This window comes from Spea bombifrons, chromosome 10 (assembly GCF_027358695.1).
Source record: "Spea bombifrons isolate aSpeBom1 chromosome 10, aSpeBom1.2.pri, whole genome shotgun sequence".
NCBI lineage: Eukaryota > Metazoa > Chordata > Amphibia > Anura > Pelobatidae > Spea > Spea bombifrons.
The window spans coordinates 35,513,574-35,765,039 of record NC_071096.1 but is presented as its reverse complement, the minus strand read 5'-3'; the positions used below and the strand labels follow the sequence as shown (position 1 = coordinate 35,765,039).

The window sequence follows — 251,466 nt, the reverse complement described above, 5'->3', positions numbered from 1 at the left end:
AAGCATCGTTTTTCTGTTTTGGTTTTTTTTTTAACTTTATTTAACATGGATGATGTTAAATAAAGTTAAAACAAACTAAAAAAAACCGATGTTTCAATTTAAGTCCCGGGCAGGGGCGCCGAGCATTCGCTCGTGACGTTTTCAGCGCCCCTCAATCTTATTATTCCGGCGCTCAGCTGTGAAGCGCCCACCAAGGCAGATCGGGAAGACGGACGCCTCCCGCTTCCACCACAGGACTCCGGCAACGAGGCAAGTAAGGATAGGGAGAAGGGGCAGAGGAGGGGGCAGTGAGAAGGGAAGAGGGGGGGTCAGTGAGAAGGGGCAGAGTGGGGGGAGGGGCAGTGAGAAGGGGATGGGGGTGGCGCCAGAAGAGTAGTCCGCACAGGGCGCCAGAATTCTTAAGGCTGGCTCTGCATACACCAGACACTTCAGCTCTCTCCCTCATATATCAGACATGTATTCTCCCTCTCTTATACAACAGACATGTCTGCTCACTCCCTCATACACCAGACACGTCTTCTCTCTCCGTCATACACCAGACACGTCTTCTCTCTCCGTCATACACATCTTCTCTCTCCCTCATACACCAGACACATCTTCCCTCTCCCTCATACACCAGACACGGCTTCTCAGTAATTCATACACCAGACACGTCTCCTGTCCCCCTCAAACACCAGACACTTCTTCTCTCCCCCTCATACACCAGACACATCTTCTCTCTCCCTCATACAGTAGACATGTCTTCTCCCTCCCTTATACAATAGACTCGTAATCTCGCACACTCATACATCAATCACGTAATCTCGCTCCCTCATACACCAGACATCCCTTCTCCCTCTCTTATACAACACGTCATCCCACTCCCTCATACACCAGACACGTCTGCTGACTCTCTCATACACCAGACACGTCTTCTCTCTCCCTCATAGACCATACACGTCTTCTCTCTCCCTCATACACCCAGGGCCGGCCTTAGGGGTGCGCGACCTGTGCGGCCGCACAGGGCACCATGGCAACAGGGGAGCCTGCCTGGGACTTAAATTAAAGCATCGTTTTTCTGTTTTGGTTTTTTTTTTAACTTTATTTAACATGGATGATGTTAAATAAAGTTAAAACAAACAAAAAAAAACCGATGTTTCAATTTAAGTCCCGGGCAGGGGCGCCGAGCATTCGCTCGTGACGTTTTCAGCGCCCCTCAATCTTATTATTCCGGCGCTCAGCTGTGAAGCGCCCACCAAGGCAGATCGGGAAGACGGACGCCTCCCGCTTCCACCACAGGACTCCGGCAACGAGGCAAGTAAGGATAGGGAGAAGGGGCAGAGGAGGGGGCAGTGAGAAGGGAAGAGGGGGGGTCAGTGAGAAGGGGCAGAGTGGGGGGAGGGGCAGTGAGAAGGGGATGGGGGTGGCGCCAGAAGAGTAGTCCGCACAGGGCGCCAGAATTCTTAAGGCTGGCTCTGCATACACCAGACACTTCAGCTCTCTCCCTCATATATAAGACATGTATTCTCCCTCTCTTATACAACAGACATGTCTGCTCACTCCCTCATACACCAGACACGTCTTCTCTCTCCCTCATAAAAAAGACACGTCTGCTCGCTCACTCATACACCAGAGTTGTCCCATCCCTTTCATATACAACAGACATGTCATACCGCTACCCAGGGCCGGCCTTAGGGGTGTGCGACCTGTGCGACCGCACAGGGCGCCATGGTTGCAGGGGCGCCTGACGGGGACTTAGATTAAAGCATCGGTTGTTTTTTTTTTTTTTTTTTTTTTTTTAACTTTATTTAACATAATTTATGTTAAATAAAGTTTAAAAAAAAAAAACGATGCTTTAATCTAAGTCCCGGTCAGGGGCGCCGAGCGGTTGCTCGTGAAGTTCTCGGCAACCGCTCGGCGCCCCTCACTCTCCGTGACTCCGTCGCGGTGCCAGCATCTCATGTTGAGCGCCGGACTATTCCGGCGCTCAACATGAAATGCCGGCAGAGCGAGAAGACGGATGCCTCCCGCTCTCAGCGCAGGACTCCGGCAACAAGGTAAGTGGGGGGGGGGTAGTTTGAAGGGGCAGAGGGGGGGGTAGTTTGAAGGGGCAGAGGGGGGGTAGTTTGAAGGGGCAGAGGGGGGGGTGGTTTGAAGGGGCAGAGGGGGGGGTGGTTTGAAGGGGCAGAGGGGAGGGGTAGCTTGAAGGGGTAGAGGGGAGGGGTAGTTTGAGGGGGGGTAGTTTGAAGGGGCAGAGAGGGGGGGTAGTGAGGGGGGGCGCCAGAGGAGTAGTCCGCACAGGGTGCCACAACGCCTAAGGCCGGCTCTGCCGCTACCTCATATACCAGACATCTCTTCTCTCCTTCATACACCAGACATGTCTCCTCCCTCTTTTATACACCAGACACCTCAGTTATCTCCCTCATACACCAGACATGTCTTTTGGCTCCCTCATACACCAGACACGACTGCTCACTCCCTCATACACCAGACACGACTGCTCACTCCCTCATACACCAGACACATCTCTTCTCTCCCTCATACACCATACACATCTCTTCTCTCCCTCATACACCAGTCATGTCTTCTCCCTCTCTTATACATCACACGTCAACTACCTCTCTTATACAACTGACATGTCCTCTCACTCCGTCATTCATCAGACACATCTATCTCCCTCATACACTAGATACGTCTGCTCAATCCCTCATACACCAGACGTGTCATCCCGTTCCCTCATACACCAGACGTGTCTTCTCACTTCCTTATACACCAGACACATCATCTCTCTCCCTCATACACCAGACACGTCTTCTCTCTCTTTTATACACCAGACACCTCAGTTATCTCCCTCATACACCAGACATGTCTTTTGGCTCCCTCATACACCAGACACATCTGTTCTCTCCCTCATACACCAGACACGACTGCTCACTCCCTCATACACCAGACACGACTGCTCACTCCCTCATACACCAGACATGTCTTTTGGCTCCCTCATACACCAGACACATCTCTTCTCTCCCTCATACACCAGAAACATCTCTTCTCTCCCTCATACACCAGAAACATCTCTTCTCTCCCTCATACACCAGAAACATCTCTTCTCTCCCTCATACACCAGACACATCTCTTCTCTCCCTCATACACCAGTCATGTCTTCTCCCTCTCTTATACACCACACGTCAACTACCTCTCTTATACAACTGACATGTCCTCTCACTCCGTCATTCATCAGACACATCTATCTCCCTCATACACTAGACACGTCTGCTCAATCCCTCAGACGTGTCATCCTGTTCCCTCATACACCAGACGTGTCTTCTCTCCCTCATACACTAGACATGTCTTCTTGCTCCGTCATACACCAGACATGTCATCCCATTCCCTCATACACCAGAGATGTCTTCTCGCTTCCTCATACACCAGACACATCATCTCTCTCCCTCATACAGCAGACACGTCTTCTTGCTCCATCATACACCAGACACGTCTTCTCTCTCCCTCATACACCAGACACATCTTTTCTCTCCCTCATACATCAGACACATCTTCTCCCTCTCTTATACACCAGACACGTCTACTTCCTCTCTTATACAACATGTCCTCTCACTCCGTCATTTATCAGACACATCTATCTCCCTCATACACCAGACACTTCTGCTCAATCCTTCATACACCAGATTTGTCATCCAGTTCCTTCATACACCTTATATAACGGCACTAAAGATCGTCCTACCTTAGCAGTGATCCACCTGAATGATCAAAGTGTGACATCTCAAACACTTGTCATGACATAGAGTATTCCAATTTACCTCTGGATTGATGAATAAATATCCATCAACTTCTCTGAGACCTTTTTAAGCAACTTGTCAGCCACCGGCCGACATGGTCAACCTATAACCCATTGCGTGTCAATAGTGAAGTGCATTAATGACCATGAAATGCGTGTGTTATTCGAGCCATGGAACTCACCTGGGTATTTGAGAGACAGCCGAATAGTGTTTTGTATCCCATCTTCATCCAGCACAGCGACCTTCCCAATCTCTGCTGATGACCACCCGGCTGTTTTAAACAAGAAAAAATGGTGAGACATTCATAAGTATGTCTGCATTCGTGCCCATCTGTATTTTTAATCATTTGTCCTACATTCTGCTGTCAGGAACTGTACAATATACAATCAGCATGCCCTGCCGGAGAATTAACTAGGACTAATTTCCAATACATCCCTCCTGTTTAGCTCAGTTAAGCGCAGAATGAAAATAACAGCCATTAACGTTGGCTAAAGATTATTCATTCGCTGTTGCTGCTCACTTTCACTTGGTGGCGTTTGCCAGGAGGGATTTTTGGATGTAAACTCATTGTCCAAATTTAAAGCGATCTAATAAATATCAACTCTTATATTTTACATGTCATTAGCCTACTTAAAAAATGTAAAAAAAATAAATAAAAAATAAGAGTGGGCATGCGCGTCTGTCCTTGGCAAGGAGATTAATTATTTTTTCCTTTGTTTCGATCTCTTGTATGCTTAAATCATTCATCATTTTATGTACATATATAAAATTCATATTTATAAATCTTCTAGCAAAAAATGACGTGTCTAGAACGACCTTTATATTACAGCCACCATTCGCCGTGGGTCTCTATAATCAATTTAAAAACAAACATTATTCCTGTCTCTTTATCAAGAGAACGTACGCGTGAAGAACCATGTCTTCACTGCTATTATTATTATATTTATTTGTACCTTGTTTGAATGTAGCTGCAGCTCCAGCCTTCAAAGAGACGATCCTATAATCTGACTGGGGCTCTTAATCAGCCAGCACCAGTCTGCCCAGACTGTACACATCCGCCCGTCAGCTCTTTCCCTCTCCCAGTAAGCGGACACGCTGTGGCTGTCCGAAGAAAGCAGTCACAGACCAGCACTTCCCTCAATCATGAGACAGGACTTCATGCTTTGAGGTTAAAACAGAACTTTCTTTATTACAAACACACAGAATTTATATACAATCTCCATTCACTGTGCACCGAACCCAACCCCCAATCCCATCAGCCGCATCCCATCACAAATCCCATCAGCCACATCCCCTCACAAATCCCATCAGTATACAGGGGATGTATCAGGGGAGGGGATTAAGGGATACAATGGGTTCCCCCCACCTGTGTTATCCCCCCTGTAGTGCGGGTGCCTTCTGGGCAGACAGGGCTGTGCTGGCTGATTAAGAGCCCCAGCCAGATTATAGGATTGTCTCTTTGAACGCTGGAGCTGCAGCCACTTTCAAACAAGGTACAAATAAATATAATAATAATAACAGTGAAGATCAGTCAGAAGAAAATTAGATTTCTGAGCCAAAACATGTAAAATAAAGCATCTGGGACAGAGAACGTAAAGATATAATTACCGTATTGGCTCGAATATAGGCCGCACTTTTTTCCCCCACTTTAAGTCTTTAAAGTGGGGTTGCGGCCTATATTCGGGGTCTAGCGCCCGACGGGCAGGCAGCGGGGTTAGGATACAGATCCCCCGCAGCGGTGCAGGGGACCTGCATCCTACTGTCTAATACGCTCAGACAGCCTCCCCTGCCAGCACTTCCCACGGGGGGGTGGTGCCGGCACGGGAGGTTGTCTAAGCGCATCGTGCGGACCGTCCGCACGATGCGTTTTACCTCTGCCCACCCCCGACTTACCAGAGCAGACTCCCGGGTGTCTTGCGGGGCCGGCGGGGGACATCTACGCAATACGCGTATGCAACTTCCGGTACCGGCACCGGAAGTTGCATACGCGTATTGCGTAGATGTCCTCCGCCGGCCCCGCAAGACACCCGGGAGTCTGCTCCGGTAAGTCGAGGAGGGGGGGGGCAGAGGAGGACAGTGACAGCATATCTCGGGGGGGGGGGGAGGAGGACAGTGGTAGCATATCTCGGGGAGGGAGGACAATGGTAGCGTATCTCGGGGGGGGGGCAGGAGGAGGACAGTGGCAGCATATCTCGCGGGGGGGAGGAGGAGGACAGTGGTAGCATATCTCGGGGAGGGAGGACAGTGGTAGCGTATCTCGGGGGGGAGGAGGAGGACAGTGGTAGCATATCTCGGGGGGGGGACAGCGGTAGCATATCTCGGGGAGGGAGGACAGTGGCAGCATATCTTGGGGGGGACAGAGTGGCAGCATGTTTTTTTTGGTGCTTTTTTAAAGAAAAAAACGTTTTCTTTAAAAAAGCACCAAACTTTTAGGGTGCGGCCTATATACGGGGGCGGCCTATATCCGAGCCAATACGGTAATAGCTACAACACTGGTCACAACAGCAGAGAAGAGACTATTGAGGCTGCTCACTTTCCAGGATGTAAACGCTGATGTCTTTGTGAGCTCCTCGGTGCGGGTTATCATTTTGATCACCAATAGTTATGGTTAACGTGCTTGTGGTGGCCCGAGGCGGGTTTCCGCTATCCATAATTATAACTGGAAGATAAAAAGCCCTTTCTATCTCTCGATCAAAGGGCCTCAGAGTCTCAATAGAGGCCGTGCTGTTTCCGTGGTAATTAGCATGAATGTTGAAGAATTCTGATGGTCATTTGGCAAAGTAAAAGTAAACGGGACTCTGTTCTCTGCAGTATCAAGATCCACAGCATACAAAAAATCCGATGTCTCGTTGACATGGACCCTCTGAGGCCAGACTGCGTTTTCCCAAACAATAGCTTTGTACGGAGCAGCCAATGCTGGCCCGTTGTCGTCATCTTCATCTACTGCCACCACCTGAAGGACGTTAGAGTTGATTTCACTTGTCTCCCAGACGGTAGCATGCCATGTATCCTGGGTGAACACCGGAGCGTGATCGTTGATATCTAGAACATGAATAGTTGCCGTACCGGTGGAACTCATTCCTCTGCCATCTTCACCTTCAATAAGAAGAAAGTAAGTATCTGTCTCTTCACGGAAAACTAATATGCAGACAATCCGCGGACAGACCCTGCGGCTCGGAAACAATTTATACAGCCGCATTATTCCAAAGCTCTTGAAGATGACATGAATGTGGACGGAAATTTGTTTCAATGGATAACATGAGTATAACTGATGCCCCATGTCAATGGCTCATTTTTTAAAATTTTTATTTCTGGCCCAATCGCCCCAATAACGCATTTTATTGGGGTTAATTTGTTCTCATTTGCAAACCGCGCTGCTCTTCAGAGGAGCGTTAGGACGTAGATCCTTCCGAACACCATTATAAATTCCGGATATTAAGCCGTTTGTGAAGCTTGAAGCTGCTTCTAGAATAGTTTTCATTAGCATTGCATAAAAGAATACATTTCATTTTTTGTGCATAACTTAATTTAAATACACAAAAAGTGACATGATTTGCATAAACTTCTGGCAGCTTAAAGTCATTTTATACGAACAGAACTGCATGAGTTAATCTCTGGGTTTCTTTACATGTTGACAGGTGTGCCCAACCCTAAATATTGGGTGAGGAGGTAACAGGGCTGAGAGTTACCAACGTAACAATTGACCCTCCCTCTGGCACTGCAGCAGGATCAGACTTTGGGGTATTTTAGCAGGATCAGATGTTGGGGTGTGGAGGGGTATGGGTATCTCAGCAGGATCAGATGTTGGGGTAAAGAGGGGTATGGGTATCTCAGCAGGATCAGACCTTGGGGTATGGAAGGGTATGGGTATCTCAGCAGGATCAGACCTTGGGGTATGGAAGGGTATGGGTATCTCAGCAGGATCAGACCTTGGGGTATGAAGGGCTATGGGCACCTCATTAGGATGAGGCATTGGGGTTTTATGGGCTGTGGGCACTGCTTTGTGAACATACATTGGGGTGGTTTGTGGGCAACTTAGCAGGAACAGACCTTGGGGTATGGAGTGGCATGGGTATCTCAGCAGGATCAGACCTTAGGGTAGGGAGGGCTATGGGTATCTCGGCAGGACCTTAGGATGGGGAGGGTTGTGGGCAACTATTTAGGAATAGATCTTGGGATGTATGCTGTATTTCTGTTGAGCAGTAAGGCCACTGTGCCAAAATAAACCCCATATTATCCTCACCAGAATTGGGTTGCCCATGTTTTCCAGGTCGAGCAGACTCTGATCCATCTGACGACATAACTTCTAGGAGATACGAGCCCTTGGTCTCCCGGTCAAACACGGCAGCTGTGTAAATGACTCCTGTCTGGGGATCGATGTGGAACAGAGCATGGTCTCCGCTGCGATCTTCTAAAATAGAATAGGTGATCTGGAGCAAGACAATCAGACCACAGTTAGCGCAGGCTGGCCTGAAAACACTTTGCTGATATAAGGTGGAACTGATGGGAAATCACTAATGCTCTTTGTTGCAAAGGCCTGGAAGCTTTTACTGAACATGTTCTGCCAGGACTACATATATTATTAACGTAACAGTAATGCCGGTGCGCAGGAAATGCTGCGATCCGATGAGCAAAAGGTCTGTCTGCTCTGCCACAAACCAATTTAATTTCTCTTTATCATTTATTTGTGACTTTAACTGACACGTGACCCTCAACAATCAACAATCTGGCCCTAATACCAGACAGTGTTATCAGGCGAGAAAACCCCCCTATGTGGCATCAGTAACTCTAATTAACGTGCTGACCCCCTGGTCTAGTGTAGATATTGGTATAGCCGTGTCACACAGATCAGTATGGCCCTGTACCATGAACTGGTATACACCCCTCTCCTATGGATCGGTATGGCCCTGTGCTATGAATTTGTATTCCTTTGAACCAGTATGGCCCTATCCTATGAATCAGTATTGCCCTGTCCCATGAATCGTTATGGCCCTGTGCATAAACTGGTATGCACCCCTGTCCTCTTGATAGGTATGGCCCTATGCTATGAAATGTTATGGTCCTGTCCTATGAACTGGTATGGCCCTGTCCTGCTGATTGGTATGGCCCTGTCCTGCTGATTGGTATGGCCCTGTCTTACAGATTGGTATGGCCCTGTTTTACAGATTGGTATGGCCCTGTTTTACAGATTGGTATGCCCCTGTCCTACAGATTGGTATGGCCCTGTTTTACAGACTGGTATGGCCCTGTCTTACAGACTGGTTTGGCCCTGTTTTACAGATTGGTATGGCCCTGTTTTACAGATTGATGTGCCCCTGTCCTACAGATTTGTATGGCCCTGTTTTATGGATTGGTATGGCACTGTTTTACGGATTAATATGCCCCTGTTTTCCAGATTGGTATGCCCCTGTTTTCCAGATTGGTATGCCCCTGTCCTACGGATTGGTATGCCCCTGTCCTACGGATTGGTATGGCCCTGTCCTACGGATTGGTATGGCCCTGTCCTACGGATTGGTATGACCCTGTCCTACGGATTGGTATAGCCATAAAGCACTTTGTTTTAAATGTGCAAATTACAGGAATATATGCTATGGCTAGAAGGACCAGGGATATCTGAAGAACATGCGTAAATGGGTGCAGATTTTATAAATTGGTACCTTATTTAGTATACCTAGGAACACAGAGCTTTATGAGTCAGAGTGTGCATGTGATGAGGTTTCACGTATGAACTCACCTCTCCATTCAGTCCGAGATCTTGGTCAGATGCAGACACCTGGAGCACAAATGTTCCCAATTCAAGGCCTTCTGTAACGGTGGCCTCATATATGGACGAGGTAAAAAAGGGCACATTGTCATTCACATCTGCAATATAAACAAGTCCGGCTTCAAATTTGCTGTTCTAGCAGCGCAGGCACAGAATCGATATCCAGAGATTCTACCTGTAATGTTAATGTACACCGTAGTGAAGGCAGCCAATGGCACAGCAGCAACGGTCTGAGCTCGGATCTTCAGGATAAAAGTCCTGGTTGTTTCATAATCTAAAGGTTCAGCTACAAGAACAGAGGCAGGGCCTTCTTCTCGATTTACCGTCGGGTACAAACGAACAGGCATGTTAGTCTCCGGGACCAATCCTTCCTCTAAATTGTACGTCACACGAGGGTCTCCCAGCAGTGAGGAAGCTTTAACGGTCTGTAGGAGTGAGTGAGTGCCTGGGAAATGGCACAGCTGACATATCTCCCCAGCAGCAGGATCACCAGGGAGGGGATGCAGGCAGCATCACTTGCCAGCGGCTGCGTGAGGGCCAGCAGAATTGCACGGCTGACTAATCTCCACAACGGTAGCAGATGCACCAGGGAGGGGTTGCAGGTGGCATCACTCCCCACCAGGTTAGTGAGTACCTGGTATTTGGCGCACCCGGCCCATCTCCCCAGAGACAGAAGGAGCACTAGGAAGGGGATGCAGGCTGCATCGCTCCCAAGCGGCTGAGTAGGCATGGGAGATGGCAGAGCCCGCAAATCCTCACCAGCTGAGTAAGTGCTTGTGAGATTGCGTAGCTGGCCCATCTCCCCAGCGGCACCATGAAGAGGATGCAGGCCGCATCACTCTCCACTGGCTGAATGAGTGCCTGGTGGAAGGTGCAGCTGGCCCATCTCCAAGGTGGAAGAAGGAGGGATGCAGGTGCCTTGGCACAGCTGGGCCCATCTCCCTATGGCAGCATGCAGCATCACTCACCAAAAGCTGAGTGCCTGGTAGATGGCGCAGGCGGCTCATCTCCCCAGCAGAAGCATCAGGGAGGGGATGCAAGCAGCATCACTCCCCAGCGGTTGAGTGGGTGTCTGGGAGATGGTGGAGCTGGCACATCACCCCAGCACCAACAGGGGCACCAGGGCTGTGATGCTGGCTGCATCGGTCCCCAGTGGAGCAGGAGCACTAGGTAGTGGCTTCAGGTGGCATCACTCCCCACCAGATGAGAGAGTGCCTGGGAGATGGCACAGCTGGCCCATCTCCCAACAGCAGCAGGAGAACCAGGGAAGGGATGCAGGCAGCATCACTCGCCAGAAGCTGAGTGCCTGGTAGATGGCGCAGCCGGCTCATCTCCCCAGCAGAAGCATCAGGGAGGGGATGCAGGCAGCATCAATCCCCAGCGGATGAGTGGGTGTCTGGGAGATGGCGCAGGCGCCCCAGCTCCCCAGCAGCTGCAGGAGCACCAGGTAGAGGAAGCAGGTGGCATCATTCCCTACCAGTTAAGTGTTTGTCTGGTGGCACAGCTGGCCCATCTCCCAACAGCAGCAGGAGCACCATGGAAGGCATACAGGCTGCAGAAGGCATCACTCCCCAAGCAACTGAGTTAGTGCCTAGGAAATGGTGCAGCTGGCACATCACCCCAACACAAACAGGGGCACCAGGGCTGCGATGCTGGCTGCATGACTCCACAGCGGCTGAGTGAGTGCATGGGGGATGGCTCAATCGGCCAATCTCCCCGGTGAAACAGGAGCATCCGGGAGGTGATTAAGGCCACATCATTCCCCTCCAGCTGAGTGAGTGCCTGGGAGATGGTGTAGCTTGCCCATCTCCTCAGCGGCAGAAGGAGCATCAGGTAAGGGATGAAGGCGGCATCATTTTCCAGGGGCTGAGTGTCTGGGTGATGGCACATCCGGCACATATCCCCAGCAGCAGGGAGAGGATGCAGGCACATTACTCCCCACCAGCTGAGTGAGTGCCTGGGAGAAGACACAGCTGGCCCATCTCCCTAGCAGCAGCAGAAGCACCAGGGAGGGGATGCAGGCAGCATCACTACCCAGCAGCTGAGTGGGTGCCTCGGAGATGGCACAGCTGAATCATCTCCCCAGCGGCTGCAGGAGCATCACGGAGTGAATTCAGGTGCCATCACTCCCCACCAAGTGAGTGAGTGCCTGGTAGATGGTGTAGCTGGCCCATATTCCCAGTGGAAGCAGGAGCAACTGGGAGGGGATGCAGGTGGCATCACTCCCCACCAGCTGAGTATGTGCCTGGGAGATGGCACAGGCGGCCCATCTCCGCAGCGGAAGCAGCAGGGAGGCGATGCATCACTACCCAGGATTTCTGCCGTTCTCTCGGAATCACCTAGAAATAGTAAGTCTTTTCGGGTGGGCATTGCTTGCCTTAGAACTATATAGAGGTGCCAGACTGTCTGGTTGTCTGGTAGAGATGGGATTATACTCTAATTATATTTGTGTGTGTGTGTAAATATCTCAGCTCGTGTTTTCCACCTCAACATTAGTTCAATCTGCTGATTGGGGTGGGCTGCTATGAAAACTTATTGAGAAGGACAATACTAGCACTGTGTAGATAAGCCACACCATCTGTGTGGATACTACAAGAGAGGGCATTGGGAATCTGCTTTGATACTATAAAGATGGCACCGGGAAGCAGTGTGTGACAAACATCGCACTGGGAAGCTGCACAGGGGCAAACATCACACTGGGAAGCTATTTAGTTACTACAAATATGGCACTGGAAAGCTGCATGGGGACAAAGATGGCACTGGGGAGCTGCTTGGATACTACAAAGATGGCACTGAGAATCTGCATGGATACTAGAAAGATGGCACTAAGATGATGCATGGATTCTACAAAGATGGCACTGAGAAGCTGCATGGATACTACAAAGATGGCACTGAGAAGAGCATCATGGAGGAGATGCAGGCAGCACAACTAACCAACGGCTGAGTGAGTACCCTGGAGATGGCAGAACCCGCCCATGTCCCCAGGGGAATGCAGGAGCACCAGGGAGGGGATGCAGGCAGCATCACTCCCCACTGGGAGATAGCACAGCTGACCCATTTCCCTAGCAACAGAAGGGGCACCATGGAGGGAATAAAGGCATCACTCCCCACTGGCTGACTGAGTGCATGGGAGATAGTGCAGCCGGAACACCTCCGAAGCGGCAGCAGAAGCATCCAGGAGGGGATGCAGGCGGCATCATGCCCCAGCAGATGAGTGAGTGCCTGGGAGATGGCGCACCCAGCCCATCTCCCCAGTGGCAGCAGGAGCACCAGGAAAAGGACGCAGGTGGCATCACACCTCAACAGCTGAGTGACTGCCCAGTAGATGCGCAACTGGCCCACCTCCCCAGCGGCAGCAGAGGCAAAAGGGAGGGGATTCAGGTGGCAACACTCCCCACCAGCTGAGAGAGTGCCTGGGTGATGGCGCAGCCAGCCCATCTCCCCAGTGGCAGGAGCACCAGGAAAAGGATGCAGGTGGCATCACTCCTCAACGGCTGTGTGACTGCCCAGTAGATGGAGCAACCGGCCCACCTCCCCAGCGGCAGAAGGAGCACCAGGGATGTGATGTAGGCGGTATCACTCCCCAGTAGCTGAGTAAATGCCTGGGAGATGGAGCAGCTAGCCATCTCCCCAGTGGCAACAGTAGGAACCAGGGAGGGGATGCAGGTGGCATTACTCCACAGCGGCTGAGAGATTGCCTGTGACATGATGCAGTTAGCACATCTCCCCAACAGCAGCAGAAGCAACAAGGAGGGGATGCAGGTGACATCCCTCCCCATCAGCTGAGTGAGTGCCTGGGAGAGGGAACAGTTGGCCCATGTCCTCAACGGCAGCCTGAGCACCAGGGAGAGGATGTAGACCGCATCACCCCCCACCGGCTAAGTGCCTGGGCAATGGTGGAGCCAGCATATCAACCCAGCAGCTAAGTGAGCAGCCGTCCCATCTCTCCAGCAGAAGCAGGAGCATCCAGGAGGAGATGCCAGCAGCATCACCCTCCAGCGGCTGAGTGAGTACCTGGGAGATAGCACAACCAGCCCGTGTCCTTATAGGCAGTAGGAGCACCAGAGAGGGGAGGCAGGCGGCATCACTCCCCAGCGGCTGAGTGAGTGCCTGAGAAATGGCGCAACTGGCACATTTCCCCAAAGGCAGCAGATGAACCAGGGAGGGGTTGCAGGCGGCATCACTCCCCACCAGGTGAGTGCCTGGGAGATGGTGCAGCCAGCACATCTCCCCAGCGGCAGAAGGAACACCGGGGCATGTAGGCAGCATCACTCCCAAGCGGCTGAGTGCCCCCAGGGCCAGAAGGAGCACTAGGAAGGGGTTGCAGGCTGCATCACTCCCCAGTGGCTGAGTAGGCATGGGAGATGGCAGAGCCCACAAATCTCCCCAGCGGCAGCAGAAGCATCCGGGAGGGGATTCAGGCAGCATCACTCCCCAGCTGCTGAGTAGGCATGGGAGATGGCAGAGCCCACAAATCTCCCCAGCAGCAGCAGAAGCATCCGGAAGGGGATTCAGGCAGCATCACTCCCCAGCAGCTGAGTGAGTGCCTTGGACATGGTGCAGCAGTACTAGGGAGGAGATGCAAGCAGCATTACTCCCCAGTGTGCAGCCCCATCTTCTCAGCTGTAGCAGGAGCACCAGAAAGAGGATGCAGGGACATCAATCCCCAGCGGCTGAGTGAGTGCCTGGGCGATAGCGCAGGTCTGCACATCTCCCCAGCAGCAGCAGGAGCACCAGGGGGAGAATGCAGTCGAATTACCCCTCACCAGCTGAGTAAGTGCATGGGAGATTGCGCAGCCGGCTCATCTCTCCAGCGGCAGCAGGAGCACCACGAAGGGGATGCAGGCCGCATCACTCCCCACTGGCTGAAAGAGTGCCTGGTAGATGGTGCAGCTGGCCCATCTCCTCAGTGGAAGGAGGAGGGATGCAGGAGGGAAACAAAGATGGCACTGGGTAGCTGCTTGGATACAACAAAGATGGCACTGGGCAGCTGCGTGGATACTACAAAGATGAAACTGGGAAGCTGCATGGATTCTACAAAGATGGCACTGAAAAGCTGCATGGATACTACAAAAATGGCACTGGGAAGCTGCGTAGATACAACAAAGATGGCACTGGAAAGCAGCATGGATACTACAAAGATGAAACTGGGAAGCTGTGTGGATACAGCAAAGATGACACTGAGAAGCTGCATGGATACTACAAAGATGGCACTGAGAAGCTGCATGGATACTACAAAGATGGCACTGAGAAGCTGCATGGATACTACAAAGATGGCACTGAGAAGCTGCATGGATTCTACAAAGATGGCACTGAGAAGCTGCATGGATTCTACAAAGATGGCACTGAGAAGCTGCATGGATACTACAAAGATGGCACTGAGAAGCTGCATGGATACTACAAAGATGGCATTGAAAAGCTGCATGGATACTACAAATATGGCACTGGAAAGCTGCTTGGAGACTGCAAAGATGGCACTGGAAAGCTGCTTGGAGACTGCAAAGATGGCACTGGAAAGCTGCTTGGATACTGCAAAGATGGCACTGGAAAGCTGCTTGGAGACTGCAAAGATGGCACTGGAAAGCTGCTTGGATACTGCAAAGACAGCACTGAGAAGCTGCTTGGATACTACAAAGATGGCCCAGGGAAGCTATGTGGGGACAAAGATGGCCCAGGGAAGCTATGTGGGGACAAAGATGGACCAGGGAAGCTATGTGGGGACAAAGATGGACCAGGGAAGCTGTGTGGGGACAAAGATGGACCAGGGAAGCTGTGTGGGGACAAAGATGGACCAGGGAAGCTGTGTGGGGACCAAGATGGACCAGGGAAGCTGTGTGGGGACAAAGATGGACCAGGGAAGCTGTGTGGGGACAAAGATGGACCAGGAAAGCTGCGTGGGGACAAAGATGGACCAGGAAAGCTGCGTGGGGACAAAGATGGACCAGGAAAGCTGTGTGGTGTCAAAGATGGACCAGGAAAGCTGCGTGGGGACAAAGATGGACCAGGAAACCTGTGTGGGGACAAAGATGGACCAGGAAAGCTGCGTGGGGACAAAGATGGACCAGGAAAGCTGCGTGGGGACAAAGATGGACCAGGAAAGCTGCGTGGGGACAAAGATGGACCAGGAAAGCTGCGTGGGGACAAAGATGGACCAGGAAAGCTGCGTGGGGACAAAGATGGACCAGGAAAGCTGCGTGAATACTACAAAGATGGTACTAGGAAGCTGAGTGGGGTGAGATGAAACTAGGAAAATAAATGGGGACAAAGATGGCACTGAGAAGTTGCATGGATTCTACAAAGATGGCACTGAGAAGCTGCATGGATACTACAAATATGGCACTGGAAAGCTGCTTGGATACTGCAAAGATGGCACTGAAAAGCTGCTTGGATACTACAAAGATGGCCCTGGGAAGCTATGTGGGGACAAAGATGGCCCAGGGAAGCTGTGTGGGGACAAAGATGGCCCAGGGAAGCTGTGTGGGGACAAAGATGGACCAGGGAAGCTGTGTGGGGACAAAGATGGACCAGGGAAGCTGCATGGATACTACAAAGATGGTACTAGGAAGCTGAGTGGGGACAAAGATGAAACTAGGAAACTAAATGGGGACAAAGATGGCATTGGAAAGCTGTTTGGATGCTACAAAGATGCACTGGGAAGGTGCATAGGGACAAAGATGGTACTGGGAAGCTGTGTGGATACTGCAAAGATGGTACTGGGAAGCTGAGTGGATACTGCAAAGATTTCACTGGGAAGCTGCGCGGGGACAAAGATGGCACTCTGAAGCAGCGTGGGGACAAAGATGGTATTCTGAAGCAGCGTGGGGACAAAGATGGCACTCTGAAGCAGCTTGGGGACAAAGATGGCATTCTGAAGCAGCGTGGGGACAAAGATGGTATTCTGAAGCAGCGTGGGGACAAAAATGGTATTCCGAAGCAGCGTGGGGACAAAGATGGCATTCTGAAGCAGCGTGGGGACAAAGATGTCATTCTGAAGCAGTGTGGGGACAAAGATGACACTCTGAAGCAGCGTGGGGACAAAGATGGCACTCTGAAGTAGCGTGGGGACAAAGATGGCACTCTGAAGTAGCGTGGGGACAAAGATGGCACTCTGAAGCAGCGTGGGGACAAAGATGGCACTAGGACGCAGGATGGGGACAAAGATGGCACTAGGAAGCAGGATGGGGACAACGATGACACTGAAGCTTTGTGGTGACAGAGATGGCACTGGGAATCTGAGGACAAAGATGTAACTGGGAAGCTGTTTGGATGCAAAGATTGCTACAAAACAGCACTATTACGTTTTGTGGGGGTACAGATTACACAGTGAGACTGTTTGGTCACAAAGATGCAATGTTAAGTTGTTTGAGCACAAATATTATTATTTGTTGTTTTATATAGCGAAATCAAATTCTGTAGCGCTGTACAATGGGTGGACAGGACAAATCAGGTAATAAGTTGTTTGGGCACAAAGATGGCACTGTTAAGATGTTTGTGCACAAGGATGGCACTGTATGTATTGTGCATATTTTGTACTATTTTGTACATACAAAGTTACGCAATAGATCTTGGTGAAGATATGTCTAAGGGTGTAGCTGAAAGATTGTCTACTCTTAACTTATACAACCCCCAATTCCGTCTTTATCTGCCAAAAACTCAAAGAACTTACAAGGTAGACCCATTGTTTCAGGTAAAGACTCTATTACATCTCAGTATGTATACCAATTTATCCAACCCTCTGTAAGCAAATTGAGCTCATACTTAAAAGATATCACTTAAATCATAAAGATATTATCAGGCTTACATTTGGAAAGCTGGCTTGTATCTGGTAACAGCTGATCTTTCATCCATCTAAATCTAAATCGTAATAGATCACATTGAAGGAGTTGAGGCAATTCAATAATCTTCAGTTGTTTATTCTGAATTGGAGAAAGAAAAAAAAAAGATATATTTTATTGCACAATGCGTTGCGTTTATATTGGGTAACAATACTTTCTGGTATGGGGCGATTATTATCTGGAGCGATGAGCACTAGGTTTGTGCCAATCTACTGTAACTTATTTACTGGAAAGTAGGATGATGAATATATTTGCAATAACCGTCCATTCGACACGAACTTGGTGCTCTGGAAGCAATACATATGGGATGGTACTCTTTCTGATCTTGATAAATTCACACAATATGTAAATTTTAATCCACACAATCTGCAGTTTACACACAAAAGTTCTAATGAAAAATTAGAATTTTTGGATTTAGACATATATATCCATGAAAATTAGATCAAAACCAAAATGTATGTCAAGACTGTAGATTGTATTTATACCTTACACTTTACTCAAGTCAGCATTATCGACCTTGGCTTCATAACATCTCGCCTGGCCAGTTCAGATGCATCCACAGAAACTGTACAGTCTCCCAATTAAGGTATTGGAGAGGGAGCAGGTTCTTCAAGAAAAGAGCCAACCCTATAAGAACAAGAATGGTGATTTTTTGCACATAACTTTTAGGACACAGTGTAATCAACATGGGGACATTACACGTGTGATAAACAGACATTGGGCCCCTTATCTTCAGGAGAATATAATAAGACAATCTGAAGGAAAGATGTTTCACAAATGTGGAGTATTTGCACAGTGAGAGCAAAAACATTAGATGAATTTCAGAGCCAAGTTACACAAGAAACATTTAAAATTGACAAATTTATAACATGCAGTTCCAAAGAGTGATTTATCAAATCATGTGTCCGTGTGGACTCCAGTGTTAGGTCAAGACTCACGATTGGTAGTGGGAAGTGCCCAAATGAGTTGAGATCGACACTCTCATCTTACCTGTACACACTGGAAAGAGCCAGAAGTTGACCGAACCCTCCATGAGTAATAGTGGGCAATGGTGATCAAAACAGGACTGGCACGCACGTTGCAGATCAGGGTATAGATAGAAACATCTGGAGAAGCTGAAGGTTGGGAAGCCAGAAAGTTGGATTAACCAGGAACAAGCCGTAGGTCTGGAAGCTGGAAAACAGGATCAATTATAAATTCAAGCCAAGGGTCAGAAAGTCAAAAATCATTATCAACAGAGGGGGTGTTAGGAAGGACGGGGAGAGAGACACAACTACTCACTGCATAGCCTAGTATAAGCAGGGACAGCTGTTGCCACGTCCTCCTTAGCCATAGGGACGCAGCCGTATTGAGTACATGACCCACGTCATGAGGTCCAGCTTCTTCTGTCTCTGTACGGGAACCGCGTGTCCGCAGGCAACAGTAGAGATCCTCTGCGCACAGGCTGCAGACGGACATCGAGGCAGGCAGCCGGCAGGTACGTGACATCCAGTATATAGAGAGGACCAAAAGGGCGCTCAAAGGGATGGTATGGGAACATATCAATAATATCAAACAAAGTTTAACCATCAATGGGCTATCAGAACGCTTCATGATGATGCACAATAGAAACCCTTGGAGTCTTGTTTTCATAGCCATTGCGTTAGTACAGAATAACTGGTGGGGTGGTGACTATCTAGCACAACTGGACAGAAGAGAGGCATTTTGGAATTTTAAACTATCCAACCCGGGGTTTAAATATGGTATTTGAGTTAAAAGCTTTTTCAGAACTCCTCTCACATATTTACCAATTTACACTAATTTGTGCAAATTAATCTATACATATTAGAATAAATTATGTATACTAATTCATGCATCTATATTCATTTATGTATTCAAGTTGATTTTGAGAGTCATTCCATCATTGATCATTTTCTATTTGTTAGTTTATGGCAATGTATATTGTTTTTGACATTTGTTGAGTGGTTTAACCATTTTATATTGATTTATGTATTTGTTTATACAAATTGTTAGATTGTGGTTAATATTATATAATATGGAGTGTGTTTATTGTCAGATGATGTAGACCATTTTGTATACCTGAAATCATTTATTTGCACTGCCACTTTAACAGGCTTAACTATAAATAGCCTTTAAAGTAAGCAACCGCTTGATGCCCCTGAGGAAGTGGCTGTTTGGCCACGAAACGCGTAGGGTAGAGTCTGTGGTGTTTCGCGAGTGGTGAGGGTGCAACCCGGTATACTCTCCGCTGTGCATTGCTTCTAACGCCAAATGTATGCTCGATACGTTTCCATCTTCTTGGTTTGTAAGTGCATTTATGTTTGTGGTCAATAGAGTTTATATGATGTTAATTCGCTAGAAGCATTGCTCCTTCCTGTTTTAAAGACTTTTTGCTTATGTTTGGTTTTTGATTTCTGTATTGTGCAGAGCCGCCATCAGAAATCTTGGGGCCCAGTACATGATTAATGCCTGGGGTCCATGCCCCTCCCATCAGCCCACCCATGTCCATCCCACTGCCCCCCCCCATTGCTCCACTCAACAATCTGCCTTAAGATCCTTCCATAAGCATACCTTATGAGAACACAGGCAAGTCATGGTTAGAGGCGTCTGGGTGCAGTAGTTATTCAAGAACCCTATAACATACATACCAACACGCAAGCGCTTTAACACTCACTTACTCTACCACTGTACACTTACACACACACACACACACACACACACACACATTTTTTCTCATGCTCCTCCTCTCCTCCTTCCAGGCACAACTAACCCTAGGCTCACCCATGACACTCCAACACCATACGCACAACACACAAACTCATGATAACACACACTCATGCTAACACCGTACACTTACACACTATATATCACCTTACCGTAACAGACACACACACACGCTAACGTCATATGCTCATAAACATACAGATGCTAACACCATACACTCATGCACATGCATGCTAACTCCATACACCAATACACACACTCATGCGCCGGAAAAACATCATATTCCAGTGCTCAGAATCAGCGTGTGGGGCCTAAGGAAGCATGGCCCACAGCACCAGCCTAGCGGTATGTCCATGGAAGGGGTTGATGGAGAAGGTGTTAGGAGCCCACATGGGCCTCCTTTACACCAGTGTCTCTACTACCGCCAGGTCATGTAACATTACATGACAGGTGCATTACATGACATGTGGTAGTGAAGACACTGCTTCTAAGCAAACAGCTGGTCTCCCTGCTCTCCCAGGTAAGATACTACAAGTTCTGATGGCAGTCCTGGTGTTATGTTGAATAACTTGTGGGATTCCTTTACCTTATTTGAGATCTTACTTTCATTTTTATTCTTCAGTTATATGTTACTCAACCTATTAAACACTTCACTTAAAAGAGGGTTGATACATTTGTTGTTGTGCTATCCTTCCTCCAATATTTGGTACTTTGCAACAAACAAAAAGATTATTAATACTTACATCATTGCATACAATACAAGTAAGGAGTTTATGTTGCTTCTGGTTGAAAATGTTAACTACAACACCCATGATTCTCACACTTCTATTCAAATGACGGCTGAGCACTGTGGGAGCTGTACTTCCAACTTTTTGGCATATACAGATTTGATTGGTCAAACATTACACATTAACTTTGCAATCAATATTGAAGATATATTTGGTGTATTCTCATAAACCTTTATAAGTGGGTTTTTTCGCTATAACAGAAAACAGATTTTTGTACCGTCTGTATTTATTTGAATAATGCTTAGATCTTAGACCTGGGACCTGGGTCCCCATCCTGGAGAAAACCAAAGTGCTGGAATTTTACTCTCACCACAGACATAATTATATAAACACTGCACAGGGCTGCCATTCCTAACCTTTCAGCAAATGCAGAGGATGATTTAAGCTGCATAAATACACACAGTCTTCATGTTTAAACTTTGCACGTCCCAAATAAAACAAACACTTGTACAATCTTTCCAAAGCGATCGGATGCTGGCGGGGAGTTCAAAGCGATTATAGAAAACTCACGGAAATCTCTTTGAGAACAAGGATGATAACTAAGATGTTAAAAAAACAAAATAAATAAAACAGGACCATTTTGTGCAAACCAAGTATTCTCCAATGACAAATTGCTCAGCTTTTGTAATATATTAACCCCTTGCATTACTTATTTATTTGGTACGCCAAAGGTTAATAATTGCATTGATACAGAACAGTGTGCAAGGTCTAGACCAGTCTTATAATGTAGCAATCACATGCTGGTTTCTTGTTAAAGCACAGTAGCAACACTCAATTTCTACAATGGGTTAATAAACTTGACTCCAAGTTTTATTAAATATGTTTGAAGTAATAATAAGTATCATGTCCATTTGGTTACACAGTAAAACTGGTACAGTGTCTGGATATGTCATTCAAACCATATTAAGGGCCCCTTTTTCCTTCTTTACAGTATGCATTTTGGGCATTGCTTGTCGGGGACTAAGGCTTCTGGAGGCCTAGATTATGCAGTATACGTTCATATGTCACATACAGTGAAAATGCACTTATTTGGAGCAAGTAGTGGTATAAACACTTTATCCAGACTGCGTTCATAGCCATTCGCCCATATAAAATAACTTAGTTGGGTTACCGTACACATTTTACCCCAAAGATTTTGTTGTCAAGAATCAAAATTCTCCAGTAGACTGATTCCACATTATCATGGACCATTTACCCACAATCTAAGTAAAATATAACAAAAACATATTGATAAATATCAAACAGAATCAATTCAATAAAAATAGCAGTAATGAAATCTATGGACGGATTGGAGCAGGATTTGCTATACCATATTTCTTTTTTTTATTTTCGGACTCTGGAATACTGTGCTTTTCTGGAATCCTGGTAATCATCTTCTTCATCCTCATCATCATCATCCTCATCCTCAGAAATATCATCACTATCTTCCTGAAAATGTGGCTTCCTCTGTAGCGTGCTCTGAGTGCTCTAAAAACGCAAACACATCTGTCAATGGCACAAGGAAATAAACATACAAAAGAAAACAATGGCAGCAGACGAACCATTGGTCAAGAAATAAATGTGTCTAAATTAAAGAAGGAAGAAATACATACTGCTCACCTTTATCCTTATTAACAGTGTCCAGCGCAGGGGATGTGTGATACACAGATTCACAAAGGACATAATAAATGAGGGTGTAAACAGTTTGTATTTTAATGGAAGATCATCAACATACCTTTATGTGCATCCTGCGTTTGTAAGGTTTCATATTCAAACACAAACATTTTTGTTATGCGTTACACAATCACACTTTTATGTCATGTACTAATTATACAGCGAGAGTTAAAGTTTGTGTGTGTGCGGGGGGCTATTAATTGCAACCCCTTTATAACGATATATGTGTACTATGAAAGTTCCGTGCACTGTTCTATTCCCACTGATCTCAGTTTGCGAACAGTAATTAGGAACAGCAGGCAGTTCAGTTCCAGATGACTGAATTGAACGCAAAACCTTGGGTCTCTTTTTTTTAAGCATCAACCATTAAGTAGCATGACAAGGAATCAATTCTTGGTAGCACATTTTTTAATTTCCTGAAAGCCTTCCTCATTTACCGGCATGGTGATTCATGCGAGGCTCTGCTCGCAGAGATTATTATTGAGATGCTTGGAGGGAACATTTTGGAGTACGTGGAAATAGCAGTGGTTTTTATTAACTATTTTACATCTGCAAAGCATGGAAAGCGCTCAGGGTTTCTAGATCGTTCTCAGAAAGTGCCCCATGTCGATTGCACAATTTAGTAGTCACCTTGTTTTCACTCCTGTCCCATTGCCAATGGAGGTTTAAAGAGAATCATATGATGTTAGACACTGCTTTGAAGTTTCACTTTTTTACCAGTGGATTCTCCACCATTGTTTATATTTGTCTACAGGCAAATGTTTGCTGTCCAATAATAACCGGCCTGATATAATTAATATGTTGTCTTCACAGTGTCTGTACCACTACGGCTTCCTTGTCTTTCAAACGCGTTTTAAGATGCTCAACTTGCCCCATAGGCTAGAAGTTACCTGCCCTCCACTGTAAGCACACAAACATTGTTCTGTGTCTCTCTAATATTACTTCTCTGGGTCACGGGAAGAGGTTTGAAGAACATGACCTTACCATACTTCCAGTTTGCCAAGTGGTATTAGAGGAAAGGTTTGTGGCGTTTAAGGGCCGAGCATCTTGAGCGCCAGTGACAATATGAATCTTTGACCTGAAATCCTGTATTAAAAAAAAAGATGTAAATTAACACCATTCACACTAATGTCTTTCTGTAGATTTAATCTCTCCAATGTAAGCTCAGATGAAAACAGTTCAGTAAAACCATTTCTAGCCTTCTCTCTGTACAACACTGTGTGTATCGACTGGGTAATGTCTCTATAAACTCCTACCCAAGCAATACAAAATAAGTGTTAGAAATAGATATGTTACCTCCATATCCTTCTCCAGATCACAGTCTTGCAGCCTGTGAAAGGCACTGGTGTACACCTCGAGAGCTCTCGCATGGAACACCATCTCAACCATTAGGAAATCTGAGAATATTTTCTGAAACAAGTCACATCACAATCGGATTTAGAATTGAGCGTTCAGTAAGAGGGGGTGACATTCAAATAATACAACTTTTGAATTCTCAAAGAGTTAATAACCTATAATGTCCCAGAACTATAAAAAGTTCTATAACAATCATTGCATACATCACATGTATTTTGCAATCCCAATCATATATGCACCTTACAATGTTCAGGTTAATAATTGTTGACTATTTTAATTATAAATAAATGGCCTATAGGAATTTTATATACTCAGTCACAGAAAGAATATTTCCTACTGAGGTTAACTGCCATGAATAGGGCAACTTGAATGGCAAACTACTAATTTGTATTGCTTGACATGCACCAGAGCCTTACTTAGTAATTCCAAAACATGCATGCTGCCTTGTCAGTTTTTATGAATTTTGCCAGCTTTTTTGCCCTCCTAGATTTTCCTATTCCTACATTTCTCCTTTTTTGTTACCATGGCTTGACATTTCATTCCATTTAATGTAAAATAATACTTTTTACATCTACTTTGAGATTACTGCTTGGCTACATGCACATACAAAGCAGTATTATGGCATGACTAATAGAGTTTGAGTTGAAACTTGATAATTAACAGGACCCTCTTTATATAAAGTGGATAACAGACATTTTTATTTGACCATTGACTAGAGCAATCAAGTGGTAGGACCTCATTGCAATTTACACCAATGGGAAAAAAACTTCTTAGGCGATTATTTAAAGCTGAAAGATATACGTTAGCCAGAAGAAGGGTAAAATAATATCTCCAACACTCACCTGAACATCCTTGATTTTTTGTTGCTGGAACGAGTCTATGACCTCCTCCAGTTGCTGAGTGGTACGTGCTGCATCCACAGATGCCTTCTGAACACTGGACTCTGCCTGGGATGATATAAAAAGAAAAATGATTGTGGTCATTGCGGGAGACACAAATACCAAGGATAAATCCTCCACTAGAACTATACTACACTAAATGCTTCCAGCCACTAGGCATTAGATCAAGGCATGGAAAGTAACCACTTTGGCACCAAAAATAGATAGGCATAATTGTATGAAGAAGGTAAATACTGGTAATGTTTCCGAATGTCAGACGACCCTCCACGCATTTAGAAAGTAAGCTGCACAACATAATAAAATGGAGACAATATGAGTTCAGACAAAAGGTGAGGAGAGCTCTAGAATGAAGGATTTGCAACACAATGAAATGTATTTAGTGTTATCAAAGCCGATGTCTGATACATTCATCCTGCAGAAGTATTCACTGAGAAGGGCTCAGGTTATTAAGATAGCAAACTATGTTTATTTTACGTTGATAATATAAAACAATTATACAAGCTACAATTTGCATTAAACAATGTCAAACTGAACTACGTTACGTAAGCCAGAAGATAACGGGCATAATGAGGATCTCTATGGCGCTGCCAGCAAGCAAACTGTATAATGAGGTTGGAAAGAAGAGGATGTGTCCACATTTCTCCCAAAGCTTCATGTGAGTAGATAAAGGTTTAATTTAACAAAAAAAGAAGCAAAATATTTATTTTTCCTTAACTGATCGCATTACTGTATAGGCTTCAAAGTTTAAGCCACGGAGCTTCAATTTTAAGGCAATTAATCACTGCAATGACATAGATACGAGGATGAAATAGAATAAAAGTCCCTACTTCAAGGGCTTTTTGTTGTTTACAGGCAGCAGGAGCAATTAGCTGACATCCCAATTAGCCGAGATGGATTAATACTTGTTAAAATAAATGAGGAATACATCGCCCTGCTAATGAAGCCTTGTACAAGCTATAAGATGATACAAAGCTCGTTTGCACCTTCAAGCCTGTGTGATCGGCAGTCTATAAGACACAAGAACTGGAACCTTTCACATCTTTCCTGCGAAAACAATTCACATTGTATTCCTGCCCTATAATGTTTGCTACAAGTGCTACACAATATACTACATGTGGGTTGTAGGAAAGAGAGTGCTAGCTCGATGCACAACCACATTTCATCATGTATTGTACAAACAGACTACAGACCCCCAACAACTGTCCATTTATAAAACAATTGTACACTATGAGTTGAACATCAGAATTGGTAAAATGCTGGCAAGACTGTGAATTCTAACTACAGAATTGTTTTCACATCTGCCCCTTTGCCATTGCCCTTTAAAACTCAAACACAAAACACTGCCATTTACAATGTGAAAAAACAACGTTCTTTTTAGACTTTTTAAAGTAAAGCATTGGGCCAATTCTGTGAAAGCAGAAGACACATTGTAGCAGCTAATAAAGCCATCCTCCCTACATTATAAGTGCAGCCATTGACCCTGTGCCAGGTAAACTGATACTATTGTACATTGTAGGTTCCATTACAGATTGTACCATTGGGTTTACTGTATCGGTTGACAATAAATTGAAGGGATTTCCAATTTAAGAGAATACACAAAGAAAATAGTGGTTAGGAGCAACCAAACAATACCAGCAACAGAGTCAAAAACTGCACTACTAATGCAAGGCACTATCCCAGACCCCATGTGGACAGATCCATGAGTTACCTTATTGTCGGTGTCCCTGGAAGACTGAAAGACAATCATATATCAGAAAAGACACCCATAGTCTGACAGCAGAACATATTGGGCAATTAAGATTAGTAGACAATGCACTTGAAAGTCTTATATATGTAATCTCAGCTATAAATAGTGAGATGAAAGAATGTCAGGAGTATGGATCTGTATGATATAAAATAGAATAAAGTATGCTGGGATATTAGGAGATGCATACGACCATTAGGAATAACAGGGGGTACAGTCTAGGCCTCGCTGATACTTAGCGTCACATGAACAGAGTACAATTAAGTTATAGAGTAGGGGTGTTTTTTTTTACCACTGAAATGTTTTTAATGCTATTTCCCGTGTAGATGCCGTGTGTTTAGGTTCTACATATAAGAACCACACATTTCTCCTTAAATCTCTCTTCGTAATGCATTATGTGCAGAGGAAACCCCCGGGAGAACCGTCTTTCATTTAATCTGAAAACTCCAGCCGAGTATTTCCCTCGTAGCCAAGAGCAAAGCGTGATTATATTGGGTGATAATGAAAATTTAAACACGTAAAAGATCTTCACAGGTAGAAGACGTCTTGATGTTCCTGTTTTTGTATTCAATTCTCAAGCTTTTGACCTCGCTGCCCAGACAGCAGCAAGACAAGACGAGGAAGATACCTGTAAATTGGGTGGATTTTCAAGACTTAATTTAAGACAATGGGAAAACTGGTGGGGTAATTGTTCGTCTGACACATCTGCAGTGTTAAACGTTTACTTTCTTCGAGTGTTAATGTACAACCCAGTCATTGAGGGCTCTGATTCTATTAGTGTTTTTAAATTCTGTTTTGTATCTTTTTTTAAACTAAAACACAGTGGTTTAGCTGAAATGTTAACTACTCTGCCTATGCTCAGACGGAGCCTTTGTACATATTAAAGGAAGGCATATAACATTCCCTGATCAGTCAGTCTTCATAAAAGTGGCACTGAAAGGCTTCCGTCTAAAGTGGTTCTACAGAAACAAAGACTGGCTTCTTTAGGCAATTTCCTACGGAGATAATATAAACTAGGACTGGAATTTTGATCATCGCTGGTAAACAGGTGTCTGATTTGGCAGATATGCCCCAGTCAGAGTTTTTCTGTGAACATCCAACAAAAATGAACACAGAGAGCTTACCACGTCCGAAGCAAAGCATCACAATGTTGGGCAAGAAAGAAAACAAGTCACTCACCTGGGACTGGAAAACATCAAGTCAAGGAAGATATATTTGATGATTACACAATAATAATACAATGTTGCTCCCTTGAGGTACTAGGGTTGTTTGTTACCATGAAACCTTCCTAACACTCATAAATCATTAGTGCATGGACAACTGTGCAAGTCTCTCTAGTGATTAGACCTTTACTCCCATCACATCCAAGCAAAGATCACCCAAATGCAAATGCTGTAGAACAGTAGAAGCTTCAGACCATCTGGTTGGCCCTCATATTTTAATAAAGGTCATGCCTACTATAAATACCCATTTATCCAGTAGGAGAGAGGGCATTTGGGATAGAGATGAAAAATAATTAAAATAAATAAAAGAATCCCACGGCATATAGATCAGACAGTCACAGCTCTTTTACTGGTTAGCCGGTACAAATAAAATACTTATTTACGTGAGAGGATGTGTTTTTCCTTCTGGTAGCGATACTGTAGCAATAAACTGTTGTGTTACTGGTGAAAAGGATACAATCATTTGTCGGTCTGATGGAGCTCTGTGTCGTAACCTCTCTAGTTTTTCTAACTCCTTAATCTCTTTGTTCCTGACCGAGTTGAACTTCTTGATTTCTGCCTGTCAAAGCAGAAGGACATAGAAGTTAAAAGGGAACGTAAGGGCAGATTGCAGGCCACAGTCAGAATCTTCTGGGTGTTGAACATTGTGATATATCAGAGAGCCCCGAAAGGCTGCGCTGAGAAGAACAGACAGGGGATCGCAAAGGCATTAACCACCCTCTTCTGTGAATCCTCACAGGGTTAGGTCAGGTTGCACTGTGCAGAAAAATCTTTCAAGCTTCTATCTTGCTGACAAAGACCTCAATCAGGTTGATCTGTACTTAGTATAATGAGAAACCATACAATTCAGTAACATGTCACAGTGTACTCACCCGCGTTTCTTTAATGAGGGGTCCATATCGCTTCATTGGGCTCACCACTTTGGTTTCAAGGCGTTCCACCTGCAGGAAAATAAGACACAATGCCAATCGCTGATGGAGGTGACCTCTATTTATGGTGGAGAGTAATAACAGTTTTATATTCTTATAGTATGCTTCCCTATTCCAATCATAATGCAAACTGCAAGAGAGCTTAGCTGGTGACAGGTCATTTTTTTATCGTTGAATAAACTTGTTTCAGCAAGCTATTGGCATTTATGTTTGATGATGGGAATGATAGTCGAACATAAATTAAGCAGATTGTTTTACCCAGTGGATACATGGCATATGAAATGTTGACCCTTGGCTTTAGTAGTTCCCAAGTGACACACAACCACCAATTAATGTATAAATAATTATCTCAGCAGCAGGTTTTTTCACCAGGAACACAGACTAATTAGGAGGGCTCTGTGGCAGCCCTCACCTCTACTTTGATTTTTCCCTCCTACAGAGCAATCATTTAACTGCCAGCGCCGCCTGATTCATTAACACTGTTCTAAGTTTCAAATTACCCAGCAAAAGGTCAGTTTTCCACGGGCAGGAGATGAAAATCGTTACATGCACATTATTGCTTTGAGGATTAAGTAGCTATGAATATGGAAATGAGACGGCCGGGAAGCAAGCAAAAGAGATCAGAATCCTGGAGTAATTGACTTTCACATACAACGCTGTTTGTTCGACCTTTCTGTGATATTGCAACTACCTTTGAAGACTCCTTTTATCCATAAGTCACGCTTTTTGTGTGAGTGACTATATGCGTGATAAATACAACCTTTCTGCAAAAAAAGTTATTGCTCTCAGCTGTAAATAATTTTATGGCTTCATTTTACATATAAGTAAGATCTTTAAAGGTCCTTTTTCAACATTCTCTACTGAACACTTCTGTAAATAAATGAATCATTGGAAACCCAATTCCTAGTACTGCTGAATACCCAACCCTTCCAAGAAATAATCGCAAATTCATTCATATGAAGAAGTTCAGAGCCCAGACGTTCCATGAGGCCCACAGCACATCATCGCTGTGTCTGAAGTTCTGTCTGGAGGACCAACATGTCAAAGGATAGGTGAATGAAGCCAAGATGGGGGGACTGGCGGGACTCACACATTTTTGTAGTAGGAATGTCCTACCTGCGCATGTCTGTAGTCTTGCACTTTGGCCAACTCCTCAGCCATGTTTTTCATAGCCGTCCTGAGCTCTGGATTCTCTGTGTTTGCAAAGTCGATGAGCTGCTTGACCAGGGTGTCAGCCTTGTCCCTCAGCTTGGCCGTCTTCCGGGTGTAAGAAGCCAGCACGGTGCAGAACTGCCCAAAGTATTTCTCTGCGTTGGACACTGTATTTTCCATAATCTTGACTTGAGCATCTCTGGAGTAATAAAGACAGCGACAAATTGTGGATCCCAACAAAACCACACGCTAAAAGAATACCCAAATTTGGGATATACAACATATGCCTCAATATTATAAACTTGCGAGACGGGCTCTCTCCACCTAATGTATCGGTTTGTCTTAGTTTGTCAATTCTAGTCTTGTCAGACCCCTCGAACATACAGTATGTATTGTAAGAAGCGCTGAGTAAACTGTTGGCACTATATAAATAAAAGATAATAAATAATAATATGTCTTTGCTTTTTAATGCCACTTAGATCCCTGCATTAAAACTCCCTAGTTAACCTAATATTAATCTAACCAAAAGGTAAATACCACTGCTCTGTGGGTTAAGAGTTGTTAATAAATAAAGTGAACAATGTATCTCTTACAACACAAAATAATGTTAGATACTTTCTTGGGACTTGTTTACATAACAAGTCCAGACATTGTTACATTAATGTTCTATGCACTAGAGCAGTGCGACACAAAACATCCCCCCCCTCCGAAGGCCCATACTTCCAAGCAAGATACCCCTGCTTGAATACTGGTAAGTTAGTAAGTAAGTGGGTGAGCCCAGCTGCTATGATGTCAAAACCAAGGTTTTGCTATAATAAATAAGTACACTGAGCACTCTGAGCTCCGGAGCATGTCTCTCCTTATTAAACAGGAAGGAGGTGTCCCCTAAAATTGCTTCCCCACTAAATGTCCCGTTAAGGTACAGGGCTGCTTACCTGGAGAGGACTAGGTTCATGTTGGGGTATTTGCTGGGTGGTCGCACGGTACTGGGGGTGCTGACTGGGGCGCAGGTGGCCTGAGGGTCTCTCCTTGCAGGTAAATCTCAGCACTCGCAGGCAGTAGCAGAGCCAAACTCCAGTCTCGGGCACCGGCGTCTCTCACAGGGTTGCCTGGAAACATCTCTAACAAAGCAGCCAGCTCAAGGAGGGGCAGACGGTCTCCTAGGGGATGAATGGAGGCTCTCCCTGCCCTCACATTATCCCGAAGGCCTTCTCTGCAGAGGGCAGGGGGCAGTATTGTGCAGCTGCCGCTCCCTCAGGCCTCCAGAACTCACTGTGTTTAGCTAGAGGTTAGCAAATTAATGTACCCCCCTTACTAACATACCCCCCTCATTAACTTTAAAATGTACCCTCCTTACTAGCATACCCCTCATTAACCTTTAAATATACCCCTTTACTAACATACCCCCATAAACCTTAAAATGAACCCCCCCTTACTAACATACCCCTCATTAACCTTAAAATGTACCCCCCCCTTACTAACATACCCCTCATTAACCTTTAAATATACCCCTTTACTAACATACCCCCCATAAACCTTAAAATGTACCCCCCTTACTAACATACCCCTCATTAACCTTAAAATGTACCCCTTAATACCATACCCCTAATAAACCTTACAAATGACCAACTATGGGGCATTTTGATTTTAACTATCTCAGCGCCAGAGGGGAGTAGAGTACATACCAACATAGGGGTGCGAAACATACACAGTGGACACTATTTTAAGTATACATATGCCCCAAGATATCGCCCCACCGAAACCTCATTAAATAATTACACACACATATAATACACACACATATATCTATAAAATAAACACACACATATATAATACACACAAATATATATATTTAAAAATAAAATAAACATACACATATAATACGCACACAAATATATATATATATAAAATACAAACACACACACATATCTATAAAAAAACACACACATATATATATATATAAAATACAAACACACATATCTATAAAATAAACACACACATATAATCGCACACAAATATATATATCTAAAATACACACACACACACACACATATATATAAATATATATACACAAAACATATATTATATATAATATCTATACGTAATACACACATATATTATATATATATATATATATATATATATATATATATATATGTAAACTCACTATAATTTCTTACATTTGCTACTCCAAAGTCTTTTTCATCTAAGTCCTGTCAGGACAGCTATCTGTCACTCACAGGAAGCTCCACCTACTCTATTGCTCGGCAACCTGCACTAGGATATGACAGGAGCCATAAAGAGCAGGAATTCACAAAGAGAGGGAAAACACGCCACACTGTCCATCCACACACACATAAACACTGCCCATACACACACACATAAACACTGCCCATACATACACATATACACACTGCCCATACACACACATATACACACTGCCCATACACACACATATACACACTGCCAAAACACACACACATACACTGCCCATACACACACACATACACAGTCCTTATACCCCTTTCTCCCCATCTCTTAATTTTTTCATCTTCCATCATCTTCTATCTTCCATCCTGTGATGGGAGCGCTAGGTCTGTCACTCCAGGCCTCTGCTTTAATGCTCCCTCTTCATTATGCGCCAGCTATTAATGCAGAGCACCGGGGTGATGTCATATACCGGCGCTCTGCATCATTTTCCGGCACGTAGTGATTAGAGAGAACGGAAGTCGAGGTCTGAATTGACAGACCTCTCGCTCGCTAATGTTGGACTGGTTAGAGGGGGATTGTGATCACCTGAAGACTGGCCTTACCACTCACTCCCTCCCCTATAAATCGCTACTGTTTTTTTAGGGGCTTTTTGGTGAATCACATTGCTGGCTGTAATGTGATTCACCACGGGCCCTATTGAGTTGGTTGGGGAGATCCATGATCTCCCTATGATCGCAGGCGCGCCCAAGGCGAGTGCTTCTCTCGCCTCATCCTTCCTACGACCCTGCTTTAGTAGTCCTTGAGCACAGGTGAGTCAGTTAATATGGCAAAAAATTCTGACCGACCTACCAGTGCTCATGGAAAGCTTGTAATATAAGTCTCCGCATGGGAGCTGTTCTCGCCATAAGAGCAGGTGTTGGGACCCGCCATTTTGTAATACATTTCAAAAAATACCCAAAACATGTTCCCACCTTATTCCAGCTTTCCCATTCTGCATCTTGGCGAATGGATCAGCTTGTTATGCCCTTAAAGGCAAATGATTTCATGTTAAGAGCTAAACATGTTATCTGAAATGAAATTTATATATGTCAACAGATTTCCAAAGACAACCTATCCTTTTTCCCTTCTTCCCACCAAAAGACACTTTTTATTACTGCATCTTTTTAAATACCAGTATAAACCAGTATAAAAGAGAAATTATCCTTTTTCCTCCCCCAGGAAAGCCTTTGAGCGAAGTGATAAAACGGTGATTTGCTAACTGGCTTCACTATGTGGAAATGAAGACTTAAAAACAGATGGATGTTGAAGTAAGAAGAAAAGGACATAAAAAAATAAACAAACAACAAAAACAAAACAAAAAATTGTTTATTTTCAAGAAGCCTGTTTACCAAAAACAGGAAAAAGCCTGCACAATCATATTTAGGGAACTTAGTGGTTCAACGCTAATTATACCCGGAGTAAAAAAATGGCTAATTACTCTATAATGCTACACGACTCAAGCGAAATATGAAAAAAAAATGATTCTTGATAATACGCTTAGTTATAAACTGGCACAGAGAACGTAGGAAATTTGGAATGGATCCCAGTTAACGTTTCACAGGATGTAAAATGAACTGTGACGGTAATTACGATGTGATATAAATCCCTCTCAGACTATCTGTTCTGTTCCTCTTGATAATTAAAGCTTGCATCCACAGGTCCCGAAGTACTAATCCTCTGAGAGGCATAAGCCCAAGAGACAAAAACAAAGAGGTGATGGAGGGAAAAGAGTTTGCAAATTGCTTTTGTTAGGACTTTGTTCCACTTTAACCATTTAGTGGCCTGAAATATTGTAAAGGAGGGGGAAAGTTAGAACAAGTGTTCATAACCGGAAACTAGAGGTTCAGAGGCTCAGATGGAATGTAACAAAGTTTTACTTTCACTGATAGGGTGGTAGATAAGTAGAACATCCTGCCAGCAGAAGTGGTAGACGTAAACACAGTGAGCCAATTTAAAATGCATGGGACAGGCATATGGCTCCTAAAATCTATGACGAGACCAATGACTGATTAAGGTTTACGTCTTTACAGCGGGAAAAACAGGCGACTTGATGGGTTTGATCTTCCGGGAGCAGCGATATATATCTCATATAATCCCTGCTATAAATCTCCATATTTTTGTTATAATTTCATATAGCACCAACACACTACACAGAGCCGGATAAACTCATATAAACAAAAACAAATCGAATCAAAGGGTAAAAGGGGCCCAGCTCGCTATGGAATTTTTATGGAGGTTTTGTTCTCAGTTACAAATTAATGTATTAACATCCTTTGAAAATAGTGATACTAGTAGCAAACAATGTTTCTTATATTTTACACAAATATGTTGACGCATTATGAATAAATAATAATAATAAATATATAAATTAGTAAAAAAAAGGTTTAACCAGTGTCATGTGTATAATTAAACACTAGAGGGCAACAGAATTCTAACAAAAGACACATAGGATTAACTCTACCACTGCCATGTAAGTCCTCTATAGACTTCCCATATGTCAAAATACCCTTTAGATTCATAAAAATATTATTTATACACCAGCAGTATTTCAGGGATTAGAATGGCACCGGTTGTGCTGCCTGCGTGATAACGTAATAGTTTTAAGGACTGTGGCCAAGAGATGCCATTTAAGGGGCTTAGGCAATTGTATCAGAGCTCTTATTGTGAAAGGTCTCCCTAAATGTTATAAGGTCACTGAAATGTACTGTAGAGTTGGTCACTGTCCTTTTCCTTGGCCACTGGAATTCCAGGAATGTGTTATCCTTTCATTTCACCATCTCTTAGCAGACAGCACCCTACACAAAGGGATGATTTCTCCATCTGCTTCTAACATCTGTTTTGCCCATTGGCCCTGAGTAGAAGTGATAATCTCATGCTGAGAATAGCAATCCTGGGAGGGAGCCAGTGTTTGGAAGACTTCCTGCCAGCCCTACTTTCTTTGAAAATGTAGGGCTCTTGAACATATTTTGGGCATTAAGGCTTTTGGCCAATACATTGAGAAAATCAAGGCATTCCTTAGGAGGAGAGGAAGAGAAAAAACAACACAACACTGCAGAACCCTGCCCCAGCTTTGATATTCCAAAGACTTTATCCCAAGAGCAAGCAAAGATAGATTTCTGCCAAGAAATGAGTGTTCTCACAATGAGAACTGGTAAAAATTTCCCTAATGTAAGGGCCGTAAGTCTTGCTGTAAAACGGAATGCTCAAAACCATGGACCAATGCTACAGACAAGCTCTTAATCAACGTTGGAGTCCAGGTCCTATGAGAAGTGCACAGGCTTTTTTTAAATATGTACTGGCTGTATGTTTATCTCTTAGGAGACAACACCAACAAAAAGGTTGATATCGAGTTGTAGGTTGGATATACGCAGGGTTGAGACAGCCGGGTAGTCCAGATTTCCCAAATCAAGCTCAATAATCCAAAATCCTGCTTTTCTAAAGAGATATCATCAGGAATGCTTTAGACTTTAGACATGTTAGCAAACTTATGTCTAAATCCTTGATAAGAATACCCGCGCAAAATACCCACCCTAAAAGGGTAAATATGCCTAAACCAACTGTTTTCATTTCTCTTTGAGATACTTCTGATTACACATGAATCTTTTGGCGCTCTCAGAATTGCAAAATCCAAGCGCTGTCATTGCAACGTAATATGGTCTGGGCAGCGGATTATAGCACAGGGCTGATGAAGTGTCCAAAGATATGTTATGTACGGAGCGGACGCTGAATAACCAAGGTTAATTACCATTCTCCCCACACGGTCACTGCAGAATTATGAGAGTGAATCAAAGGTTTCTGTGCATTAGCCAAAAGAAACACCTTTTTATAGCTCCTGAATGAAGCAGTTCATGAATACACAGGAGAAGGGACTGTGTCATCAGGTCCTGTCATTCTGTTATAACACATTATACTCTAGAGACATAGAAACAGTAACTGATTTATTATCACACTAAACATACATTAACTGTTTTCTGTAACTGTAAACAAAACAATCATTAACTTTATGAGATGTTTATTGTATGCACAGTTATTTTCTTATTTTATACATAAGCAAAAAACACCACCAGCAGCAGACTTTTTTTGCCACCAAAAATGTGTCTTTTTTATAATTTCAAACGTTGGAAATGATGTTGTAATTACAGAGAATACATTTGTAGGGTGGGTGTAACATGATCAACAAAGGTTAAAGAATATAACAGAAGTACAACATCCATGACTTTCCCTGTGGCTCTGATGCCAACCAAGAAAGCTACCAAGACTGTGCTTCATTATCTACCCTTTTGAAGGGAAAAGTTAATTACCAAGCGTGCCAAGACAAGCAATGCATGGCAAGCAGAATTAACGATAGACGTGTGGTCATTGATGCCGTACAAGCATAAAAATAATGCAACAGAAGATAACCAGCACAAAAAGGGAAGGGTAGAGAAATCAGTTGTATTTTAGAATAAAATTGAATTACAAATAAATACCGCCTTACAGACTTGATAAAAGGAAACTGAATGTCCGGTCCGTTGGGGTAGTCATACTGTGGAGATGAATGGCCTGCTCGTAACGGTGGTAGATAACTGAAGAACAATATTACAAAATGCTCAAGCTAGAACACAGTGTACATTAAATCATTATCTTCAAGGATCTCCGGGATCAGGTCGTGTTAATGAGATGTTACAGCAAATAGTGAACGTGTAAGAGGAAATCAATTCACCAACATTGGTTCTGTCTGGCAAAGGGATGTCGAAATATGAAATTTCCTCACTTTCCCCACTGCCCCAATAAACACTTTCAGCAAAAAAAAAAAATATAGAATTTTTAATACCTGTCCAAAGAGACTGATGACTGAAGTTATGTTCACATTCATCAGTTTACGTCAATAAACCCTTTTTCCCTCAACACCATAAATTTAAACGTTCTTAGCGTAAAAAAAAAAAATCTGAAAGCAAAGAATCCAAGGAGAGGTAAACTTTCTCAGTAAATGTTTATTTTTATTCTCCTGCAGAGATTTGGGATTTGAAAGGATGGAGGGGGATTTTCTGGGAGCTGAAAGGCAGCGGTACAAGATAGATCAAGGAGCTGGGTTTATTCTCTGTTGGTGCCACATATTCTAGCAGGGGGGGAAGATTGGCCCCCTCAGACACGACGTCAACATAAACATCCTTTAATTGATGCCGGAGCCTCATAATTCTCTCGTTTTGTTTCCTTGTGAGTTTGAAGGGAATTCACGGCAGCTTAGGCGAGGTGTGTTTCCATTCACAAGCTGGGCCATGCTCCCAAGTGCCTGGAGGCAGACTCTGCGGCAGTGAGATCTATCAGTTACTACATGGGAAAGGGGATAACTCTGGCATGACGTTCACATTTAACATGGTGGAAACACGTTGGAAATCACATGAAGTGATGGACCGAAAATATGTATGAAAAACGAATATGCTATTCTCAAAAATAGTATTTCTTATTTCTGCTGTACTTTAAAGAGGGTATTTACAGTAACAAGCAACATTAAGCAAAACTTTCATAATAAATGGATAATTTATGCAATTGATGTAGAAGAAATGCATCATTGGAAACAGCAAGTGTTAGGTACTTATTGTAGCGCAATATAACACAAAGGTCCATATTGCAAAGTAGTTAAGTAACGTGAGACACAAAATCTGGCCCACAAAGAAGAGACAGAATGTTGAGTCTGAACAGAATACAGCTCTGGTGTTTTAAAGGCCAGAGAGGGTTAGAACGTGAGCCCAGCGGGTGCTTGTCTTCCCACACACTCATTTCATGGGCACTAAGCCGACTCCATTAACATATGGTTTTTATTTGGGAATATTGTTCTGTGCCTGGTTTACCTAATTTCTGTCCGTATGAAAGCAGGAGCCCTAACTCTAGTGCCTAGATAGTTCATTACAGGGAAAGACAAATGGGCAAACTGGTAAAAGTACAATTACAGCACCCCACAGCTGTATCACGTACTATATGTATATTAAGGCAATATGACAATAAAGGGCCTTATGCTCATGATCAGTTGTAATTGATGCTAGAGATCTCAAGGTAACTTTATAGAAGATCACAGATGTCATGTTCATGAACGGTTAGGTTCTGTTCTCTTTTTTTTGTATAAAACATGAAAACTGATTGAAGTGCATTGTTCCATACGCTAGTGGACGTGCGTTTCAAGATCATCTTTAAATAAACAGACCACAAAGAAGAAAACAAATGTTTCAAATGCCGACAGTTCAAAGAACAACCCATCGCAGTTACCGAAGGAGGCAGGTAAGATCCAAGTCACTTACATTCTATTATGTGCTGCAGCCAGCAAGACAACATGCCACTAAGCATAGTATACAAAATAGTATAGACAATGTGCCCAGAAAGAAGTGTTACAATATTCCTAGGAAGTGGCTTTACAGTATCCAAGTGACCTCGTGGAAAAAGAGAGCTCCATCTTTGCACGCATTTCTCTTTCGATGCTCACCAAATGCATTACGTTAGAGATCTGCTCAGAATTCCTTGCACAGGTAATTTGTAATTATTATTATTTAGCATCAGATCCTCAATCTGCCCTGTATCACGGTTTGGCAGATGGTCGTTCCTGGGCTGCGCACCAAACAACTCTCTGGCGCTGACAATTCAACTTACAAATCATGTGTAATATTTTTCATGCACTCCACTAGATTATAGCCAGATATAGAAACGGAACATGCGAAACAGAACCACTAAAGCAAAGGATGACAGAATATTCACACCGGTAATATTATACAACTGAAGCGGAAAACAAATAACAGTTTCCATTCACAACAACTCTTCGTATTTTTCCTTAATATCAGAATACTCTGAAACATTATACTACTTATTTAGATAATCCACTTCATTAGCTGGACATTTTTGACATTATTATATGGAGCTAATTAGCCCCATTAAACTTCATAAAATTAATTATTCCATATACCTTTTTCCCTGCACCTATTTGCTAATCACCCCCCAAAAAATAGATATCTATGTACGTCCCATGAGTTGGCGATCGCTGGCAGTGCGTATTCCTCTCACAATATTTTTAGAAGCATTAGACAGTCTAGGATAGCTGCCGGTGTCTTTAATATCCCTCTGAGCTTCGCAGGCCTTCTAAAAATGGCAATACGGCTAAAATGTGAAGTGTAAAAATATCCCCAGCCTGCTTTCCATCCTTTTGGATACAGAGTGGTCACCCAATATCCGTGCTGGCGGCACAGCAAGCTGACATCAAACAGCAGTTAATTCCAATACAACAGACCGGCCAGCGGGGTTAATACAGTACTGATCCCACAGAGCGTGTTTTGGTGACGAGCGTCTCCTGAGGACAATAGTCGAGTGGACAATACCCGATGAGCCGTGACAATAAGACAGACAGGACTCGTCAGGTCTGGTCCACCCAGAAATATAGCATCGCTATTTATAGAACAAGCTCTTTGATAGACAATTATTTCTTCGTTGTTCCTTTTTTATTTTGCTTTTTCAACAGAAATGGACAAGGCGCATCAGACATTTTTGTATGTGAAGATGGAAAGATAAAATGCTTCAGCTCACAAATCAAAAGACTTAACGAACTAACTTGATCATGTGATAAAGTGCAGAATTTTTCGAACGTTCTAAAGATTTAGTTAGCGTTGTGTTCGACCCACATTCAGAAATGTAGGCTAAAGTTAATTAAACATGCAGATGTTATTAAACTGCAGTAGAATATACCGGGCCTGATAGGCATTACTAATACAAGTTGACCTCCCCTTGGCCTAACTGTCTTTCTCTCAAGAATGTCAGGAAGAGTCCTGCCATCAGGAGAGAAAAGCTGGCGAGAAAGGAGAGTATTTGTCAGAGGGTGTTAGTGTGTGTGGGGGGGTTCAAAGCATGGGGGAGGTGGGAGAGGATTCTTTTTTTTTTCTTCCTGATGAAGGCTCTTTGCCAACAATAACAGCAGACTCCAGTAGGTCGGCACAGGAAGAGGGGCCGAGAAGTGATTTGTAGGCCAGAGCTTTGAGCCAAAATCCTTGTTACTGAAAAAAGGTCCCTAGAGGTGCAGTGGAAAAAATACTCTTTTAGGGCAGTGAGGAGATGTTCTTGTTTCTTGTAGGGCCAGGTCGATAGTCACACTCCAGTCTCTAAATCCTTCCCATGGAATCCCGCTGGCTAGCTTCCAATTTTCCTGGTGTCCATAACGCAGCCGCTGGATAGAGCTGTTCTCAGCTTTTAACCCATTGGCAGCCAAAGGAAATGTTAAAGCAAAACACGATATCTTTCAGGACTTGCAAGTTTAAATGACCAACATCTTGTTTAAATCTGTATGGAAGGTTAACAGTTTATAAAACTAGCTAGCATTTTTCAGATATATATATAAAAAAAAAAGCAGGCTCGTAGGCATTTAAAGCAAACCCAACCAAATGACCCAGCATTAAAACGATCCAAGTGCTAAATGATATAATTTTGTATATAAAATACATGAATTCTCTTTTGTCTACCTTAAGCATTTACATTTCTGTAACTATATTAGGTCATATAAAAAGGTCTTAATAAAGCCTCTCATTCTAGCCTCCACACCTCTAGCCAAACACCCGAAAAACAAAAGCCTCGTTGTCCGTTTTAATAAGTTGGTAGTGATAGGAGTGCCCAAAGTCCCCGAGGAATTTCCACTACAGATAGCTTGAAAAGTATTCATAAATAAGTTAAATTGCTAACTAGTGTTGATTTTCTTGCAGCGGAATCATTATACAATTTGTATAAATATACGTTTAACACTACATGGCAAAAAGGCAGTTGACTTGTTACACGGGACAAATTTATACATAGCGATATAATCACGAGATTGCAATCGAGAAGGTTGTAATCTAGAGCAGGGTTCTCAACATCCGCCTGCCACGGCCCCCAAATAGGTCAGATTTGAACGATAGGCCTGCGTGTGCACAAATAGGTCAAGCTCTGCTTTGGTCTTTCTAAGCGAGCCGCCGTGGCCAATGAAAAGGATACCCTTAAAATCTTATCACTACGGACCCCAGTAAAAATCCACTGACATCTAATTAAAAGGTGGAAATGAGAGATTTAGTTACAGAACGCGAACACCCTTCTCCCTTTGGATGTTTATTTTATGTAGGGCTCTAGCCTTCCCCACTTTGTATTATTTTGGCAGGACATGTGTAACCCTCCTCCTCCTGTGTCGCTGCCAGCCCGTGACAGTCCCTTCCACGTTCATTTCACACCTTGTCCCAAACAAGTTTAGCTTTCACTTTCTATTAATATTAACGGCTGAACTCCAGGTAACTGCTGGCGCTAATGAAAGATGCCTTTGATGGGCACTTCCAAGATTCAAGCTGGCAGACTACACTAATCCACCTGATGAAAGCAGCCAAAATCTATGCATCACTGGAACTGCTACAAAATTACCGCACACATTTCATCTGTTGTGGATTTTTTTTTTTTTTGCCATACCTACTTTAGGGACAATGAGTTTTACTCCGTACGCCTGGATAAAGATACTGTTACCATTTTCTTAAATGGACAATTAGAGTTTTGGAGACCTGCCAATAAACAATTATTTAGAAGCAAGAAACACTTAATATGTTTAAAAACATTAAAGTCTTAATTGTTAGTTATGTTATTAGCCGTTTTCTGCATGGACAGTTTGAGTAGTTCTATGTGGAGCTAGGAGAGGTTATGGAAAAGGGTTATACTGCAAAACACATCTGAAGCCTACGCCTATATACTTCTAGTTAGTCAATGGGAAGAAATGTGAACATAATCGAGCTTTAGAAGTGTGAATCAAGATTCTGTTTCAGGACTTTAGCTAACCAAGGTGAGCTAGGCATCCACGATTTGGCTCAACGCTGCCTCTACCATAAGTTCTTTAATGTCTTCTTAAGCAAATATAAACAAGTAAATTGCTATTATGGAAGTACATTTCAAAGGCAGCAGTGGTCAAGAATACCCCCAACCCATCGTTTAATGCCATCCTAATCCTGATGCTTTGAACACAAGTTTGTAGCGCTGGCCAAACATGAGCATCAATGCTAGTCAATCATATTCTATGCGTAAAAAAATAAATGAGCAATGAAGGAATACAACCACAACACCATAATATAAGAGGCGCTGAATTCCCCCGCTCCAGCATTTTATCATTGATAGTTACACTTTTTTGAGATGTTTTGTGTAAATGTAACACAAAACTGAGCCCAAATTTGAATCGTATCTTTCCATCTTTCATTGTTCTAAAATCAATTTCCCGTAATCTCCCCTCTAGTTCAACCCATATAAGATTCTACTGATCCTTTAGCTGAAACTGATAGTAAACTATACACTTTCAACCAGAAGATAAAACCAGCCTCTAGTCCTTATCTTCCATCTCCTAGGATGTTACCTTAGACCTGCTAGGGTGATCATCTCCCAATACATATGAAGGTAGCACTTAATTTTACCACAGACCATAGACACTGCACAGATTGTGTGAGAGCGGGTATCACGGATCTTTCCGCGGAAATTTATATGATGTCTGCGGTAAAAACTTGGAAGAGCTTTTATTGGCTAGAGTTAGATAAAGGAGGGTTGCAGGCTCCAAATGTCACCTACAGCTCTCTATTCCGAATTCTGTGTCTTAGAAGCTGGCAGGACAAGACGGGGATTTCTGTTTGTTGTGAGTAACCAAAAACTATATTACTCTGTTGTTGGCAGGTATACTGGGGGGCTTACAGGAAACTCCCATGGGCATATGGGACCTGCCATCCTTATCATAGTCATAGGGCTGGCTACAAAATCCTAGTATTTTTAAATAACCAATGTTGTACATGAATGTACAGTAACATATACCAGGAGCGGTAAATTCATTCATTCAAGTACAATGTGTGAAAAAAACACACAAAAAACACCACTGCAAAGGTTGGTTGTAAATATGTGCATAGAAAGAGTTAAAATACTAGTATTTGAAATACCCTGGGGTGTCCCGTTTTCAAACATATATGGTTTGATTGGGGAAGTTGAATTGGCTGGTTTCAAAGATGTCCCAAACAGGGCAGAATGACCAAATGTCCATATTCCAAGTTGAAAAACCGAATTGCACATGTCCCAAATGTGGCATTTTACCCCCAAAAAAACCAGACAAACCCATACATGGCATTACTGTACTCAGGAGATGTTGCTGAACACGTATTGGGGTATTTGGAAGCGACATGTACGAGGAGCAAAAAAATCATACCTGAAACATGTATGATTTGATGGCGTAAAATGAATTGGCCAGGTTCAAAGAGCTTTTTAGCCCCCCAAAGACCCGACAAACCTATGTATAGGTGGTATCGCTGTACTCAGGAGATGTCGCTGGATACATATTGAGGTGTTGGTTTGCTGAGGCTTATACCAGGGGTTGAAAATTAATACCTGAATTACAATGTATGTGAAAAAACAAACTACAACCACAAACTTTGACAAAGGCTTGTGTAAAACGTGTGCATGGAAAGGTATAAAATACCAGCTTTTTCAATACCTTGGGGTGTCTAGTTTTCAAAAATATATGCTTTGATGTCATTTGAATAGGACATGGAGTTGAAAAACTGAATAGTTCATCTCACAAATGTGAAATTGCAGGGAGTGTTTGGCAATGACACCTACCAGGAGCTGTAAATTCATAACTAAAAGTTAAAACGAGTGTAAAAAAAAATAAAAAAAAAAAAATACTACTGCAAACTTTGACAGGCTGGCAGTAAAGTGTGTGCATATAAAGAGTTAAAATACCAGCATTTGAAATATCCCTGAGGTGTCTAGTTTTCAAATATCTATGGTGTGATAAATTACATTGGCCGGTTTCCAAGATGTCACAAACAGAATGACCACATGTCAAAATTTCAAATAGAAAAATTGTGCACCTCCCAAATATGGTCATTTAGCCCCCCAGACAACCCAACAAACCCAAGCATGGGTGGTATCACTGTACTCGGGAGATGTTGCTGAACAACTGTTATTAATAACAAGTGAAATAAATATACACAAAAAAATACTACTGCAAACTTTGACAAAGGCTGGTGAAATATTTTGGTTTTTTGTTACAGTCTTACTTTCATTGTTTGTGTTCTTTGTCCACGATAAAGCAGCCAAAGCTGAAAACCCCTTTATGACACAATAATAACCCACCCTTAGGTACAAACGCCTCTAAGCCTAAACAGCATTGGACTCTCTAACGCGAGTCCTTATACTAAAACAGCATTTATTTTCTACATATAGATCCCACCGACCATAGATTTAGTACATTTGGAAATATCAACCATGTAAATAAATGATGTTACTTTGGAAGACTATCACGGCATAACATTTTAATGAAGCCTTTGGGTTATACCCCAAATTTATTTAACATTGTTATGGAGCAACACTGTCTATGTCATTATTTCATAAATGGTTACTCTCACAACCCAGAACTTAATTAAATGGGCACAGATAGAATACATTGATCGCTTTACCCAGGTGCATCGCACAACATAACAACAATAAAGAAACAACTTCTAATGAGCGTATAAAGCCAAACGCATCATTTTGCAGCTCTAAATTTAAGTAATAAAAATAAAAACAACCCACCACAGCAACCTGAAAATATTAGTATGGCGTTCTGCCTGTAATGAGTGTGAGAATGCTTAACTCACAGCCTGGAAGTTACGTTGTACCCTGACGGTTAGCCGATGGGATTGGACAGGCCTCCAACACATGATGTGAATCATTATAACACAATAAATCCATAAATATGCACGTCCATCCTCAGTAACCAGCTCTATGTGACAAATAAAAAAATAAGGTGCACCGATCCCTGCAAACAGACTATGTTGACACTGTGCAAATAGATGACACTAATAATGCCTGTTGCCATAGTAACAGCCTGGAAACTCTGCCAAGATGGACATTATTAACTTTTTGTTACACCACTGTTACATAAATCTTCAAATATTCTGAGAACACATCAGCCTAATAAGAGCTTCTTTCTAGCGCAGGAGGTAATAACAGGTCGTTTTGTACATATTGTAAGGTTGCAAATATTAGCTTTCATGAGGCTTTTAAACCAAGATTGGTAACGCCAGGCCCCAAGTGCCAAAACAAGGCCAGATATTCTGGATATCCCAATATAAACCCATCATAAACAGCTTGAAATGATTAAATAACGTGCCTAAAGCTACGATTTACCTAAATCCCGGTCTGTCTGTAGCCCTTGAAGGTTGACGCTTCTGTTTTAAAGCAGGTTTCTCCAAAACAATGACACCAAGGTAGTCTTCCTGAGTCTAATAATGTTGAAAAGTGTGATTGTGACCGTTGCACTTTAATTCTCTAATTAGATTAGTTTATCAGTGTACCCAAAATACAGTTTCATGATATAAAATGTGTCCAGTGATATAGAACATAATATACATATACTATGTGACAACGCTGTGGCCATAAATGTCACTTTTAGAGATTTTAAGTGTGGTCATCTAGGTCAATAAGACCCAGGAACACCTTTTGGTAGGGAACTGTGATTTATTTGCTGGTGCACAAAACACAAATCATTCCCACAACAAAACCGTAAAAATGAAGCCAGCTCCCAATCGGACTCCCCCAGTCCACTGGAGTTGGAACATTGGCCTACCCTGCTCTCCAAATGTTCCAACCCAGGGACCCACACATATATTGCACAAGATCTGATCTTAAAAACAGCACACATAGGACTCTACAACCCTTCAGATATTAACCCTTTAATAGCCCACGACCGAGATTCCATTGTAATGTCTGGCAATTAGTAGAAACCAACCAGCCTCTCGAAACAAGAATTATGAAAAGCATTACTTAACAGGAAATAAAACTAATTCACCTCTATTCAAGCAGTGGTTTCATCTATTCACAAATGGTTTCCAAGCACACTCCATACAAAAGCAATAAACATTTTTAAAGGTCAAATGTCCCATAAATAGTAAAAAATATATTATTCAAGCATGCCAAATAAGAGGCCCAGTACACTTCTAACCCCATCAGGTCCGGCCTATCACACAACCTAACCCAAAACACTACACATAAATGCAAGGAAAACATAATATCCCTAACATTCAAATCATGAGACCACTAAAGAAAACATTTACACTGGAACCTCATAGTTACTTTAACCCGCTTTGCAATAATTTGCAACTTTTAGGGTAAAACACCCCAGTAACTCACACAACCTTAAAACATAACATATACAGCGCTACGGAATTTGATGGCGCTACATAAAACAATAATAATAATACGTAAGGAAATACAATCAACTCTATCTTCAATTCAGATAACATATGCGATGTCACAATAAATATAAACATAAATATAAACATTCGTTTGGACAGAAAAAAGCCAAAAAAAAACCAAAGCCATACCTGCAAGCTGTCATGGATTTCCAGGCGCATTTATTACATTATCCAGTCACCCCATCTCACGGGTTTAACCTTTCCTTTACGGTTGATGCTTCATGTTTCATGAATGATCAATAAGGAATATCGTGTAGAGATTAATTTAGCTGCAGATCGAAGTCTGTGACGCGATATGTCACGATATGACTGCACAGTGGCGGAAGGTCCCTGGATGTGTTTTTAACGTGGCCAGACTAGCATACAAAGGGTGTAATGTACAGCAGCTATTGTCAAGATGCTTGTTTGTGTAAAATGATATTTTTTATTAAGGAATTACATTGCGGGTCAGAATATTTGCCCCAGGCGTTCCTGAGCAGACCCTTCTGCTGACTTGGTCTGATGATCCTCTCTCAATCCCTAGGCCTCACCAGTAGCTCTGGGTGGACACCGGTGGAGCTCCTGACTCACTGATTGCTCCACCTGACTCGCTGGTTTTCACAGAAGATCCCAGCTCTAAGGGAAAGTCAGTTTGCTTTGGAGCAGCGGGGCTAATAGATAAATAATACAGTGAATGCAATAAGTAATTGTTATTCTGAAGCATCTATGCAGAAAGAGTCATCTAAGGGCAAAAGAGAATGCAAAGATAATAATAAATAATAATAACATAAATCTATTTATAAAAACTACTTATAGCATATACTTATTGAGGGGCTGTGTAATTGTATACTTATTATTTATAATTATTGTTGGGCTGTGTAACCATTTAATGTGCCACGGAACTGTACCCTTTAACCATTTAATGTACCACGGAACTGTACCCTTTAACCATTTAATGGGTCATAGAACTGTACCCTTTAACCATTTAATGTACCACGGAACTGTACCCTTTAACCATTTAATGTGTCACGGAACTGTACCCTTTAACCATTTAATGGGTCATAGAACTGTACCCTTTAACCATTTAATGTGCCACCGAACTGTACCCTTTAACCATTTAATGTGTCACGGAACTGTACCCTTTTTACCAATGTGTCACGGAACTGTACCTTTTAACCTTTTATTGTGCCACGGAACTGTGCCCTTTAACCATTTAACGTGCCACGGAACTGTACCTTTGAACCATTTAATGTGTCACGGAACTATACCCTTTAACCATTTAATGTGTCGCGGAACTGTACCTTTTAACCATTTAAAGTGTTGCGGCACTGTTCTTTTTAACCATTTAATGTAGCACTGAACTGTACCCTTTAACCATTTAATGTGACACCGGACATTACCATTTAACCATTTAGTGTGCCAGATGGTTGACTGTAACGTGTACAGTGTAAGCGCACTGCGGGAGGAGTACCTGCAGGAGTAGCACAAGGTTATGTTGATATGGAATAAGTATGAATTAACAAGCTGCAATGTCCATGCTCACCAATAGCGGGTCAAATAGAAATAGTACTTACGGTGCAAAGTTTGTAAAGTAGTCTTATGCTATGGTATTAAGACCTCTTTTCAAACTTGGCACCAAAATCACTTTTATATTTAACCACCGCAGGTCACATTTTAACATGTAGAGAGTATTTAAAAGTGGCATTGTCACTATAGCAACCACAGAGCTGGCACAATAACCAATGTTCCAGTGATTGCTATGGTGATAACACCAATTTTTTTGCTCTGCACCACAATCTAATTTTATACAGAATATTGTTTTTAATGTGCTGCTTAGTCAGTCCCTCCTGCTGCGTGTGTTTGTGAAATCCTGTCATTGTGCTATTGTGTTATTGTATATAACTTCAGTCTTAATGTTTGTCTTTTTTGTGTTTTGTATCTTTTCTGTAACATAACAAATATAATATCAGCGCTGAGTCCGGACCTAGTGATCTCACAGCTGAGGGGCTCTTTGGTTACCCTGCTGGGGGATCCAGCCATGTGGGGTCCCAGCGGCTCTGCCCCAAAGCCATTAAGGGCAGCGCACAGCTGGGAATCCGATCAGGTCCCCAAAAATCGACCTGGCCATGGCAGGGGTATACTGATCGCATTCTACCGGACAGCGACACGGAGTGGGACTACTCGGTGACACTGTACACGACACACCGAGCTGTCACCGTCCTGTGGTAGGGGAGGGGTTATCCACGTGGGGTGTGCTGCGCCCGGCCATGTGCTCTGCCAGGGGGCGGTTCTGGGGGGCTGATCCCGAGCCGGCCCCTGTGTACAGCACAGCCCGCAGAGGGCTCGCAGCTCCGGGACCACCGAGTCACAGGAGCCCAGAGGGGGGCGGGTCACCCACCTGGCCCCCCACTCCACCCCCAGCAGCTGCTGCAGAAACTTTGCGCAAACTCTGCGCCCCCGGGTGGCAGGAGACTGGCAGCGGGGGGCTTGGCAGGAGCACAGGGGGCATGAGTGAGTCCGGAGCCGCCCCGATGTCCCGCAAACAGCGGCTGATGGCAGCTCTAGGTGAAGGCGAAGAGACGACGCCCGGAGCGGGTGAGCAAGGGGACTGCGGCCAAGGACTGCTCTATTGCTTTATCTGCGGCGGAGGAGTGCCCAGGGGCCGAGAGGTGAGATTGCCCGTCCGCTGTCCGGCTCGGGAGGGATGCGCATTCTTCCCTTTTCTCCAGCAGCAAGAGCCGGCGCCCGGGGCGGAGCCGCTGAGTCCGGGGGGCTGCGCTCGGGTTTGCGCCGTGTGCCAGCGCTTCTTGGGGGCTCAGTGGGACGCGTTCGAGCGCAGCCGGACCCCGCTGGAGAAGCGCATGTACTGGCTGAAGAGGCCCTACCAGTGCGGGGACGGGGCTCGTTCTCACCCCCGAGACTGGAATCCCAACTACGACTCGGAGCTGTCTGAACTGTCCGACAACGCGCTCAGCGAGGCAGAGGACAGCACCGACCCCACGCATGACAGGGAAGGGAAGACACAGTGGGCGACCCCACCGCGGGCACCCCTGCCTAGGGCAAGTCTGGCAACTTCTCAAGGCACCATCTGTGACAGAGCCAGGCGTCCAAGGGACAGCAAGGGGGCAGAGAGTGAGCCCCAGAGACACCCGGACAGAGAGAATGGACACTCTACCGGTGGCTGTTACATCTGTGGGGGGAATAGTGCCAGGCACATCATTCACGTGCAGAAACAGGAGCACTCACCTGAAACACCTTTCTTTCCCTTCTTGTGGTTACACAGCCCACCCCCAGGTGCTCACCCCATTACACCCGGGGGCAGCGCAAGAGCCTGCACTAACTGCTTCTCATCTCTAATGCAGCAATGGCAAAGCTTTGACATGGCAAATGTACCTGTCCTACAACGTCTGTATATGGTGCCCCTCCATGCCAATAGCTCACCTGAGAAACCAGCACCACAGCGCACAGGTGATATTTGTCCTAAAGGGCAAGGTGTATGCTACTTGTGTGGCGAAGACTGTGCCAACCAGGCCAGACTGGTGCGCTCCAAGAATACCAATGGCAATGCCAAATCTATCATGCACTTTCCCTTCATTGCCCAGCTGCCCTGCCCACCCAATGCCCAAGGGTTGACACAGCAAGGTGATGTGCACAGTTGTAGAAAGTGTTATGGAGTGCTGGAAGATATCTGGGCTATTTATAGGGCATCTCAGAATGAGGACCTCATCCACTCAGTGCAGAGCTTTCTTGGGAGGTATCACCAGGTGTTTATCTCAGCAGATCCAAGCTACTCTGGAGGGTGCCACAGCAAGAGGCCAGGGGTCATCAGCACTCACTCTGGTCCTACCTCCGTCTGCTATGTTTGTGGAACAGAAATGGGTCCAGGCTGTGAGTATCAACTCAGCATCAACCCACCCAGCAGATATGGGGACAAGGAGCCCTTCTTCCCTTTTCTCACTGTTTACCCTCCTGCCCCTGGAGCTAGGCCTGCTGATTCTACTGGTTTGGTGTCCACCTGTGGGCTCTGTTATCATGACCTCCTTGAACAGTGGTTTCAGCAGGAGCTGAGAACTCAGCACCCCAGCAGCCCTTGGTCAAGACAGTACCAAGTGGAGACTTTTGTTTGCTTTTTTTGTAGAGTAGAGAAGAAGAGGATGCTGGGATTAAAGACAGTGAAATTAGCCAGGCTGCCAATCTTCTTACTGGCACCAAGAATGCCCAAGCGCTTATTAGTGGATGATGGAAAGCAGCTTCTTGTTGGTACCTGTACTGAGTGCAGACCTTTGGCAGGCATCGATATAGCACCTGCAGGGTCTACCTTATCATCACCTGCAGTCAGCCAAAAGGTAAGGTGCCCCAATGCTTCATTCACCAATTACTGTGTCATAACTGGTCGCTAGCAAAATTATGTCTCAAAGAAAGTCAGGGACTGTACCAAAAACAACTTGGAAAGTAGACTGCAGCTCCGCTGTAGTAGCAAAAATCATATTATTTATTGATATATATATACAGTCATATCATATGCCGCGGAGCTTTTACAATGCTAATCTATGCTTAAATGGGAATATGGGGATTGTTTTATGACCAAACTATTAGAAGACGTTCTCCAAGAAAGTGTCCGTTGATCATCTGAATAAGTAGGTCATGGATGCTAATGGCTCTTAGTACAAACATTCTGTTGTTGAACGTGTGATACATTCCAGAACAGTTTTTTGCATCTCTTGAAAATGTACGCATGCCAAAAATTCCTAGGGCACCATGACATTTTTTATACCTGCGAGAGTCTGTGTGATGCTATGTTTGAAGTTGTATCCTTAACGGATTTGTTAATGAATTAATCATCCATCCAAAAGAGGGATAGCTCACTCTCTCAAGAGACAGTATTCTATGCAGAGTAAGCCTGTTGGGGATACTTTTTTCTAAGGAGTCCTAGTTTATGATGTCTAAGTAGCTGGTCACTTTAAATATCACCACATGACTTTTAACTCCAAATGGAGCTGCTGATCCTGGATCTCGTAAAGGATGTAGGAAAGGCACTCTAGTTCCTAACAGAGTAAGAGCATCTATTAACCATTATTATCACAAGAAGATCGAAAATGATCTCTGTATTGTGAGTTTCCATTGGTTTCTATTGGACAAGCAATGCAAAACAAGAGTTTAAATACAAATGAGTCCTTTGAGTGTCTGGCTCTACGATGAAACTCTGTAAAAGAACATCTCACCGATGCACTCGGGATCTGTGCCTAACAGTCCTGTCAATTATTTAACGTGTGCCTTTCCTGCATGTTCTGATAACTGGGAGCTATTTGCATGGAGAAAAGTTTGATTTGGGAATAGCCCTTATCGTGCAAAACAAGTAGTTAATAGAAATGAATACCTTCCATACAGAGGTAATAAATAGCTGGAATCAACCGAATCCTGCATGTAAACGACTTTCACGTGATGCATGAGTTGGATGCTTTACAAAAGCAGAGTGGGTGGTCCGAAAGGTTATGAGCTGGTCTTTTAACCTTAATGTAGAGACCTTATTTCTTCTCTGGGCTATGCCTTCCCTGATTTATGTCACTTTGATGTCCCCTCCATTTTGGCATTGCATCTGGTTATTTTTTTACGCAGATCTGAAGTGCGCCTTATAATAAGGGCCTCTCATTACACCTAGGTTTGTTATTGTAAACTCCCTGTACACCTCAAATTAAACATTTGTAGCTGCAGAGATGCCATATTTTTCCAGAATGTACATCATTTCAGCTTCAGAGAAATGCGGCTTGGCATGAAGCGACAGGTTTTGACATGAGCCCTTAGACACGTGCAGGTTTTGAAAGCGTATTGAGTAAATGACAGCTATGGGACTGTATGATGTATAATGACATCATAGGTGCTGTTTAGGATAACTGACATTGCTTTGTAGGCGTTGCATGTTCTCTCCTAGGCTTTCCTGTTCAAAATTCCCTTATTATGCGGAAGAGCCGGTGTTTCTAGTTTAGAATGCTTTGTCCTCTTAGAATGTGTCTTAATCTACGAAGCCTTTTTTGTCCAAGCAAGGGTATGACAATAGAATAGAATTCATTACGATAAATCAAATGAGTGAAGCATCCTGTCTCTGTGACAGTGTGATATAATGCAGCCGTGGAGAGACTGCGATTCCGAATTACAGGGTTTGCACTGAAACATCCGGGCCAGCCAGATGTGCAAAGACTTCCCAGCTGCTGTGAAGCTATACTGTGAATATACAAGCCTTGTGTGGGATTTCCCCGCAGAAGCAGAGCTTTGGAGAGAGAAAAAAAAACTGGCGACGGAAAGATTTGGATACAGTGCAATTTTTTTTCTCTATTTCTTATAATAGAAATTAAAAAAAAATAAAACTTTCAGACTGTGTGCAGCTGTTAGGAAACTGAGCTATAGAGTTTTTGGATAATATCCTGCAATTTAATCTTCAGGGGCTCGCTATCTGCTCTCGGAGTAACTGTGTGGAGCCTTACGTTGCATACAGTTTACGTTCGCACACCAACTGCCTCGTTGGGGGTTCTGGTCATTGTAATCACTAGTATCATCAACACTAGAAGCATTTTAAGCCTCTATACCTATGTAACAGTACATGCACACCCCTCTTTAGCCATAGCTGGATTTAACCCCCAGATGGGGATCACGGCACAGTTGGGAAGCATGTTGCAAAGTACGCCACTGCTTGGGGGAGTTGTTGTTTTTGTTCATTCTCAGAACCGGGAAGAGATCCAGTTCAGCTGTTACTCTGACCTTAGCCTTAGAATAGAGCCTGGTATGTGCCAAACAGCCAGACTATCACATGGTGACCAGAGCCCCAGGGCAAGAGGAATGAATCAGGGTCACCCAGCTGAATATAGATGACTATAGTGAGTATAGAACAGAGTGCAAAATGTTCATCCCCCATCGGGCAGTTAATTCTGTTAAACGGAAAATGATTTAACCCGTGAACAAGATCCGCGTGGAAGTAATTGTAGTCGTCAGCAGAGGCTACGCAAGACTTCATTACTTTTGTTTGCTAGTTTCCAGATAACACACAAAACAAGTAGATTTTTTTTGTAGTAGTTCATGGGCTGGACAGTTATAGGGCCTGATTTCAGAATTCACCAGTAACATACCATTTTCCCACCTTTAACCCTAGGATACTGGACTTTCCCCTGCAGTATCTGCCCTTTCCAGTTGTTACCTTACAACTTAGTGCTTTGCAAATCACTCTCATACTTTAGCTGTTGGTTCTCGTCTGTGTTTGTTTTTGTTCTTCCTTCTTTTGTAGCACCTTTGTGTTTATATGTTTTTCAAATACAATATATCAGGATACCATATTTAACATAACCTGTATACTTGTACTTATATAATCTGACTGATGGTGACAGGTAATACAGACATGTGAATGAATGTTAAACCATACAGAATCAGCACATGCGCTAGACAACCCCTTGCTGCAACTTTTCATAACTTCTCCGCATCTTACACTTTTACTGCACTAATACAAGCGCATAACAATTGGCTTCTTCCATGGTAGGCAAAACCATAGCAGGGAGACGTGAGAGCTGTTTGACAGAGGCCATTAGTGCGTTGTTATTCGCAGGGGAGTGGAACACACAAAGATACCTCTGTAGACGTGTAGCGTGTGTAAGAGGTTGAGGGAGGATTGGGTTCCTAGCTGGCGGCTGGCACGTTTTGGAGCTGCTTCTCTGCCACGGATGCTAGCTTTTCATTCACAGTCATCCAAGATTTTGTCTTTTGTCTGTACACATCTGGGCAGAGCATTAGCAGCAGGAGCTTTGCTTTGCTAGACTGTTGGTTTTGGCCCTTCCCCATCATGCTGTATATACCAAGCGTTGGGAGCGTTCACTGTTGAGTTTCCCTTTTATATTTTGGTAAATATTTCCAGCTTTGGCAGCTTTAACAATATCTATTCAAGAGAAAAGTCTCAGGCTGGGACATCTCCATCCTTGTGGCGCATTTTTGAATTCATTTTGTTTGCTAGCTGTAAAATAGAACATTTTATAAAGGATCTGTTGGGTTTGTCTCATTTACTAATGTATATGGCGTCAGCACATTCTACAGCAATGTAAAATGACTGAAGATGCCATAACAAGCAGTCAAATAAGAACTTGGACAACAATAAAAGGTGAGAAAGGTCCTGCTGAAATAAACTTATCAGCTAGAATCCTCATTGAATTTGATTCAGTTAATACTTGGCCTTTAAGTTTATAAGACTTCTGCGCAGTCTTCTCACTATTCTTCTATAAGGGGGCCAGTTCAACATTAAACCTCCCCTTATGGTGGATGCAGTAGTTTTGTTATAGGTAACACAACATTCACAGAAATGTGACATTTTTATGTAGAGCACATTGTAAACAAACAGGGACTTCAGATTTGAAGGGAACAGATGCAGCCATTCATTGGGTTGGGAGCCACTGGGTCCTGCTGTGGGTGATGTCATTGTCCTGTGTTTTTCGTCCATTTGTCCCAGAACAGAGGTTCTTTGTGGCCACTCCTGGAAAAAATAATTGGTGAGCACTGGACGTACAATGGCTGCAAAAGGCAGGACGTGCTGTGTCAGAACTAGACTATTACAATTTTAATATTTTCCTACATTTCTTCATATTTCATGGATGTATTGAGAAAGCCCCAAAATACTTACACAATCTACGTATTCATTAATTAGGTGGCAAGAGTGACTAAACCTGGGGTGCGTAGTATGTTTGTGGGATTCTTAAGATGCATTCTCAGTGACTCTGTGTGACTAGTATGAGTAACTGATGGTGTATATCCATACATTAGCATTTAAGTGAGGAAGAGTCACTCCATTCTTTTAATGTCCAGACAGTGCAAACGTTAAGGCACTAAGGAGCATTATTGCAGGAGTGCCCAACAGGTTTTTGCTGCTCTATATCCCACGGTGTCCTGCTAGCCATAGGCTTACACTGGAAGGGTTAATGGCTCAGCAGCGTCTACCCAAGAAAGTCTACCCTCCTCTTTATTACAGTATAAAAAGCACTGATTCAAGCATTAAAAACCAAACAGAAGCCATCTTTTTCTCAGGCACAAGTGACGATTCTGTTGAGTGTCAGAGGACATTAAAATCTCTCCATGGTTGAGTGGAGTCCTGTCTTTATTTTGGCTGGATTTATTTGGCATGTCACCGCTCAGATGGGATGTATTTCCCCCCTCCCGTCTAGTGCTGTCTCACCTTGTATGTTCTAGCTGCAGACATTTGTCCGGATTTCTGTGAATAAGACCTTGTTCCTGCAGACGGCTTGGCTCTTGGACTCAGAATTGAGATTATTCTTTTACTGTGCTGTGCAAGCATTTAAGAAAGTAGGGAAACCTTAGTGACCTCACCAGTGACACAGCTTACAAATGCAGAATTATATTTCAGCTCCGTTGCTGTAAGATGAGGCTATTCTTGGCTTGGTTTGCATGTTGGTGCATTTATCTCATGGACAGTGAACCACTAAGTGAAACCTGTATTTCCAGTCAAAGTAATTGGTAAAGTAATCACTCTTGTTATACAGGAGACCCCAATGGAACCTTCTGAAGCATGAGTTTAGCGTGTCTTCCTCTGGGCTGAGAAATTCACTGAAGTTTAGAATAACTCCGTGCTCACCAGGGACAGAGCTGTATCCGTGGGGACAAATGGCCCTTTGCTCCTTCTATTTTGGGTTATAGAGTTGCTATTTTGTTCTAATTTTTGTTGTCTCCTTCTGTGGACAATATGTGTAATGGTTGTATATTTCTTTTGACGGAGAACTGAGAGTGGAACTTGTCAAATGATGAAAGAAACCTGAGAGAATCATCCATGTGTTGGGAAATATGTAGATTAAATTGTCTGTGTGTTTATTGTTGGCATGAGAAATGCTGTAACTGGTGAGAGAGTCCACTTACACCTGGCATGAGTTTAGATTTTGTTGACACCAGGGATTCCCAGGGGTTTCAGAGTCCCGGTGTATGAGCAGAGTGATCACCTCATCTGTCAGCAGCCATATCCAATTAGTAGATTAAAGACTGGGTACTTCATTCTTCCTACCGGTCCTGACTTTGGAGTTGGAGTCTGCACAGTTTGGGGCCGACACCTTATACCGTACACCTTTCATGTACTAAGACTTTGCATTCCCATTTCAAACCTGTGATGGACACAAATGATCACTGGGTAAGGCTGGTAAACTTACATGTACACCTTTCCTTTGGAAGGCCTTATATATTTTATATATACCGTGCACTACAAATCATTAAATACTTTTTAGTTCTGTCATCTTCAGTGCGAAACCCTTTTCTTTTGCTGAACCCTGATACTGCAGGGGATCACTAAGCAATGTTAGAGACATCTGGAAGAAGACACATTTTTTATTAGCTGGAAAGTTTAAGTACATGTATTATCGATCTGGTGTGGAATTCTGTTCAATTTTTCAGAGGAAGTCCCCAAAGCCGTTGTGTGCCTTAAGGAGATGTTTGATGAGTTGAGGTCACCTAATGTCTCATTGGAGTTGTTCAGTTAGTGGTAGATGGACCTTAGTGATCCCGTTTTCTACAAAACTCCAGCGGGACCTAATTACGAGTGACTGTGCCTGTCTGGTTTCTTCTGTGCCTCCTCATTCCCGCGTTCCTCCAAATACCCAACTGGTTACGCTGCCTGGGGCTTTCCTGAAAAGTGCCTGCAGGCTGAGTCAGTGGATTTAAACTGAGTAACAGCAGGTGGGAAGAAAATAGACTGCCTTCCCCCTGAGATCGAAATAAACATTTGTAAAACAGCTGCTCAAATACTCAACTTGGAATCCAGAAGGCCAGATAATGTTGTCCACCAAAGCCACAGGGGAAATCCCTAGAGTATAGGTGGAAGCCCAGTTCTTCCCTATCAATCTAAAGGAGAACAGTGTGCTTTAATTAATTGCACATTCATTCCTGAACAATGGACACAGAGGATTTAATTTAAATGTCAGCTATTTTGGCCTTGGATGCCCCTTCATACATTGCATGAGAACATTCCAGTGTCTTAACGTGGCTGAAAAGAACATTTGGCAGGTGATAAATGTAGCACCTGTCTGCTTTTAGACCAGAGCCATCTGAACCACATGCATGTCTTCTAAAGGTGCATCTTGTTCCTACTTTTGCTCTCCTTTTCATCTCGAGCAAGGTTTCTTGTCTGAATACACACCCTTGGCCCTTTATTTGTGTGGATTCATGAGTATGGCACACAAAATTTGGGATTTACCCAGATATCCTAACTTCTAAAAATGAAATATCACTTGATTGAGGATGATTATTTGTAAAATTCTTGGCTGTTAATTAAATCTTTTTTTTCTTGAGGTTAAAATCTTTAGATTGAGAAACTGTCACAACGAGAAGAATACTGTCTGTTTCCCTAAATTATTAATGCAGTCAGATGGGCCCAGTTTGTGGACACATGCTAACGTTGACACCTTGTCAGCTCCCTATCTGGACATAAGGAACCAATTACAGCAAAGCGTTCCCAACTTTCCTCCTCCCGCCTCCGAGTCTCCATCCCAAACCCTTCCACTTCATCTCTGTGCATGTGGTAGCAGCTCAGCTGTGGGCTCCCAGCCGGGAAACTCACTGGATGTATTTGCAAATCCTGTCCATCTGTGGGGATTAGGTCGGCATCTGGCTTGTTTCACTGCATCAAAACTAAAAAACTTACAGGCGCCAGTTACTGAGGAAGGGGGGAGGACAGGGGGGACTGTGGAACTGGAGGGGTCTCTTTGACTTCATAGCAGGAAAGTTAGTATAGTCATCCGTGTAACTACCTTTTTTTTCTTCTCAATCAATAGAAAAATAATTTAAAAACAATATCCTAAGAGAAAGAGACGCAGCAGATACATCTATACACTTCATATTTCATAGAAATCTAGGACTGACACAGCCTGCATTATATAATCACCAGTGAGGAATGGAGTGTCGGATTCCATGGGTTAAGTGCTGTTAAACTAGAAACTCCTGGCTCTGAGGATATGAGGTGTGCGTCTCTTGGCCTTGGGGGGTAAATCTGAATTTTAGTTATGCTGACTGGCATTCCATGTTCTTTGGCTCATAATACCGTTCGTAGCTAAACTTGATTCCTCCCAGCAAGGCAAAAATTCCCATGTGAAGCATGCATGTATGTATATGTGTTGCATGTCGAATAAGTCTTGTGGTTACTATAGTAACAGTCAGGTTCACATTGATGTTGCATTGTGCAGCTGTAGTGGTGTGCGTGCGTGTGTGCGCATGGATCTAAGCCATCATTTTGATTGAGGGAGTCTATTTTCTGTGTTCTACTGTACTGAGCAGATCTGTCTGTTTTTGCTGCTTCGTGAAGGAGCGACTCATTATTGTTCTCACTGTGTTCCCATTTAAAGCAGTTTCATCATTCATTGTGTGCTGCCAGGTGAAGGAAGTTTGGGAAACATTATGATAGAAAGTCTAGGGTTCCAGAAAGATAATGGCATGGGGGCCAAACTTTACAACAGAAAATTTCTATACAAATGAAGGCAAGGGACATGTTAATGGTAACAGAGATTCATTTGAGCATATGAATCAAATGTTAGGCACTAACTAGACACTAAAATAATCCCAATATTAGGTCAAACAAACACATTGTCTGGAATTAATAAAAAATGGGGGAGGGGGACAAGATTAACATGATTTATAATGTCATTATGACCCCCAGCAGTACATATTTTAGGCCTGACAAATCCCAAGTGCTGATGATGTGTTGTTCCTGACATATTCTACTTAGGTATGTCGAACCATATCTTTATGATATACCACCTTGGTCTGAGATGCCCCTTAGATCTGTACTAGTAATCGGAGGAGTAATCGGACTGAGAGCAGACTGGTTACCTTTCTATTATGTTGGTGGACAAGAGGTAGATTATTTTTAGTGTTGTTGCCATTCTATGGAAGAGACTTTAAAATATATTGTATATATAAATATATAATTGTGTCGGCGTAAGTGTTTTGTAATTTGTTTTGTTTTCTGCTTAAAATGCCATAAAAGTATGTATGTCGTAATGAGAGGCGCATAAAGTGTGAAGGAAGAGAGTATCACAGAAAGTGTGCAGACGGTGCGGCGCCGGCATATATGTCTCAGAGACACATCAGTGAGACCAGTGGGATGCAGCACAAACAAGAGAATTACTGAGACTGAGTTTATATGGAAGTGAGTCTGTATAGCTGTTACAAGCTGTGTTACACTTTTTATATATGCTCAGTGCCTTGTTGGTTAAGCACAATTTTTCCCCTCGTAATATTATTATGTTGGGCCAGGCCATAAAGTTGGATTGCATGACCTTTCTCAGTACTCTCACAGGTTTCGTGATGCGCCGCATGCCAGCACAGGTGAGGCAGCCACTGATTGACTCACCTGTGCTCACCTGAGGAGATCCTGAAACATTCAGTGTTGCTGGGGACATGGGGGCCAACGCAGAAAGGGCTCCATCATAGCCTGGTTTATTTATTCAGGGCTTACACAGTAAGGTAAATGAGGTCTTGTAAGTTACTAGTCCACACAGTATTAAGCTTATAGTTGACCAAAAAATTCACTGGTACATCATATGCCATACACACCTGAAAGATGAACTGTGTATGCACACGTATATACATAAATACATAGATATGTATACAAACATCTGTTCATTTCGGGGGTTCTCTGCTTGTTTTCCCTCTCTGACACATTTGGACACCCCAAGTTAGAACTTCAGAGGTTGGTGGCAGTTTTTGGGGCACCCATTACACTTTACTGTCTGATGATTCTTCAACACACATACCATTTAGCCAAGAACACTGCAGAAAATACACACGCTTCGGATCAATTAATTTAAAATACAATTGTTAACTTCCAGGAAGCTTTTTCGCGATAAATGGGGAGTTGAACAGCCTCTCATCCAACATAAATTATCTAGGTGTTTAACCAGACCATAAGATAATTTATCTATTTGCCATGTGACATACTCTCAGAACTGTGTTGTAATAAAACAAAAATGTTACAGTGTTCCTTTTATCCCTCTTATGCATAATTTGTGTGTAGTTTTTCAGAGGTGTGTATGTACCTACCGTGTTTCCCCGAAAGTAAGACAGTGTCTTACTTTCTTTTTATCCCTAAAAGCCCCACTATGTCTTACTTTCGGGGTATGTCTTATATTGGGAAAAAATTGAGAGTGATGGGAGTTATGATGTACTTTTAGAGCATAATTAGATCATGAAAAAGACATTGGAAATGGTACAGCATAACACCCATCACTCTCACACACTTACCAATCAACACACCTACCAATCCACACGTATACCAATCCACACACATATACACAAATCCACACACGTATACACAAATCCACACACATATACACTAATCCACACACATATACCAATCCACACACATATACACCAATCCACACACATATACACCAATCCACACACATATACACCAATCCACACACACATACACCAATCCACACACATATACACCAATCCACTCTCACTTAATGCTTTCCTACCTTTCCTTTCTTCTTTCAGCTTCTTTTCCTCCTCTTCGCTCCTCTTCTTCAGTTCTGTCTTCTTCCTGGTTCAGAGGGCACGGACAGCGGTGCGCGCGGCTTCAGTGTTGTGCGCCGGGATCTGACAAGAAACCCCGGCGCACAACAGCTGTTGCCGCGCAGATCACAAGGGAGCGGTATCGGAGGTCATTAACAGACCTCTGTTAAAGACCTCCGATACCGCTCCCTTGCGAGCCTGCTCCTCCAGCGGCGGACATTACTGTCCGTCTCTGGAGGGGTGCCGGGTGCCGCAGGTTGGCACCCCCTGGAGTGTGGCGCCCTGTGCGGTCGCACACCCCAAAGGTCGGCCCTGCTCTAAGGGGCCGGCCTTAGGGGTCTGCGGCCGCACAGGGTTTAAATAAAAACATCGGGGGTTTTTTTCAACTTTATTTAACATCCTCCATGTTAAATAAAGTTAAAAAAACTTTATTTAACATGGAGGATGTTAAATAAAGTTAAAAAAAAACCCCGATGTTTTAATTTAAATCCTGTGCGGCCGCAGACACGTAAGGCCGGCCTTGGTGGGGACTTCCCAGCCCCTTAGAGTGGCGGACCCGGCAAATCCCCCGTGTTTCCCCGAAAGTAAGACATATGTCTTACTTTCGGGGTACGGCTTATATTAGCCGACCCCTCTGAAACCCCCGATACGTCTTACTATCGGGGGTGTCTTACTATCGGGGAAACACGGTAGCAAAATATTGTGACAAGAAAAGTGTCAACATACTAGGAATGTCTGAAGCTAAAACCATGGTTCAGATTACTTATATAGCATTAAAAGTGCAGGAGGGTCATATATCGCTTAGTGGTGCAGGCTCTAAAAATAATATAGGATCCTCGGGTGAGCTCCAGCAATATCTTTACTTACAGTAGAACAGTGTATTTAGAGGCAGCACTGGAGGGGGGGGGGTTGGCTGATGTTTACATGTCTTATTCAAATTATATTCTGCCATTTGGCTGAAGTTTTTGTTCTTCTTTCCCCTTGAGTGTTAAACTAACACAAGTTTTGTTGTCCTTCCCAGGGGAGGGTGTGCGAAGATAACTTTACAATGCAGAGAGGCAGAGGAGCCTGTAGTCTGCCTGTCCGGAACCCCCCCCCCTGTCTGTTGTTGTTACCACAATTTGCTCTGGAAAGATCTAGGAAGCTGGAAACGCAGCGAGTGCCAAGTCAGAGCTGCTCTCCAGCCAAGACCCGTCTTGTTTGCTCGTCTTGCTGGAGCCAGTGTCTGACCTTATTAGCTGGGAGGGCAGGCTTCTTGTTAGCACACATCTGGCGGAGGGGAGCCCAGAATGTCCCTGCATTGTCTTCCTGCTTGTCCTGACCTTGTGTTACCTTGCAGGAATGCTGACAGGATTTAGCGCATCTGGTGAGAATTCCGGCAGGCTGTCCTCTGTCGCCTCCTTTAGATTTTAGCCACTGGGATATAACACTTAGGACCTTGCCTTTGTGAAACATACTTGCTGTGATGCTAGCCGTGACTTAGGCGTGTGATGACATCATACCATAGCCACCCAGCGACTGTAAATTATGATGGAAAATCAAACACAGTTGTGATAATTATCATATTGCCTTGTGGGGCATAGGTTGAAATAGTAAGTAATTATATTACAGTCATTAATAAAGCACCAGCAGATTCCATAGCGCTATTATAATTTATAATAGTGGGAAAATCAACTGTAGAAAATGGTAGTATACAGAATCGATAAATTGGAAACTACTGGTACAGAAGGAGAATAGGGCCCTGATATGTTAGGAAGTGAGACAGGTCAAGACCAGGGTCGGTTACTGATCTGGGTGGGGAGCAACATGTTAGAAAACTGGACGCCGTTTCAGCCTTATTGAAACATGTTTATAATATATGTGCATATTTAATATATGGGGTTTTCTTTGGAGTGAATCATAATAAATACTGTATGTTATGCTTGTATATCTTCCACAGGAATCCCAGAGGTTGTAGGACAAGGAAACGTAACGCATACATTAACCATTCCACAACTTGGAACATTCCTTCCCTCGCTATCCCTTTTGCAACAGATGATCCATATTTTAGAATGGAGTGTTTGACATTTCAAATTTGTTTTATTTGGTAGAAAAATAGGTGGAAACGGATTCTGCAGGGTAAGCACAATGTTATTAATTGTGCCATGTGTATAATAACTGTGACCGCGTGGAGCACTCTGTCTCCAGTATAGTTTGGCAACACCAGTGGAAAGAAAAGATAATCTGGAAGGAGCTGGATGGGTATGTGGAAGGTTTTCAAATAGTCCCCCTTCACTGGTTTCTCCTTTCCCTCTTGTATGTTCTCCTGTAACACATGCAGTTTTGTCCCTTCCTTCCCTTGGGCATGCAGCCAAGCCTTTGTTGTGGCTGGGCCAGTGCAGCCCCTGGTAGGAGGCAGCCCAGAAGTGGTGGAATGCCGGTAATCTGCCGGGGAGATGATTGATTTCCCCTGACACTCAGATTCTCTCTGGCTCTGATTTCAGCAGGATTCCTTCCCCCACACATAGGCATCTTCCCCCCTGCATGCTTACTTTATGAAATATGTTTAAGTCAGCAAGGGAGAAGGTGCTGCCAAAACCCATGGATAGTCTTAGCAAAAATGTAGATACCGCGGGAGGGTGAGTGGTCTGTATGTACACGTGTTAAATAATTTTGTGTGTTAGGTCCTTGTTGACTACCACTCTCAATTTATGAATGTTGAACGGTTATTACCAAACCGAAACCTTTGTTACCAGAGGTTAGGAAAGCCCTGTTCCAAATGTGTTCGTTAACGATATGACAGGAGCTTTTTTCATATAGTATATTCTGTTCACATATTTAAATGTGTTGTAGGAGGGAGTCGGTGCGCATTTAGATGGGATGACTCTCCAAAGTCAAGGAGCAAATTGAGACATGTAGCTGGAGAGGATGCGGGAGCTCTTATAAGATGAGCTTTGATAAGTGGAATTCATTCATATCCGGACATCCCTCATCTGAGAGAAGCAGCTGCTCAGCCTCTTGGTGTGAGGTTCCCGTCACAGTCTCTGCCAGCTGCTGACAAAGGATTTCATGGTGCGGATCATTCTGTGCAATTATTAACTCTGCCAGATCTACCGGGTTATGGGTGTAGAATGGTTCCAACATATACAAGCTGTCCATTTCCATCCTCTTTGCACAGGCCCCACCATGACCCATACAGAATGCTATGGAAGACAATCTACCATCAAAATAAGAGGAGGCAACCTTGATATAGTAACGTATCTCTATATTGTGAGCATGAAGAATCAGTTTAAAAACGAGAGCACTGCTTGTACTCCTTGTAGTCCATATTTTATGGCTAGATTCTTGAACCTCTGAGACATGTTTTCAATTAAAGCTTTCCTTACCTATTAACCCATTTAACTAATAAGACATGTTTAGCGGATTGTAAAAATACCGCTATTCTGCAGGGCAGTGTTATGCACCGTAGGCTGTCGACGTGAGGGTTATTCCGAAGGCTTTCCTAGGTATGGAACCAGGCATCACTCATGCCTACAGACAATCACAGTGTTTGGCAGAGAGAGCTGCTTCCATGCTGCAGTACCTGCCTCCCCGTGGTCTCTTGTATAATTGCACAGCAGCTATCCCTGTGCTAATAGGTTTATAGGCTGATGCGTGCAGAGCTCCAGGGAGCAGCTACCTCTGTGTAATTGGTTTCTGGAGCACTGAATGTGGAAGAAGTTTGACCTTCTCTCTGTGGGAGGAGAGATTACAATGCATCAAAACTATGCTCTGCAGGATCTGACAGCTATTGAGCTGTTCTCTAGATAGCGAGCTGTCACAGATAGAGCACTAAGCACCCCTTGTTTTGGTCTATGTCTGTTGTGTATCTTCTCTCTATATGTAAATACATCTCAATGGAGTAGCGTAGTGCTTTGCGTATACTGTAATGAAAATTGCCTTTGTTTGGCTGTAATGGTGGTGTGTCTCTAGGAGGGGTAAAAACCTTTCGAAATCATACGCAAGGGAAATGAACACTGATGTGCTAGATGGAGTTTTAACACTTGTGCCTTTAGAATTTAGAATGTTGACTTACAGATGAAATGATTGTGAGTATTAAGTGGGTTCTCACCAGGAGGTATTCAGGAGATATGCCTTTGAACTTGTACATACATACAACTAACAGAAAAAAACCTGAGGATAATGAGACAGGCAGAGCTGAATGCACTTGGTGTGAGCTTATCACTCAGCCTTTATATTAATCAGTGGAATGTATCTTTTCCTCTGGGGTCTTCGACCCTCATTATGTGAACAAGAAATCTGTGTCATTTTGGTGACCAATTATGTTCTCAATTGTTAGGGCTTCACTGTCAGTCTTCATTTAAGCGGTGAGTGTTTTAACCACATGGTACTGTGCTATTGAATTGGTTGGTGTTTTCTTAGTAATAATAGCAATACCCACTATGCGATTATGTCTTATAATTAGACTCTAATTATGAAATGGTATATAGTTTTAAGACTACTTTTGCTGGTAATTTATTTGGGTATGTGCTGCTCCGGTTGAACACTAGGTGCCAGTAGGAGACCTGTACAAAAACTAAAATTACGAGGCAGAGTTTATTACTCTGCTGAATGGCAAATAGTCATCTGATGTTGATGGCCCTGTGTCAGAAGAGAGCACTACCTAAATTTTATATTCTCTCGTTATTAGAGTACTGCTTTCTGACATGGGTATCTGCTTTTAATGGCTGAAACATTCCATCTTACTATGATTTGGTCTGTTGATACATCAGTCATTAGTGATTAGTATAATAAATTTACAAAGCAATGCAGATTAAAAGATATTCTGCCCTTCTCCGTGAAGCTCAGCATATGGCATGTTTTTACGGTAGTCTGAGACGCCGTCAACTTCACCAACGGTTACGATTAATTAGTTGAATTACCACCCACTTGCTTTTCTACCTGTGGTTCCAGTAAAGGAAAACAAAGACCTATGAATCTATGCAAAATTATGTTTAATTTGGATGAAACAATCTTGTGTTTAATCGTAGGTAGTTCTAACATTGCGCATTTACCCATCTAATTATATTATTGTGACTGTGTATAACCTTTTTAAATTTGATATATACAATATACTGTTGATATGTCACGTGCGTTCCTGTTATTAAGGGATAACTGGTGGCATAAATGTAGTTGTGCCACGGTTCTCTGTGGCCTTTAACACCAGCAGACGTGTTACACTGACTATAACTCTTTGACACTGTGTAATCCTGTGTCCCACTGAGCGGTTGTTAAGTTTTCTGAATCTTTTCTGCAGGCAGACTGCACAGACATTTGGCGTACAAGCACCTGCTAGCTATATGCACAGCAGCCAGCTCAACGGGACAAAATAAATAATGGATCTGCCAGCGACTGAGACACGGAGCTAAACAGCTTGTAAATCTCGCAGCCCCTGAACCAGTAGTTCCATTCCTACCCGGTGAGCTCTCTCCAGCTGTGCTTGGCCCTGTCAGCAGCAGGAACGTAAGGGTTCTTTGTTAGGGCAAGGCACGTAGATGCCACACCTATCATGGCTGATAAGCCTGGCATCACTTCAAGTACTGGATGAGATTATAGGAGGAGGGAAGAGCTGGGAAGAGCATTCTACTCCAGTAGGGTGGACGCTTCCCAGAGAAGGTGAAGGGTCCGTTGAGATTCCATGTCACAATGGTGGGTCATGTCATTACATTGTAGTACAAAGCAGTTTATGAAGGTGGGTTTTGCAGTATAGATGCATACATTACATCCCCATGTTCAATGACTGTCATTAGCATTTGTTGTGCTCTCTGTTTTCTTACTGTGTGGCTTAGGCAGGATTTGTTTCTGTATAGGGCATCTCGTTTGAGATAAAGTTTTGTTGAGAGTTTAATGTGGGTTTTTTTTCGTGTTCGGGCAACAAGTTATGTTCCCTTCCCATCTGTTTCCGCATCTTCTATTATCATCTTCGTTCTCTTCTATCTGAAATCTTTTATCTTCGTCTGGTATCTCCATGGACATAATCTGATGGGAGCTTTGCCAAAATGACGGATTTTTCAGTGACGTCCTCTCCCCTGATTAGAGGATCGTAGAGAGGACACCGCCGGAATCACTGCCATTTTGGTGAAAGTTCCTGGCAGGTTATGTCCACAAAAATAGGAAAAAGATTGAAGGCAGACAATAGAAGAAAAAGATGCACAAGTAGTCGGTAGACAAACATTTAGAGAGTGTGAGAGTAAACGAGAGACAAACATTTAGAGCGTGTGAGAGTTTGAGTAATTGTCTTCGTTTATTGCTTCATTTTTGTCTGAAATGTGAGTGGTCTGGTCTCATTTTGTGGCTTTGTACGAATAGCCAAATTTACAAAATTTTTCTAAATTTGCAATTCATGCGAATCCAAATGCACAAGTCTAGTATGTAGGTACAAATATTCTTCATGGAAACAATCATTTAGAGCTTTTCCAGAAAATATTTTAATTAGCCATTTGTCTCAGTATGATAAAAAGACTCCTAGGGTTTTGGTAGTCGGGAACAGCCAATGCTTCTTTATACTTATGGTGGGTGAGTAATGACAAAAGCCAACCGTGTGGAATAAGATAAGCGCAGAAATATTATAATAATAATATTTAAGGTTTTTTGTTATACACAGGCTCAGAAACACTACCTGTACAGACTTTAACCCTTTTAACACCAATTTTCTGTTTACAGAGTGGTAAATAATGTTGTATAATATTGCAGTTTGCATCCAAATTAAACCTGTTAGGGTTATGTGAGGATTGTCATGGCTGGCACCACACCTTGCTTGGGATTTTACAGCTGCCTGCTGGTATCTTGATGCAAGGGCAGACCCCATTGTTTGCCCAAATAACACTCCCAACAGTTGCCCCTGACAATCCACAGTTGCTGTGGAAACCTTTCAGCCAGTCAACAGCGAGCGGGAACTGTTAACACGTCCCTTAGTTTCTCTTTAACCCTTGTTCTGCTGTCACATATTTAACAGAATGAACCACCAAAGCCCTGTGGATAAGGTCTTTATGTCCTTAAAATTCTAGATTAAGCCACTGGTGGGTCCATCTGTTCAAATGCCCCAAAAAGAGACCTTAACAGTGTTGTGTGTTCTAAACCTTTGTGTCCCTGGTTGAACTGTTTCTTTGCTTGGTATCAAATGGAAGTAGTTGTAGATACAAAGTTATTTTGTTAAATGGTTAAATGTTTGTGCTTTGGGATTGGTAGGGAAAGGTCTCTCAAGAATATCTCAAAATATATTCCAAAACCAAGTTGTATGAATACTGCGTTATTCTATTACAGCAGCACTAGAAGTCCCTCTGCATTGCAAGGGGTACGGCCTCTTGGAGGTGAAGAGGGCAGATGCCTTTCATGTGTCTGGCTTGCTGCCCATCTTTACTGAACCGGCTTTTCCGCTCTGGAACTGCTGTCAGCCAACGGAGAGCAGCTGCCCCAATAGCCAGTCCAAGCCAATATGTCTCAGGCCCTGCCATGCGGATTTAAGATGTTTGCACATAGATCTCACCTGTCTGTTCTTATGTATAAAACACTTTTTTGGGTTTTGTAGGACAACGTGGTTCCTTCATTTTAAAATTCCACAACTTTTTATATATATATATATATATATATATATATATATATTTTTTTTTTTTCCTTCTACTGAGAGGTTAATCCATGACTCCCTTCTGTTTACAAATGCAAATGCCCAATTCATTACTGGTTTTGTAATATCTAAAGGGAGAAGGGAGAAGGGAGAAGTGATGAGATTGTGAACCAAGGAAGTTCATAGTTGTGAAAAGGTACGTCTTGAAGCAGGCTACTTACGCAAAATGTAAACATACTAATGTGCGTAGTTTGCGAATTGTCTCTTTTTGGGACATTTAGACATATTTGTGATTGTTACAAGATGCTGTTTTGTGTAGGGTTGTGTTTGGTTCCTTTGCCAGGATGTCAGTCTGTAGTTTGACCTGCAGGTGGAGCTAATGCAGCACAGGTGGGAGCATTATGACCATAGGGGTGTGAAAAGCGTTATTACAGACCCTGGGGCCCCTAATGTGTCAAAATCAGATGAAAAACTGGGTTATGTCATTGATATTTACAGGCAAACAAAAATAAAATGTATATGGCCACCCTTAGAATTAATAACCAAAATGTCATAGCCTTAGAATATAATATTTTTTTTAAAAAAAGAACAGTATAGAGGTGATATTTTGAAAACTCACATACATACATATTTTGAGAAATAGGATTTCTAGCATGTGTAGAATCTTAATGCAATGAGCATACATTCAGAATTAACATTCCTAACACTTGTTGGTTGGTGGAGGTGCATCTATAAATGGCTCACAGTAATTGTTTTGTGTAGTGCTGTGTGTGACATTTAGCGCTTCCTCTTCATATAAGTATGCCCTTTGTAATAAGCAGTAGAACAAATATAGTTCCATTTACCAGATTACATGCCTAGAAGACCCCAGGTCCAGGGAGTAATTTGTCACCCTCACATTTAGCACTATATCTGCCACTTGCAGTCATCGTCCCCTGAGGTTATCTGATTTAGAGTTAGGTTTCATCTGCTTTACCAGATCATGACAATTGCCAATCCCATTAACCCCGTTGTGGGCAATAGGAGCTGAGAGGGTTAAGATCTGGCTCAGCCTGTGCCCTGCAGCAGCTGGCTAGCTGGACTGGAGTGTTGCAAGGCTTTCTTCAGCAGGTGGGCACTCTTATCTCCTGGCACAACACTGCTAATTAATCTAGCCTTCTGCAGGGAGTGCAGTTCTTAGCACGCCAACTAGAAGAGAGGGTTGAGTGTGAAGGGAGGGGGACTTACACAGTGGAACGACCCTGTGCCAGCCTGAGCTTCTCAAATCTGCTGGAAATCCTCCAGGAGCAAGCCAGGAACCCCCCTCCCTCTCCAAGTGGGAAGGTCTGCTTCAGAGCAGCTATGCCCGGAGGAAATGTTCTTTATTATCTAATCGTCCTTTATCTTTAATTTACAGACCTTTGCAGCTCCAGCCATATGCTCCCTTTGTTTTTTTATTTCCTTTGTTTTAGCTCTTTATGGCACTGCAGGGCATTGAGTCTCTAGCTATGGAAATGTATCTTTACAAATGCATCCCTGTTTAGTGCATAACTGGAGACCCGGGCTCATAAGTGCTCACCCTTCTTTGTTACTCGGTACCTTTGCCCTTGATTACTGCCGTCCCCACAAACTCAATTTAGTGCCTGCGTAGTACTTTGAGGGAGGTATTGGTGGGGGGTAAGATACGGCGAGCAACAGGTAAATTGGTTAAATCCTTCATGACTCTCCCTGTGGGCAAAGAAATCCGCAATCAGCACATCCGGAGTCAGTGCTTAGGGATTTATTTCCTGAACTACCGCACTGCCAGAGTGTGCTGTTCTGTACAGAGTGAATCGATAAAGCCAAGAAAAAAAATCTTTGTCTGGCCTGAAGATCACAAAAGGCTTTGGTTACACTTCAAGCAGAACTAACCCATCAGAAGGAGTGAGTAGGCCCCATGCATCCTTGGGAGGCTTAGATCCTTGACTAATGGGCGAGATTTAGTCTCAGTGTTCCACAGGAATGAGTATCAATGGAAAGTAATTTTATTTCCTAGCTTGTTCCTCTTGAATCCTCTTATGATACTACTAAAAACTCTGTCGAGAGGTACATGACATCTGTCGAGAGGTACATGGGCATCCTCTCAATTAGAGAATGGACTACTATTTGTCTCACCTTGCTAAATGGGTACTTTGTGTAGTGGAAAGTTGTTCCTGGAAGGGAGGGTTTATGGCACACGCTAAAGATACCCAAGCTATATTCAGCATTAGGATCTCCAGGGGTACATACTCACGAGAGTCTGTGTGTAAGAAGTCGTACAGAGTAGGATGATGCAATGCATCGATGAAAGACGTTGATAAAACACCTGTGAAAACAGTTATTCACAGGTCGGCACAGACAATAGACATACGTTTGGTCTGTGTTACAAAAAGCTCACAATTCTGTTATGGGGAGCTTCATGCAGGATTGACTGAGGCCATTTGCAGCCTGTTACATAACGGAACGTCTCAGGAATATTTATAATTGGTGGATGTTGGTAAGTGAATTTCTGTAAAGGGGCCGTGACAATTGAAGGACTATTGATGTGAAGTGGGGTGGGGTGTGGGGTCAGTGTTAAGTCCGTGCCCCACCAGCACCCAGAGGAATGTTACTGAACAAACTCTTGTGTTGATTACCAGTAGCATAGGAAAATATCTCCTTTTACCACTGATGTCCAACTGGAAGTCTCTGGGTTTTTGTATCTCACATTGTATCTGGTTGTTACCGCCATATTAAAAAGTTGAAGACCGCTGCTTGATCATTCTGCCTATCCACCTGCCTAACCTCCTCCATCTGGTTACTGGAAGTGGGAGCCTTCCTCTTTGGTGTCAGCATTCAACCGGCTGTGTTTGTGACCGGGCATCTTGTGGTAGGCAATTCACATAATGTTTAGGTAGAGGTTTCCTGGCTATTGTTAGACCTGTTAAAACTTTATCATTGTGACCGCTAAATTGGATAGTTCATAAGGTATCACATTGTATAAAATTGTAATACCATAAACTTGAAATATACTCATATGCCATTTCTCCATAAATACAAACTTATTGGGATTTAAATAGCCGACAGAATCTCCATGACCGGTTAAAAATACGAAGGAATAACAGTGTGCTTATTTTAAATCTGAGGCTTCGTGAGGATTTCTTTTCCCAATATAAGTGCATAAGAGGGGGATAACTGAGCAGTGGCAGGTAAAAGGAGTCAAACATTAAGGAAGATCCCTGCAGAGATGAGGGATGCAGCAGACAGGCAGTCACAGACTCACGGTGGGAGGCAGCATGAAATGATTGCTTGCTTCTCAGAAGTCTGTAGGGTAGGAGAGATCAGACACCGAAAAATCAGAAAAGACATCTTTTCCTACGCACTTGATAGCAATTGATCCGTGAGTAAGGAGAAGTGTAACTAAAGGCAAAGTGCAAGCAGGAATAAGCCCCTAGCAGTGCTGCTTAAAAGCAGGGTGAGGTACAGGGCAGGCGAAGAGTGAGAGCGAAAACATAGGTATGTGGCTATCCATGCCCTAGATACAACAGTTCATTTTTACAAAGGCAGCTATGGCTTCCCAACTAATGCCAGATATGCAGTATTGTGGCATCAGGAGCAGACGTCTGTTCCTCTGAGTTATCCATGGTTTGTGGCCGCTGAATGGAAAGGTTCCTAGGTCCTCCTACCACTGAGTTCATGTTCATGGTGCTGTTTTTCATTCAGGGCTTGGCAGACAGGATTATACTGATACTTTTCCAATTGTTATGTCATTTACTGGCGTTTAACACCAAAAAGCCCCTGCTTTAACTTGGGTTTTTCCTTTCTCAGAATATTGGTGCATTCAGTAGTTTGATAATCTGTATATTAGATCCTTTGGTATATAGCCATATAAATATATTGTAAAATGTTTTAAAGAGATTGAGATTAGTGTTATGGGTAAGAGTACTTGGTGTTATTGGGGTTTGTTATGAAGCAGGTGTTGGCTCCATCGACTTCCTATTCCCTTGCAAATGGCATACATCTTCCCATGACACCTGCTGGATCCCTGCCTATTAGATTATGCTGTTGGACGTGTGCTGATGCAATAAGAGCTCCCACTGACTGTCACAGTGATGTGCCTGTCCCCAGAGACACCCCAGCTACTGCCATCTCTCTCGGGTGCACTTGTCACTGTGCTGCAGGTTTGTTCTATGCTGGGGTAGAAATCAGACACACATTCCACCGAGAAACGCAAATGACAAAGGAACATCTGTCTCATAATCTGCCATCCAGATGTGCTGAGAACTTGTCCCTTTGTACACACACACACAAACACAGCATACTTATTTAAATAATAGCAGGCACAGGGAGTACCCATACACAGCAAAAGTACGATGGGAATTTAACCCTTCAGCAGCTGCCAAAACTGCAAATGGTAGCATTACTGATAAACCTGCATAAAGCAAATATGGATACAACAGTTTTACAGAAGTAACAGTATTTTGCCTTGTTACATCACAAAAGGTTGAAAATGTTTATAAATTGTAGACAGTGTCCTGGATGTTTTTATTGGGAACACTCTATGTTGTTTTGGCTTGTTTGACAAAATCATGTAGCAACAATATTAAATGGTTACTTTACTGGATCTTGTGTGGTAAAGAGAGATAACACAGTCCTACGCTTGACATTCTCACATACAGGGCCAGCGCACTTTAACTGAAAAACACATTTTCATGTTCCAAACAGAGTAGAATTCACTCCAGTTTATTTATTTGGGAGTTAGAAAGGCTGTTTCATTTCATTCTGTTTTTTAATCTATATCATACATTTTCTGAATGCCCCTAGACCCTATATAGGATGCCTAATTTTAAAAGTCAAAACACCTATGCAAACACAACATATATATATATATACATATATATATATATATATATATATATATATCCCACCACCTATCTCTTCCCAGTGCTGACTGTCCTGATTGTCAATGAAGTTCATGAATATTGATTACAAAAATTGTAATCCTAAGTGTTTGACAGGTCAGCAGACCACAGAAAATGGATTTGAATATTTTAAAGTACAAATACTGTCATGACACCCTCCTGAGGTACTTATTGCCATAGAAGACCAGATCAGCAGTCTCTTTGGAATGTGGTTGAGTTTAAGAACGATTTTGAGTGAAAAAAATCAACTTGAGTTCTCAGTAATATCTAACTCAACTGACAGCTAGACCTTTATGCATATGCCTGCTTTTGTTTGACCCCATCATTAACAACCCAAAATACCGCTGCTAATAAAATTAGCTAGGCCTCCCCAACACTACAGCTGGGAAGCAAATAGCTTCAGGCAAGTACCGAAAAAGAAGGGATGGCATTGCATGTTCAGTCTCTGGGGACCTTCATTAGCTCTGCTTAGGGAAGGTTTTTCTATGTAGCATGCTTAATAATGAATGAAAGAGCTTGTTTCATGTACGATGTTTGAATATGTACAGATCTTAGTTAACTCCTGCTATAACAGGGAGGGCTTGACCTTTACAGCACATCAAAAATAATAATTCCCAATTAAGATGGTAGACATTGTGTTTATGACTACTGGTAGCTTGTATTTACAGCAAATCAATCTGCACAGGATTTCAAGCTTCTGGGTTATCTGTGCATGAAGTGTTTTGCAATAGAATATTAGGACATTTAGTCTAACCTCCCTGACGTGGTATTTGCCAATACCCAAGGCATACATGGGGACCACATTTGGCTCATGGCATGGCTCAGATGCAACTTGCAGAATCACTTCTGAACACTTACAACCCATTGTTTCAACCAAATACATATCAAAAAAGTGAGAACCACTTTGCGTGTAACGGACTGCTTAATGTCTGACTCCCGTTTAGTGTGTGGGCTTTTTCTTAATCTAGATCTAGTCCTAAGTGAGAGCAAGGACAGCAATGCAGAGTGAATCAATAGAGCCGGGACCTTATTTACACTAGCTTGTTGTGCTTATTAGTGTGTTGAGGTTGTCTCATTGTTGTTGTTGTTTTTTTTGTTCTTGAAGAAATGTGGCAATCTCCAAACATTCTGACTGTGAAAATGTTAAGGTGCCCAAGAGGTTATACTGATTGTTCTCACCACCCACTCAGAGAACATCTTAAGAATGTCTGTCCTTCACAACCCAGTATCTAATATTTCAAGGTATTAACTCCCAGATCCGCAGGCAGATTGGGATGTCACAGCTTTATTCTCCAACCAAGCACCAGGCTGATGTGTTACATTATGTTAACCCCTTGGTGAATGGAGGCTTCATGCAGCTCCAGTAGGAGCAGTGACATTGTCATGATGTGTCCTATGGCGTTTGATGTTGACTCTGTAATGTAGTTAAGGGAAATTAAATCCGGTGCCACTGCTATGCTTCATGTTCCTCCCATGGAACGACCCAATTAATCATTGTTAATTTAATCCAATGTGACACACAGCCTCACCGACAAAGATCAGGCTGAATTTATCTTTTCTACTAAGGGCCAATCTAATCAGCAACATGAAAAGGGAGAATCCATCATTGCCTTAAGCAGCGGCATTAACCTCTTTCCTTGCTGGCTTAAAAGGTTTGCTATAGGGGAATGGTAAAAGGCCTGCCGGGCTTTACATTAAATAGGGTTGTTTATTGACTGTCCACATATAGCTGCAATGCATCAAATCAGCAGTCAATCACTTAATTATATCCCCTGTCATAACCTAAGCAAGACTAGTTGTGCAATGACATCTGTTTTATATTAAAATTATTAAACAAAGGAAACCAGAAAAACCATATTTCCCTATATTTTGCTTCCCATTACTAAATTCAAAATAATAATGAGAAAACATTCCATTCCCACTTTCTAAAAGCTATTTTGGGGGACATTTTATTGCACACTATTAAGAAAATGTAATATTCAATCAGAGTTGCAATTCACAGGATCCAGTGGGGTGATGAAAATGTTCCAGGAGATTTCACGCTTAGATGAGTTCCAGGAGATTTCATGCTCAAATGTGACCCTGGGGATTTCTGTCGGGGTGTGCTGGGAGTGCAGGTGGAGACCAACTGGATGCACCTTTTTTTGTGTTTATGTTTCAGGTGTATTCATCACAACTCTGTTGTCCCCTCTCCATTGCCATACAGCGCTCCGTGTAAATCCAGCCATCTTGCTCTCATCTTTTCCCAATCTCTCTACCCAAGCATGTTGTACAGCTCCATCCAGCTGATTCTCTTTGCTCTTCTTCAGCAACCTCTACCTTTCTCCCTGTCATTCTTTACCTCATACAGGTCTATGACTCCTGCCTATCTCTCTCCTCCAGCCAGCTCCTTTGCACTGTCATACCCACTAATTAGATCTGCTTTGGCATTCTCTCTTCTATTCTCTGTCTGTCTAGTCAGTGCTTTTCTCTGTCACATTGACTTTTTCTCCTTTGCTTTACCCAGCAATGTCTGTCTGAACAGATATTAAATGAACGATGAGCCATCCAGTACAGCAGTGGCATCTGGGTAGTTAATGGCTAATCCCCTGTGCTACCGATAGGAAGGCTATTGAGCAGGAGAGTCACAGAGTGTAATTAGAACTGAGCTGACTGACATTAGGGATCCCATCATTCCTCCCAAGCATGTCCACTGGTCCCTTGACGCTCTGCTTCCGAGATATTGATTTACTTCGGTCTCTATATTATTATTCATATATCGGCTGGCAGCGATTATGATTTCTCAGGGATGAGACAGAATCTGTTTTAAAGCCCAAGTGGCTCAAATAAAAGGATTCTTTAAGTACATAAACTTGTCATTCCTGGCACAGATCCTGGCTTAACATGATACATAGTTCTTTTGAAATAAACGTAAAAAGACAAGAGGTAGGGAATCAAGTCGCACAGCATACAAATGGGGGGGGGGTCATCAGTTTTATTTATCTGTCATACAAACCTAGTAATATTACCACTTAAAGTACTGTATGTTAAGGAGGAGATACAGTAGTTAAAATATACCTAGAGAATTTTTAGTCATTGTATACTTTCTGGCCCAATGAAATGAAATAACCTTGTGTACTTTGTAGTGTAGTAGTGGCCAGATCCGGGACAGGTAATATTAATAAATAACAGATTTAGGTGTTCATTAACAAGTGTTAATTGCACTCAAATTGTTTATATTAAGCAATCAGTGATGCCAAAGATAATAGCTAAACATGCTAATTTATCCTTTGTTAAAATCATTGGGTCATGTTCTCCCAATTTAATAGATTAAATGTTGTTTTTTTACTACAATGCCAACATATGTCACAACTGGTTTGGGCATAAAAATGTCAAAATAAGCTGCATTTGCCAGAGTGTTAATTTGTCTTCGCAATTGTGAGTGTCCTTATTAAGTGCCATTCTGTCCTTGCAGCAAGCTCTGTGTGTGGGTTCCTTATTATCAGTCATTACCCTACCCCTCTTGTATTTCCTTTCTCCACTCAGTCTCACCTCTCTCAAACCCCTCACTCCCACCTCTCTATCATTGTCTCTTTTTTTGTTCCTGTTTAACTCCATTCTATTTTTAGTTTTTATATCTACCTTTTATTTTAAAGTGTACCATAAAGGGCTATTTAATATAGCTGGGGAGGCTAGAAGACCACGATTTGGCTGGAACGGAATAATAACTTTCTAGCTATAAACCAAGTGCGTGTGTATATTATTCCTTGATTCTTCCTGAAGCAGTGGATGCTTGGTGTTCCCTGGGGTTTGTATTAAGAATTACTGGAACAGGAAATGATTTACTGTGACCACAAAAATCCATAGCTCTGCTCAATACCTCTGTAGCTAGAGCCGTTTTTCATGGGAAATGAAGCCAAATCATGAAGCAGGCTTGTTTCTCTGTTGTTTCAGGTTGAGAACATATATGAGATGGTGGGGGAAATTGTTAAAGCTAAGGTGATGTGCTTAGTGTTGGCCTTACAATTTGCATCTTAATAGTTTTTTTCACAAGGGAACAAACAGGACATTGTATCTCCAGCCAAAGCTATGTAAAACCAAGTGTTTAGTAAATAGAATTACATAATGACACCAGGGAGATGAATGCATTGGAAATTAAAATGCACCTTCAGGAACGGTTTGTTTGCAGTTAATAATTTTTTTTTTTTAAAAATCGACCCCCCCATGTCTGTACATTATCTGTTAATTATCTACAAACAAAAAGTGAAAAACAAAACTCCTTGATCTGAAACATTGCTAAGTTTTGCCTTAGCCTCTCCTCTGATCCTGGAATGTTTTTCTATGTATCCACCTAACTTTCAGTTCAGCTGTGTTCTCCTGAAATAGTTCACCATTTAGCTTGTTTATAAGACCTTGACTAGTTGCAGTGAATAAAAAAATCTATCTGACGTTATGCCTCTGCCTGTGGCTTGGAACCTTGATAGCCTGGGAGATTCAGCTTAGAAAGACCATGCCCCAGCCTCATTGTCTGCCCACAGAACCCACCAGCTTCTCAGTGCCTAGCCACACTTCTCCTGGCATTCACTGGGAAATTAAACCTCTGCCTCCCATGGAGACATTGTTTTGGCATAGCTGACGCATCCTTGTGGATAGTGGTTTTGGTTAAGGCTTAAAGCGGTCTTTACGCTAAGCAATACACATGCACATAAGTGTGCAATCGTTACTGCTGTTAATCTGTCTGGGTTTTCCTTCACATATTTAAGATAAAGATGACATTTGTATTTTAAGCAAGTGGGTCCAGGTCTCCTTATTTTACCTTCTTTTCACCAGACATGATACGTTTGTAAAATACACCTCCCTATTCCATTTTATATGAACACATAAAGGGAGGGCAGATCTCGCTGAAGGTTATTTTTCTGCTTTGACGTCCTGACCTGCTATTGACCCCCTCCGCCTCTGATCATTAACTGGTGACCTCGTAAGAGCCATTTCCAATTGAAGGAGATTTAGAACGGCAAGTCTTATATTGGAAATGTATTATATGCGCTTCTTAATCCTCATCACTGCCTAAGCCTGTTTACTGATGTGCAGTACAGTGTGTCACTCTGATGGCTGCACATCATTCCATCTACCAACTATATATCTTTTGTTCATTCCTTATCCTGCATTTCTTGAACACACTTTTTTCCACGTTCCTCACTGTTCCTTATTGTTAGGCATTGTGGATACTTTGATCTGTTGCTCACTTATTTCCTCAGAATTTTCACGACCCCATTCACCTACCATGCATAGATTATTCTAAAGTTGTTAACCAAGTCGCAGCCCTCCCCTGCTCTCCAAATTATGCATGCAAACTAAGTATTGTTATTTATAGCTGATGGCCTCTAAGGCTAAGAGATCACATTAAATAAATGGAGTCTTTATTTGTTTAACAGCTATACTTTTTCTTTAGCTACATGCCATACCTTACTCTACCTATGGCACCCATTCACCTCTTGGCCTGTTATCCACCTATTTATATTTGCATTCTTTGCACATGCTCCCTCTCTCACCCCTTTCACTTCTCAGTTTTGTTTCTGTACAGAGATCAGCTCAGGCTATAAGGAGAACTGACAGGGTCATCTCTGCTCTTTGCACATAAGCTGCCTTAGGAAGCGCGGCTGTCTCTGCTAATCCTGCATTCTGTCAGTTGTGCTTCTCTCACCAGAGGCACCAGACGCTTATTGCTTCTCTCACCTCTCATTGCTCTGTGGTAGGATATTCCCCCTTGCTGCTTGATTTCCCTCACATAAACTTGCTGGACTATTTTCTTCCTTATTTGACGGTTAGAGTGTTTTTCACTCTTACCTACTGCATCCAAGTTAGACTCCTCACTCCTCGAACATGTTGCTTAGCGTGGCTTCCATATCTGCAGGTGCACAAGCATGCACAAGACAGCTGCCTGTAGCCTGTCTCAATGAGCACAACCCCACCTGTTTACTGAGAAAACCTCATTGTTTCAGATTTTGGGACTTTAAGAAGCAGAGTTCCAGAAAGGAGGAAAAGCTTCTTAATACAGAGGATTATACAGGATCATAATATAGGCTCTGGGAGAAGTGGCTTATGCACATGATTGTTAGCATAAATAGTACAGACTGTGTGGTGTGTGCTAGATAGAGCTCCCAGAACCCAGCTCTTAACACTTGCATTCCAAACACATTCATTGTATTTACTAACATACTATGTTAGAGCAGTATTTTATTTGTGAGCTTCTTTTCAAATATTTACTTATTGCTTATTACAGATGGATGGCTGGTTAATTGTAGCCTAACGTAAAGTCGTCAAAACTCATTTAAGAAGCATGGTAGATTCTACCATGGTTAATACCACTGTGGGCAGACGTTCTAATATTATGAGACCCCACCTTACCCTGCATTATTATATCATAGTATAAACAATTACAAAATAATACCACTGGGTTGATTTCTTGGATAACCGACGATTTGTCTTGAAGCCGTAGACACAGCGGCATCACTGCTAGGCTGAGAATCTTGTGGCGTATTTTCCAGGCTAAGTGAAAGAGATGTTCTGATGGAGTCTGGCAACTAATGACAGGTTTCTGTTGGCTTGGTCATAACCTTCCTACGTGTTCCTGGTCTTGTGGAGCCAACTAGAATTAATACCATGCCAGTTGGACCTTCATGTTTGGGACAACATGAACTGTGGTTGGTAAAAGCCGCCGCTGGCAGCCCAGAAACAACACTTTTGTTGGATACTTTGTTCCCACTCAAAACGCATAAAACTCTCACGTCACCCTTATTTTCTAAGTAAAGAAAAAGTGGCTAATGCTGAGGAAGCCCAAACTCTGCTTCTGGTCCAGCTAGCTTTTGAGGTTACAACAAGAAATAGGTGCTAGCATAGCACGTTTTTGTTGTTTGTATTTTTATTATTTTATCAAATATTTCGAGGTAGACAATTCTTATAACCCTTATAACTGCACGAAAAGATATGTTTCATAAAAGAACATCCAATGGGTAGGTCTTTTATTGTTTGAGACCTGTAGTCCTCCTGCCTTGCCGCTAGAGGGAGTGTTAAGCTAGGAGTTGAAGTTTGAGTGGCGCAGTGTAAAAACAGGTGAGGAGTGGAGTTTGAACTGAGAGTGAAAGGATAAAGGGCACGACCTGGATACCAGATAAGTCACTTGGTTTGTTGGGGCAAAATGCACAGTTTCATGGCTGGTGTATGAACAAGCTCCCTGACAGCTCAATGAGAACAATAGCTGGTTCTTCATTGTGATGTCTTTAGGCACCGAAAGAGTCAATTGTACAATGGAAGTCACATTATATTTGCCAAGGCTGTTGAAAGAACTGATACTAAGGTGGTAATGTTCAATTCAGTAATACAGTAGTCAAAAACAAAATAGTTTTTAGTTTTGAAACTGTAACATACCCTCCTGTGAGGCATATGTTGATTTATCTGTGCCCTGTCCAAAAGGTAACATATTAGCACCAACCTGTCACGTATATTGTCTATCTGTTTTTGGATTAGGACTGCATCTACTCCAAAGGCCAGCGTGCTACTCACCGGGCCCCCACTTCTATACAAACATTAAGCAGCTCTTTCGCAAATCTGACAAGACTCCCTCGGCTTTGGCTTGAACTTGTACGCAAGTGGATTTAATCTCTTTGACGTTAGTGTTCAGGCGAGGAGAGGCCTGCGCGAGTTAGCACAAGGGGGCTGGGGGTGGGTAGAGCTGTTAACGCAGCACGCCAGCTCTTTTCCCCATTGTGAGTCGCACCCTGGAGGTAAACGCTTGCTCAAAGCTCCTTGTCCTAACGAGCAGCTCCTGAACCTTCCTGCTCAGCGTTTAATTGCCAGGGAGTGAAAGACACAAAAATGTATTTCTGCCTCCCCAGTGTGTGACGGGGGGGTGAAGCCCCCTCGAACAATACAGCAAGCAGAGGGGCACCTCTTTTCCATTTCCACCGTAAATACTTAGCAGTGCCTTATTATACCTACGTTTCTGTGTGTGTCATTTTGTTTGTGAACAGCGACCTGCTGGAAGGATAACACTTAAGAGCAAATCACTGAATAGCATTAACCTGTTACCTTCCATAAAACAAGCCATGTATGTAACTTTAAACCCCAGTAGCCTGCCTGGCCACGATGGCCCATACCTTCAAAATATCCCTAGGGATGATTTTTCACCCTGCTTATTTTCCTTTACCTTTACGCTCTCTAATCTGACAAAAATAATGGTTTGGAGTCTCCTACTAAGAGCACAAAGCGACAGTAGCCTCAATGGGTCCCCATGTTGCCAGACTTTTACATTTCTGACCTAGACTACTATGCAATGCCTGCTGGTCAAATAAAGCATGGGTGAACCCTCTGTAGTGGCTTAAATTTGGCACTCAAGTTTAGAAAGGACCCACACTGCATACCTATAATTATCGTGCAGCTAGCAAACCATGCATGCTAGGCTGGCTTGTATTACCTCCCACCCACCTGGTACATAATATATAATGAAAGTAAATGGCCGGGAACTAATCAAACTATTCCTACCGATTATTATGGACTTTACAAGGCGCTACAGTAATCTTCAATGCCAGGTCATCTGGCTTTTCTGTAATTCTTTTTCTGTTGTCTTGAGATGTTCTCTCAGACAATTGTCCAGAGCATTAGGTCAGGTGAATGAGTCTGGTAATCATAAAACCTCTTCCCACTGAGCCAGACACACAATCCTGAATGTATGGGCGCCACAGACACTCTTAAGAATGTCAGATGTTTATGACTAAGGAAAAAAGATCATTGTGCGGAAACCTTGTATCCAGTGATGTGTTAAATTGCCCAAGGCTGGGGTAAAACTGTGACTTATGAAGGTAAACAACCTTTATTGACTTTCAGCTGACTGTTCCAAGAATTGCTTGCTTACTCTGGGTACGTTTCATGGTCTGGGATTAGTAATATTTTTTTAGCCAAGGAATACCCTAAAAGGTTTTATCACTTGAGGGTGAACCTTGAGCCAGTTCAAAATGCTGAGACTAAACCATGGATGGGCATCTCCCCTGGTCTAGAGTCTTTACTGATGCAAATGTTGACATTGATCTTGGGGTTGAGCCCCATTTAGTGCTCCTCAACGAGTTAATGTTTTTTTATGCATTGCCGCCCTGCTTCAGTTGTACTGATTTTCTGATTTATTCCTTTTTGCCAAGTGACATCAACCGTGTGTGGGTAAATCTGCCAAAGCAACACAATGCTGCTTTTACTCCTCGGCTGTTATTACTCTTTCCCCCATTGGCTCTTAAACTCTTGATTTTCTCCGTTAAGTACGTAAATTACCAGTTCTCCGAAACCACAGTTTCCTCCCTCATTGGAAGGCTCCTCGCACTGCGGATTAGCAGCGCTCTAAGAAATGTGGCCAAAACAAAGCATGAACTGCACTCAAACTATCTTACCTGAGCCAGGGCTCCTGTTACTGTCACACACATGTTTGTTGGACTGATGGGCTACTTATAGTGACACCGTGAACTGGAAAATAACCATTTAATAAGTAGATACTTACCAGCCTTATTCAAACATAAGTATGGAATGGGCTATAATCCCTTATTCTTCATGTCAACAGAACTGGACACAATATTAGGGGTCCGTAAGGGATACAGCTCTCAAAATCAGACCTTTCCGTTACCTTTTCTTTAAATCACTTTATGTATTATGATTATTTTTACAAGGATCTGAGAAATGTTCTAAGGCTTTAGGGTCCAATAGTACAATTTTAAGAGCCATGTCAAGCTGGGACCTTGTGTAAACTTCACCTGAAATGTTACACAGAGATAATCCCTCTGGCATTGAGAGGGGTTAACGTTCCCATCATGTGTGTGCATTAGGTAAGACATGCCAAGGCAGAGAGGTTTGTTATGGTCCCCCCTCCCCTCCTTTCACGCAGGAGATGAAATGACAGTCGGTAACATGCGTGTAATTGTGCCTACAGCTATCCTCCTGCAACAGCCCATTATAATCAACCACTTCCCAAGCAAAACACACTGAACAGCTGGGACTGCGCAGCATCAAGAATGGAGAGGTGAGACGGCTCCACAAAACATCCCTAAGGCCAAGGGAGGAGAGGAAAGCTTCTCTCCTCCATCAGTGATCACACAAGGCTCCAGTGTGTTCTAATCCACAGACACCAGTGCCTCATATTGATGAGGTACCATCAGTGTACAGCTGGTGCAAGCACAGATCTTCATTCTTTTGAAGGCACTTCTTATGAGTGGGCGAAAGCCAACTGGAGAGCGGCTCTGTAAGGCTTCTGAAGTGTCCCTGTTTAGGAGGGACAATCACTCATAGGGACACAAATTTCTCTTACCCTGTTGTCCCTCTTTTCTAGGACCTTGGAAGATTTGTGATGCATTAGGGTATCCTAATCTTCAGAAGCCATATTAATCAGAACAGCATGTGTCAAAGTAGAACGTGTTTTGCTCTCACGGTGTCTCCTTCTCACGGTTTAAAGTATGAATGCCCAAATCAAGCCTGTGCTTGGACATTGCAAGTGACTAAACGCATAGATTCGACTTTTTCAAATGCAAAAGTGTAATGAATTTATTTTGCATGTATGCCTACTGCCCTACTGGCCTCTACAGCTCATGAGAGATGACACTTTACCTTTTGTTAATTGCATGTGAAGAGCCCAGGGGCCACTCGTTAACAAGTTATTGCCACCTCACTGAGGTCCGTTATAATGTGTTGTGAATCTTTAAGGATATGTTTTGAGCATGAAAAATCCCTTACAGAGGGACAGAGAGACAAGCTCTTATCAAGAGGGACAGATTCTTCTTAATTGAGCTGATGCTCCCTGTATATAAACAGATGGCTTCTTTAAATCAATTATTCCTCATTTGTGTAACTGGGAATGATTTCCTGACAGATACTGTACCAGGGGAGAAAGGAGGGAGCCGAGCAGTTGTGTGTGTGTGCTCCACTCTCCTTGAATTCTAATAATTGCTCACAGCTCTGGTACACAGACCGTAGCGTGCAGACTTATACAGCCATTTGGGGAGAAGGCAAGGCTTGATGTTACACAACCATTCAATATGATACAAAATATCAAAGCGTGCTCGATGCTTAAAGTGCAATAATTAAACACTGGCCTGGTTAGAATTCAAATGGAAGTCTTCTTATGGTATTATTTGACCAATAACGCGTAAGAAAGAAAATCCTGCAAGTTTCCACAGTAACCAAAAGGTCTGCGTTTGCTCAAAACAACAATCCATGCTTGCGACATGTTTCACCCCCAAAGGCTTCATCAAAAGCTTTGAGCACATATTTTCACACAGTGCATACTATGATATTATGTTTTCTTTGGTCAAACAATGCCATAAGAAGACTTCCTCTTACAGGTTTAATCTATTGCACTTGAAGCACTGAGCGCGCTTTGATATTGTGTCGTATGTCGCTTTTCCACATGGGTGTTTTGGGGGAATTACACATCAATCTTTGGTGCAGCTAGTGCACACCATTTGCCGCTCGAGTTTACAGTATCTCAGCCCTTTAAGCATATTCTTGAAACACATTGTAACTAATATGTTACTAATCTGTAAAATGCTTCCGTAGTCATACTATCGTCAAATGACTTGATATGTACTGATGCCTTAGAGTACGACAGTAATCCAAATGCTTACCTTACAAAGTATTCTATTGATGGGAATTCCCAGAACTCAACAGTTGCGTATGCTTGGCTAGTTTATACGCTTTAAATACACTGTATAAGTGAGTTAACGTACTTTGTAATAACATATGTCTTAACATGCTTGTCCATAGAGGGAGAGCATTATATTTCTTTCTCTGATTTCTATATGAACATATCAGCTACCAGGTAGTTTGTGCATTGAAGGTACTTTAGAATGCCTGGATTCTGGAACTATGTAATGCAATTCCGCGTGGGTAGCATCTTGCTGTGCCCCCTTGCCTGGGGCATATTTTGCCATTCAAATTTTACATACCTCTTTTATGGCCAGTGAATGTTACTAATACAGAGGGGGAAAGCGAAACATTATCTAGCACAACTTGGAGTTCAGTGAATAGACCTCTAGACAAAAACAGTAATGAGATAAAAAGTGGGCTTTGATTTATTAGGATGTTAATCATACAAGAGTTATCCTGTCTGTTAGACCCCTTGACCCTTTATAAAATGCGAAGAGCTTTGGTTTGGGAATTCATGAACTACATTCTTGATACAATGTATTCCATCTAATTGGACATCAATTTTCAATTCATCTCCATTATAAAATATGCTTTGTTATGTTACATAGCAGGGAATAGAAGCCATTCCAGACCCTTTTACTTTTTTTTTTTTTTGCTATCGATAGGTGTGCGTAAACCAAAATATACAAAGCATTGTTGAGAGTATATAATAATTGATATTATGCACAGTCTGGCCTTCGGTACATGATAGTTGAATTACCGAAGCACAAAGTTTACCAGCTGTTCCATTTACTTATTATTTATTAACCCGTGAACAGCTCGGCGGACAGAATTAAATCCCTGGAATCCTCAGTCCTCCGTGGCATAGGTTGCTGGGAATCGTTGAACGAGTTAACGCATTTATCTGCCAGCAGCTTACTGCACTGTGCAATCTGGGTCAGATTTCACAGGGACATTAACAAACACTTTGCCACACACAGGCCAGCTGCCTGTGCCGCGGAGGCAAAGATTGGTGTAGAGTGTGCATGCTGCACCTCAAGTCTGCGCCCCAGGCGTGACCTGTAGTCCTGCGCAATAAGCCAAATTAAAATTCTGTGTCTTCTTATGTTTATCAAGAAAAAAACTGTTCATGTGTTGTATGCTAACCCATGAAATAGATGGCAGGATTGGAAAGCCCATCTTCATAGAAAATAAATCATCAACCTTTCTTTTCAGTACCTTCATATAGTTCAGATCTTGTGCTTCGAGATTAGACAGAAGATAGGAAGACACTAAGGATATTCCAACATTATTTTTGTGTACGGGGTAGACTTTATAAAAGTGCGAGACGTCATAGTATCAACGCAGTTGTTCTGATGTTTCCCGCAAACACGGTTGTTTGAAAGACCAATACTTTATATCATTGTGAAGACCACCTTTGAACCACATTTCAAGGACCAGCGAACGAATGCAGAACTAATGTCCTGTTGTCCCTTTGTAGTACAAATATGACGGTAATGTCACAGGTATAAGATGGGGATGCCTTAATAGTATCCTATTGTTTTCATATTTAAAATAGATATTTTGTGATGGATACGAGGCGCAGTAATGAATGTATCCAAGATACTTTCTAGAGCCTCCTTTTATAAGTTACATATGGTAACCCTTATTAAACAGCACCGCAACCTCCTGTCCTTTTATGTATCAGATGTGATGGGAGCGTGAATGGTTTATATAATAATGCAAACATATTTTTCTTGGCAAATATAAATGTTGTTACAATAAATCCTTCTACAATGAGGCAGTGTGACTTTTTCTTTTTAATGGACATGGAAGCGGGACTCCATATAAAACACATTTTAAAAATAAAATTGGCGCCAGCAGTAACATTTTAAGAGATTTGGCTAGATGTTTTCTCTCTAAGCTGTGCATCTCAACTCAGAAACAGTTAAATCGGGGTTGTTTATAAAAATGGATTTTATAGAGTTGCATTTAGAAACTAACCCTGGAGAATGTGTCTTTTCTGAACTTTTCCTTGAGACAAAGCTGTAATTGTTTAGCTTTTTATATACATGGTGTGAACACAGTGCATTTTAAGCCATTTAAAATGCCTTGATGCTGCTGCCTCTATGCTTCTTGTTAACATATGTATGGTATACATTTGAATGTCCAGTGGTTTGTGGACGCTAATAGTTTTTCATCTACCTTTGTCCAGATTAGCCCTCCTTCCCGGGTGACCAGCATTACAGTAGCATCCAGCGGCAATCCTCTACCGGCAGAACCTACAGGCAAGGAACGTCCACTGGTCCGTGGTCAGGAGAGTTTGGATGTGGAACGGGCAGATCAATCAACTGCAAGTAGGTGGCGCTTTTGCTCATTCTTTATATAGATCAGGGTGTCCAACGCTGTTCTGCTGGGTTGCGCACCTTCCAGAGTCAGGGTTTTCTCTACATATAATTATTCCTTTATTAATATGCATCCCCAAGCATTCTATTCAGAACCACCCCACACACTCATGGTGCTGGCAGCCCTCAAGGATTGAGTCTGGACCCCTGATATATGAAAAGTACACACTGTGATATATATCATAGGGGTGGGCATTGCAATGTATTCTTTTACTATACTTTGTCTGTCGTCCCTCTGACATACACAGGATTCTTATCCCTGACCTCAGATCAGTTCTTGTGCAGGATACCTAATTGGTTAGGTTTACACTTTTGTGTGAAACTCCAATGAATTAAACGGTGTCCAGGTCCGCTTTCATTCATTAACCCCGGTTAGTAGTTCATACAGAAACGTGGAATGGACGGACAATGTGACACGTCTTCATGCTGGTGATGTAAGACGGTAGTTTAAAGACTCCTCAAAAGGTAGGAAAGATTAACGTGGCCACTCCAATTTCCTGCAACCACAAGTTCTTCTGAAAACTTTAGATTTACTGCCTTGTGCCCCATGCCTAACATGACAGCACTGAAAATATTCAGGAACCCAGGGCATCTTGTCCTTGGGGAATACTCATAAACTTGCTAAAACAACCAACTTAATACATTGATGTCACTTCAGAACCTAACAGGTTAAAGGATTTTAGGCAGCATTACAACCTTGCCCGCTGTTGATGTTACACAGCCCCAGGGGCAGGACAGGTGCTACATTCACCCTCTCCTCCCTCCTCCCTTTCGCCCCCTGATCCCAGGGCTGGTGAACTTGTTTTCCAGTTGTAGGGAGGATCCATCCGTTGGCCGACAGCCAGCTGCTCTTCCTGTGCTCTCTGCTGCTTTGGGCAGATAAGAGGTGTGCTTGTCACTCTGTTCACCTGTATGAGGAAGAGGTCAGGCCAAGCCTCAGCAGCTTCCTCCTAATGAACCCTTTTGTATAAGCAGATATGATAATATCACACAAACTTATCACCTTTGCTGCATAAATATTGAAGGGGCTTTTGAAAAGTTGTGCCCTCTTGGTCTTACTAAACGGACGAAAAATGTGGACCAACAATCGTACATGCAGGGCAGCCATAACTCATTTCGCCCTCAGCCTAGATGAGCCAGGTAGCAATTGCTGTTAAATTATTCTGCTGTCAGCCTAGCTCCAAACCATTTTTGGTCTATGATATGCACTATGATGGATGCTTTCATATCTGGCTTCCAATATTGTATCATGTGCCACTTATACACAGGCATCCTACGCACCGGCATTCTTTCAGCCCTGCTTTAGGCTCCTGTCAGATAGAACTAGGAGATTAATGGCTCAGCAGGGCATTTTGGGGTGATCTTTGTTGCTTAGCAACAATGAACATTTCCTGCCCTTTTTAGGAGAAATGAGGTCATAGGCGTGCAATGTATAATGGTGTCAGTATGTACTTGTAATCTATGGACCCTCCATGCTGAGATGAACATGTTTATGATTTATTGTTCAGTAATGATTCTTAAGCCATTGTAAATGTTCCACCTCCACCTAATCAGATCCTCTACTGACATTCAAGCATTATAACGTTTATAAACACATATATGAACATGACAAAATATTTCATGTAAGCAAAGGCTACATTGTAGCCATGCCTTTTGTTTACAGGCAACATACAAGGTTATGGAGAAGTCAAGCGGAAGTCATTGTTGCCAGTGTTAACATTTCCCTATAAATGAAGGGCACATGCAAAGAATGGCTGTAAATGCCACAAATGTGTTAATGAGCTAACATGGTGTCAAATGTGGGTGTACATCTGATTTTCATCAAGGAATACAGCTTCAAACTAACATTTGAAAAGTGTTAGTTACTGATGAGAGGCAAATTGCATCTTCTAGGCCTGGTAGCCACTGATCCTGTATGAAAGCCTTTTTTTTTAGCATATCCCAAAACCTTGCCTGTCATCTAAAAGAGGGCTTAAGCAGTGCTGATTTCATCACGGCATAGGTTTGGGCTCACAGGCTGGACACGGACGGGATGAGTAGGCCGCCAGCCTGCCTGCTTCTTTCTTTTCTACCCCTCCTCTCTTGGCTTAGAGGAGGAAAACGGTCCTAATTTGCAGTCAATAAATTAGCCGTTGCTGTGAGTCAGGAGCAGCGCCAGGCAGACAGGCGGTCAGGAAGTGGCTCAGAGTCGGAATCCGGCCTTGGAAGAAGGGGGGAGACCCAAGAGAGCGGGAGGCAGTGGAGGTGAAGCTACTGCATTGCATTCTGTCTGTGTGGGCTTAGCTAGCAAGAAAAATGTGTAGCTGGACTTAGTATAGAGGTCACCTCTGTCCCCTACAAGACCTCACAAGAGGCGCAGTGACATCCTGATGGAGGGGAACAGCAGGGCATGGATACCAAGCTGCATAGGTGAGTGTGCGTCTGGCAGACAGGAATAGGGAGTGGGTGGAGAAGGTGGGACAGGCAGAAGGGGCAAGTTTGCAGTAAATCCACTCTAGCTGCCTACCACCTCACACAAGTGTGTGCTGTCATCTAAAATACCCCTTTACACCGACTTGCAGAATGAAGCCAAGTTACTCTTTCCTGCAAGTGGAAGTCATTATTAACCTTCTCGGTACCTGAGATCAAGTTTTAATCTGAGCAGAGCATACGCTCTGTCAATGCTGGACGTATGATGGTGCTTTTATGTGTTCTGGAACCCAGGTATACAGGCGCACAGATAATCCAGTTAATTGTAACACCAATGTCTGTATCTAGAGTACCATTGGAGTGTTTGTTATCCACACGCTGACTAACATTCTTGTCAGGCAGTAATAAATTTAACCTCTTCTCTGCTGGTGTCTGTTGCAGTTTTACTGCCAGCTCAATTAGGTAAATCACACGTCTTTAGGAGCTGTTAACATGGTATTCCCTGTGGCGTGGGTGGGTAAGAGTCTGAGAGAGTATTCACTGTACAGTTAACTGGCTGGTTGCTGGCCCTTGTTTCCTGTGCCATGCTGTGCCAGCCTTCCCCCTGTGTGTCTGTGATCTGTCTCTCTCAGTATCACTAGTTCCCTGTCATCAGTAGCTGGCTGTTCCTCTGATCCGTCTTGCCCCGTCTCTGTGCTCCCTTTCATCTTTCTGTCTGTGTATAATTAGCTGCTCTCTTCACACCTCTGCCTTGCTCTCAGTGTATTAATGTGCCACTTTTAATGTCTTATTCTTACTCTCACTGCTCCATTAGCTCTGCTGCCCTTCTTTGAATGTCCTTCCTCCTGTTTCACAGTGCCTTGTCAAGTCATTCTTTACAGATGTCTATCCCCCTTTATATTTCTGGCTTAGTACTTACAGCCCTATTTTTCTTTTAGTTAGTTTTTCTTTCCAGTTTCTTTGTTTACTTAATTGAAAGCATGCCATTACCATTGCACTATTCCCTAGTATTTGCTAGCGCTTTATTTCTAATTGAAAGGCAGATTCAATGACTCTGTAAGACCATAAAGATTCAAAGGCTCTGTACCTCCTAAGACCATAAAGATTCCTTGTCTTTTTGCTTCTAATGACATGTCAAGTGACGCTCCCTAATGCCATTTAACTGTGTTTGCGTTTCCATGTTTATATCCGTCTGTCTCCTGTTACCCCTCTCACCTCTCTGTCTTCCACCATACCAGAGCTTTATGTAGTTTCTATCAGTTATACTTTGTTCAGATATATATGCCTTTCAAAATAATACAGAGTGTTTTGTACAAGGATACTTATGTGGTCTATGTAATAAATATACACCTGGTCACAGACACAGGAACTTCCGTGGCCCCTTCGAAGGCGCCTAGGGATTCCAGATTTAGGAAATGTAAATGTGGCTCTCTAAATAGTGAAAACTAAGTAGCCACATGGTACAATGTATCTAACCAAAGTATCCCATCATGTGGAAGTCCCTCCTGCCTATCGGCCATTAGGTGTATCTTAGTGTGTGATAAATATTTCTTGTTGGTGGAGCCTTCTCATTCATGATGTAACTCATGAGGAGGAATGGTCTCCAACCTGTGGGAGTACAAATCCCTAACAGAACCATCCTAGAAATAAATGTCTCAAAGCATCTCATCCTTCCTGGCAACGGCACATAAGTAGCTGTACCATGTGGATGGCTCTGTGTGCACGTGCAAAGGTTCCGTTAGTGTGCGATTATGTGCTTCTTTGTGCACGCTGCTGCCTCTTTATTGAGAGCAATGGCTGCAGGGCAAAGAGAATTACATTGGAGACAGTGGCTTTGGCAGCGGGCCCGTGTTCTCGCTGAGTCTCTGGTGGGGGTGTATGAGAGGTGAGGATATGACAGCCATCTCAGGAGCGGAGTTTATTGCTTTCTGACATGTTGGAGCACAAAAAGAGCTCAGCGGGTGCTTAGCTTTTCCTGGACACACTGGGGGAGGAAGATATTACTACCGAAACAGCTCACCTCCTACTACCCCGGCTTGCATATCTTTAGAGCTGCATTTTCTGATCAAATACAGACGAGTTACCCCTTATCTAACGCAGTTGTGTACACTGTACCCTTACTCTTTGGGGCCTGTGGGCTTAGTGATACAAAATTTTGATCCCACTGTTGAGAAGTTATCCTGGACAGAAACCAAAGCCACAGATCAAATCACATCTAACGGTTTGAGGCAGAAAGGAAAGCCTACGGGTGGCGGTAATTGCAGCCATCAAGCTGTGTTTCCTGCAGAGGTGTGTTATGAAATCCACGTTTTGCCTCATTTATCTTGCTACAAGGAACCTTGTACTACATGGGTGGCCAGTCTGCCAAACTCCAGCTTATGAAGCACTGCAATGCTATCCGTACTTCGTGGAAGCCTTGCCAGGGATATTGGGAATTATAGTGACCCATTCATTACAGATTCCATTAAGCCTAGAGGACCTTGAGCCCAACACCTTTCCTCCATATGGCGTTAAGACACGTCTTTTATTGGCGAGATAAGGACCTGCATAGGAGTCGCTTTTACTGCTAAAATAAAGGGAGAGTTTATTTTACACATAAAAAGCACATTTAAAATCCGGGCAAGCAGGCCTGGAGTGATGCCAGTGTGTGTGTGTGCGTGCAGATGGCACGATAGAGGGATTATTCTGCAGGAATTTATGCTTTTTCCTGTTGGTTTGTTTATATATAATTTAAAAATACAGAATTTGCAGCCAGATGAGCTGCATTTAGCCAAAGCCCCAGCTCTGTAGTCTTCTGTAACTGTTCGGTGTAGTGTTACAACACGGCTACCATTTTGCCGGTTTAGAAATGCTGCATGTATCGACTGGTATTTTTTTTAAACCCAGTACATGGATGTGTTGAAGGTAGTTGCATCTACTGTTGGCAGCACTGTGAAGCGTAACCTGTCTTGCAAATGAAAGCAGTGTCAATCAGAGAGATACTCATCGTGTCTCCCTCCAGAGCCCCTGATTAATGTCCCTTGTCATAGGCACCCATAGGGTTGATGGATGGGGACAGTTAGTTGTATGATAGACCCTTGAAGCAGCCCTTGGGCTAAGGCTGTGGATATCTGTGTATAAACGGTTAAAAACTCTGCTGGGTGCTCATGCGTGGATTTTGCAAGCAGATGCATTAATGGCCAGTGTGTGAAGGATCCATTGTGTGGCAGGGGAATGTGAAAGAGGAAGAGAGAGCTGTGTGTTAACCATTAAACGGCCAGTATGTGTGTACAGCGCATCCAAGGGTTAAGGCACTTTTTTAATTTGGGATTCTTGGCACCTTGGTTTATTGTATTCCTTTAGGTAATTGGCGAGCAAGTTATAGTTATCCAATGTATGACAATCCGGTGTTAGGTCAGTATAAGCAGCACTGTGCATTTAAGAGCAACACGTGGCTACTACAAGAAAAACACCTGCCATAAAGGGATTAACTGCTAGTACAGGGTCACGCAGCTTAGTCATTTGACCTGACCTGAGGTCAGATGCCACAACCCTAAGAGGTCATCTTAGTCAACATAGAGAATTAAATCATCATTTGAGGATACAAACTGTTCTAAGATGAAGGAAAGCGAACAAACCTTATCTGAAATGGAATCTCTATTATCCCGAATAGCTTTCTCACATTGCGTAAGACTCATTCAAGGTTCAGTCTGTCTGTTTTCTCTGTAGCCTTTGTCATTTAAGATGTAACCTCCGCATTGGATATGTAATCCATGTGTGACCTCCCTATAGCGAGCATGGCCTATCTGTGTAACTCTAAACCTTCCACTTTATCACTGTAATTTGCTGTCTCTTGTTCTGTCCTAGTTACACTTGTGTCGGTGGCTTTTACAGGAAAGTATTTGTTTCTGCAAAGGTTCCAGTCTTTCCTGTCTCGACTGTCAGTGCAGGATCGTCATTTTATGCGACTAATGCATTAAAACAGCAAATAGGAAATAATTTACATATACTAAAGAAGACACGAAAATAAAGGGACTTGTGTGCAAGTAATGAACTCTGTGCACAGATGATAAATTCTGTCACAGTACTAGATGTAGATGATTAATGAAATATGAAGGGACGTTTAAAGGTAACACGTTAGTTTACCTTTTTCACCACCATATCCTGAACCTTCAGCTCATGTGGGTTTCTACTCACTAGCCTACAATGCAGCTCTTCTTTTTGGGGACCTGAAAGAGTTAACCAGAGTTTGGCTCATCGCTGAACCTGACCGCGCTCCCTGTAACAGAGAACGTCCAGAACGCCTGCCTCTCACCTGCTCCATTCTGGATGTCGGCAGACAGGCGCATTCTTGCTGGCAGAGACTATTGTTTGCTCCCCTACCACAGCCCAACGAGTTTGAACAGTCGGCCCTTGGCAGTGTGACCCTAGCAGGTGTTTTGAGAGGGATAAGCTGAACCTGCAACCACTTGCCAAACTGGAGAAAGGAGGGGGAGGCATTTAACTCTTTAGCACAGCAAGGTCCTTGTATTTGAATAGGACCAAACCCCCCCCCCCCCGTTTCTAATCGGATTTGTTATCTCAGCTTTCTGCAGAACATATGTCTATCCCAGGCATGATTTGAATGTTCATTGTATTCATCCATCCCCTTTTTTGTGAGTCTGTCCTACAAATTTAAAACTCATTCTGTAAATTAGTACTTCCCGACTTTCCTCATTAGCTTGTATTTTCTGCCTCTTCAGAGCATGAAATTTCTTAAATCACCTCTGACACTTTAAGCTGAAACAGATAATTCTTTTTTTTTAATAATATATACATCCTGCTGCCTTCTGAGATTTCACTTTCATGCAAAAACTATATATCCTAGCTAGATATTTGTGTCATGTAGAGACAGCCTCATTAACACTTTGTAATGACTTCTTCAAGAGTGATGATGATGATGATGATACAGTATATGGCAGTATAGCTGAGCCACGGGCAATACAGGGCTCTGATCTGAGAGAACCAGAGTATTCCAATAAAAGAAAAATGAAAGGGAGGAGGATTTATCTTTGTGACCCATGACTGGAAGAGGGTTGGGGAGCACACAGTTGGTTTCTCTGGAGAATAGGTTCTTGTTGGGTTCTCTGCTTTTCCCATGGTGATTCAGACAATTCAGAAGAGTTCTTCCAATAGGCATGGCTCATCTCTCAGCTCCTCCAGTCCTTCACAATGCTCATCCCACTTGGCTGCTCTATAATAATGATATGTATTGGTAAAGTTGCTATCCTACACAATCAACTTGATTTGTTATAGGGTTGTCATTCTGGGGCACACAATCTTGTCCTCTTGCTTTTGTTCACATTAGGAATAACACCTGGACACCAGTGCAGTGGACTTTTTGGCTTGTGGGCTATTAAGATTGTTTTACAAATTTACTAGCAATTTTCTGACCGAGCTTATGGAATTAGACAAGCGCAGTGATTTATTACTTAAGTAAGTCGCGTATATATTTGTTCAAAAAGGGATGCATACATTACTAGTTGAAAGCATCAATTTGCTAGTCGACTGGAGAAAAAGTAGAAGTAGCTTAGAACCAGGTGTTTATTTTTACCTGTAATACGTTGCATGAAGACCTTGTCATTTTAAAGCCCTGAGTATTTGTAGCAGTGTAGTCTGTGCATAAAAACATTGACTTGAACTATTCTACAATGTAGACTCCCACATTGCTGCGGATGCATAGATGTTAACTCCTGCAGCACCATTCCCAGGCATGTACTTTCGCATTCCTGGGCCTGTTCACTGTGGGATTCTTAGCTCTGCCCACACCTGAAGGAACCACTCCTTGTTCTTTGTGGGATCCATTTAGCCAAACCGGCCACGCTTCCTCTGTACCACTTCCTTTATCTGTGGGGTGCACCCTCCCCGCACCTCTTTGCCAAAGCGTCCAGCTGGATAAGGCAGCCTGTGCCTTTTGTTTGTAGTAGCAAGTGACAAACAGGAGCTGCGGGCCACATCCTGTCTCTACAGCAGCCTGGGACGTCGCTATACAGAGCGAGATTGCCTAGTGGGTGACTCATGCAGAAACCAGCTTCCTATCTATGTGCCGACCACAGAGGTGAGAAATTTATGTAAACAGCGCTAGCGTGAAATGACAGCGGTACCTCAATGGGCTGTGTGATGTTTGGATCCATGAATAGCTGGAAAAGGTTTATGAAATATATTATCAGAAACAGGCCTGTCTTTTTATTGCTAAAGTATTGTGGACAAACAGAGTTTTTCCTTTGTTTGCATTATATTTCTTGGTTAGCGTTACTATCTAGGCTCAGACCTAAATGATTGCAAAGATTTCTGCCCCACACTTTCCTTCCCCTACTTAAGTATATTAGGTTCTGCTGTCTTTCCCCTACTCCTTCTCCTCCTGCCATGAAGATACATAAAGTAACCCTGTACAGATATTACTGCTCAGTCTGCTAATGATCTTTGATGCCAGTCCACTGTAAAATCTAAGAACTTTGTTGGCAAATGGACATAAGCCATTAAAATCTATAATTCAGAGCGGCATTAAAGCAAGTGAGCTGCAGACTAGAGTAGAGATAATGCTGTTACTCCAGCCTCACAGAACTGTTCTGTACCCAGGCAGAGCCCATCTGATTAATTACAGAGGGTGTTGTGTATGGAGCATCTGGGAGGCATGTGATAAACCAGAGAGAAATTAATAGACCCAAATGGGAGGACAATATATTTGATGGATGGGTGTTCAGAGGTGGCTAATTTATATTACAAACATATATGAGGGGATGTGTATATAATTTGGTATGGATAGAGTTACGCCTGTCTTGTCCCTGCTTGAATTCTCTACTGTATTAACCTCTATCAGTCAATCAGTCAGTATGCACCAACACATAATAGCTTGTATCAGGGTCTTCTTTTCCTACATCTTGGAATCTTCAATGTGTACAGCGTTGTATGTGCATAGAATTCCTCTTATGTTTGGCTTTTAAATTATAATTTTAAGGCAGAGTTTCCTGTGGTTGGGGAAAGTCCAAGAATCCCTGTGTGTTTTGAAGGCATATGTATGATAATGGTATAGGCTCGGGTCAAACTGTGAAGTCATAACTCCCATGGCAGACGTGCCAGAACACTAAAGGTGTTATATAGGCCTATAAATCAGAGCGTACAGCCTTCCAGTGCCTCGGGAACTGCCAGAGCCCATATTTCAGAAACGCCTGATGAAATTCTTCAGTGCCTCTGATGACCAGACTGTCTTGTATAACAAAGGTTATCCTGCCGACAGACCGCTGCACGATTTATATTTGGAGCTGGCAGTGTGCGGAGCCAGCCTGGCCATGATTTCTTATGGCCACTGGCTAGAAGAAAAGAGAGTTGTGACCCTTCTCTGAGCGCTGGCTATGAGTAGAGCTTTTGGGCCCTTATAAAATGTGGTGAGCCTTTCCAAGCCACAAGATTTTATTTATTTTACAGTTCTATTAGAATTTTCTTATAGGACACAATAGAAAGTGTAGGAAAAGTTCCAATGTACAGACATCGGGGTCCGCTTGCATGTTAGCTTTTTTTAAAGGAGCTGTAGAGACTGTTGTGTTTTTAGCAATGAAATGACATCCATAATATGCATATATTTAATTGGTTTCACCCTCCGCCTCACTTTGAATACCTCTTGCCTTATTCACTGTTGAGAATAAGACTTTCTGTCATTAGCCAATTAAAGTTTTCTATCATAACTTGATACTACATTCTTTGCGAGATCTGGGTTGAAAACAGTTACCATTTTGTTGTATGTTTGCACTGAAATAAAAACAGCATATATAAATCGTTTTGATTACATTTGCCGCAAATTTGCAACAATTATAGACCAAGGTGTAACAGCAGTTAATCCATTTATAACTGTGAGCGCCTTAACATAAAATTAATTTGCATGTGGGGTCAGGTTGGGAATAGCTAACTAGTTGCGGCTATTAAAAATACGTCTGTTCTCCATATATCTATCCTTGCACACCTTATTTTTTGCGTATGACATCATAACATACACCGCGGTTAGAATGGTACATCCCTACTGCGTACCTAGTTCTGCACCTCTTGTTAACTGGATTCCAGAATGTATCAGAGCTACATAAAGGTGTCCGGAGAGGTTAGAAAAACCATGAATCACATTGACATCAATTAGAGAGTACAAGGTAATGGCACCTTCCAGGCAAGTCAATGGCCCTTATCTGTCTGCAAGTATATCTGTTCCTTTCCAGCATTGCTGTGTGGATGAGAGCTCAAAATTTCTGAGAAAGTTATCCTACTGGAAATTGACAAGATACAGAAAAGACTCCCTAGATTCAAAAGAAAGACAAGAGCAACTTCTAAACTATTTTAGATTATAATGAGTTAAGAGGTAGCTGATTATACTGGATAATTAAGGAGAAATAAAGAACCTTTTCATATGTACTGCCTTGAATTCGAGTAATGCCTTGGCTTGTAAATTGCAATGCACCTTGTAGAATGTGCAATTAATGTCTCTTTTTAGGTGCTAATAGGTAAAAATCTAATCTGCCGCCAGATCTAATGGTCGCCATGGGATTTAGCCATAGGCACTATAAATGTGTTATTGACAGTATGGACAGGTTAATATTTTAGGCTCCGTACCCTTCTGTCCTAGGACTTGGAGACATACCTGCACAATACAATGTTGTAAACTATGTAGGCAAAGCTTACAGCGCGCAGAGTATGTGTGACCCCCCACACTCGGTAAGTGATTTGTAGAAATGATCGCTGCTTCTGGGTGGTAGATCTAGAGGGCTGTATTTATTTTAAATTCACTGAGCATTCAATTGGAAAAACATCCTCTGGTTAGCAGGGTAGAGGATAACTTCTGCGTAGAGAGGTATTCCACTGCCTGGCACCAGAGGGCAGCAGCTGGCTTATCTTCAGCTCTGCGTCACTGATTGGTATAATGTGAAAGACTCCAACGTGATCTGTAGCGATGTACAGTTACAGTACAGCGTACATAGGAGTTGAGCAGTTCCTAATGTTTTCTGAAAGGCAGCATGCCTCTTTCAAACAAAAAAAAAGCAATAACTATTTTACAGAAATATTAAGTGCTGCTATGCTGAGTAAAATGTGCAGAATTAGCTGGAGGTTTCAAGTGTCTGGTTAAGTCAGGTAGAACTCAGATGTGCAGGGTCCTTATGTACCTCTAAGAACACTGGGTTCATCTACCTTTCAGTTAAAATATATCCAGCCTTATTTTACGTGTGAAGAACTTATCTGTATTGGGTGGAAATGTGTAAAGCAGCAACACCGTATCGTCACCTTCATCATCTCCCAGGCATCTGTCTGGCATGTGCATAATCTAACCTAAAGCCTAATGTAATTTCTGCTAGTCAATTAATTAAATTATCCCATCAATTTAGCTAGTTTGGTCTCATTTAATTGTGGCATCCATTTTTTCATGTGCTTTAATGTTACTGATTAAATCAGCATCCAGTGGCTAAGTGCATACGGTGGGTCTGCTCTGTGTCACCCCAACTGATCCTGGCAGTACTGATCTTGGACAGTTCCTGAGAAACATAACACAAGCCAGCTGTGGGAAGCAAACAGTCCGTGCACTATGTGGGAATGACTAGAAGAGCCCACATAATGAGAGACAGGGATGCATGCTGTTTATTGAAGTAACTGTAGCACGTAGGACATTAAACGCTTCTCCATTATTCCTTGGCCAGACAAGAACATACAACTTAGCCTGACATAAAGAGAACAGCGTGGCCTCTCCAAGGTGCCTTTCGGTTTTCGAGAAGCGATCCTTACTATGCGTCAAGCACAATTTAATTACTTAATAAAATTGCATCGTAGGGATTTATCATCAATGCTTTTTCTGTTGTTTTGGGGGGATTACTTGTGCAGCATTTTAGCCCAAAATGTTCTAGCTATGTGAGTCTTTATTTTTTTCTTCTTCCCAGCACCATAAATTCCCCTTCGAGGCAGCTTTCTATCTCCCGCTAATGAGAGAGACAGGTAGAGCAGAGGAGAGAAAGCTGCCTTCTCATACATAATTTGTGGCCGTGTTGTAGTAATACATCTTCAGATTGGTATTTTTCTGTATGTGTGTGAGGGACGATGGACTGCATTATGCTTTCTCAGCACATTAACTCCTTCTGGAGAAGATGACTTGAAAATGCTTTAATAATTTTCTTTATAATGTGTTTCCCCCTTTATAGTTTGGCGTTCTTTATGAGAACAATTTTACATCTATCGAGACAGAATTTTAGATGTGATTTCTTTGTACTTTTTCAAATAATCTCAAAAACACATTTGGGATTATGCTATAGGAACCGCTTCTGTACCATCTCTAGCGCATGGCTGACATAGTGACCCGGGTGGTTGCGCCATTACCGCATAAAATGTGGTTCTGATTGCACCAGCAAGGAAGCTAGATGAATAACAATGAACAGAGGAAGGCAGTTTGCAGCCCGGTGAATTAAATGTTCATAAACTAACATCGAGGTGCTTAAAAAAGTAGGCCAGAGCCATTAAACCTCATTAATGTCTAACACTTAGCAGCGACACTTCTCTCGGCCTTGGACACCGGTTTAATTTGATGAGTGTTAAGGGAGAATTAGAGATTAATTGTGATAGCCAGGGTCCTGCTTTTATCTTGGCACTCAGAACTGCTGCTCTTTGAAGGCACAAAGGCTGGCATTATTGTTCGAGAGAGAGTGAGGGCTGGCTTCGCACGTGCGCGTCCATCCTGTCTTCCAGGGTTTGTAATAGACGGACTGAATTGCAGGGAGCGGTAAAGAAGAAATAAAAAAAATGTGTGGGCCAAAAAAAAGTATTTTAACAACAAACAAATATTTGGTTTGGATGCAGGATATTTACTGGGCATTTACACTGATTTCATAAAAATTCATAGTCGCCTAAGTCATGCTGCACCTAACACTGTTACTTTGTTACGCAATTGAATGAAATCCAAGATAAAGGTTCATCCTTCCCGGATTCCTTTATCTGTTGATGGCAGATCTGTCTGATCCAAAGAAGTATGACCCTTATCTAATTTTGCCTCGTAATGCATTTGAAAAATGTGTAACCCAAATACTCTTGAACAATACTCCGACTGTTTTTAATGTAGTTGTTATAAATTCACTTCTGCTAAAAAGGCATCCAGTCCTTTTTTGAAAGGATATATTGTTTTTGCCCACGCAACTTCAGACGGCAGTGCATTCTTTATATATAATCGCTCACCCCCTCAAATGCTGTTGTATACCCGGAGTCAAACATGCACATGCTGGCACATGTACTCAAACAAGTACTGTGAAATGTTTACATACAGAGGCCGTCATCGATCCATGCTCAGGCGGTGCCAGCCACACATATTTCAGACACGTCATGGTAACCTGGTACATACACGGCGCAAATGTAAGCGGCTTCTTGCTTTAAAAACACGGCTGATTTACACTTTCTCTGCACCTATAACATCGTTACTACACAGTTATTACTTTGAGACACCTAAACGTAGTTACCACCCAAGAGGTAAAGAAGAAGACAGTCCATGAGATCTTACAATCTAGAGGTTACATATACGTGGCGATAAATTAGCTGAAATGCTAGCAGGCATATGCTATGACTCTAGTATTTCTCAGCCTGGCCTTCTGGGAATACACACATCTGGAGCCATTTTGTTTAAGTAAACTCAACACTTTTGTAAATAAAGTCCATCTGACTCCTGCCAGGAGATTGCCCACTTCCCCCTGTTTAAAGTCTAATCCTTCCCTCCTTCTCCCTTGGTTGTGAGGAAAGAGTTTTGACCTTACACAATGTCCGTGTTTCCTGCATGGGGTAATCCCTCTGCGCGCAGGAGAATGATGCCAAGATTCCAGACTAAGAGTCATTCCCTCTGGAAGACCTCTGTGCTCCGAATCTAGCAGCCCAGCACAAAAAACAGGACTCCATTGTAAGTATTATATAGTACTAGATGGATCCTAGAGTATATTGGGTTTATCAGGGAACCTATATGTATTTACTTCAATATCACACAGGATTTGGGATAAATCCTTTTAAATAATTTAGGAAGACTGTAGAAGAAGGTTTAAAGGCATGCAGAATCAACAAAGCAATCCCAGCCTCTACAAAATGATTTGTTACAATATGTTGTTAACTTTACGGATCGTTTGCACATTTTGCAATAGTTTGTAAATATTTGATACATTGTTCTGCAGCTTCTCCTGCTTTTACAATTCTGTAGTTTTTTAGGAATAGATTATTTGAAAGACTCTAAAGTGCAGGCAGTGCTAGAGAAAAAAATGATGTAATATACTGTAAATGATAAATTCTTAACATAGCCTGACCTTGTGCTCTATTTTACCTTCCTTGGACTCTCTCCCTGGTTATGTATCTGTCCATCTCTCTTTATATCTATACCTCTTCCCATGGCCCTTCCACTGTTTCTGTCCCAGTCGTTTTTCTCGCTTTTATTTTCCCCCTGTTTTCCCTGGCAGTGTTCATCTCATTCTTTATCCTACACCTGTTTCTTGCAAAATTAATGCAACCCAGGGCCCAGGAGCAGCTTGCAAGGAGGAGGAGGAGAGACACCAACACAATACAAAGCTGAAAACTTCAATTAAGTTCATTCCTGTGAGGAGTACAGATCCCCAAACGGCATCAGAAGTAAATGTTTGTAACAGTCTGAAGCGGATCTGCAGTGAGTGCTGGAATTTCACTAATCGAGCATCTTACTGTCGGAGGGTCAGAGCTGAAAATATAATGACCTCCAGTTTTGTGCTGGTTTTCTAGTGATTTATGTGCTTTTTGAAACGGGTCAGAAAATGCATAAAGAAAAAAGCATAGCAGAGGCAGCTGCGTTTCCATAGACCCTGGCGTTGCTACACAGTGGTCTGCTCTCTGAAGGATAACTAATAATGTTCTTCTAACGTGGCGAGACATGGATGGCCAGGGGAGGAGGAGGAAGAGAAGGGCATAGTAAAAAGATACATGGCTAGTTAATCAGTTTGCTGATTAGCTGTAAATGTACTCATAGATCGTCAGAGTGGACTTGAATTTAAGGTGATGAAAAAGAAGAGATACGCACATTTGCGTGTTCTAATCAGGCTAGGAGATTGAGATATTCTCTGCCAAAATGTGTTGTTTTCCTGATTGGCTTCTTTGTAGGTGAGAGGCAACTAACCAGGAGATATCCATCTGTTATTGAATAACAACCACTATAATCCTAACCCAGTCTTCAGCCAATAGTCTTGTGGGTTTTAGGTCATTGAGGCAGACCTATCATTATAGGTTAAGTAGTTTGTCAACAGAGAGCTAACTATGTTCCAGAGCCGTGGATGGACCACAGTAGGTGGCTATACATCTAGCAGATAAAAAAGGGTTATTAATAGATCAAACATCTTGTGAGACAGCTCCCTTGGTTATAGATGTTTAATAGCAGATAAGGAGCTTGTGTATATGCATATAAGGGGATGTTTGGTGTGCAGAGAAGATCGATAGTGAAGTACGAATAGACTTGGGCCCGGTACACTCACATGAATCAGGATCAGGTTTAAGCATATTATATGCATGACATTGTTATACATTTCATGGACAGTCAATTTATTTCTAGCTGTGTTCAGAGGGCATTAGACACCAGTATTTGTTTTAATACACAAAGTGAAAGCCACAGGAGGTGACTATGACCAAAAAATACTTTTCCAACAGCAAGGTGACAAAATTCATCATAAAATATTTTTGGATGATCATTTCTTACTCATTGATATTTCTTAATGGTTCTTAAGAAGTTAAGAAAATTCCCTGCTTATTAACAATTGTTATTGAGCACCACAAAGGTATAGAGTTGTACCATAGGAAGAAAGAAAGCAAAATTGGTAAAGATGATACCTTTTTTGGCTAACTGATGTATAATGGATTGCAATCTATTCTTCAGGCAGGTATAATATCCCTGAGGAAGCTTGCAATCTATTATATCTCAGTTAGCCAATAAAGGTATCATTTTTGCCAAATGAGCACCACAACAGAGCCAAAAAACCGAACTCGCATTCTTGCCTTTCTGGTGCGGCAATAGTTAAAGACATTACGGCACGGTGTTACCGTGTTAAGGCCGAGGTGGGGGGTGCGGGATTGATGAACAGTACGGAGAAAAGGACACACAGCCAGGAAGAAAAGCTGGTCTCAAGCCTCTTTTATAAATTATTCATTAGCCCTGATTTTACATTATTCTACTTGCTACTGCTACAACCTGTCAGTAAATAAGGACTCTGCATTATTTATAGAACTGGAACTGCACGGCTTCAGCACAGACACTCTGCTATTATTGGGGCTGCAGAGCGCTTTCATGTTAAAAATAGACAGGACGGATGAGTGAACAGGGCAGTGAGCCTGTGTGCATCTATACACCGGGGCTTTAACCTCTGCCGTCCGCTGCACCGTTACCGCTGCCCAGGGGCGGCTGCACTTTATCTGGATTGGGAGCAGCCGGTCAGTGATCGTTCTAGTTTAGGGCTCACATTTTATAGGACGGCAGTGCCTTTGGATAGAACGACATGAAAATTCTACATGTAAATTTGTTGAGTCTCAACCCAGGAATCGACTCTTTCCTTACCCGGCAGATTAAAGCAAGCGTTAGTAATTGCTGTAATTTATTTTTAGGCTGCATATTTCCAGGTCTGCCATTACCGCTTTAATCAGTTGTACACTACATCATATGCCTTGGGCTGTACCAAAATCGGATTTATTATTTTTTCTTAACAAGGTTAACCTAAATCTTAAATCTTACAGAGAATGTGTCCCGCACGCAATAATGTAAACGCGTTTTTCCCATATAGTTATAATCAATCACACACGATTAAAGAATTACATTATAATTCCAAATTATTAAAAGACTGAGGCAAGCAAATACGATGGGCCATAGTATCCTCACGTCACAGGTGCTGCTCCTGCTTTTGGTGAGATGAAAGAGTTAAGCTTGTTTCCCTTACACACAAATGTAGATTTAATCCTAGATTTTACCATATTTCCCCACAGACTCAAATGAAACATGGAAAAATTGCTTAGCATTTAACAGCATTCAAAAGGCAGTGTGAATTAGAAAATATTAGGCAGGCTTCAGGAATATTTCACTGAGAATTGTGTGTTTTTGACGGAGGCAAAATAATTATTTTTTTCTCTTCCCATTTTCTGTGTATTCCTTGCAGGCTCAACGTTTGGGATCTCTGTCTTGGTTGGTGCCAATAATTCAGTGATTTGTGGCTGTTCTGTATCATAAACATTTTGCAGATGAGAAATCCATTCAGTTTGTCACAAAGTATCCTAATTATTTGATCGTTCAGTTGTTAATTGCTAGGTTTCTATTATTTATTCTTTGACGCTCCGGGATCTGCCTCCACCCCTTTGACGTAAAGGAAGCGCTGTTCAGCTATTTTGCAATAAATAGTAATAATAATATCCCCCAATCTTCCAGTTCCCCTCCTCCTACTTGATCCGCATCTCATGTGACAGTTTTATTGGCAGATGAGCCAAGCTAGAAGGATTGGAAGCTATTTACTCTGCTGAGGCCATGACTTTGGGAGAAGACAGTTAACATAAATTCACATGATAGATCCGGGGTCAGTCTATTGAACCTGTGGCTGATACACTGAGATCTGTGCAATAACATTCCACTCCCTGGCTTTGCAGTGCACTAGGCTACATTAAATACACCTTATTTATAGCTCGCCAGCGCTGAGCCGCGGGTACGAGAACACATCTCTTGCCTCCATCATCTAATTTTATGAAGACCATTAAAGCCAAGCCTATAATTTGCACCTTTTTATTCATTAGACTCTGGTGCAGCCATAAGTCAGGAATGCAGAGGGATTTAGATGCAGATCCAGTAGATAAAGCTCTGACAGGCCAGATGTATTTTTACATTAGTGTGCCTTTACAATAGTTTATGTTGAGAGAGCGGAATATAAATTGTGTTATTAAATATGAAGCACTCTAGTAGGAATGTCTTGCCTTCCCGTTTGGAGAGGAGACGGTAATCAGGGAGGAGGGAGAAGGCAGGAAGGAATTTTCTGTACTAATTTCTCCAGGGTCAGCGGGTAATTTTCTCTTGTATTTAATACATTTTGTCATTAGAACGGCTTGTTTAGATCTGAGATCAGACCGTCGATGGACTTCATTACGACCATTTTAATGTAATTCTAGGCCTGGGAACCTTTAGCTTAACCGTTGCAGCATGTAGTTGGTACCCCTGAAACGTGGGAGTGATTTGGAGGATGCGCACAATTAAAAAAAAAAATTACTGCAAAGGCAGCGTATTCATAATTGTATTTGAAATCGGTGACTGGCTCTTGGCACCATCATTTCCTTTTGTTTGAAAAGCAGCATATATTCAGTAATTTCTGTGGTAGTTTTTATGTCTGACGTGGCACTAGTACACTGCACTTTCAGGGTACTGAGGCTTTTTGGAAATATGCAAATATTCTTGAATCCACATTGCGTCCATGTCTTCAGAATTCAATTATTGTACAGAGAGCAGATTTGTTATTGGTGCAGTAGTGGTGCAATCATCATTTAGCGTTAGCAGCCAGGTAAGGTTGGCGCGTAACATTAACCTGCGCTCCGTGATGAATGGATGGATAATTTGTGATAATATCTGAGGATGGCTGATGCAGCTTCTGAAATGAGGACTACACAGGACTGCCCACCCATATATTATCATTAACCTCTGACCAGTCATGGTTCATATTAATATACCCCTCTGACCAGCCATGCAGACTCGTCCATCCTTCTCTTTCCATGATTCATTGTGATCTCACTAGAGATCCACTTAAGATGACAGAAGTTTTTATTTGTTGTCCTGTGGGTCATGAAAGTCGTCGTTTAATTGTGTCATTATGCCCCTACCTGAAAGGAAAGACAATTAAGCTGTCTTTATTGGATCAATGCTTTCAATATGACTGCTTATTGGTTTATCCCTTCCTCCTCCTCCATTGCCCCTTTGGTAGCATTTGATTAACAGAGGTGCCAGACGATGCTGTGACGTGCTGTGGCCTCTGTGGGGCAGGAGAATTTGTAAAGTTCAACTGAGATGTAAATATTTTTTGGTTTATTGTATGTATTGTTTGTGTTTTGTTACTTCAATGCTTAACCACCATTAGATACAGTGATCCAAAGTCAGTGACTGAAGTATACCATTCCCATTTGCATACTTAACTTTTACCCATGATGTATAGACTTACTGGGTTTCTTCCACACCTGTGTTTACTTGCCAGGGAGATGTATAGCACCTTTCTATAGAGTGCATCAGAAGAGCCAGCCGTTAAATCTCACTTAGACATATAGACACACTTGTTTCCATCCCATTACATGCTGATCATTTAATGCATGTATGTAGGCATTTCTGGACCCTGGACTGACACTGGACATGTTTATTCTTGGCCTTTTTGTAAATGAAATTTACCAATATAACCCTAATTCCTTAAAAAGGCTATTTCCGTAGCCTTTACTTCCTCATCTGGATGGTTCAGGCATTGATGGATTACGCTTTCTGTCCTGTTTCAGAAGGTGTGATCTGGGTCCTTCAGTTTTGAGAAGTTATTTATTTTCAATAGAAGACAAGTTGATAAGGGCACTGTGTATATTTTATATACAAGTATGAGTTAGGGACCTGATCTGTATCTGGAGGGGATAAGCAAAACAGTTTATCAGCTTGACGTCTTTGGTATTTTGTTTGCTGGAGAACTGGTGCAGGTTTGCAGCAAAATGAATCCCCTGGCCTATGGATTAGGGAAATCACTTTGCTCACCCTTCTGCTATAATTTCTTTTACCTGGTAAAAGAAAGTTCTGACACATCAGTCGCCAGATGCCATGTAGGATTCTAATGTCCTGAACAAGCTTTTTATGAAACACTGGAAGATTTGTATCGCCTCTCCAAGCTAATTAATACCAAAACCCCTGGCTGGCGATGCCACAAAGTGCCTGTGTTAGTCTTTGGACACCTGCTGATATCTCGGCGGGACTGTCTGTGTCATTGTCTCTCTGTGTAGCACCAAACCTCTCCTCTGAGGGCTTTAAACCTAGTTACTAGTAGATATGGCATTTAACATGTGGCACTTTGGCTTCTCAGTGTCTCTCTAATTGCCCGCTGCGGAGAGGTGAAAAGGGCAAAGCTGCAGAGGAAGCGGGAGGGTGGAAATTCACCGCTATGTAACCTCTTCCTTACCAGGCAAGGGGGCTTACTGCAACAGAAGGCAGTATTTCAATATAGATAAAGAAATGTGCTAACAGAACCTGCCATCTGCTTATAAACCCTTTCATGCCAATGGTGTGAGTAGAGTGCCAACTCTGGCACAACTCTATTTTGGTGCCAAACTGATCAATACATTTTAAGCCTCTCATTATGTTCAGTGACACCAAAGATATTAAATGTCTATCGGAGAGGGAACGTGTGCCTTTGAATCCATCAGGTGATATTTTGTCTAATCTCTCATGTCTCACCATTACTACAAAAAAGGACAGCATGACAGAAGGATAGAGTTTCCTGTGTATGTTTGAGACAATGCTCAAAACACAAGCAATTAGAAAACTCTAATGTGTGCAGTCCTCTCACACAGTATCCGTAATCGAACGTGCACATCAGTCAAACACTAAGACCTGTCCGGTTTGGGATCTCCGAGGACACTCCATTAAATCCATTCACCCAACTTGTGAAAATGAACAACACTGCAAGGCTAAATCGGGCCAGCTAGAGCTTGCAGCAATTATACTGTAATTAGACAGAAGAGACCCTAACTAGATCAGAGCACTTCTAATTACTGCTTTGTGCAGCATCCCCACTGGCTCCCCCTAATGTCCTCTAACCCCTTCTGTTTTATTCACAGATATATTGTAACAAGATGCAGGGAGAGTCATGGGGAAACTGTAAATCTCAATTAGAAAGCCATTTCCACGCAACACAACCTTTTATGGTTTGCTTAAAATATTTTCTTCAAAGATATCTATAACTTCCTCAACCTTCCATAAACAATACTTTTTAAATACTGTATTTCCAAGGAATTCTGTGGGTGACTTTATATATTTCTATGTTGTGCTACCTGCATCATATGTGACCTTTATGTGCTGCCCAGTGTCTGATTTTTGTAACCTGCCTGACATTAAATCCGGTTGCTGTGGGCATATACATGAAGACTAAATAAGTTAAATGGAAGCTCTACACTAATGCAGGGGATCCTCATACAATGCAGATTTAATTGACTGCTTTGATTCTACGGTAAACCAGGTAGAAATGTGGGCTCCCTCCTACGTTCACCACTAACCTCTAAACTACAAGTGAACAAGGCATTGTAGAAAACACTGGCAATTAAATGATTAGTACAAATGATCCCAATGCTTAAAGCAGTCTAAATAATCGAAAAGTCTTTTAGTAGTGGATATTTGTACTGCCTGCATCAGCAGCCTAATTTATGCGGTTTGCAGGGCCATTTGATGTTTCTCTTACAGATTTTGTAAGTAAGCTATAATGGCAGGACTAGGCGTTAATTAAAAAACTTGATGTTTTTTTTTACCTTGGTAGATATATGTATAGTCAACTGTGGATGGTGCTCAGCGTTTCATTACTTTACATAAATGGTTAAATGCAATTCGGAGGCAATAACAGGGAGATTATTGGCATGAATAAAAGATGAGCACTGCTCGAGATAGCTGTCACCAAGTCGCGTGCGGACGCAGTAACAGGCTGACTGCAAAGGCTTGCTAGTGAAAGGTTTAAGAGCTTGTGTTCTAGACAAGTTTGGTTTGACAGGGATTCAAATCCATGTTTGCCCAGGCACATTCCGTCTCTCTCGTCTCCTGTTGCCCTACCGTCTGCTTGACACCTCTTCCAAAATTTGTATCTGCGTTAATGGCCTTGAATGCTCTTTTACTAGGTGGTCCCCGGATTACTTTCCGGTTCTGGAAGTTTTGGAATTACTCTGGAACTCTCTTGGTCATGTTTCTATAGACTATAAAGGTAGTATAGACAGATAGTCATGACTGATTTTCAGCAGAGAACTCTGATCCTTTTATTGATCTGGTTTTGTATTTGATGGAAATGTAGAGATGTATGAGTAACATACATGACTACCTCAGACCTTACTGCACATGGGCATCCAAGCCTACATAATTCAGATTGACTGCCCACAATCAAGTGACTTGGCCCCTTTTCTTTCAAAACTCACCTACAAATACGCACACTCCATATATGCTCAAAAAGGGAGCTCATGAAAATTCACAGTATGAAGAGAAAAGACCTCTAAACCAAATCTAGACACACTCGTTACAGGCACTGTCCAACTGTGTGCATACACTCAGAAAACAAAATTTGTGCCACACAAACCTAAAAACACTGGACTCTCATTTTATAGAATAGATTGTAAGCTTTCTGAGAACAGTCTGTCACCTATACAAGGCTGAAATATCCCAAAGCCCTGGGCGCACGTCATTGTGGCATCATGAACTGGTGGTAAGCGGTGGAATGTGACAGGATGTTACAGGAAAACCCAGGGAAGACAGCCGGGGAAACAGATAAGAGAAAGAAGGGACAGAGAGGATGGGAAGATAGGTAATCTCACTGGGTTTCTGTCTCTATGGTTTGTGTGTGTGTGTTTTAGAACCAGTATAACATTCTTTGCACTGACGGGCATTAATGGAAACTAGTCGTATACACAAAGTTTTATACCCCCGGCCCTCGTCTCAGCAGCAGAGAAAGGCTGAAACAGTTGGACCTTGTTTTTTTATTCTCACTGTTAATGTCCGTATCATTGCAGTCATATCATCTTCCACTCTCTGTATCCTTCAGCTGCGTAATAATAGATCAGACGGAACATATCCACACTTTTTTAATCATTTGAACATTGCCTTAGAGTGAGTCGTACGAGCTGGGTTTCTTAGTAATTTTATTCTCCGTTTCGTGACCACAATTGCATAAACATTTCCTCTTAACAGCCCTCCTTCCCCTGTGTTTCCCCTTTTCCACGATTTACTGATAGCAACAATGTATTTAGACGATTTGTTTGCCTTACACAAAGGGCCCTTTCATGCTTTATTAGCATCCAGTCAGTTACATGCTGTTGAGCCCAGAGTACATGCCCTCTGGAGGTGTAAAATGTCTGATCTCTTGTGTGGTTCAGTCCGGCGAAGCTCCGTGTCACGCAGCCAGGCCCCGAGACCTGGGAGAGCTGCCAGCTGCACATTTCAGCCAAGACTCCAAAATGTGATGCAGACACAGAGCGAGGGAGTGCGGTGTTTCTGTCTGCAAGAAGATCACTCTTTGCTATTTGTCTTCGTGGGAAAAAGAAAATCTTGGAGTTATCCAGCGTGGGCTAAATTTATTTGCCATTCCCACGCAGACTCATGCCCTGGGTGTTCATCATTTTGTTTATGGTGGAACACATGCACTCTTTAATTCAACTTACAGGGAAAACCTTCACAAAAATAGCCTTTAAAATCCATGTGATGTAGAATCATATTTTGTATTGACTCCCATCTGGTGATGCTGCGTGTTCATAGCTATGACTCCAGAGTGTTAATCATATAACAATCCCATTAAAATCATTTGTGTAACGTTGACATTTTTTGGTGTTAGTACCATTATATTTGTGGTGGCACTATTCGTGCATGGGGCATGATTCTGCTTTGTTCCGCTTCATATATAGTTTTAGATTCCACGGAGGGCCTGCTTCCGAGTCTTCTGAAGACTTCTAAATTGTCTTGCGTATAAAGAAGGTAATTTGCCAACACATATTAGCATGTCATTTATTTAGTAGTAGGGGTGGAGTAGTTAACGTTACACCAAAAAGAGCAGTATTTAATATGGTCTCAGATATCTCATGATTCCCTGTGTGCTTGAGCAGTAGGCTTACATTTCATCAGGTTGGTTGTTGTGTCTCCTTAGTGCCTTTTAGCTCTGGCATAAGGAGCCCTCTCGAAATACCAGCAAACCGTCACCGCATAATTATTACGAGCAGGCTGTTCCTGCGCACCTGCTTCATTAGCTCTGCAAATGTTTAATGCTGTTCCTGCACATTAATAAGCACTCTGATTCCACATGTGCCCTTTACCCAGCAGATGCTGCAGTCCCGTGTCACGCCATCACTCGACGAGCCGAGCGCAACGCGTGCTGCGCTTTCCCGAGCTCTGTCTCTCTAGTGCTCTGCGCACAGCTGTCACTTCAAGTGCTCAGCAGACAAATCAAACCCCCCACCCCCATGCACGCTCTTCTAGTAATACATATGGCGTATCAGGTCTGCTTGGTGTTTATTTTGCTTGTCTGGGCACTGGGGGAGCTGGGAGAGAGTTTTATATCCCAAGTCGTATGTGGTTTAACACCTTGGAGAAAAGATATGAGGTTTTGTGTCCCTGTGTTTTTAATCAGCGAAAATGTGTTCTGAGCAAGTAATGTCAGAATGATCTAAAAGAAACGGAGACATATCCAGGGAACTTTTATCTGCTGTGTCTGCGCCAGGGAGAGGAAGCGATGATATAGTGGTGTAATGTACACAGGGGGATGACTTGGCCGCTGGGGGAAGAACACTACCCAGAACTACTTTGGATTACACTGTTCTTCATGACCCTATCAAATATAAAACAGCTTTTTGTGGTAGTTATGTATAATTTAAATAATAAAAAAAAGGATAAAACGTAAACCCTTTGTATTTCTGTGCCGTGCCCGATTCATTCTACACCCTTGGAGCTAGACCCTGTTCTGTGTTGCCCTCATTATAATTTAGTCAATAAACGTGTTGGCTTGGTGCAGTGTTATTTCGTGTGCATCGTAGTATGTAAAGCAGAGCATTTCTCTTAATGCTAAAGAAGTGTGAGGTCCCCACGCTTCTGATACACCCAGGTCTAATTTTACTTTAGCAAAGTATCAGATGGATTGTGTAGCCTCTGACACACGGTGTTCTGCATTTAAATCTGTAATGGAGCATTAAGAATGAGAAGAGTGCACTTACTGCACAGAAAATGCTCACTGTGGCTGCACTTTGCAGCAAATTGGCTGGTGTCAGGAGTAGTAATTTCGGTGCAGACACCGACCCATTACGAAGCATGTCTTTGAATTCTGTCTAATAGGTCACGCAGCGGCACCACACGGGTATGCATGTGATGAGCGCCGTCTGGAACCCAGCCATCTTTGGAAAACTCTGTCAAAGCGAACAGACAAGGCAGTATAACATTGTAATAAAATATTTATATAATACACAAGGCAAGCGAGCTCTTTAGAGCCGTCGGGGACATAAGCAAGTGTGTGTCAGGGAACAAAGGCATATAGTCGGAACAGAGTACAGAGTGGGCAAGAGCGTTAATGGAGCGAAAGGTTCCCCTCCCAGCATCCTCTTCACCTCTTTTTACTTGTCTATGGCCAAGCTTTTGGGAGAAGCTCTACCCTCATCTGACAAGTGCCATTCACCTTAAGTGGTATGAGATGCCTGACCGGCAGCAAACTCTAGAGGTCCATTAATGTAATGTGCCCCAGGGTGTAGAGCAGCACCGGGTATTTACAGAATATAGCCGCTGAAAGTTAGCGTATGGGTTTTCATGTCATAAGGAAATGGAGAGGTGAGCAAGGATTAACCTCATAAGTGCCAGAGCAGAGTGTAGACAAAGCTGCCTTTTCGTTTATTTTTATAAATCTAATTTCAGATTTGTAGTAATAGGAAGTATGGCTTCAGCCAATGACTGACTTCACAAAGAAACATATCCTAATCTTATGTGGATTTGTTTCACGGGTTATCTTCCTGGCGGAGGTATCTGTGACTAATATAATATGACATGTTGAAGCTTTGTAGAACAGTTTTATGGAACGAATCTTGCTATAGAGCTTGGGATGTGAATATGTTAGGGTATGGACTACTGGGGCTACTCATGCAGCTGTGGTGAAAGTGTCTAATATGCTTTAACATAAAGCAGGTGAGGGAATATGAGGTTGGACAAAAGCTTAAAAGCTAGTACCGCCAGCTGAATCTCCCAGTCTCCATTAGACAGGGCAGGCTTAGATAATTCTCACAGCCAGAGGCTAAAATTGTTCCCAAATAGAACACCCCTCATCTGGGCACCATGAATATTTCAGGGCTTTGTGAAAAGGAGGATTTTGGATGCAGGTTCAACCACAGCAAATCGGGAGGGTAGAAAATCTTTGTGAGACCAGGACATTTAGCTTCTGTGTAAATTATGTTTCTTATTCTAATAGAAGCAATCCATGTGCGGCTGGGGAGTTTTTACAGTGCTGTGAATTTTGATATTGATAAATAACCATTGTTGGCTAGGATATGGGAAACATCTGCTCCTAGGAGCTGCCAATAAACCTGGCACTGAACTCTGCAAGGGGTACCAGGACCCTAGGGTCAGTACCTAGCATGTCAAGGAAGCCAGGCAGATTGAATGCTTTGTTCATTTGAAAGTATATCCAACCCAGTCATTCTTATAATAATAATAATAATAGCTGAGAATAATTATATCATTCAATTAGCTCTAAGAATTACCACCGTGGGGAGACACTCAACCTTTAGTGCAGAAATTCCATAAAGTCTGTACCATCTTAGAATTACACAATGTTTATATGGAAAAAATATAAGTTACGTGAGTTGGAGATTTGTATAGCAAGAATATAGCCAAACCACCCTTAGGTCCTTTTTCATCACAAGGGGGGAAACAGTGAAACCTGCCTTAGTTCTCACTGAGAAAAGGTTTACAATCTCACTGCTGAAACAAAACTTGCAGTAAGAACTAAAGAGCGCGCAGTTTATTATATGGACAGGTCACCCATCAGAGTTTAAGAAAACTTCCATTACATTAAGTGACCACATGATGCAAATGTGAACATCAAACACATAACAGATGAATAATGTTATGTTTGTGGCAGCTTTGTCTTAAACAATAGAAGTAGTAGAGGCTAATACAGTAAGAGTCTTAAGGTATCCTGAAGAAAAGATCAAGGACTGATTACGACTGAAGTCTTACATCAGGAAAAATAACTGTTTTTAATCTGGTATATGTTTCTATAACAGGAAAACAAAAAGCAGCTTGAGTGTGGGTTGTATACTGTAAAGGGCCCTAGCACGTTATGATGTTAGCCGTGTAATGCAGGCTGGATAAATCCTTGCCCATTGATCAGTAAAAAGGAATGGACCTAGCTCCCCAGAAGGCTCTTAGTCACAGATTTCTCTTTTTAAACGATTGTCTTCCATGTAGTTAATCTGCAAGGCGTGTAGACTCAGCCACTAGAGAGGCAGGCAGGTTTCTAAATCAATACGCAGCATCATGATGTCTGGGAGATAAAAGGATAAAGAGCCTCGACTGATGCTGCCACCGTGGTGGGAAGCAAACACACAACCTTTTAACATGCCCATTAAAGTCCATACGATTGTGTGAGCAGATTTGCTGTACAGCAAACGCACACCATGGGGGTAACTTAGGTGAGTTGTCTCTAGCATAATTCAGTGGACTCATTTACCCCTGTTCACTGACATTGCATGCATTTAGAGCTTTTTCTTTGAGGCCTCCATTTGTCTGTCCTCAATGGGATCTTCTGAATCCACTCCCTACCAGTCCCACCAAAAGCATGCAGTACCAGGTACCTCATGCAGCCCTTATAGTGTAAATGGGCCAACAACTGGGTCATTGAGCAATGGACCACTAGAAAACATTGTCATCCAGAAGGACTGATGCTACTCACCTCCAGGGACCTGCTACCGTGAGTGTGGATCACAAGGTCAAATAACTTCTCCAGCGGTGGCATCCTATGGTTAACGTCTTAGGTTTTGATGGACACCGCTACCTACAATTTGATAGCCAGTCTTTATATAGCAAAGGTTGACTTGAATTAATGTAAGCTGTAGTTCGGCAACAGCTGGAGAGTTACTTACTGGTTTCTTCTGTTCTAACATTCCATGCTCAATAGTACTAACAAGGAAGTTATGTTTGCATGTGTACACGTAGCAATATTAACCTATGTAAATTTATATCCTCCCCACACAACTTATGTATATTGGCCTAGTCATTTAATCCTTGGCTTAGTGATCAATCTCTCCTTAGTATTTAAGGGAATGAGCTTGATTCGGGATGGACCAATTAAAAGACTCTACTGTGACTCCTCGACTGTTGGGCGCCATTGTCCTTAAAATGGAATATGCCATCACAGTAAGCATGTCTGTGCTAGACTGCAAGGATAAGCTGAAGAGCCCAGGTGCTAACCTTGGTTTTCACCTGAGGCCCCTGATGAAAACACTAGACAAAATGCAGCGTTAATGTTTCCATTGTCCTTGACATCTGTTTCATTGAGTGATTAATTGTGATAAGTGAACAGTTTGAAAGCTCGTGGAAGAATATTCAGCAGAAAGCTCATCAAGATTGTGGCCTTGACCGTGTTCTCACACATGGCCCAGTGCCTAACCTGTCTAATACCAGAGCAGAGTTTATCATATACTGACATACAGCACAATAGTCTGATAATCGGAGGTTTTATTAAATGATGAAGTGTTAAAATAGGTTAAAGCATCCTTTAAGGTTGACAGGTGGAAGTGTGATTTCCATGTTTAAAGAGGTTATGGTTGTTCAAACACAGAGCCAAGAGGTGCATGGCACTAACCATGGCAGGTTTAACTAGAACCAGCAATTGGCTTGCTAAGACTGAGTGAGATAGCTTGTTCCCTCCTCTGCATCTCCCAAATGGGTCATGTCTTGCACCTGCTTCTAAGATGAGTGAGACCTCTTTAGGCAATGTCACTAGAACAAATTGTTCCTAAAAGACCACTTTTCCTGTTTGTGCAGGAACAGTGCTTGCTGCTGTCTGCTATCACAATGCCTCTGTGTTCAGGCAAAGCACTAAAACGTGACACTCTTGCAAAGCCTGCGGCTCATCCTCCATGTGAGTCACTGTCATTAAATCATCATTAGCTGCCAATGCTTGTTCACATGACACTCTGGCAGGAGACACTCGGTGCCAGAGGGAGAAAATGAGGTCACAGGCTGTACCCAAACCAAATGCAGAATATTCATCCCAGGCTGTCTGCCTTAAAAACACAAACAGTCACAGCAGTGAAGAAGTACCATTGCCTATAGGCTTGGGGAGAGCTCTCCCCTGTGCAGAACAAACTACAACTCCCATGATCCGTCTAAAAACTGGTGCTTTTCTGTTATGTTTAGTAGACATTGCTATCTGGAGCGCTACCAATATAAATCATGGAGAAAAATAATAGTTAAATATAGGTCTATTTGAGCAGTACAATCAGTATTATCATTCTCAGAGGTACACAAAGAATCAGTCTGGATCTTGGTACTTATTTGTGTACATCCACCCAAACTACTACAGCCTGCTATGGGAGCTGACGGGTCAGCGACCTCTGGCCACTGTGTTTTTTCTTCTTCTGTTGTGACAACAGTCAATACAAATTCAATCAATTATTCTTTCTTTCCCCAATTGCTATTTCATAATCTGTGACGATAGCTCTAGAAAATGGCTTGCAGTTGATTTAATGCTGCCGTCTGCCTGGTAGCAGGTCAGCATATACTCTGCTGTATTGGATGTGTTTAATTTTTGGGGACAGGAATACGTTTTAATTTTATTTGAGTGGGCTGATTTGTTGCCGGGGGATTTACATATCTTAATGAGGTCACTGGACCCAGTTAACTCGTGTGCCAGCAAAGCATAAAGAAATTCTTGCTAACAATGTGGATTTTCATTTGTGCTTAGTTAGTAATTAGTTTGCTGCATCTTGCAACCATATGCCAATTTGGTAAAATGCCCACATACAATTGAAGACCTCGACACTATGTGGGTCTAGTGCAAATCGGTAAAAGAAGAGCAGTCACTATGGCAACTGAATGTTTCTGCTAATTGCCCCACCATTAACATTTTTGCACCCATGAGTGAGGGATTTAATTTTCCGGTTAATTTGCTTTTCTTATTGTGTCATCTAGTATCTGTGTTAAAAAAAAAAACATTTTTCTGTGGCAGAGTATTAAAAGGTAAAAAAATTGTTTATTTTAACCCTGGTCTCTACACTGTTTCTCTATTTCTCTGTGGCCTCGCTTGCTTTTTTCTTTGTACACATTAATAAGTAGCAAGTATTTGCCCTTTGCCAGCACTGCTCTTAACCGCTGATCTTACCAGCAGATGGTTGTATGAAGGCAGCGGGTCTTGTTACAAAGAGCAACAAAATCTTTCATCCAAGGGTCAAGACCAAGAAAATAAATCCTACAGCCGGGGATTTTTCCTGAACTGTTGTCACCTATATCCCATCCCTTCTCCAGCACCTGATTGCTCAGCTGTTCCTCCCCCTTATGGTGCGGGCCGCTGGCCTCTGGTACTTACAAGACCCTAAAACAACAACAGGGTTAATCTCCGGTTAAGGAAAAGAGAAAACAGAAAATGTGTGTGTATATATATAGGTCCCCGTGCCTAGCTAATCTGTCCCATAACTTGAGTTTTCTCTATACCAAAAGAAGGCTTTTTTGGCTTTTTAAGGGTCGCTCTTGTGATTAGTTTTCACCTAAAGTTTTTAAAGAGCTAAATGAACATGACATTTTTTTTCTGTGCTGTGGTTCGGTAGATATTTCTAATCTGCAGGTATTCAGACCATATGCAAATTCTCTGGTGTTTGCACATTTTTTTATTTCCATACAGAATGGCTGTGACAGGATGAAAGGATGGAGGGGCAGCTGCTTGTAGCTCAGGAGCTGCTGGCCAAGGCATTGATGGGGAACCCTTTACCCCCATTTGCTGCCTGGAGGAAAATCAATGCATTCCAGATCACAGGGATAAAACATGATTTAGCCAGCCCAGGGTGTTTTATATTTAAGCTGCCAAGAGACAGGACTGTATTTATATGAGCCACACAACATTGAGTAATATTGTATAAGTGTGTATAAGAGAGCAGGCGGTTCACAGTCACATGGATGCTGTATACTATACCTCGGCAGGGGAAGCATGCTCCTGGGTGCACTATGGTGAATCATCCACATTTTGTTGGCAGGCAATGGTGCCACTTAATGTTATTTGTTGGACGCCCAGGCAATAATAGACTCCATCACCTTTCAGGAAAAAACTTCAACCACTGCAGCTAGCAATTAAACATTATTTCCAGTCTCTGTGATCAGTATCATTGCACAGCGCTGAGTATACCTGATCTGTATCGATACATTGCACAGTCTATGCTGGACATGTATCAATACACAGTTCATAATATGCTCTTGCCATAGGGTGCACCATTTTGCCCCTGTACAGGTGATGCTTATTAAATATGAGAAATGTTTCTGCCTCTAGCTCGTGCAGTGGGGAAGAGGGCACAGTTCTCTCACGCTCCCCTGTATCTGTAGTCTGTCTGCTGCTATCTCACTGTCTGAAATCCCTCCCCTGTGGTTCTCCCTTCCTTCTCTGACAACCCCCTCTCTAAATACTCAATCACTTCAACTCTCACCTCTGCCCCATTCCTACCATCTATCACCCCAATGCCTGTCACTTATACTTTTCCCACTCTCCCACCTAAATCTCCCCACACCTCCTAATTGCACCTTGCTCCGCTGGAGAACCACATGCCTTCCAACAGGCCTCCAGCATGCTGCCCTCCGGGGGTTGGCATTGTAGCTGGTGGAGGTTCCAAACGGCATGCTGGACACATTCTGAATGGGGTTGCTTAGGGTTCTGCATCCCACTGTTCCAGTGCAATGTATTGATTGATTATGTAAAGCATTTATTCACCAGAATATAATATTTAAAATTTTAATTAAAATTTTATATTAACGCATGTAAAGAGATACTACTACAGAAGGAGAAGAAGGCCTTTCTCATGTAGCTTACAATCTATTCAAGGAAGTTAAAAGAGGAATGAGACAGAATGTGACAGTAGCAGGGCTCAACAAGGGCGCAAACTGTAAAGTTGTACACAGCATTAGAAACCTCTGTGTGTAAAAATCACATTGTAAAGATACATTTTACAATAGTTTTGCAACAAATAACATTACTGGACTGCACAGCTCTTCATAGTATAGCCCTTTAAGGGAAAAGGCTATGAATCAGTTGTTTTGTTGGACAGGGGTTGGGGAAAGCTAGAGTCGAGGTGACAGACTGAAAGAGTGTTGGACACCAGCTGACTGGATGCATGCCAGGAATTTAGGCATCAGCTTTCCTGAATGGCCTCCAGGGTGGTACAAGCTTTCTTCTGTTTATCTTAAAGCTTCGGTGGGGTCAGGGGCACCTCTCTGCTTCTTCCTCCTTGATGGCTCATGTCATCAATATGGGAGGGACACAAGCTACAATTAGATAGAATCAAATAAAAAACGTTTTGTGAGGTTGCCACTTACAGATGCAGAAGTGACGTTGTTAAATTTGTATATTTTTGTAGGGGAAATTTCCCTAATCATTCTTTTGTTATCAGATGCATCAGTGTAAGCTTTTTTGAACAGGGCACTCCTTACCTGTTGCTTCTGTTGTTATGTTATATACTACTTGCTATGTCCTGCTTATCCATTGTACAACACTACAGAATTTGATGAGGCTGTATAAAACAATAACTAATAATAGTAATAATCATACAAAATGAGAAGGGGTCCATAAGCCATGTTTTTTCTTAAACCAACATTTAATGATTGATTTCCAGGCTTCCTGCTTCTCTATCATATCATATCTTATCATACGTATGTTTCACCTATACCCTGCATCCCATCACTAGTTATTATTTCCTGTTTGCAGCCCAGCCATAAATCTGCATAGTTATCAACTACTACAAAAGGCTTCTACACGAAAAGTTATTTATGTACTAAGTCAACATTTTGTTGAGGCGCTGGGACCATTCTGACCCTGTGTGTCCAAACATATCACACCGCAGCAGATCCTCTTTCATGTCTCCTTCGGTGATTTTGAAAATGCATTAAGTCATTGGAGGAACAGCAGTGATCTGCATTGAAATTTGGCACTACCAGAAATAGCTTTAAATACAGGTAAATGATGGTGTCTGAGCCAACCACTTCATTATAGCTTCCCAAAGGGGTCTGAATGGTGCGTGCAAATTGCCCACAAACAGAATGGCATCTTTTATGCTCACTGTCCGTTGCAAATATAGCAATAACCATTTTAGAATTTGTCTTTCTTTGTATTATATATAATCTACAAGTATCAGCTGTCATCCATTCCCTACTGCCTAGATTAACTGACACGTTTCTGTAGTTTATAGGATTGTAAATTACTGTTTATAGTTGAGAGATGTGACACGCGTCAGGTGGTTCAGCTAACCGTGCAGTATTTTACTTGTTTACCCTTAACACAGGTGTTAAAAATGGTGGTGACCTCTTCTTACCATAGTATTAAAATGTTTCCATTCTCTCTTCCTTTAGGAAAGGCTGAGGTGTCGGATCGGTGCTAGTTACATTAATATTTAATGAAAACAGTTTTGCTAATAACTCCCTACTTCCTTAGGCAAAGTTGGGTGGGGTGATTAAATATTAGATTAAAACAATACATTATTAAAATGAATGGAAATTTATTCTGCCTTCCTATCGGGGATATATAAATGGTAAAATATTACTAAAACATAATTAAAAAAATATAATAATTAGTGTAAGCATCCAAGTTTCAGCTACTCCTGCCTCTAATGGAACTGCGTTGGCTAAGGGGGTAATAAGTGTTGCATGCCGCTCTGGAGATAAAAGGTTGGAAATTAATTTAAAACCAATTGAAAAGAGTTGATTGTAAACCATGACAGCTGAACTAACTCCATGAGCTGCCGGCTCCTCTGGAGGCAAGAGAGGACACCAGGAAAATATCTAATGGGGCTATAATTTAAATAGTGAATGTTCCATTGATCATTTCTTTTTTAAATCAAATAACAGTGACCTTTTCAGCACTTTACCTCCTAACCCAATTAATGCTACCTGGCAACAAAGGCTTGAAAGAGCCCTAGCCCCTGAAGGCCTGACTTTTGACATCACTGTGGTTGGGACTCTGCCCTTTCATTTCTGCCCCCTGACCTTGTAAATCTTTAAAGGCTATTTTCTGATCCTTTATGTTGGACTCCTGGCTGGGGTCAGAAGGGGTTTTTGTAAAACCATTATTTGATCTGTCTGGTTGCAGTGTGCTGCATTCCTGTTGCATCAGGGGCAGTAACTAATAGGGGATGTTTATCGTGACCTGTCTAAAGCCGGGGCAATATGCCTTTATCTCCCTGCCGTTATTGTATTTCCCACTGACACCTGTTCCCTGCCAGACTGCTTCAGTGGCAACAATCTGGTCAAAGGCTTGGTATTTGTTGACCACTGAGGATCATTCAGTTGGGGTTCAAGAGTCCTAGCAGTTTCCACTGTGCACGAAGCATAACTTTTCATATTACTTTTGCTAGTGTGAGCTACACATGATATGCGTGGGTTATTATTATTAGTGAGCAGTGGGGAAGTATTGAGCACATCAGGGGCAGTGCTATCCTTACTCTCCACAACTTAATTTGAGGGAGTAAAACGTACAGTGTAGCTGTTATTGAGTTTCTGTTATTGAAAAACCGAAGTTTTACAGAGTAATAAAAATGCTTGACAACAGTGGTTAAATTCTGCAGGTATGAATGGTGTAAAGTGCAAACCTCGTAGAATGTAATGATTTTCAATCCCTTGTCGATCTAGGGAAATTTAGGCTTGTATGTGCTGTTTTTAGGAGGTGGAACCTCATTGCATATACCCTCTTGTGCATTTGGGTCCAGATCCTGTAAATGGTTTTACCCTGTGTAAAAACATACAGCTGTTTTTAGACAACCTTGGAATGTTTGGGATCCAGAATAATATTTTATGCAAGTGCCTTATGAAATTTGTGTTTTAGATACAATTTCGCTTTCATTCATTGCAAGAAAAAATCGCTACGCCAAGGTCAGGGTATGTTTTTTGGAGGGATGGAAATAAGGTTTGTCAGCTGCCTGATACCAGCACCATCACTTCTTGGTGCTGGGGTGAGGAAAGGTGAGACAGGCTGCCAGATGGATGCGCCCCACAGTGTGTGGCAGGGCAGAGGTGCTGATTAAGCTGCTTTGACATCTGAAGAGTCTGGTTCCCCCTGCAGAGGATTAGCAGTCAGAGAGGGTAGGCTGTTTGTTTGAGCCGCAGAGATACAGGGAAGCACTAAGAGTTCTTCTCTCTAATCACTGGAAGGGAATGTGCAATGCTTTAGTATTCTGGGAGAGAGCAGAGATAACAAGCCAACAATCTGCTTCCCTCTCAGAGCCACCCTGAGCAGCTGATAAGCAAGGGCACCGAGCAACTGCCTGCCATCTGCCACTTGCAGGCCTATTATTTATTTTTCACAGGCCAAGTTAAAGGCTTCATATACTTCTCGAGCTTGGGAATGGCAGAGGGAATGGGAGTAGCAAGCATGCAGTATCCTCAGGGGCCACTAGATAAGTGTGATTCTGTTCCCTCTGCTGTGTAAGCATGCACCCTTAATGGGCCACCAAAAACACAAGAAAGAGGATCAGTGGATCATCGTAATAAAATATTTGCCATGCCAAGCACCGCTACTCTGCTTTAGAAGAGCACTGGTGGTTGACGTGGCTTAGGATATAGACATTTGCCAGCTCCTAAACCAAATCCTTGTGAGCTCTTATTTCCATTGGGCAAACAAAACGTGAAAGGTGATGTTGTCTCTGACAATATGTAAAATGTTGATTAACCCTCTAATAATAATAAATGCAATTTAAAACGGCCAAGTGTATGATGTAACCAGCCCTTGTATCTGTTATGTTATCCTTTCCTATATAATGGAACACAGCTGGAATATGTAGTATTGTCTACATGTTCTCATTTTTATAATGGAAATATCCCTTTTGGTGCAATTACCTGACAATCTGGCAGGGACAGAAAATGTCTGTCATTTTGAAAGAAAAATAATAATGTGTAATAATCTGATATTTTCCTTGGAAACAGCAGGAACACAGTGGTAAGTGGGCAGCTTATTGATACGAAACACTGATATTTTTCAAGCACTGTGTGAATGCACTTGACAGCATTATCTATCCATGTGCATTGCTGACTATAGGTGCTGGCACAGTGTTATTGGTGGTAATGGGATGGCTACAGTGACCTAATGGTGGCTTTACTAATCTGTAATGGGGTTTATGTTGCACGTCTCTCTCAAGTCGGGGGGGGGGGGACGACTCTCTATGTGTCCTTTTGATCATTCCAGGAGCTCAGAAAGAGGGAGAATGCGCTACGTTTGCCAGTATAGTCTGTGACAATAGAATAGGGTAATCCTTCTTTCTTCTTTGGGACATCACTGGTCCCCCGTTCTACAGGGAGTTTTGGCATTAAGTTGCATAGTCATTTTACGACTCTATTAGTAATATGGTTTGAGCTGTATTTATCCGGACTCACTCATTCTTGTTGCATCTTGTGTGCCTGTCTTATATTATGGGTGATGCGCTTCTTCTACTTGGTGTTAATGAACTCCCTGATATCTCACTCTGCACCTGTCGTGTTGATGTTTCTTCATTCATCTCCTGATGGATTTTTTTCCTGGTCCCACATTTTCCATTCCGCTTACTATATCTGTCCATTTTACCTTTTTCTCTTCCACTTTCTGTTTACCTTTTGTTTCTTTACATACTCATCACCAGACTATCGCCATCTCTCTCTTTTCTTATTCTGAATGCATTCCTAATAAACCTCCTTTCCTTGTTCTTGTCTCTCATTCCTTATTACCTCCCATGTCATAGCTCTTGTATGACTCTCCCCACCCATGACCTTTCCATTATCACCCCACTGATTTCTTATTTTGACATTTGTCCTACTTTGTACACTCCCCCGTTTCCTTTACCTTCCCTGTATATTGCATTTATTCTTCCTCTCTCTCTGCTTTTTTTCCAGTTTGTCTTTATGTCTCCGATCTGTTGCTCCTCCCTTTTATTATCCTGCTTGCATCTATTTTTTTTCTATCTCTCCTTTCTTCTTGACGCCTGCTTTATTTTCTTATATCACATTTTCTTTGCTCCTTCCTCTCATCTCTTGCATATATCCCCCTCCCTGTCTCCTGGACGGTCATGAGCCTTTTAATTAAGAACTGGAAATGCTGCCAAATTTCCTTTAATTGGCGTAGTGGTTGGAGAAAGGAAGACAGAGTATATCTTCTGAGAGCACATAAAGCTCATTACACTTCTGCCCTGACCTTAATGTGGTCCCTGGGTACAGGAGCCTGAGATCCATGCAAGGAAGATGCTCTTACAGCATTTTAACCCCTAGCTACAAAATGAAGAACCAATTCAACGGATAAACAAAGGGTGATCACGGCTTAGAAGCACCATAACTTTTGTACATTCAAAGCATTTGAAACACATGTAGAGTTTTTGTCATATCATACTTTGCTTTGACATGTGTATGACTACTATGGAAGCTAAGGATTCGAAATGCGCCGACGGCTGTGACCGGATTTAGTAACGCCTAAGTTTCAGATAACCAATTAAAAAACTATAATATTTGAAAATTGATATCTTGAATAATTTTCTGATTTACGCAGCATGCACAGCAATCTTTGTCCACACAAGCTTAAACTAGATTGTGAAACACCAGTCCTGCGTATGCAAACCTGGTATTTCTCTTTGTGTGTTAAAGACTTGCTGATATCAGAAGCTAGTTATCCATTCCTTGACAGAGTTATAGCCGCTGCTGGCTAGAGGTGCCTTGGTGGGAAGCAGACCACTTCTAATAACGGCAGAGTAGCAGTCAAAATGCTCCCTTTTGGCAAAAAATAAAATTCTAAGTCAAGTGTATATTTCAACGAATGCAATTACAATCTACTAGCCAGTAACAGAGAAAATAAATTAACAAATAATGTTGCATGGCATTAAAAAGTAAAAATATCATCTGCTTGGCGTCGATACATGTCTTTATATTTTTGGAATGTGCTGACAAATGCAGGATTTTAGAAAGAAAATAGGAGGAGAATATTGTCCAGGTTGTGGGGGCCAGTCAGAGGCTCCGTGCTATTAAATAATTTAGATGTAACTCCTGTTCCTGTGTGTGCACAGCCTGCAGCCTGTGACCCGAGTGCGCAATTTAATTGGTGGAAGTCGGCGCTTGGAGTGGATGCCGCTGTTTTTAATGGGATAGGAGGACGCGGGGCTGAAAGCTTTCCCTTGATCAGTAAATTATTAGCCAGCTCCCAGCTACTTTACCAGGGGCAACAGACTATCTCACGGAATTACCGCTGGCTCATCTTTACCCCTTTGTTGAGCCTCAGATTATTAACATCCTTATCAGGGTGTGGCGGAGAGTCAATTCCACTGAACATTAATACCCGTCTCATTGCTTTGGGAAATGTGCCTTGTCCCTCCTAAAATCATATACTGCCTGCAGGGCATACTTATCACAAACTCGAGGCAGCAACCACATGCAGAATAATTCCCATGAATAAAATACAGTCAGATCCTGAAAACACAAGCTTGACTCATCATGCCCTAGGTCCAAAGTGCATAGGTTGTTGGTGGGCAACTGGTGTCTCTTTGGTGGGTTTTGGACTTATTCTCCCATCATTCAGTCATTTAATGAGTGTTAGAGGAGTAGTTTAGAAACATCTAGACAACCAAGGTTGTTTCACCTTTTCGGTCTATAGTCAATAAAAATGTATAAATGGACCAGCCGGAGGATAATCGACCCATTGCTGCAGGCTCCAATATAGCTGTATAAAGAAAGTATATGCTTGAGTATTTTTCAGTTAAAAGGTAACATATTCCCGACTGAATTGTATTTCAGGGAGCAGAAAACCATACATGCTTATGGTACATGAAGAGAAAGGGGGCTTTCTAACTACAGATATTTTTCCATCAAGAGTATCAGACATGAAAAAGGCATTAGCTTGATGATGCAAAATGGCCCTGGTAGACCTAAGGCTCCGTTACAGTGTATTCGTGTGGAAAGATGAGAGGAACCTTGCATGTGAAGTTGAATTTTTGATCATGACCTGGTTGTGTTTCAATTGAAGTTCAGAGAAAGCAGTATCAATTCTAAGTCTAAGACTTGTTTATTTTGCCGTGCACAAACGCTATATGAGGAGCTCAGTGTAAGGGTTAAAAGCTCAGGGGAATGGGTCTCCTTCTGCCAGTCTGGAAATGTATGCTGCCTTTAGTGCACCGATCCTTCAATCCTTATCTAGCCTAATTTATTGAACAGCAACTGCTTGCAGTGATGGATTCGTGGCTCAGACCTTGGCTTCGAAATTTCAGTATTAATAATCTCTCCTTTCCATTCTGCTTCTCCAGATGTCTTTAATTTATCTGCTAGCTCAGTCGGGGCGCAAACCTAGTGCCCCACTGTGCCAGTGCTAATGTGGTCTGCTGACAATAAATCTCCCTTTGCAATAATATTTCCAGTTGAATTAACTGACCTCTTTCTGGCTGCTCTCCTGGTCTCTCTCTCCTCTTCTCGCTCCCTCCCTCCTTCACTCTGACTCTATGCACTTCTGTCTCTTCATATATTTATACTCTTTTTACTCTCTTCTCTTTACCCAGATGTTGTATCTCTTCCCCTTCACCATCATCATTGGATGTCTCGTTTTTCCTCGTCTTCTTCTGTTTCTCTTTCTCTCCATCTCTATTCCCACCAGTTCCACATATCTCTTTCACACTGTCTTTTCTATGCCTTTCCCATTCTTCGATATAATGTGAAGGATGCATAAAAAGTGCTGATGAACTTGCAACAAAGCTGTCATCAGCCCATTTGGCAAGATCTATGGAGAATCTTAAAGTGGATGTGACAATTAGTTTAGTGCATAAAACCAATTGTAACGTTGTCCCTATGCCCCATGAAGTTAGTTGAACTGTGTAAAAAAAAATATAGTTTTCTTCCAAAAAACACTCACATGGATGTGTGCCGAGAGTCGCAGTAGCTGCTGGGCCACCACACAAGAGGCCAGAACAATCTCATCTTGTGTCCAGCTGAAGCTTCATGTCATCCTCTCCTTGTCAGTTGAGTTCTCTGGTGGGCTTGTGGGAAGCATTAGAGTGCAGGTGTAGGAGATGGGGTCAAGTGTTTGTCCAGTTTAATGGAAAATTATTTCTGTTAAATATACTGGCTATTTAATGAGTGACAACATCCTGTTCTGTCTTTCATCAGGGCCTCTACACGTTCTCTCCCTCCTGTATGTCTATCTGTCCAGCACTCCTTCTTTCTGTCTTCTTCATTGCTTATATCTCATCCAGCATCATACGGATATCCCAGAATCCCCTGACCTTTTCTGATAATCCTCATACTTCTCTCCCCTTTAGTCCCGCTCCTGATTAGGGTTTGAGTGTGTTTAGAAGTGCTCACAATACTTTATATGAAGAGCACATTAACATATTGAATGTTATAATGATACTCTACTTACAATTATGTAGCCTTCTCTAACCCAATAATTATATGTTAATAGCTCAATTTGTTTTCTGACCCGGTGTTGACCCTGTGACCCTCCAGCTGCCTGCGACAAAATTGTTGTGTTTAACCTGTTAAGTCATCTGTATCCGTGGGCTGGAATAGAGTGGTCACAGTTTTGTTTTAATGTTAAGGACAGCAATGAATAGCCATGTTTCCCCATAACTGGTTAATGTGGCCAATATCAAGAATGGTGTGCGTATATACGGGTGGCGCCACCGGCTAGGAGAGGAGGATTATTTTCATAGTCCATAAATCACAGAGTAAAACACATGTTAATTAAATCGATTTTCTTTAACCTGCTTTGCCATGTATCCTGGGTGACGTTGACTATGGAAACAGCCGACCTTGTTCCTGTTTTCCTTTTGAGCTTTGCTGATTGTTTTTAACAAAGATGTTAGTAGATTCTTAATAACCTGAATGGCTGATTTTGGTTAAAGAAGCTGAGTATATTTTGTTATATTTTCCCATCGCCAAGGTTTTCTCTGCTGAAGAGTTAAAGGCTTAAAGGAGAGCTGCCGCTTATAAACAGGGCAAAGCATTGTATCGATAGCCAGACCCCCTGTGGTAATTACAAGCAGTAAATAAATACAATGATTAATTGCACTAGTTCTGGAGCCATTGAGTTCTCTGCATGTAGTACTTTTCCCCAGTGTGCTCTATCACAACTCAAATGGCTTGCAACACCTCGGCAGTTCCAGGAGATAATTATACCTGCATTTAGAAGACGGTATTGGGGCAGTTAGTCTGAAGTGACCAAAGGCTGGGGATGCTATAATAGGGAAGGGACTCGGTGAGGAATGTCAGAACGGACTATAGTTTGCCCACAATCTTTTTTCATATGCACCCTTTCTTTGGGATTTCTCCACTTCTGCTGATGAGGTAGAATGTTGGATCAAGCTTGGAATTAGGTCTGATGTTTGATTGCAGATTGGAATTTACAATGAATGTATATTAAAAGATATTATTTTATTATTGTGGAGCAGTACAATGTGTAACCCTTTTATTTGATAAAAAGGCTTAAAATGGGAAATGTAATTGATATCTGGCCAAACCTGTACGAAATATCGCTAAAAAGCATCATCGTTATTAGCTTTTTTTTTCTTAATCTACAGTGTTTCCTTTAGCATAGTCAATATAAAAAATGCAAACTGTAAAGTCTTCAGTCTTCATCTGACTTTATCCACGTGTTTAATTTTAGTAGTCTAGGGTATACTGGCATCAGAAGGGTTACAGTATATTGCTGAAATGACGATTTTATAATGGCCAGAAGAACTGCTCTAACAGAAACTGTGAAACTTATTTCATAAAAACGTTGCACTGTAACAAGATCAATTAACACCTTTGGTGTGGCGGGGTCTGCAACACATTATCCTAGCTTGGTGTTAATACTTTCACAGCTTCTCTTGTTACCCATTTGTGGCGACCTCTCAACCCCCCCTCCTTCCTGTGCATCAGTAAATGTCACCCATAGGGTAAGAAAAAAGGGACACAGTGTGCCCTATGTAGAAGCGCCCTAATCAATGCTTCTGCCTAATTAATTTCTTTGCAAGATAAAAAAGTCTGTCCGTGTGAGCCTGGCAGGCTGAAGACGTGGTTTGTGCAAGACCAGGCTTTAAATAAAGGTGCAATTATTGCCTGAATAATTGAAGAACAACGACCGCATAGTGTAATGTGCTTTGATCTCCTGCCAGCGCGCCTCTCACTTAAACACAGGCAGGAATCTCTGTCTCTCTGGCTTTTTCTTCATTTGTTTCTTCTGAACTGCAACTGCCACACAGATGTGACAGCTTTAGTGATGATGCCGGTTCAGCATCTACCTTTTTATGGTGGCAGTTTTGAGAAATGTGTTTGTGGAGAACAGCCGTATGTGGCTTCCTGCTTGCATGGTCGGCACAGGGGGGTACTAGTTTTAAGACTAGGTGTGTCAGGGCGAGGGGCATGTGACTCTAGCTCTTGAGTTGATAAGATGCAGAGGAAACCCACTAGGTTTGCCAGGCCTTTAAGTTTGTTGTTGGTCCACAAGTTTGCTGTTTCTCTATATAGACTGTTATGTCTCCCTGTACCCATCATGTTGTCCTTCCTCTTCCTAGTTGGCCCACATTGGCTCGTGTATTTTTACCACCGTGACCAAAATGCACAAGTGACCTGTGACCTAACCAGCTTTGTCATGCATGCAAGTTACACGACGTACAGTTAGAAAGGAATTCCTGGCTTGTGGCCACTTACATTGTAACTTGCAGTTCTAGAATACAAACTGTCAGATTATGTAGAATGTGATGCATGCCTGCTGGCAGTCACAAAGTTAAAGGTCCTGCACATTAACAATACAGCTTTCCTTTTTTGTACCGTAGGAGCATAATACCACACAAAGTCCTTGGAGGCAGAGCATTTCTGTCCATAGCAAAGATGGCTGTACTTTATGACCGTATCTTCCAGGGTGTCTGCATGCACAGATGCACCCTTTGAGTAGTTCTGCCATGTCAATGTCATAAGTCCTACATCATACGCACATAGTCTGTTGATTGTCTTTACCTCTACATATAATACTGGGTAAAGTCATTCCCTTTTACCCTTACAAAGTGCTGCGTTCAGAGGAGGTTGTGACTTGATTAGTTTTTGTGTCCAGTGGGGGTTTGTTGTTACTCATACAAGTCATTTTACCGAGGAACGAGAGAAGATCTTCTTGCCTTTTTTGCATGGTGCATTAGGGACAGATGGAATGTGTTTAATGAGCCGTCCCACATCATCAACACTTGAAAGACTTCCACACATTACTTATAAAGCTGCTGATGCTCTGCTTTGTCACTCTTCACTTCAGCTTCTGAGGATGGCCTCTGTTTCTATAATTGTTCACGTAATTGCATTTTGCTCTCCTGAGGCAGGGCGAGTGTGTCCTGCTAACATACTGATCTCTCCAGCTTGACTGCCCCCTCGCAGCTTCTGTCTTTCTTGTATCCAAATGTGACTAAATCCTGAGGAACTAGATACAGAATGGAAGGAAGTCTTCCTCCCCCGGCTTGGATGCCAGAATTATAAGCTATTGAAAGATGTTGATTCATGTTAGAGAATCTATTTAAATTTGTATAGAAGGGTAATGAGTGTTTTTGGTCAGGGGACTGTATTTTAATGGTTATATATCAGGGTCTCAAGTCCACCAATCAGTATACGCTATTCTGCCCAAGCACCTACTTAATTCACCAAAGACCTTTAGCTTAGTTCTCTAGATGTGGACGTGTTGATTGGCTTAGACGGTTGTCATAGTTATGCCAGACCTGACTTCCTATTCTGTCAGAACAGCAATTTAACATGTCCCTCTTATCCACAGATCGTAGGGAAGAGGAAGTGATTATTTTTATGTCTGAAAGTATATTGCTCTGTCCATTCAGAGACAGGAGCTCCACCATAAATTGTCTTTCACCCAGCACAGTACCTCTAAGAAAGAGCTTGCAACTTTTCACCTGTACCATGGGGGCCACACAATTCGAATAATACCAGACATCTCCATCTCGCTGCCCCCTCTTACTGAGAAACCTTCAAGAAATAGTCACAGTGTTTGACGGATGTGTATGTTTTAATATACCATTAATACTATTATTGTGTAGTGATTGCTTACATTTGTATGTGTAATTTAAGAAACGACATGGGTAAACATGGAAGAGTGCTGTAGATGTTGGTAGGTCTCCAGCTTCCTGTGTCATAAATCTACAGAAATACATACTTTTTTAATATTTTAGCTGACAGTCAGAGGCCCTTAAGGTGCCAGGCTGATATTGGGATAAATAAAAAACAGTTGTCCTTCCTTGTTTGCTTCTGGTTTAAAGTTACCCCAAGGCTTTAGGTAGCCAGGTGAAGTGCACGACATCGTAAGATCAGGAAAGGATTAATGTAGGAGGGTGTCAGTGAGGATGGTTTTACTGAAGCTGCCTGCCCACTTTTGCAGAGCTTAAATGGAAAGTCATTAGCAAATCCTGCACATAAGCAGTGCTTTGATCAGGAGTCTGGAGTGACTCATGGGTGACACCGCTTCCATCATCAGCCTAAGAGCCTGCTGTACTGCACTAATCACACACGGTCTGACCAGCAATTGATTTAAATCATTTTCTACAGATCCTCCAAAAGAAAAAAGGGAATAAAAAGCATCTAATCACATTCATATCCATTTCCAGCCCTGTAAATCAATTTGGATTGAACTTGGGTGCCGTGGTTGGCAGATGATTAGTGTGCGTGTGTGTGTGTTTGGGTAAATTAACGTTACTCTGGTTTGTGAACAGAGGTCAGCATCATTAGCCTCAGGGTGAAACCTGTAAAGTGCAGTGTCCAGTGAAATGGAAGATGCTGGAAAAGAGATACAGCGCACTTGGCTAAAGTGTTTAGGAAGGCTTTCCTTAGTGCCCAGGTTAAACACCGCTCCACACATTCCGACAGTATCTCTTACCACCCAAGCAGCTCTCATTATGTTTAAGGTAGCTTTTGCTACAAGCACTGATGAATGTAGCAGGGCCCTACAACATTTGGGGTGAAAACAATAATACCGCCTTTTATATAGCATTTTATAATATGTTGCATATCTGTTTAATTTCACATTCTAAAAGGTCTGCATTCGGGAACTGTAGTCTCTGGGGAGGAATTCTACACAAATCCACTGCTGGTAATTTGTTTTCAATATAATTCGATCAATTAAGTGCTTTCCCAAGAGAGTGAAAAGGGTACCCATAATAACCCAAAATAACTCTCCTTGCAAGAGGGAAGAAACATCACTTATGATATCACTATATGACTCTATATGTACGCATTAGGGTTACACATAGATTATATATATAATCACACACACACACTACTACTACTTAAGAACTTAGGGGTCACTAAATGTCCTTTTAAATTTTGTCCATTACAGTAATGTGAAATGGATCAGAAATCCAGTGCAGACACTGTTAATGTTTAAATTACTATTGTAGCTGGAAGTGGCTGATTTTCCATGGAATCTCTTGAAAGGTGTATAGAGGGCCTCCCATCGCTCCTGTGTTCCAGTGGCCCTTTATCACTCCCATCACTCCTGTGTTCCAATGGCACGTTGTGTTCTCTGATCCAAGGTTAAGTTTAAAAGACGAATTCCTTGCAATTAAGGTACAGCTACAAATTCTTGTTTTCCATGAAAACCGCTGAGTGACCCCAAACATATGAACGATAGCGTATGTGTATTCCAAGGTGCAAGAAACAGTTGGAATTGGTGGTAACAGGTGCCGCGGCAGACAGACATAAAGGATAATGAGATTCCCACTAGAGTTGTGTACTTTATTTTGTATGCAGTAGATGTGTTTGCAGGTAGATTGATAGATGGGCACTGAGCATGCAGAATCATTAAGTAGCGTTAACTTTCCCACTAGTCACTTTTCACAAAGTTCTTACTTTTTTCTGTTTGTTTTCTTTTTGGGAACCAGGGGGAAGCATTTTTTATCCAGATAGATTGATGCCGTTTTTCACATTTATATTTGCGGAAGAAGCAACTGCTCTTCACTCTGCAGAATTTGAAGAATTCCATTGAATGATGGGTTAAAAAAGGATTCAACTCGCTGGCACTGTGGTTTCTAGAGAAATTCTGTGTTAGGAGCGTAAAGTGCCACTCCGTGCCCTACATGATGCTATTACTTGGTTGCAAATGGTTCTTTCTTATTCTTGTCCAGGAAGAATCAGAAGCTTGTCAGCCCTACTGGGAAGTGAACCTGCAAATATGGGATTCACACCGTTCTTACAGGTGTCTTGTCATTATCCCAGCCAATGGGATCTCTGCTGGCGCCTGCAGAAGCTACAAGGTTAAATACACTCATGGGTAGTGAGCCGGTTCTACGGGGAGCCCTGATGTATGGCAGACTGTGAGAGTCACGAAACTGTGATTAATGAGGCAGCGCTTGCCGTGGTATTAACACCTTGCAGAGCAGTAAAACTGCAGACATACTTTTTCTTCTGTTACCTGCAGGGCTTGCTAGCTATTGACATGTTTGGAGGGGCTGAGGGGTAGAAGCCAAACCTTTCAATGTGATGTACTCCTTCCCTTTTTTTAACAATCCCTCTCTCCTACAATGCAACATAATGGGCATCACAGTAACTCGTGTGCTCCTGGTTGACTCAAAATGGAGCATTATAAGCAGATGCCTTTACGTATTGTTTTTTAAGTGCATTAGTCTCTCTAGTCATTTCAATTAAGTATAGTCATTATAATTTCTAGGTTTCAGATGGGATGTTTTACTAGAAGATTGCTCGTAATTGCCTTTAAAGATGTGTAGACATACATGTCAGCATTTCATTTTGTATAAGTAGGTGCAGTGTTCAAACATATTTCAATGCAATAAATATTTTTTCCTGCAGACTATATAAGGGGCAACATACCTGACAGTATGCAAGGTTTAAGATACAGCCCCAGTTAAATTAGGTAATTTGTGCTGACAAAGTTTTTTCAGTACCATTTTCCGTAAAGATATCCTGTTTTTTGGAAGTTTAATTTTGGTATATATAAGTTCGCTATACACTGCAGGACCCTTATGATATTCCTGAGGTTCATCCTGTTTTTTTGTGACACTACGGTGGCAATTGCCTTACTTTTAACCCCCTCCAATTATTCTCTGCTGATGCCGCCAGCGGTTTGAATGTGTTGCAGCTGGAGAGGGTCATTGAATGTATAACGGAGAAAAAGAGAATATTCGACTACGACATAATCAGGAGAACACCCCCAACATCCAAGCCGCTTAATGGATGGAGGCGTTGCAGAGGTATATCCATGAAATTACAGTGCAGAAGAGCTGGGGGGTTATGTCTTTGAAGGAGTCTAATGCCCTCCCTTCCTTAATTACCACCCAGCGCTCCCAAGTGTTCCATCTAAATTAATTAAAGACACCAGTGACCCAAATTATGATGGTGTGCGCCTTATGCCAAGATGTATTTTTAACCTGGGCTGAAGAGACTTTGCACAGACTTCCAACAGCTCAGCACAAATGTCACAGCTAGAGGCACAGCGCACTGAAGCTGCCTTCTTTCCGCCTCCCTCCCTATCTCGCGGTATTATAGAATATAAAAACCCAGCGTGTTCAAAGCATTTCAGCTCTATAGAATAAAAACAATGCAGAATAACACCACTATTCCTCTCCCCAAACGCACTTATCCTTTCTGCCACGCTCTGAGATGATAATTCTCATTATTCTACTTTAGATCTGCAGCGAGTGCCGGCTTTTGTAAGCACTACTAGTCTCTGCCAAGAGGGGTTGTTTTGGTGTGTAAGGCACGTAATGGTGTTGGGTCACACTTAGGCTAGCGATTAAAAGGCTAACAGGAGAGAAAACACGTGGCTTTCTCATATGAATGTATTCTGTTTACAAATCGGTAATCTAGAAAGTTTCACACCTCACAAAATGGCTTTAAGGCATGTTAGGACTAATGTGGATCTGGTGCAAAGTGGTAAAAGCGGTCCAGTCACCATAGCAACTGTTACAGTGTTCCTGCGCTTTGCACCTCGGTAGCTCATCATACGTAGTTGTATACAGTTAATGGCAAAGCAATGTACAGTGTGTTGTGGATCTGCGTATAGAAGGCTATTCCCCTGCAATGTTTGCAGATACTTTCATACTTTGTGACATTTGCTCCATGGGTTGTCTTCAAATGTGATGCGGGGAGAAGCACCAACATACTTGGATGTGAACCTGTGCGCTAACCCTGACAATGAGGAGATCATGTGAAGAATTTGATGATTTCAATTTCTTTTATTAATAATTAGCATTCTTTTGAATTCTGAGCGTCTTACGTCGGGTTTAATGCTGAGTCCATGTCAGTAGGACATGTTCTCCCATAACAGTTGAGTCAGGTCTCTCAGGCAGGGCTTAAGGCTATCTCTTTTTCAGAGTGTGTTCTTATCATTAGCACCTATTTATCTGCATTATACAGGCATTATACTCAGCCCTTGTTGCAGGATGAGCGCACAGATGTCCTCACTCCATAATGTGTAGTGAATGTTTCCAGTCACCTTTCACTCACTTTTTTGTGAAAAAGCTTTTATCATGCAATCTTTATGACTTATTTACACCAGTGTCTTGTAACTGTAGAGTGCTAACTACCCGGGGCTCTAGCTAAACAGGATGTAGGGCCAACTATGCACAAATAATGTCTAATAATACTGCATGAAAATGTCCCCCTAACTTAACTACTGACTGTAACACATAAACATGAGCTTTCAAAAAAGCACCACATATTCTGCATGTAATTTTGCGTATTCAGCTCGGCTGAGTTATTGCTCTCCGATTTCCCAAAACGGCTTCATTTAGCATTTAAAGCCTGGGCTATGGAATCAGCTCTCACAGAAGGCATTGCTGTTCCAAAGCCTGTTAGCTGCAGGTAAATAAAATATTATGCTGGGGACAGCAGTCAGGTCGGCTGGGGAATGTAAGGAGGTTTAATGAGGTATCTCCGCACTCAGGTGGATGATTCATCTCTTTAATTTTCCTTGTTATGAAAGAAGAGAGGGTGACTACCTGGGAGCCAGACCTGGACCCGGGTGTACTGAATGCTGAGCTGGCAGCTTCTATGCACCACACTCCATCTCTCTCTGTTTCCATGACAAGCTGTTCCTGCTCTGATTGTCAGCCCTCATGCTGGTCCGGCGTGCAATAACTCTTTCATTATTGCCTGGTGGAATTGTATGCAGGCTCAACACTGCCTGGTTGCTTTATCATTGCTTCTACAATCATTCGCACATAGACAATGACCACCACGTCTAGTAGATTCCACCAACACCAACAAGCCATTCAGAGTGAATGCTTCATTTCTAATGAGTGTAAAAATGAATGTGGACATTGGAGGTTAAGGTATTCTTGCGGTTTGGCAATGGACAGTGCCTAAGGCAGTCTTTTAATCAGACCTTCTGCCATTTCAAGTCACATGACTTGGCTTCAGGCAGAATTGCCACAATAAGAGACTGCTGAGTAAATAAGCTTTGCTGAAGGCCAAGCTTACTGTTCATCACTGCTGTACTAAATGCCTTCTAGATTTTAAGAGGGGCCCTTCGTACCTTTAATTTCTGTAGGTGAAAATTGCTATGTACTATTTAATGATGGTATTTTATAAATCAATAAATAAGAATAATACATGTTGTATCTTTGAAACTTCTGCTAGATTTGTCCTTCCTTGACCACTTGACTTTTGCATTGATATTGCCCAGGAACTCTTGCGTGTCTAAGTATCTGTTTGTCCTGGATTTAGTTGATCAGTGAATGCCACTATGACTGGCACATTTAATTTATCAGATGAAATCTGAATACCCACACACTTATCTGACTGCTTTCTTGTCTTGAGATAGTTTAAGATCGCAAAACCTCTGATACAGTGTATTAAATAATTCCCCAAAGGCTTTTCCTGTTCACCTGAAGAGCAAACCATGCACTGTCTGTTTGCAGGAGGAAAATAAAGAGGATTATGGATTTTCTCTACTCACGCTTCCCTTGAACCAGAGGAGAGAGGAAACGTTTTAATTTGTAACCTGATTCAGGCAGGGTTGCTGAATAGAGATATTGCATTAGATTTATAGGATGGCGTTACAGGACAAAGGCAATCTCAGATGACACAAATATAGATGAATGCGTCTCTCTGAAACCCTCGGAATGGCAAATTAAAGTGGAGTTCTGGGTGCGGTGGGCGGAGAGGGCCGAGTGATTGATTCCCCATCTAGACACCCAAACCAACCAAATATGTCACTAAGACAAGCACTTTAGGAGCTCCTGCAGTTGTGGATTTATTGCACTCCTGCATTACAGTCCATCAATTCTTCCTGCAGATTATTGATATAAAATCACAGGCTGTAAGTAACCGTCTCTTGCTATCGATTCCAAGCAGCGCCCTGTACCAGCACTGAGCACGCAAATCCCGGAAACGCTTGGGAGGACAGAGTCAAAGTCATTCGTTCTGGAAGTAAAACGGGGACACGAGGGTGAACCGATTCAAGACTTCCCAGTGAAACACATACAGTTAGTAATCTGTGAGATGTGCACAACAACTGTGCAACATCTCACTGGACCGCAAGCAACGCCATTAAGACATTAAACACCTGTCTTGTTAATGAAGCCCTTGACCGCAGTGTTTATTGATCTAATGTAATGTGACCCATGTAGTTAAATGCCCGCAACTCTACAGTGTTCTTCTTACACCAATGTGTAATATGGTTGTATCCAGAATAAATAATCTATTCATCTACCAAATTGTTGATGCTAATCCTAGTGATGCCCTTCCGCCAGTCACCATTATATTGCTGGTCATGTCAAGTTCACAAAGTGAACAATATTTGACCTTAAAGGGTTAATCCCAAGGGCACTTCTTTGCCCGGCACAGATGCTAGTGTGTCTGATACTCTGATTCTTGCCCTGCCTGACTGGATCCCTGGAAGGGTACGGCTCTCACACTGACAGCTTTTCCATTTCATCTGTGAATGAGGCCACCCTCCCTCCACCTCCCTCCGATTCTCTTCCTATGCACCCCCTTCCTTACCCACCCTCTGCTGTCACCCACACAGGCTGAGCTCCTCATTAAATAGTCATTAACATGAATCAGGCAGAATGTTCATTTTTTCCCTCTGGTTGTACAAAGCTGGGAAGCATTTGTGTTGCACTGGTGCCTCTGTGATTGCTGACTTCCCCCCTACAAGCTTATCTCGCCTCCCTCTCCAACCCCACTTTCCTTTCCTCCCCCTTTATGCCCCCTCCCATGCACATAAGCTGACAAGAACCATTTCTAAGATGGATTGATTCAATTTAGCAGGCATTTGGCTGGGTTGGGGAAGGTAGGACTCCACTGTTGGAGCAGCGCAGATATGTGACTGGTCTGGGCTAGAAATTTATTAGCCTTGCTCTGTATGAGGCTGACCAGCCAGCAGCAGAAAATCAGCTTCTGTTTGTTTCGCTCACGCTCTGTCAGCTCTTCTGTTCCTCCTACCTGCCTTGTCTGTCTTTCTTTTACTTTCACCTGTCTCGCCCTTGTGAACTCTGAAGCTGCTTCCTTTCCCTCATATCTTAGTCTTGACCGCATTGATTTTATTTCCTCCCTTGCACACCAGATCAAGCACAACTACTCCTTACGTAGCACCGCTAATATACCTCCAAAGGGCAGTATGGTCCTTCCAGACACCTGCTTTATTGTCTCCTCAAGCATTCATGGCCGTGATGCATGCTCCTTTCCTCATCCGTACATCTGGTTGGGTATTTCCCCTTTAACTTCCTTAGATTGTAAAACGCGAGGTTGCTTGGGCCAGCATTAAATGTCAAATGGGAGACTGATGTCAAGAATTGGTCATCAGTTTCCCATTTGACATTTGATGCTGGCCTGCCCAAGCAACCTCGCGTTTTACATCTCTGCAATCCTAAGAACTCGCTTCTCACCTTACCCTACATTTTCATATCTGAGTGATCCTTCTGAATGTAGTGTCCTGTCATCCCTGCTACCGCTGCCTCTCCATTACAGCCCTTTTCTAACTATTTTAGGGACACTGACCCGTCTCATCCTTCCAGTTAATGTGCTTACTCAGCAGCTGTAGGAACGTTAAGCCTGACAGCACCATTTCCTCTACCACAATTAAACATTTACTTCTGGAAATTATCTTCTGTCTTTTTCTCGAGCATTTTAGTATTTAAAAAAGGAGTAACAGGTTTACTCATAATCCCAGTAACAGTCTGACTAGAGCTTATTTTCTAAGAAATAGTAAACCTCCCCACTCATCCCACTGTATCAGAGGAGCTTGACGTCTTTTTTATGTGTTCCATAGAAAAATGACCAAAATGTGTGCAAAATAGTATTTTTTCAGGATAAAACATGTCTGAGCAAGGTAGCCCAACGTCAATTGTCTGGACAAATCTGAAAATAGTGTTAGTATTATTGGCCATGAGGACTGCGTTTTGACCTCCTTATTAATGGGTGTCTATATTTGATGAAGCATCTCTGCAGAGAATTTCTGGCAGCTTCAGTTATTAGAACACGAGGATATAGTGAAGGTTGGTGTTGTGCGGCGCTACGAAGGATCTTCTTGATTTTTTTGCCATTGTATATTAATTGTAAGGTTTTAACTACCATCGTACCCAGAGTCCAGGATGTATATATATTTTTCTCAACTATTGTGTGTGCTGTATATTTCCGCATCGCATGCTAACAAACAGAGAAGTGGTTTTATAGATCAATGAGCCGCTGTTCGCTCTGACAACTTTAAAGTCTTGGTTTAAAACCACCAAGGCTGTATCTGCACGAATCCCATGTCGGCTGAGTCACTTACCATAAAATGCACTGTCACCCTGCGGCTCTTATCCTATAACAAATCCCAGGCTGTCACTTTCAATTCATTGCAGTGTGTGAAACAGTTAAAATATTTTTATATATAACAGATTAATCCAAACTGGTTACCAAAAAAAAAATCAACAACTGAGTAAAGCTAGTGTTTTGAATAATATCAATAGTACTAACTGTATATTTGTATTCTATTTAGAAGTTTTGGGTTTTTCGAACGGACTGATAAATAATAATAAAAACATCATTTACTGCATATCCCGGCCTCTACATTCGCTATCCCAGCATAGCAAGGGTTAAGTGATTTGAGATGGTCTGTGTGTTGCGCCATAATCTGTCTTCACAGCCTATAAAGTTTTAATGCAGGGAATGAGCGCTTGCGTGTGCCGTATTTGAACATTTGCACGCTGCACATGAAGGAGGGTAATGACATCGCAGAGGCAGTAATTTAGGGACAAGCTTTCGCGGTCCATGGCTTTTCAGCTCTGATCACAGCACAAATCACCAGTTTACTCCCAGTGCAGAGAGGTTCATCCGTCCACTGCTTGGGATTGCACACCACAGTCAGCGGAGACCCATAGGCTCATTTCTTTTATACAGTTATGCCAATGACAAGGTACCCAGCTCAAGGTCGTCTGAGCCACTATGGGCAATCCTTTCCCACCCTACAGCTTCCAAAATATAAGTTATGTTAAAATCACTTGTGCTAGAAAAACATTAATTGCCAATTATTATGCAAATAGTAAGAATGTAAGTTTTACTGAAATCATGGGAAAAATAGTGGAAAGAATGGATGGGCCAGCCAGGGTTCTGTGTGTATCAGCAGTTTCGTTTCATTTTGGTCCCTAGTAGTTTACTGCAGGAATTATGGAACGTCTAGAAATATATATGAGGAGAGTGCTTGTTCCAGGTTAGAGTGAAGCTCTGTAAATAGGACAGTTTCATTTTGCTCAGGACTTTCTTCGTTTGTAAAAAAGGAATACAAACACGTTGTGGCCGTTCTGCCTGTAACTGGTGTTTTCAAAAAGCCTTGCACATGCTTGGTCTAAATTTCATTATTACACAGCCAAGTCTAACCTTCTGTATCTGCACGTTTGAAATGTTGACGCAACCTGACCTGGCCATTCACAACATTTCATTTCAGAAAATATAGAATAAACCAAACAAGTTGTTGTATGTGCTTATATATGTACTCCTGTTTACACAGTCACCTTCACGGAGTGTTTGTGTAGGATTATTTTATTGTCTGTGGTGTTTGACCTCTGTCTCTGATCAGCAGCAGGGGCAGCTTGCTGTTCACACGGGGATATCTTGGCCAGCAGGCGGAATGGTCTGTTTGTGGCTGCAAAGGATGTAAGAAAGATAAGCTTAGAATAACTGCAAATGAAAACCTGTGATGCAATAAAAGCCTCTGCATTTGCCCAGTCAGCATGAGGTGCATGGCTTAATGAGTTTAGCTCTTCCTTGCCTTCTTTTTCCAGGTTTATCTGCTCCAGAGGTCTTGCATCTTGTCTGCCGAGTGCCGCTCATCTCACTCTTCCTGTTGCCTCCTAGTTCAGGCCAAGAGGATGGGTGTGATGTCCCTCTCACACACTGATAGTCACCTCTCACTACTTTTTTTCAGCAGGAATTATTTATCTTCCTTGTCCATGGCAGTTTTATCTTCTTTCTGTGGTTGTACACATACACTGTCAAATCCTAGTTGACGTGGTATTTTCATGGTGTCGAGCATTGCACAAGGTACAGTTAGTGGCAATTCCACAACAAGTACATTTACTATTTATTATAGGACCATAAGCAATGTAAATCAACGTAATACGCTTTCTACTTCAAGGTGCTTACATATTTAGTTGCTAGCTTGCTTGGCTAGGGGTGCTAGCCATGTTGATCATATAGGATACACTACGTAGACAAAGTATAGCATTTATTGAGGATATTAATTTCCTTAACATGAAATAAAGAGGCAGCATACATTGGTGAACCACGTTATTATCAACTACTACTGAAACTGCTGCCAACAGACTGTCCTCTCTGCTTGTAGACATTATTAGAGCAAAGGAGAGATCCAGGGCTTGATTCACATCCATGCATTCTCGAGAACCTGATCCCTGGCTCCCTCCATTGCTCATGTACATAATCCAATGCAATACTAAGTATGAAAGGGGCCATGAAAAGCAAAAATCACATAAGAGTAGGCTGTACTTCATTTACAACGAAGAAAATATGCTTTTACAATCTCTTTACCGAGCATTCCTAGAAGTCTAGAAGTAAGTTACCAGTACACAGAAAAAATCTTACCCCAGAAACCTGAAATTAAGGAAAATTCCCCCTCATTATATTTTAGCTCTGATGTTTCAAATAGATGGCTGTTCCTGTCCTTATCGTTCCCCTTCTACTTTCTTTGAGTAGTTAGACATTTGTTAATCAAAGCAGCTGATGCTAACCATCTACCAATTCCTTCTTCAATCATTGTGTGTGTCCCAACACTGCCCCACACGTGTGGGGGAGACAAACGTTGTCATGGGTCCCCATATGCAAATACGCACCGCAAATAACAATGGGATTTATTGGCATGATGTGTGCTTTGTAAGAACAGCTGGTACATAGATTGTATTCCTGTGAGTGATAAACATTAAATCCTTTATTTAAGGGTGGTCTGAGTTGGCTACATTCCTGAAAACTTGTGAAAGCAGCCAGGAAAGAGAAAACAGAAAATATACTCGGAATATACTTTATTTTAACGCAAGAAATCTAGGAAAATGTTGTCACCAAATGGAGAACATATATAGGTGTAGAGACTAAGTGTGGACATTGGAAATATAAGGGGAATGCCTGGAGAGAAATATGACGTGCCAGGGCCAGTGTTTGCATGTTCGTATCGGTTTGTTTCAAATGCTGTTGATAAATTGTTGCTTTGTACTGTGCTCTGAGCAGTTGCTACAAGCGCCTTGGGTATTCTAGAAATGGGTTCTAGTGGTGTGGATTTCCACCAAGCATATAGAACTGTGCAGGTGTTTGACAGGTCAACATCTGTATACACTCTTCTACCTGTTTACCTAACATATCTGAGCTAGAACATGTGTGTGCAATGTATCCAACAGATTACAGATCTGGGAATATATACCACAGCTGGTTATTCATTGTTGCTCTTGGTGTCTGTGTGTGCAAACACAGATAATCCTATCTCTGCTAGACATTTAAAACTATACAAACAACAATGTGTTGCTTTGGTTAAGGTTAATGATTTTCTTTCTATGAATAAATTGTGTTGCTCGTTTGGCTTATGAAATCCATCGGTAGTACATGTGAGTTCCCTGGCACTTGTGCCCTGACCTGCAACATTTGAAATACAGCAGTAAGTGTCAAACTGAACAACGCTTGTTAAAAACGGGCCATTATTTGATTTATTAAGGGAGCTGGAGGATGGTGAGAGCAATGAGACGCTAATGTATTCATTATAGGAAGAAAGGATGAAAAGGCTGGAAGGGTATGGAAATCTGCCATGGACAGGTTGATAATGTTCAGTTGCTTAGCCCACATGGATACCATGGTGCCAGGGCCGTAGGAAGGGTGAGGCGAGAGAGAGAGACCAAGACTGGTTGGGGAGATCATGGATCTCTCTAACCAGCCTAACACTAAGTTTGCCATCCAAACGCATTAGGCACCCTGGACAGTTGCCCAAGGGCCCAGCGTTCTAGGAGACCCTTGGTGATTCACCACAAAGTCCATAAAAAAACAGTAGCGTATCTTTAGGGGAGGGGGTGAGTCAGCTGCACGATTGTGTTCACCCCAACCAGCCCTGCTCATTGGGTGCCCCCCGTGGGCAGTGCGCGCCCGATGAGCAGGGCTGTTTGGGGAGATCACAAATCCCCTATAACCGGCCCAACATTAGGGAGCGCAAGGTCTAATAACTATGCACCAGCGAATGATGCAGACCTCTGGGATATGACGTCACCCCGGCACTCTGCATCAATAGCCGGCGCATAGTGAAGAGGGAGCATTAAAGCAGATGCCTGGAGTGACAGACCTTGCGCTCCCATGACAGGATGGAAGATAGAAGATGATGGAACAGAGACGGGGAGAAAGGGATGTAAGGGCTGTGTATATGTGTGTTTGTAAGCTGTTGTGTGTGTATATGTGTGTGTAAAGGCAGGGGTGTATGTGTGTGTTTATGGGCATGTGTGTGTAAAGGCAGTGTGTATGGGCAGGTGTGTGTAAAGGCAGTGTATGTGTATGTGTGTTAATGGGCAGGTGTGTGGAAAGGCAGTGTGTAAGGGCAGTGTATGTGTATAATATATGTGTGTGTTTGTAAGCTGGTGTGTGTATGGGCATTGTGTATGTGTATGGGCATTGTGTTTGTAACAGCAGTGTAGGTATTCGTATGATTGTAAGCTGGTGTGTGTATATGTATGTGTGAGGGCAGTGTATGTGTATACACGCGTGTATGGGCAGGCTTGTGTAAGGCCAGTATATAAATGTTTATGGGCAGGTGTGTGTAAGGGCAGTGTATGTGTGTTTATGTACAGTTGTGTGTAAGGACAGTGTATGTGTATATGTGTGTTTATGGGCAGGTGTGTGTAAAGACAGTGTGTAAGGGCAGTGTAAATAAAATAACCTCTGTTGGGAGGCACAATTTTCCATTCTTGTCTCGGGTGCAAAATGAGCTAGCTATGGCTCTGCATGGTGCAGTAACACACCAGTATTGTAAATAGGTGTCTTTCACATAGATCACAGGTACACATAGATCACAGCTCCAGCACTCATGGCTTCTAATAAGCCACATTTTTACAGATAACCCTATTTATGCGAATACAAAAGGACATATAGGTACCCAACAACACAGGAATCAGATGCTTCACTGGCACTCACTGATTTATGTCTCTAAACATGTTTAGTGCAAAGGATAGCAGGGCACCTGTCTATTTACTGGTCACCCCAGTTTCAGCTTTAATGGTTTCAAACTGGGTAATCTCAAAGGATCCAAAGGAACAAAGTCGAAAGCAGGGATGTAAAGGCAACCTTTGCATTACAAGGCTTGTGGTTTAATTGTTTAGAAAATGAAATAGCGGACTGCTATGATAGCAGCATGATGATAATAATATGCTTCACCAAACAGTAATGGCATAATGAATTTTGTGCAAATTTAAGGGCTTTTTCTCCCCTGCATGATACTTGGGCAGCGCCTGCAAAGCAAGCATCCTGTCTGTGGCAAAGCCACGTGCATAACAGAGCTTTGCCAAAGGGTTAATTCCGCAGAAGAGCTCACCACTTAGTTCCTGATTGTAGAATTGTGATAAGCATTTTCCTTGCATCTGCTTCCTGTTGGCATTCTTTTTACGGTCCTCCTTAATTTCCCAGGATTAAACATACAACCGAGCTAATTAATGGTCAGGCCTCCTCTACTGTATATGATAATGGCAGCAGCCGTAAAAATTAATTTGCAAACATGTCATTACACAGCAGCCGTACAGGCAATAAACCTGTAATTAGAGGACAGTTCTGGCCAGGACGAGAGGGGAAGAGGTGGGACTCCAATCTGTTTGCTTTTTTATTGTTTCTATGGAAATGAGGCTTGTTTTTAAAGGCCAGATGTGAGGAGACCAAGTAAGACAATGCAAAGCAAGGAGTTAACTCCAAAGGCTGTTTGCTCATCACTGTCATAAGCCAAGTCATCTCTACATTTGCCTAACCAAATCCAGCCTTGCTATGAGCAAAGACATACCGATAAATGTTTTCCCTGACAGCCCCACAAAAGAATTCATATTAAAGTGCTCCTTGTGTGGCCCTACCCCAGTGAGTGATTTAATATGCATTCTGAAAATTGTGAGGGAACTTGAGGGAAGAAGCTGCAGCTCTGCAGTTGCTCTCCTCCTCTGTAGCTTAATGAATGTCACCACTGGTTGGCTGCATGAAGCAGCCAGTCAGTGGCAGGAAAGTACTGCCATTGAAATCTTTTCATGTCTAAAAGACCACCGCCAGAAGGATTTTGCTGAGTCAGCACTGTTGACCAAAGCTACATGTATAATATGAAAGGAAATGTGTTTGGTTGAACACATCTCCTGAATGGGAACTAGCTTGGGAGGGGCAAAGGCATATGGGGCATTATGACTAGTGCATTTCAGTATTTTTATTTTTGGTATACAAACTAGTATAGTATATTACTAGTTAAAGCATATAGCAGGTGATGCATATAGGTCAGGAGCCTCTTAAATTAATTGCATTGTACTTGGATATATCAAATTCTGCTTTAAAACAGCCTTATCTCTGCATGAAATATAAACTTGGCCTTTTTTCCTTTATTGCTATCAAAAGGGAGGTTTCATTAGCATTCTGTAATTATGTTTAAGTTAACACCCAGATATAATTATAGACAAATGGAAATAACATTTAATGAGCTGAGATCAACACAGATAATGAAGCCGTGTGTGTTCCCAGGTATATACCCATTACGAAAAACTCAATGACACAGACACGGAAGTAACATGCACTCTACACACAGTCTCTCGCTCTGTTACCCTGAGGTTCATGAATAAAAAATGAGGTCTATGGCTAATTAGGACATGATGATACTCTTGCTTCAGATAAAACCCCTTTTTCTACCATCCTTTTTTCCCCTATGATTTGTTTGCTTTGTCTCTTGCGTTGAGGGGGAAGTGTGTGTGTGGGGCTGAATTCTCTGTGAATTAATAGGTTAAAGGCAGCAAGGTTTTATCAATATCATGCCTTGCTGACAAAGGAAGTGGCTTCGGCCAGAGAAAGCCACACTGATTCCAGCTCTAGTTTAAACCCTTTTAACGGAAGAAGAATGCGTGGTGTTTGTGCAAACCTTTGGAACCCAAGAGTTTGATGCAGTAATCGCTTAGGGGGTACAAATGGGTTAAAGTCTCTGAATAGGGGTCAGTGTTCATCTCCATGTCAGAATTGCTGAAGAACCTTGCTGGCTTTATTGTGTGTCCTCAGTAAACCTTCTGTGTACACAGACACATCCTAGCTGTGAAATTGGTGCCAGCAAATCCACTTGTACACACTGTGCTCCAGCTGTCACACGCACGCTGCCTTGGAGCCGGTGTCACGAGAGTCAAGGGGCCGTTATAATCGCTCGAAGGCCACGTCTTCTACATCAGGGTGAAAGGTGCTCATAACTACATGAGCAAAAGAGCGGACAAACGCCATCATCTGTAAATGTCAAGCCTGTGTTACTGGAAATAAAATTATATACTGGAGCAAATGAAACCCCGAAGAACTAGGTGTGCATGAAATAATACACCGTGTTACATGTAGCGAGATAGACTATATAGTACATATACTTCATGCCTGAATATCATTTTACATACTGTATACCATGCTGTCCATCTGTGCAGCATTTTCAAAAATGTAAATATTACTCATATTATACACTAAATACATAATGTTATATAGCAGTCTGGGGAGCGGAATCCGACAGAGCACTCAACTGTGCATTCATTAAAGCTTGTGTTCTGTTCTGGTTCCCAACATGCTATGCATATGTCCATGTTGATCACATGATCCTCAGATGGGAACTCCAATGGTCTCCGGTTTTCCCTTCTTTGTAATCTTGGTTCTTGGAAGAATGAGGGTATAGTTGGGGCTCCACGAGGTGCTGTCCTGTTGCTCTGCTGGACCAGTAGTAGGTAGCTATGAGCGTGGGTTGGCTAGAGGCCGTCTGTATGTATTAGGCGGTAATCACATGTTCAGAAGCCAGGTGGTTGTATTCTTAAGAGTGTTTTATGGGTGCAATGAGTTTCTCTCTGCTCCATATCAAGCAACTTATCTTTCTGTGAAGACCTCTCCTGCGCATAGTCAGTTAGTGGAGGTAGATACTCATTCAGTAAGTGAAAGCAGCCAGGACAAGGACACTTAATACAGGATGTGGTTCAGAGCAGAAATAACAAGCTCAGTGCTTCCTCACTCTGGGTGTGAAAATACATCCATAAAACAAACAGGTCACCTAACCTTGCTTGTCAACCAAGCTGTACCTTCTTAAACCCTTTCAAGCGAAGATATCAGGTGTAGTGAGCCTACATTACCCCAGTTTGAGTGCCCTTTCCCTGCACCACTGTCAGATGCATTGTAAGCCTCCCTTGCAGTAAAGGGGTTAAAGGAGTATGAATCCTGTGTACCAGGCTACATGGCAGGCAGTAGGCACGTGGTACTCATTATACCGGACTGGAGATCATGGGCGTGCAGCTCTGTAGCAAACTCTCCAGACGCGTCTGTTGTGTTTACACCCAAAACACACAAAGCGTAACTGTTACTGTCACCTTTTGACACTTTGCCTTCTGAAGCAGCTACTGGGATACCAGCTCCTGACACCAAGCGTTTTATTGCCCCCATATACCTGGCCTGTCACAGACTGGGTGGGAAATGTTGATACTCTGAGGCATAAACCGTGCTACCTTATCTCATTATGACGTTCACAGGAGCAACGTTTATCAGTTCGTTCAATGCCCGGTAATGGAAAATATCTGGGTCAGGGGCTGCCTTGTAACCCTTTACTCAACATATTCTCAGTAGGAGTGTTTTTACCCTTTCAGTGCGCTTTGATTTGCAATGTACTACATCCACTGCTGCATCGGAAAGTCTTTAACCATTACACTGCTGGTAAGCAAAGCATCACAAGGCAAGCGCCTGTATTCTAGCAGCAGAGTCTAATCCTGTGTATTCTGCTGCTGTTGTTTTCATTCTGTGGATACCTGCTGTGTACGCTCTGCCTCTCATGTACACACGAATCCCATGTCAATGAACCAGAATTCCAACTTGCCAATAACAATTCTTCCATGGTGAAGGGTGTGCACCACTCGCTCTCCTTCTCCTCCTTGTAGAATTCTTCTATTCCATCCCTCTATTATTGTAGCCTGGGTAAGCTGGTGTCTTTCTCCACTCTTTCTCCTCTTCCTGCTACTTGCTATCTCTCTTATTCACTAGCAGGGGCAGCATAGAAAGACAGGGATCTAAACCCATGAGTAGAAGACATGGGTGGACTTTGTTCTTTTGGTCCAAAGACTATAGGGTGACACTTTTCCAATATTACCCTTTCCCTTTTTTTTATGTAATTCCTTATCTATTTTACTTGAAGAATAAAAGCGGAAACCATGAGAAAACAATAGATGCTTTTACCCTGACAACAAGAAAAAATAATTTCCCCTCTGCCTTTTTATTTATTTCTCCCTTCTGATCCTAAGTACCATGCCCTATTAGAAACATCCATTGACCCTTGCCCTTGACATTCAAATTACTCAGTGGAGAGGTAGGGGGTGGATTGCTGCCTGACTCTCTGAGAAGAAGATTACTGAACCACTGATTCTTAAAAGAGGAGTCTTAAAAGCTCTGAACACGCCTTCTGTCCCTCCCTGCATTTTTTTCTCCCTCTGTCTGTCTCTCTCTCTTTTTTGTAATTATTTGCATTTCTGGGCTGGGAGGCTGAAAACGCGGAAGAACAGCAGCAGATTGGAGTTAGCAGAGCAGCCGTACTTCGGTTTCCTTCTGGACAGACAATCGGCTCCAGATTCTCCCCGGTCCTTCTAAATCATGCCACATCCCTGTATCGCTTTCCTGCACATTATGGGACTGTAAATTTTCTTGTCTTAATTCAATTTTACCAAAAAAAAGAAAATCATGTTTGGAATAAAACCGCCGCTTTACTACTTGCCAGGTAAGGGACAGAAGCATACATTGTTTTCCTTTTAAAATGTTAATTTTTTTACGGGTTTGGAAAGTCTCAATCTATTGACATGGTATTGGTGGGTAATGCAGTGTACGAACAGTCTAATGTCTTAACCTCTGTCTCTGTAAGTGTTAAAGATGAAAGCAGAACACTGCAGACCTCTGTAACGCTTACCGGGAGTTAGCGGTTGCTTTCAACTTGAGCTCCCTGGCTTACGTGGTAATCCATTAGATGGATGTTGCATGTCCCTTCTTTGTCTGAGTGGTGGTCTGTGTTTCATTTAAAAAGCTGGCACACTTCTCTAAAGAAAGGTGAATGAATGCACTTCTTTCTGCAGATTCACATGGCTGGGCAAGTACCTCTCACGGATACAAGACCCTCATTACTGGGGTCCCTGTAAGTGTATCCTGGGTAGCCTTATATCCTCTTTTCTCACCTTCTCCCTAAACGCACTGAGGATTAGTGAGTTCTGCCACTGGGAGGTGTATGATCGCTCACTCTGTGACATGTGCTTAACCCTCAGTTGACATATTTGTTGTTGTGAACTGACCCCATAATTAACCCTTCTGTCTCCAAAATAATAGATATAACTTGGGTTTCTCCTGCAACGGCTTTGCAAAATATCTATCCCCGGTTTTCCATTCACTGAGAATAAGTGTGGATTGTTACATTGTTACAAGCACTTGTTAAACGTGATTTTCTGCATTTCAAAGTACTGTTTTTGGTTACCCAACGCTAAAATGATGTAATACTTGCCCCTTCGTATTGCTGGATATCAGTTCGTTCTCAGAGCTCAGCTTTTGATACATGGTCAATACACACAAACTGTGCATTACTTGCAGGTATAAATGTTCTGTGGCCGCTTCTCTAGGGACCAGTCATCGTTATGTCAACTGAGACATGGATTGCTAGCGGTATACATCTTTTGATGTTGCTTAGGACGACAGGCTAGTAAAGTACCGCTATCCCTACAATCGGGGGTTATTGCAGGAGGGGTAGCTAATGGTGTACGAAAGCTGACGAATTTGCTGATATTGGGAGAAGAAAAAAAAAACCTTTTGAGTTACAGTTCTCCCACTGGTACTTTATTGGTGATGGGTAAATGGTTTACTTCCATATACCAAAACAAAATAGGTGGATCAGGCAGTTTATGGTTATTGCTATTATGCTTATGTGGAATTCACCTCATTGTCTTATTTAGTTGACATTAATGACAGGCGCACTGTCTTCAACAGCAGAGACTGGATTAACCAGGCTTGTTGGTGTGAAAATCGGCAGCACATTGAGGCTTCTGACACATTTTTTTTAAGTTTTTTTTTATTAAGAGGAAAAACTAAACTAAAGGCTGTCTTTGAGATAAGAGTTTCGGTTATGTATGTGGTGCTTTTTGCCCTCGATGCACTCTTGATCTTTCAAAGGCAGCCTTTTCCGGAAATGTCTGTTAAGCAAAGACATTGTGGTTATCGACACAAATTAACCCTTTTCTTACAGTATCTTTGCTGCAAATCTAGTCCTTGTGTTTCAAATGAGCCTTTTGTGACTGTTTCTCTGCTGTAGCAGTGACATTGTGAAAAAAGAATATTAGTTACTGTGTCTGCGGTCTACAAACTAATTTAGGGGAGTCAAAATAATTCTCACCATTTTATTATCAGTGGAAACGGCATGGATGCTGTGCAATATCCTAGGATAATTTTCCAAAATGCAAATGTTCTTTTGTATTGAAGAAACTAAATTTCAAAATTTAGTGATAAAATCACATTCTTTTTCCATATCTGAATTTCTTTAATGTGCTTTCCAAGTCGCCGCACCTGCTTTGCACCCTTAAGAGCTTCAAAGGACAGTGAAATATGCTATCCAGTGACACTTAAAGGAATTGGAAGCTTTGCTTCCTCACAGTTATAGAGTATTTTTATTAGGTTTTAAGGTATTTTAAGTATATTTATGAAGCATTTTGGGATTACTACATTTATTGGGGAAATTTAGAATTCTAATATCAAAACTGAGGACCTCTCCTTAGTAGTTTTGGTGATAATCCCCACCTGGTTTGTTATACACATATGAGCACAATTAAACTACTTATATTTTTAAAGTTGATACAATGATACATAGTGAGGTATGTGGCGCATCCAGAAAACATGGGAGAGGGGAGATGGGTTAATTAAAGCTGGGATATACTTCAGCACTGTGTAAATTGACAAGGGCTGTGGAGTCATATGCAGACTTTCACACATAACAAATGCTTCCGTGTACTTATAATGTAGCGTTCACGCTACATGTACTTACTGCAGGACTGTGCTGTATATATATGTATGCATTCTTTGTTATGTTACAGGGGTGTATAGAGCACCTATTTGACACTTGGGTTTAAGGGTTGTGATGATATTATATTCTACTTCTTGTCCATATGACATTCACTTTTGCTTTTTTTGTGCCATTGTACAACGGCACGTTTAAAAACGGATTGGGAAATCTACTTTAAATACGGGGTTTGGTTTAAGTATTATTAAGTAGTCATATACCTCACCACATGTGAGACTGCAATGATATATTATTTACATGACAGTGACTTTAGAAAGGCATTGACCACTAAAGAACCTGTGCTCAAGCCCTTAAACAGGCTTAAAAGACCGGTTAAGAGAGTTTTGGTAAACCAAAAATATTCTCTCCTGCCAGGCTGATTTTCCTCCTATCTCTCCTGTGTAAACAGTGGGGTCATTTTCCCTCGGCTCGGGATGCAGGATTCTGTCATTTTCTTGGCTTGGCATTCGCTGCCTAAAATGGAAATCATTGTGTCTGGGAATCTCCTTCAGAGTCTGATAATCTCCTTTATGAGTGCCGCAAGCCCCCTGACCTCTAATCTATAGTGTCTCTGTAGACACAGTTAGTTCTGCTGAGTAATTTTGCTTATAAGGTGATTGTAGAAAGTTTATAGCAGAGAAATGGGTGAACGTTGCGGAGTGAATGGAATTCTAACTGAAGGCAATGCAGCTTCTAATGAAGTGGCTGCTTACCCCCACTCAGGGGTAATACTACTCATTAAGCAGATTGGAGTGTCACAGGTATGTCTATCCTTAACACATGTGCCACAAGAAGATTGATGATAGCGAGATGAAGCGTCTTAAAGCAGGGGCTCTATAGGTGTGATAGGGCATGAGATACTAAGCCATTAGGATGCTTTTAGTAATTGAGGGGGTGTTCTTGCAGATGTTCTTGATTGAAGAGACTAAACATTTAATCTCCCGTAATCACTGAAGATTAAGTTAATGGCATCTATATAGGGTTTAACTTGAGTGTTCCTGCTGTCCTGTGAAGTCCTTATTTTCCAATGTCTTTGTCATTGTCTTCACACTATGCCAGGAAGAACACCTCTCCTTTCAGCAACCTCATTAACCCTTGTACATCATTCTAGCACTTAAAGGGTTTACATTTTCTTCTCTTTAATAATGAGGTATTTAATACCATTTTAGTAAATTGTTACATTGCGTAGCCTGGGCCCACCTCTGCTCCTGCCATTCTCTACGAAAGAATATTTAAATCTTTCAGAGGGTGGGAAATAATCATCAGGAAGTACTCTTATTTTCAAGAGCCTGGAAGGACTTTAATATTTTATTGTGTCCTGGTGCCATATAGTGAGTACTGGGCTGTGTACCAGGTTGTCCTTGTGCAGTGCGTCACAGCTGTTCTACAAGAGAACAAAAGCCAAAGCAAATGAAATGCATCAAATTATTCAGGAGATGAGCTTATAGCCGTGACAGTTTTCCTTTTGGTGGCGGTTTGACGCCTCGGGTTTGCATTCACCTCCTCTTGCTGCTCCGGTTCATCTGAGCCAAGACTGTGCAGGACTCCCCTGATATATGTCACACACGGGTAGGCGTTTGCTGGGTGATGTAGGAGAACTCTGTGTGTTCAGCCAGGCAGCATACATGACGTTCTGCTGTAACAGCAAAATTTGGAAAGGAACGCGTGCTGTGGCCTTATGGTTAGGTGTCTTCTCTAACGTACAAACGATCGCTGGTTCTAACCCATGGTTACGTTACTGTGGTTTTGTGCGTCACTAAGCTTTTAGAGCAGAGAATCTGAGTATATATGGAGCCGGAGAAAAGTATAGTAAAAATGATACCATTTATTGGCTAACTGAGAGTTTAATTGCGAGCTTTCGAGACCAAGTTGTTAGGTCCCTTCCTCAGGCAGTAATGAAGCTATGGAGCCGGCAGACACTGCATCTTCAATCTTGTGGTGGCGTAAAGGTTAGGTGAATTGTCCATGTTTTCAGAGTGGGCGAATTCAAGTATTTTTTGTTTTGTATGTGCCAAGGGTGGCGCATGCGTTCGTTGCACTGCGCACCATGCAGAAGTTTCCTGGTTCTGATCCCAGTGAAGCCTCTGTCTAAAATTCTGATTTTTGAGTAGGTGAATTTGAGTATAAGTATTGTGGATGAGCACATTTGGGTTGCCACAAGGGTGGCTTGCGTATAATACTGACCATGCAAATCCCTGTGGTTCAAATCACTGTGAGGTCTTGCGAGCAGTTGTGGTGTGTATGGTGCATGAATGTGTATGAGTATGAACGGTGGTATGTGAGTCGGATTGAAAGGGGATGAGAACCAGTCGGAAGTGCGCCTGGCCTTTTATGCCGCCATCGACGTATCACAGCTGTAAAATATATATATATATAATATTGCTGCGCACATATATTTTTTTTTACGCTCAGAGTAACGTATGACCTTAGAATGGTTGCACAGAGCCATACAGAACTGAATCGTTAACGCTACCAAATGGCTGCCCTGGGGCCCATGGGGAATCGAACCAGCACCGAAACCTATCGGAGGCAACAGACCTTACCATCACACCACTGGATGGCCGGAGATTTTTGTCTGGACATATGATGCCTGCCTCGTCCTAAATCACATATATTCATACGCACCAACTATGAAAGATAATATATGCATATAACCACTCAAAGACCAAAGATGGGAATTGAAGCAGTAACTCTTTGTATCATGTGTGATACATCTAACCTTTACAGCAAGTGTCTGGGCTACTGTAATTCCTCACTGATATAGAGTAACACACGCACACAAAACCAACTCCTAAAATACAGATGCCCCAAATTTGTGTCCAAGATCTAGGTCTAGCCATCACAATTTGTCCCTTGCCATAGTCACTCAGATCCTTACGCTTGCCCATTTTTCCTGCTTCTAACACAAAAGTTTGCTTGTTTGCTTGAAATGTGCCCACCCACTGACAGGTGGCATGATAACAAGATTATCAGTGGTCATAATGTTTTGTCTGATTGGTGTATATGCTGCACCAGAGCGCTGGAACTTGTTGGGCTTTCTTTTATTAAATGTTGGCCTAATAAGACAATCTTAATGCTGCTGAAATAATGCAAGATGAGACCTACAACTTTAATAAATAAACAATAAAAACCAGCCAAACTCCCGTGCCTTCTAAGTCCAGTCCTCACACACTCTCTTCAGAACGGTCTGTGTATACAGCTAGTGGAAAGAGCACTCAACTGATCCTGTTATGGTGAAAGGGGTTATTATGGACAGTATCAGAAGGGCTTCAGGTTGTCACCCAAACCTGTGTATATGAGATGCTGTTTAAAGTCACAGTACCTCCAATTACTGAGTACCAGAGTGAGGAAAATATCACCGGCTACGAGGAGGCTAAACAGTAATATTATGTGTTCAGTCAGGCATGCATACAATGAAAGCACCATTTCTTTCTTCCATGGCTGCTACAGACAAATAAACTTTTTACATCAATACTGCGTGCTATGGGTTAAAATGGACAGCTCTATTTTTCCTCTCCTTATGCCATTTAGACATCAGCGGCGTGATTACCGTTATTATTTAATGGTAATACGTTATCAGCGTTGTGAGACTATACAGCTTATGAGCTCTCAACTACCCAGGGGTAGAAATTGCTCGGCAGTCTTAAGAGCTGGCATCTTCCTGGCAGGGCATATAGAATAGCTTTTTACAGCTACCTAGGGCTGTTTTCAAAGGACTGTAGCTCCTTTTTGAAAGGTTTGAAAAGAGCAAAGGGATGCAGTAATGAGAGGCTGTGATCTGCTGTGTATTAAAGTGTTTTTTCCCCTGTGTCTTTATTCCTCATGACTCCCCAAGGTCTGATTTCCCCTCTTTAAATAGTCAGAGTGGGCAGCCCACTGTTCAGATTGCATCTCATTCACTATTATTTTGTGTCATTTAGACAGCTAGATCAGTACGTGGGAGGGAATGGTGAGCAATGACATGTTTGTGGGTCTTCTGATGTGTTATTTGAAGGATCACATCCTAGTTGGGTACCCAGGAAAAAAGCTTGAAAGTAATGACCCCCTCCAGATCTTTTCCTTGCATTACCATGTCCCATAATCCACCATGTAAGTGAGAATCATAAGGCTTCCCCATCACATATATTGCATTATATGTCTGACTTTCTCTTAGGAGCCCTCTGGATTGTGTTTTTAACCCTTTAGAAAAATACATAAATAGCTGGTTGACCTACATCTTTGAGCTTAATTGGCAACCTGGCACTTCATAAACAAAACCGTTTTACAAAGGAACTTGAAAGAATTTAGTAAACTTGCATATGCTGAAGAGATGAGTTCTCTGTGTTCTTACTATCTGTATTGCCTTTGTCTTACTGAGATATGGTACACAGATAAATTCATTCAAATGGAAAGAAAGGCCATATGACATTAATTTTGTCATAATAACAATTATTTATTATAATTAATTAATTTTATTTTTTTATATAGCCCCATCATATTCTTAGAGCGCTGTACAATGTGTAAACATGATATTATTATAACATAACGATTCGACTTACAGTAACAAGAGGTAAGGAGGGCGTTAGAGTGTATTACACAAAGTACTAGTGACAGAGATGGACCAGAGATGTTAGTATAAGTATTCTAGAGGATAGGGGCAGCCCTTGAGAGATCTAGCAAGCGCGCATGAGAATTTCAATTCAGACAAGAGGGCAGATGGAGATCATCGGATGAGCGGAGACACCGGGTGGGAGTGTATTTAGAGATGAGTGAGGATATGTAAGTCAGGGGAACTGCTATGAAGAGCTTTGAAGGTAAGAGTCAGGATTTTGAAATAAATCTGGAGCAACAGGCAACCAGATTGAGAGAGAGGAGTTAGTAAAGTGATAGGTGATGAAGATAAATCTGGCCTTTTTTTTTGAAAAATGAATGTCATGGCTTTTTCACCTCTTTAATCTTTTAGCTATCTGATGGGGTTGTATTTCATTCACAGGACAGCCTGACCATGAGGACAGCACCATTTGTCTGGCGTAAAGCTCCTGTATTCCTCCTCACCCCCATATTTGTGTTTTTGTGATTGCAGTGATTTAACAATTTAGCGTATCAGCAAAAAAAGGGGAGTTTTCAGGAAGCTGTCACTACATGGATGTATCCAATCATCCCATTTCTTATAGCACAGTCAAAAAATGGGTTAACAATGTCTTTCTTGCCTCTAGGATTACGTAAAAAAAAAAAAATACAGCCATAATCTCGACTTGTTTCCTCCGTCTTTCTCACTGTCCTTTATCGTCTTGTGATGTTGAATGTCTCGGGAGCTTACTGACACTGCCTGAATGCTCTGTCACACTCCGTCTTCTGCTGTCTCTGCAGTAATTAGTCTGCTGAGCTACCCCCCTGTACCTTGTATTTGCCTCCCCTCTTCTGTTTGCTGGGAAAGCAGGCAGCAGTTGATACCGTTTCCATAACAACCAAATTTGGGACTACGGAGGCTAACCTTGTGCCAGTGATATGACAGAAGTGGCTACATACACAGTGCTTCAGGTCCCCACACAAACATCACAGAAACAGAGACACCTTTTGAGTTGCATTGACCCGTAGATGCCTGGCACTTCCTGATCAAAGGGCTACCTGTTTTGTCGTATATAATATGATCTGAGGCCCTATGTGGACAGGATTTAAGCTCACATATATCCCTAGCGGTGGGGTGTTAGAGGCACATAGGAGTCATTTGTACAACGCAGTCAATCCACCACACTGTCTCAAAAATGTTGCAGTTGATGTCAATTAGGTTTCAGTAAAAAAGAATGGGAGGTTTGAAGTGCCCCAATCCAACTAATCAGCAAGAATGACTTCGTGGAAACAGCATTTTAACAAAATAAACATTTTTTTTCTCAACATATACGAACGTGTGCTACATGCATTTGTGATATATATATCTAAATACATATAGATATCTCTGCTTAAACGTTAATAAATATCATTGAGTGGTTTATTCAGTGGTCACCATAGGCTTTTTAACCCTTTCCCCAGTGATTCCAGCGGCAGAATAGTTAATCTGTCAGCACCCAGACGGTGGATTTGGCAGAGAAGGGAATGACAATCTCTTGGATAAATTTGTTGGCAAGATAAGGCTACGCCTGCAAATTTCCATTAATATGACATTCCGAATGACACACCAATCATAATCTCTACAAATCTTACAATCAGTAACCTCTTATTACAGCAGAATGCACAGCACAGGGCATACTCGTGTACAGCGCCATACGGGAGGCTATCTGCATGCAGGCAGAGCCACATCCACTGAACATGCACACGCAGATCTCTGAAACCTGAGCTTAATACTTAACATGCTAATCCTCGTCTGACCGGAGCAGCGTGTCAGGGGAATAGCTTTCCCGGCTTTGCCACGCTAATATTATTTGGCATTTCAGCAGCTCTGCGCAAAGCAAATTGCATAAGAAGGTTCTTTCCGCGGGAGTCAGGAAAATAATATTCTCATCTGATTTATGGATTAACTGTGGTGCCCGGAACGGCAGGGGGGAGCGGTCCCGGCTTGGTGGGCTGACCTTGTCCTCATGTGGTGCTTGTTACTCATTGCAATCAAACAGATACATACATTACAGAAGCACTAATACTAATTAATAGAATGTATATAATGCATGTATTTAGAATATGTACACATACCATAGTGAAATGAAAGTGGATCACACAGTGCTTTGTTGAAATATACATGGCTTTGTTTTTAAATGGAAAGCAACTGCAACTAAAAGCCCATGTGACGTATAGAGTAGGGATTTCATCACCAAAGGGAAAGTTATGGTGAGATGCAAACTTCATTAACCACAATTAACTAGGCCTTCTGGGGAGTCTCGGTCCTTCATTTGGGGAAATACGCTGCTTTCTACCCCTGAACAATGCTAATCAATGTGGTCAAATTAAATTCTTCATCATAATTGCCCTTTGTGAGTAATCCCAAATTGTTACAGTCTGGCATAAGCTTCTTGTGTGTTAATCTTTTTAACATTCTATGTTTATGCAAATGATATGCACTAAGGAGGGTAATTAAAGATGGATGGTTAGGACAGACCCACCTTCCCTTGCCCAGTATCGCTTTCACTGCTGTGGACATGGCTATTTCAACCCATTAAGCCTCCAGCTAATTTTCTAGAAATCCTTTGGCCAGTCCCATCACTGTTGCCCCAATATAATTATTTATACCTTTTACCTACTGGTTTGAGGGCATTCACGGCTGTGAAGATATAATTAGTGATCCTGTCACATGGAAAGAAAATCAGTCGCTGCACCACACAGAGAATAACAAAGTGTGTAGTGGTTAAAAGGGTAATGTTGTAATTAGCGTTTGTTGCAGACTGGAAATACCAGCTTCTTAATGGTGTTGCATAATTTAATGACCTGTGAGATGCTAAAGTGTTGTGTGCCCACGTGGCAGGTGACAGGTTAATGAGGCATAATACCAATGAAAGAATAAAGGTTTTAATGCCACCTCATTGGGGAGGGAGCTGACATACCCACATGGTGCAGCAGGTCATATGGTCTGGAATACTAGTCCCTCATTTTATACCGTGATTGTCTGGTTTATGGCCTGCAGTGTATCATTGTGTAGGGTGTATTGAGTGGATGAACAACAATATCACCCAACCAACCCACACCAACTCATACCGCATCACGTACTCGCCTCTGATAACTATTTTAACCCCTGCATAAACACCTATTTCCGGACTTGCTCGTAGTCTGTGTTTTTTAAGCCAATTTGCGATTGCGCCTGAGTGTTGATGAAACATACACATGATTTGCTCAAGGCATGTTTCATGGTCACCAGCACAGTGCCCTTGCGGGAGCGTCTGATGGGCTCCATACTAGACATGTGACATAGAAGCAGAGAGAGAACACTAGTACAAGCAGAGCATCTGTATCCTAAATCCTTGTCACACTTAAAAGAATAATGGCATCTGTGACAAGCAGCTGGCTCTCGGATTCGGAAGAAAGTCTTTGCATCTTGTTTCTTCTTTCTTTTTCAGCATCCGAGCAGGTTGTTCTGCCATTAATAGTATAATTAGGTAATTATCACTATACAGCAGAAAAGAGTTTAATTGCCAGATAGCTTTTCCCCCCTTCTTTTTTTCACTAAGCCCTCCCTCGTCTTGTTTCTAGATGAACAGAGGGCCCCCCTGCTTGGCTAGGAAATTCATTGCATGTTTCTTTGGCATTTTGTTGAAGTTTTGATTTGTATTCTGCGTAGGACAGCTCTTTTTCTTTCCAGATGCCTATTTATTGCTAAGCCTGGAGACGCCCTGCCTTCAGCACCTCGGAAAAGGGTATCTCGCTTTGTAAAAGGACGGAACCCAGATTTTGCCACCTGCAAGCTCTTCTGGCAGTTAAAGTGTTAATGCTTTGGAACACTCCAAGCACGGCCCTTTATCGTTAATCTCGTAGTGTTAAGCAGTAAACCAAATTTCCATTTGAAATACCAGTATAGGAACCGAACTGCTGTGGGCTAACTGGGGTCTTAACAAACACAGTCTGCCAAATTCAGAGCAAACATTTTGGGAGACGTGCGCAACACATATACGACGTCCATGAGACAAATGCATCCCACATACAAGTCAGAAATCAAATGTACCGTCATGTGATATTTCATACTGGAATGCGTCAGTGTGTGGATGCTTTTAGTATTTGCATCGTGAGTGCCAATGGGATAAACTGAGTAGATGACCTATTGACGGACTCATTGCAACTGGTAGCATTTGACCTGTGCAGTAGCGACAGATACCATTACAGACAGGTCATCACCCTGCTCTGCCCCCTTTTACCATAATTTACTGAATGATGTTTGTACGGGCTGATGATTACCATGCTACCCTACAAAGATGCTGGCAAAGCTCAGGTAATGATCTAATGTGGGCAGCAAGCAGCTTCAGTGTAAGGTTCATACAGTCTTCAGACTTCAAAAGCCAATTAGTGAATAACCCTGTGACTGGTGCTCGGGTGTCATACATTTGGGGGTACATATTCAGGCCCTCCTAAGCCCTCCTTCCACAGTTTTAGAGCGTGTCTGCTATTCCTGTGATCAGAATACCATGTTTTGTGATAGAGACAACTGTGCAGCTGCCCAACTCCCCTTCCTTGGCTCCGGGTAGAAAGGACATTAGACATAAATGCTTTCTGGAGACTCGAGACTTAGGTCCAGTCTCAACCTGGCTATAAAAATAGTGGATTCTTTACTATGTCCTTGGGCCGTTAATATTATGTAAAATAGATGAGCAGAAATTACTGCATAGTAGGAAATGGGCGCTGTAGTTCAAACCTTTTTACTACAAAATAAGAGAAATGCATGAAATAATAAATTACCATCAAGGAAAAACTCCAGAAAATGGCATTCTCAAGCTGAGTATTGATAAGAGAGATGGTTGTACCATAAAATATAAAATAGTAGCACATAGGAGGAGAGAGGTTAAGCCCCCCAGAGAGAGCTGTGAAGTGGCTGGCGCCTGTGGCTTGATTTAAAGCAGGAGATAATGTTAGCACAGTCTGCAGCCTGGATTCCTGCACATGGAGGCGGCCAGACACAGCACCTACAGGCAGCTTTTCCCAGATCATGCCTGTGGATCCTGTTTAAAGTGGGTGGCAAGCAGTGCTGGGATGAAAGGGAACCCCCTCTGTGGTGGGAGTAAAACCCACAAACCCTTGGGAGAAGTGTGAGAGCGGTACATCCCTTTATTGGGGGGAGCAGATTGCTGTAGGAGGGATAAGTGAAGACTAGGGACTGGCAACCTCTCACATTCTGCTGCTGTGGACAGCTGCGCCACACAGTAATGCTCAGCCAGTTGAGGATGATGGGGGTTGTAGTTCACAGGAGCTTAAATATAACACTCAGTAGGCAGTTTATGATATGGAAGCTTGTGGGTACCATTGTACATGACTGGGGTGAAATGTCCAAGGTTTCTAAAACACATATGACTTTGTCATCACTTTAGCTACGCAAATGGTCACCAAAAGGGATAACTACCAGATACTGCAGATACTCTTCAGAATAAACATTGCAACCACTAACGTATCCAGTATACGTCTGGTAGTTGAGGAGTATCTATAAGTAGGTTCTGTGGGGTTAATGTACGGCATTGATGAATTTAAAAGTCTCATAATGTATTAAGTGTATTTGGTAAACACTTATAGGTAAAAGCTTTACATTGCATCACACATTGTAGTACAGTGGAGCATATCTGATTCTTTAGGCTTTGCCGTTTGGAATGCAATAAGTTTTATTTATTACAGCAGCTGGGTTGGCCGTGGAAAGGAACCTTTGGGCATGGTGGTCTTCCCTGTGAAAGTTTGTCCATTTGGCACCGATTAGTGTTAATCCTGGGCCATCAGACTTACGCACAAATGGGATCCAGTGGACCCCAACAGTGTTTGCTGTCAGGGGCCCACATTCTGCACCAGTGCTAACTCTGACTTTTGCAGACCGTAAAAATTCAATTAATTCCAGAAGGCAGATTAAATATAAGTGAATTTTCATAATTTGCAGTAATGTCTGAAGATTACTTGAGGCAAAGTAGAGAAATTACACACATATGACAGTGTTTTGGCACCGATAGGCAGGATTGCTAGCTGAATATAATTAATCTCATTAATTCCCAGCACCAGGGAGCGAATGATGAGGAGTACAGTGGGTGGCTCGCCTGTAACTTTACTCCACCCTTTGTGCTTGGAAACAACCAGCCTTGCTGTCTAGTGATACTGCATATCATTTACCTTCCGATAAACTGTGATCATTAAAGCCTGGCTTTTACTGATGCTGCAGCAGTCGCACTTGACGCTCCTATAGTCTGTTCATTTCATATACAGAATGGTGGGTATGGTTTGTGTAGCATGACTTCCAAATACCTCATGTGCGATACACTGCTGGCGTGGAGAGCCCATGGGAATACTCAACAGTGTGATCTATTAGGGTTGCTTTTGGTCCGGTTGTTGTGTCCATCAACTGACGGTAAAGTAGATCCTGAATGGTGCCAGACCATCGGTGGGACAGGGCCCAGATGGAAATCAGCACTTGAAAGGCTTACTTAAGCAAAGGTTTGTCAGACCTATTATCACTGCAGACAGGCTGATGGTAAGTGAGTACGGCCAATGGTCCAAGTGATGACTGTGTGTCCTCAGGAAGGACATCTACTTAGTATTTACTAGGCTTGTCACTTTGCTTCCTCGTGACAATTATCAATCGACTAATGCAATGTTCTTCAGAGAACACAGTTGATGAGGTCTGGTCCGCAGCCCCACCAACAGAACTGTTCATAGGATAACTTTTAACCCCATTCACCTCAAGCCTGCCAATCTTGCCAGTTTCTTCCCTCTGCTACAGCATGCAGGGTTTCCCAGTGGGCAGCGTGGCAAAAAGCTGGCTGACAAAGCCCGGCATATGGTTGGCAGAATGAGAAACTGGCTGCCATCACACAGCGAACAGCTGTGACTTGTGTAGCTCATGCCAAGTGTGAGATGCACCATGATCCCTCACGCGCTCTCATTAACCCCACCTGCAGAACACAGGGTGTCAGTCAAACGTCAGCATTTATTTTGAGAAGCGAGCCACGGGATGCGTGGTGTGAGAGCTCTGCCAAGTGCTGAATCCTGTAATGCTGAAAACAGTTCTCAGCGAGAGGGTTTTATTTAGGCTTTTGGTACAAATCCAGCATTAGATACATTCCCAGTGTGACGCCTTATTAAATGGTAGACAGGACCAAGAACTTACTTAGTCATACTGGGAACAAGTGAAACACAAAAAAAAAGTGGCCAAGGAGGAAACCACTGAGCGGTCAACCTCTTTGTCAGACTATTCCTAGGTTCCTGTAGATGTGAGGAAGAGATCTCCTTGGTAATGTGTTGTCCAAAAAACCTGTCCATAAGGATCCTAAGACTTCAGATAAAAGTTTCTGATTTATTGCACTCACCACCACACCAGAACCCCTGCCGTCTCATGTGTCTATCTAGCTGTGCTCCATTTCTCAAAATATATACATGTCTTTGCTCTTCTGGCTTGCAAAAGGGTCAACGTTTTAAGGGCATTGGATGTGTGGCTTTCTGTCTCGGAGAGAAGGTTAGGTAACCAGTGAAGAGGTTTGCTGACACCTGTCAGAGTTCTCGGGTCTTAGAGGCTGTGCTTGCTTGCTGACAGAGCCCTGAGGGTACATGGGCAGCAGCGGGAGCATGTAACATAATGTGTTCTATAGTCAGCCATCTACCTGCCATGTTTGGTAGACAGCATGTAGCCTGAGGCAGGCTTGTGTTTTCTGATTTCCAGAGAAAGACTCAGAAGAACATATCCTCTCTAGCACTCAACTGATTGTTCTTTGCATATTTCATAAAGCAGTATGTGACGGTCTAGATAATTCATATACAGGACATATGCAAAAGTAGCGAAAAAAAGGGAATGGTCCACATACTGTGTCCAAAAGTGCTTTTGAGAGGTGGGGATTAAATGAGAAAATGGGATCAGGTCATTCTCCTACAAAAGAACATGATAAAGCCTGTATCGCTACAGCATGATAGGTGCTCCTTGTGGACGCAGTATTACCACTATCTTTGGTTCACATCCATAAAATCAGACCCATCTATTTTTCCCGCAACTACAGTACTTAAGATCCAGAAACAATTGTCTGGTCATTAAAAGACATGGCGTGGCCATTCCCATTCTCCAAGCCCCTTCCTTTTAACACTTTGCAGACATGCTCATAAAGGCAGTAATCAGCTGAGATGTGGAGTGAAACAATTTCTCCTTTTGTATATATGATGCCGGTTTTTTATACAGATGGTGCTGGTATTAGGAAATGTCCTATTTGTTAATTTCTTATCTCAAGGTAAAGCCTCTTTTGCCAGCTTCAGTCTTGCCATCTGCCCATGCACAGCAAGAACTGCAGTCAAGCCGATCAAAATACAAGCGTGTGTGGGCACAATACCGGGGCGGGCAGAAAACCGGTGCAGACATTTGCCAGCCGGGTGTTCCTTGGCTTCCTGTTGGTGGAAACTGCATGACCTCTGTGGTATTTTGACAAATTTATACAAATAGGATGTAGCACTTACGCTGTGCAACCATATAATCTGTGTATATTCATTTTATAAGCAGAGAAGGAAAAAGTATGTATGAGTCTGGGAAATGAAAGACATAGTGAGCGATTACCCCGATTTTAGAATAGCTTGTTTTAAATGTGGGTTAGTATCAGACTAAATGCTATGACTGTGGAGTAAGCAGTATTCATTCTTCGTACCTTTTAAAAAGTCAAACCCATGCAGTTTAACTCTTTTTTTGTAAACGTAAATAGTTGTATAGGAACTGGTCATTGTTAACAAATGGTAAGTATACCGTCTTAATTTTTATTCACCCTTGTAGATAGGGTAAGAGTAGGCCATATTGACGTAAAATTGGGGAAATTGCATTTTCTTTCCTTACAGTGCCCGAATTCCCCAGCATTAGATTGTAAGCTGTGTGCAACAGCTGGATTTGTTTTAGTGGCACTTGCCAGACATGGCCTTCTTGTCTTAACAGGGGCTACATCCATTTTGTAGCCATTAAGCAGCAAAGTGACGTGTGGTAAATACAGGCTCATGAGGACATTTCTCCAAAACCACACACTTAGTTTAGATGGCCTAATAAAACTTTCCTAAACAAGCTCCAAAGAATGACAGTTGTCGGATTTTATGTTGATTGATAAAACATTCACTTCCGCGTTAACATGAGGTAATGGGGAATTTTGGGAATGCAGGTAAAGATCCTGTAGGTGTACAACGAGCATCTCAGGAATGTGTACGGTAAACACCCTGCTCCGCTTCTCCTCTGGGTATTAATGAGCGCTGGCTTCTAATTACAAAACTGTGACCATGGGACATACAGCAATGCCAGACAATGGGGCTTCTGGTCTTTACAAAATCAGATCGCTGCCATAATCTTCTTAAACATAAAACACATATCAGGTTAATTACTTTTTTTAACAAAGACCTGCCGGAGCTTCTGCGGGGACCTTACCCGTGGTCAACAAACTGCTGTGATCACAATTAAGATAATCTCTACCAGGAAAAAAAAAAACATGGCATGTGATCCCAAACCTGCCTCCGGTGAGAGGTGGCAGTAAAGCACACCATATTCTAATTTTACAAAATCTGAACATTTCCCAGAATCCCTGGCATTTTGAGTATGTTAAATGGAACTCTATGGATGTACCTAAATTCTGAAACCTTGTTAATGTGCATTTCCTTGCTACAGAATGCTTCTGTATGGTATTGTGCTTATAACGATTGCCTGCTATGGCTTCTTTCTATCCTTTAATCCCTAGTGATTTATTAGGCAGTTGTGAGTCTCCGGCTCCCCTCCGTGTTGGGAGGATAGATGCGTTCCATTTGTCTTTGTTGTGGAGTTTTCCCTTATGAAGGATATTAAACTCCTCCTCACTCAGGAAGATAAATGTCACATCACAGCCCAGCCATCACACACAATCACTCACTATTAATCAGTGTGGAAGCGGCGCATGGCACCTCCAGATGGGCACACAACACCGCTTTATTACAGCGCCAACCTTTTGGCACATGGTGCTGTACAAAGGCTGCTAGGCGAAGTGTGCTCAACATTGATACATTGTCATTTTTAATCGATTTGCCAGAAGAGATGCAGGCCATGAACTGGAATATCTAGAAGTAACCCCTCTGTCTACAACGTTACAGAATCTGGCCACGCAGCAGCAAGCGTAATGACATCATTCATCTAAGTCTAAGGATGTACAGCTGACGAGCTGGCAGATTTAGCGAGATCATCCTGGCTTTTGTGTAAAATACTGTCTTTTTCCTCCATCCACCTTAGATTCACATAATGTAGTGGCCCTATTGGCGTGTGCATTTCAGTGCAGCGGTGTCTCGTCTCTACTATGGTCTGTGGTTTTGTGCATGAACACCCATATTTACAAGAGGCACTGGGATCCGAGGGGTAGTTTACTTTTCCAGTCTTGAGAATACTAAACTTATTCTTATCTGTATGAAGTTGGCTCTGTGACTATCCTGTTGCTCTCTGCACAAACACTTGGCCTTCTTATCTTTGGTAACTCTAGGCTTATCTGGACTGTGTAGGTCAGGCTGCTACACGCACCTTGATTAATTGTCTTTTAAAGGACTCAGAGAACCTGCACCAGCACCTCTCCCTACCCAGCAGATTAAAGCCGCTGTTTGTCCAGTCGCCATGGAACGGTTTTTATCTGTGATTTCTTTTTGTGTGCCGGGAGGGCTGCTGATAAGCACAGGATACATAGGTGGTTGGTCCTAGCACCCAGCTCTCCACTGGCAGCAATATGCAAGGGATAGTCAGTCTGGTTGAAGGGCCACACTGTGACCTTGCAGTTGAACTTACTGTATATTCAGCAGGAGGATTGTCTGACAGGGGCTAGTCGCACTCATGTATGCACCAGAGGCATTACTTAGCACTGAGCGGAAAGGCTTGCTGAAGCCTAATCTTTATTACCCGTTATGAAATCATGGTTGATCTCTTTAATGTTAAGTTGGTTTGCATGATGATTGATATTCACGAACTCCAGTGACTCCGATCCCGGGGCAGATAGAAAGGTTGCAACCTCTCCCTGCTGGCCCTTATCTTGCTCTCAATGTGTTACAGCTTTTTTGTTCTGTAATCTACCAGCAACCTCTGTCTTCCAGCACATAAAACCACAAGAATGTAACTCAGGAGAATGATTGTGCTGAATTTTTGGGGTGAAAAATGGACCATTCCCAAATACAGTAGGAGGGAATATGTGTTACATACAAAGAGAGACTGAATCACATAAGAGAGGAACCTCACCAAAGCATGGGTTTAACTGGGCCTGAGGGTGCAGTGGTCCCCCACCTCCATAGGTGAAGACGGGAGGTCATACTGTTGTGCCGTACATATACAAAGTGCTAGGTTTTTGTCAGCTGTATTGATTGTAAGGATTATTTCCTGAAGCACGTTTTGAGAGTGTCTGTACACACTGGAAGGAAGTGTCCTTTCATTTAGATTCCCTCCGTAAACCACGCCTGTACAGATGTAGGGCCAGAGATTAATGCACACCTTCAGAATAGTCCAGGATTAGATGAGTCTATATTTTCTATCATTGCAGGCTGTGATCACGTATTCTGTTTAATGGATTGCTCACTGGCAGGCAGGGAGTTAAGCCATCACATTCTTATCGAAGACATGCCAGATCTCCCTCCCATACACAGTGCACACAAACACACACACGCCAGGCTGATTAGCCACACAAAGAGCCCTGTGTGTGACCTTTCACTGTGTGATCATGGAAGACATCACTATGATGATCGCCTGGAGCTGTGAGCCCTGTACGACCTCAAAGTCAGTTTAATAAACTTCTGCGCTGGCTGCTGATCTCCAGACGCCCGTGAATTCTGGGATCACCGCTTAAAAGATTTTCGGCCCATTCATGTACCTTTCTTTGTATGCTTCTCCTCCTTCCGTTTATTGTCATTACCCTTTCCTCTGCCTGGTCTGAATTTCTAACCTCTGCTGTCCTTTGCTGCTGCCTGCTCCGTGCCAACTCCATACCCGTGCCAAGACGTAATCTCCAATTTTCCTCACTCAGATCCAGCTAATTTGCATAATCCACATAATCACCCCAGTTTTAATTGCCCACCACTCTGCAGAAAGATCATGTGGTTAAGTGGTAAATCATAATTAGGTAAATAATTGGTTTGGCCACAGCAAGCTGCTTTGTTATACATTCCATCTGCTGGCGATCCCCCTCGTCCCTCCTCTCATCTTCTTTTCTTGGAACCTTGTGCTCTGAAACCCAAAGTGAAATCCTACCCTAAATGGTTTAATATAATTTACATTTATAAAATGCATAGTGTCTCCTGCCACCAGCCTTATGTGGCACAGCAAACTTATTCTACTTATTAATAGAAGGGCTGGAAATCTGTGTTTACATCCAAAATAACATTAGTATTAACTGAAAACAAGTATTATATGATATATTGAGAACCTGGAAATATCACCCACGTCTCATTTTACATAAAAGTTACAGAACAAAGATGTATCCATATCTTACACCAACACTAATTGTCTCTGAAAATTGCACACAAACAGACAAAAACGGCATTCTGTTTGAAAGTAATAAAAGTGCCATTTATTTGTAATTATACTTTCTGCTTAAGATGAACGTTGATGGAACTGCATTGTCTGTCATCCCTCCTTCCAGCTAAACCCTGGACCATCCTGCAGGGTATGTTTCCATAATGTGTGGATATTTGCTATCTTATATTGGGAACTAAAGTGTGGCCCCTGAATGTCAGCATTGTTCTCACATACCTGTCCTAACAAAGCCTTCCATCTGTTCAAATAACACAAAAGGATTTTTTTTTAAAAAAAGTAAACAGAGAACACATGGTGAGGGGTATTAGGAAAGGCACAAAGATCAGGGGTAGCCAATCTGCAGACCTCTGTGACTAAACTACAACTCGTATGAGGCAGCAAAGGGCACCCTACCATATACAGAAATGTCTGGACATAGGCTGCACCAGGCAAGGGGTTATCATTAACCTTTAAGGTGCCTGTGCAGCTCCCATCGCATGTCATTCATTTGTTGTATCTTGGTCACTTAACATGGCTCAGGGACCATATGATTAACCCCTGCTTATCGCTCAGTAGTACACAGTATGGATTTGCCAGGTAAGACTCTTAGAGGGGATTAAGAGCATTTTATAAACACTCTTTAGCTCCTGGCAATTTAATCCTGTTATAATAAAGCCTGGTCAGTCGTATGGTCAGCTTTACAGTCACATTATCTGATAGTAACTTAGGATCACGGGTTAGTTAGGTAAGCGATACAAGACCCGCTTATTGTTTCACTGTGTCCCCTGACTGCATTTCTTCACCTTACAGCTTCCGTAAGTTTTGATTTTTAGAGTGAGCCTCAGCATTGATATTTGGGCAGTTTAGCTGCATGGCTACCAATTTCCACAGGCTTAAATAAGTATTCCATGCACCCCAGACATTGACCCCATCATGCAACCCCTGCATACCCTTTTAATGTTCTGGGCATGTTGGTGGGGTTCATGCTCCTTTAGAGGAGGCTTGGCTTCCCTCTGGCAGGCATCATTCAGTTTGCATCAGACCTGCAGGATGGCACTGATACATCATTCATCCAGACATTATTAGACAATCAAGCCCTCGATTTCAGGGAGGAGGGGTAGTTGTGTTATACCCTGCAGGTAACACACACAACCCGATGTATCAGGCAGCCTACAGTAAGCTGATGGCGGTGGCTCCCCCGGCTGATGAGCTCCAAATGAGCTCTTATTATTTAGCTTGTTGTCATTTGCCAGATCAATGATCCATGGCCAAGTGATCGATGAGAGGTACAATGGAAATTGAATGGGCTAATGGGGCACTCGCTGCCTCTGTAATGCTTATGATTAAAAAATGCCAAGCCTTTTTGGCCATGCATTTGGACAGGCACAAGGAATCAGCACCTTCTCTCCACCTCTGCTGATTTCAAGTCCATTCAGTTTATCCTGCATGTCTATTCCCTCCCCCTCGTCCATCTGCTCGTACCTCTTCACCCATACACAAATTTCTCTTTCCCTTTGCTTAATGCCATCACACTGACAGCGCTATACAGTACAATCACCCAGGCTGATTAAACCTGGAAACTGGTTATTGCCTTGCATTACAACCGCACAGGAATCCTATAACCTGCTTGTGCTTCCTGTCACGTCTGTTCTGTTACTGTAATCTGTGCCTAAGTGCAGTCTTCTATCATATATGGACTGCAAAGTGATTCTGGGTAATATTAATATGAATATATAGTGGTTAGAAAGCAGTTCTGTTTATGGCCACACTATCTATAAAGCAAAGTATGCGTGAACTAGAACATATTGCAGCTCACACACTGACTCCATCTGTTCATGTCCAGTGCAGATAGCGATCTCCGGTTAGATGATAAAATATTGTATTCATTGATCGATTGAAGTCGTCACCGGTTTGAGTCTGTGAAGGAGTTAAGTAGGCTTTAAGTCAGGTCCTGGTAGCTAATTTCTTTTTCGCCTGTGTCACAGCTGGGTTCAGGCTTTTGCCAGGAGATATCTGCCATGTGGTGGCCCTTGTACAAACTGAACAGCTTGTCAGGTATAATGCCAATGATCATTCCCTTTACCCAGCAGGTTTGATGGGTATATCAGAGTATGGGTCCATGAACGCATCCAACCTAATAGCCTGTTTTGTGTGAAATTTTCAACTAGCCACTCAACTTTCAGGAAAAAGGGAAGCAGACATTTGCCACCACCAAAGCCTGCACGCTAAAATTCACTCATGATCCTAATATGTAGTTCTATATGAAAACACTAAATGTTCATATTAAAACCTAAATAAGTGGCTTCCTAAGTGGCTTTTCATGAGCTTCATGGTGGGGACATCGGAGACCTCTTGTGTTCTAGATGTGTGGTTAGTGGCGGAGTTCAGGTACCTGGCAGCCCAGCTTCAGTGATCTTTTTTTTTCAGGGTTTTACCCCGCAAGGAATGTGTTCAGGTACACTAACCCAAATGCTCATAGGATGAAAAAAACCTATAGTTCTGAATCTGTGTCACGTCAAGCCAACACACATGATCCCTGTACTGGATTTGCTCTGGTTCTGTTCCCTGGTGTTAAAGCCAACAGCAGAGCTGCCCCTTAGGGTAATCGTGGCTTGCTTCTCAGTCCACCTGGTGTTGTCTGAGGCTTTCCACAACCCACAGACAATGCCAGATCCGTGTTTACTTAGAACAGTATATCCCACGCCCATTATATAAATAAAAGCAGACGCACCGCAGGACTTCTCTGTGGTGCTGTAAAAAGCACCCTGCCAGCTGACTGTACCCATCCCCCATTTAGAATAAACCTACTCTGTGTCAAGTTAACAGTGCCGCTGCAAAACATACCTGATATCATTTGCAGAGTGGTGAATGGCTGCAGAGCTGTATGGCCCTGAGCTGAAATATGCAAGCAGCGTGGCCCTTCATTGTAATCCGCAAAGCATTATATTCTCACAGGTTAATTAAGGTACAAACTCACTTGGTAAATGCCGAGCTATAAGCTGTTTTCACTGTTGGACGTGGTGTGTGTTCCGTGAATGTGGCTTGTGTTTGTACATAAAACACAGGGAAGAACCGCCTGTTGTGAAGCCAGGCTTGTTATCCCAATACAGCCATGGCTGGTTCGCGTTGATGCCCACTGCTTACCTCTGCTGTTTGAGCCAACATTGCACACATCAATGTGTGTGTTATGGTGTGCGTGCAAGCTGTATGAAATTCAGACAGACCATTTTTCCAAGCCCTGTGTCATATGCATTATTAAGACCTATTCAGCCATGGAAAGGTTAACTTGTTTCACATTGATCACGCTGAGGAGTCACTGGTTAGCACACCTCAATGTGATAACCTCCAAATATTTCATTGCCAGTTATCAAGGACGGCAACACCAAAGCAAACAGAAGGGAAAGACACTGCCAGCTGTGCCACCCCCTGCCTTTCTCGGCCCTCGGTTTGTGGCCCACTAATCACAGCCATAAAAACACTGTATTCCTGTCTCCACTAATTTCTACTCAGCGGTTTTTTACACACCTAAAAAAACTAGGGAGCAGGTGTAAGCAACAATGAGCTTTTGTGCTCCATACTTGTAAGCTTAGAGTTTGACCACTAAAAGTTACAATGAACAGAAAGGACCAAGGGGACCATTGGCATGTGAATGCCCCTAACACTAGACAGAACTGTGGAAGCTTATCTACAACTTGTGATTTTATTTATAATATCCCGGTAACGGAGATGAATGAGCATGAGTGAGCCTCTGATCCACAGCATACCTAATGCTGCCGAGTAGCACTGGCAGGGGGACATCTGCCTCCATCAGGCAATGGTCACTCTTCACTGCAGCATTTAGAAGTGTCCACGCGGTTAAAGAGTAACTGAGTCTTGCTTTACTTCTGAGTATGGTCTTCCGTTGCATGTCTAAATTGGGGATTGACTGAAGAGGAATGGCTTCTTGTCTTGTATCTGTCTGGGGTATTTGTCACTGCTTCACACTATGCATTTCTCACCAGCATAATATCTTTAAAGAAGATATCTGTACATTTCGCAAACCTCTTTTACAAATGTGACGGACAGTGTACAATGAACATTTACAATTTAGGTGTTGAAAGCATCTTATAGTCGATTTATGGTCTAGTTTTCTGGAGCAGTTTTTGCTCTCTTTTTTTGCAATCGCCATTTTACTTCTGCCAAGACTCTGTGTTTCTGTGCAAAAGGGTTAAAGAAGAAAGTTTGGCAAACTCCTTCAAAATTCATCCTGAACTTTGTGAGTCTTTGGGGTAGATCTAAGGGTTGCATCACTTGTCCACCAGCAGTATAAATGCAGAATGGCTTTGCTTCTCCCATCTGAGATGTGCAATAGATCCTGGCCCTGCCACGGCATGGTGTGGAGTCGCCCTAGCCATTGTCATTCATATCCATCTTGTCATATATATTATAGGAGCATAATTTACCAATACTTCCATCATTCCAAAATACTGTAAAAAAAAAAATCCCAGAATGATTGACGTAGTAAAATCTTACGTAGGAACAGAGGCCTGTGCTCGATTTCATGACTTGAACGTGTAAATGGATTATTTTAAAGGTAACTACTGTGTTTTTCTTTGTTTGTCACATTACATAATGGACAAAAAAATAGCATGCATTCAAAATCATAATATAACTCAAAACCAGGCTTTACCTTTTCCCCCCGTTTGGTGAGCTGAGGTATAACTCTTATTGCTTAAACAGTCCAGTGGATGATCATTCAGGCCCCTGCAGAACGGGCCAATGCCACAAACAAAGTGAAAATGAGACACAGATGTTTTGTGATCGGATTGCAAAGAAAATAAACTCCTTTTCCCACATCTGTGAGTATGTATAAGAGACACACGTCTGTGAGCAATGTAATAGATGTAATGTGTACATAACACGGGCACTACATGTTCAGCCCAGCAATATTATATTTTACATGTAATATACCTGTAATGTCCCCAAGCAGCACACTGGTGAGTATAGGTGGCAGCAGGGTTAAGGGTCATGGTGTGAGATTCAATCTTCTGAACGGTGTCCCTCTCTGCCCTGGCACTGACAGTTTCCCCTCGTATTTTCAGTCAAAAAAAACACACGTGTGTGGTGAAGATTTATCCATTTGTCATTTTTTTCTGCGTTCTCGAAAAGTGTACTTAATGTGCAAAAATACATTTTGAGAATTCCTGTTGGGTTCCATCTGAAGCTGAATGGGTAGTAGTTTTACAGGCCAGAATGGCTTATATTTTGCTGCCTTCTAGTGGACATTTCATATATTGACACTTATGAGTTTGTGCATTATTTTGCACCGCCCCAGTTGCCACTTTTATTGGTCCTTTTCACCTTGCTGTAAATTACCAGCTATAAAATTCCAGTTCTGTTGGTTGCAAAGGAAATTATTAATAGTTTGAGTGAGACGTGCCAAAGCCTCAGAGTGATGAGAACCATAGGTGTTAGTTTGGGGAGCTTGTGTGCACCTAACATATAACAGGATTAATAGATATGCCCTTACGGCCACCCTGGCACCATACCTGCCATCGTGCACAGGATTATGCCCTACGCCAGTAAACTACTATTGCTAAAAATAGAAATCTGCCCCTTCTCCACTTACCTCTGCTGACTGCACCCCATATTGACAGACAGGCGTAAATAGGCAATGATCATGGGATAGTGTAGCTAACAAAGGGTTAACACAGGGGAATTATTCTGCAAAGAAATGCAGGCTTGGGGTCTGGCAGAGGAGTGGGTAACCCTATGCACCCCAGGCGGCTGCCTTCCAGCACTGCATCCTCCCTGGGGGGCTTTATCCCAGGCACCATATTGCTAAGTCCTTTTTAGTAAAGAAAAGCTTTCTTCTTAAACAAAGGCTGGGAATTGTAGCGGAAAGAACCCAGAAGCAAGAAGGGGAGGGAAGAAAGCCCAGCTCTTCATAATTAACCCTTTGTTCCGATGCATCATCATTCAACTACATGGAATTCAAGGCAGGCTTTACTGCAAATGTTACAAAAGGGACTTTACTGTTTGATAGTAAACATGTATATTTTTTTACTATACAAGTCTGTAGCAGTATCATACTTGCTGGTTAATATGTGTGGTTGGAATTGGAGACAATTTAAGATGCGTATTTAATAAATATTTCAAGATGATGATGAATCATACGCTGTTTAGTTTCTGACAGATCACAAACATTGGTTATAAAAATGACAAGTACTTAATTGAGAGTATTAGTTGTTGCTTCCATGGTACCAATCAGCTCCATTTTGCACATTTCAGTCGCAGGCAGACATCTCTAATCTGATCTCTAATCTGACAAAAATTCACAGGCTAATTCTATTCTGTTAATCTTAATTTACAGTGACCCTCTTGCCCCCTCTAATCATCCCCTGTGATCAGTGTACTCCCCCTGGTGGACAGTAGAGGCAAACCAACATACAGTAAGCTGTACATAGTCAAGCTGTTGTGATGACTTATGATAGGAGTGCAAGCCTAAGATTGAGGTTAATAACAGAATCAGATTCTTGATGCAGGTTAGAGGTTTTATTTGATCCATTCTGGAACTTGTTGTTTGTATCCAAAATTCATGTCTAGATTACCAGCTCCGTAATAACATTCATTGTGCTGTTTGGGAAGTCAAGTGGCATCCTAAGATGTTCTGCAGTAGCGGAGTTAGGCAGCTATGGTGGCCTACGTCCTTAAGTTCAGAAATGCAATTGTCCTTTCCATGTCACCTCCCCCCCTCTTATCCAAGCCAGAAGGCTGCTCTGATCCTTCCTGTTTACATACCCCAGGAGGTTTGTTTTCTGTTCATGGCACAAAGAGTTAAAGAGAGACCTCTTTGAAGCCTGCTGACTGCTGAGGGAGTCTGTGTGTTAGCAGCTGAAATCCGATCTCTTTTGTCAGTCTGTTGTGGCCACAGGTTTGGCTGAAGGGGAACTTGCAGGAGAGGAGAGGTTGTGGTTAGGAGTATGGGTGTGTGCAAAGCAGCAGGTGTTTATGGGCTTTCTGTGTGAAGGCTCCACCTCTGTACTGGGTCATCTGCGCTGGGAGCTCGTAGCCAGATAGTCATTAGACACTTGAGCATATGGCTGGGGGACTGTATGGCTGCCTGCTACGTGATGTAATGCTGAGAAGGGTTTTCTTCTGATATGAAAGGTGGGTCAACCGTTCTGCAGTTCAAGGCTGAGGTTTCTTTAACGCAGGTCCTGATGGTATCCTGACCTCTGTAGCGCTTTAATTCACAGAGTGCCAGTAGATTCTAATCCCACAAGGGGCACTCTCATATAGTGGTTTTTGCCTTAAGTCATTCCGGGTGGCTTCTAGATTGCCTTTGGCTTTGTTATAGAAGTAATGTGGGTGGAATGATATGTGTAATGATTGGCTGAATGTGTTTATTGGTGAGAGGGAACAGTGTTGGCCTTTCCCCTGTGATTGGAGATCCAGATGATATGCTCCATGTATGAGATGTATATACATGTTGCTCCTTTCTACTGCTAAGAGGAGTTTTAACGTGTGTGGATATTTATCTTATGTGTGCCTAACTATCTGAGTGGGTTGAGCTGTGTAGCGGTGTATCCAATTATGTGTTTTCTTACAATAGACAAAGGCCAAGAACTGTTGCCTACAGCACAGGCTAAGGCATTAACGATCGGTTTATTTAGGGACTCGAGTATAGAAAGCTGTTGTGATAGCGAACTATACATACCATTCGGTCAGTTAAAATCCCTATCTGGTTTTGGGGTATGGTTTGGCATCTGTGCCAAGCCCATAATTAAGTCTGGGCCTGAGAAGCATGTGCTGTCCATCTCACTGGTTCCCGTGTAAGACCTGCCTGGCTGTGATTGGCTGTCTGAGGATTTCACAACAAATAGCTCAAGAATATCACACATAAATAAAGTAAGGTTTGGATCTGGAAACGTGCATTTCCAATGCCACTTAAATTTAAAAAAAAACATATTTCCAGTCTAGGTTCTAGTTGGAAGGCCATTGCATGAAACACTCTGCAAAGCTGACTAATAATTGTGTTATCAGTAATAGTCATACATCTCTGTGTAAGGCACTAAAGTGTAACATACACTAGTCAGAAAAGGGCCCAGATATTACTCCTTTTGAGGTGCAAAAATTCACAATAAATCAATGAATTGTTTCTGGTGTTTAATGTGACTGCTCATGTGAGCCTCCAGATGCCACAGTAAGAAGAAGAAGAATATAATGAGGTGAGAGGTTTCGAAAGGGAGTGAATTTGCCAACAATGGCTGGGCCGGTTGGGTCACCAGAAGTGTGGCTGATTTATGACCCTTTAGGATAACAGAAGGTTGGAGATACAGGGGACATCTGGAGTGGGTGCTGTGCATTTCAGTATTGTGGTATAAACACATTACCGCTGACAGCTTGCATATTGTGGGGTTCCCACACAGCAATTTTCCTAAGTTTGGTGACAGAAAACTATGCTTTTGATGGTTCTAATAGGTTGCTAATGTATTGCGATTTTGCCACCTCCAGCAGTCAGAGGGCTCTGTGGGACACTGTAGACCACTGATAACCTGAAATGTTAAGTCTTTTGCTTCCCTCTGACCTGCCTGCAGGGCACACCCCAGATGCCAGAGACCCACTGTGTTTTCCCTGCTTATCCCATTGTAGAGGAGTTAATTGGAATGCATGTGACGGGACTCTGAAGAGATGAGTCACCCCCCCCTTCCTTATCCAGAGATAAACAGGAGTCCCCCACCCCCTCCCTCCTTTTGCATGCCCTGGAGGTACCTAACCCTGCACAGCCTCTCCCTCAGACAGAATTCATTATATATTCCTGCCACGACCACACAAACCCATGATTTTTGTGTATGTGCATGTCATTAGAGTAGGGTTATGTTCGCCAGCTTTTAGAAGGCCTTACGGGACCCTTTTTTGTTTGGAAGAGGTGCTATGTGCCCCTCTGGGTAATCAGCACCTCTGCCTCTAGAGAGCTGCAAGCTCCCTGTGAGCCTTTATCACCCTTGACAGGTATTGATCAGCACACATGTCTGAACTGAAGTTTTTGACCTACAACACTATTTAACCCTTTTCCTGCAAAGCCGGGTGATAATTAGCAGCAGATGTCGCATTAGCAAGTCACGTAATCGTTTTTTACAGTATGGAAGGGTTAGGATTTGCTTGTTTCGGTAAACTGATGTACAAAAACATGCTTACTCCGTGATAGGGACAGCAGCCATCTTGGGGTATCAATGGGTGCTTGAATAATAACTTTGACTTTAGGAATGGGTTGAGTCTTCCTACCTAGAATGCTGTAGAAATCACTTCAATAAGCGAGTAGGTGGGTCTCACTTGGAGAGGTAATCGACTGCCCATGCTTTGTAGACTGCTTACATTTGGATTCTGATGCATACTGGGAGGATATAAGGCTTGTGTATCGTATCAAATTTGTGTATGGAGTTTGGAGTATAGCACAATCGAGAGACGTCTGCTTTCTGCTTACAAGGCTTGACGTTGCAAATGGTACACCGCAGGTGTAGACAACCACATGGACTACGTTTTCTAGGCACCTTTGGTCTTCTGGCTTGGGATTATGTGTACTGTAGTTGGCTACCTCGGCATGCCCGACACTGTTATATTGTCCAGTAGCGTTGGACTGTGGGAGTGAGTATTGTACGACTATCTGTATATATAGGAATAATAGTGATAGTAGATTATGATGTGAGCATTTGCTCCGGTTATGTGAGATTCCGTACAGTGACATACTACACAGGGATAACTTTACTCCATCGGTCCTCCCATCTGATAACGTTTTGTGAAGAGAGCTCAAGGCGTCAGTGGCTGGCAAAGCTGAGTATACCAGAGGCTCCATGCACAATGAGTGCCCTGTGCAGCTTTCTCATAGAAATGTATCAAATGAGAGTCATGTGTGAAAATCACTAGGTCACCAACACTGAGATCTTGGCGATTTCTGGTTGTAGATCTGCGCAGGAGCATTTAGGAGTTCAGGGCAGGTGGTTTTACATGCCCTGGATTTTGATTGTATTGCTGGCCTGTCCAATAAGGAAAGAGTTGATTAACGGTATTAGAAGCCGTCCTAGCACTCCAGAGTGTGAACCAAGGCTCCAGCTGTGATGCACATTACAGGGTATCATTAGACAGAAGAGAAGAACAGAATCGGAGGGTGGATGGGGCGGAGGAGGGAATTGGTGCTTGAACTAGGACCCCCACAAAAAAAGAAGAAAAAAAACCCTTGAAACTATTAGCTTGTAATTACAGAGAAGGGAGGTAGTGGGCCTGAGGTCTGGTGTCAAAGGAGCCATGGATGAAAGGAGACAGTAATTACCAAATCGGCAGGAGGCAGGCAGAGTACTGATTAGTGATTGCTTTTGGTGGGGAAAATGTTAGGAGGGAGAGCCAGTGTAGAGGCTCAGCTTTTCCTCTGAACAGGGTATGGTTGTCTGTGTACATGTGTTTTATTTGTACACGGCTGCTAATCAGTGATTCGTTGATGAACTGCTTCTTAGAAAGGCCCATCCAAGGAAGGCATTCTGTGCCACCAACAAGCTCAGTGCAGTTTCTCTTGCCTGTTTTATGGGTTTTGATGATAACGTTTCCTGGCAGTGTTGGAGGTGCTTCCTGGGGTTTTTCCCCCCTCTAAATTTCCAAGTTCCATCTACAGTCCAGCTTGCAAGATGTAACACCATAAACCATTAGGCTGAAGCTCTATCCATTGTCTATTACCTTCCAGACATTGTATCCCTTGTAGTCTAATGGTGGGAAATGGAAAGCTATCCCCTCCTGTCCCCTTTGTGGATGTGGTAGATTTTTCTTTCACCAGATTACAGTTTTTGTGACCAATTATAACCTCTTTACTACCGACTGATTCAGTAGAAGATAAAACAGCTGCTCGGCTGATAGGTATGCGAGAAGGTCAACAGAGAGGTGATTCCACCCCCTCTTCCTATTGATGCCCCTCTCTTAATTGTTCTATTGGGGGTCTTTGATGAGCAAAACGATTGGCAGCGAGCGGTTCTTAAAGGACTCTGTCCCAATGGCGGCGAGTGGTTCTAAGAGGACACTACTAATAGCAGCAACTGGTTCACACTGCTATGTGAGATCTAAAAATTGGCTGAGATTATTTATACTGTTAGTTGCTCTAAATATACTGATACTGCCCCTTTAATAAATTGATGTTCGGTTCACTCAATCTTATCTCCATGAGTTTCCTCCTCCCTAATGAGGCTGCTCAGGATTTTCAGCCATCACTCCCTTTCACTAATCCCCTCTTAGCTGTTGCTTCTTCATTTAGCTTTTCTGGCTTGATAATCCTTTAATGATGTGGTATGTCTGCAGTGACCCCTGACGGCCATACAGGAAAATTTCTCTAGAGCCAGGATTCGGCAGAAGCAACAAGTCTGTTTTTTTTTCCTCTCTTCTTCTTTCAATGTGAGGGACTCAGTATTGCTTGGGGTATTATCAACCAACCATTGGCTTTGTGAGTTCTACGAGTTGATGAGGGATGGAGGTTGTACAACTACAGTCCAGTTGGATGATTTGCTTTGAAAAACTAAAACAATATAAAAAAATCACAGGCTTTGTAGGGACACAGGCAGGCTAATGAAATGTTGTCTTATAACAGGTAGTGGGAAGTCAGACGACCCCTAAGGAACTTCCTTATCCAAACCAAAAGTTTCCACCGAGGCTAAAATGTAAGAGGTACCCACGACATTCCAGTTAGGAGCAGAATCCATTGTCTCCAGAATCTTTTGACACTTTCATGGCTAATATCACCGGTAAAGGTTTTATATCTACTATACTGTGCGGTTCCTTCTCCCAGTGGCCTTCATTTTCTCACGGCTGAGACTCAATGATGTAAGTCCAGCAGACTGAAGCGACAATGCTATTTCCACTGCTGATTTACCGTGACAAGTGTACCTGTACCTCTGTCATCTGAAGATTAATGCCATGGCAAAGGAGTCCAGGATACCCTCACAAGTGCTGGTTTTCTCTGGAGACCCCAACTTCATGTTGTTCACAGCCTTTCTGAAAATCCAATATCTTGAACACAAGGCACGCCTTTCTTTGTACAGTGTTGTGGTAAACCCCTTCATCACAAGGAATGCTGGGTAAGAATCACACACCAAACACCTCTGTATCCAGGGTAGGCTCTCCTTCCCGTCACAGAGCGGTGAAAGATGGCTTTCTAGCCATGTATGTGTGGTGCATGTAACATGGCCTTTCTTCTATCTTTTAAAAAGGAAGTGAGGGCTAGAGAAGCTGTATAGTGACCCAGTTGGGATAGGATCACTGATTAACAGTAAATCCTGAAGATACCACAGTCTTTCCTGGGGTTGAGAAGGACTGGTCATGTGGAAACCAAGCTGTGAAGGTTTCTGTTGTGGGGGAGGAGGGCATGAATAGAAATTTGTGTTTGTGGATTAACCCCCTGGGCTATTGTCTAACGCAGACTGAGAAGATCCTTTCAGATCACACTTCCAGTCACTGGCTCCAAATATTTCAGCTCAATTTCTCTGTTTCGTATCCTACAAATGCCCTGTTACAAAAAATCACTTTGTCAAACTCCTTGATGAACATCTCATGAGGGGCCAATGGGGGAGGGTTCAAGCAGGCATTATCATACTGTACTGGGGCATCTGCACGTATTGTTCACTGAGCATCACTGAATGCAGTGGCATTTTGTTTAATATATATATGTGTATATATATATATAGTAGAGGTTATTCAAAAACTGCACATTTTCATTGTCATCATGTAAAAATGTGTGTAATATTGGGGCAGTCCAGTCATTGGATATTGAAAGAGCCCAGTAAAAATTCTCACTTTACTTTGAATTTCTTTAATATTTCTTTCTTCGTGCTTCTTCGCTTCTTTTTCCAGTGAAAACACTGTGTGGATGCAGTGGGGTCAAACACCCCCTGTTCAGAGCAGCTTCAAACCTTCTGAATAGTCTCCTCTGCTGTTCCTCTCATGACAAAACAGCCACTGTTATCTGCAGGCTGCCTGGCTAGGGGGAAGATGGGGCCAGCCCATGTGACGCTGGTGGCAGCTGTTGGAGGCTGAGTGTCAGCTTGTTTTCACAAGGCAAGTGTGGTGTTGCTTTGTTAGATAAGCCCGGGACGCTGGCGGAGGATAATGCTGTGTCCCGGAGCCTTTATTTGGAGAGCGTGTGCTTTAATCCATCGACTCAGCAGAAATTAAGCCAAAAGGGGGAAGAAAGAAGCTCCATGACAGCCAAGCTCTGCTTTTCTCCGTAGTAAGCCAGAACTGTCTACATCCTGGGGGTTGTTTTGTAAAGGTGCTTAGAGGAGGCTTGTGTAACATCCTCACCAGTCTTTGTCTCTCGGTCTCACTCTCATTAGCTTTCTCTCTCCTTTTCTGCTTTTCCCTCCTTCCTTCATTTGACTCCCTCACTCATCAGAGTTCCACTTTATATTCACTGTGGTCAGTTTTAAGGTGCCTGCTAACAAATCTTTCGGATATCCTGTCTGTGGTAATTGCTTGTGGTTATCATTATTGAGATGATATATTTCTAAGTAATACGTTAACTGCTACATGAGATAGTGGGCTCTGCCCATTCATTTTAAGTGTCTGGAAGAGGGCTCCCTGTATGCATTGCTTCAATTTCGTCTCTTCCCCTTATTTTGCTCCTACCTTTTCATCTTTGTCTAAATATTGTCTACAGTAACCCTGCCGGTTCCTTTGTTAACCCTTGTACAACCATGTTGATTCTCGCACTGCTAGCCATCTCCGCACTGCCTTGTCCTTTAGCAGCACCTCCCATCTGTCTGTATTTGCTCCATAGCATTTGACCCACGCTCATTATAACTGCATTTGTTTGCCTCTACCGCCTTAGTCTTTGGAATTACACTGTCCCCATCTCCCTACCTAGCTTTATTTATAAAGAGTATAACTATCAGTTTTTTTCCTGCCATGTGGCAGTGGGGCTTCAGATTTGCAGACTATGTATCTGTCAGGCATTTTAACCCATGGGAAATGCATGTTTCTTGTCCCGTGGGTTGCAATTCTCTTTGCGAAGAGCAGGGTCTTTTATACTGAAGAACTGGCTGGTAGATTGTACCGCTGTTCTGTGCAAATGCTTTCTTGGAGGTAGTTAACCTTTTGTCTAACAAACAAAATTCCTAATATAGTCTTGTTGACTGTTGGGTTGTTGAGGGTTAAACTACACACTAACTGGGCATTTTAACCAAACCTCATCCATTAGCTGTTCATGCCTCATAAATCAGGATCAGGGAATGGATGGGAAAAATGACTTGTTTCTGTGTAAAGGAGAGTCTGTTCTGCTCCTTTTACTCTCCTCCTCCATGCAGTGCTGTGCTGCTACTACAGAGGTCAGGGCTGCTCTGTTCCCAGTGGTACAAATTGCCCCTCATCAGTCAGTATTCTATAAATGTTTACATGTGACTGGTCTAGATGATCTTTGTGTAAACCCAAAAGCTTGTGCCCCCCCTGATATTGCTTCCCTTGTGATGGGTTCAGCCTTGTAACACAGGGTTCAGAATGTCACAGGCCTAGCAGGGATTCGTCCGTGCCAAAGTCAGTCTTTCCTAAGCCAGCTTCCTATACGATGTGTAACCCTATGTACACAGATCTGACAGGTATAATAATGACCAATGTATCAATGACCATGGCATGCTTATTACATGAGCTTTCATTATATGGTTAACCTCTTACTTTCTTTAGTGGTCATCATGGTCCCAAATAACCATACAGATGAAAACCGTAATCCTGCAGGCAAAGGGACTCTTATGTCCTCTATAACACTAGTACAGCTCTTATCTCAGAGACACAACCGATAAGTTTAAAGTCTGTTGGCAGAATAATAATTGCCCCACTGAGAATCGCTCGTGGGCACGGGATCAGTTAGACAAAGCTCTGTGTGCCAAGGTTCTCGCACTGCAGCACAGCCTAGCTGGATTTAAATCCAATGTTCACCCGATCTACTGATGACAATCATCAGTCACTGAATGTATTTGGGGGGAAATCTATTTTTTATTTTATGTATTTTCCAAACACTTCAGTCCCAGGGCCAAGAATGTAACTGTTTTAAACCACTGATGCTCTCCTGCTACTATAGACAGATGGACTGGCCCCAAAACATCCATACATCAGTTGTTACCTAAGCCTTCATAAGTTACTTCTTTCCTATGAGCAGACGTGAGAACAGACTCGGCCTTCTCATCCAGTTCCCTTTGCATCACTAAAATTCAATAGAATTATTACAATGTAACTGTTCCCTAAAGAGAAGGAAACATGCAGGAAAGGTTGGTTTACAAAACATTCGTGTAGGGTGCTGACGTGTTAACGAAAACTGGGCATCTGTCTAGAAACGGAGATTTTCATGTTGCGTGGAAGCGGCAACAGACATCACACTTGTTTCCTATATGTACATCAACGTTCTGCGTTTTCTGCTTGTATTTTGGGGGTGAGGTTACGCATGTTACTGGTTTTTGGAGCTGTATATATTTGTTTCTGCATGTCTGTAAACTTTTTGTCCAAGTGAGGACCCACAAGCTGAACGCCTCCCAATACTGTTTAGAAACCTCAGGTTGCCTGAAGCCACCGCTGAATCTGTTGCATTACATAAATAATATGGTGTCCACACTCGTGCTTTCTAATGGGATACAGCACTTTATGTTTGAAAAACCTTCACTTATGTACTTACTCTAGGCACTGATTTGAAGGTAAAGCCTATGGGATACGTTTTAAGGCAGAAGGACACATCAACTACAACATAGCCAGTAGACAAGCACCAATGACTTCTCACATCTCTTTTTTTTTTCTGTAATATGAATGCTTTGTTTTGGAAGCCAGTAACACGGGTGACTGTTAACACCATATTACCGCTATTAATTACTCATTAAGCTTCTCTGCTATGTACTTTTTCATTTTGTATTCTCATTACTTCTTGGCTTAGCTTTATTTTTTTTTTATTTTTATTTCTCCCTTCTTCTAGGCATGAACCATGAGCCAAAGTCACCTTCCATAGGAATGCTTTCTACAGCTACACGGACCACGGCCACTGTCAGCCCCCTCACTCCCTCCCCTCTCAATGGGTCCCTGGTACCTAATGGCAGCCCAGCGGCCAGCAGCTCATTATCAGTCCAGTCCGCACCCTCCTCCAGCTTTGCTGCTGCGCTGCGTAAACTTGCAAAACAGGCAGAGGAGCCAAGAGGTAAGAGGTGATACTTGGAACCTGTGTCTTATCCATGCTTCAGCAGCCCACCATCTGGACATGGGGGGGGCAGAATTGGTCTGCCATTGCTAATGGAAATGCTGCACATTTTTTTCCTGCCATAAGCACTCTCAAGACCTTCTTGTGCAGAATGTGGGTACTAAGTAAATATGTTATAGACTGGATTATTGGCTTGTACTTGTGGGTCACTTAAAAAAACAGATTTAGTGTCCAAAAGAGATTAAATCTTAAGGTGTAGATACAACTGATTCAATTGATCTTAGGTGGTTACAATAGTTATGGTTCTTTGCAGGCGGAAGAAGGCAATCAGGCTAACATCAGTGACTGTCTTTAATCTTTTGCTAGTTATGATGTAGCCGGGCCGACAATGTAAATTGATATCTGAAGCTATTTGAGGAATTTGAGTGCGATATGAAGATCGATCTCTAGCGGTTTCTCTTACATTCAGCACGTCAGGGAAATGCGTCTCTCCCTGAAGGGTTTTGTCAGCTTTGATATTTATTACAACTCTCTGTGTGGTGTGGAATTAACAACTAGCTGCCATAGCTCTGCTCTATGCACAGGAGTAAGGAATGGAGCTGCATTATGGGACAGCGGAAGGGTTATCTTATTAACTGTGAGTTTATCTCCAGTGACCCTGCTCTGAAAGTGATGGCCTGTCATCCTAAATCATGCAGTGATTTCCTGAGTATGATGTGGGAAGATGCAAAGTCTGAGGCACCCATTGCCCCATCTTTTTCCCCTTTTTGTGGAGTAATTCGCTTTTCCTCGGCTTGTTTAGAAATGGTGAATCTTCCACTCAGCTGTGATTATTGCTTTTGTTAGTTTGTGTAGTAGCAATGACACAAGAACAGATTGAAGCCAATCCTTTTGGATGGAAATATATACTTTGTACACAATCCATAACGGGTCTTCCACACACAGCTGTATCTGGGTAACGCGGAAATATTCTTTCCGCGACTATGCTTTAAGTAATTGTACATGCTCTCCCATACTATTATCAGTTATAAGCATCATCAATGAAACACTCCACCTCAGCCATTCACACTGTGATGTTTTTACTTGATAAACTACTGCTTGTGTGTTGTACATTTTAGATTCCTTTAATGCTTCCTCCAGCTGCTTAATTTATTTTATACCTCCCATATCTACATTTTTTGTGTCACCTTTTTGCTTTTATGTGTGTGCACCTGCTCGCTTGTTCCCTGCCCCCCCTCCTTTTCTCCAATCTTTGTGTTAACCATGTTCTATCATCTCTCAGTCTGCACCTGTTCTCCCTCTCATTGTTGTCTTTTATTTGATCTTCTGACTTTTTTCTCCTTTCAGTCTGCCCTTTTTGTCGCTCGCTCTGCCATTTCCCCGCGTGTATGTTGTCTCACAATCATTTTGCTCATACATTTCGAGCGTTCCTTACTGCATTCATTAACAAGTTTTTACTTGCTTTTTTCCACCTTGTGCACTATTCCCCCTCTTTTAAGTCGCATAGCGAGCTACGTCTCTTTCTGAACTGATGGCTTATTTGCTAGTGAAGAAGGAGAATTTAACAGCAGCAAATTAATTTCATAATTAAGGTAGAAATTACTGGCCATTTGCAGAGTACATTAATCTCATAAGTGCCCCATTTAGTGTGATGTGAGCAGTGCTGGTCTGGATGATGTTGAATTGCTAGACAAGACCATTGGGAGGGGGCAGCAAAATCAGTAATTCTGTAGCTGGCAGAATCTCTCTTAGCCTAATACTTCTGCTGTGACCTCTCTGCTTATCAGCAATGGAGGAATATCATAATTTATATAGCACTGACAGTATGTAATACAGAATATTGAGAAGAACAAACGCAAATTTACAAAGGCAAAGCAATACATAAGTATCAAACATCTTATGCTGTAAACACATAAATAATTTGGTTTCAATGCTATACCTGACAACCAGGAATGTCTTACAAACTGGTCCAAGGTATGGAGTATGTCAGTTATTTTTTGGAACAGCTAATCTACCAGCAAAATGCAAACACGTCAACTGTTCTTTTGATTTAGCAATCGGGAGATGCATAGTTTGTCTGTAATGGGGGAGGGTTGTGGCGGCAGGGGGGCAGCCTCTGTGGAGCCGTCGCTGGGTGGGGGTGGGGGGCTTAATTCCTCCTGTCTCTTCTGTCTATAGCATCATGTGCTTGTGCAGAGAGACCCAGTGCTTAATGGAGTTTTGAGATGCTGTTAATCATTTAGGGTCTGTGTTTTCCTGTCTGGGGCAGTGTTAATTGTCTGCCTCTGCCTTTTGTCCCTTTACAATTTATAGCTCTAACCCTTTAACCTACCAGCATGTGATTGAACACCCACATATGCACAGCAGTGCATTTTGCTATTCCTCATTTGCGCAAATGTTTTTAACCTCATTTTAACATTTTTAGGCAATTTTCAGATTAACATATTTGTAGACTGCTTGGGAATGGTATCTACTATTAAATAGTCATATGTAATGATTCCAAGTTTGTAAAGCTTGATACCTTTTCCTTGTCCATTTCCTTGGTGACACAGAGCGAGAGAGCGCACACTACCACCAAACACAGAGCCTTTAGAAGGTCCCCCAAAAAAGTCTGTAATGCCTTCAGAAGCTTTCAGCTCTTCTTGCTGAATCCTGAGCAAAGCTTGAGGTGAAGCTTGAGATGATGAAATGGTGAGGAGGAAGAACCTCTAGTTCTAAGGCATACTCCGAACAAATTATAGATAGCGTTCAGGGATCTGAAGCAATCTTGACCCATTCTTGGAGAAAGAAACTAAGCCTGGCTCTCATTGTATGAGTTGACAGAATCTGCATGCAGGGTTTTCAACTCTGCCTCTTCCCCCTCTGGGACGCTGATGGGGTTTATCCCGAAAGTAGCTGGATTCTCTCCTAACCCCCGAGTAACGAAAGGGATTAGATTTGAGTCCACGAGGCACTCCCCGTTGAGAAGGCCAAAGGGATGGACGTTGGCCGCAGTTGCCTTGAAATCACTCTTTACAGCCCCCTTCTGGTCTTCTTGGCTATAGGATCGCTTAAGTGGAAAGTGTCCTCTAAAGGATTTGCAGTCTTTTTGGTGGCTTTAGCCACCAAAGCATCCACTCGAGGACTGGCCCAGAGGTCTTCATCCTTAGAGTCGAAAGGAAAGTTTCTTAACACTCCTAGAGAAAGACAGTCTTTATTTCCGTGTGCCTCCACTGATCAGAGATGATAGTGGAGGCAGGGACTCGTGCGCTGGAAAGGTCTCAACCTTTTTCGTTACATCCAGGAATGGGTCTGACTTCTTGGAAACCACTTGCTGACCCATGTCCAAAGTACCTCTGACCTTCAAAATGAGGGAGGGAAGTACAGGAGCAGGTCCGCCTCTGAGGAAGTGCCGGCTGCATCCTCTTGCTGGAATGGACAGTCCTGAGGTAATACTGGAGACTGGCTGGGTGATGCGCAAGACTCTGCAAATGTTCTAAGATTGACCGGAGCTGCTCTTCCAGTCAGGAGGTGAATTCCACTGCCAATTTCTGCTTGGCTTCCTAGAAGGGTCCCTTAAGGTCTTCTTCCAAAGAGAACACGTTTGCTCTGCTAAGGGATGCATTCAGAGCATGTGGCCCCAGTTCCAGGTGCTAAAGTCTTACATTAACTAGGCTAACGGTAGCAATCACACATCCGCTCACTGAACATCGCAGTCCTGTTTCCAGTGGTAACAATTAGTCTAGGTTACGTCTCCTTCTTGCCTGATAATGGCAGGTCCCCTTTTTGTCTCATCCCACAGGAATAGACTGTTTTACAGACACACTCACAAAATTCTGATCAGCTTCATTTGCTTTTAAGAGGGAAACACGAGAATAGACGCTCCTGTTCCTGTGACACGAAGCTGATCGGCAGCTGGAGAATCTGTCTAAAGCTGTGAATGGCACCCATAATCCCCCTGCACACCAGGCCTCTTGTGCTAGGATACACATTATGTCTCTTGTCTTTTCAGGGTTAAAGGTAGATGCGACTTCTTGCATACAGTGTTCTTAATAAAACTGCTGATATTTCCAGGTGGTTCAGCCCAATTACCCCTCGCTTTCCTGATGTCTTTAAAAAAATGTACACGAGCAGGGTTTCCCAAATCCTTCATTTTGCAGTAATCATATGTAATAGTATACATATTAAAAATCAACCTTCCGAGTGTCCAGTGGCGGAAAGCATTGTGACTTCCTGTTAGGATCTGAATTATTATTACTCCTGTTGTTAATGTAATTACTGTTGATTGGTTCAGGCAGAAGAAAGGGACATTATTATATAATGCTGGCCCTGACAGAGGCTGCCACTGATCTTGGCTTCCATGAAAATGTAGGTAATGCTGTGAGGGCATCGGCTCCCCTGTAAACGACGGCAAATCTAACCTGCACACCCTTCTGTGTGTTCATCATAAAGAAACAGTATCTGCATGGGCTAAAAATGTGTTGGGGTTTTTTGTGAAGCAGATGATTATTTCTTTAAGGTTATTTGCTCTCAGACTGAAGGAGGTTGAGCTGTTAATTGCACACCTTTGCCATACCTGACAGATAAACTGGCAGCACGTGGTGTGAGGCAGCGGGTAGGCAACAAAGGTGTCACCACCACATTGGGCTTCATCAACTATAATCCTAATTAATTTCATTCAGCATGTCCCTCCTGTAGAATGGCTGCAGTTAATTACGGTGATCAAGCATTTGCCTGTTTAAAACTGCACAAGATAACTGGAGGTTCTAATACCCGGAGCCCTGCAATGTCGTTAATTGCCTGACTGGTTGGGAAGCTATTGATTTTGAACAGTAAGGGACAGCTCCCCAGCTCAGAAAGGATTACATTCCTAATTGTTCCTGGCCTTCCGTTAACAAGATACGCTTCAGTTGCCGCTCACGACCTTATCAGCTTCTCTGTGCTTTAATAACCAGAACCTTCCTCCCATGCACACATCCACAGCCACCTACACAGAAATAAGTTTCATGTGCTTTGTGCGCACAGTAGGCATCGCCAGGTGCTTGTTACTGCTATAATTCAAGGGTATGCAGAACAGAATGGGGACCTACTTTTAGTGTCTGTGCCGGCCTCGTGGCCATGGTTCTGACAGTTAAGAAATTGACTTGTAAGGGTGAGCTCAATCTACTATCTGAGGTGGGGGATATTTACAATCCGTTACCCAGGAATCCAATACCCAAGGGATATTTCAAACTATACGAGTAACTATACTGCTGAATATCACAATTTATATAAATGCCAAACGTTTTGAACGTCTGTTAGCGATGTTGTGGTAATGGCCTGGACATTGTCCGTTTTTTGGGGATAACCAGTAAGCCCTGTCACGTTATCAAAAAGTGTTCTTTTTTTTTTTGTTTTAGGGTCTTCGATAAGCAGCGAGTCTTCCCCAGTCTCATCACCAGCTACAAATCATAGTTCACCTGCCAGTACACCCAAAAGAGGAGCCATGGGCCCCATTATTGTGCCACCTGTCAGCCACAGTGTGCCGAACACCCCACCGGTGGTAACCATTGCTCCAACCAAAACGGTGAACGGCGTGTGGAGGAGTGAGGCACGGCAGGTAGGTTGAGCAGGCTTTGTGTGGGCTCCTGTTGAGCCATTTCTTGCAGTGATCTGCAAGCATCACATTTATTTATAATCCTATTTTGCTCTCCTGGAACCTCTCAGAGTCGAGGGCAGCTTACAGTTCAGTGGAGGTTGAATGCTCAGTCAGCAGGGCATGTAGGAGGGACATAAAGGGCGGGGAGCTTGCTAAAGGGAGTGCAGACACACAAGGGCCAGGAAAGCGAACAGATGTTGCTTCTCATTAAGAATTCCAATCAACAGGGCCCCATCTCTCTCAATTAATTATGGCTGATGTATCTGGGGAGGGGAGGGTTGATTTAGATCATCTTACGTATAACTATAGTCCTATAAATATAAAATATAGCCCCCAGTAATAGACATTATCACTTGCAGATTTAAATGGAGAATAAAAGTGCATGGACGTGCAAAAACATTAAATGAGTAAAAAGAAATTGCACAAATTGCTCACTGCTCTAGCTTTCTATACATGACGTTCTCTGACATTTTGCTGCATTTTTCCAGTTCAGCAAGCATGCAGATCTCTTCTGTGTGATTGCCTCATCCAACCCATTACAGGCAATCCATCCTTCTAAAGTGGCCCTAGAGAGCTGCATGGCAAGAGTATTTAGGACTCAGCACATGTGTGCTCTCCTAGCCAAGCTAGACAGCTCGATTCCATGCAGAAATTTATCATATTGAGAAAATGAAAACGTGGGCTCTGGAAAGAAAAGTGACTTTGGTGCTAAATATTTCCTTTATCCTTCACTAAAATCTGCCGTGTTTTTTTTTTGTTATGCTTCCCGCAGCCAGATACATCTTCTCGAGCTAGCGGCATCAGCAGAGAAAGACTGATTGCAGAATCACAGCTCCCCCCAGAAAAGACTGGCACCCCCTCTGTTCCTTCCCATCTGCTCGGGAACGCCTACGCATTTGCCATCCCACCGAGTTCAGTCGTCCAAGACGCACGCTACCAACCTCTAAAGTGAGTGAAAAGGAATATATATCTAGCAGTCGTGTAGATGACCTTTGTAATAAGGCAGATGTATAGGGTTTGCTAAGGCCACTCTTTCCATCATTGCGTTGTAGACTATACTCTACCCAAGAGGAGGTCTCAGAGGTGCAGCAGCATGTGCTGCTAATCCATGCCAAGTACAGTTTATCAAAGGCAATCTGGCTGTTTTGAGAATGCAGCCTTTGGCGTGTGTGTGTGTGTGTATGGAGTGATACTCCACACGCTAAAACTCCTTTTTTCTGTTAATTTGTTTTGCATAGTATGGACAGTTATACTGAAAAAGCCACCTTGCACCACCTGATACAGTAAATCAACTAGTATCTAATATAAAAACATTAGAACACAAAGTATATTATTTAAATGTATTTTTTTCCATACATCAAATACACAGCCTAATTAAATAGGATAAGGCTAATAGGAAAGGCGTCTTGGTTTTGTGGCACTGAGTTAATGGACTGTACATGATGTATTTCAGCCTCCAGAGACCAGTGCACCATGTTGTCCCTCCCAACGCGATGACAGAAGAATACCTGCGTAGCTTCCGTCCATACCACACGGCTGAAGACCTGCGAATGCCCTCACTGCCCCACCTTGGTCTAGACCCTGCAACTGCAGCTGCGTATTATCATCCCAGTTACTTGGCCCACCACGCATTTCCACACCCAGCCTTCAGGTTAATGAACGGTCAACAAAATACAGAGGGATTCTGTCAATCTAATGAGTATGAAATAACACTTTTTGTTTCCTTGTCTATTTTCCCCTGTGTAGAATGGATGATTCCTATTGCCTGTCTGCATTGAGGTCCCCGTTCTATCCTCTACACAGCCCTGGATCCCTTCCCCCCTTACACCCCTCTGCTATGCACTTACACCTATCTGGAGTCCGCTATCCCACAGAGCTCACACACTCATCACTCTCTGCGCTGCAGTCGGACCGTATTACAGCTGAGAGGTAAGTCAAGCTGCTGCAATGTTTTCTTTTAAACAGCTTGCTGGTTTTTAATACATTCTCACAACAAAGTCAACAAACCTGCTTTAGGATTAACACAAACAATTCAACAAACTCCTGGAAGTTATACAAAATTCATTTCACAGACTGTACGCTATCTAAGCGGCCATTGGTTAATGCCTTGTACAAATGTTTGAGCCGGGGTAGCTGGAGCGCGTAGAAATCAAATTGTTACTTGACATTCTTTAGCCCCAACATCAAGGCCTTGAGATACCTCTATGAATCCTTTATATCTATTCCTCAAAGAAGACAAGGCTGACCAAGAATCCTTTTAATTTTGTTTGCCCTTTACAGAATGCAAATGGATGAAGAACTAAGGCAACGGGAAAGGGAAAGGGAGAGGGAACGTGAACGAGAAAAAGAAAGGGAAGCTGATCGGGAGAGAGAAAAGGAGAGGGAACGCGAAAGGGAGAGGGAGAAGAAGGAGATGGAGAGAGAAAAGGAACGTGAAAGAGAACGTGAGCTGGAAAGACAGAGAGAGCGTACAAGGGAGAAAGAGGCCAGCTTCTTAAAGACAATGGAGAGCCCTTTCCTATCGGATCCTGAAGTGCATCCTCTCCGAGCTCACCAAGAAGAACGACTCAAAGCAGCTGAGCAGCCTGCTCCCAACAGGCCAGGTAAAGCATCACTAATAAATGGCACGTACTGATAGCATTCTGACAGTTTATTGATCCCTTCATAAAGGTTGCTATTAAACTGCATCTCCAATGTATATATTTACAGATAAGCAGAAGGAGCCTTCAATTCAAACACCAAAGTCGGTTCAACACACAATACACCAGTCTGGCGCTACCCACCATTCTGTACCCAGCCTCATTTCCAGCCATGTTTCCTTCCCCGCACCAAGCAGCGCTGCATCTGCTGCTCTCCTTGCACAGAGAACACAGGAGGAGGAGAAATGGTTAGCCAGGCAGCGGCGTCTCCGGCAGGAGAAAGAAGATCGGCAGTACCAAGTGTCAGAATTCCGGCAACAAGTGCTGGAGCAGCAGTTAGACATTGGTGGGCGGCCTCTTAACCCTCCAGAGCCAGAGACCAGGTCTGAAAACCTCAGGTGAGAGAGCTTGGAGCATTTATATATGGTGGTAGCAGAGATCATAGCTCAGTTAGTTGATACAATATGAATGCTGGACTGCTCATGGCAGGCAGGCTTTCTAACCGAATCAGGCCTTTGTAAATTGCCTTAAACAAATAACTCCCCTTTGGAAACACTTCTATGTTTCACCATAAAGAATCAAAATACCATAGTTTGATATTTCATCCAATTTTCTTTCTTTTCTTTAGGGTAGTATCCGGTCGTAACGATGGCAGTGTGAGAGAGCAAATGCAACATTTTGGAGGTCCTCCTCCACTCATCTCTCCCAAGCCCCATCCGCACACCACACCGACATCTCTTTGGAACCCAGTGACTCTAATGGAAAGCTCTTCAGAGATACGCCGTACCCAGGAACCAATTCCAGTTCATAATCACAGCGCTCCCGTTTATGAACAAAGCAGACAGAGCATGCCTCAAGTGAAAGTGGAACGTTCATACTGCTTTGAGAAACAGTCCCAAGAGGATGAGGAGGTGTCCAGGAGACGAGAGCTGTTGGAGAAGTACCAACCGGTGAGGGAACCCTCCTCTTTGGAACAAACTGGCTACTCCCATGCACCATTCTTGGCAGAGCTGGAGAAGTCAACACAGAGCTTCCTAAATCAGCAAAGAAGCTCTCTCCAGCAGGCCAGTCATATAGCGGAAGGTACCCTGCTGCACAAGCCCAACGCAGCACATCGACAAACCCAGCCAAGGACTCGAGACTCAATGATTGTTTACGATGAGTTCTTAAAACAGCACCGCATACTCATTAGCAAACTGGATCTGGAGGAGCGAAGACGAAGAGAAGCCAGAGAAAAAGGTACATATGGGGAAAAATAATTTCACCTTTCCAGGAAATATACTTCATATATCCAAAATCATGTAAACTGCAGTTCTAGAGTGTTCACAAACCAGTCTGTCACATCAGCTGGAAATTGAGATAGAGGGTTCTCCAGAACACAGTCTTTAAGATATAATGCTACAACACCTTTGGCCAAACGTGCCCCCTGCTCACATGGGTACAATTGGACTAGTTTCATAACATGTCCTTATTTTTCCCAAGGCTATTATTACGACCTTGACGACTCATATGATGAAAGCGATGAAGAAGAGGTGAGAGCACATCTCCGTCGTGTGGCAGAGCAGCCTCCACTCAAACTGGATACCTCTACCGAGGTAAGAAGTAGCACCTGATACTATCCCCATATGTGCTTGTGGGAAGGAAGAGTGACATTAAGATGTCAGTTTGCAGACATGACACTAAGTTACCATAATTTCTTAACCTCTTGTTTCAACAGAAGTTGGAGTTCCTTCAGATCTTCGGCCTCACTACACAGCAAGAGAAAGAGCGTCTCCTCCAACAGAAACGAAGGAAGAGAAGGCGAATGATGAGGGAGAGAAGCCAGTCGCCTCCCACCATCCAGACCAAGAGGCAGACTCCATCACCACACTCTCCTCTTTCAACGAGGTTCAGCCCAGACGATCTAAACAACACCCCCAATTTGGAGGAGAAGAAAAAGTTTTTAACCTTCTTTGAACTTTCACACGTCAGTGCAGAGAGAAGGCGAGGTAAGATGTAGGCTGGTGTCCTGTTTCCACGCTGTTGCTTTCTGTCTTCATATCCATTAGTTCATTGCATAATATCAGAGCATGTTTCAAACTTTATTTTGTCAGATAAAGAGAAGTTAGTTGAAATGCTTGAAGCAATTAAACAGAAGAATGCTGTGCCTGAGGCAGTGAAAAATTCCCAAGTGGCTCCATGTCGAAGTACTCCACCTCTTCCTACAGGTAAGGTTACTGTACAAGGACCAAGCGATGGCAAACTTATGTAGACCTCCTTAAAATGGATGTGCTAATGATGATATTCTTTCAGGTCCTGTTTCTGAAAACCAAGTGGTATTGCAGCCAACTACAGAGTCTGACACACCGGCCTCTACTCCCTCTACTTCATCATGCACCGCTTCCTTGCCAGAACCTTTAAAACCACCAGAGCCCAATCGCCCAGAGCCACCCAAGCCTTTAGACGTCACAAGGGTTCCCCCTCTACCAATTCCAGCTCCAGCAATTAATGCACCCTCCATGGACAAAAAATTGCCAAGCGAGGCTCCACCTGCTAAAAAGAGCGTGAGCATTTTAAACTTTGTGCGAGGACACCCTCCCAAAGAGACCTCAGTGCAGCAGCCACAAACTGTGAATGGAAGAAGCAAATCGTGGGAACCTTTCATAGCGGAGGAGTTTGCTCATCAGTTCCACGAATCGGTACTGCAGTCCACACAGAAAGCTCTCCAGAAGCACAAAGGTAAAGTGAGCTGATATAGAAGCGATGTGCGTAGATTTTGGTGCCGTAGCTGTTGCGGAAGTAGAAAGATGAAACATTTCTCCGGTGGTTCCGCTTAAAAATGCAGGCATCTGTTAATAAGTACTGTACACAGTTCCTTGGTAATATGTTGACATGGAAGAAGATTTAAGGTCTCCTTGCCTGATGCCCTTCATGGTTTCTCAGTAGAGTTACTCCATTTAACCTCCCTGTTTGTCTCTCTACAGGAGTTTCGGCTATGCACAGCGCAGAGCAGAACCATAAACCGGATGCCTCGGTTCACTATAACATTCCCGAGCTCCAACACTCCAGCAGGCTGCCAGCTCCGCATCAGAACGGGCAACAGCGTCCTGCTCAGCTAGGACTGGGATGTGGCCCTAGGCACCAAGAGACCACATCTGAAGAGGAGACCTCTAATGAAGAGGATGTGGAAGATGAAGTACAGGAACAACCCAGGCCTAAGTGGAAGGGGATTGAGGCCATATTTGAAGCTTACCAAGAACACACAGAAGGTAAGCATACACAGTCTGAACGAATGGATTTCAATGTTAAATTAGGTAGGTTTTACCGCAAAGCAATGACATAAAGGGATACACATTTTTGAATCTGCTAGATTTTTCTTTGTCAAACAAGAACAATAGCTTTATTAACCCCTTCAGGACCGGCATTGGCAAACTCCATCTTCCTTTGAAGACTGCATTTTTAAAAAAAATATTTAAATTCCGTGCTTGTGATTCACTGCAAAGCTATCACGTGCACGGAACTGTGGGGGAGTGGCTGCTACGGATCGCTGGGGACATCCGTAGCACCCGGAAGTACCAGGTACGTCCCGGTCTTGAAGGGGTTAAACACATAAGTGTGAGTTTGCCATGGATATCTCCTCCTACACCAAAACCACATTTGCAATATAGCCAAATATTAGATAAAGACTTGTGAAAACAGTGATGCATTAAATTGGTTGTTTTGGTTATTGCACTTCTGCATTTGTACAATTTTGCACCGGTACATAGGGGAGTTATGTAAAACAAGCAAAGAAATAACAGTGGTGTGATCACCATAGCAAGCAATGGAATGTTCCTGGTGATTGCTTTGCTTTTACCATTTTGGCAGTAACATCAGGGTTTTGTATCGGTTACCTTTGCATTTTTGTTCTGAGTGCTGCAAGGTGATAGAGGCCTCTTGTAAAATAGCAGTGCTGTAAGCTTCAATTGTGTTTTACTCAAACTTTTCTGCTCTACTTCCAGAACAAAACCTAGAGCGGCAAGTTCTGGAGACGCAGTGCAAGCGGCTGGAAGCTCAGCACTATAACCTGGGCCTGACTGCGGAACAGCTGTCACACCGTATGGCGGTAAGTGCCTGAGCTGTGTTAGGACCTGGTGTCACCGGTTACCTAATTACGGTTAATACCAAATTACCGGTAATAAGAATAATAAAAAAACTACTGTTCATAGGTAGTTCATACGTTTTCAAGCCTTGCTGCACATTCTGCTAACCAGGCAACATATAAGTGATCTCTTTGGGTCACATGCATCACTTTCCTCTTGAATTGCAGTAGTTCAGTTTGGCTTCATAGTACATAAACCCACACACTTTGGTGTAGATTGAAACAACTCTTTTTATTAAGCATTGAGATATTGAAGAGCTACTTCACACATGCTTATGACGTAAATACATTACACCAACATGTGTAAGTGAAACATTTTACTCCTTTCTCCTAGGAACTCTTGAGCCAGAAGCAAAAGATAGCATCCGAGAGGGAGCGGCTACAAGCGGAACTTGAACACTTTAGGAAGTGCCTTGTCTTGCCCACCGCATCGTGGTGCAGGGCATATTTCAAAGGCCACCCCAGGTGACACCCTCCTGCACTAAGCTTGAAAGTACAATATAGAAATAGTCTCTATTTTATTATCTTGATATTTAATATTTTTACTGGGAGGATTGGAAAAACCCACCTTTTTCTGTTACTAACTGCACCCCCTGAGAAAAAGACACAAAAATCTAAATCGAATAAAAAAATCTATCTATATAAATATATATATATATATATTATGAATGTGCCATGCATGACTCAGAGTTACGGCGTTTGGCAAAGAGAGAAAGGACCTAATTTAACAGACACGTTTGCGGGCATTTTCTTCACAAATTGATTTCACTGTTGGCACCTGCTTTACTGCAAACCATACCTGGATTTAACATTGACAGAGACTTTTGGCTGCATCTGACACTACAAGCAACTTGGCACGCTGTCTACCCCTCTGGACTGTGCTTGTTGTGGGTGCTTCCATTTCGTCATTGAGTTTCTATAGTGCTCATTCTTACGCTGCCATCTGATGGTTCATTCATTGTGTATTTCCTGTTGATCTCCAGGGCACCAGAACATATTTACTGATTATTATTTTTTTTTTGCCGGGAGTCAAGACATTATTGTATGTTCGTTTAATAAAGAGCGTGAACATGTTGTAATAAAGGACAGAAACGTTCCATTTGGCCTTGCAAAACTTTGCAGCTTGCAATATATGAATGCACTTAAACCCGGATGTCTAGTTGGTTGAAGGTACCTTTTAACATTCGCTGCAAGATGGCTCAGAATCCATCGCTGCAAAGCTGCTGCGCAAGGAAACCAATTGGAAGACAAACATTATGATCAGGTGCTTTTGGCCTCATACTGTATATATTATTAAAATGAGTTTTTTTGTATGTTTTTATTATTAATTATTGTTATAAAAAAAAGCCTGCCATTTCCAATGCTTTTTGCATTTTTTTTTTATTTTAATTATTATTTTGCAGCCAGAGGGGAGAAAAAAAAATACACATCCCTTTTGAAAAAGTTGCTGTTTAGTGTTTGTATTCTGCTGCTGGTCAGGAATTTATCCTATCAAAGTGTTTTTTGTTTTCTTTTTTTGAAAGAAAGAATTAAAAGTTGAAAAGAAATGTAGTAACAGCGACTTGTGCCTGTCGTGGGTGTGCGAGGGTAGATGTATGTTTGGGTTGTACAGCTCTCTCCTTAAAAGCCACAGTCCTGTCTGAGATTTAGACGTTAATTAAACCTCTACGTATAGGATTCTGGCACCAGGTTTTAAACATCTTTCATACTTAACACCCAATGTGTAACCATAATGGAGCACCTACAGTTAGTTACCCCTGCCTTTTGCCCCGCGGTCCTCTTACATTGTCACGACACAATACATGTCCTGGAGCACAAGGTAACTATTATATTATTATTATTATTACTACAATCATTCTTAGAACGTAGATTCATTTATTAGAGAAACGTGATCGTATTCATTCACTGGAAACATTTACCCCAAGATAGATGCCGCAATGAGCACCGAGACCTACTCTGAAAATCAGGCCGTCTGACATTGAGTGAGCCAATGCCATCCATTTACATAAATCATTATTACTACAGTACTGGAAAGCTCACAAAGCTACATGAACATGGGATGCAACGTAACAGAGTACCAGACGTTTTGTGTGACTATACCAAGTTGTTTTACTTTACTGTATTAACACAACTGCCTCAAATGTTAACCCAGTGAGATGAAAGAGTTATTACCCCATTAACCCATACAGAACCAGCTCCCTGCTGGACGCTAACGGCGCATTACATCGCTTGAAAACATAATGCGTTTAAACAGAGACTTCACCATGCGGGCGGAAACTGCTACGATCTACCCAATAAAGAATAAACGATCTTGTGAACGGGTTTGTTTTTTCCTTTAAATCAAGCTATTGAGATGCAATGTCTTATATAACAACATAACATTTGTATAATAATAAACATTATTTTGCATGTTTCTGTTATGCATCATACAGAAAAACATATGACATCATGCATGAGTAAACTGACACAGTGATTGCACCGTAATATATACGTATCCTATTACCATGAGATTACCCGTTCAAAAGTACTAAGCAGTATCAGTCACAGCCTTTACATCTGTAGAGCTGCCTCTTATCCAGCAGGGAAGGCCAAGGAAATATTCTTCCCCACAATAAGGAATGCAAAATATGAGCTCTTTACTCATCGCGATAAGGAGGTCATATCAATCACTGTATCTCATTAACGGGTGCGACCTGAACTCGTCTGTTACCGTACTACTAGACTTTCCTATCAGAGTCGGTGTTGTGTTCATGAGTATTTCCAGTACAAAAAAGAACATAAGTAATACAATTTCGCACAAACTCAAGTTGCAGTGTAATGTGTTGCTTATATCCATATAATAGAAAAATGAGTTTCCTTTTCGAACAGAAGGTGAAGTTTGGCACCCTTTACGATCACATCAAAGTACATGCCTGTATCCCCCACCTCCGTCACATCGATGACAAGGATCTGCAGTTTGCGTGCAGAAGACAGTATTCACGGAAAAATGCAACTTCTGTGCGGATGATATACTTATAGAAATGTTTTAACAGCATTATATAAGGGTTATACTGGACCTCTTACTGGTACTTGTGCTTAGACTGAATGCACGACAGTATAACGGTACACCGCTGATTGCCCGAAGACTGCACGCTAAAGCAGCACCAATTAATGAACGATAACGTTGATCATTACACGGTGAAACTAGCATTTCAATTAGTTCTTTGCACGCAAATAAGAGGAACTCCATTCCTATCAGATGTTTCTAGTAAAAGGAAACATTCTCTCACAATATATATCCTTCGAATACTGTCAGAATGCTGCATCCAGGACACAGCAGATACATTCCCAGCACGCTGGAATATCGATGGAGTGACACAAACCTTAATGGCACCGATACAACGAACGATGTGTGAAGAGTTAAACACAAAGAGCTTTAATTCATAGCATGAAGGGTCAACCCCAGTGAGCAGTGAGGTTTCTTCTCACGCGCAGAATTAGGAGCCAGTTCTTAATGAAAAGTGAAACGAGGGATTGAAACCAAACAACTCTTCCTTTAGTAATTGAACTCCTCGGAACATTGTTACTTTAAGCACTAACAAGACATGATCCATAATTGATGGCGACTTTGAAGATACCTCCACGTTAACGATAGATTACATTATAAAAGACAAACCAAGCTCTTCTTGTACTGTGAGGGTAAATAAAAAACATACAGAAACCGAAAGCTATATATTTAGGGGCAGTTCTATTAATCTGCAGTATTGTTGAAAGGACCCAAACGTCAAACTGTGTATTTTTAATGTTTTTGCTGCACAAAAGGTTATTGTGAAGCTACATGTTGGGAAAGGAAAGCGCTTTGCCTTCTATAAGTTAGTGCCTGTGGAGACGCGTTCACACGGTTCCATGGCTGGAATGCCAAATTACTGAACACACGCTTCATGAACTAGCATCGGGATCCATGAGCACAAAATGTTCAGCAACATAAGCGTTCAGATCATGTAGTTCAGCAGTGGAATATCCTGAGGATAAAACTACAACAAAGATACAAATAACTGTGATAAACAACGCCGGCGGAAAACCTACGGAAACAGACACCGGCCCTGCTTTTCTGGTACATCTGCTGGGAATTAAGGTTCGTAAGCCTTTAAAGAATTTTTAAAAAACTGACAATCCCAAACAGAACCAAACGCCTACTAAAACATAGATTGTTTCGCAGACAGCGTTATTCCTGCATTATACCACAAGAGGGCGCTAATCGCCTGCTACTGCCTTGCTGAAGATACTAAAATATAAAGTTGACCCAAATAATCTCGTGTGGCCAGGTCTTCTTCAGCTGAGGACAATTCTAAAAGTCTTAAATCTCTGTGTAGCACGACCTCACTGTTACACTATATGACCAAAAGTATGACCCCGATATCTAATCTCTCAACTAAACTACTAATTCCTAAATTCATTAATAAAACAGGTTAAGTAGCCGTATTGACCGAGACAAGGGTCAAAGTCGTTCAGAATTGTCACGCACCCAAATGATTGCTGAATAGACCAGGCAGATATCAGAGGCCAAGAAAACCTAATTCCTAAAAACAGGTTAAGAAAGACATGTCATTTTTTTTTAATCATGGAAAAAAAATGTTTTCTCTGTTTTTTTCCAGAGAAGAAATATTATTTTTTGGAAAAATTGAAAAGAGGAGTGGTTTTACAAACTGAAAATCATTTTGTTACACCGGGAACATGAAATACAGCGTATATATAAAAGTATCATGCTTGAAATAAAAGTACAGCTTATTCAGTAAATAATAAACAAAATTTGCTCATTAAATTTTTTTTTTTGTTGCACATGGAACAAGGTATACATTAAGAACATTTCAACGATACATGAGAACAAGATGTTGGTCTCGCCACTTTACTGAAGAGAAAACGTACTGGCCAGATTCAGACGGTAAACATTGGGGAGAACATTAACCCCCTAATGGGCAGTCCCTAAACCCATTGAAAACAATGCATTTTGAGCCCGTACATGTACAGACTTTGTCATTAAGGGGTTAACAGGAATCATTTAGATGAAGGTTCTAAACATAAAGGAATTTTCCAGACAAACATAACCGCTTACCTGTGAAGAAAATGTAGATGGAGTCCAGCCACAACCAAACTAAATGGAAACTTTTTCCCCACAGTGCCCCTAGAGACAGAAGCGCATACTGCTCTTTTTTGAGAATTGCATTGTCAGTATTATTATTATCGTTTTATATAGCGACATCAAATTCCATAGCGCTGTACAACGGGAGGACAGGACATAACAAGTAGTATGTAACATAACAATTTGACTTACAGAGACAACAGGTGAGGAAGGCCCTGCTCAAACCAGATAATTTGAATTGTATTCCAGGATTTGCTTGTCTTCAGGTGAAGAGGACTTGCAATGATTTGAGATTGTACATAAAGCCTTAGAAGTCTTTCACAAACATCTTCATGTAATATAGTTTGAATGCCATGTCATAAACATATTATTTATCATTGTAAAAGAACATACTCCACACTCCGTATTTTTTTCAATTTTCCGTAAAAACAAACAAACAAAAAACAGCTTTGGAAAAAACTCTTCCCGCCTCTACTTTTGCTTAGCTAATAGTAGTCTGGCCACCTAATGTCAATTAAAGAATACGTAACATTATTCTGGGGTATCAGTTTCTTAAATCTCAGCTCTGGTCAAGCAATCATTTTCAATGGAGGTTGCAGAAGCAAATTCAAAGCTGAATGAACCATCAATATACACAAGGAGACAAAACATTAGACACACATTTGACACGTTCACCCAATACAGATTGCCGACAGTGTATGCACCAGCTTAGGCATTTAGATGACACTTTATTGAACCAACATAATCAGAACATTCACTTGACACTGTAAAAAATGATCACTTCAAGCAACAAGATACGAAAATGGATGATCAGCTGGTTTCGCCACTATTTCAGCGACAGATGTAAAGTGCAGATACAATGCAAGAGCCATCCACAGAGATGATATTTAGGCATGCCAGGAAACGAGGCCTTGGCATCAAACTGCCCGATATCATGCGGTGGTCTCAGCAGACAACTAATTAGTCCCCCCCCTTTTAATTATGCAATTGCCGGACACTGTAGGAGGGTTAGTAATCTTGGGACTGGCCATCCTCCGGGGCCTGCAGGCTGGTGCGCAGTTTGTACATGTGGTTTAAGGACTCGGTAAAAAAAGTTCCGATGGTGTTAATTTCCATTAGCGTCAGGTTATCCAGCTGGCAAACGAAAAGAAAGGACTTGTAACCCCAGGGAGTTCAATAGCAGGTGGACGACGGAGCCTGTATTATTAAAGAGTGCGCTAAGCTGGCCACAATATCTGAGAGGACCAGCCGGTTTACAGAGCAAGACTTTAGACCCAAAAATGCAGCATCACATTTGAAAATAGATTCAGAGACGCTTTGTGTGTTTTTTTAAACTTTTTGCTCATTAATATGGCAATTAAAAATTAATATTTACAATTAACCAAGTGTAAACGAGCCGTCTACTTTCACAAAGTGTTAACGTGATTCATTTTCTTTTCTGAAACAAGTACACACCGACCAAACCTCTTTGCCAGACTAAAATCTGGTACATCTGGCACAGACCAGCACTATGCACCTTGTCATACCTTAGCGTGAGCCTCTTGCTCCCGCACAAAGCTGTCAGCAGACAGCCGGAGCTTGGCTATCCGAGTGTCCCATGTGTCTTTGACAAGTGTACGAATCTCATCTGCTTTGGGTATATTGTCAGAGGCGCTGCGGTGAGAAAACAGGTGTTTGGCGCATCAAGCAACAAGGCTACACACAGCATTGAAAGTGTCGAAAAAGAACCCACATGCAATGTACCATGCAACACTGATTTAGTTGTGCAAAGCAAGAAGACCACACTGTGTGTGTGTGTGTGTGTGTGTGTGTGTTTATGGATATAAAGATTTCACACACCTGTAACCAAATACCCACAGAAAAGCACAGCTTAAAGCAGGACATACAAGTAAAGTAGCGTTAACAATATAAACCAGGCATGTGCATTTCATAATGCAAGAGGCAGTCCCGCTGATTCAGTTCCATGGTAAAATCGGCAGCGCAAAGCACAAACAGTAATCTCTGCAGACTTAGATCTGATGTTTCATATATATATATATATATATATATATATATATATATATATATATATATATATATACCCCTTTTGTTCAAAACATTTGCTTCGCATAAAACATACTTCTATACATCATAATATCTGACAGCAAACCCCATACCAGCAAGAACATGCAGTAAAAAAGCTTGTGCAGTCATTGTACTCACTGATTTAACAGCAACTTGGTCACCTCCATGTAGTACGGACTGGGCATTGGGGTAAATGTTTCCTGTCTGCGCTCTTCATCCCGAATTGTCTCTAATTTTTCTGGAAAAGGAAAGACATATATTTCACTTTATGATAAAACAAAAATGCAAACCCAAGATAACGAATGTTGAGATGAAGTTTTTTTTTTTATAGTAAACCTTTCTTAAAAGGGTCATATGTCTTAGAGAAATGTATGGCAAATGACAATAACTATAATGCCTCCTAGCAATGTCCATGGGTACTAGACCTGGAAATGCTGTCTGCTGGCAGGAAACCAAGCAAATTGGGGCAGCTGCCCATCTACTGACACACACCACTGCCGGGTCTAGCACATACGGATATGCGTTGGAAGAATATGTGATTAAGTTCCCAATGTTCTCTTCCTTACCCACATCCATCCACTCTGGGGGGACAACACGACACTTTTGCCTTTGCTTGAGGTTAATGGCGAGCCACAGGGGCACAGCTACAGGCAGACCAGGATTAAATGGACCCAAGTCACCCTGTAAATGATAATGAAATAAGAATGATGTGTTAGGATTTAGGAACTTAATTTTAAACCGTGACAAAAGAGAACATTGACAAGATGCAAATACGGTTGTTTCATGTGAGACCAGACGACACGTGGCAGAATAATACTAAAATATGGCAATAAATGGCTTCCCCGTGGAAATTCGATTAATTTGGTGGCTATGACGTATATTTTAATATTTAATAATACCTCTAGTGGGCCAGAACTGAATGCTTCAAAGGATCTGGTTTGATAGCCAAGCCTCGGAGGTCAGGAGCACCGGGTAGCCGCACTCACCCTGCAGAGGGGCGTTTAGTGGGTAACTACCTCAAGCAGCCGGCATTAAGGGTCGCTGAATGGGGCGTCTGTCAGGCATGCTGGGGTGTAAAGCGTTTGTGACGCGGCATTATATAAAGGCACGGTTATGGCGAGGGATGCAAATAGTTTGAAAAAATGTTTTGACTCCATAACTGCATCACTTCTTCTAGATACACGTGTGTGTCTGTCTGGGTATGTCTGAGCGTCCGGGTATGTCTGTGTGTCTGTTGGGTATGTCTGTGTGTCTGTGGGGTATGTCTGTGTGTCTGTCTGGGTATGTTAGCATGTTTCTGGGTATTTTAGTGTGCGAACACGTGTCACGTGGCTGTGTTTGTTTGTGTTAGTATGTTGGCATATGTATGTGGGGGGGTATATCAGTGTGTGAACATGTCTGTCTGCGTATGTAGGAAAACATTGAGTGAGTGTAAGTGAATGTGGTTTTAATGTTGTGGGGTCAGCAGGAGGTCTTGGGGAGGCCTTGAAGCCTAGGAAGCAGGGTTGTCGTGTACCGGTGTATTACATGACATTCCGGGAATAATAAAACATGTCAGCAGCAATACGGACGGTGTTACATGCGTAATGCCTGGCGGCGGACCGGGGAGCTGAGAGTAACGACTCCAGTCACACGGTGAACTTTATTCCGTTGGCACGGCGCTTACCGCACGCACCTGTCAGTGAAGCTAAACTTTCCGTTATTATTGTGGTTGTACAGGAAGAGGAGGTGCCCCTCACGTTGAGGAAAGCGGGCGCCCGGTAACATGTATGAGAACGGCGGTAGTTTCCGCTTACCCCTATCAGGTAGACCTTGTCCAGGCTGAAGTTGGGGATAACTGTAACCAGTTCCTTCTCCGCTAGAAACTCTACCTCAGACGCGTCCATTTCTGCAAACCCCGCCCACTGTTTCCCGCGCTGCAGGGACTGGCCAATTAGCGCCGGTTGCTGAGTGTATGTGCGTATTGGCTGACGGAGCTATTTGCGTTCCAAGCCTCTCTCCCACTCCGGCCCGCGTGTATGATTTATTCATGGCGACCGTCACACAGCTGCAGGGTCTGCGGACATGTTATAAAATTCACGTCCCCGGGCACCGTTCTATTTACAGCCGGCAACGTTGTATAAACGGTGCAGCTGCAAATGTCTCCATGGCGAGAGGGCCCTTCCCTACAACGCATAGGGGACGGTTAATTAACATCCAAGTATAAAAGAGCAAACACTGTGTGTGTGCTGTGCCTGTCCCTAATATAAACCATCTAATAAACTTTTATGAATACATTTTCTGGGCGAGTGACTAAACTCTCATACGTATAACCCAGAGTCCTGAGGTAAATAGGGACAGATCAACTAAATAGATTCCCGGATACCGAACAGTGGCTGCTGGAACTCGGTAGGGCCAGACTGAAGCCTCCTTGTATACCAGCTCCATCATACCCACAGCGTGCCCAGTGTCTTAACTACTAAGCACAGTTACTAGTTTATAGGGCGGAAAGCAGCTGTAATAAAACAACCCGAAGCGGTGGCAGCCTTTACCGCCTTGACTTGTCATTTCCAGCCCTTTGTTGGTACGTGGGGCCGTTTAAAATGTCGAGTTGGTTGTTAGTCTGCAGTTTTAACATACCAAGTAATAAAACTTTGAAGCCTATTTCCTCAGCTGTATTCTACTGTTGAGACAGACGCGGCCGAGGTTGGGTAGAAAACAGCAGAATTTGGTGTGCGATGCGAATACCTTTTCTGTGAATTAAACAGAGATGGGGGAATATCTTGGGTGTCTTTTACCATCTGCTGCTCTCATCTAAAGAAAACATGTCCAGCTGTTTGGTCATGTTTTTTTTGCTTCTGTTCCGGTTTTTCTTCTGTTGATTTTTTTGAAGTCATTTCTTACGTGCTATCGCTCTCCAAAAACCGCGCATCGAACACAGCTATTAAATTGTGTAAATTTGCAATTGAGATCATCTAAATGTGTAACGTTCATTAATAATGGACAACGCTCAGAATAAAATGATAACGCAAGAACATTGCTTTATGCTGAGCTTGCACCGACATGGTCAAGAGAGCCACAGTAATCAATGAAGAAGCCCCAAGTCTTGTAACACATTACGATACATTGCCAGCACTGGAAGGGGCGATTAAACCATGACATAAATCACAAGTCTCCCCGCCATCCTTCCATATCCCCTCCACTGTGTGATCCCAAGAGGGGTTACAAAACCACAGCACGTAACATCTGTGTTCTTCACTGTCTTGTTAGCCATGTGCACTTATGCATATAAATTAGCCTTTTATATAACCTTCATCTCCGAGAGGGATTAAGGGGCGACGCTGGTTATAAAATGTAGCCTCGTCAACCATCTAAAGTTTATTGTATTTATTATTAAGACTTCATTATAGATCGTAAGTGTTTCAGCAGCTTCTATAACAATAGAGAGGAACCACCATGCAAGTCTTGTGAAAATTAATCTTGGTTAGAAGTGCAGATCGGGGAAAGGCAACATCCAGCTTTAGAGTTTTCCGAGCATCGCCGACCATTAAACCCGGTTAATCCATGTGTAGATCCATACATACACGTCAGTTTATAAGACACGTGATTCACACCCACTCTGGAGAGAAATAAAAGTTGAAGAACATTCCCTGCCCTCAGGCAATCCCAACCGTGGAACAGGTTCTGTACATATTGCACCATATGACATGGGAATGGAGCGATTGATGTTGCCCCTGCTTGGCAATACCAGGCGGCTTGGGTCTCCTCTGCCAGCTGGAGCGATGTGCGCTCGTATATCTCCCAAGGGAAGCAATTTACAAAACAGCACCTTATCGAGACCTGTGATCCTCCCCAATGCAGGCTGCCAACTTTCAGTATGCGGTCAGTTAATTAGCTGAACAGAAAGGGCTTTGGTGCTGTTACGGATACACATATAGAATTATTTTAATATGCCGTATCTACCTGTAAGGGGTCATACACACAGTGGTCCGGCGTAATTTATTTTTCTTTTCATGCACAAGACATCAGTTTTTTTGGTCATGTGGTCCCGGTGAAGGCACCGGCACGGCTGTGAACGCGGAGTAAGGCAGTAACGGCGCTCTGCATTCTTTGGTGTTAACGGTAAGATTGGCGGATCTAATGAAAAGTCTTCAGTTCCCCAGAGGCGTTATCAGCAACAGATTTTATCATCTGTGTCCTTCTGAGACTCCTGCCCCATGCCGCTGGCAATCAGCGTCCCGGTGGGAGTCGGAGGTGTGACAATAATATCAGGGACATTCAGGTGGTGGTTGGAAATCGCGGCGGGAACCTCCTCCCGGCTTCTGTAACAAGCCTGCAGCCCTGAAAGGTAGAAGAACAAGAAAATACGTAAAGTTATACATCGTATGACAGCAATTAGACAAACATCAAAAGGTTTGCTTCGGTCCCAGCTTCTACTCTAGAACCTCACTAGGGCTGCAACTAACGATTATTTTAATAATCGATTAGTTGGCCGATTATTTTTTCGATTAATCGATTAATCGGATAAAAAAAATGAATGTAAATTTTTCATTTATTTAAAATAATTTACTTAACAAATGATGTTTAATACAAACAGCAGAATAAAAAAACTTTGATAATAAATTTCTTGTCTTTATTTCCCAACCAGCCCCCCAATATATGCACATCTGAGCCCAGGCTTGCTACGCTGCCTCCCAGACATGCCATGCTGCCCCCCCCCACATATGCCACGCTGCCTACCACAGCACTCCACGCTGCCTCCCACATCTGCCACTCCACGCTGCCTCCCACATATGCCACTCCACGCTGCCTCCCACATATGCCACGCCATGCTGCCTCCCACATCTGCCACGCCACTCTACCCCCCACATGCCACTGTGCCTGATACGCCTTATACCCCCTGAAACACCACTCCATCCTCCCCAGACATGCCACCCTGCCCTCCCCACATATGCCACGCCATGCTGCCTCCCACATCTGCCACTCCACAATGCCTCCCACATATGCCACGCTGCCTCCCACATCTGCCACTCCACGCTGCCTCCCACATCTGCCACTGTGCCTGATACGCCTTATATCCCCTGATACCCCACTCCATCCTCCCCAGACATGCCACCCTGCCTCCCAGACATGCCACTTCTCTACCCCCAGATATGCCACTCTACCCCCAGATATGCCTTATACACCCTGATACACCACTCCGTCCTCCCCAGACATGCCACACTGCCCTCCCCACATATGCCTTATATACTGTATATGCCTTATACCCCCAGATATGTCACTTCACTGCCCCCAGGATTTAGATTCCCCTAAATTAACCCTAAACTCCCCATTAACCATAACTGCCCCTAAATTAACCCTTAACCACAGCATCCCCTAAATTAACCCTAAAGACCCCATCAACCACAGCATCCCCTAAATTAACCCTAAACACACCATTAACCACAACTGCCTCAAATTAACCCCAAACACCCCATTAACCACAGCTGCTCCTAAATTAACCCTAAACACCCTATTAACATAACTGCCCTTAAATTAACCCTAAACACCCAATTAACCATAACTGCCCCTAAATTAACCCTAAACACCCCACTAACCATAACTGCCCCTAAATTAACCTCCACCTCCCCTAACTTTCAGTAGCCCAAATATATATATATTACATACATATATACACATATATATATATATATATATATATATATATATATATACACACACACACACATACACATTATATATATATATATATATATATATATATATATATATACACACATACACATTATATATGTACATATACTTACAGTTAGATGAGTGTCACAGCCATGTGGTTCTGGCCTGGAGAAGGAAGGGGCGGGGCCAGTTGTCACAGTGATTACAGGGAGGGGGAGTAAGTAGGAGCTGCTGCTGCTGCTGTGAGACGGTGAGTCAGACTAAACGGATTATATAATGAGGGGGATTTTTCAGAGGGTTTGCTCTGAAAAAACCCTCATTTTATAATCGATAATAATCGATTCAACTAATCGATAATGAAATTCGTTGCCAACGAATTTAATTATCGATTATTATCGATTTTATCGATTAGTTGTTGCAGCCCTAAACCTCACTCCCTCGTTGAGGTCACTGCAAACTCCACAATAACGCACTCAACTTTTGGCATTCGGTGTCGGACCCTGCGGCAAGACAGATCAGCCGGACGTTGTAATTTGTTAGTTTACGTTCGTTTCCTTACCTTTCAGACATGACAGATTAACACCCATCTTTTTTATTCTGTCTGCTCAGTATAATCCCCGATCGGTTTGCTCTTCCATCGTCGTAGTCAAGAGTTTAGCTGTCACTGCAAACCTAGGATCCTAAGAGAGCATAACGAGAGGAATAACTAAATACAAATGCTCTTCAGCCGGCCGTCTCTCGGTTGTAGTAAGTGCGTCGTGCATGTGATGTGTTATGTGTCAACAACTTTACAACAAGAAACAATGGTGTTTTAACATTATTACATAAGAGCCGACATTCTGCCCGCAGGCAGGGTGCCGTATACACATGTTGTGCAGGAGAACGATATAATGTGAGTATTATAGACAGACATTAAAGGGCTATTTAAAGAACTTCACACTAACCTACGAAACCCCAAAACCACATTCTTTGAGCTCTCGCTGCACTGGAAAGCCCTGCGGAGAAACGTGTTGCAACGCGCAGAGGTTCGGTTTCCTGTAACCGGTTTGCTTTTCCTTTATTTAGAAGTCGCGCTTACTCACTGGGCAAAGGCCATTAAACTTCTGGGCAAACGGAGTACTCGCCCCCACGCCAAAGATTCGGTAAAATGATTCTCGCCTACTCGTCGTCAATGACTTTTGGAACCAAGATGCACATCAACAGGTTTGTGACGCACATTCTTAGCTCCAAGGATCTGGAATGGTTGGTCAATTAAACGAGTGAGCGCACCAACTTGTTCAAGTGCCACACACGTCTTACAATTCTGACAAGAACTGTCCTGGTTGCATGCAAAGTATTAAATGCAGCGTTAAGTGATGCTGGCATCATCTCCGAATATCCAGTGTGAGCCAGGTCTGGGGATCCGTGAGCTAACAGCTTGCTTGCTGAATAATCAGGGGACACTAAATGCCACAGAGAAGGGTAGACGCTTCAAGAAAGAACAGCGATTAATATCTACGCTTTCCTAAGGTTCCTTTTTTTTTGTTCCAGAAGAGCTGAGTAAACGGATTAGCCTCCTTTCTGCTCCAAACTCAAGATATAATTTGGACACGAGACGATTATGCGCGGCCTGGAAGAAGCTGCCAAACTCACTTTGCTTATCATGAGAAAATCTTATCCCCTTTAGGTGGAGTGAGGAGAGCGCCAGCGGGCGAGCTCCTGCCAACGGCATTTATAAAGAACCGCAATATGAATGAAATACGGACGAACCCCCCCACGCCGGTGCTACTGCAGACTTCACTGCACAATTATTTGCCATTTCATAAAATTAGCTGCAAATAGAATGTTAACACTGCTATTTATTGCTTTTATTATTGCTTTATTGCTATTATTTCAGTCTGGCTCATTTCAGCCCTAAATGTCATGCCATCAACAGCAAAAAACTGTCTAGTTCCAATTATAGTGTATGTAATAGGAATTGATCGATATGTATACTATACACTAACTACTGGTTACATTCTTATTTCTGGATGCATTTAAAAGCACATCATTTTATGTACAATATTATTAGAATCAAATACATATGTCTGTGTAACAATACGGCAACCCGACCGCCCCGAAACAGTATGCAATAAGCTGTAGGTTTGAAGGCAGGCAGATAAAACCATCTGTAGGAACCCTGTGAGTTTCCGTAGCTCTGTCTGTCTGGGAATATACAAGCTGCGGCATGCGTGGTCTGCGTCGGGAAATGCCCCGAGTTGCCTTAAAGCAGACACTTCAGACAGAAGGCTCCCCCCCCCCAGCAAGGAGCCACCTTACCTTGTCTCGGGTGCTTCATCTGCGCACGTCCGTGGCTGCTCTCTTCACCCCCTGGTAGCTCGGAGCTGCTCTTTGACAGCGGAGGTGCTTCCTCTGAGCTGCACGGCAGTCACATAGTCAGATCTGCAAGGAAGAAGAGACTGAAATCACCCTTTTCCCTCTTTGTTGAGCTACAGAGTGGAATGCAAATTGTTCCTGGTACTGCCTTCCAGATTCAGATATTAATCATGTAATGCATTAACACAAGCTTGGCAAGTAAAGGATTTTAAACCATGCCCTGCACTTTTCACAGAATTAATGACTGCCTCAGACGCAGCCTGAAGATGTTCCTGCCGATAGCGAGACAGTTCCTCAAACGCATTACCTCTTCGAACCTTCTGTGACAGAGGAAGCGGCGCATTTCTAACTTATCAGGCATTCGACCGAAAGGTGACTATGTGGCAATGTTTGAGAAGTGGTCTCTCCACCGCGGCAGCCTATGAAACGGTCACGCTGATTGGACCATACCATGTTTACATAAAAGGATGGAAGATATAGGGTCAGAATATGCCGTGAGAAAGGTTATGGGGGATTGGAAGAAGCTTGCATACGATTGAGCAAGAGGAATTAATCAAGTTTGGTGGAAAGAGGAGAGAAGCGATGAGCACCTGCATTCTACTTACTTGCAAAGCAGTACTAAAGTAAGCGTGAGTCAGAACTTGCTTAACATAACCTCCGGGAAAGGAGCTGGCTCATAGACATCCTCCCCTCATCCTTTATCAAAAGGGTTGACAGCGTGATCAGTTAAATTATGCTATTAGTCTTACAAGCATTGCTAAATTCACTTTCACGTTTAGATCCTTCGTTCAGCTGCTGTCTCGCTCTCCGCACAGGGGGCCGGAGCACATAATTTTTAGTTAAATATTAACAAGCTCTGAAGGTCTTCATTGGTTTGAGATTGCAACTCCCAGATGTACGATAACATGCCCTTCTTCAAAGGGTAAGCGAAGAGGTAGAACATGCCATTCACAGGTGTACCTTTCAGAATGAGCTTTTAAAGAAAATATTATTTAAGCCTACGTTACGTTTCCTGGAATTACAGTCTGGAAATAACGTCAAAAACATCAAAACAGCTTCAGATGTTAGCCGCAGGTCACCACGCCAGGACTTCAATCTGTGAAAAGGTTCAGAGATAAAAGTGCTACAAATAAAAAGTAACCAGAAGTAAGAAGTAAAAATTCATACATTTCATGACCACTAGATCCATTCTTTAGGAAGGAATAACTTACCCTATCGTGGACACAAGAGACATCATCCTTTTGAATTGTCCATTTCCCCGTGTGAACAGTCATCCCATAACGCCCCACAAAGAGGGTTCCGGTCAAGGGGGCATCTCAATACTAGTCTGATACTTGGCATCTAACCGATCGTCTCAATGGCTTCTGAAGAACCCGTCTTGGCTTCTGACGAAGCGATGATGCTCACAGAGCTACATATGATGTGAAGCTTCACCTGAACGCTTACAAAAGTTGTAGTATTAATCTTAAATCGCGAGCTGTAATCCTTACACCATTTTTGTTACAGATTCTAGATAAGGATTGTAAAAGCACCAGCATTGACTGCCCTTCAAACGCACAATCAACACCGTGACAGGGCAAAGACGACAAATACAAGATCGCTCACAGGAGATGGAGGAAGCAAAGCTGCCCTATATATATATATATATATATATATATATATATATATATATATAGTGCACACAAGCCAGCATATTTGCTGGATACTGCAGCACATTATATGAATGAGCCATATATAAAACTAGTTTCATAATTTTGGGTATAACTCTGATAAAAAGTATGTATCAAACCCACAGATTATGCTCTCTCTATTGAGACCAGCAGACTAATCAGGATTCCATAGAAGCTGTTTTACTGTTAATTAACCTTTTTTATGTCAAGATAGACTTCTATCCTGCTAAATTCTAATTTTTGGAGACACAGTTTGCACAGTCGATGATAACACACAGACCTTGAGTCTACAGAGAGGGACAAAACAAACCGTGAAGAACGTTGGTTTGACCTTTGCCATTGCATGGCAAAAGATATCGTTACAAGAGTCTAATGCGAATTGGTGAATAAGATGATAGATCCAATCATACGATACACTTACTTTACGGCCAAGGAAGAGCTGGCCCCAGGGCCTCGGGTGCCCTCTCCATGCATTTACTAGCTAACGTAGGACATATTGTCAGAGCAGCTCCTCTCCAGCTCAGAGCTGCCGGGTTTATCTATATGGTGACTGCTCTTACTATCCAAGGTGATTGACCATCTAATCTGCAGAGAACTAGTACACCTTTTACAAAATAGACCTTGAGCTCTTTAGGGGGCTATATGGACTACATACCAATGGCTCTCTACGGCAAGACAAAAAGTAGCCCCCAACACAATCGGTTATAAAATTAAAGGGGTGTTAAAGCATGGCATCCATACTGAAAATTCCAACCGTCCAAAAAAACATATGAATGCAGGTTGGGACGTCGCAGCACCATACTTGGTCCTTTAAGGTCCACATCTATCTCATCATAACAGCCTGACATTGGGTATCACCTTTTATACAAGAGAACAGCTAATGACATGAAACAGCACACTGTGCCGAGCTCTGGATAGATTACTATTATGGTATAGACCAACCAAAGATCAATATACAAAGTGCGTCATTCGCTTTAACAAGGGTCTTGTATGGAATAACAATGCATAATACTCCCCCCATGTTTCATAAACAAATTCATTTTATTTGCAACAAAAGAACAATACAAACAAGTAATAAAGTGTGTATTATGGGTTTTTTTTTTGAGTGTAAGACATGCGGGAGTGACTCCAAAACATTGAAATTTAACAGAACAAGCAGGTCGGTTTCAATATCATTAAAAACACCCAACCACAGAGTGGATGAACTATAAGGGATGCATTGGAAGAAGGAAAGGCATTGGATGCAACAGACAGATAATTATGTACCAAAGTATACATATCTGCTTTCCACCTTCACGCAAAACTAGGATCAATAAGACCCTTTTCACATCAAAGGCAGGTGTCCATTACTACCCCGGGCAAAGCAGATCTAACGACTTAGAGGTATATTCCTAAACGGTATCTTGTATTTTTACATCGGAAGGAAAGAAAATAAACGTTTCATTTGTGCCAATCTAAACATGGTTAATTCTCTAAAATTAAATATTCTTTCACATTTCAATTATATATAAACAAGTACAAATTACACTACAACAGAAAACATTATCTAACATTGATAAGTCATAGTTAAAATTTCTTTCATTTGCAGAAAAAAAAAAAAAATCTGAGATATCCTTAGAAATTATCTTGAGATCATAGAAAACAGGAAAGAATTGTAACCGTACTGTGAAGCCTGCAGAATCTGCTGACACGTTTCCCGTTCTCTATGACACAGGTGTCAAACTGCATCAACCTCTTCTAGCTTCTTATTAGTAAGGGCCGGCCGGTAAAATGGAGCTCACCCAGGCCATAAGCTTTCTCGGGCTGATGATCCCCACTGCGGTAGACATGTTTCCTTAACCAATGGTTTTTACATTCAGAGGTCATCTTGCATAGTATGGACCAAGCCAGAGATCTCTGCACCCTTAGCATAGATGAATAATTGATTTGTTGATATCCGGGTTGGTCCAGTCATTACGGAGGTCATCAAGATGGCTATCAAAATCCACGAGTGACTCGTAGGACCTGCTGTCCAGGAGGGACGCAGCAATCCTCTGGGCTTCCGGCCAGTCTTCAAAAACATCCCTGGAATCAGAAATAACCGAGAACACAGTCATCAAGAGAGCAACCACAAGCCATGAATACGAAACGTTTCCAGTTCTGCTGTGAGCAGATCCATCACATCTACTATACAACTCTCTACTATGGAAGCCGCTGCAAGTAATCGCTAAGACTGTGTGTAAAACAGCACACAACATGGTGTATCACTATTCACATGGCTGATAAACCCCGATCTTAATGTTCCATATCGTAATTCTGCTTCTGTCCCGCTGAATTCAACGGCAGTCCGCTTTGCATGCACTAGGAGGGCAGATATCACTTATAGCGCCTGTGCATACTCACTCATGTGGATCTCTGCACTTCCAACGGTTATCGTGGTACTCGTGCACAGTGATGGCCGGGATTATGCATTCCATGGAGAATTTAGTGTTGTCTACCTGTTCGCAAGAGAAAAAAACTGATTACGCGTTCATAATTTCACATAGAAGTTAAGCCTCAAACGAACCAAAAATATTCTGCAAAGCCCAGTTAAACGTGCCCTCGTAATGCACTATTTACTACAAGTAACGCAAAACTTATCCAAAATCCATATAGGGAAGGTCAATAAATTAATAAACCAGAATAATAAGATTCATCTAAATAAAATACAGTATCAAAGCTTTGGTTAAACAATATAACCCACTGGAGTAAACAATATAGTGTTTAAAAAAAAAATATTAAATACCATTATTAGAGCAGCATTGTTAAATCCCTCTGCAATCCGAGAAGCGATCCTTTCTGCGACCTGGTTTGGACTAAAACAAAGCTTGTTATTTGTGCTGACGCTAAGCAGACAGAATGATTAAAAATGCAATTAAAACTTTTGACAAACTAAAATGGCATGAAAATAAAAACAATACCATCACAAAGGGTCATCACACCATAAGGGGAGGTAATATGGTTTTGTTAAAGGTTATGGAAGGCGAAAGGAACACGGACGGGCCAGCAATCCATATGGTGGAGGAAAGGAGAAAAAATTGGGAACCAATGATTGTAAAGGTTTTATCGCTTACAGGGCGCAGGATACGCGGCACAAAATGAACAACACAGAGCTGGACTGACCTCACATCTTTAAGACGTTCATTGGCTTGGTAATACCCGGCAATCACGTAATTATTCTCTTTGCACCACGTGTCGATCTAAGAATAAAGACACACGGACGCTTTTGAGACAAAATAACTTTTCCATGAAATAAGCCATCCTTCGGCATGACGTTTTAGTGCCTGCATTGTGAAGCATATAACTCTTACCAGTGTTAATGCCACTTCCAGGACGGGCGCCAGTGCGATGGTACCGTGGAAGAGGGGGACGCAGTCCACAAACAGGACCTGCTGCTGTCCGTCTTTGCGCTTCTCTGCCACTAAAATTCCATTAACGGAGCAGAAGGGATACTTTGCCCCGTGGAGCATCATCTTGCAGTAGGCTTGCGTCGTCAATTTAAAGTTCGGCATTTTCTAAAAGACAAACAGCGGGGGAGATCAGTGCCATCGCAGGAATGCGAACACCAATAAACGCAGGAACAGCCTGACGTAGGATAAACGGCGCGTACTTTACCATCTTACTCAAACCATAAGCCGGTAAACGGAGTGAGCCTTATCCCCGGCAAAAGAAGGCAGGACAGGAGGAATGCAATATTATAATTTTCAGAGTGGTTTCATTTATTTATTTGTTTTGCTATTTATTTCTTTACTGTTTATGATGTGATCTCACAGTACATTACACAAACATCATAAACACGCACACACATTGTGTTAAATATACACACACACACACACATTATATATACATACACACACAGATTATAGATTATATATTACCGTATATATTATATATATATATATATATATATATATATATATATATATATACACACACACACACACACATTATATATTATATACATACACACACGTTATCGGTACACAAAGAATGCATGCAGATCACGCCATTCAGATGCCCAGGCTTCCTCCAATATGGTAGGCCTCGCTGGGAAATAAAGGGTTAAAAAGTCGGTGCCGATGTGTAAACCGGTTCGTTTACAGAACAAGTAGCGACCTCGGCAGACCCTGGGGTATTAACATCTGATATTTACCGCACGATCGGTCCCGTAGAGGAGAATCCCGGGCAGTATCTGCCTGTCACCGTAAGCACTCACTCACACTGCCGGAAACCAAGGAGCCGGCTGTCGGAAACACTCCAAGGCCGAAAGGTGACAAGCGGCTGTACACACATGTGACTGACTCAGCAGCGGCCATCTTTGAAACGGGCACTAAGTGCCTTCCCCATCATCATACCAACAAACAAGCCCCCGGCATTCGGTTTTAATGTGAAATGCAATACTAATAAATGACACTAATATAATAAGAAATAATAATAATCAGTAGTCTGCCAGTTTGTTGCTTTTATATTTAATCTCCTGGCATTTCTATAGCAAATAAGTAATCGCTGGCGAAGATTATAATATTAAAAGCAATGCTATCGCTACTGTGATTTACACATTACTGCGTATAACCGCACATACTTAATACACGGTATCCGCTGTAACCCGAGACGGGAAATCAAGATTCCTATTGGAGCCTCCGAGCTGGCCCAGCATGCAGTGCGGCGGTGGGCGGTGCCTCCTCTCGTTTCCTTTCTCTGCCCGTCTCGCTGGTTGCCCGGTGTCCTCACTCTGTTCTTGGCTGGTAGGAGAGCCTGGTACCGGCAGGTAAGGCATCCCGGGCCGGGATCTCACACAGGGGATGGAGGGGGACAGTAAATGCGGGGACACTCTCCGTCCTGCGGGTCACAGCGGCTTCCCGTGTTACCTCTGGGGGCCCGAGGCCTTGTGGGGTGGGTGACATTGAGGCCAGCCTCGGGACACGGTGAGCTTCACATGGGGGACAGGTACCTAGGGACCCCGCAACTAATGAGACCATCTCAGGGTTACTTCTACACAGTGCTCCAGTTCCACCGAGGTTAACCAAGGACAACAGCTGAGAGGCCAGGGTCATAAAGAGGTCATAAAACCATATAATATTTCCTGTATATATTAAAACATGGGATCGCTACAGCTGGGGGTTCACTGCACAGGAGCCATGCCCTACACCATACGACAGCGTATATAAATGTGTATGTGTGTATATATATATCTATATAATTATATAAGGTATCATATACTCCCCTGTACCCCACTGTGTGACATTGGGTAGGGTCCAGTCACCCCCTAACACTTCATGCATACGGTACAGTTTCCTAAATGGATTATGTATAATGTGTTGAAAAGTAATCAATGCAGTTTCCGGGTCATCTTCATTAAGATTTAGAAGGAGACTTTAATACACAGCATTTTTTGATTGGCTTTACCCCCCAAGGAGTAATTACGCAATACGTGTGTTTACATTTGTACAAGCCCCTATATATCCCGAGGGAGAAGTATAGAAATCTGTGCCTCGCGTGAAAGTCTTTCCAAAGGCACGGTGACCTTCCTGAGAGGTGATCTGAATGCACAGAAAGCCTGAAGCGGCTCTCACATGTATCATGCTAGGTTAGGGACAGCACAGAGTACCTTGTGGCCCATGTCACAGCTGATTTCAGTATACATGGTGATACGTCCCATCCACCGTACTAAGATACCCTTTACTGTATTTTGCAGAATGTTGTCTTCAAGAGTTCTCAGCTTAGTTGGGAGACGAGCTCTTTCTACCTCTGTCTGTCTGCAAGGCCACGGTAAGTAATCCTAACGTTTACTGCTGGTACCCACGGTGTGCATGAAATCAATTCCCAATATATCTGTTAATGTAAGATAAGACGGGGAGCGCATCGCAACAAGCCCTTATTATTCCGCAGCGCTGTACAATGGGATTCATCATTGTTAGATTACGTAGACGTAAAGTTTACCGCGTATTCTTCTGTGTTTGAGGCTTCATGTAATAACTCTCCGCTCATCCTCTGCGTTTTGTCTTCAAAGCCAGTGTCGCCAAACCTGAACCATACAGTCTCCCTGTATACATTGACCGCCGGGATGCTCCGCTGCCAGATATTGCTTTTGTGGAAGCCCTCGACGCCGAACAGAAGGCTCTGAAAGAAAAGGAAAAGGGCACATGGTCTGCGCTGAACACCAAGGAGAAGCTCGACTGTAAGTACTGGTCACTGGGAGGCAGTGGGTACAGATGCCAGTCAGCAGACATTTCTAATGCCACAACAGTAGTTCTGGTGATTATTAAAGCTGTAAATAGCTTTATATTGTTACGTAGCACTCGGTATAAATGGTAATTAAAGTATCCTGCTGCCAGTTGGGCAGATAGTTTATATTGTTGGAGTCAGACTCTGGGTGGGTGTAACTGTTTGATTTCTGCTTTGCTGATATTTATTATGCACAACGTAGAAGAGACTAAACAGGGAAACGCGTTTACTGCCTTCACAGTGTACCATATCAAGTTCAATGAGACTTACGCTGAAATGAACAAGGGATCAAGTGAATGGAAGACCATCGTTGGTGCTGGCCTCATTTTTGTGGGACTGTCCGCTTTGATTGTCATTTGGCAGAAAAAATACGGTAAGAATACAATTTTGTGTATTTGAAAGTTTCTGTAATTTCTACAATTCTTTTTCAAAGATGAAGTCGCTGCTAATTTAGATTTAACTGATCTAGGAAAGCTTTGGCCCGACGCGTTTTCTTTATAGACATGCAGAAGCCGTTACACCCGCGCTGCTTTAATATGCAACCCTTTGGAAGTAAATTATTTAGTCAGTTGCATATTGTGTATGTCAAGCCTGGGACAAAATGAATTGGGTAGCGACTCTTAACACTATATGACTGTGGTTTTGATTCATTCTTCATCTTACTTTGTAGTTTTCGGAGAGGTTCCTCACACATTATCTGAGGAGTGGGTGTCAGTCCAGACAAAGAGAATGCTGGACATGAGAGTCAACCCAGTTCAGGGTTTCTCTTCCCAGTGGGATTATGAAAACAAAGAGTGGAAGAAATGAAAGCTTTTGTCCCCGAACACTCCAGTTCTGCGTACAAGAAACCGTTTGGTCCATTCCTGACCTCATAACCACATTACCTCTCAACTGGAATGTTTCCTCCATCAAAACGATGTTCCTAATAAAGTGTTGGTTTACTTGATCTCTGTGTCTGCTTTAATACTTTGTTTTCAGTCTGGTTATTTACAGTAGCCCTCTCCTGGGGCTTCACATTTTCTGGGAAGGGCAAAAAGCATTTGTCAGCCCACTTCTGTTAGTTGAGCATTTTTACCCCAATTCAGAGTTATAAAGGTGACGACATATGCCATTGCTGAAGTGGTATGATCCAAAGTTCTCCTACTGCCTTCACAATGAACAAACAAAGTCTGCCTCGAAGTGGCAAGTGTGGCAGCTTGGGAAACATCCTGGGAACATTGGTTATTAAGTGGCCCGGATGCCTTACTGCCCCTACTGATGAGTTAAGAAATAGGTGTGGGCCGGACGATGGCTAAACATTAGAGACTGACCAGGACAACACGGACACCTCCAATGTATGCATGTGCTGGATCAGGGAAAGGCAAAGGTCAGCCTCTATTATGCAATTTCTCAATACACCGTTCAGAATGCAAATAAAAGGTTTTATCCATTCTTTAATAAAACAATCTACACAAGCACAATACATGTATCAGCAACTAAAATATATTGGCTTCTAGCACACAACAAATTCATAGGAAAAGAGTGAGGGGAAACTCAAGACATCTCTTTGGTTATCTATCAATATTTATTTAGCATCATATTCAGTAGTGTTGTACAACAGGTACAAAAATCAGAAGCGCATCACAACAATCTTACGTAATCAAAAGGTGAGGGCCCTGCAAAGTGATAATTTTCATGTATTTAAAAAAGCTACCTGCGATGTGAATGGTTGCATGTTCTATGGTCTCGTGAAGGAGAGCTGGGGATCTCTGACTAGCCCTGTTAGCTCTTTGGGTAAGATTATGGGAATTATGAAACATGCAAAAGTGCAGTAAAAAGTGTGCTATGTATCATAATATTCTGCGCATATCTGTACTAAATCATTTAAACACTTATTAAATCAAATATATAAGGACAATAAAGAGACTGGCTCCAGGCCGTAGCAATTAGAGATGCAGTGACACTCACCCTATACACTGGTAACAGAACTCGTCTTACAGATTGTACAGCACTTCCGAATGTGACGGTGCTGTACAAAACAATACATACTACTTTTTTTTTTTGCTGTATATCCTACAATCTCAGTTGCCTTCAGAACCAATAACTCTGCGTCCCCCTTTCCTCCCCGTATGTCCCTGTTTTCTGGGAGCTCAGATCATTTGGCAGGTATGAGGGCATCACCAAGTTATGCAATGCAACGTGTAGAGAAACTACTATTTATAAATCAAGATGTGTAAATAAAATGCATCACCGTCACCACATGGCAGAAGCATTTTTTTCCTAAATAAGCACAAAAGATAATGCTATACTAATTATTCCAGGCATTAATGGGGTTAAAAGAGTGGCAGCAGAAATCTCAGGCTGTATATGGCTCAAGATGCACTAAACATATTGGTATGAGTGTGTGTGTATGAATGTGTGCGTGCATGTGCGCATGTGTATGAGTGGAGTCTCTATAAACCCAAGTGCTGTGATCCATCAGATCTTTTCTGGATCAGCTGCATGCCCCCTGCTGGATCACTCCAGGCTGTGAGTTTGCGTGGGATCCGGAAGAGTAATCCGATCCCTTAAAGCTTGTGATGCGTGTTTGTCCTGTGTTGTGATGATCAGAGTCACCCAGTGGAGAGCCTGGACCCTCTGCTGCCCTGATCTCATGTAAGCAAATATGACATCATCACCCCTTCTGCACGGATATCCCTCTGCTTTCTTACACCCTGTCCTGTTTGGGGGCTCCTCTCTGACTCTCATTGTTTTGCTCTCTCCCACGTTCCTCTCCCTAGTTGCTGTGACTCTCTCCTCTATCTAAGCACTCACCACACTCTGTTTTCTGTCTCTCGGTAGCAGTGATTCCCCAGTCACTCTGCATTCAGGCTGATCTGTGTGTTTACTTGCAGCTCCTGGTTACCAGTGTCTGTTGAGAGCCATGGGTGGAGGAATGAGCCAGGTGGGACAGTATTCTGCATGCCTTGGAAACTGCTTCTTTCACTCTAATCCCTTTGTCTCTCTGTATCAGGGATCTATTATTAATAATGCTCTCTTTTCACACTGAGTACTTTATATTAATTTAAGTATTTACTTATTCTTTGTCATATACCAGCAAAAGCCCATTCAGAACCATAGGAACAGCCGGTTGTGATGCCTTTTAACTGGAATGGCTGAACAGTAAGAAGATGCATAGATAATTCTATATAGGTTCTACCTGGTATAACCTGTAGAGCACCTGTGATAGCTACAACAATGCCCAATTTACTAAACATTATGTATCACATGTATAAATCACAGGGCAAAGTGATGTCACTTTTAAACAGAAAATATCATGCACATCAGCTATAATATTTATGCGGCTCTGTAGTATGCATCAATTCAATAACTGGGGGAAGTGAGCATCCCAGCAAATCTTAAAACAGTCTGTTTTGTGCATGTCTCGTGCATCCCCAAAATGTTATTCTCCCATCATTCTTCTTCAATAACATTTTACATACTGGTTAAATCTTAGTACCTGTCTTTAAGGACCCAGCAGGACTCTCTCCTCAGCGCCAGAAAGTAAATGTTACAACACACAGAATTCATTTGTTCCAGAGAAACTCTGACCGGAACACACAATTCCACAAAATAGTTTTAGATTAGGTTATTTTCCTGCAAAATGTATGCAAGGGATAAGCATCAAAAATAATGCTTTATTTTGGTCTGCTTGCTAAATATTTTGCTTTGTGCGCCCCCCCCCTCATATTCCTTTTATCTGTTGTGTGAATTTGGCTCTGATGTATCCATTACTAATAGATTTTGTGAAATGTCAGGATGAAGAAGGATCAGCTAAAATTAGACTTTGGCGAGCTGCCCTCGCTGCAGAGTAAATACAGCCTCGCTGCACAAGTGCATGATGGAACCCTTTAATAACCCTTTAATTCCCTTAATGGTGGAAACATTCCGTCTAAAGCGCATGTGAGTAACCCTGGACCTGTAATGGACATCTCCATGGGGCCCAGGGACTTTGTTGCACCAATGAGTAGCATCTAATTTTTTTTTGTCCAAAATGACAGCGTCAGATATTAGTGTCATAAAAAATAATATAAATATTTCCCTTTACCATTTGCATTCATCCTTTCAAGGTCCTATGTGCTCCTGGAGATTTTGTAAAGCTAAAGTCATTTAAGCCATTTAAGAACATCAATGCATAGCGTGCATGGAGTCTCCCGTACATACAGTAAAGCACATAAATATTGAGCCAAGTAACACAGAAAGAGAGAGATCTTGTGCCTTGTCTGTCGGTGAAAGAACCTGTATGGTCTTGGTGTTGACAACCAACTGATCCCAAGTCCATCTTTTTTTAACCTGGCAATCTATATCACTCCTTCCTTATCCCCAACAGATCTTGCATGGTTTATATCTTGGAAATATCAGGGGTAAGTAGAATGTAATTTCTTATACATATGTTATTACGCACTTCCAACATACTATCTTTTCCAGCATTATAGAGGCAGTACACAGGCGTGACCACAACAGGCAGAATTATGGATTCCTAAAGCTTTGTATAGAACAAATTTAAGCTCGTCATACCTTTTACATTTTCTACAAACAAGAAAACATTCTAGAGGGGCTAAATGGCTCATAAACACCCTTTTTAACGTATTTTACAAAACATTTTGCTGTTTTAAGGGAAAAGGGTAAAGGTGGCAAGCTTGGAATGCAACAGCTGTTTGTGGCGATCTTAACTATTAAAAATCGAGTGTATGCTTGCAGCGCAGAATAGAATCCCTGTACCCACATCTCCCCCTTTTCTGTTCTATAGATTCAGAAGATAAGTTTACGTTAAGTAGAAACGGAGTCACACGGATAGTGTCTGTCCACAATAACGCCAAACCACTACTAGAGGTAAGTGGTAAAGAGCAACCTTTTGTTCTGTGCATGCAGGAGATATTTTGTTGAAAGCCCTGGAGCCAAATCGGTGTGTTCAAAAGTATAATTAAAGCAATATTATTATTAGTAACCATACAAGTATACATACCACATACAGTTGAACTCCAAACACAACGCCTGGTAGATATTGCCCAAAACAGTTTCACAACCTGCAAATGAGATGTGCTGGCAGACGTGGGGAGCTCTATTAAAAGGTTATTGACCATATTTTTGTCCACTCTGCCCAGGCAAGGTATCTGTTTTATGGTGAGCAAAATTACTAACTGCATATGTTTATATAGTGGTTAATGTATGCAGATTTAAATTTAAGTTTAATAGCAGACATTTATCTAATGGTCAGATATCACGCTATGTTGCTTGTCATGCATGGAGTTTTCTCGTTTTTTATTCCATTTAAGATGACCGTGAGTTGGGTAGAAAGATCTTGAGTTACTGAGTATATGCAGGTACATTGCAATCTAGAAATACTTTTATGATTTGAACACAAGAGGGCAGCAGCATTCTACACATACTGGATAGATCACTTGGCTATGGGGAAGCAATACCTACATTTGAACACTAGAGGTCTCTGGAAATGAGAAACATTGAAAAGTAGACTTTACAAGTAAAAACATAGGCACTACTTGTGGATTTTGCACAAAAAGTTGATAGCTTTTATTGGGCCAACATAAAAAAAGATGTACAGCTACATACACTTTTTTAGGACCTCAAAGGTCTTTTCTCCAGATAGAAAGAGGCACAGACAAGCTGAGCATCATGTGCGTTATTGGCCAGCAGGAGTTGTTTTGATAACAAAATAGAGTTTTAAGGTTTTATTTGTGGATTGTACTACATTTATGATATTGTTTTAAAAACATGCTCCCCTAATAGTCACGCTAGCTGGAAAGCCCTGCCGTGTTTAGTGCGCTGCATTGAGTGGGTTACATCACGTACCCAGAGTGTGGTAGGGAAAAAGAAGAACAGGAAAAGAATGGCTGAATTGAGCAATACACCAAGCACAGATTGAGAGCAGTAACCGCAGTGCCATGGGCTTGTGGATGACACTGGCCATCCTCTGCAGATGGCTCTGGTTTTCTGCTCATCTTAGAGACACTCTGGAAGGAAACAGCTGTGATGACCCTGTCTTGTAGCACTTGCTACTAGAAGACCACAAGGCGCTTGGTGTGAAGTTGCAGTTGATGCAGTAGATTTGTCAGGCCCGCTGCAAGGCACGGAATATACTCAGATTATCTAGAAAAAGACAGAACACGTGGTTCTACGAGCCATTTCACCCACTTTTCTTCAAGGATGGGCTGTGCATTGTTACAGTGCTCTGGCACTTTACACAGTTTCCAAAAAGTGAGAGCTTAAACTTAAAATAGAGGTTCTGGTTCTGCTTTTTTTAGAATTAGGTCACAGAATAAAACTCTCCAGTAAGCATGAGGTTTGCCTCTAACTTATAAAATATATATTATTAAAACATGCAAATGGATGTGTGTTACTGCATAATCCTGCACAACGGGATCACTTGGTCAAATTTCTGCACTTTTACTGCTTGGGTCGAACCTTTAGAACATTATAGTGATGTTTGAAGGTCCATTCTGCTCCTGGAACTACCAAAGGAGCTTTGGAATCTTCAATACAGTTTCTGAGAAATCTATATCCTTGGAAATGCCTGTAGTTTTAAGATAAACGCAGGTAGAGTAGACCGAGGGACGTTTTAAGGATGTGAGGGGCTGACAGGAAGGAGGGGGCTCAGCTCTGTCAAACAACGCCTAGTTAAAGCTCAACAGCTGCAGCCAACCTAAATAAAACCTGAAGGGGGTCTTGGAAGTAACTGGGGACACCTGTAACATCTCTTCTGGCTGTCCTCACACGTAAAAACGGGACTGTTTCTTCCCATGCCTTATAGCTAGGAGCTTACCTGTGCCACCCTAGCTCTGTGCCAACATCTGCAGCCAGTATGCCATTTGTCAGCATTAATAGCTTGGCTCTTGTGCAGAAGGTACATTAATACAGGTACATTACCGCAATATGCAATCTGTTACTTTTTCTACGTTCCACATGGAATTATTACCGCGGTACTTTCTGCTTTCACAAAAACACAACTGCAGCACTTCCTGGTGCCTGTAATTACTTTTGTACTCTGGGAACTCTGCTTCAACCAGGTTAGCATATACTGGCAGTGAAGAAATGTGTAAATGGGAAGGTTGCAAAGATCAAAGATCTCCCTTGTAAATGGCCCATTGAGCATTGGGATACTGTGGGACCATCTGCCCCCCCCCGTTTGCCACCCTAGGCCTCTATAGGTCGCTGCTTTCATGTCACTGTAATTGAAATATGAATTAATGCTACCGAAATTAACTAGGGTAATGTGTAGGTTTCCTTGCGATCATTACTCGTTTTACACTTTGAGCAAATAACTGGTGCAAGACCAAAAACGTTGGTAGGAAAATGAAATGCTCAACGTCATTGAACCCGTCAGTAAAACATTCTGCACCCTCTCTTCCTGTAGAGCGCTTAGTTCCATCAAGGCACCTTTTTACCAATATATTATTATTAGATACCCAACCCATAAACAAATCTGTAGTAGAAAATGGGCAAATTTTAGTCTAGTCCCTGCCATCTCATGAAAGCATATGGATTATGTAAGTGAATCCCTTTAACGAGCTTCTAATACCCAAAGAACGAGTACAGAAGGAAGCCGGTATACAACTGCGGTCTTGTATTGCGTGTATTAATGCTGGTCTGTGTGTGGTAAGTGCGAGGTTCTCTGAATAATGCCTTCCTGATGTTTGGCTATTTATACACTCCAGATGTTCCCGTAGAATCCATTTCCTGCTCTCCTTTCCTTCACACAACGGCAGGCCCTGGATTTAAGATGCTAAAAAGCCTCCTTTTATAGTGATTTCCCAGGCATTCAGCTGCACCGTTCCATCTACTCATCGCCAAGACGATTAGTAATAGTTCAAGAAGGTCCAAGAACCTTCTGATAAATCCAGGTCTGCGGAGGGAGGATTGCCACATAACGGACCTTTAGCGAATGACAAAATCTACATGTTTATGGAACACAGAACCACTTATGGGTTTTTTTTCACGTAGCATAAAGCAATCAAATATGAGATCAGCTGAGCTTCTGCAGTCAACTAGAACAGAACATTGAAATACTCTTGGTTCTTTATGGCTGCAAAAGATCAAAAAAGCTAAGGGGTAGACAACAAAACATCGCATTATTCATTCACCAACTTACTTGGGGACCAAAGGCTTGGGCTAGATGTAGAGACTCTCCAGATAAGCACCGAGTCCTAATTATGGAGTGCATACTTAATAACAGCGGCTTTCCATGCATGTTAGAGTTATATTAGTCCCTGGAAAACTTTTAGTATCACAAAAGTATCTAAAATTACCTTGTGTTGAGGCACCCATTAAAAATACTGCACTGGGATATCCCCATCTCACTTGGTGTACTCAGAATTTCTCTCTGTTTTGCAGGAAATGACTTATCTCTGTATATCAGCCTCTGATTCATCCAACCAGAACTTGTAAGTTCACCAGTTATGTTCATATGTACAAACGTTACATAGTAATCGCTTTTATTTCCTCCTGTAAGCTGCCCCACACTATTGTCTGGATTTCTCTATGTAGAGTTGTGGATTATACAGAAAGCTCATTATAAAGTTAAGACGTTGAAGCTGAGTAACTGATTTCATTGATCAGCTGAAACCCGAAATGGTGAGTTGGGGGAAGTTAATGCACCATTCTGTTATTGAGTGAATCATGGTGCCCTGGCACTGGGTGTCTGGAGGATATCACAAAAAGTTATGGGGAAAAAAGGATTGAGTTTCAGCCACATACTTCTTAAATCAAAAGCTATGGTGGTCCCTACTCAGGGACAATTTATTTTTATTTTTTTTTATTTTTTTTATTTGGATTAACACGTGCTTCCTTTTACTTCCAATTCATATTCTGTGTTGTCTCGTAAAAAAAACAATCTCTCATTTTGGAGAAAAACAAGGGGGAAACCTGACAGATGTCAAATAAATGTCAGTCTTCCATTACTTCCTTCTACATGTAGTAATAATAAAGATAAACTCTGGAGGCAACCTCATGGATTAATTATAAATACTGCCCAATAACTGTGGCCAGAAGTAGACCGATACATAACATACGTTGGATGGGCTGGGGTGGTAATTCTTGGCAAGGGAAGGAAATATTTGCGTTACCAAAAACATTGTATTGTACACAGGTAAAAATTTACACCCGAAGCTCATCGTGTCCCACACATAACAGGGCACTCGTTATAAGGTACCGGTCCGTCAAGTTTTATGAATACATATAAACCACAGAGCCCATCAGGCGTGGCTCCTTCCACGAAGCCAATACTGATTCTGTGAAGAAACACTTCCCATTTACTCTGAATGTACCACGTCTCGGCCTCAGACACTTCCTGAGATGGTACTTCTCCTTCCATGTAAATCCCTTCCACTTTGCTCACTGAAATCAGCTCTCTGTCCACCGTCCCATTGCTCTGGTTGTCCTACAGTCCAGAGCATGTAACCCCACCTGAAGCCATAGAGGAGAAAGGTCTGGAGACATGGACTTGACCATGAGACTGTAGAGTTTATGAAGAGACGTCTTTACCATTTGGGTCAGCCCCATTAAAACAGGAGGTGCCTTCATGTGGGAGACACATAAAAAAATAATCAAGCGTGATCATTTTCTTAATATTTTTTCCAATAAAAAGCAGATTTAATCCCTTTGAGTGCCTTCCAGATGTGAGCAACATCACTCTTGTCACTCAAAGGGCTTATATTTAGACAATCTCTTAACTTGAAAGCCATGCTTTGTTTTGACAGAGTGTAAAAGTATATTTTTAAGAATGTAATGTATACAGATTTTTTTTTTTATTGTTTAGATGGCCCTTTAAGGATTATTACTGCACTCTTGGTTTCTGGATCCAGGGGCTTTAACACATTTTTCTTAATTACCTTGTTTATTTCGGAATGAGATATTTGTTAAGCATGGTTAGTAGTTGCAGATCAGCCACAGGAAGGAATCTTTACCCGTGGATGTGTTTTGCCGATGTTCATGTTATTGCGCAATAACCAGGGACGGTAGGTGCTTTAGGACTTCAGCGACGACATTGTGCTGAGAATAGGATTAGAAAACACAGGCAGACATCTCTAAAGACATGTGGTTTTAAAGTATGGGGCAGACATGAATGCCGTGTTCACCAGAGATGTTCTGGTAGGCACTTTCCACCACCAGAAGACAGCTCTTTTGCTCCAAAGATAGCAGCAAAAAAAAAAAATTATCAGTACTGTCTAGCTATCAGACCAGGGGCAGAAAATGTTGTCCTGAGTTTCATGGTTATTAACCCTCAGAGAAGTTAGAAGCAGCTTAGAAAAAAGGACTGAATAAATCATCAAGTCAAACCTCGGGAAAGCTAAAGTCCTCTGCTAACTTCTCAAGGTGCAGAAAATATTTCAGGATTTCTTCACATATTTGGCTTTCCAATCATCCAATATCTCGAATAATTTTTCTTGTCTTTTTCTCATTAGGATCCAGCATTTTAAAAAGTGTATCAAGTTTATCCACGAGTCTCGGCTGAATGGAGGCGGCTGCCTAGTCCACTGGTCGGTGTTTGTTGATGAATACTAATGTCCTGTGGGGTGTAATCTTTGGGATAATCGTTGGGGTATTCTACGGAATGCCACCGGTCTTTAGGGTCTTTGATGACGTTTTAAATACCCAAGTACACTTGCTGTTCAATTGGGCCACAAAGAAAAACATAGCACTGATGATTTTAGGACTGGCAATATTATTTATCATCAGATAAACATGATGGGTAATCAAACTATACTTCTTACTCAGCTTGGCTGGTGTATCCCGAAGCACAACTATCGTGGTTGCCTATCTCATGACGGTGACGGATTTTGGCTGGGAAGACTGTCTGTCCGCTGTGAAATGCGTCAGGTCCTACGCTGACCCAAACTTTGGCTTCCAACAGCAGCTCCAAGAATACCAGATGACTTTGGTTACAGAGGTACTAAATGTCACAGATTTCATACAGGTTCTAATCTTGCTCCATATTGCTTTGACAACGATGTAATACTAAAAATACAAAATTATACTCAAAATCGAGAAAGCGGCAAAATATTCTGCCTATGATACCTATACTCTACCTAAACTTGTAAGAACTTTTCAATGTATTTATTTTTAATCAATGTGGCCTTATTTCCTTTCTTACCGATTCTCAATCCATAGACTCACAACAGTCACAGTACAATTATCGTGCTGCACGTGAAATAGGAGAGGGAAGTGTTAACCTATTTGTGTTTACTAGTTTACTTAAAATCAATGGGTTAACCACTCCTTAGCCTTAGGCGCAGCTATGACTAAAATGAGCAGCTTATTAAACTGCACACTTAACTTTCATGATTTATAATTTCTTGGCATGACCGATCCTTTCACGAAAAAGGGGGGAAAAAAAAATAAAATTAAGCCCCTAACCCCATCCTCACTCTGTTTTGCCAAGTGTTTCTCTCCCACCACCCAAAGCCTGTCCTCACATCTTCTGGGAAACAACTTCAGAGAAAATGCCCTTTCCACCATTTCTTCTTCTTGGCTTTCAGCTCTTCTTCAAATGGACTTTTTAATGGCTGCATAGGATTGTAAGATGAGAACCCTAAATTCAGGGGCTGGGATAACAGCTTGTAGGACCGGAAATAAATGATTGTAGTGGTGACCTTTCAAATGTCCCTCAGCCTTGTGACTTGTACGTATAGAAGGCAATGATCACATGTACTGCTGCCACTGTGACCAAAAGAATTTCCCAGAAGGGCTTCCCCTACTCGGCATTGTCAATGATAAACACATGATATCATTATAAGCACAAGGGCAACAACCTAGTAACGTATCTTAAATGGGTAAAGATTTATTCTATCCTACTGACAGTCTAGCAGCCATCCGACACAGGACACAGTGCCTTTACCCCACTCTATGAATGGAAGGAGGCATCATGTGCGACATGCTGACAATCGGGGACACCAAACAAAACAGGAGGTTTTCCTGTGGCTGACCAAAGTGACAGCAAAATGGCTGTATATATCGCAGACAGGAAAGGACAGAGAGAAGAAACATTGTATATAACAGACGCAAAAAGAACTGCTGGGTGAAGTGTTCTTACCACTAAAAGCATGTCCGTAAGGTGCATGTTTCCATTTGTACCGTGCCGGGGACAATAACCCAATTACCCTACCTGATCTGTAATACACACCTCATACACATTTACTGTAAAAACTTTTTCTTTAGTTGTGTATAATATTTAAATGTATAAAGACTCTGCAGCACTACAGAACATGATGGCAGCCGTTCAAGAAAGCTTCCAAACCTTGCACCACACATTCGCTCTGTTTGTTACTTCAACCGATTGATGCTGCAAATCCTTTTTTTTCCTTTATCAAAAAAGTCTGGATTATACAAATATCACCAGAAACACTTTCTAAGGCCAGCATTTGTAGAGACTTAAATGGGAAACAAATGAAAAAACAAAAAACTTTTAAAAAAACCAATTAGTTCAGCAGAGCAATGACTCACCGACTCCGGCATTAGCACTAATGAGCCGCTCGAAACTAGTTATTAAATTGCACAGAATATAATCTCAGCTACAAAATTCCCCTACTATTTTATGCTATGGGTTTTGAAAGCGGGCAGGAGGGGGGGGGTTTCAGAGGATGAGAGGAGAATTGCACACCTTGATGGCATTTACTGGTTAATGATGACATCATCATCCGCCTGATATCAGAGGGACTGAGCGGTTGGTATGAAGGATCTGCTGGGATCACATACAGAGTCTGACTGCTTCCCAAGTCTGTGTTCTATGTTCTATGTTCTGTTTGTCTTCTGTGTAATCCAAAGTGTGACATCCATGTGAAGCCAGTAGTAAAAACATTAATTTTCTTTTCCCTGTCAGTACCGATCGTGGCTGAGACAGGAATATGGAAGAAATCCTTTCAACGACCAAGATAAAGTGAAGATGCTGCTATCCCAACAGCAGCAAAAAGATCAGCAGAGGCAGGCACAGCACCGTTGGATTAATAGACCAAATACAGAATATACCCTACCGTACAAAGCCTACGGATCCAGCAGCAGATGGACCAACCGCTAGGCACACCTAACACGCCAAAAAAATAAAGCACCAACAATTAACAAGGAGCCTTACGGCGGATGGTATCCACAGAGAAGAAAGAAAAAAAGACAGGCGCTGCAGCAGTAACCTAAAGTCATGCCTTCTGAAAATAAAATGTATATTACATCATAAATGATACCATTATCTGTTTGCTGGGGGTGTATTTAGTCTATACTGTGCTATAGAGAAAGGAATGAGCTACATTAGGAATAAAGAGCGGGATGTTCAAAGATGCTTCCCGCCTGGAGTATTGATCCTGGGTACCTACGAACCTGCATAGGTCCTAGGCTATGTTTTCAATGGATATTGTTACATGGACTGTGACCAGGAGAAACAATCTGGCTTGTTCATTCCTTACGTGAATATCGGTAGCTTTATTCTTGACTATTTCATTCACTATTATTTGCTGCATTAATTCACTCAGTGCCGGGGGGTATTTGTGCCACCAGTGGATTGATTTGAGAAAGCAAGAGAAAGTTTCTGAGAATGCCACAGTGTGCAAAAACATCTCCTTTAATTAAATAAAACCTTTTCCATTTACGTACGAGGTTCTGCTACAACAAAATAACGTACAGTGAAATCGCCCTTGTTTATTAACCAATAATTCACTCAACCTGCAAGCCCACCCCAAGGTAAACATTTTTGTGGCTACAATTCTGATCATTTAGAAACTCAAAAAAGGGGATGCGTGGTGGAGTTCAGCTTTATGCTTCCATTGCGGTGTTTTAACAGGAGCAAAATTAGCTCTGGGAGAGAAGAATACGGTGTCCACTTCCAAAAAAACAGCAGAAATGGTTTGCGATGTGGTCACGGTGCAGAGATATACAGGTATTGAAATTAGATATTTTAGGAGCATTAAAGAGAGAGGGGAAGTTGGCATTGGGGTTGTGTTAACACACAGCTGCCTTGTGACATTTTTAATATCGCAGCGAATCCCACGTGTTGTGTACTCTTAAACTTATATTCACTTCCCATTTCTCCTGCTCCTCAGACTTTTTGTATATTCTAAATGTTTCCATTCAAACAAATGATTTGCAAAACAAAGGCTCCTGAATATAACAGTTTGGGTTGCTGAGTTTCTCACTGCTTTTGTGCTCCCCATATAGACGGATATGGAAGGGATATCGTTTTTAGGGTCCAGTTAGGTTCTGACCCCCAATCCTGAGACGTAGGAATAGGCGATCAATTTAGCGTAGAGCAAGAAAGGGGATGGATTACTGGGAGGCAGAGCAGTTTCTTTTTTGAGTCAATACAGAGTAAAAGAGGCAGTGGGGTGCAGACCCCAGCGGGCAGAACATACCACCAGAATGACTGGCACCAAAACATGGACCGCATGCACAGATTGCCTATTGGCCCCATGGGATAAATGAGACACTAAGAATGGTGTGCAGAGTGCCAAATCATTGTATATGACCACAAGGCACATTTTCCACATGTCTAGAGCTCCATTTTTAACAATGATGGCTTGGCACGCGCACATGCCCCCCCCCCCGACAATTTTGTCACGTTTCAGCTGCACAGATGGCACCAGCCACACCTGAGATCGATTCTACGGCAGAAGCTCATGTAACGCAGAAGTTACTGGAGGTGCGAGAACATCTTCATTTTTAATACACCAATGGGTCTGCCAAACGCAGCAGGTCATTACCACCGTAGAATTTTCATTATGGCAAAACCTAACCTTTTAGATACCGCTGTTAATCTCAAGGTACAATTACATTTAAAAAACAAACAAGAAAAAAAACAAACAAAAAAATAGGTCGATGTGTGCTAACACTTTTTGGCACGGTATGGTGCACGCCTTGCAGGACACTTACAGGAAAGCTAAATATTAGTGCTATCTAATGATAGGAAACGCGTCTCCATTGGACTGCCTGGAAATTCTTTAATGACCAAGGTGTGCCTCTACACAGTCATTGTCTGGAAACGATCAAAGGCACAGCACCTCCACCTACAACAGAGAACACCTGAGACATGTACATATCGCTGTCCTATCAAACTTAAGCCCAGCCTAAGCCAGAGGCAAATCATTTGAACGTCAGTATTGATGCCATTAAATTTATGTTCTAAAATGTCAGTGTGTACCAAATCACCTTGACCTTGTAAAAAAAAAACACTATTCAAATGTTATCCAACTTCATTGCAGACATCTACAGAACCCCTGAAACTTTGCCCAGAATCTCTATAGATATAGATACATTGGGACTTGAAAAGCCATAAAAGTATTCAGATACACAGCCAATACACTTTTCATAGGACTGTTCCTTTAAGCATGACATACTCACAAGAATATGTTTGCGACACATTATCTATTATAAGGAAACTTGTGCAGGAGGTCTCCATGGACTATGAGCACAGGTTCATTTGAAATTGAAAGCATTCTTGGAATGTTACCAAGAACGTAGGAGTTACCGTCCCTACTCCAAGATTCCTTAACCATGGAACCTGGTTAATGAAACGCATCTAAAGTAGTCAAGAAACATGTTTTGCCCCAATATTCTATTCAGTTAAAGGTTAATCAGTCCAGGCACCAAATCACACAGCCTAGGGCAACATTGTGAACATTTTCATAAAATGTTATTCTTATTGTATTGTTATCACTATATTTTGCAACATTATCAATTCTCATTTTTAAACAAACTACTGCTCAAAAGTTTGGGGTCAGTGGTTTACATGCCAAATTTCTAGCTGTAACAAACGCAAAAGGGGTTTTCTAACAACCAATTATCCTCATAAACGTAAACTCCGATTAGCAAACAAAATGTGCCATTGGAATACAGAAGCGATGCTTTATATACTGCTTTCAAACGCCGTAGCGCTGTACAATGGGTGGACAGGACATTAGTAGTATGTAACATAACAATGTCACTTAATCTCACATTCTAGAGTTATGATATGCAATGTGTTTAAGTAGATGAATAAAATAGGCCAAGTAGACTATCTAACCTTACAGGAAGTTAGGTTAACATGTAATGGTAAAGAAAGCAGAATGCAGCGGTGGTAACCAGCATGTACAGGAAGCCGAGGGAGCCAGGGACGAAAAATCATCTACAACACATGGCTATCTTCAACCCAATAAACTAGGCTTGCATGCAGCTGCTTGGCCATTGAAACCCATTCCCTGAAGCTCCCGCCACACAGTTTTTGTTCTGATATTATATGATGAAACACCTGAATTTGATAATTAAGAGATGCGTTCCAATATTTTTGGCCATAGAGTGTATACCCCGATGAGTTTGTAATGCTGCTAAGAGAAAACATACATTCAAGTGCAAGTCAACAAGTAAGTCGAGACTTTCTTATATGGGGTAAGATATGTGTACTCTATAGAGCATAGGTGATATATGTGTGATAAGTCAATTCAAAGGTCCCAAAAGCTGTGAAGGTCGAGATCAAATACAAAACATCCATTTCCTACAAATAGTTACTTGTATATGTTTCCTTATTGACTTAAAACATTCTCTCTCAGAATATGGAATGACTCATACACATTATTGCTATTTTTGTTACACTATATACACTTCTTTTGTTTCCTGTAGTAATAAACCACCTTCAGAAGACTGGCACCAGTTAACAAATGTATTGAAACAAATTATAAGGATGCAGACAATACCAACCAGTCTCTTCCTTTAATTAGAGGAGAGATACATTTCTCCCAAATTCACAAATTTAACTTTGTTCCATCAGGTTTGGTCCATATCCTACAATTCCCTGCCTACAAAGATTGCATATTTTTTGTGCAAGTTGTGGCCTCTTACAAAGACAAATCCCTTCACGAATATTCCTAATCGCTTGCCAAAAAAGACATTGGTTTGTACATAGAAATACATAATTAACTTATAATTTTTATATTTTAAAGGTAATAGTTTTCCCGATTATATATTATAATATATATAAATGTTGTACTGTTAATTTGAGGGCATCTGGAAACAGCCCTAATTAGGTGCTTTTCAGCAGACTTCTATTTTTTCTCCCCGTCTCCTCCTCTTCTTTCTCTTTGTAGTTACTACATCCACATTATCGACCCTTTACGTAAACATACTGTAAACAAAATATCTTTCTCTGATATACATCCAATTTATTGCACATGGAGGTATATAAACACAAATTAAACATTTTATGTTGTTTTAAGTGACATTAAATTATGCCAATATTCATAACAATCATAGCAATCATAGCAATTACAGATGACTATTAATAGATTTCTGATTGCTTTCCTGTAATGACACACAGCTTTATAATAAATGCGCTTTGATCAGCCCACTGGTATTTTGCTATTTTCGGGTAATTGGGGGGTGATTTCTAGCACAGTACTGTGGGCAGAGGATGACATGGGCCCCTAAGGTCAGATCATAGAAAATATTCATTTCTCGGAAAAGAGTGCCTTTAAAAGAAGACAAGCTTGACTTTACTTTCCATTGGGCTGCTGATGTGTATCTGCTCTGTTTCTATTGGAGCAGAGGTCTGCCAGTCAGACAGTGGGCGGGTCAGAAGTTGTATTAGTGAGCATGCTGTGTAACGTCCTGTAAGAAGCCTGCAGGAGCACCAGCTTCAGCACACGCAGAGGGAACAGCGCTGGCAGAGGTATGGCTCGTCCTAACATCACCAGCTCTCAGACAGTTGGCAGGTGCATAGCGACAGGCTGGCTGATTCTTCACTGGGAATTTCTGCTATCACTCCCTCTGTCTAAACAGGGCTGGTACCAGAACCCTGTGTATCACCTCCAATATCATGGGGGGCAGGTGGCATTTTCCTAAATACCAACAGGGTACCAGCGACACACACGTTCTCACAGACACTAGGGTTGTGTACAGGTATACTGCCTACCCCTGATGGGGTCACAAAGCAATTGAAACAGTGTTGAGCTATGTCTGGGGAGCTTTAGTAATAAGGGTACACATTTACCTGTGGCAGAATTCTGACAGTTCACACAAATGGTTTTTTTTGGGGGGGGGGGGGGTTGAAATAGAAAGTTTTCCATTCCTCTATGACATGCCAACCACTTAAGAGCTGGAGCCAGAAATCCCACTTTATTGATCAGATTTGAAATGTATCTGTTTCTACCAAAAGGATCAGTAACGACATTTACTTTGAGATCTATAGTTTTTGAGACGTTGTATTCTAGGGGCGTAGAAAGCCTAAATATTCTGGCCATCATGTGATAAGTGCATGTGACATTGGTGGTACGGCTACTGGCTTTCCTTCAGACCCACTTGGAGATTATTAATGGTGTTAGTTATTTGGTGGTCATAAGAGATTGCATATTAAATTGTGTTATCAGATACATAACAATTGTTTGTATCATTACAGATACATATACACCCAAACATAATGTTATTTATATGGAAAGCTCCAAAGTACACGGTTTATATATTAATGTATGTGTATTTATGGCAAAACTAAAACCAAGGAACCAAATAACTGATATAGGATTCACTGAGAAATGCTAAGTACTAGAGACCAGGTGATGAGGAACATAAGAGGGAATACGAGAGCACCTTGCACAAAGCACATTATATTTAAATACCCGGAACATAGTTTGTATGTAGTATCCTTTACTTGTACACCGTGAACGGTAATAGTTATCTGCTATTTGGGAACACTGGTCTGATATTCTATCTAATCTTAGGAACTATAAGGGATGTGGGCTAAAATCGAGTGGTCATAAAGAAATATTAGGTCTAACAGAGATGTAATGTTATTTCACATAGGGGCACGGGTTTGAAAGGCTCGGCTAATAGTCATGTTTTTTCAGCCAGTGATTATCTGAGAATGCTAGGTTCATTCATACACATAGGTTTGTGAAATAAGAATTGAAAAATCAGACACCTATGACACTAACCTACTTTCATTTAAACAAACTTATAGATACCCGTCCCAAGCATGTTTGTATCTTATACAAAAACATATCGTACATGTTTCGCATGTTCTAATCTCTAACCATATTTCCTCTCTCAGCTCTCCGGGGTGGCAAGTGAAACTTTTTTCACAGCCTAAGCTCCCTCGGGGGATCTCACTTGTAGAACGTTGTTGAAACTGAAGGAAATCTGTATTTGATTCAGTGATATTTACCGATTGTCTACTTAGTTGGCGTGTAACTTCACTTATCACAGCAAAATGCTAATTCTATGTATTTGTTCAGATGTGTGACCGGATCACAGGCAGGAGGCTGCGGCAGTGGCTGATAGAGCAAATAGACAGCGGGTATTACCCCGGGCTTGTGTGGGAAAACGACGAGAAAAGCCTCTTTCGGATCCCTTGGAAACACGCAGGAAAACAGGACTACAACCAGGAAGTGGATGCATCCATTTTTAAAGTAAACTCATTTTATTGATTATAAAGGGGGATACACAAGGACCACCACCGACCACCAGTACATAGATACAAATTCCTTTGTGAATATTCTAGTTAATCTTTCTTTAGGATGGCTTTATGCATATCACACGGCACCCTTTCTATTAAAAATGCTTGCCTCACATATTTAACGAGTAAAAATATTTTCACAAATAGGCCAAAGGCTTTACGCTATACTAAAAAAAAAAAAAACCACAGCAACCAAGACAATATAGGCAGTGGTTTCAGATTTATCATGTTTTGTTTACCCGCACAATGCGAGTGGATGTATATGTCGTGCGAGTTATTTACATATTGTGGAACGAGCAGGATCAAAAATAAAGACCACAAAGACATACTTCCCTTTTAAATAGGAAGCCTACAAAGTATCCCACGCACTTTAAGGAGCGCCATAAGGATGCGCCTCCAGTAACACATTGCTGGTCAGTTACCTGAACTCTGGGGTCTAGTTGTCAGCCGTGGTATGGGGTAGCCCCTACGGCAAGTGTCAAGGACCATCTGTGATGAGTCAGGTGGCAGTGACCCCTGATCTCTTTTGCAGGCATGGGCAGTTTTCAAAGGCAAATTCAAAGAAGGGGATAAAGCTGAACCAGCCACTTGGAAAACCCGGTTACGCTGCGCTCTCAACAAGAGCCCCGACTTCGAGGAGGTGACTGACAGGTCGCAGCTGGACATTTCCGAGCCCTATAAAGTGTACAGGATCGTTCCCGAGGAAGAACAGAAGAGTAAGTGCGGCGAAAGCAGGGTCTGGAGTATCAACCGGAAAAATCGGAGGGTAAAACATCACATAGCTTCAGAAAAGCCTCACCTTTCTGGTGTTTTTTTCCTTTACAGGTAAATCTGTCTGTGGAAACATAAATGAAGCCACAGACATGGACTGCAGCCCATCAGATATTGAGGTGAGGAGCCAATAATTTAATAAAATGCTTTTTCAGCAGGGTAATTACAAAGTGAATGTAATTCACTAAGAGAAAATAATATACTCTTACTAGTGGCCGAACAAGTCAAGATGGCTTTCATATTTTTTACACGACTCCATGTGGTTTGACGGTGTTTAAAATGACGCTTCTATTTTCTATGTGCAAAAATGGTGATTTGTTTTTGGAATGTGGGTGTTATACATTTTTTTAAAATTTTGCTAACCTGGTCCGTGCTCATCTCCCACAGCCATCTACAGATGATTACTTGGCTATAATAAAACGCAGTCCATCACCTGCCAAAGATATATGCCAGAAGCAGCCAGCCCAGGACTTGTGGATGTACTTGAACGCTGGTAAGTAATGCACCCAGCCCAATTGGTTACTTCCTATATTAGTAGAAGTAAGACTCTAGACACAACATTTGCAACTGGAGCCAAGAAGCATCAACCCCTCAGAGGGTTTTACATAGAAGGTGGGAGCAGAGCTAATAAGTGTTTGGGTAATAATGGTGTAAGTGGAAACTTACACAGCGTATCCTCGAGTCTGTTCTAAAAAGGAATGCAGTCTGTTATGTCCATTGACATGGTGAATATTGCCTGTTCTAATGCACATAAGATTGGCCCACTAGAGGAGATTCTCAGGTCCTGGTTAGAACAAACATTATAGTCAATTATAGTCACATGGAAAGTGACGCTATAAATGAATCACTTTTTGCCCTCAGGTGTCTCATCGATGGAAGGATACCCAATGTACGAACCAATGTCTCACGGTAAGGAGGACTTCCGCTCTATAACCTGCTTCATTGACGGCAGCAGAAATACTCAACTTAATTCCATCTAGTCATGTGTGCTTATCAACACAGGTGAATTAGGGACATTTACAAAAAAAGATTTATTTCAAAAGAACACATAAGATGCCTAATTACTAAGAAACACAGTCACTCATTCAAAACAAGATAATGCGAAGGCTGGGAAGACCAAGGAAAACACCAAAGCGGTGATAACACACACTAGACAGTCACATGGGGCTGGAACTTCCAAGGGAATTGCCTGGGCTTATAAATTATGTTTATTTTATGTCACAAGATCTAAAGGCATAAAGAAACCCATACACAGCTCCTTCCTCCGTCACTAAAAGGGTTAGATACCAACCTGACTGAAAGGAAGCACCTGCCAATATCAGTGAAGTGTAGCTTCAAAAAAGCACTGTAAAGAGAACTGTACGACATACATTAGTAAGAAACGCTAGCCTGCAGTCAGAAACAGAGTAGGACATTTTTTTTAGGGTCACAGAAGCTTTCAGGACAATAGAGGTCACTTCTTCAGATGAAATGTATCTGGTTTACCTGTTAGTTTCATCGAAACAAGTGGTGACATTCTGTGAGATGTGAACATAGATAACAGGGATACTTTTAAGCACTATAGACTGAAATACGTACACTAAATGTTCTTCACATTTAACCTATCCCGCAGCCTTTTCGCAAATGATGATTCAGTTTTTCTATGGTGGGAAGCTGGTGAGTCAAGTCACCACCACGCGCATGGAAGGATGCCGCATATCGCTGGGACAGCACCTTCCTGGCGGAGACAAAATCTACGAGACAGAGAACTTTGAGAACATCCGATTCCCACCGGCTGATTACATCACGAGCGAGCGCCAGAAGCAGGTCACCAAGAAGCTGTTTGGCCACCTCGACAGAGGAGTGCTCCTATACAGCAACAAGCAAGGCATTTACATCAAGAGGCTATGCCAAGGACGAGTGTTCTGGAGCGGGAACTGCATGCAGTACAAAGACAGACCCAACAAGCTCGAAAGGGATGAGGTGGTCAAGATATTTGACACTGCTTTGTATTTAAGAGGTATATGTGCATTAGTGCATTTGGCTTTTTATCACAAATCAAAAAACACACATGAGATTTCAGGCTTCATCGGGTATGCCCTGGACACCAAATATTAGCCCGCTAGCTCTGGGGCAGGAAGGCTGACAGTTAAACAATTATTTTCCTACACCAGAAGACAGAGTATTCTGTATTTCACACCGAAGCTAACGTACAGCTATGACCCCCACTGACCCCGTTACTTTATCTTTACAGAACTGCATCAATGTTACAGCCAAGGAAGGCTTCCTGAAAGCAGGATCACGCTGTGCTTTGGAGAGGAGTTTCCCGACGCTGCTCCACTGCAACTGAAACTAATCATTGTGCAGGTAATGTCTTCCCAGGTGTGGCGGCACAGCCATATAATACCGTTCTGTAGGCTGGAGTATAAAGCCAGCAAGAATCTGGGCTGCTGCAAAACCATTCCGTGTATTATTCATTGTCTACCATTTCCATTGAGCATCACATCAGTAACAGAGGGTCTGCAGCATCTGTGGGCTTTGCTGCGCCAATCCATTACAGATCCCAAACCCATTATGTCACCTGTTTTTGGGTTCTAAACATAAGATATTTAAGGTTATTTTATTAATAGACCTATTAATATCCTACTACTCGATGCAAACATACTATAAACGTTCCACAGGGGTGAACTATCCCTTGCGTTGCTATAATTTACACTTTTTCAAGGGGCGCAATGTTTGAATAAATTGCAACAATTACTTTACAACAGCATACGTCCCCTCGAACACCCCAAACATCAGTAACGTTTAACAGAAACATCCTGCTTGTAACCTCGTCCCCTTTCCTGTATGGTGTGGCCGCTGATATTTGGTTTCAGCGCCTCTCCTCTGCCTTTCAGATTGAACAGCTTGGCCTGAGACAGCTCACAGAGGATACATTAAAGAGTTACAGCTCTACAAGTCTGCATCTGCACCAAGACCCTCTGATGGCTCCGGTTCCACGTATCATCTCCGACGGCTGCACGACACACCAGAGATCGTTCTATAGGGAGAGCCAGCAGATCACAGTCTGATCTGCTGTGTGTGAATATAAATATAAATATATATATATATATATACATACATACATACATACATACATACACACATACACATACATACACACACCAAAATAGCATATAGTTTTCTACTTTCTACTTGGTTCTTTGTGTATAGCAGCCAGGTATTAACTGTTAATAATGTATATAAATCTATGTAGAAGACATGGGAGAAAAAAAGTTATTTTTATAATGTGAATTTTCTTGAACTTGGTTCTGACCAATATGTATGCAAATGTGTGCTGGACAATCTCGATTTGGTTTCAAATGAAAATTCAGTAAATCAGTATAAACTATGTATTTATATTTTTGGACATCTTTTAAATAAAATGTGTTTATTTTGTACTAGTCATCTTCTAATTGGAAAATTATCAAATGTTTATCATCACTCTGGATTTTAACTTATTTGGTTTAATGCAAACAGAGTAAAGGAAAGCTCTGCATAAATGCATTGGGGATCAGTCTATGGGGGTTATTAGGGGTCATATGATCACTACATCATGTTAAAATAAGGCATTCAGCATATGGTAACCCTGTGACTTGCATAAGGGTAAAACCCAAAGGATCATCTTAAGGTTAAGAATGGGCCAGACCAACACAAAGGTGAACACTTAATTGTCATGTGACACAAATGCATACACGGATACCTTGTCGGTATACAATGCAAGAAGGCCTGAAGTGTTTTGGTTTTATGTGATTAAATCATAAAATCACAGATCTGCCTTAAGGATTGCTTGCTTAACACACTAGAGAGCACAACTCCCCCCCCAAGTGGAACTGCACCTTTAAGTTCACAGCCTGAACGAAAATACAGAGGAGCTAAAAATAAAATAAAAAAAGAAGCAATTCAGCAGCCATCTGCTTCCTCCCAGGCCCATAGCTGCTGACTGGCCCCTCCACTCAGCGTGTGAAATATTATTACACAATAAGCAGCCGCTTAGGATTTCTATGTATTGTTGCTTTTTATTTTTCCCAACAATATGTTGCATCAGTCGGCGGCAAGTGACCACTGACCACCAATGGAATTGCACAAGCTGGCTGTGTTTCACTAGTCTAGGGAGCCGTGATATATCTGAATATTACAGAGAAATATGTTAAATCTGATGTAATTACAGATTCTCCCACAAAGTTATAACTGCCAACTAAACCAGTAAAATGTATACAATGTATCAGGAAATAACATTCATTGTATGCAATATCAAAACAGATACATCCAATGACATCCACATGGATAATAGTCAATGCAACACATTCAGCCCCCATTAGCCAAAAAACACTGCCGTTTAGCTGATTGGACGCACTTTTGGGTCCTTATTTTCCAAGTTCCTCTTTACTGTGAGCTTTGTGTACATATCCCTCCTAGGGGTCAGTTGCAGAAAATGTAGTAACACAAAGAAACTATAAAAAAAATCCCCAGAGTGCCTCATGATAAAGATTTTTGAAATATAATTTTAGTTTTTATATTTTTTTTCTTATATTGTTCTCAACGCTGAAATCAAGTGAAGTCAACTACAGCAGCAATTCTGATTAATATTTTGGGACCACTGGAGGCACAGACTGCAGTCTGAAAATTAAGAATCACGCATTATGTTAGTAATTGATAACTTGCAAAACTAAATTGTTGAAATGAATACTTAATATTGTAAATAAGGAATAACTGGGTAGTGTATGGTATATATCGATGGCTGCAGGTATACAAATATCTTAGGATCTTAATCCCAACCTGTGCCTCGGGCACTGGTCAAGGATTGTGATGTCAGTGAAAGTTTGTAGAGTTTGCTAACTCTTTTTGGTCATGTACTTCAGGATGTCTTTTTTTCTTTTTTTGCATTTGTTGAGGAAGCCTGTATCTCAAAAAAAAAACACAAAAAACAGGCAGGAAACCAAGTACTTATGTGTTCTTTTGGTTTCTGCTTTGCACCAAATTATGAGCAGACAGCATAGGAGTTAAAATCAAGGATGACAAATTTCTTACAAATTTATAAGATAAACATAGAATTTGAGAAGTAGATGGAATTCTCAGGTAGGTACAGATCCATAGGAATCTAAATAGTACTAATAATAATCATAATAAAACATCTGATACAGCTTCTGAGTGATATTCCCATGATGTATTGTTAAATCAAAAGCACCGGGTCCCAACTGTCTGAGCATTTTTTTTTTCCAAGGAGCCAATTATTGCTTTGTACCCAGAGGTAAACTAGCAAGTAAACACATGGTGGCAAGTTGAATCCAAACATGTGCGAGCATAGAAAACGCACATTCCAGGTATACTAGAGGTAAATGTTACAAAGTCTGCTTGTTTGTGATGAGTAACATCTGAGAACTACCACACAAAATAAGTATCAGTATCATGTTTATATATGATTAAAAAGTAAAAATAAACTTTCAGCCACTGAAAAAAAAGAGGAAGAAGAAACAAAAACCAGCACAGTTTTTTAGGTGCCTATATTTTTTGGCGCCTGAAGGAACAGGGTTTTTTTTCTGCACAACCATGGCTCCTCTTCTGTGTGGGTATGTCTTCCTGCTTTGCAAGCAATCTCGCCAGAGACAGACATTGCAACATTGAGGTTTCTGTGGCACCAGATAGTTCTAGAGAATGGCAGGTGCTCTGTGACATGCAAGTGCCCCCAGACAGCCAAGCCCCCTTTCCCTAACCACTGTTATCTGTTTCCACAGAGGGATGACAGGCCTGTGACAATCCTGGCTTTGCATTGCCTAACTAAAGGCAACAATCCAATTGACAGCTGTGCTTCCTCTGGGCTAGCAGGCTATCCAGCTTTTTTACAAGAGCAACCACAAAGATACACATAGCCATGTAAATGCAAATCTCTATACTGCCTGCCACTGGAGGAGCAGGGGTGATCGAGAAGATCATGGATCCCCAGCCAAAAGCCCAAAAACAAAGGAGCACAATGTCCGTTCATAGAGGCCTCCGTATCCTGCTCCCTCGCGACGCATGGCAGCTATTAATGCAGAGCGCCAGCATATGATATCATATAGCGAAAGGCTTCATGCTGTACCATCAATGTCTGGCTCACTATATAGCCTTGAGAGTCTTATTGTAGAACCATCAGTGCCTGGCTCAGCATGTAGGGTTTGGTGTTATGCTGTACCGCCATCAGTGTCTGGCTTGTTATGTAATTATAGAAGCCATGCTCAACAGCTCACTATAACATACAGGTGCAAGAAAACGTGAACACTTTGAAATGATCAAAGTGTATAAATTTGTCCTACAAAATGATTACCTAAGTTACAATAATAAAAAATCTGTTTAAACTCATAAATTACTGTATTGTTCTTGTCCATATTAAATATATCATTCAAACATTCACAGTGTGGGTTGCAAAAAGTATGTGAATCCCTAGGCTAATTGCTTCAACAAAAGCTAATTGGAGTCTGGAAACCTAGAGTCTAGTCAAAAAAAATATTGGATCCGCCAAATACTTTAGCTACACCCCGAAAGGGCCGCTAGAACAATCTGGTGCTCAGCAGCTGCTTGAGCAGTTCACATGGCAGTGGCACCTGTGGCTTGTGCTTTATTATGAATATGGTGTTTTGTTTTTTTATTTTCCTAGATAATCTCATTGTCTGAAAGTATCATTGTATAATTTTGTGTTTCCCCATCAGTGAAGTTTAATTACATTAAAATATTCAGAATGTTGACATAGCTGAGTCATATGGTAAAAATGTGACTTACAGATCCCCTGCCTAGCAAGATTTGCAAATCAGAACTTTAATACTTTTTAGTCCTGTGAGTCTATAACCCAACAAGGCAACTGTACCTGCAGCTAACAGAGGTTGGGCAATTGCTTTCACCTACTGTTTTCTGATTTCCCCTTATTTAAAATCCTAGAAGGATTATGGGGAACCAATTCTTTAGAATGAATGAGATTGTTGGTCACTTCACATAATTTCAAAAGCTTCTGTGGGTGGATTAGTCAACAGAATGACTAAATCAGCTGAGTGTAAATGGTGCAAACAACTTCAGACTAATATGTGATTTTCTTCCCCTCGTTTCTCACGGTAAACGCTCGAAAACATCTCCGACTGTACGAATGCCGTGTTGGCAAATCTACTCAACGTTTACAAGGTTTTTAAGGTTTCTAAAGTTCTGCGGGTTACTACTGTGAAGCTGTGAGAAATGGCAGGCAAAACACAGTATAATATTTAACAAGAACGTAGGGCACAGATTTGAGATTACCAAGAACAAGCACTTACAGGATACCCCCTGTGTATGTGATTTGTCTGTTTGATCCCACCAAAGTATATTTTCGATTTTAATCCATCACTGTGCTTCAGCTTTGAGTTTTTGAGATATATGGCATATGGTACACGAGAACTACTTACTAAAGACAGCGTTAGCAAGAGATTTTAGTTTCAGCTTCTATATCTTGTAAAAAACATTTCCAAGTGAGCTTCTGCTGAAGGATGAGCTTGGCTGTCCCAGTATAAAGTATAGTTAAAATGGAGATTTTTTTGTCCCAAGTCTCCTTGCCTATTAAAAATGCATGATACAGGGCCAACTCAGCCCTTCTTGCTGGAGAAATCTACTAGTGTTGGCACTTCACAGTTAAGGTAGAGTTAAAAACTACAACTCTCCTGCAAACCCTCCCTTAAATAAAGCCCACTAAATTTTTGGAAAATTAACCAGGATCTGCCTATAAATAGGGCCATCTAGTGGCAAAGTGTGAGACTACCGCCACTAGCATTACAACACAGGTAGGGAAATGTCATATTTTCACCTAATAAGAGATATTAAGGATTATTTAACATTAATTGGAATATTTACAAAAATTTCTATAGACAACCTAACTAAAATCAGTCTTATGTGAGTAAAATGGCATCACAACCCTCTACCAAGTAGAAAGCACTCCTATAAATAAAAAAAAAAAGTCAAACATTAATGGTTTAAATGAAACAGAAACTAGTTATTTTCCTGTAAAGAACTTTTTAGAAGCTGGTGGTTTTAGCCGGTTACACCACTTGTTTATTTTGGACTTCCTTAAACTTTGGGTTAATTGCTTACCACAATATATGTTGCAATAACAAATTCTCCTACATAATTTTTGTAAAGAAAAGAAAATCCATGCAGCTATAGTGATATTTGGGATGGAACAACAGTAGAAAATATTAAAAGATTTTTATTGTATATTCCTGTTGAACTAAAGTCCTATTTTAGCCACAGCAGACTTGTGCCTTTCTTGGAAATCCAGTATAAATTTGACTGCTGCCTTGTCCTACCTGCTCCTTTTGAAGAGGCCAAGAAATATCCTCTTCCACAAAAGGAGCAGAACAAACAAGTGGGGAATATTATTGTGGACTAGGAAAAACTCTGTACCATGCCGCAAATTGTACAGGTTTATTGGAATTTTTTTCTTTACATCAAATTAGCTCTCCAAATCTTCCTATGTATTGTGGGGTGTTTTTATGTTATGTCAAGCCCCTTTCTTGTGCATTTACAGCGAATGGGTCACCATGGGGCCCTAATATTAGGATGAGGAAAGAATGCTTGGGATTATGTGACTGCACATATACAATGCCCATAGCTTTCAATCAATACTGCAAAATGGGTAATCATTCTCACATTCCGTGCAAGCCTGTAAATTGTCATTAATGCTAGGGTTTTTCTTTCTTTAGAGCTGGACCATCCCACACCAACAGTCATTTGGTGCTTTGTACAACACTGATAAACACATGGAGCCGTATAGGAGACACTGGCGCCCTCGTGTGGTGAACATTAATGCTGACAACGCTATGACATAACATCCATCTTTTTTCCTACTTGGAATGTTTCACAAAACAGAACAGGGAAGGTATAATTTGTACAGTATACGTTGGGAAACTTTTTTTCTGTAGATTAATTGCTTATCGGACAGTAAAAAAAATGATAGAAATATATATGTCTGAAAACAGATCTCAGGACCAAGCAAACTGTACTCTAAGTACAGGAACTGCATATCCTGAGAAACAATATCCGCTGTCAGAATAAGGAAAAGCAGGGCCAGGAGTTGGGGCTGGAACCTGCTGGAACAGAGAAGCCTGTGAATACATAGAACAGGCCGTGACGGTCACTTTGTGAGCTTCTGGACTTTTTCTCTCTTGTGCTCCAGCAAAAATGTCACCACTGTAAATACCCAGCAAATCCGCTCTCATATATCCTCCTCTCATCTGAGGTTCAGGGATTACAGCGGAACCGCTGTGTCTACTAAGAACATTAGTGCAATAATACTCAACATGTTATGGGCCCAAATAGATAGTGTACATCTATGAGCGTAGGCCAGTATGGACCTGTCAAGTAGGCATACCGACGAAGGATTGGAACATTAGGGCAAAGGTTTTTAGGAAGAACCCTCATGAGTTATTTTATTTAGGTGCTAGAATGGTTAGAAGAGCACCATTCGAATCTATAGATATCATCAGAACCATTACACTTTTATTTTGTAAAGAAACTGCCCCATTGGTTTATTTGCCCAAGAATTACTCCAGAATACAGCCCTAAAGTTACTTCTACACAGCAGCAGGCATTAGAAATGTTGATATGGTTTAATTTCCAGGGTCAGAAAACCTTTGGCATATCAGAAACTATATACATCCCATGAGTCAGATGGCACCCACGGCTGACCTTAACACGTTTTAGACAACATGGCCCACCAACCGTTTGTCTGCAGAGTTCGGCTATTAATTCCCCGGACAGTGAGGAGGCGATTAGAAATCTGGAAGTTGAAACTTTACGTAAAGGGCAAGAATGAGTCAGAAGTCTGCAAAACCGCATTGTATCCAAATATCTCAGACCTCAGCCTGCATCCCACATCTCAATAACCTGAAAAATATTTACTCCTTATAAGATAAATAGCCAAGAGAGTGCAGTGAGAGGCCGCTGGCTGTGCGTGTCAGAAACGCGTGGGCTTTATTACATGTGTGGTAAACCTGCTCTGTTATCATGAAAATGCAATTTATTAGCCTCTGGTTATGCGTAAAATCTGGAGAGCACACACTGAAGCAATAGCATGAGCTGGGGTCTGCCAGACGGTAAACA

The 251,466-nt window shown here is 42.4% G+C and overlaps 8 protein-coding genes and 1 long non-coding RNA gene across 16 annotated transcripts; 4 read left to right on the top strand and 5 right to left on the bottom strand.

The window, feature by feature from the left end:
* Nucleotides 1-8,025: 8,025 nt before the first annotated feature.
* On the bottom strand, nt 8,026-9,884 carry LOC128468035 (protocadherin gamma-B4-like). The gene is made up of 3 exons (XM_053449806.1): nt 9,713-9,884; nt 9,508-9,635; nt 8,026-8,184 (listed from the first exon to the last, which is right to left on the bottom strand). The coding sequence occupies exons 1-3, from the start codon at nt 9,882-9,884 to the stop codon at nt 8,080-8,082; spliced, it is 405 nt and encodes a 134-aa protein (XP_053305781.1). The 3' UTR covers nt 8,026-8,079.
* Nucleotides 9,885-21,092: 11,208 nt separating this feature from the next.
* CIBAR2 (CBY1 interacting BAR domain containing 2) lies at nt 21,093-31,009 on the bottom strand. Its single transcript, XM_053448298.1, has 8 exons — nt 30,776-31,009; nt 29,805-30,039; nt 28,632-28,700; nt 28,217-28,318; nt 24,736-24,846; nt 23,834-23,947; nt 23,522-23,623; nt 21,093-22,351 (listed from the first exon to the last, which is right to left on the bottom strand). The coding sequence occupies exons 1-8, from the start codon at nt 30,793-30,795 to the stop codon at nt 22,208-22,210; spliced, it is 897 nt and encodes a 298-aa protein (XP_053304273.1). The 5' UTR covers nt 30,796-31,009; the 3' UTR covers nt 21,093-22,207.
* A 17,627-nt stretch (nt 31,010-48,636) lies between these two features.
* GSE1 (Gse1 coiled-coil protein) lies at nt 48,637-199,594 on the top strand. 5 transcript variants are annotated; one of them, XM_053448280.1, is made up of 17 exons: nt 48,637-50,637; nt 87,156-87,297; nt 185,453-185,671; nt 191,050-191,249; nt 192,061-192,236; nt 192,742-192,939; nt 193,035-193,217; nt 193,569-193,891; nt 193,998-194,325; nt 194,556-195,166; nt 195,410-195,522; nt 195,645-195,915; nt 196,021-196,134; nt 196,220-196,645; nt 196,891-197,175; nt 197,908-198,011; nt 198,382-199,594. In XM_053448280.1, the coding sequence occupies exons 1-17, from the start codon at nt 48,799-48,801 to the stop codon at nt 198,514-198,516; spliced, it is 5,667 nt and encodes a 1,888-aa protein (XP_053304255.1). In that variant the 5' UTR covers nt 48,637-48,798; the 3' UTR covers nt 198,517-199,594. The 5 variants fall into 5 exon arrangements, with proteins under 5 accessions (XP_053304255.1, XP_053304256.1, XP_053304257.1 ...); XM_053448281.1 differs by lacking the exon at nt 185,453-185,671; XM_053448282.1 differs by lacking the exons at nt 48,637-50,637; nt 87,156-87,297 and adding an exon at nt 149,613-150,089.
* Nucleotides 199,595-203,827: 4,233 nt separating this feature from the next.
* Nucleotides 203,828-207,138, bottom strand: GINS2 (GINS complex subunit 2). The gene is made up of 5 exons (XM_053448305.1): nt 207,027-207,138; nt 205,797-205,911; nt 205,369-205,468; nt 204,693-204,819; nt 203,828-204,300 (listed from the first exon to the last, which is right to left on the bottom strand). Exons 1-5 carry the CDS (start codon nt 207,114-207,116, stop codon nt 204,175-204,177), a joined length of 558 nt encoding a protein of 185 aa, XP_053304280.1. The 5' UTR covers nt 207,117-207,138; the 3' UTR covers nt 203,828-204,174.
* A 1,986-nt stretch (nt 207,139-209,124) lies between these two features.
* LOC128466893 (uncharacterized) lies at nt 209,125-213,607 on the bottom strand. 2 transcript variants are annotated; one of them, XR_008345648.1, is made up of 4 exons: nt 213,548-213,607; nt 213,184-213,306; nt 211,445-211,557; nt 209,125-209,550 (listed from the first exon to the last, which is right to left on the bottom strand). It is a non-coding gene; the product is annotated as an uncharacterized LOC128466893 (long non-coding RNA). The 2 variants fall into 2 exon arrangements; XR_008345647.1 differs by lacking the exon at nt 213,548-213,607 and having other exon boundaries at nt 213,184-213,517.
* A 2,804-nt stretch (nt 213,608-216,411) lies between these two features.
* Nucleotides 216,412-221,003, bottom strand: EMC8 (ER membrane protein complex subunit 8). Of its 3 annotated transcripts, none has more exons than XM_053448299.1 (6): nt 220,869-221,003; nt 218,240-218,443; nt 218,052-218,128; nt 217,675-217,744; nt 217,293-217,387; nt 216,412-216,974 (listed from the first exon to the last, which is right to left on the bottom strand). In XM_053448299.1, the coding sequence occupies exons 1-6, from the start codon at nt 220,914-220,916 to the stop codon at nt 216,815-216,817; spliced, it is 654 nt and encodes a 217-aa protein (XP_053304274.1). In that variant the 5' UTR covers nt 220,917-221,003; the 3' UTR covers nt 216,412-216,814. The 3 variants fall into 3 exon arrangements, with proteins under 3 accessions (XP_053304274.1, XP_053304276.1, XP_053304275.1); XM_053448301.1 differs by lacking the exon at nt 220,869-221,003 and adding an exon at nt 219,511-219,578; XM_053448300.1 differs by lacking the exon at nt 220,869-221,003 and adding an exon at nt 219,082-219,182.
* Nucleotides 219,557-222,099, top strand: LOC128466889 (cytochrome c oxidase subunit 4 isoform 1, mitochondrial). The gene is made up of 5 exons (XM_053448303.1): nt 219,557-219,696; nt 220,624-220,697; nt 220,939-221,106; nt 221,395-221,526; nt 221,824-222,099. The coding sequence occupies exons 1-5, from the start codon at nt 219,584-219,586 to the stop codon at nt 221,958-221,960; spliced, it is 624 nt and encodes a 207-aa protein (XP_053304278.1). The 5' UTR covers nt 219,557-219,583; the 3' UTR covers nt 221,961-222,099.
* Nucleotides 222,100-223,689: 1,590 nt separating this feature from the next.
* On the top strand, nt 223,690-234,449 carry LOC128466888 (dual specificity protein phosphatase 22-A-like). Its single transcript, XM_053448302.1, has 8 exons — nt 223,690-223,787; nt 224,027-224,076; nt 225,502-225,535; nt 225,922-226,004; nt 229,521-229,570; nt 231,590-231,664; nt 231,903-232,074; nt 234,004-234,449. The coding sequence occupies exons 2-8, from the start codon at nt 224,056-224,058 to the stop codon at nt 234,196-234,198; spliced, it is 630 nt and encodes a 209-aa protein (XP_053304277.1). The 5' UTR covers nt 223,690-223,787; nt 224,027-224,055; the 3' UTR covers nt 234,199-234,449.
* Nucleotides 234,450-238,725: 4,276 nt separating this feature from the next.
* IRF8 (interferon regulatory factor 8) lies at nt 238,726-244,403 on the top strand. Its single transcript, XM_053448291.1, has 9 exons — nt 238,726-238,803; nt 240,362-240,535; nt 241,115-241,298; nt 241,408-241,472; nt 241,741-241,846; nt 242,215-242,262; nt 242,966-243,352; nt 243,587-243,699; nt 244,230-244,403. The coding sequence occupies exons 2-9, from the start codon at nt 240,362-240,364 to the stop codon at nt 244,401-244,403; spliced, it is 1,251 nt and encodes a 416-aa protein (XP_053304266.1). The 5' UTR covers nt 238,726-238,803.
* Nucleotides 244,404-251,466: the final 7,063 nt, after the last annotated feature.

Bases quoted from the DNA above. Each gene is read 5' to 3' on its own strand.
- GSE1 (XM_053448280.1), top strand. From the start codon at position 48,799: ATGAGTGAGTCCGGAGCCGCCCCGATGTCCCGCAAACAGCGGCTGATG. The intron at 185,672-191,049 runs GTAAGAGGTGAT...TTTTTGTTTTAG, and splicing joins ACAGGCAGAGGAGCCAAGAG to GGTCTTCGATAAGCAGCGAG. The intron at 192,940-193,034 runs GTTAATGAACGG...TCCCCTGTGTAG, and splicing joins TTTCCACACCCAGCCTTCAG to AATGGATGATTCCTATTGCC.
- CIBAR2 (XM_053448298.1), bottom strand. From the start codon at position 30,795: ATGAACCTAGTCCTCTCCAG. The intron at 30,040-30,775 runs GTAAGCAGCCCT...TTATTACTCCAG, and splicing joins ATGAACCTAGTCCTCTCCAG to AGATGCTCAAGTCAAGATTA. The intron at 24,847-28,216 runs GTATCCTTTTCA...CTTTTTATATCA, and splicing joins CATCAGACCGACAAATGATT to TCCCAGGCAGAGTCCAGTGT.
- LOC128468035 (XM_053449806.1), bottom strand. From the start codon at position 9,884: ATGCCTGTTCGTTTGTACCCGACGGTAAATCGAGAAGAAGGCCCTGCC. The intron at 9,636-9,712 runs GTAGAATCTCTG...TTTATATTGCAG, and splicing joins GGTGTACATTAACATTACAG to ATGTGAATGACAATGTGCCC. The intron at 8,185-9,507 runs GTGAGTTCATAC...ATTCTATTTTAG, and splicing joins ATCTCGGACTGAATGGAGAG to AAGATCGCAGCGGAGACCAT.
- EMC8 (XM_053448299.1), bottom strand. From the start codon at position 220,916: ATGAGCGGAGAGTTATTACATGAAGCCTCAAACACAGAAGAATACGCG. The intron at 218,444-220,868 runs GTAAACTTTACG...TTTGTCTTTTAG, and splicing joins CAAACACAGAAGAATACGCG to AAAATGCCGAACTTTAAATT. The intron at 217,745-218,051 runs GTCAGTCCAGCT...GCTTTGTTTTAG, and splicing joins GAACGTCTTAAAGATGTGAG to TCCAAACCAGGTCGCAGAAA.
- GINS2 (XM_053448305.1), bottom strand. From the start codon at position 207,116: ATGGACGCGTCTGAGGTAGAGTTTCTAGCGGAGAAGGAACTGGTTACA. The intron at 205,912-207,026 runs GTAAGCGGAAAC...TATCATTTACAG, and splicing joins ACAAGGTCTACCTGATAGGG to GGTGACTTGGGTCCATTTAA. The intron at 204,820-205,368 runs GTGAGTACAATG...TTCTCACCGCAG, and splicing joins ACCAAGTTGCTGTTAAATCA to CGCCTCTGACAATATACCCA.
- IRF8 (XM_053448291.1), top strand. From the start codon at position 240,362: ATGTGTGACCGGATCACAGGCAGGAGGCTGCGGCAGTGGCTGATAGAG. The intron at 241,473-241,740 runs GTGAGGAGCCAA...CATCTCCCACAG, and splicing joins GCAGCCCATCAGATATTGAG to CCATCTACAGATGATTACTT. The intron at 243,700-244,229 runs GTAATGTCTTCC...TCTGCCTTTCAG, and splicing joins TGAAACTAATCATTGTGCAG to ATTGAACAGCTTGGCCTGAG.
- LOC128466888 (XM_053448302.1), top strand. From the start codon at position 224,056: ATGGGTGGAGGAATGAGCCAG. The intron at 224,077-225,501 runs GTGGGACAGTAT...TATCCCCAACAG, and splicing joins TGGGTGGAGGAATGAGCCAG to ATCTTGCATGGTTTATATCT. The intron at 226,005-229,520 runs GTAAGTGGTAAA...TCTGTTTTGCAG, and splicing joins ACGCCAAACCACTACTAGAG to GAAATGACTTATCTCTGTAT.
- LOC128466889 (XM_053448303.1), top strand. From the start codon at position 219,584: ATGCAGTGCGGCGGTGGGCGGTGCCTCCTCTCGTTTCCTTTCTCTGCC. The intron at 219,697-220,623 runs GTAAGGCATCCC...TGTATTTTGCAG, and splicing joins GGAGAGCCTGGTACCGGCAG to AATGTTGTCTTCAAGAGTTC. The intron at 221,107-221,394 runs GTAAGTACTGGT...CTGCCTTCACAG, and splicing joins CACCAAGGAGAAGCTCGACT to TGTACCATATCAAGTTCAAT.